The following is a 263009-nucleotide window of genomic DNA, read 5'->3' on the forward strand; positions in this document are numbered from 1 at the left end:
AGATTCCACAGTCTCTTCAGGCAACCTGTTCCAATATCTGACCCTGTCATGGTTGGGGAAAAAAAACCCAGAACTTTCCATGCATCTTTGGAAAATAGCTATCTTGCAAACTACATTGATCATCTCTTATCCTGTCAGTGAGCACTCCTCTCAGATGGACTGGTTTCCGTTTTCTGGATATCGTCTTACTAAGCAGCTGTAGAAAGCAGTAAATCTCCCCATAGGTTTTGTTTCTGGAAACTGAATGAAGCCATTTCTCTCAAATTTTTCCTTGTCTGTTACACTTTCCAGTCCCTTCATCATCTTGGTGACCCTGTACTGGACCTACTCAAGTATGTCAGTGACTTTCTTGTACTGGGAGCTGAGAACTCAATGTGGTGCTCCAGATACAACTGGGTCCAAATTCAGTGTAGTGGGGAAGGCCTCTCTCCTTCCAGGTCATGACTGTCTAGGTCTTTTATAAGGACATAGAATTATACAATCATAGAATGGCTTGGATTGGAAGGGACCTTAAAGATCATCTAGTTCCAACCCCCCTGCCATGGGCAGGGACACCTTCTACTAGATCAGGTTGCTCAAATGTTACGGCTCTCAGTATGATCCCCAAGGGATGCCACTAGTAATGGACTGCCAAGTGGACTTTATCCCAGTGAGGACAATCCTACAATCCTCTAGCTTCTTATCCATTTATGCACCAATTTATCTCACCAGTTTGGCTGTAAGGATATGATGGGAGACTGTGTCAGTGACCTGTTTATATCTGATTCTTTGCTGTGTTTGTGGAGCTTTATTTGCTTAAATGTTCTTCGTGTGAAAAAACATGTTTCTCTCAGTCTAAAGCAGGTACAGATTTCCTTGCACCAATCAGGAGCATCTGAGATCCACTAGAGCAGGCTATGGCTCAGTTTCTTGGAGAATTAGGGACCACAGTTGAACTGGCAAATCCAGTCAATTATTCAAAGTCTGATTAGCAATTGAAATTCACTAACCCCAACTCTCTCAGCCTTTCCTCACAAGAGAGGTGTTCCATGCCTCTGATCATTTTTGTAGTTCTCCTCTGGACCTCCTCCAACAGATCCATGTGTTTCCTGTGCTGATGACTCCAAAGCTGGATGCAGTACTCCAGTTGGAGTCTCACCAGAGCGGAGTAGAGGGGCAGAATCCCCTCCCTCGACCTGCTGGCCACGCTTCTTTGGATGCAGCCCAGGACATGGTTGGCTTTCTGGGCTGCCAGCACACATTGCCGACTCATGTTGAGCTTCTCATCCACCAGTACCCCCAAGTCCTCCTCAGGGCTGCTCTAAATCCCTTTGTCCCTCAGCCAGTACTGATACTGGAGTTGCCCTGACCCAAGTTCAGGACCTTGCACTTGGCCTTGTTGAACCTCATGAGGTTCAGATGGGGCCACATCTCAAGCTTGTCAAGGTCCCTCTGAATGGCATCCCATCCCAAAGGTGTGTCAACTGCACCACTCAACTTGATGTCATCTGCAAACTTGCTGAGGGTGCCATCAATCCTGCTGTTTATGTCACTGATGAAGATGCTAAAGAGTACTGGTCCCAGTATGGACCTCTGAGGGACACCACTTGTCGCCAGTCTCCATCTGGAGGTTGAGCTGTTGACTGCTACCTTCAGATGGTGTCTGCTGCCTAAAGCAGTGATACAAGAGGTGCTTATCACCACTTTGTGCTTCCACCCTTCCACTGCAGTTCCTTAGACTTTCATTGACTTCCCTCTTCCCCCCCTCCCCCCCTTTTCCCTTATCTTTTCATTTCTCTAATCTTTTCGTTTATCTGTCTCAGTCTCCTTAATACTACAGATGTATTGGAGTGATAACAGGTAACAAGTATGTCTTGGATATGCTAGGTGGGCTGGAGCAGTGGGTTTCTTGAGGGAGAAGCTGGTTGCGTGTTATGAGCAGGAACCCATTCAAGGATCAATCTGCACTTGTAATATTAGAGAAGTTCAGGAGGGGGCCCCAGAGGGATTGCTGGTGTTGTAAAGGATGTTTGTTACCTCCCTTCTGAGCCACAGGGCTGTCTCGTCACACTACGCTGCAAGAGACTGGAGTGGCATCCTGGGGTGTATTAGAAGGGGTGTGGTTAGTAGGTCGAGAGAGGTTCTCCTCCCCCTCTACTCTGCCCTGATGAGGCCGCATCTGGAATATTGTGTCCAGTTCCGGGCCCCTCAGTTCAAGAAGGACAAGGAACTGCTTGAGAGAGTCCAGTGCAGGGCCACAAAGATAATGAAGGGAGTGGAGCATCTCCCTTATGAGGAAAGGCTGAGGGAGCTGGGTCTCTTTAGCTTGGAGAAGAGGAGACTGAGGGAGGACAACATTAATGTTCATAAATTTGTGAAGGGTGACTGTCATGAGGATGGAGCCAGGCTCTTCTCAGTGACATCCAATGATAGGACAAGGGGAAATGGATATAAGCTGGAAGACAGGAGGTTCCGCTTAAGCATGAGGAAGAACTTCTTCCCAGTAAGGGTAACAGAACACTGGAACAGGCTGCCCAGAGAGGTTGTGGAGTTTCCTTCTCTGGAGATGTTCAAAACCTGCCTGGACACATTCTTGTATGATCTGATCTAGGTGGTCCTGCTCTGGCAGGGGGATTGGACTAGATGATCCTTTGAGGTCCCTTCCAATCCCTAACATTCTGTGATTCTGTGATTCTGTGAAATTGGAGCACCTCTGCTATGAAGACAGGCTGAGAGAGTTGGGGCTTTTCAGCCTGGAGAAGAGAAGGCTCCGGAGTGATCTTATAGCAGCTTTCCAGTACCTAAAGGGGGCCTACAGGAAAGCTGGAGAGGGACTTTTTGCAAGGGCGTGTAGTGATAGGACAAGGGGCAATGGATTTAAACTGAAAGAGGGCAGATTTAGGTTAGATATAAGAAAGAAATTCTTTCATTGAGGGTGGTGAGGTACTGGAACATGTTGCCCAGAGAAGTTGTGGATGCCCCATCCCTGGAAGTGTTCAAGGCCAGGTTGGATGAGGCTTTGAGCAGCCTGGTGTAGTGGAGGATTTCCCTGCCCATGGCAGGGGTGTTGGAACTAGATGATCTTTGAGGTCCCTTCCAACCCTAACCATTCTATGATTCTATGATTCTAAGTACTTCTGGCAGCTTCAAGGATGCTCATCTTGTTAGTTTCTTCTGGTATGTTTAAATCACCTACTGCCTACTAAACCCTTCATGAAACTCTTACACAAAAACTTTAACCCCTTTATTGTTGGGTAACAGTAGATGTAAGTAATGAGAAATGAGGGAAGGAGACATCGACGGACAGGCCTGGTAAGTGCTGGAGCTCTTGCAATGACTTTACAACATCAGATACTATCCTGAGATTTCTTATGTTTTTCCCCTAAAACAAAATTGCTTACTTGGTGTAGTCAAAAGTTTAGGGTTTAATTTAAATGGAGTTTCCTAGAAACTTAAGCTTAAGGAAACTTGAAAAAAACCCAGAGTTTTCATTGGCAGCTGTAGAATCAAGCAAATGAAACACCTTTCTGTGGGGTGCAGTAACAGGCACGTCTCTGCAAACGTAAGAAGCAAAACTGTACTGCAGTGTGTCTCAACAGCTTTGATGAAGTTTTGCGTTTACTGATGTTGCAGCATGTGCTTGGACCATATCAACTTTCAGACAAGGGGGAAGGAGAAACAGTGCTAGAAAGAAGCTTAAGCGTGCCTCGCAGTGGCTAGGGAATCACAGGTGGCCCTTCAAGAAGCTTTGCCTTGGTTTGTCTGCCCAGGTCACCTGCAGTGTCCCGTCTTCCTTCCTGTCTGTGGGCTTCTTGCTTATTGTTTCTTATCAGGCATAGTTGTTAAGATTCTCATTTTATGTGCAATTTCTGAGAGCCGAAGTGCAGCTGACCTGCTCCAGTGCAGGTCTTGGCTTATCTTTTCCTCTCCCCGTGTGAGCTTGCTGTGCAGGACTGTTGAATTTCTGTTGGAATTACAGCCCTGTAATGAAGCATGGGATGGCACAGTCATTTTACCGAGCAATGACTACTCACTTCCAATCTTTGACCTCCTTCCAGGGTTTGATAGCATTGCATAAAAAAATTAAGTTGCAGCTTTATTGTTTCATAATGCAGCGTCATGCTTGCTCAGATATTTGCAATGTAGTTCCTGCCAAAAGCAATGTGGGAGTGGCTTGCTTTTACCTTGTTTTACACCACAGGAAAAAAATAATTTCTCAGAAAGCTTTGTAATAGCTAAGCCAGAAGAAAGGAACAGGTCATTTTTGCTAAGTGCAGGCACTTCAGATTTGAGGCCATATTCATTCCCAGCTAATTGATAATAATCCTGTAATGTATGGGGAATCCCAAGGTAGCCTCCGGATTATGACTCCCTTGGTAGCCATACTCTACTGCCAAGAAGTCCTTTTAAGTTTGTTTATTTGTTTGTTTTTTAAAGTACTTAGAAAGTCCTTTATGCTGGTGCCTGGTAGATTGGTTTGAAATGCTGCAGGAAACTGCATAAATTGCATCTGCAGGAAGGGACTAGGTGAGATGATGGTTTCCTGAACAACTTTGTTGTTGTGGTGGTCTGTACTTTTTCTCTCAATACCCATCTACAAACTGAGAGATACACTTTACTCAGCTTTTAATCATAAGCTTTTCTCCCAGTGTACCTGGGAGCATAGCGGTTCCTGCTTAAGAATGGATATAAAAGGAAACAAGTCCCACAGCCAAATCTGCAAATTAATTGTGATTGGCAGCAAGATGAACTGTTAAGCTAACTCTGAATTTTAATTTGACTTATTTGTAACTGACAGGCTTCTACGATGATTTTGTCCTCAAGGTTACATTTGGGCAAGCCCAGGCTGGGAAACCATACCGCATGGCTGTTGGGGTTACTTAAGGAAACTAAACTTTGCTGATTTGACTTATGCTCCCTTGAGTGCTTTACTACTCTTCTGCTTTAATGTGAAGATTTGGGATTTCAGGTGTCACCACCAGCTCCTCAGCCTCCAGTCAAACGCTCTTGATTTTCTCAAACATGGCTATCCGGCCCAGAAGGCCAACCGCATCCTGGGATGTTATCAAGGGAAGTGTGGTCAGCAGGTCAAGAGAGGTGATTCTCCCCCTCTACTCTGCTCTTGTGAGACCCCACCTCGAATACTGCGTCCAGTTCTGGTGTCCCCACCATAAGAGAGACACAGATCTGTTGGAGCGTGTTCAGAGGAGGGCCACAAAGATGATCCAGGGGCTGGAGCACCTCTGCTACGAGGACAGGTTGCGGGAGCTGGGATTGTTCAGCCTTGAAAAGAGAAGACTTTGGGGGGACCTAATAGCTGCCTTCCAATACCCGAAGAGAACCTACAGGAAGGCTGGGGGGGAACTTTTTACAAGAGTGTCCACTGATAGGACAAGGGGAAATGGGTTTAAGTTGAAGGAGAACAGATTTAGATTAGATTTTAGGAAGAAATTCTTCAGTACGAGGGTGGTAAAACTTTGGAATAAATTGCCCAGAGAGGTTGTGGATGCCCCCTCTCTGGAGGTGTTTAAGGCCAGGTTGGACGGAGCCTTGAGTAGCCTGATCTAGTTGAGAGGCGTCTCTGCCCATGACAGGGAGGTTGGATTAGATGATCTCTGAGGTCCCTTCCAGCCTATGCCATTCTATGATTCTATGATTCCTGACCTTCTTTTCCAGTTGCTAGCATCTACCATGGGATCCCATGGTGGCTATCACGTGCTGAGTGCAGGAATGCTTTTACTGGACCCTGCAAATGTTGCATCACTGCTGTTTATATTTTAGAGTTCTTTAATATGCTTAAGCAATGTAGTCCTTATCAGTTTTTATGACTTTTTGTCTAAACACAAATAATCTTTGTTTGTTAGCTTGGAAGTTGGTTTGTGAATCCATTTGTTAAGCATATGTCTGTGTTTTGTTTTCTGTTTGTTTGGTTTGAGGCTTTTTGTTTCACAAGCTGCAGAAAACATCCCTAACCTTGGAAGTGACTATAATAATGCGATTTCAGTAGACGGTGAGAAGTAGTCACCAGAAAATTTGTCCTATTCCCAAAGTTAGGCCTAAGTGTCATAAAAATGGTTCAGTGAAATTGTTTCAGTATTGTTTATAGGAAGGATCATTGCTCTGCTGAAAAATCTGTGTATCCCAAAAAGTTAAAATTTGTGATGGGAATGTGCAGATGGGTGTGAATGGGAGGTTTGAGTGTGGAAGCACTGGAAGGAACAGCAGAAGAGAGATAGAAGTGGCCAATACTGATGGCACCTAGATTTGCACATCATCAAGATTACAGCTCGTCTTTGTGCAGCTTCTCAGAGGACCAGATAGTGAAATCAAAGGACATGTTCCTGTACTCAGACTAAAGTGAAGAATGAAGCTATTAAGAGCTGATGGTGAGAATTTAGAGAACAAGGCTGAAGCCTTGGGGCACACAGACCAAAGAGACAAAAAGCAGGAAAGGAGTTAGTATTGATCACTCACAGAGGTGGGACAGAATGGGAGAGAAAGCATTTCTGAGTCACTGTCCGCTCCCTGGGGGTACAAATGGTACATGGGCGCATGGCTGCAACCTAGCCAGCATCCCTTGTTCCTGGTCATTCCTGGCTGGAGCACTTGGGTGCCCGTGTCTGAATGCAGGACACACTGCTGGGACAAACACCTGTTAGTGCTTGTGGGTAAAAGCGAGTGAGTGGGATCAGTTTTGTGTTACTTTGAGTTCACTTTTTGCTCCTGTCAGCCCCTTCGCTGAGTTTGCTTTGTTGTTTCTGCAGTGTCAAAATATATTTTATTACTGAAAAGTGCATGTAAGCGCCATTGATACCAAAGCAAATGCAGCAGTGGATGGAAATGCCAGGGGAGTGTCACTTCCTTTTTTTTTTTCTTTTTTTATTTTTTAGAAAAATCACGTACAGGTCAGATGGCAATTGTTATTTTTTCTAGTGATTGTCTGTGGGATGTTGGGAATGCTGGTTTTGGCTGCTCACTTAAAGAATGGAGGATGCTTTGACAGTGAGCTTGATGATACTTCTTTCATTTTGTGAAAGACCTATGTGTCCTGATACAGGTGACTACACCAGCACACCCTCCTCATGAAGGAACCCTTACCTCTGCTGTGTTTATTTCTCATCGAGGAACTAGAAATATCCCTGGTTCATCACAGAAGGTTGCTGAGTGCTCATGAGTTTCTCAGTCTGGTAATTTTTGCTTTTATGTAAGTAATGGAGGGCTTGCCCTGCTCTCCCTGGTCCTCGTTTATGTGTCTTTAAAAAGTTTTTTTTATTTTCTCAGGTGTCTGTTCCTAATTAGTACTTTTGTCTTCAGGTATTTTGTAGTTAAACATGCTGCTACATATTAGCCTCTTTACACTTTCCACCCTTCATATGCTGCTTGAATATTTTCAAGAGAAAAATAAAAGCTGAAGACAAATGGTCCCTGGACAAAGTTTTCTCCTATGTCATGTGCCTCATTGCAACACAGTTGAGGCAAAATGCCAAAGGCTGTTACTGTTTCTTAAGGTGGCTCTGCAATTCACAGAGATCCCGGCATGCAGAGGCATGGCCACAGAGCTCTGATCCTGTGGTGCGTGATCTGGGAACAGTAAAGATGTGAGAGCACACATGTGGGTACAGATGGCCTTTGAGAACCTGCAGGCATCTCACTATGTAAATGTCATGATCGTGTTCCCTTGTGGTAATGGTGTATGTACAGATCGTTCGCTGTGTTAGATGATGGATTGAACAATGAATTTTATATTCATTTTTAATTAGATATTTTTTCCTCAGTGGCAGAACTCTTAAGAGGTTTATGACTGGGCTGGTAAAATGTGATTTGAAGCGACTCCTGCTTTGGGGGATAGTCTTGGTCTCCAGACTGCAGTATTTCGTGGTTTCTAGGTCCGTGCGTTTTGTGTATTTTGCTTGGCATATTGCAGAATATTCCTGTGCAACTGGCTGGGTGCTGAATTGGAGCAGACTGTAAGCGTGATCTCTTAACAGGACAAAGGTGAATCACCTTGGGTGTACCTTGTGCAGAGGCTCATTGAGTGTTTACATTTGCTCCTGGGGAGGTGGACTGAGGGTGGTACTTTTGTCTGTCGATAAAAGCAGATGTCTTCACCTTTTAGGAGGTGCATGTGACTGAAGGAGTCCAGCCGCTGACTGAGTCGGGCGCAGAAGGTTATTGACCAGCCTTGTCAGCAGAAGACACAGTTTTCCACCTGCCTGCTCTAAGTATAAACTTGTCTTTCTTTGCCCTTGTTGGTGCGCTTGCTTATAGGAAGGAAAAAGGGGTTGTGAGGGTAAAACGAATGCAAGTCATTTGTTTGTTTCCGTCCTGTACAGAAAACGCTGGCGACAATGTGCTCCCAGTTCCAAGCCCTAAGCCTGGCAACTGGCGAAGTGTTTTCTTTCAACATACAGGGTGTCACGGAAAGAGGTTTTTCTTACCTTCATATTTCTCACTTGCACTTTGGTTCAAGCTTGTAAAAGTTTAGATTCGGAACAAAAAAGTGACTTTCAGTGGGTTTTTTTTTTCCTTCCAGGATTTTTTTTCCCTCAAACTAATAGATTCTCCCTCTTTAGTTTCTTTAGAGTGGGAGCCATATATCTTGCTGAGGCTGACTTCCCACACCAGGGCTTGCTGCCAGCCGGCAGGGGGATCTGACAGGCCACAGGAAGCTCTGGGTTGCTTAGGCACTGAGAGGGCTTTTCAGATGTTTTCTCCATCTGGCGATATAGCCACAGGATGCAAGCAGAGGCTGTCATGTGACGGCATGTTTACAAGATTCTTTTCTGCTTCAGAAAGTCTAAACCAGCCCCTACGAGCAGACCAGCACCGTTGGGCATCTCTTTGACGGGCGCTCTTTGGCTATGTTGTTTGTTGTGCAGGATGGTGACTTCCAAGGTTTGGGTTCTGAAGAAGCATTTTGAGGGTTTCCCCAAAACCAGCGACTTTGAGTTGAAAAAGATAGAGCTGCCAAATCTAAAGGATGGAGGTGAGTGGAGTGTCACCTGTGGTTTGTTTTTTTTTTTTTTCTGGAGGTTGGCTGGTTGCTGACAAATGGCTCTGTGTGTCTGTAGAGCTCTTTGTATGTTTCTCTGGCTTGGGTTTTCGAAAATGGTTTGGCACTGCTTGTGGCAAGCCATGCACCTTAGCAGAGACAGGCAACTGCTGATGGGTTTGGTGGGTTTTAAGACATGCTGCCTTCTGATACTACCCTTGGAAACAATGGCTGAGCTCTTCTAACTCCAGCGTGCCCTGCTGCGTAGCATGCCTTCCATAGTCTCAGACTGCCTAATCACATGTGGTACCTGATGGCAAAGGCAGTTGAACATGTTTGCAAACAAAGCTCGCTGGAGGAGATTGCTGAAGTCCTATGCCCTCAAAACCAACAGCCAGAGTTAGTTTAATTTAGAGAGAGAGAACTGAAACATGGAACAGAGCAAATGAGATAACTGCAGTAAAACCCAAATATGCTTTACTGGTGAAATGTTTTAATCTGCTTTGTTTTGCAAAATCCTTTGGAGAAAACTGAAGATGGTAGCCTGTGGGAGCAGGTTTTCATTGGATTTTTTTGTGCTAATGAAAGGCATGATGAGGAAGGCATTGAGGATAGTGCAGAGGGAGAGTAGAGTGACTGGAGTGGGAGTGAGCCTGAAGCTGAGAGGCCCTGAGGCTAGAGTCAGTGCAGGCTGGTCTTTCATTTTAAGCAACTAGGCAGTACTTCTGTCTGCATTCAACATCTGTTGATTTTTTTTGCAAGTGCATATCTGTTGTATTTGACCTGTTGTGAGAGCAAGAGACAGTGAATAAGAGAAAAAAATACACAGGTTTTATTCCTGTGTTATTCTCTTTTGGAAAGGGTAGTGAATACGATAACTTATTTTATGCAAGAGCTGTTGATAATAGAATGAACCTTTATTTTTGGCTTCACATGCTGTCTTGAACCTCACCCCACCTCTTGTCCTTTACGAAATTTACTCCAGTTAGAAGGTGCACCAAAGAAATTGCATTACAGTCATAGATTCATAGATTTCATAGATTTCTAGGTTGGAAAAGACCTTAGAGATCATCGAGTCCAACCATCCCTAATCCCCATTAAACCATATCCTCAAGTAGCTCATCCACCCTATTCTTAAACACATCCAGGGATGGGGACTCAACCACTTCCCTGGGCAGCCTATTCCAGTGGCTGACAACCCTTTCAGAGAAGAAATACTTCCTAACATCCAACCTGAATCTCCCCTGACTAAGCTTATGCCCATTTCCTCTTGTTCTATCTCCCATCACTAATGTAAAGAGCCCTTCCCCTAACTCCCCACCATCTTTTCTCAAGTATTTATAGGCCGTAATCAGGTCTCCCCTCAGCCTCCTCTTCTCCAGGCTAAACAGCCCCAACTCCCTCAGCCGCTCCTCATAAGTTTTATTTTCCAGCCCCTTGACCAGTTTAGTTGCCCTTCTTTGGACTCGCTCCAGGAGCTCAATATCTCTCTTAAAGCGAGGGGCCCAAAACTGGACACAATATTCCAGGTGTGGCCTCACCAGTGCCGAGTACAGGGGCAGGATCACTTCCCTGCTCCTGCTGGTCACACTATTCTTGATACATGCCAGTATCCCATTGGCCTTTTTGGCCACCTGGGCACACTGCTGGCTCATATCAAGCCGGTAGTCAACCAACACCCCCAGGTCCTTTTCCGCCAGGCAGCTCTCCAGCCACTCCTCCCCGAGCCTATAGCGATGCTTGGGGTTTTTATACCCCAAGTGAAGGACTCTGCACTTGGCCTTATTAAAGCTCATGCCATTGGCCTCAGCCCAACGATCCAGTCTGTTCAAATCCCTCTGAAGGGCCTCCCTACCCTCGAGCAGATCGACACAGCCTCCCAGCTTGGTGTCGTCCGCAAATTTACTGAGGGTACATTCAATCCCCTCATCCAGGTCATTGATAAAGATGTTAAACAGAACTGGACCCAGCACTGAGCCCTGGGGAACCCCACTGGTGACCGGCCTCCAGCCAGATTTAGCCCCATTTACCACCACTCTTTGGGCCCGGCCATCCAGCCAGTTTTTAACCCAAAGGAGGGTGTGCCTATCCAGGCCAGCAGTTACCAGTTTCTCCACCAGAACACTATGAGAAACTGTATCAAAGGCTTTACTGAGGTCCAGGAAAACTACATCCACAGCCCTAGTTATGTTTACAACTTAGAGGTTTGAAAGGTGATTTCTTCTTAAATGTACTTTCAAGTGTTTTCATAATGTGTAGTAGCATTCAGATACGCCTAAAAATTTTGTGTCTGTGAGTATTTAAGATTATGGAATCATTTCTTCCTTCCCATGTTAATCCTTACAGCAAGAAGAGGCACAACTTCATACTAGAGTAACACTTTTAAAGAAAATGGCGTTTCTTGTTGGGTTACGTGACCTTGACCAGTCTTTCTGCTCACTCCAAGTGATGGGAAAATATTTATTTGTGAATATTTTTCTAGCTCATACTAGCTAGACCACTGCAGCACAGGCAATGTAAAGTATTATTAGGTGGAGATGAACAGCTAAAACTGCTGTGTGAACAAGAATTTAAATTAAAATTTGTTTAACAGCATATTTCACAAGAACTAGTGGCATTAGAAACAGTAAAGTGGATTAGGCTACCTAGAAAAGATAGCCTAATGCTTTCTAAGGCAGCTAAGTAGAGGTTGTATTTGAATTGTGCCAAGGTTTCTTACCATCCTCTGCTGGTTGAGTCATGGGAAGACATTTTAGATATGGGTCGAAAGTAAGTTAGTGTTTTGCTTAGGGGCTCTGGCCTCTTGAGCCTTTTATAAAGAAAGGAGGCAAATTGAGAAAAACAGGGTTGAAAAGAAGCTAGTTTGCTAAAGAGGTGCTACAGAAAGTGTCTTTTGTAACAGCATAGCAATAACCCAGACAAAGTTAATGAATGTGGTAGTAGTTTCTGGTAGTTTTTCCCTAAAGGATGATGGGATGTGGGGTTTTTGAGCTGTCAGGAATTCCTGTATCTTTTGTTGAAAGACTGACTTGTGGAAACTATGCTTTACTGCACTGCTAACGCCCAGGAATTTGCTTTGTCTTTTGTTGCAGAGTTGCTGCTTGAATCAGTGTTTCTCAGTGTTGATCCTTACATGAGGTATATCTTTTTCTTCTTTTTAAATAGCTGGCTAAGATACAATGTTTGATCTCCCACTTAAATCTCAAAAGAATGTGCACTGAGAGCATCTCCTGTTGCCAGAGTCCCAGATGCCTTTGTCTGCTTTTTATAAAATGTGTGTAAATTACAAGACTTCCAACACGGAGCTGTACTAGATTTAGCCAGACATTAGGGTAACGATGCAGCAGCCCTAGACTTTTCTTGGACTCTGTGGTTGTTCTTTGTCATGTCTCTTCCGCCAGAGTGCAATGGGCTCAAATGACACTGTAGCCCTGTTTCTTCACTTATCTTAGTGACTTTGTACCTAAGGATACATATTCTAAGTGGGAAGTTGGTGATATGCCCATGTTAATAGGTAGTAGTTCAAGCACAGTAAGACTGAGTAGTTTGAAGAAGTCTGGTGGACCCTAATGTAAGAGATAGTGCTTTGGAGTCTCAGCCTTTCATAGTGGTGGACCATGCTGAGGAAATTAATACTGTCATGTCCCCAGCACTCTAGCGCAGTATTTGGTCAAGATGGAACACTCAAGTAGCTGGCTATAGAGAAAATCCAGTTATGTCATTACGATGACAAGCTCTTTGCGGTGATCTCTTCAACATCTCTGCTTACGCTCTCTTTCTGGGTCAGACAGCAGCTACTACTTCGTAGTGTATCTGGAACATCATTAAAGTTGCTGACAGTAAGCCATCTCTTGCCTGTGTTACAGACCTTACAGTCGAAAGGACATGAAGGAAGGGGACATAATGATAGGCACACAGGTTGCCAGGTAAGATCTTCAGTTCTTGTTATCCGTACACGTGGCAGATCTCTGAGGAATGTACTGACATTCAAGACATCTGCAGCCTGCATTACCTACTCTTGACATGAGTCTACATACTTCTGCAACTGTATTCTTATCTGTAATTGGTTGGAACATGTTTTTACTCTAAGAATCCCTTCTGCCTTCTTGGAGAGCGTTTAGGCCTCTGATACAATCTATCTGTTATTTCTGGTGATAATGTTTTCAAAGCAAATTTTTACAAGCAGAGATACAAAGGACTGACCATTGTACTTGCCATAAGTGTCAACTTCACATTTTAAAATCTCATGTGCTAGTGATTGCATGCCTGAAACTCTGCATGCTATTTACTCCAGCTCAGAATACCTCAGCATCACCTAAGATGCAGCTCTAGTTGTAGCCAAAGGGTTATCTAACCTTAAATCCATCCTTTCCCAAGCTTGTGGTAATTTAGCTACACAGCTGTTTCTTTTTGTCAGCTTGCTGCTGCTGTGCTGCCTCCAAGTTGCTGCCCAGGAACATCTGTGGCCTTTGGCTCTTGTGTTTCTCTGCAGGAACACAGAGGGCTGGGGTAAATTAACAAGCAAATCGGCTGAACAGAAGGCCGACTGTTTCCAGTATTTCAAAGCTGCGTACCTACCCCTTCCCAACGTAGTTTTCCTGTTGGGATAAGACAGTTGGGTTTTCATTTGACATTGAGACACCTCAAGTATGAAGTTTTCCCTGTTGGTAGATACTTCTTTCTCTCTGGTTTTATTACCCCAAGAGGTTCCATCTTCTGGATCTTCAGCCTTTAAATGAGGTGCAGGTTGTCTGAGAAGGGAACTGTTTGTTAGAGCCAGTCTGTGACTTCCTGCTTTTCCAGCCTTTAAGCCTGGCATCTTCTTTCCTGCCTTCTAACTTATAGAAACCTAGTCTGAATTCATACCAGACTGGTGTTAGTCAAAAGAAAAGTCAGCATCCATGTGGGAACATGAGATTTGTTGTGGGCAGGGCTGAGTCTAGAATCATCTTGCCCAATATCCACCAGGTGATGAGAGATTGTAGACATTTCAGGAAAGACATCAGAAGGCTACAGCATCAGTAGGTGTGGACTGAATGTCCTGACATTACATATTTCTTCTCTCCTGCATCACAGGGCAACAGGAATAAAGGAGGGAAGAGCCAGTAATGATTTGTCTCTGACAGAGTATTCTTTTTTTTTTTTTTCTTTTAAACAGGATTGTAGAAAGCAAGAATCCTGCTTTCACGGTGGGGACGTTTGTCGTGGCTGGAAGTGGCTGGAGAACTCATTTCATCTCTGATGGGAAAGGCCTGCAACTCCTTCCTTCCAGTTGGCCAGAATCACTCCCAAAATCTCTGGCTCTTGGGACAGTTGGCATGCCAGGGTGAGTTTTGAGATCCAGAGGCAGCTATCCCCTGGATTTTTGTCTGCCTATCTCTGTGATCTTTTTCCCTTGTCTCGTTCTAGCAGTATGTTGTCTGCTCACTCTGGTAAAAGACGTGTGTGCCTCCGGATGCCCTTACCCTGTAGAGGGCTTGAAGTCTGGCCCATCCTTTAGATCAGAGGAGATTTACCTTGGAGATGATAGTGCCTCTCCTTGAGAAATTGTAATAAGGTAGGAAGAGGATCGAGGAGAGTCTGAAAAGAATCCAGTTCAATCTGAATTAACTTCAGTGGAAAGACTGGAACTTCACTGGCATCTGGACTAGTCTGCTTTTGCTGATCGGGCTCTTCTGCTATCACCATATTTCCAGAATTCCCCCCAAATGGCAAAAGACAGCTGTCATATCGAGGTCTTTTAAATTGCATTGCAGCAGACAGAGCTGCTGTGCTTCGGAATCCATATTCACTACTGCAGTATCTCAGGCATCTTCTCACATTTCTTCTCACTTTCTCTGTAGTTCATATGAGAGATCAGGACTTGGTCAGTCCTGTTGACACATAAGGCTTTCAAAATGATTGTAACATTGTGTGTGATGCAGAACAACTCAAATTTCATTTTGACATCAGGCAAGATGTATGTTTTTCGAGACAGCTGCTAGATTATTTCAGTTCACCCTTTCAGTTTGGACCCAGAGGGAAGCTCTAAGCTTGAATTTAAAAGTTAGAAGAAACGTTTGTAGGGACTCTGGGCTGGTTGATCACGTTGCTTCAGGAAGCTTGCAGACCCAGGTGTTATACAGTATTTATATTATCAGTGGAACATGCTTGAGCTAAACTTTAGTGGTTTCTACAGATTGCTATTCTCCCAGTAGCCATAGCTCTGCACAGTAGGACTCAGGAGCAATGTGACCATCAGTTCATCAAGGTTATGCTACCATTTTTTCTTTTTCTGCCAGCTTTGATTTGTGATGAGTATTGTTCAATCTTTGCCTCAACCTGGTAGATATCAGCTGGCTGTTGACCTCTGTTTGGCTTGGATTTACTCTGTCTTCCAGTGTGTAATTGATTTGTCACCTTACAGAGTTATCTTTGTGTTTCTTCTTTCAGCTAGTGAGCACAAGGAAAGCTGTTTTCACCCAAGGTAGACTTCTGCCACAGCATCCTATTTCCTAGTAGTGTATCTGTTTTTTTCTGGGATGGCTGTAGGAAAGCAAAATTAGGAAGTTTGGGTTAATTTTTGTGTTTCATAAAGAATGAGGAAAACTGAATCTTGTTCTGGTTGTAATGATATTTTCATTCAATGTGGTCAAGTCATATCTCTGTGTCTGGCATCTTTTATTCCTCACTGAGTATTTTTTATTTTTCTTTACAGCCTCACTGCGTATTTTGGTCTGCTGGAGGTCTGCAAGGTGAAGATAGGAGACACAGTGCTGGTTAATGCTGCAGCTGGTGCAGTGGGCTCTGTGGTGGGGCAATTGGCTAAAATTGGGGTGAGTGGCTTGAACTGCTCTTACTTGCTCCTCAGAAGGCTCACCTGGGAGACAGGGCAACAAGGCCGTGACTGATCAGGAGGGCAAGCATCCCTGAAGGCATGCCTACAGTAAGGTCTTGAGATGGTCTGAAGATGTAGCAAAGCTAGCTGAATGTTTCCTGGAGCTCAGGAACTCATATAGTGACAACAGCTTGACTTTAAGAGTGAGCGTCCCCCCAGCACTGTGAGCATCAGCCTGTGTTGTGAGAGGATGTTTAGAAATGTTTTTCTCCTTTCCTTGCAGGGTTGCAAAGTGGTTGGCTCTGCTGGCTCAGATGACAAGGTTGCCTATCTGAAAAAAATAGGCTTTGATGAAGCTTTTAATTACAAGACTGTTAAATCTTTGGATGAAGCACTGCGTAAAGCCTCTCCTGATGGCTACGACTGTTTCTTTGACAATGTGAGTTCAGAGAGAGGACCTTGCCCTGAGCAGACTGTCATTTTCCTTAAACTATAGCAAGAACTCCATATTGTATACATCTAATTGAAAACTACACCAGCAACTCGATATTGAGTTCCATCTAACTGAGAAATGGTCTCCGTAAGAGCTTACTGCTTTCTTGTTCTCTTCCCACACTTTTCTCTGTGGCTGGCTCGGGCAGTAGCAGAGAAAAAAACAGACAGAAAGGCAAAGCTGGGTTGTTGGCAGTGTTTGTGAATGGTGCTCTCTCTGAGCAGCTTTCACTCTCTAGAAAGTACGGCACATTTGGGGGCAGTGAAGGTCGCAGTGAACATTTAACTAATGCTGAACAGAGAGCACTCCGGCCCATTCCTGGCCCCACCTTGGACCACAGGCAGCTCTCTGCTGTTGCTGGAAGGGGAGTGAGTGTGGACGGCCCCAGATGACATGCTCCACGTGTCTACACCAGTACCTGTAAACAAAACAGTGGCAAGACCCACTTGTAAAGTGACTGGAATGGCCCATAGAGGGTTTTTGGCCTCTCCCAGGTACAACTGGGTTAACGGGGGCTGTGGACTGTAGTTAATAGGCTGTTTTAGTGTGACCTGTTTGGGAGGCTAAGAGAGTTTAACAGTATGGATGCAGTTAAACCATGTCAGTTTGTCTTCAAGCCAGAGAACAAGTCCTGGCTTTTTTCATTTCCTAGTATAGCTAACGTATGCAGCATATCTGATAATATGACACCTGGCACGAGGATATTAGCTGAGATACTGGCCTAAACCAGGCTATCTACCTGGTTTAAAGGCCAGCCGTCATCACTCCTTATCACATCTTTCTCTCAGCAGTATGTCCACCGATCCAGGGATGAGGTGCTGTCATTCTGTGTGGATAGCAGTGCACCCGCCTTGCCTTGGCAATCAGTGTGAATGCATGACACCAGGGCAAGCGCTTGCCCCTGTGGCAGGAGCTCCAGGTTGCTTTGCCTTACCCTTCCAAATTTCATGTCCTGTGCTGCTAGGGTCTTAAATAGGTTTTACGGTCATGTCCATTGCCTTTCCTTTCACTTCCAACTTCTGTGCAGAGCCCTCCCTAGCAGTAAGTTTTCTCTCAGCTTTTCTCCATTAAAAGCTTCTGAGCACATCCCTATCTGGGAGAAGAGAATCGTTAAGTAAAAACTTGACATCACTATGATGTGAAGAGGTAAAAGTGCAGACTGGTGTGGGGGAAAAGGAGAGGTGGTGCTTCTTAATGCCCCTAGACATGCCCCTTAGGAGAAGGGATCTAAGGGCAAGCCCTGCCCAATGCTTCCAAATCAAGCTTTGTGAGGCAGATTTGGAATTAAAACCAATTCCCTGTGTTCATAACTTAATTTTTAGAAGAGTGACATTGAGTCCTTATAGGTGTTGACTAAGCATAAGGGTTTCTGCAGTCACTGAGACTTTGGAGTAGTGGAACTCGCCTCTCCACCCCTTGATTGAACCTGTTGATGCGACAATGCAAGATTGGCAGGTTTTGGCAGTCGATGCCAAACACTGGATTGTCCCTAATACTGCACATGCTCTGGTTCTTGTAGGTGGGCGGAGAATTTACCAGTATTGCCATCAACCAAATGAAGAAGTACGGAAGGATTGCAATCTGTGGAGGCATCTCTCAGTACAATGACACTGTGCCTCAGAAAGGTGTGGTCCTGCTTTCTTGTGTCCTAATTTAATTTCCTGTTTGGTGATGGCAGAGACAAAGACGTAATAGGAGTCTCTTAAGATTTTATTGGTTGCTTCTGTATGCCATTTGAGCGTGTGTATGTATGAGTGTACATTTGGGTCACTAACTGCTGCTTTGGGACATGTGCATGCACTCCTCCCCCTTTGTGCACACTCATTTCGGATGGAGAACGTCAGCTGATTAGAAAAGGAAGGAGAGACTGAACTACTTAAAACAGGATTTCCTGGGGCTCTAAGCAGATACAAATCAGTAGAAGGCAGGTGTGGTGGCATGATGCCATTTACACAGTACGTACTTTTAGATGACAGAATGGATTTCCCTCAGGTTTTTTGATGAGGCATCTTAGAGTTTGTTGGTTTCCCCGCACCCCCCCTCCCCACCCCCCAAGATTTCAGCTACTGGTGAAACTGCTGGGAAATGTGGCTGATTGATATGAATATTCACTTTCATAGCATTAAGTTTTCCTATTTTGCCTTCAAGAAGAAATGGGAGGTCTGAATTCTCTTTGACAACTGAGTGGCTTTGGAATCCTAGATCACTTCAAAAATGGGGTAGGCTTTTGAGAGTGGGGAGATATCACACATTTTTGTGATTGAGCAAACTGTTTTTTAATGTCTGTAACTTTTTTGAGATTTAGGAAGAGCATGAGTGCTTGGCAGGCTATCAAATAAGCTGTCAAAACAGTGTTTCCAGGATCCAGCTGAAGCCCCTCAGCTGCAGCTGAGGCCACTTTACTTCTGAATGAAACTGTTTTCAGAAGCGTTAGGCATTAATCCCCACAGCTTTCTGCATCAGGCCTTTGTTTCCCTGGTTGGCTGTCCGTCCATGAATCCATGGTCTTTTTCCTGGAAATTGTTTGGAAAAAAACAGCAGTTGCTTCTGGCTGGAACGAAGGGGTTCGGTGGTCTTTACTGGCTAAGATCTCTCTTTATGCTTTGGATCTCATTTTAAATGAAACTGATAATACAAGTGGTTTGGTGGCTCCTTTCTCTTGCAGGGCCTTATGTTCAGATTCCGATGCTCTTCAAAGAGCTTCTAATGGAAGGGTTTATTGTGACCCGCTGGAATAACCGCTGGGAGGAAGGTCAGAAGGCACTGCTAAAATGGGTCGTGGAGGTAAGGAAGGAAGGAGTATTTTTCTTTAAGGTGTACTCACACCATAGCTTTTCTCTTTGCAAGAGGTCTCTTGTTATGGCTGTTGAGGTGAGGTCCCAGCACGATGCTTTTCTTTCATTTGACTTAGTCTTTGAGCCTTTTAGGGACATTGAAACCATAATGAACATGCCTGATCCCTTCTGCTTGGCTGGGACCTGCGATATTAGCTTGTGGACTTAGGTACATTCCAGAATACATGTAGGCTTTCAAATAGGATGCTTCCAGAGTAATTCAAAACACTTTTCTGGCAATGTAGAGTTTCAAATTTAGAGTAATTCCTCTAATTCTCTTTCAGAAGTCTCCTTTCATCTGTAGTACAAGCAAGGATTTCCATTGTAGTGTTGTACTGAAATTACTGGCAAGAATGGAAGTTTTTATGGAATTGAGAGCTGGGCTTTGAAGGGACTTAATAGAGCATTTCTTAGATTTTATTTTTCTAAATGGAGGCTCAGTTTCACACTTGATTCATGGCTGTGAAAAGCTTGTGATTGTGAACACTAAAGGCTAAGAGTTGCAGAGTTACACTAATACATGCCAGCTTGCACGTTTCAGATGAAACATACAAGCTGGAGAAAATTTGGTTGCAATTTAGTGTTCCAAAGATGGTAAAAACTAGGCAGCTGGTAAATGAAAACTCAGCAATTTCCTTTCTTCCTTTTGACAGGGAAAACTGAAATACCATGAGCATGTCACTGAAGGATTTGAGAACATGCCAATGGCTTTCATTGGAATGTTAAAGGGAGAAAATCTTGGAAAAGCCATTGTAAAAGTCTGAAGGTCACATATTCCTGGGAGGCTGGCACAGGAGAAGGTGATTCTGTTAAGTGCTTTTAACTCACTGATCAAAAACCACGTCAGTCTTTTTGCTGGATGCTTGGTGATGATAATTTTTGCTAATAATTGGGCTCATAAGTGTAAGTATATACCAGTGGCTTTGTTCTTGAAGAACTTGAGAATTGCTTCCCAAAGCTACATACGCAAAAAAAAAAAAAAAGCCTTAACACTGCTGAACATCATCTGAACTGGAGCTGTAACGGATTTGTAGCTTGAACCTTTCTACAAGTCGGCTTGTAGGAGGGAAAAGCAATTCCAAAAGCTTTGCCAGATGATGGCACATCTAATGACTAATGTTTACCTATTGATTTGGCCGAAATCTCAGTAAGAGGGATTTCTTTTTTAAGCAATATCAAAGAGCAAGGGACAGGCTAACAACAGCTGGGTGTTCCCAGCTTCCTTGCTGGCTGGCTCTTTTTTTTTTTTTTAACTTTCATCAGAAAATGTAGATTTATCCGAGTTATTCTGAGATAATGGAAAGAAAAAAATAAACCTGTTAATGGATACTTTGCTTGTGTTATAGTTCTGTTTGTGGAATGCCTTCTTCTTTGCTTCCTTGTGGTTAATACAGAGTGGCCGAAATACTACAAGGGCTTATTTATCCCAGCAGATCTCACAGTACAGGTGGCATGGATAGGTCACTTACTTCCCTGAGTAATTTGGCTATTAGTGTCCAAGCTTAGAGTTGACCTTGCCATGGTGTTCACCCTGACTCTCATGGAAGATCAGATCAATATGCTGGCTCTAGCTGTGTTAAATTGGTGTCCAGGACCTGCATGATGCTGAGCAAAGGAGAAACACTGATTAGCCATAATAAATACCTTAGATGTATTGAAAAAGCCAGAACGAGAACCTACTATGGGATACAGACAGGTACTGAAGGTGATGGTTATCCACCTTCAGCCGTCACTACATGCTCTTGTAAAAAGTGCCTCTCCAGCTTTCCTGTAGGCCCCCTTTAAGTACTGGAAGGCTGCAATAATATCACCCTGGAGCCTTCTCTTCTCCAGGCTGAACAGCCCCAACTCTCTCAGCCTGTCTTCATAGCAGAGGTGCTCCAGCCCCCGGATCATCTTTGTGGCCCTCCTCTGGACTCACTCCAGTAGCTCCATGTCCTTCCTCTGTTGGGGACTCCAGAGATGGACGCAGTATTCCAGGTGGGGTCTCACAACAGCAGAGTAGAGGGGCAGAATCACCTCCCTCAACCTGCTGGCCACGCTTCTTTGGATGCAGCCCAGGACATGGTTGGCTTTCTGGGCTGCCAGTGCACATTGCCAGCTCATGTTGAGCTTCTCATCCACCAGCACAGCCACGTCCTTTTCCTCAGGGCTGCTCTCAATCCATTCTCCACCCAGCCTGGACTTGTGCTTGAGATTGCCCTGACCCACGTGCAGGACCTTGCACTTGGCCTTGTTGAACTTCATGAGGTTCACATGGGCCCACCTCTCCAGCCTGTCAAGGTCCCTCTGGATGGCATCCCTTCCCTCCAGCGTGTCCACAACACCACACAACTTGGTGTCATCTGCAAACTTGCTGCTCAATCCCACTGTCCATGTCACCAACAAAGATGTTAAATAGCACTGGTCCCAGTACTGACCCCTGAGGAACACCACTCATCTCTGGCCTCCACATGGACATTGAACCGTTGACCACAACTCTTTGAGTGCAACCATCCAGCCAATTCCTTATCCACCGAGTGGTCCATCCATCAAAACCATGTCTTTCCAGTTTAGAGACAAGGATGTCGTGTGGGACAGTATCAAATGCTTTGGATAAGTCCAGGTAGACGATGTCAGTTGCTCTTCCCCTATCCATCAATGCTGTAACCTCATCATAGAAGGCCACCAGATTAGTCAGGCAGGATTTGCCCTTAGTGAAGCCATGTTGACTGTCACCAATCACCTCCTTGTTTTCTATGTGCCTTAGCATAGTCGCCAGGAGGATCTGCTCCATGATTTTGCCAGGCACTGAAGTGAGACTGACTGGCTTGTAGTTCCCTGGGTCTTCTTTTTTCACCTTTTTAAAGATGGGGGCCATGTTTCCCCTTTTCCACTCAGTGGGAACTTCACCAGACTGCCACGACTTCTCAAATACGATGGATAGTGGCTTAGCAACTTCATCTGCCAGTTCCCTCAGGACCCATGGATGCACCTCATCAGGTCCCATGGACTTGTCCACCCTCAGGTTCCTTAGATGGTCTCGAACCTGATCTTCTCCTACAGTGGGTGGTTCTTCATTCTCCCAGTCCCTGCCTTTGCCTTCTGTGACTTGGGCTGTGCAGCTGGAGCTCTTGCCAGTGAAGACTGAGGCAAAGAAGTCGTTGAGAACCTCAGCCTTTTCCATATCCCTGGCAGGCAGGTCCCGTTTCCTTCCGGAGAGGGCCTACATTTTCCCTAGATCCCTTTTTATCACTGATGTATCTACAGAAGTTTTTCGTGTTGCCCTGGCCAGATTTAACTCTATCAGGGCTTTAGCTTTCCTAACCTGATCCCTAGCTGCTCAAACAATTTCTCTGTATTCTTCCCAGGCTACCTGTCCTTGCTTCCACCCTCTATAGGCCTTCTTTTTGTGTCCAAGTTGGTTCAGGAGCTCCTTGTTCATGCATGCAGGCCTCCTGGTGTTCCTACCTGACTTTCTCTTTCTTGGGATGCACCGCTCCTGAGCTTGGAGGAGGTGATCCTTGAATATTAACCAGCTGTCTGGGGCCCCTCTTCTCTCCAGGGCTTCATCCCATTGTACTCTACCAAGGAGATCCCTGAAGAGGCCGAAGTCTGCTCTCCTGAAATGCAAGGTGGTGAGCTTGCTGTGCACCCTCTTTGCTTCTCTGAGAATCTCGAATTCCACCATTTCATGATTACTGCAGCCAAGGCTGTCCTTGAGTGTCACATTCCCCACCAGCCCTTCTTTGTTGGTGAGAACAAGGTCCAGCATAGCACCTCTCCTCATTGGTTCCTCTACCACTTGGAGAAGGAAGTTATCATCCATGCATTCCAGGAGCCTCCTGGATTGCCTATGCCCTGCTGTGATGTCCCTCCAACAGATATCAGGGTGGTTGACGTTCCCCATGAGGACTAGGGCTCATGAACGTGAGGCTGCTCCTATCTGTCTGTAGAGGGCCTCATCCACTCGGTCTTCCTGGTCAGGTGGTCTGTAGCAGACCCCCACTACTATGTCCCCTGTCCCTGCTCTCTCTTTAATCCTGACCCATAAGCTCTCAGTTGGGACCTCATCCATCCCCAGGTGCAGCTCCATGCACTCCAGCTGGTGCACAGAGGGCAACTCCTCCTCCTCTTCTCCCCTGCCTATCCTTCCTTAAGAGCCTGTACACTTCTATTCTGACACTCCAGTCGTAGGATTCATCCCACCATGTCTCCGTGATGCCAATAAGATCATATTCCAACAGGCGCGGGCACACTTCCAACTCCTCCTGCTTATTGCCCATGCTGCACACATTAGTGTAGAGGCAGACTTGCTGATACTTGCTGAGTGAACAAAACACATGTCCTGAAATGCAGGTTGACTGGCCACTGGGGAAACAATGCATCTTGGCGTAAGTAGAGAAGTGGTTCTGGTTGCTCTAGACAGCTTTCTGAGGAGAAAGAATTGCCAGGGTTGGTTAGCTCCAGTGCTTGGGTTTTCAACTGTCCTGTGAGAAAAATCTGTGGATTAATACTACTGCACAGCCTGGAAAATGGTAAATCAGAAACAGGAGTTTGTTGTCAGTAGGCTTCAGATCTACGGTGTAGAGGAGTGGGCTGTTGTTTGGCAGGTTTTTGACTGAGAAAGTTTCAAAGGGCTTGCAAGCCCTAAAATACTGAATTGTTGTTAAGACCAGTGAATTCATGATCTCGTTTCAAGTAAAGTTGTGATTTGGGAATGAACTGAAAATAGCCACATGGAATTCCTGTCCCTTGGTCAGCATTGCAGAAATATTTGTCAGTCTGAATAATTCTGGCTGAGCCTTGCTTTTTCATAAAACTCTGATCTGTACTGTCTCCTCAACATCTGTGTATAGATTTCATGCTTCATGAATTGCAGATGATTTTGCAAGGCTGTTTTACCCCCAAAATACCTTTTTTTTTTTTTTTTTTGAAACCAAACCCACCCCCAACCTATCCCACCTATTTTGTGTCCCATTCATCAGCAAATTCAAGCTGGTTCTGGTGGCAATAACCTGCCTGAGCTCAGGACACAGCAGGGACTGGTCTTCAAGAGTTCACAAAGGCCAGCCACACCCAGGGTGGCCTCAGGAAGCCGTGGGAGCGGCTGCAAAGAGCTATGGGTTGCTGAAACCAAGGAGCTGTTCCTGGAGTGCATTGCTGCTTGCTGAGCTTCTGTCGTGGTCCTGCAGGGTGGGTGCCCACAGGAGGACTCTGGACAACACAGGCCAGCCACAGTGTCCATTATCACACAAGCCCTGTTCCCCCGCTGAATCAAACAGATTTTTCTTAGATATCAGGAAAAATTTCTTTACAGAGAGGGTTGTGAAGCATTGGAACAGGCTGCCCAGGGAGGTGATGGAGTCCCCATCCCTGAAGGTGTTTAAAAACCATGTGGATTTGGTGTTGAGCGACATGGTTTAGGGACCCTGACAGTGAAGGGTGAATGGTTGGACTCGATGATCTTGAAGGTCTCTTCCAACCAGACGATTCTATGATTCTATGAAATCCAACCTTAAATCCCCCAGCATCTCTGATGCAGCCTGTGTTGAACAAGACATACCTCAGATCCTTTGCTCTTACCTTGCTCCCATGACCCCTGATGGTAGCTGTTGATCTCTCACACCCCTACCTAGCTAGACAGAATCAGCTCCAAACAGGTTCATCACAGCTTAGCTTGCGGCTGGCCATTACTTACAGTGTGGGGAGACACCTCCTGTCCCTGTCTTCAGCCTCTTATCACTACCTGAACTTGGGCTCTGCTTCCTAGTACACGGAAAGCCTTTGGGGCCATCCTGCCAAGTGGTGCTAATACTGACCACTGCATTTCCCTCATCAGAAGGCTTCACAGTTCAGAGGACTGTGCACGGTGCCAGCCCTTCCTCTTCCCCAAGGCTCCTCTCAGAGGAAGTAGAAACAGATGCAAAGAAAAGTGAAAAAACAAAACTTGATTGCTTCTCTGAGAAAACATCATGAACTGACTCAGGTGGAGGGGAGAAGACCTAAGCCTACTCAAAAACCCTTTCTCTGTGAATGCAGCTGGACCTGATGCCTGGCTTCTCCACCTCTCTAAGGTCTGTTCCTACATCTCCACATCCACTCCAGATGCTCTGGTTCCTGGGTGTCAGGCAGGTGGTGCCATCTGGCTAGGAGGAACCCACACCCCATGCATTCTCTTCTAGCCCATTACCTAGAGACACTACCATCACCCTTGCGCTGTCAGAGAGGGAAAAGCACAAGGCATTCTCAGAGCCAGTGTGTATATAAATATATGTATAGACAGTCACTGCCACCTGGTGGAGATCTGCCTCTGTCACAAATTTGTCTTAGCCAGCTGCAGGTAGAGAGAAGGCTACACACACCTCCTGTGTATACCTGACCTTCTCTGTCTACCAACATGGACCATCTCAGCTTTTACTCTCCAGAGGAGGAAAAACCGCATTTCATGTGGATGCGCTTTCCACAAGACTTTTTTGAGTTCTTCAAACTCATCTAGATGATCCTTACCAAATCTGGAGGCCTCTGGCTGGGTATGCGTCTCAGCTGTATGAAATCTCCACTGAAAATAAGGATGCTACAGTACAGTTCAACTTCTGCTCAACGAGACTGAATACAATGCCCATTCCCTCCCCAGAGCTCCTTACCAGACTCTTCCTGCTTCCTGCCATAGTTTTGCGCATGGTTTTCTGACTAAGACCTACAGATAAAACATTTCAGCAGCTGGGTTGGAGTTGGTATAGTTACTGCTTCAGATAACAAGCAGAGACTCCATGCCATGGACAGGCCCCCCTGCCTCCCCCCTCTCTCTCAGCAGCAGGTCCCACATGGCAAAGGTTTCTTTGTCCCTTCTTAAATTTTGTTCACTGTTTTGACTGGCTCGGCCAGAGGCAGGTCTGACTTGGAGCCCAGGAAGCTTCTTGCAGCTTCTTACAGGGGCTGTCCCTGTAGCCCCTCCTCCACTACCAAAACTAAAACTCCACCTCCTAAACCCAACACAAAGTTGCATGTCATGGTGAAAAAGGGAAGTATCCAGAACAATCAGATAAGAGAAACATCTGCAAAGTGTTTTGTGCATGTGTTAAAATGTGCATTGCAATTAAGACCATTGTGTAAAGTGAGAGCCTTGAAGATAGACAGTCAGGATGAAATCAGCCAACCTTGCAGAAAACAAAGAGATAAAGAAATTGGGAGAGGCATCAAAGAGAGCTGTAGTCTGACCTTTAAGCAACTACTACCTACCATGCAAAACAAACATTTACAGGTGATGATAGTAAGTCCCAGGAAATCTTATGTTTATGTAAATCAGTTCTCAGAAGCTGAGTTCAAGAAGTTGAATATGTATGATTTTACAACATATATACTCTGTGATTTTGCCTGTTCAGTGGAGCGATCCTCAGTGCTGCCTGGCACCACAGTAAAGAATACCTGCTTTCTAGAACTCCAGAACAAGTCTTGGAAAGTTCAATTGCACTGATTTTTTGGGTATCAATAGATCACAGTAGCCGCTATGCTGGTTTGTTGGTATTGGTAAAGCAGAAGTTGGTTTTTGTCCTTGCTACATCCAGCTAGTTTTGGTAAATGAAGAGTAAGAATTTAAACATCAGAATAATTACAAATACTCTTATTGGAACAAGTCAAGCAGGGAATCCAAGCCTAACTTCATTCAGGTCAAGGAAAGAATGAAAAGCAGATGGCTAAGTGGAGCTGAAGTGAGGCTGACTGCTGCAAGAGATGATGTGGAAGAGATGTGCAGATGGTTAAAAGAATCCTTCCTCAAGGGTGCATGATGGCAGTTTCAGAACACAGGGATGGAGTTAAGGTGTGTCACTATTTCACTTTGATCTAATCACACACAGTCCCTCATTCACTCGCTGTGACCCCATTGCCCTTCCTTTCATGAGAGTCCCTTCTCATTAAGCTTAGTCATTCCAGCCATATATTCCAATTGCTGTGTTTAAGGAAGTGCTTTTCTCCCTGTTGGCCAGCCGACTGTAAGAAAGCAAGCTATGTAACAGGCCTGCAGACAAAAACATCTTGCTCTACTGGTTTGACTGCAAGGCACAGATCCCAGCCATTTCACAGCCAAATTAAACAGACTGCAGTCACTACCTGCGGGGAGGAGAACTACTTCCTGAAGCCCTTACTCGCAGAAGGAACCTTTATACGTTGTTTCTTCTCTGCCGTGTACATCAAGTCTCTTCCAAACATTCAAGTCAGTTGGCCACCTCTCACTACCCTCTTAAAGAGGTCTTTTCAGATCACTGGATCAAAGCAGTCAGATCTGTTCATGCAAACAGCAGATCACAGAGTTCAATGAAAGAGACTCTTCTGCACTACTGTCTGGCATACAGTAATACTGGTCTCACTCCTTCACATGAAAAACAAGCAAGCAAAAAAATGCACCTACTGAGCTCTCCGGGGTATTATCTATTAACCATATGGCAGGCACAGTGTATGGCCCAAGTTTTTATCAAGGCTACTTGTACCCATTCCATTTAGGGCAAAACATTTATTTGCTATATCTAGGCTTTGTTAAAGGCTGAAACCCCATGTTCTTGCCTGTTGGAAGACTCGGTCCGATTCCCACCCTGAACCAATATTCTCTCCTCCCATTAGAGGCACTACTGCCGTAGGAACTGAGACTCCTTACACCTCAGCTAGGTATAAACATTAGGCTTTGCTTTTCACCTCCTATAATGACAAGGACCAGCTTAAAAAACTCAAATTCTGGCATAACTATGCATTTGAAGATAACATGCTTTCTAGTTCCTTTAAAAGGGAAATTTTACCTAACACACAGATCCTTACCGCATATTCCTCAAAGAGCCAAGCCCTGAAGAACACCTCCTTTCAAACAAGGCTATGCAAGTTGTTTTCATCACGCTATGCATATATGCCAGTCCTCAAAATGGGAAGATACTGCAACACAGGAAGCTAAAGACTCACTGGACTTCTTAGAAGTGATGTGCATCTCCAATTTTAGCACAAGAGTTATTCCAGCCTTTCTGATCTTTCTCAATCCCGTCTTGAATTTCCAGTCACTTCTTTGTCACTTGGACCTTTCAAGGCTATTGCAGAGTGGCATCTTATTGAGTAAACAAAGCATTAAGTCAAATTCAACACATTAGCAGCAGTTCCCATTAACTCCACCTTTCCCCTGCTGCAGTAGGTAACAACCTGGTCTGGACTCATCTCAGCAGAAATACTGTATGTTGCAGCACATCATAGGAGCTTCCTTAACTCTAAAGATAATCCAAATGTGAGGGGCACCTCCTGAACTTCTTATGGATTTTTCACCAGCGATTTAAGACCTCCCTTGCTCCCAGCTACTGAGTAGAGGGAATACGCAGGCCACTCAGGAACTGCTTTTAAAAGCAATGCTTGTTGGCAGATGGTGTGATGTTAATAGTGTGTTCTGGCTCCATCTTAATTTTATTCTCTCCCTACACTCCTGTCCATGGCACCACTCGGAGCAGTGGTTTCCCCACTTACCTGTGTGAAGTGTCTTTTAAACACAGATGCACTTCTCTTAGCCAGAGCTGCACAGAAAGCATTTTGCAAGTCCTGCTCATTGCATAATCACAACCCAGAGCTCACATCCAAGAAGCTCCTTGATGGCTCATCCTCAACTAAAGGGTGTGGTCACTTCTTGGACTAGAAAAAAAAAATCTTGTTTCGAACAGGGAACATAGACAGCAAGTTGTTGAAGGGCCCCAGTTGTCAAGAGCCAGGAAATTCATGCATGCTTGTGAAATTAGTGTAAGGCTGAGTCACACATGACATCCCTACCACAAAGACAAGAGGCTCACTTATTCCACATTGTCTGCATGTGTAGCAAGAAGTGGTGCTTTTTCATCAGTGATACTCCATGAGCAGCACAGCTCACCTAGCCCTCACCACTGCATTAGGCACGGCTGCCAGCTACAGCCCTGCATCCTTATTTACTGAGTCCTCATCCCAGACAACACCCGTGCCAGCAACAAAGACATTTTGATATGGTGGAAAAACTCAGCAGTTCTCTTTGGTAACTCTGGGAAGAGTAGTTGAATGGTATACAGAGGCTGGCAGGTCAGCATTAATCTAGACAACTCAATGCAGGTTTGGAAGACTGCTGATCTAGTTTACTGTCCAGTACAAAGTGTCCAGTATGTTCTAAGTATGCAGTGAAATGAAAATTACAATAAGACATAAGTTCAAATTATCTGAGGCTTAAGACACTACGGATTTTACCTCTTCAGTAATTTGTTCCAGGATACTGCCCAAGGACAAAGCAGCCCAACTCAGAGACTAAACATACTTTACTACTAACAGAACCAGAAGGTACATCAATGGCAAGGCAAAACTGAAAAGGCAAAAAGGCAGCAGCTCCAATTCTTACCTTACACTTCCATGGTAGGATTAGTATTGTATTTCAATGTTCAATACACTGCCAAGTCTTACCTTTGAAGTCTAAAATGTGACAAATTTTAAAATAATCTTTCACTGAAGAGAGGTAACAAAAGAACCTATCTCATCCTGTGACCATCCTCTTCTCTACAACTCCTAAACTCCCCTTTCCGTATCTGCAAGCCAGACTGACACTCTTCAGATTATAGCCTGGTGACTACCACCTAAGTAAGGTGGCAGTAGACTTTTCCTGAAGTAAGTGCCATTGCTATCCCATGCAACACAATCTTCCATCCTCAGCAATAACCCAGTAATAGGTCAGGTTGCATTTGACAAGAGCTCTTGTATCCAAACAGTACTCCTTTAACGCAGCAAAATCTGATACACCTTTATAACATTACAAACTTACTCACATTTTCAAACACAGGACAATATCCAAAAGTGAAGAATTCACACTTTATTGTACTCATTTACATAGGTTAAGTAATGGAAACTATCCCCTTTGTCTGCCTAGCTTGTTTAGATTATATTTTTTTAAGTAGAAAAGTTACAGGCTATAATTTAGCCGAAGCAGTCATGCTTCAATGTCTCCATGGCTGGAGATTAGACTAGACTTTTAATGGTCTCTTCCAGCTTCTCTTTATTGGCCCCAGAGAACTCCTGCACCTGTAAAGAGAGATCAATTTTTAGAACTGTTGCATTCAATGCTTCAAAGCATTAGTTGTGTAGCATCCGGACACATATACACCTTTCAACTCTGCTACAATTAAAGTTTTTTCGCCCCCAAAACAGGGAGCACTTTGCAGATGTTCATCTCCCATTCAACTTATACAAAAAACTGGTACAAGAGTCTGTCAAGAATCACTTTCAGACTACCACCGCTGGAGCCTTCTACACATAAAACAAGGGAAAAGTCAATTGATCCTGAAGCAAATACAGCCTCAAAGAGAGTCTGGAGGTCACCACAGAGCAGAGGTAGCTCAAAGTTACTTTGGGTTGCTCAGGACCCTTACCAATCAAATTCTGGAAGGATTGCTCCAAATTACCTGTCCCTGAGCCTGTAGGCTTCTCCTGTGAGAACTGTGCTTGTTGCAACTTACGCAGAAAGATAAAGGCAACATTCATGTCTCAAAAACAATGGCTCTGTCATCCAGTACCTAACAGAGGTGCAAGGTACAGAGTAGACTACACTACGGGCCATGAAATTGCTTGCTTGATACTCATGTGTCCAGAGAACTGGGGACGTCACCCAAAATAAAGAGCCACCCAATAGGGTTAAGCATATCACCTTCACACACTGTCACATCATAATCACAGTTCTTCCAATTGCATTAAGCTGTGGAAGTTTACCCTGAGAAAACTGTCAAGGGCCATTACTTGTCATGATTTAGACCCACATTGATTTGAACTGAAAGTTACCCAACATCTGACACTCGCTTTTCAGGGGCAATTCCATTGCTTTCAGCCATGAAACTTCCATCCAGGCGTTGTTTTACTTTACAAAAGCCTACCTGCAGCTTGCTTGGCAAACTAAAAGCCTGAGAACACGTTTGGCTCAGCAATTCTTTAGTTCAGGCAGGTAGTCATTCACAACTACCCTGCACAGGCAGCCCGCTAAGCTTTCAGAGCATAGTCTCATCCCATCTCATCCACTTTTTGGCAGAGCAGGCACAAGAAGTCTGCTCAGTCCTCTGACAGAGACAGGACCTCCACTTTGCAGGTTACACAGCCTCTATGTAAAAGCATTCAAGCAGTTGTTTCAGTTGTGTGTATCTTCAGCCACCTGCTAGAGACTTCTGCTTGGGTGGGATTCCACAGGCACATTTAGTCAAACCTCGGCTTGAACATGGCTGCGTGCAGAGAACGAATACTAACCCAGATCAGCAAAAAGTGGAGTGCTAGGCAGAGAGATGAGCAGTCTTAACCCTGACATCTAAACCCACTAGCCTCTGATGAAGCTCTGCCTGTAGGATTGACCTGTAACACTAGCACAGTTCACCACAATAGTGTTTGCTTCATCAGTTAACTGCTGGCCCACGTTACATTTGCTGTGACACTAAGATGAACCTGCTGGCTCCCAGGAGTGTCTTAATCCCAGTGGTGCCCCAGATACATTATCAAGAGAAAGCAGGCTACGTAGTCTAACATTCCCAGTCGTCTTTCAAGTGTTTAGCTTGCCCACTCCAGTTTCAAAAGAGCAGAGCCTACCTTCTTTCCATTCTTGTAGAACTGGAATGTAGGCATGCACTTCACATCGCAGTGCGTAGCAACATCCTGAAAGAGACAGAAAACAGTCTTCATCTGTGCATGTCTGAAGGATGCAAATTCAGAACTCACTAGCTGTCTTTTGTTTAGGTGACAGGGCAAAAGCCATTACTGCTCAAAATGAAGAAGTACTTCTGGTAGTCCATCACTAGCAAAAACAGTGCAGTGTTAACATCTCCCTGAAGAAAGTCTGAAAGATCCTCCCTTCAGCATTCAATTCACACAACAGCAAAAACACGTTCACTATATCTGTACTCTGCATTTGGGGGGGAAAAAAAAAAAAAAAAATCAGACCTCTGCATCAAAACAGAGATGACTATTCATAAGACTCAAGAGCCCTACAGCAACTCTTGTGTTTCAACCTGATATTGTTCAAGTACCCATTTGACATTGCTGGAGCTGCTATGCAGCAGAACAGCAGACATTTTATTGCACTTAAGACATGAAAGAAGAAACAGTGCCAAGAGCAGTGGGGAGACCCAACGGATCACCAGGCAGATGTGAGCCATTAGTTTTAGGGAAGATCACATCAAAGCAGCTTAAAGCCTTAGACTAACACTCTCCCCAAAGTAGATGGCCAGTGTTACCAAGCTATCTAACACATGCCATAGGGCTTCAAGTGTGCTGATAATCAAGGCAGTTTGTTCTGTTCGCATGTCCTCTGAAAAAAAACACCATATTCTTGCCAGTGTAAGTGCTAAACCCCTATCTCTGCTTCTCGAAGTTGAAGTAATCTCTCATTTAGTTTCAGTATCTGCAAGGACATTTTAAAAAGAGTTCTTCATTGTCACTTGTGTGGAACTCATTAGCTGCCCCCTCTCAGTGTTACTCCAGACCATACCTGGGCATCATCCACATCGACTTCGACGAACACCACATCACCATACTTCTCACACAAACTCTACAAGGAAACAAGAAACTACGCAGTTAGTGTTCCAGGAAAACTTTCTTTTGAAAGACACACTAATATAAGTTGTAAGGCTGGTGCTGCTTACCCCACCAGTGAAACTTGCCTTGTTACCTTAAAGCAGCTCTTTTAATGACCACAGCAAAAATTTTATTTTCTGCTCCAATAAGTGGAAGAGTCTGTTGGCACTTGTTCAAACACACTCCCCACAGCGAAGACGCAAATACCCCAAGACGTAAGTAAGAGGCCTTAATTTACAGCCTTCAGCTGAACACGAAAAGATGCTACAGCATATCTCATACTTCACCAGAAGATAACACTGCCATCTAAACACAGCTGGAATGATTACAAGAACTGTGTGCAATGGATACATTGTTTCCACTCTATATCCCACCTTGTGAAGCCACACAAGTGTAAGTCCCCAAAGACCTGAGATGCATGTAAGCACTAGGACAGCAGAAGTTAAACCACATTTGAGCTCCCAGCTGTATCAAAGGTCAGTATATTTAACTCTGTAGCCGCAAAGCAGATACTTCTGTGACTCTTCCCTTCTCCAGAAAATGCTGGCAATCACATGTGGCAAAAGGAAGTTTCCTCCACGTTACTGTCAAAGCAGCATGAAAACAATTGTATATACTTTGATACAGTTGCCAATAAAAACAGAAAGGCTACTTACATGGAAAAAAGGCTTGATCATTTTGCATGGTCCACACCATGTGGCAGAGAAATCAACTACTACAAGCTTCTCACCAGCAGAGTTCAGTTCCATCTCAAATTCAGACTATAAAGAAAAAAAAGAATTGAACACATTAATGATTTCCCTCCTCCTTTCTGAAATGATTTAGACTAATCCCAAAGCTAGCTTGCTTTCAGCCTTAACACACTAACCATTCCGGTAGCTCTTCAAACACTTCACTGAACAGTGGTATTTGAACGACCGTAAGTGCTTCAGTATGAATTGCTTTTGTCAGTCCTAGCACCAGCCAGTGTCTTACCACTCTTCAATCAGAAAAGACCATAGTGCTCAGTCACCCCAACTCACTGAATTGTGGAAACATCAGCTAGAAACTCATCTAGCCTATGATCCTCAACTGGCAGCTCTGTTTAGCGTTACCCTCCAAATGTGAATCTTATGGTTTTTAATAATCCCTTTTATCATTTCTGTCTTGGCAGGAAGACCAGGAGAGACTTTCCTCGGCAGAATTTGAGAAGGACACAAATGTCTGTACACTCCTGCAGTTTGATGCCTTTTCTAATCAATGGCTAACATCAAAATGATGTTGTGTGGTTTACTTTACAACATATTTTCTAAAGCAACCTCATAGGACAGCTGTTCCACTTATTTCGCCAAGTGAACCCACATGTAACATCACTAGCCAAAGCAATGCCACACATGCAGATTACACAAGTAGCATCCAATCTTGTTTAGAACTTCAGGTTTGTTTGTTGCATTTAGTCACCCCAATCATTTTTGGACAATGTTCTTCAGCATTTGGAGCTCCTTAAATGCTATTAACCATGTTTTCTAGTCAAAAAAAGTGAATGTTTTAGCAGAACTGAAAGACATTAAAAGCAATAAATATTTGCATGCAGAAAAAGGCAAACAAGTATCTCAGGCAGAAGCAGAAAATGCTAATCAGCTACTTCCTGACAGTTTCTTTTCCAAAGCATTCAACATTCCTCAACTTAAATCTAAATCTCATGGCAATGCAAGCTTCAGGAGAGCTATTAATGTAAACTTCATTTCAGATTATGCATATGAAAGATAGCTGCTCTACTCTCCCCAACTTAGCAGACCAGAGCATTAGAGTTCTGTCAGCAACAGCTGGCTGAAAGCAATATGGTCACTGCCATGGGTACGCAGGGGTTGGTTCTGCAGTGCCACAGTAAGTTGAGACTTGATTCTTGCCAGCTATTCCCCGCCATCAAAGAAAGCCAGGCAGATGAGGAGCCAAGAGCGCGCACAAACCAGTCACAAGTATATTTTGCAAGCAAGCAGAGGGTCCTGCACCAGCATTCTTATGTGCAAACCTATGTGAAAGTCTTCATAACTTCCTGCAACTTCAAATACAGCCAGGATTACATCTCCCTGTTGATGAGACATTTTCCCTTCCAGTGTAGCTGTCCTCAGAAGTACAGCCTCCGCATGTGGCGTTCTTCCATCCCTGCATCTCGGATGTTCTCAGTCTATCTACTCTGCCGTAAGATCAGTAGCTAGCACTCCATACTACCTACTCTCAGTCTGAAAAAGATGGGAACAGTAAGTTTTCCTGTCTCTCCACATTCCCCCACTCCTGTACTGACAATAGTATGCATTCCTGCACCCCAATCCCAAAAGTACCCCATTCCACTAGCAAAGTTCAATGCCCCTGTAGACAGCAATCCATGCTAGCTGCTCCCTGCAACTACTTATACCACAAGCTCCTCAGCTGAGCCTCACTCTTTCCCACCTTCAAAACTTACAGCTTGGGTTTTAGTATAGCTTCTCACACCTCTCCACTGTAACATCACCAGCTCTTTACTGATTCCACTTCCTGCACCATCCTCAGTTGGATCATCCTCTTCTTACCCTTAAGTCTTCTGCTCAGCTGCATAATTACTGTATTATGCAAAAGGAAGTCCAGCCCTGGGATGTGTTCGTCACATGGCTACACACCTCGAGCCTCCTAGTGCTTAGAACAAGGGGAAAGTGGGAGGCTATGACACCTACAGTGGGTCACACGCCATACACCACTGGAGACCTGGTCCTGACTACTACAATCCAGTGCTACCCTGAGAGTCATCTCTAGCATCAGCTAAAATTGCTGTGAGAGAATGAAAAGAAGTGGAGGGTCCAAAGGTTCTTACTCTTTCAAGTTAAAAATACTGAACAAGGGAGAAGTCCTGAAAGTTTTCCCAGAGAGCTTAATTTCCCTGGAGGAAGGAAGACAGTAGTGGGGGCAAAATAAGCTACCCGACCTGCCCGACTGACTTCCATAGCTATCTTTCATGTTAACTGTGAGGTGACAGGCTTCCATATAAAAACCAAATAATCTTTGTTAAGACAAGATGAACATCCCACCACAAAACTATTTGGCCACAGTATTACAAGATCTTACAGCTTTGTCAGCCAATATTTTCTTCAGGTAGCACTTTACCGGGGGAAACCTCTGACCAGCTGGTTGGGGTTTTATGTTTGTTTGTGATTTGGTTTTGGGTTTGTTTGTTTTTTAACATTTAACTACAGCCTTCCCAAGCACACACAAGACCTTGTTTTGCTTATATTGTCCTGCAGCAGAATAGCACATGCTGCATTCAACACATACATTGGTAGCAGGCCTCTGTTTCCAAGGGCCAAGTAATGCAAGGCTCTAGTGCAACAGGGATTCCCAGCACCAGGTAATGCCTCAAAATGGAGGCTACTGACCACAGAGAGTGCTGAAAGGAGTCTACTGCTGTGAGCAATAGATAAGACAGCTTTAATCAAATCTGCCAGACAGTGTAGACCTTAGACGTAAACATGATTTCCGACACATACCAAGTCATCCTTGAACTTGGATTAATCCAGTCATCAGCTGACTACCAATGGTTACCACATAATTTAGTGGTGGTTTGCCTTTTTTTTTTTAAATACAGAATCTAGCATAAACAGACTGAAGGTTCAACTGCCTGAACTCCCCAGCAGACACCACTTCCAAAACCATCATCTGCATCTGAAGCTGCAAGTTTTCAATATTTGCTTTGACTCAAATAATAGAGAGGCAGCTAGTGTGAAGAGGAAAGCTTTGGAAACACCAGCTTTTTAACCGTTTATAAACCCCATTAGCTTCTGCTATAACAGGCATATGTCCCACAGTCAAACCCTGTTTGTTACAAGCTACATGAGTCACCCATCTCAAGGCCACAGACTTAAATCAACTCTTCACTAGCGGAGACTTGAAATGGCCCAGTAGCTCACTCTGAAAGCAGCCATTCTTCAGAAGATATTTTCTGAAGGTGCATTAGGAAAGGGGCCACATCTAGCTAGCTGTCATGTTCACTTTGCTTTACAGATGTCACTCAGAGAAACTTTAGCAGGTAGTAGAAGAAGAGGTTTTCCTCTTTGTATCAGAGAGGAATACAAGTCTGCTTTGCTGAAAAACAGAACTAATCCAGAAATCCCAGTTGCACTGTACTTGAATACTCTGGGTGTTGCTGATGTTAAAATCTTATTGTCAGCATGACTGCTGAGTCCATGCTCTCCACAGATGAGCAACAAAACCATGTTTTAACTACAGCAGACTATTAATCAATGCTGGGAGGATAGTGGAAGCCTAATCCACTTTAAGTTAGAGCAGGCTCTTCCTCCAAAATCATGTTTATTGACTCTGCATTTTTTTAAGCTGTTCAATTCTATACGAAAAGCCTCAAACCTTACTGAAAAAGTTTGCCCCTTCTCTTCCTGCATAAACAGAGAAGAGGGAAGGGGAGAGACGCAAATCAGAATAAGAATTTCAGGTTTAACTCACACACCATTCCATCTTCAGGACCTCAATGATAAGGCATTTTGTTCATCTTAACCTCAAGGAGCTTTCTGCATTCATAGGTATTTAAACTGTGGTCACAAGAATTTGGATGCTCATGTGCCACATGTTAACACCTTAGAGGTCCAACGGGGGAAGTCTGCCACGTGTGCTTTTCATATATTCAGTGAACTGACTACAGAAGAACACAGCCTAGAACACAAAACCTGTATGCCATACAGCATCACTTACAGGCTCCTCAGATCAAAACGGTACCTCAAGCAAATTGAGTTCAAAATGCAAGACTGACCCAACAGGATTTTTCTTGAAATGAAGAGGTCGATAAGTTTGCATAGAGGATATTTTTGGAGACTTGGGCTCGTAAGCTACACTAATAAACACCCTACTGTTGTCTATCAGCCAGGTACAGAAGACCACATACTATTTCATCACCAGCAGAGAACTCTCCAAGCGTTGGTCAAGGCTTTAGTACTATTCTGTATCACAAAGCCACAGACATGCTGGTGTTCGGAGAACCATCCAAACAACGAGGTGCTGCATTCGTGTACCGAACAAGTCAGCACCATAACACACAATAAGGCTAACACTTCTCATGCCAGCAACTCCTGTTACTCAAGTACAGGGCTCCAGTAATTCTTTTCAAGTCAAGAAAACTGGATTCAAGTTTTCCATGAAATCCTATCCAGAAGCACACCAGCGTTTAGGCCAATCTCTCCAGAAACAGCCACCTGGCTCCCTACATAATGGCAGCACATAGGGCAGGCCAGAACTTCCACATTAGGGTACCGCAGTGCCCTCTTACCAGCTTGAGAAACGAAACACGGCATTTCCCTAAGATCTTAGGGGGAGATGAGCGACGATCTGTCACAATACGACAAGACATCACCTCCCTTCTCCTCCTGACTACCCGAAGCCTTCGCTGGCACAGTTATTTGTTCCCGCCCTCGGGACTGAGCGAGCCCCTCCGCTCAGCTCCCGCTTTTCGCGCCGCAGCGGCGAAGCGGGCTCCTCCTGCCCGGGCCGCCTCGGGACGCAGACTCTGCCCTCGGCGCACACGGGCTCCCGCTCGCCAGCTTCCGCGGGCCAGGGCCGCGCCGGCGGCCCGCGCAGGGGCACCTGCTCGCCGCAGCTTCCCGCGGCGACGGCGGCGGGGAGCGCCGCGGGCGGCCCAGCGGGCCCGCTCCTCCTGCCCCGCCGGCCAGGCGGCGCTCACCGAGCTGCCCTCCTCTCGCCTCTCCCGGCCAAGGGACGGGGCCGCGCCGCCCGGGGACGGCGGCCGCCACGCCCAAGGCGGGGACGGCGGAAAGACGCGGGAGCCCCCGCGGGTCCCGGCGCAGGAGGCGCGGGGGGGCCAGGACAGGACGGGTCGGGTGGGCGCGGCGCCAGCGGCCGCCAGGCGCCTAACGGACTCACCAGGCTGCCCACGCTCTTCACCATGGCGGCGGCTCGCGGTTGCGGAGGAGGGTGGGCTGGGCGGCGGCTCGGGGTCGGCGGCTGAGCGGCAAGAAGGCGGCCACGGACTCCGTCGCTGCGCTGCACTAGGCTCCGGCCCGCGCTGCCGCCGTCGCCCCTTATATGCCCGGCGCCGCGCCGCGCCGCACTACGCATGCGCGGCGGCCGCTCCCCCCCCGCTTCCCCCCCCCCCTTCCCGCTCCTTCCCCCCGCCCCGTGGCGCCGCGCTCGGGTTCCCGCGGGCCGGGGTGGCGCCACGCAGCGCGCGGGACGGGGGGGGGGGGGGAAATGGCGGGCGCGCGTGCCCGCGCCGCGCCCCGCACCGGGCCGCGGCGAGGGGGGGGCGCGGGGGGAGCCCGGGCGTCGTCGGCGGCCGCCGCAGCCGCAGCGGGCTGACCCCCCGCCCCGCTGCCTGCCCGGCGGGGCGCCCTAAGGAGGGCGGGCCTTGCCTCCCTGCGGGCTGCCGGGGCGAGGCAACGGGGACGGGAAAAAGCCCGTCGACTCTGCGAAAAATGCTGTGTAACGATGAGCAGGAAGTATTTCGGAGGCGCCGTCCCTCGCCGAGCTCGCACGATTTCCCTCCTCCTCCTTCCCTTCCGCAGAGCCGGGCTCTCTGACGCGGCGCCCTGTTCGCGTTGCGGGAAGGAGGCGGGCTGGTGCGAGCCATAATGCGGAGAGAGCGTGGCTGTGGCAAAGCTGAAAGGCAGGAAGGAGCCAGATGAGGGGAATAAATCACTGGAGTGCTTTTTTGTTTGATTGGGTTTCCCCGTTTTTTTTTTTCCCCCCCTCCTTCTTTTTCTCTCTCCGGCACCAGAAGCACAGGGTGGGGCAGCAGAGCAGCTCTGTTGCGCTGTGGGTCTCAGGCTTCCTGCAGCACGGAAGCACCCACTGATACGAGCTGTGCTTGCCCGCTGGTAAACGCTAAAATCAATATAGATGACGAGAGACACTGTGAGCATCTGTAGTAGTTCCCCTCTTGGAGGGAGTCAGCCAGCACCAGAAATAGTCCTCACAGAAACAATTCCTTTCAGCTTTCCCAGCCGAGGGCACTCTGCCATGGAAACTTAGTTTTCCATTCGTCTCATTTAATTCTGTTTCGGAGATGTCCTTCATCCTACTGCATGCTGCCGCACTACTGCCCGTGCCAGAGCACAAAAATGCAAAACGGGGCTGCCGCAGCCCTCCTTTCCTTCTGTTGGGCTGGTAGGATTTCATTTTGGAGTTTGGGGTTACTGGCTCCAGCTCCCACTACACGGGACACAGGAGTAAGTGATGTTACACCTGCGACTGGTGTGTTGGACTAGAGGGGTATAAACTGTTCAGGAAGGACAGGCAGGGGAGACGAGGAGGGGGTGTTCCCCTCTATGTCAACGAACAGCTAGAATGCATGGAGCTCCACCTGGCAAGTGGTGACGATAGAACCGAGTGCCTGTGGGCCAGGGTGAAAGGAAGGGTAGGAGACTTTACAGTGGGGGTGTGCTACAGACCACCCAATCAGGAGGACCAAGTGGATGAGGCCCTACATAGGCAGATAGGAGTTGTTGCTCATTCACAAGCCCTGGTCTTCGTGGGGGATTTTAACCACCCGGATATCAGTTGAAAAAACAACATGGCGGGGAACAAGCAATCCAGGGGATTCCTGGAATGCATTAACGATAACTTCCTTATCCAAGTGACAGAGGAACCAACAAGGAGAGGGGCCATGTTAGACCTCGTTCTCGTCAATAGGGAAGGGCTGGTAGGTAATGTTGAACTCGTGGGTAGCCTTGGCTGCAGTGACCATGAGATGGTGGAGTTTGAGATCCCAAGGGCAGCTAAGAGGGGGAAGCTCAGCAAGCTTGAAACCCTCGATTTCAGAAGAGCTGACTTTCGCCGCTTCAGGAACCTCCTTGGTAGTGTGCCATGGGATAAAGCCCTGGAAGGACTGGGAGCCCAAGATTGCTGGTTGACTTTCAAGGATCATCTCCTCCGTGTTCAAAGGCACTGCATCCCTAAAAGGAAGAAATCAGGCAAAAACACCAGGAGACCTGTATGGATAAACAAAGAACTCCTGGCTAAAATCAAATACAAAAGGGGATTACACAAAGCATGGAAGCAGGGACTGGTAACCTGGGATGAGTACAAGGAAGTTGCTCGTGTACTCAGAGACCAGGTTAGAAAAGCTAAGGCCCTGACAGAGTCAAACCTGGCCAGCGATATTAGAAATAACAGAAAAGGATTTTATAGGTATGTGAGAGAAAAAAGAAAAACAAGAGAGAATGTGGGGCCCCTCCGGAAAGATATAGGTGACCTGGTTGCTGAGGACATGGAGAAGGCTGAAATTTTCAACAACTTTTTTGCCTCAGTCTTCACTGGCAACCACTCGAACCACACCACCCAAATCACAGAGGATGTTGGCTGGGTCTGGGAGAGTGAAGAACCAGCCAGGGTAGGAGTAGATCAGGTCCGGGAACACCTAGAGAACCTGAAGGTGCACAAGTCCATGGGACCTGATGAGATACATCCACGGGTCCTGAAGGAACTGGTGGCTGAAGTTGCTAGGCCACTAGACATCATATTTGAGAGGTCCTGGCAGTCTGATGAGGCTCCTACAGATTGGAAAAGAGCAAACATAACCCCCATCTTTCAAAAAAGGGACCAAGGACAACCCGGGAAACTACAGACCAGTCAGCCTTACCTCTGTGCCAGGTAAAATCATGGAACAGATTCTCCTGGTAGCTGTACTAAGGCACATAAAAAATAACCAAGTGGCTGGTGACAGCCAACATGGCTTCACTAGGGGCAAGTCGTGCCTGACTAATTTAGTGGCCTTCTACGACAAAGCTACAGCGCTGGTTGACACCCACCGTTGCGTGGGTAAAGCAACGGATGTCGTTTTCCTGGAGTTGTGCAAGACGTTTGACACTGTCCCACATGACATCCTTGTCTCTAAAATGGTGAGACACAGATTTGACAGATGGACCACTCGGTGGATAAAGAACTGGCTGGATGGTCGCACTCAGAGTTGTGGTCAATGGTGCGATGTCTACATGGAGACCAGTGTCTGTCTGGGGTCTGTTCTGGGTCCAGTGCTGTTCAACATCTTTGTCAGCGACATGGATGACGGCATTGAGTGCACCCTCAGTAAGTTTGCCGATGACACCAAGTTGTGTGATGCCGTGGACTTACTTGAGGGAAAAGATGCCATCCAGAGGGACCTTGATAGGCTTGAGGATTGGGCCAGTGCAAACTGCATGAGCTTCAACAAGTCACAATGCAAGGTCCTTCACCTGGGTTGGGCCAATCCTAGGCACAAATACAAACTGGGCACAGAGTGGGTTGAGAGTAGCCCTGAAGAGAAGGATTTGGGGGTGTTTATAGATGAAAAGCTCAACATGAGCCGGCAGTGCGCTCATGCGGCCCGGAAGGCCAACCACATCCTGGGATGTATCAAGAGAAGCGTGGTCAGCAGGTCAAAAGAGGTGATTCTCCCCCTCTACTCTGCTCTTGTGAGACCCCACCTCGAATACTGTGTCCAGTTCTGGTGTCCCCACCATAAGAGAGACATAGATTTGTTGGGGTGTGTTCAGAGGAGGGCCACAAAGATGATCCAGGGGCTGGAGCACCTCTGCTACGAGGACAGGTTGCAGGAGCTGGGATTGTTCAGCCTTGAAAAGAGAAGACTTCAGGGGGATCTAATAGCTGCCTTCCAGTACCTGAAGAGAACCTACAGGAAGGCTGGGGAGGGACTTTTTACAAGAGTATCCACTGATAGGACAAGGGGAAATGCGTTTAAGTTGAAGGAGAACAGATTTAGATTAGATTTTAGGAAGAAATTCTTCAGTACAAGGGTGGTAAGACTTTGAAATAAGTTGCCCAGAGAAGTTGTGGATGCCCCCTCCCTGGAGGTGTTCAAGGCCAGGTTGGACGGAGCCTTGAGTAGCCTGATCTAGTTGGGAGGCGTCCCTGCCCATGACAGGGAGGTTGGATTAGATGATCTCTGACATCCCTTCCAGCCTATGCCATTCTATGATTCTATGATTCTATGTTAGATTTTAGGATAGTTGGTGTCATGAATGTGTTATTTCGGCAGGCTTTGGCAGCCAGGTTACCAGCCTGAGGAGGGTTTGCTCTGGGATACAACTGAGCAGAGGACAGGAAGACTTAGTGGGGATCCTGGATAAAAAGATGGCTTCTTCATTAAAAAAAAGAAGAAGAAAAAAAAGAAAACAAGAGATAGTTTGGCTTGGATACAGGTACCAACCCGTCCCAACAGGATGTGCCTTGATATGTTGCTTTGCTTTGTGGTGGATACTGAAAAGCTGGTAACACCCCTCACAGCCTCAAAGCTTGCCGCACGAGGTTTCTGGTGGAGATCTCTGAGGTTGGAAATTTGTTCTGAGGATAAGTCAGTTTTGATTTTGGAAGTTTATTAAGTGTGTGGCTTACTACAGCAGCAGAACCACAAGCACCACTACACTCTCTTCTGACCCTGCAGTGCCATCCCCTCTGCTCCGCTCCCTGCTTGTGGGTGCAAGTTTTGCATGCGCCACGGTGGGTCACCTCCTGCCTAACCCTTCCCAGATCTAGTTTTATCTACCCAAAGTACTTCAGGTGCTGCTCTCCATGCTCCTTCCCCTGCCTGCCCCATGCCACAAGCATCCCTTTTTCTTTGGTGGCAACAGCAGAGGAGCTAGGATGTCTGTGGGTAAGAAGCAGTGCCATGAGGGCTTGGTAGCTCCTGCTGGCTTTTGCTTTTTCTTCCAGCTTCCCCACTGCTCTTGTGTCCTTGTGCCCCTGTGGCAGCTGATGCCTGTGCCCTGTGCTGCTTTGGGGAGGTGCAGCTGCTGCGGCTGGCTCAGGAGAGGGAAAGCAGGAAAACCTTATCAGCCAAGGCACCTTGCTTTGAAACCTGCTGCCAGGCAGGATAAACTCAGACTACCTTCAAAACCCAGCTCCCAAATGCCTGAGCTCACTGTCACGTGTCTCTCGCAGAAGTTAGTGCAAGCAAAGGAAGGAAACGACCCACCCAGACAATAAATTCTTTAGTGCTGCTTTCTATAGGCAAGCATGGATGGATAAACCATCTCTGAACTGCTAGGAGAAGTGCCTACATGCCCTCTTGTCCTCAGATCTTGTCTGCGGCCATTCGCCTCCTGGTGTGCTTACAGTCAAGTACAAGCTTAGGCATACTACAGTTTGAAGTCCAAAATGTTGCTTTAGGATTGTTGGATGGATGCCTAAAGTAACTGGACAGTAATATAATTTATGTGACCTGTACTTGATTCTTGGAGTGTGCTAGATACTGTCATCACAGCACATAATGAAAGTCATAGAGAAGAATGTGGGTCCTCTGGTTGGGGAAAAAAAGCTAACACACCCCTAGAAGACACACCCTGTTTTCTTATTATTTTTGTCTTTTTGTTTTTTTAAACTATGGAGTGTCTCATTGTTTAGCTCAACAGTGCTGTAGCTGTCCCACGCACACAGTCACTCGACTGTGGGGGCCTTTGCTTCTCCTGTGCCCTCTCTCCCACCCACCTTCCTCACGGCCATGCAACATACTTCTCTCCGCCAAGCAGCCAGAGAGGGAACGTGGCTGTTACAAATAAGCAAGTTGACTGTGGGGAAGTTGGAAATGAAATGGATTTTCGGTTTCAGCGGGTCGCTCTATGCTGTGTCATATCCAGGAGTCACTTGATAGGATTGTGAGCCAAACAGATGGCTCTTGGCAAGTGCAGGGGGAAACCAGGAAGCACTTTGAAGACATGTCTTCACCCTTCAGGAACATGGTTTTCCTTGCTCCTTAGAGAATGTGGCTCAAGAAAGGACAGAGTAGAAATGCTGTGAAGGCTTCAAAAATCAGTCCTTAGACAGTTTCTCTTGCAAAAGCTCTGGAGACATTCATGAATGCTCGTGCCACCCATGCATGGTAAGAATAAATTGCTACACTTCTTTGATGTGTGGAAAGACTGTGGGAGAGAAGGTTGGCAGGTCTAAATTTAGGTGCCCTCACGTGAATTAATCAGCATCGCTTAGATGTAGGCTGGTAAAAAGGGCTGTGTTTTTGGAGAGCTTGCAAACCCAATGACCCTCCCAAACATCCAGGTGGGAATTCAGTGAAAATTTGATGTCTTAATCATCTTTAAAGCTTCTGTAACAGAAGGCATCTTTTTTTTTTTTTTTTTAAACTCTGCATGTGTTGATTTCTGTCACCTGTTAGGTGAGAGCAACATGCATGGAGCCAGCAGTGAACTTCAGTGTACCCTGGGTCAGGCCCGCAGGAGGTTTGGGAGGCTGAACAAATTACATTTTCAGGTCTTTCCGAGCTGACAGGAAAGGTGGGAACCAGTGATCCTTGGGAGGGCGTCCAGTTAGGTAGGGCTTAAATCATGGCATCCATCTGGATGAATGAGCTGGAAACTTGGACCATGGTCCCAGTGTGATGCTGCTGCAGCTTCGCGTGTGTTTCTGCCATGGGTGTTCCAGTTGCCTTTACCTGTTGGCATTTGAGTGCAAGCAAACCTGCTGGGCTCTGGAGACATGGATCTGTTTTCCGGGGCTCCCTTTTGTCTTTTCTGCTTCATGAGCCAGTCCATGTCGGTGGCGGGAGGAAATGCCATTGAGCCATGAGACCCAGGGTGGGCTGGGGGTCTGCAGCTGGACACCTTGAAGGTGGCCTTGCAAAGCATTTGCCAGTGGAAAGCCAGCTCTTGCAGACTTTGGGCCCTGGTGCACAGCAGGCACTCGTGTTCCATTTCGCCATAGGCATGTGATGGAGAGTGAGGAAGCCCGAAACTGAGGGGGGAAAATAGTGAAAGAACAAAGGAAAAGAGAGCCGAGACACAGATCCAGCAGCTTGTGCTAAGTTCTCACAAGTTAACTTTTCCAAACTCCCATGAGCTTATATAAGACAAACTTCCGTCTTCTGACAACACTGTTAAATCACCCAGCCACTCAAATGCGTGATGCGGTAAAATCGACCACTACAGGGAAAGTATTGCTACAGCCGTGGCACAGCTGGTCAGTCATGTCCAGCATTAAACAGTGGTGCAGGGAGTTGCAGAAACGAGGAGGATGCCGGAGGCGACAACTCCAGGCACAACTCTATCAGATTTTATCATAGGAAGGTCAGGTTATTTGCCACTGCCTCACAATTGAAATTAGGAGCATTGCACCTGGCCCTTGCACTGCAACAAAGCGTCAGCCTTTAATTGTACTTTCCCTTTCCTTCCAGCCTGCTCTTCTGGAAGATTTTGCTTTTGTAACTGACCTATTAAAGGTGCAATAAATATTTAATAATTAGATAGGTGTGCTTGGTGTTGTGCCAGCATAAGTCATGGAGCAAACACGCTTCTCTCTCCCAAGATGATGTACTAGCAGTGTAATTACTCAGAGTCTTTGTGACGCTGGACATCGCATGTCTGATTAAAAGATGAAAGCAGAAGCTGAGGAAAAAAGGGAGAATAAGGATCTTGGCCATGTTCGTCTCCCCTTACCAAGGGCGGATGTTGGTTAATCAAGCACTTCCTCCTGAGAGCCAAGAAAAAAAATGCGTGTTACCACCCTCCCACTCATTATCACTCCATTTTTAATAAGTTCTTTGGAGAAAGGAGTCTCAAAACACTCCAGAGCTGATGAAGCAGGTGCTTTTGGGCCTCGTATTAGAAGGAATCTGTTCATTATTTTTAAAGAAAAGTTCTGTGAACTCACCTGGGTTCATGGCATACTCTGGGTCTCCAGAAAGAAAGATGCTGCTGGTACGATGTTTGCAAACACAGGAACGCTCGTCGTGCTCTTCACTGTCAAGGCACTTCATGTCTCAAGCTGAGAGACTTACACTTGCTGTGTAATCGCCTTAAATATCCCAAAGTCAGTCTGAGATATTCAGTCACCTCCTCTGTGCTCACAGCCTCTGTCCTTCCTCAGGGAGCAGGGAGCAAGCAGACCTGTGTTTTTCCGTGGGAGAATCTGTTTAGATTTTTTTTTTGGGGGGGACCCTGTATTTTCCCTCGGGGACCCTGCATTTTCCCTAGGGGATGCTGCTGAATGTATCCGCACCCCACGTCCCCCATTGCGACACGGGAACAAGACCCTTAGCGGGGCAGGAGGGTAAACGCCCAACAGTCCTGCGAGGCGCCTGTGCCGGAGGGCAGGAGCGGCCAAAGAGGAGAAGAGAAGAGAGGTTCAAGGCTCAGCCAAAGCTTTTCACGAAGCTGAAATTTTGCACTTCTTGGTTGCTGTGCCTACGCTCGGTGTCTGCGGAGTGAGACGCCAGGGCTGCAGCAAGAGACTGCTAGAGAGGAGACATCATGAGATTTTTGCCTTCCTGGGGACATTTGCGTTGTCACAGCGTTTTGTCTGGGGCAGAGTATCTGCAGGTTTTGCCTGATCGTAGGCAAACACTGGCATGTCAGGACAAGCTGTCGGTGCACATGTGGAGAGGTCTTTGAGGAAGCAAGTTGTGAGGAATAAGCACGTGTGATGTTTGCGTGGAGGACGAAAGCGGGTTGGCATGCGTTTTGCTTCCAGGTATGGTGGCTTGACCTTGGCTGTCTGTCAGGTGCCCACCAAGCTGCACTATCATTCCCCTCCTCAACTGATTAGGAGAAAGAAAATATGATGAAAGGCTTGTGTGTTGAGATAAGGGCAGGGAGATCACTCACCAGGTACTATTATGGGCATAACAGACTTGACTTGGGTAAATAATTTAATTTATTGCCAATCAAATCAGAGTAGGATAATGAGAAATGGGAACGAACCTTAAAACACCTTCCCTCACCCCCTGCTTCTTCCTGGTCTCAACTTCACTCTTGATTTTCATAGACTCATAGAATCATACAATCATAGAATGGTTAGGGTTGGAAGGGACCTCAAAGATCATCTAGTTCCAACCCCCCTGCCGTGGGCAGGGACACCCTCTACTACACCAGGTTGCCCAAAGCCTCATCCAACCTGGCCTTGAACACTTACAGGGAAGGAGCATCCACAACTTCTCTGGGCAACCTCATCCAGTGCCTCACCACCCTCAGAGTGAAAAATTTCTTCCTTTTATCTAATCTGAATCTACCCTCTTTTTCTCTACTTCTTCCCCTCCAGTGGCACAGGGGGACAGGGAATGGGGGTTGTGGTCAGTTCATCACATATTATCTATGCTGTTCCTTCCTCCTCACACTGTTCCCCTGCTCCAGCGTGAGGTCCCTCCCATGGGAGACAGCCCTTCACGAACTGCTCCAGTGTGGGTACCCCATGGTATCACAAGTGCTGCCAGCAAAGGTGCTCCAGTGTGGGCACCTCTCTCCATGAGGCCACAGATCCTGCCAGGAGCCTGCTCCAGCATGGGCTTCCCACAGGGTCACAGCCTCCTTCGGGCACATCCACCTGCTCTAGTGTGGGGTCCGCCACGGGCCACAGGTGGATCTTTGCTCCACCATGGATCTCCATGGGCTGCAGAGCACAGCCTGTCTCACTATGGTCTTCACTATGGGCTGCAGGACAATCTCTGCTCCAGCAGCTGGCACACTTCCTCCCCCTTCCTCTTCACTGACCTTGGTGTCTGCAGGGCTATATCTCTCACATATCCCCACTCCTCTCTCCAGCAGCAGTTGCTGTTGTGCAGTAACATTTCCCCGTTCTTTAACATGTTATCACCGAGGCACTACCGCTGTTGCTGATGGACTTGGCTTTGGCCAGCGTTGGGTCTTTCTTGGAGCTGGCTGGCATTGACTCTATCATACATGGGGAAAACTTCTGACATCTTCTCACAGAAGCCACTCCTGCAGCCCCCCTCTACCAAAACCTTGCCACGCAAACCCAGTACACCAGGGAATCAGTCCAGTGCTTTTCATTCCGAGTTTGTCTGAAATGAGTACCTGGAAATGACTAATGTATGTATTTCCCCCGAGATGCAGCTGCTCTTTGACATGTGGATAGGGCCCTTCATCAAAGGGTTCCCAGGAAATCAACGGGGCCCACCCGAGGACTGGCGGTTCCTGCTAAGCATCTGCCAGCACAGTCTGCTACTACTCTTTTCTTTGTCTTAAATGCAACTTCTATGAACGAAATACACTGGGTTGGTGTGTTATCAATGAAGTAATGCTCACATCTGTGTTAAAAGCAGTGTGCAGGATCAATGTCACGCCCGTATGCTTTGTAAAGCAATGTAGAGAAGTTGTGAGCTGTATTTGTGCTTAACTGCCTTTTAAATCTCAGTAACAGACAGACAAAAAGCCATATGCACGTGATGCAGGCTCCTGCGGTTTCACTAAGTGTCTGCTCTGGTTGCAACCATTCAGATGTCCTCACATCAAGCCCGAGTCTGATCTCTTGGGTGAGCACTTACCGGTCCAGCTCCTTTTGGCAGTCGGCTGTGGCGGAGCACGCCATGCTGCCTGCGGGAAATAGGAGTTCAGGCCTTCCTTTCGCTTTGCATTCCACTCAAATTACAGACTGGTACCAGTGGAAAACTTTGCTTTTGAGCACCTGATACCTCTCTCTCCTCGAACAGCTGTTTTTACTTTTTTTCTCCTTCTCTCTCTTCAAGCTTCCCCCCGGCTCCTCACCTTGCTTTTTAATTCATTCCTGACCTCTCCTGTTTTTTTTTTTCTCCCCTCTCCTCACCATGCTCTGTTTCTCTTCCTCTGGAAGTAAAATACTGCATTTCTGTGTAGTTCTGAATCTGCTTCACACACCTCTGCCGACCTGCACAGCCTGCAGGCTGAGGGACCCAAATGTTGGGCCTCCAGGCGTTTCTTCTGCATAAGCCAGCAGAGATAACTGGAGACTTTGACCTTCAGCAGTGACGTATTTGCCAGGGCAGGTCCGAAAATACATGATGTGGTTTGTACACTGAGGGCGGAGAGTTGTCCAGAGCCTTATCGGGAGGACACGGGGCTCACGCACACCCTGTCCCTGCAGCGCTGCACATTCCCTGGGCCAGCACAGGCACATTTAGCCCCATGGTCTTTAAGCTCAGAGGACCGCCATGGTGCTCTCTGTGGGAAATGGCAGCCCCAAAAAGCCAAAATGGATGCTGGGCATTGGTTCATCTCTCCATACAGCTCTTACCTTTGTGCTCCAGTTAGGACCCTGTAATGGGCTGACCTGGCACCTGGGGTGATTTTAGCAGGTGCAGTGAGGAGCTGGCAGCAGCCTGGAGGAAAAATTATGGAAAGAGAGGGGCCTCCATCTTGGGATGTCTCAGGGCCTTCACATCACCTTATCCCAGGCGTGGCATCGTGTCACTGCTGCAAGGTGGACCTCAGAGCACTACAGCACTGCCTCAACACTGCTTTCTGCCCTTGCACCCACGGCTGTCCCTAGGCTGGGGGAGTTGATGAGAGTCTCAAAATGCGGGTATATGGTTGCCTCTGCAGTTCGTGAAACATCAGTGCCATGTTTCCTTACCGAAAAATGAGAGCGGTCCATCTCTTGATGCTAGCTCTGCTTGGGGGATGGTTGTGTGTGGTATGGAGCTAAGTTTAGAGAAACATATACGCTCATTAACAGAAATTTTAATCCTCACTGAAGGGAGAGGTGCACAATCTCCCATTTCCAAAAGGACACACGCCGTTGCATTTCTATGCCTGAACAGGTGATGCTGAAGAGACTGTGTTTACACTGCAGAAGTGCTCCAGCTGGCAATTTTCCAAAGCAGTTATATTTTTGGATGTGCAAATCATGCAGTGTCCAAGTGGGGCAAATTTTAGAGTGCAGGGATGGGTAAGAAGATGGTCACCACATCCCGGAAAAACTTAGGGTCCTTGAAGGTACCTGTAATAAAGCAGTTGAAAACCAGGGCAACCAAAATCGCTAGCCAGATCGAAACAAGTTGAGAACTTGTCTTGTGCTGAGATGCCCTAAAGCAGACAGGAAGAAACAACATGCCTCGTGAGACATGCATCTGCCCACTTGCCTCTTCCACATGCTTGGAGATGGCTGTGATTCATGCAATGACAGGAAGGCTGGAGGAACCACACAGCCAGAGCCCCGGGATGGAGCAGCCTGTCCTCTAGTTTGACTTATCCATTGACCATCTCAAGCCACTGTTAAATCTGGGCAGAAGAGATGCTGTAAATGGCGTCACATCCATGCTGGTGGTGGGTGTCATCTATTTCGTAAGGCTTTCGCAGTTGCTTCACCATTGCATATGTGTGGCTCGTGGGTACAGTCCATGTGGCCAGGGTGGCCACTGGCAGATGATACCCAAGTGTCCACCTGGCCACAGGTCACGCAAACGCCAGCGATGGGTTTCAGGCATCTGTCGGCACTGGGCGTCTTGTCTGTCGGTGAAGAGGAGGACATGGAGCCTCCTCCCGGGCAGCCTACAGGGCGTGAGAAGAAGGCAGAGCCTTGGCTTTCCTCACTGGTTGCTGGGACCCTCAATAGCTGTGACGGTGCCCAATGGAGAGAAGAGCACTGGGTCACTCTCCACCCTCTTTATAACCAGACTGTACCTCAGCCTCTGACTGGCAGAGGCTTTCAAGTCACTTGGCCATGGCACCTGCAGACCATGTGCCTCCCAGTCAAGCTGCGGTCATGTGTCTAGTGAAGGTGCAACAGAACATGTGGACCTTCCCTTTGTTTTCTGCTCTGTTGCAAAGGTGAATGCTGCTGCCGCCAGTGCTGTCACACCAAATCCTTGACCTGCTGGAGGGCAAAGGATGTGACAGTGGTCAATGGTCAGGGAGGTGTAGCTGCTGCTTTTCCTTCCCGTGCTGCATGTTTCACCCTGCCTAGACGAGAAATGCTTCTGGATGAGGACAGCGCTACTGCCACCAGAGACAAATGGGCTGGACAACCCTATCTGGGCTCCAGTGCCCTGCTGTGAGGATAGACATCAGCTTCTTCCGTGGACACCCCATGTTTCGTGTCGGTGGATGGTGTTGGTGCAGGGGGAGTTTCTGCAGGGTGGTGCCTGGGAAGTCCACGTAGGCTGGTGGGTTTCAGCAGGGTCATCTGCTTTCTGTTAAACCCTGCCTTTTCCCGCTAGTATTGCAGCACTGCACTTGGCAAACACTCTTCCACAGGGATAGATGAGGCATCCTCTGCCCCACAAAGAGCCTCCCTGACTGTGGCCTGGGGGAGATCTTGTCTCAGTCACAACTGCTTTAAGATTTTGAGATTTTCTTCAGATTTGACCCAAATTCAAGATGTAAACTTGAACCTTGCCATAGACCTCAGCAGGGGCCCTTCACCCACGCTCGTGTTTCACACCACCAGCGCGGCAGCCGCGCCGACCAAGCACCCTCTATCCTAGGCTTATCTGTTAGCATCATACTTATGTATTTTCCTTCTAATGCAATATCAGCCCTTTCTTCTTCCCCAGCAGCTACAAAGCATGGAAACTTTGCAATACAGAAACCAATAGAAATGCGAAAGGTTCTTTTTTGTTAAGAACTGAAAGGAAAAAAAAGCTGCAGGCAGGAAACAGGGTGATGCAATGTAAAGAAAGGAAATTCAAAGTCTCTTGTGTGGTCCCACGGTCTAATTTCAACATTTGCGAGAGAGGCTGCAATAGAAGCATCCAGCCAAGGAGCTGGTCTAGTCAGGACAATTAATGTTTCAGAGTTCTCTGAGCTCTTAACAAGATTAAGGGCTCTTTCGACTAATTTCTTCTTTCAATATTAGAATAAAGGCCCAGTTTTTGTTATCAGCCTCTTACAGAGAGCATGCTGTCATTGCAGCAAACTGTTTTATTTTGGGAGGAGGGTTGTGTGCAAAAAGAAGCTGGTCCAGCAGGGACTCTGTGCTCGTGTCAGTGGGAAGCCTGGCCTCATTCCCAAGAGCTGTTACTTGGTAGCTTTGGCCCCCATCTTCTGCAGAAAATCCAGGTCACCTGGAGGGAGGAACCTCTTTGGGTGCCAGGTTTGCACTGCGAGGTTTGGGATGCTGGGTTTAGGCTTTCGGCAAAGTGCCGAAACTGGTGGGTTTTTGTGAAGGCTCTTCGTTTGGCAACTGGAGGGGAGCAGGCAGAAAGCAAGGCTGTGGTTTGCTGTTGGGTTTTGGAATCTCTGGACCTGGGCTTCTCTTAAGAGCGACGCCGGCGGGTGGCTGGATGGCTGAGGGAGGTCAAAGACAGTTTGCTAGAGCTGCTGAAATGGAGAGAACAAGACTGTGAGGGCACCCGGCTCTGGGCTGTTACTTTTCCAGTGTAAAAACCAACTCCAAAGATTGCAAGACCTGGGAGTGTTTCTAGCCTTCAGCGATCTCCGGACCAGCCCTGCCCACTCAAGGGCAGTCAGTGCGAATCATCTGATATGTGTTGACTCAAAACAAAGCTGGTGTTTCCAAGAGGACCTCTGACCTTAATTTACATTGACTGGTCACTGGCCTTTGGGGGCTTTTTTGAACAGGGCAGGAGGCAAAGGCTCCTGAACTGCACACTGCTTTTTTGTGTGTGTGTGCGTACCTCTTCTTTTATCATGGCTGGCTCACGTTGCTTTTGGTTGCTGTATAGGTTGGAAACCAGCTGATGTACAGTACCTTGGGCTGAGAGGTGCTGGGCAGTCTCTAACACCTGCTCAGGGCTCTCATTTCTGCAGCCCTCACACAATATAAAGCCATTCAGGACCATGTAAAAAGCAACTCAGTCCTCATTGTTTGGTTTTTTTTTTTTGCACAGACTAAACCCAAAACACTAGTAACGCCTCAACACCATAGCTCAAGCCTTCACTAGTGAAATGGTATCTGTTGGGATGCGGTCTCATGGAAAAGTGGATAAGAAAATTCCTAATCTGATGCCTTTGTCTATTTGATCCTGGACTTAAACACACCAGTCTTGGAGCAGGACACCCCAAGGTTTTTCATAAATCTCAGTGTAAACTTTGAGTTTATGGCTCACATCCACCCAAAAAGTAGCTTCCCTTTTCCTCCATTGTCTGTCTTTCTTCACCTCTCAGGACTGAAATATTAGCAAAAGAGGTGTCTTTGAACTGCATGCAATTTTCTGTCAAGAGAGCCAAGGCCAGGCCTGGAGAAGTTGAGGCTCCAATACTCGTTGACATAGGTAGAAGTCAGTGCCCACTAAATACAGATACGATGAAAAGTTGTTGCAAAGCTTATTTTGGAGAAAACACATCAGCTTCCCCCAGTACAAAATGTGTCTGCATCCAGTCTTACAGAGTCTAATTCTCCACTCCCAGTGAGAGACTTGCTTTCTCCTGATTTCTTTCCTGTCTTACTTGTTTGGCACAATTAAGAAATTTGCCCATTATGAGAAGCAACCACCTCTCCCAGGTATATAGCAAGGTGGAAATTCAAACAGTGATAAAAGGTCATGGCTTGAAACAAGAAATGCCCCCCTAACCCTACATTAATTTCCTGGCAGCTGGCTAGGAATACATTAATTTCCTGGCAGCTAGACCACCAATAATGATGGTCTGTATTTGATTTGGGTTTGCTTGGTCCTCTTTATTAGCTGACGTGGATCTGGTGACTTAAGTAGAACAGGGTTATTTTCCAGAAACTAAGGATCCTTACCAGAAAACCAAAGGAAAATAGGTGTTTTATATTTGGTGTGTTAATATTACCTGTTTGTCAGACAGACAGTGACTTTAGAAGTAGCCCATGGAAATGCCTCTTTCTTCATGCCCTTACACCTCCTTTATGCCCAAGATGCTAAATCTGACATGCAAAAATTAGTTAGCACATTGGTCTAACCCTTGACAAGGCAACCTCTTGCAGTGAACCATACTGCTTTACTTGGATGAGCTGGTGATGCTTTTAATTCTTGCAGTCTGGGGAGGGGGGCTTAGTAGTTTGGGGTTTATGCTGAGATTTAATGTTATTGGGCTTCATAAATAAAGATGACTCAGTCTCTGTTTTCTGTCGCTTAACCACCATGAAATTGACTTCAAAATTACAGAACATCGTGTCGCTCACTCCTTTTGGAGAAAGTAGAGTAAATGTATTTGTCGCAATGCCGGGTAATAAGCCCAGCATATGTCAGCACTCTGTCTGCAGCATAGAAGCTGTGCTATTTTATCTGAGCACACTGTCTTCAGTCCATAGACTCATAGGCAGAGAAAAGCTGCAGGATCTCCTTGGCCGTGCTGCATTTGGACAGGCTGCTCTGCTGCAATTAAACCACGGCTCTTACAAACCAGCCACTCCTCTGAAGCAAATTTTTTTCATCTGCCCTGAGCTGAGAGCTGAACTTTATTTGCTCCCTGGGAGGGATATGATTGTGGCAGGTTATTGCTAAAGCTAGCTGGTGAGACGGAGTCGGGAAGCTTCTTTAGACATTGCGTGTGCTGTGCTTGCTAAAGGCAGAGGATCCTAGCAGGTCTGTGGAGCTGCCAGTAATGGTTTTCTCTGTGACCAATACACCCTAGTCCATACAGATGCTTGTCCTGCTTTTGGTCGATAGAGGGATTCCTGGTGAAGAAGAGAGGAAAGCCTGAGCCAAACTTCTTGAAGTAAATCCCCCTGAGCTTTGGGGAACGTCAGAGTTTGCTCCTGAATCCAGATGCTGCATTTCACCCTGTGTTTCCCTTTATCTGATCCCCTATCCCCAGAAATGGCCTTGCCTGGCCTGAGTGCTCAGGGTTTGGGGTTTGCTCCGGGATCAGAGAAGTTGCCTGCAAGCAAGACCCACGTGGTGCCAGGGGCTGACCCGGGCTGAGGTGGCTTGCACTGCTGGTGCGATGAGCAGTAACCCCGGCTGCCTCTGCCTGGATCAGGGCCACCACATCAGGGGCTTCCCGCTGCTGCTGGGCTGAGCACTGCAGCACAGAGCGCACCCCCTTCACCCCCCAGAGCATTGCGGGCAGCCGAGGTGGCTCTCTGGGACCAAAACCGATTACAAGGGCTGGACACCCATCTCCTGCCCGCCTTCTGGAGATGGGGGACCACTCATGGCTTTCCCAGCTCAATCGCAGGTTGACAGACTGCAAGGAAAAAAAGCCCTTGCCCCATCATCTTCCTCTTCGGCCGCTTTAAATACTGCGCAGCCCCCAGCTCTTGTCTGACCTGCCTGGCAGGAAAACGGAGCTGCAGGAGGAAAGTCCCCATAGCTCCCAAGAAACCAGAGACTTCCCCAGGAAATGACCTCCCATGACCTGATCCCGCCTTTTGTCTGTTGCTTACTTTGCTGTAGCAGATCTCTGCCTGATCCCGCAGCAGCAGATGAACGTGGTGCAACACGGCACCCTGGCACCCCAAGGAGCTGCCAGGGGTCCAGGTTGTCCACCCTGTGCCCTCCCCCTGCTGCGAGGTGAGCAGACCCCAAACCTCCAGCCCAGCCATGAGATGCTTGGAGGAGACCCTTCTTCACAGAGGTATAACACAGTGCAGCGACATCCAGGGACAGAGAAACGAGGATGACTCAGCTTTATCTGTTCCCTCTGGAGGACCAATTTTAGGTAACTTCACCTCTCCAGCATAACATAGCACCGTGTGCCCTGTTCCTCTTAAGAAGAGCCAGGAAGGGACCTTAAAGATCGTCTAGTTCCAACCGCGCTGCGACACCTTCCACTACACCAGGTTGCTCAAAGCCTCAGCCAATCTGGCCTTGAACACTTCCAGAGATGGGGCATCCACAACTTTTCTGGGCAACCTGTTCCAGTGCCTCACCACCTTCAATGTAAAAAATTTCTTCCTTAGATCTGATCTAAATCTCCCCTCATTCAGTTTAAAGCCATTGCCCCTTGTCCTATCGCTACACACCCTTGAAAAAGTCCCTCTCCAGCTTTCTTGTAGGCCCCCTGTGAGTACTGGAGGGCTGCTGCAAGGTATTCCTGGAGCCTCTTTTCTCCAGGCTGAACAAGCCCAACTCTCTCAGCCTCTTCATAGGACAGGTGATGATGTTCATGCCTTCCTCTCATCCCCTTTCCTTAAATTTTTAAACCCTTTTTACATCCTTTGAGCCTTAAGCATGAGCACAATTTGCAGCCAAACCACCCGGCATGCCTTGGTTCACGTGAGATATTTCCACTCTGGACATTGCTTTAATTGCTCTGCTGAAAGCCCATCATCGTGCTTTGAAGCAGGGCCGGAATAATACCCATTAGTGACATTCTTAGCCTAACTGATGGTTGTTTTAGTATTTTGTAGCATTAGCTGTCTTTATTACAGCTGGTTATTAACCCCACAGAGCTGGGACTCTGCTTGGCTTTCATCCTAAGCAGCAAGAGTGGTGTCTGGCTAATGCCCCGAGATGGATGGATTGGGGGTCTCTGCTCATGCCTGCTGAGGAGGTGCTCTGCTGGGTGCCTCCCACTGCAGTTCAGCTCTCTGCTCCCAGGCGCAAGCCAGCAGGTCATTCTGAGTCATTTTTGCTGAATTTGGAGTCAGCAACCTTCATGTTCGCAGGGAAATGAGCATCCCCCCCGAGGAAAAAGGATGCTAAAAGCTGCTGCTAAAGCTAAAGAGCTTGGCTGCTTGGTAGCTGCTTGGCTAAAGACGGCTGGTAAACGCACACTAGATAAAGAAAATACTGGTCTGGGAAGAGCTGAATAGTACCTAGTTAGGGACACAGACCTTCCCACATCCACCTCCTTTCCTACACTCCAGCACAAAAATCTGCAAGCCCAGAAAGTGCGGCAGTCCTGGCAGTCACCACGGCCGTCGCTTTACTTCCTACAAGCCTTGGTGAAACATTGTCACCTGTGATGCGATACCACCTCAAAACCCTCCCGTAGCCTGAATAAAAAGACTCCGCTGCCAGCAGCGATGTGCCCGCTGCTGCAGGGACGAGCGGATGGATTCCGCCCGTGCCTCGTTGCTGCGCGGAGGCAAACGGCAAAGCAGGGAAGAGGCAAATGAAATGCCTTGTGAGCAAAGATCGCATGACAGTGTATGATGGGGGAGGCAGCTCATAAAGCTTAGCTGGGGGAAATCCATGCTGCTCATCCCCAGGTGCTCAGACCATGCACGAGTGCCATCGATGCGACAGCGTTGCCTGCCTGCCCTCGAGGGGCGAAGGGGTGTCCTGGGCGCTGGGCGAGGGTGTGCAGGATGGGTCCTCAGCCTCTACCTGCTTTCCACATCGCTAACCCAAGAGTTTTGCTAGTCTGCACCAGCAGTTCTTTGGGAACTCGCTGTATTTGCAGACTTGATTTGCTTTTACCAAGCAGCAGGATAATCCTAGGGTAATGGTCCAGATCTAAAAATGATGCCCAGGTACACAATACTCTGTGCTAGCTGGGCTTTGTGAGATACCAGGCAACTGGCTCTGGTCTTACCCCACTTTCATACCAGCCCAGCGCGGTGGCACTCCTCCTTTGTCCCTGAGCGAGATCCGGGGAGGGCTTGTGCAAATCCACAGGAACAGCCTGCAGCACACACCCATCTACCAGGCCGTCAGTGTATTCCCAACTGCCTTCTCCAGCCTGGCAATCTACAAAACTACTGGGTATTTTCTGTTTCAGTCATTCAGTACAAGCAGAGTTAAGAGATAGTCAAGGTATGTGATTTTATCAGATGACTCAAAAGTGGGCGTGTTTATTCCTTTCAAGCACTTTTACCTGATCCTGACTCAGCAAAACAAGTCTAGTTCAACTTTTTTTTTTTTTTCTCATTTAGCAAGTTTCCTGGAGATGTTTGTTTTAACGAAGATTCCATGCTCCAAATCCTGACCCTTCTGCTCAGGAAAGATCCCGCTGCAGGAGAGGCACTTTGTCCAGGTATTGACACCAAAAAACAAGTCCCAGTTTGACAACGGGGCTTGGCACAGGGTTTTTGGGCACTGAGCCTCCTTGCACCGGCAGAGCATGCCCTGTGCCTAGGTGTGCCTCCGTGTGTGTCTGTCCATGCACGCACATTATCCCATGTGTGGTGGCATGTGCCACGAATACTGCTGTACCAATACCGCATGAAAACCCTGGAGCTGGGACATTGGACCAAAGAAGATTTTTTTCTGTGGTCACGGCCAGCCATCGCTTACCAGCAGGAAGAATTTCTCATCCACTGTGAGACATTTCTTCTTGCTTTACTTTAAAGGCTCCTCAATAACAATCTGTTCATTATTTGATTCTTCCCCTGCTGGGTCAATAATAAATTATCCAGAGCTTTTTTACATTATGCCCCGCCTGACATGTAGGTCAGGGTCAGTAAAATAAGACGAGGTAAGATACCATAAGAGCTTGCATCAACCACAGGAAAGTACAGACCTGCGGGAAAATAAGGCTGATCTTTCTTCCCCTCGTTCTGGTTTTGGTGGCTTTAACACCACTGAAATCTCTTGTGACTGATAACCCAGGAAGTCAGCTCAGGTACTACAGAAGCCGTATTCTGAGGGCTTTACAGTAAAACGTTTGCATTGCTGACACACGCATCCGAAGTTCATCCTGCAGCTGCTCTGATTTTGGAGACGAACACACTGCTCCAGGGCTCTCAGACTTGGGGGAGAGAGAAAACTTGCCCCATCTGCTGGGAGCTGGCTGCAGCTGGGATTTGGCAGGCAAAACTCCTGGCTTCTTGGATGGCCTTTTTTCCTATAGGTCCTACAACTGCAAGAGAGACGCCCCAAAGCCTCCGGAGTTTTGGCACCTTCCTTTCTGGGTCGCACACTTTTGTTGGCACCACAGCAAGATGCAGTCCTGATAACCGCCGTCAGGCCTGGGACACGGGGCTGAGAGGTCTCCTGGTCTGGGGTGTCACTTTCTGCCAAATTACAGGTGTGTAGGCAGATTAATAGCTCAGGAGGGCTGGGCCCCTTCAGCTGGGAATCTTTCTACATCCTCATTTGACCTTGCATATGCATGTGCATTCACATAGGTATGTATGGGTGCGTATATGTAATCATGAGACAAATTTACATGAGAGAAAATGTAAAACTAAGCACGATGCTGCCTGGAGAGAGGTTAGGAAGGGCTTTTCAGACTCCAGCATCTCCTCCAGTGCTCCATCGGTGTAAGGGGGCTTCCTCACTTGGAAATCCAATTTGATTGCGAAGGGAAAGAAAATGGCATTTAAGAACTGCATCCAGTGCAAGTCGGATGAAAAGCTGAGATCATTAGCAACAACGAGCGCAGTGCTGGAGTTAGGAAAGCCTGCTCTTGATTAAGGCTGCTGAACGCATGAACAAAATCTCTGGTGAGCAGGATATGAACTTTTAAGGAGAAAAACTCCTGAAATGCAGTGACCTGGTGAGGAGGAAGCTGTGAGTGGGAAAGAGGTGAAGGATGGAAAATTGCTAACTTTGACTCAGAAGGCAGAGGTGCTCAGTCAATATTTTTGTTTATATATGGCTCTTTGATGTGTTCTTCAGCAAGAAACAGGTATTTCCCATGCTGTTGCGCACTAAGAGTATTAAATAGGGGAATGCTAAAGGTGAGCAGGGAATGGGCACGAGATCATCTTTGCTAGAAAACTGTTTCTGGCTCCGCCATCTCCAGGAGTTCCTAGAAAGATGCTGAAAAACAGGGAGATTTCAAAGGGAGCCACAAGAGTGACGTGGCATCTGCAGCAAATCTGAGATAGGAGCATGGAAATGGCCGTGCTGATCCGGATCAGAGGTCCAGGTACCTCGAGGTCTTAGGCCCAGCAGTGGCCAGAGCTGGTTGCAGACAGGGACGTGCAATGGTGCCTCGGAAGGTCAGGATGGGACCGTGCTGGTGCTGGGAACAGGGGGCAGGACCAGCCTTTCAGTTACGGGTGTTTCTGTGGGTTTTCGTGGATCCGTGGCGCTGCTGTTGCAATGGACTGGCAGCTGTGGAAATAATCCTTTCATTACTCAGTTAGATTAGCCATCGCTGCTTCAGCTGTCATCCAGGAAAAGGCTGGATTCCTGGTACAGCCCAAACAGCTGCGGGGTGGATGATGCACAGGAGCCTCTCCTTGTCACTGAAGTGCAGCAGCAGATGAAGAATCAGCCAAAGTAAACTCCTCCAAGCGCAGCATGAGAAGAGTTTATCCACAGCAGCCATGTCAGCCCGGCCAGCTCTGCCCTCACTGCAAGGCTGCAGCACCAAAGGTTTTAGGAGAAAGCTAATGTATAACCCCAAGCCTTCAAGATCCAGCAGACATGGGATCTGATAAAGGACGGTAGGCCTGGGTCTGCAGGCAGCAAACCCTCTGGTGACCACCTGGTTGAAATTCACTTCACAGTGGAGACTTGAAAGCCCTGTAGCAGAGAGATTAAAAAAACAGGAAAAAAGAACAAAAAACCCGAAGAGCATAAGATAAATTAGCAAATGCTAAGAAGGAGTCCCTCTGACTGGCAGAGAAGCTGAGACCCTCTGACTTTGGCTGCAAAAGCCTTGTGCTGCCAGGGTGGCTGCACGTCACTCTCCTCCCGTCGGTTCTCCCACTGCCCACGATGGGGCATGTTAAATCAGCTGAAAGGCGCAGCTAAAGCCATGGCTTCATGTTAGGAAAAAAATAGCTGCCCTGCCCCGTGGAGAGGAACCCTCTCTTCTGCAGGAGCTTTTCTGCACAGGGTTTTGGTGGATGAGTACCCCTTTGCTCAAGAGCAGCATCTCAGCAGCTGATGACACCCGAGGTTCTGCTGCTTTCTTCTTTTTGAACTCCACTTGCCATTTTTGCATCTGCCAAAGGCAGGTGACCCAGCAAAGGGCAGCGCTTTTCCTTGCCTTCAGGCCAGCTGCTGGGTCCCGGTGGCCATATGCATCAGGGGAGTCTTCAGGAAGGTGGTGCCAAGATCCTCCCTTGCCAATGATCCTGTCCACTTTTGGCAGGAGAGCAGAGGTCCAGCAAGGATGGGTGGCGATGCCAGAGTTCCTCGTACCACTAGGTCTCTTGGTGGTGTCTGAGCAGAGGTGCCCAGCACCTTTACTTTTGGTAAAAATCAAATACACTTCTTGGCATTTTATATTTAAGGTGTCTTTGTTGAGGTGCCTGGGGGGACACAGGGCCAGCCCACCTGTACGAGATGGAGGGAAAGTGCCGCGCATTATGAAAATTGGCAAGCAAACCAATCTCTGTTCATGATATAGCCACAAAACCAGAGGATTGTACAGGTGACCAAACTGGGCATTGGGGAAACAGGGCATGCGACTGAAAGAAAAGGGGAAACTCAACATTTGCGATGCTTTTCAACATCCTCCCCTTTTTCTGAGTAGAAACTCCCTGAGTTAAAGTCAAGATAGTGAACATTTCTTACATCCCTCCTGTCATTCATATTAATCTACAGTTCTTGCTATTTTGCTACTAAAAAGATTAAAAAAGGCAAGCCCCTTCCGCTTCTCGTGTACAAACCTCACTTTGTGCTAACTTTAAAGATACTTGATGGTGCAAGAAAGGGTGACCATCATCCATGGTTACTCCATCACTATGTTTTCATGTAGTTATCTGAATATGTCTGCCCAGTGTAGCAACGCGTCTTTATCCTTCAATGACAAATTCCTTGTAAACCTGGGTCACCTTGCCCTACTTGTACAGACACGAGATAACAAGGCAGTGCCTTTGTATGAGTAAAACCAAGTTCTGCGAATCTCTTGTTATTTTACAGCTGAACGGGTTTTGGATGTGTGCTTCTGCTGTGCACACTCCTGAGCAAACCCTTTTTCTGGCAGAGTATTTCAAAAATTGGAAGTCCCAGGGAGGAGTTTTCAGGAAAGCTGCCAGCTGAGAGCACATCCCACCCTTGCCGTGCAGCTGCTTGGATTAAATCCTTGTCCCTGGATTTAAACAAGACTGTGCAGTTGATCTGGCTGGTAGGGAACGATTGCTGGCCTGCATCTCAGAAAACACTGTCCGGCTTGTGCCCATCGCTGGTTTTGAATGTGTCTCTTAAATATTTGGAGTCCTCTGCTGAGGTGTGTTGGACACTGAGGGGGTTAAAACTTATGGCTTTCCATTAAATTTGTCTGCTCTGTGTATGCTGCGTGGCCTGAGCTGGTTTTGGGACCAAAAAAGCAAAACCCTCTGGGAGCCTGCTGGCTCCCACCTCTCCTGCGGTGGGGGCTGCCTTTCAGGGCACGGAGCTGTTCCTGGCACTCGGCTGGTCCTGCTGGGGATCTTTGCAGCAGAAAAGTGGTGAAGGCAGGAGGTGGAAACTCCCCGCACGGGAGGTGTGCCGAGGGGAAGAAAAACATGGGATGCACCCCACGGGGCTTTGGGGTCCAGTGCTGCCTTCCCAGGAGCCGCTCACTGCTCCGACGGGACATGAGTGGCCAGGCAGGCCGGGGACCATGCTCTGCATGTTTTAAAAGAAGCAAAACTGCTGCTTCCCAGGAGCATGGCCTTGGTTGCACAGCATCTCTCCAAAGCAGGAGGTGTTTTAGGTAGACTCCGGGGGTCATGGGTGTCACGGTCAGCCCAAACAGCTGGCTTAGACCAGAGCCCCAGGCAGCACAGGAAGAGAATTTGCCTTGCATTTTAAAACCATCTCCTTTGAAGGACGAGAGGCTCAAAAAATGCAGCTTGATGGGGACAAAGACTTTTTAAATGAGGCACCGAGTTGTGTTTTTAAATGCATCACGTCCACTGTTTTGTTACTAACAACAGGTCCAGAAGCTCCATTAACAGCTTCAGCAAGAGCTTCATCAGGAAAAACACAGAGCTGTTTTACAGCCTGCAGCTTTTCTGTTGCTTTGACTTGTCACTCCTGTTTGTGAGAAGCACTGACAAACTTTTCACTTGCGGCAGGAATTGCCCCAAAGCCCCTCGAATGGGCAGGTGCTGGGTTTGTCAAGATGCATCCCAGCCCTCCCTTGCAGACTGAGCTTTGAGGATGGACCTCCCTGCCTGCAGTGGTGGGGAGTCCAGGGGAAAAAGCATCCTGTGAAAGTCTTGGTGGATGACGAGTGTTTAGGGTCCCACAACTTTTCCATGCCAGCTCTGCCCTTTGTCAGGAAAAGAAAGAAACAGGATCTGATGTTTCTGCTACCACTATCAGTTTTTACTCGGTAATTGATCCTTCAGGGTGAGAGGCCTTAAAAATGTGGGTATACTAGGTTTAGCCTGATGCTTCGCCAGTCCCATCTCATGGAGACGGCACTGGATGGAAGATGATCCCATCTCACTTGGGGGCGGGGCTTAAACCACATCCTGGTCTGGCATGCTCATGGCCAGGGTGCTGATGATAGCCAGGGCAAGAGGGGGTGAGGACACAGTGCTTTGGGTGAAAAGCAGGTTCACCGAAGGAGGTTCAAGGTGGGAAGTGAAAATCACCATCATCTGGGGACAGCACACTTGGCTGAGGCCAGTGTTTGTTCTTCAATGAATTGGAGTATGTTAAGGGAAAAATGGGAAAGCAGGGGAATGAAGTGTAGTCAGTTCATCACATGTTGTCTCTGCTGCTCCCTCCTCCTCACACTGTTCCCCTGCTCCAGCGCAAGTCCCTCCCATGAGAGACAGTTCTCCACTAACTTCTTCAACTGAGTCCTTCCCATGGTCTGCAGCTCTTCACGAACTGCTCCAGCATGGCTGCCTTCCACAGGATACAGTCCTTCAGGAACAGGCTGCTCCAGTGTGGGTCCCCCACAGGGTCACAAGTGATGCCAGCAAAGCTGCTCCAGTGTGGGTTTCTCTCTCCATGGGGCCACAGGTCCTGCCAGGAACCTGCTCCAGCATTTCCCACAGGGTCACAGCCTCCTTCGGGTACATCCACCTGCTTTGCTGTGGGGTCCTTCACAGGCTTCAGATGGATCTCCGCTCCACTGTGGACCTCCGTGGAGTCTCACAGGGACAGCCTGCCTCATCATGTTCTTTGCCAGGGGCTGCAGGGGAATCTCTGCTCTGGTGCCTGGAGCACTTCCTGCCTCTCTTTCTTTACTGACCTTGGTGTTTGAAGGGCTGTTTCTCTCACATATTCCCTCTGCTCTCTTCAACTGCAGTTGCCCAGGCGTTTTTTCCCCTTCTTACGTGAGTTATCGCAGAGATGCTACCACCATTGCTGATGGGCTTGGCCTTGGCTGGTGACAAGTCCGTCCTGGAGCCGGCTGGCATTGGCTCTGTCGGACATGAAGGAAGCTTCTGGTGTCTTCTCACAGAAGCCACCTCTGCAACCCTCTCACTACTAAAACCTTGCCACACAAACCCAATACAACTAGCCAAAAGAGCAAAGGGTATACGAACTTTTCCTTCCACTCTGGCTAACGAGGAATTTGCTGAGCATGGCAGTGGTGTAGACCTGCCAAAAAGGCTGTTCTGCAAACATCTTACCCATCCCATTTGAGTACTTTGGTTGTACCACATGTTTGAAAGTGCTTTCGTGTGTCTAACAAATCCCAGAGCTGTACCCTGAGTGTGGCATTCACATCTCCTGCTTCATTAAGAGCATGTTGCGGGCTGTTTCTGGAGTGTGCAATGACAGTGCCTTCTCTGCCAGAAACGCAGCAGAATGATGGTTTTTCTCCTGCCCTGCTTGCATTGGCGAGTTTGTGAGCGCCAGTGCAGGAAGGCTCATGAAGCTCATGCTTGCAAGTTGTCAGGGGGAAAAAATACCATCGGGAAAGTCATGCATCAGGGGATTGTTGGTAAATTAGTGGCTCTTCCCAAACATACCTTTTTGGTAAAGACTCCGGTGTGCGTTCTGCAGCACCCTGTCCTTGCAGCGTTGCTGGTGTCAGGCATCAGGTCAGGTGGTCTCATTCTCCTAAGCAAAGCAGAGCAGCTGAAGTTCCAGCTAGATTAACTCATTTGCAGTGGGCTGTTTTAACCAAGCAGGGGGCAAATTGAACAGAAATGGTGGGGAAGAAGCAGCTGAAACATGTCTGGAGTTTACAACCTGTGCCTTCACGCAAGCAGAGTTTGCAAGCCTTCGATAGTAAAACGTTTGCTCAAAGGGTATGAACAGGCAGGTGGCAGTCCTCTTTTGAGGCTGTTCCATTGTGGAATACCTCGGGCAGACCCAAAACTTAAATTTGTGCTTTCTGTGCTATTTAGGGGTTCGTGTTCGTGCTAAGACAAGACCAGTTTGTTGCTACTCATTAAAATTGTATCATCCATAGAGAAAAGCAGTTTCTAAGAAAAGAGTGAAAGCTCTTTCTGTCTCCTTTCTGTCTTTTTTTCATCTTTAATACATGGATGGTTTCAATACCACAGCCCACGCAGATCCGCTGCTGGTCCTGGTCAATGTAGTGGTAGGCTCCTGTGAAACTCAAAGTGAAAAAAAAGGCAGCAACTGTCGGCCCTGGAAGTGCCAAACTGGTTAATGCTGTCTTTGCATCATTCTTCATTCTGAGGTGCAGGCTGCGTTTTTGAGCTGGATGTTAAGCAGCAATAGCAAGCAATGAGACCTCAGCCAAGAGGAGGAGAGGAAGAACCCACAGCTGTTACAGGTTGTCGTGGCCTGACAATTCATCTTCAAACAGTGCAAGAGTTGGCTCAGTCAATCCCAGAACCGTTTGTCAATACCACTGAAAGTTTGCAGAGGGCAGGTAACACGGCAGAAGACTCAAAAATTACATCATGGCACCTGCACGGCAGCCGTGACAGATTGCACTACACCAGCCTGACTTTCTCCTGTGTTGAGGTAAGAGGTGATGCAGGAGCAGGACACTTGGTAGACTGCTTGGCAGTGCCAAGGCTTTTTACACCATCTCCTACGTGGTTCTCTGCAGCGTGGTTTAGATGAGATGTCTAGAAGGTGGGTGCAGACTTTGTTGGGTGGTTGCATCTGGTGCCAGTGGTTTGTGACCACATTGCAGACATACTTCAAGCGAAGTTTAGGATTGTTTGGGTTTCATTTTTGTCAGTCTAGTCCCACTTGGTATTTTTATTATTAACCTGGGTGCTGGAGTGTGGCATGTGCTTCTGACCTCTGCAGATGACATTAAACTGAGAGGCACTGCCCTGGAGCACCGGAATAAGACTGAAAATGATCTCGGCAAACTGGAAAAGTGGTTTGGAAAATGAAAGGGCTTACTCTGAAAAAGGACAGGTTCAAACACTGGTTCGTACAGGCGATTCCTTGCATCCCTGTAGCGTGTCTAGGAAACTCCTTTCCCTTCTGACGGTCGACAAGCTGCTTCTGGGCAAATGGAGTAGAAAAGGAAAAAGATAAAAAACACCCTTACCAGCACAGGATATGAAAAAGCGGTATCTCGTACTGCTCATACGTGCTGGCTGCAGATGGCCTGGAGATGGCCCAGAGGTGTTCTGGGCAGGGGAGCCAGGAGGATGAGAGTGCCCTTTGGCGGTGCTCAGCCGTGGAAAGGGAAAACAAAAGAACGCCTTTGGATGTCCAGAGGAGGGCCACGAAGATGATCCGAGGGCTGGAGCACCTCTGCTATGAAGACAGGCTGAGAGAGTTGGGGCTGTTCAGCCTGGAGAAGAGAAGGCTCCGGGGTGATCTTATTGCAGCTTTCCAGTACTTAAAGGGGGCCTACAGGAAAGCTGGAGAGAGGGACTTTTTACAAGGGCATGTAGTGACAGGACAAGGGGCAATGGATTTAAACTGAAAGAGGGCAGATTTAGGTTAGATATAAGAAAGAAATTCTTTACATTGAGGGTGGTGAGGCACTGGAACAGGTTGCCCAGAGAAGTTGTGGATGCCCCATCCCTGGAAGTGTTCAAGGCCAGGTTGAATGAGGCTTTGGGCAACCTGGTGTAGTGGAGGATTTCCCTGCCCATGGCAGGGGGGTTGGAACTAGATGATCTTCAAGGTCCCTTCCAACCCTAACCATTCTATGATTCTATGATTCTATGTCCAGTCCTTCGGTGCTGGGTGGCCCTGAGACCATCCGACGCTGGAGAGGTGGCCTTGGAGACTCTTGGCCTTGGAGGTAAACAATGGGGAGGAGAAGAGCAGAGATGTTTCCCTTCTCCCTGCCTTCTTATGTCTTCGCCTTCCTTTCCCCTCCCCTTGTTTCTGTGCAATTAAGACAAACAGGAACAAAACCATCCTGGGGGATCATGAGAAGATGTGATAAAGAGGAGGAATTTAACAAGCAGATTATTTTGGAAGGCCTGGGACCTCTGCCATCCTCCTTACCAGAGACCGGTGCACTGGAGGGGAATGTGGGATCAGGGCGCTCTTCCCACTTTGCCCTCAGTGCAGGGGCGCTGAGGCTTTTAAGTATGAAAGGCACCTGGGTTCTTTTTCCAGTAGAAAGTGGAAAAGTGTGTTTGTCTACAGCTGCTTTTAAGCACCGGATGGCCAGTCCAAACCAGGACTTGTGTGCTCTGGGCATGGCAGCCATGGAGGGATGCCAGCACTACAGGCACTGCCAGGGGCGTAGGGAGGGATGGAGCTGCAGATCGGGAGCGTGACTTTAGCCTTCAGCTGGGGCCCTGCTGGCAGCAGAGAAAAGGCTTTTTCACCCGTGCAAGCCCTCATGCAACCCACGCTTTGGTGTGGATCTGTCCATGCCCGCTCAGCAAAGGTGGCTTGTGTCCAAGGTCTGCATGGAAGCTGATGGGGGATGAAGGGTTTGCCCAGGTGCATGCTGTGAGCCCATGGTGGAGCTGGCAGGAGCCTCATGAGCTGTGGTCCAGCTCACCGGGCTGCATTACTGCTCTGAACAGCAGCTGCTGAAGCATTTAGTGGGGACACAGAGCTGCTGACATCACATATGAAAAAGCTCCGTCTGAACATGGTTGCTGGGTCTCAGGGGGAAAGAAAAGCAGAAGGAGGATGAACATAAGGGAAAAAAGCCCCCCCAAAAATGTATGAGATGTTACAGAGACAAGGAGAAATGTACAGCTGCAGCTACACACAGCACAGAGAAAGCCACACCATGTCTTGGACATCTCCTCAGCTGCAAGGGCAGCTCAGCTTTGGCATGGACAGACTGAGGCAGAGGGCAGCAGGGAACGGGCAGCAGTTTTGGGCTTCCAGGAGAGTTGCTGCCCTACTGTGAGATTGAAGGCAGAGTCCAGGAATGTGACCGGCTCACAGGAGTGTTTTATTTGGACATATCAGTCAGACAGCACCAAATCCTGGCTGAAACATCACAGGGTTGGCAGGGAAATGGAGTCATCTTCATCTGACTGTTTTGGCCAAGCTGGAGCAATGTGCACTCGCTTTGCTCATATGGCAAAAGGGCTCCTTCCTCCCAGAGGATGCTTTAAAGGGAGAGCATTGACAATAGCCTGTTCCAGGCAAAAGCCATCAGCTGAATGTCAGACTGTTTTCGCCAAGGCCAGAGCAAAAATGCCTCAGAAAAGGACCCTCAAAGGACTGTTTTACCCAAGGTAGCAAAGCTCCTCAGGGTCCCTTTTTAGCCCAGGAGGACCCATCCCAGCCCCTGTGTCCCTCTTTTGGCCTCTCCGGGATCAGCCGCTGGAGCTGCAGGCAGAGGGTGTTTTGGCGTCTGCCCTTGGGATGCTGCTTTGCTGGTACCCACCCCAAAACTGCAAGCAACGGGTTTACACCTGGGGGATGATGCAATCCACTGTCACTGCAGCCTGGCAGCTCCCTGGGGAGCCCGTTTGCAAACACTGCCAATGTGCAAGCACCCTGTTTAGAGGGGAGGTGCCTTCCCTTGGATGCCTCTCTTCTATGCACTGGTGTGGGAGCTGTGCAGTCCAGCTCAGCAGGGATGCAGGGTCTAATCCCCTACCAAAAATCTCCATGAGCAGGATGGGGAGTCCTCTGTCGTGGGGCTGCCAGGCTGGTCTGAGTCAGGAGCTGTGCCAGTAGGCAAAACATAGGCTGCTGGGATGCCCAGTAGATGGATATAGGGTTGTGTGGCTATGGGAAATGACAGCAGAGCTAAAAGCCTTTTCTCACGCTTGCCACTGTTCCTGTCCTGGGACGGGCAGGTGGAGGCAAGGGTGGATACTGCCCGCGTGCCTCCTCCCAGCAAGCGGGAATACACCGGGTCTGACCTGGATCTTTCCAGACAAGCCTGAACATCGCAAAACAAACTTCTGACGCAGCTGCCTTCCTTTGAGGGTGTGGGTTTTTTTTGTTGTTCCTCTGTTCTAATAGGTGTCTTCTCCAGCAGCGGATATGTGGTTGCAGTACTTCCCATCTGGTTGCATCAGTCTCGCAAACCGATCTGGTAGGCAGCGCTGCTGATGCAGTGACTAATGAGCAGGAGGGAACCTGAAATCCTGCCTCTTTCTAGAAACTTCGGGAAGATCAAGCAGCCGAGAGCCCACCCTGGCTGTCAATCTGCTGAGCTGCGCCGGGGAGGCTCTGACGCTCTTACAAAAAGGGAACGGTAAGCCTCAAAGCGTAGAGCCACTGCCTCCCAAGATTCATTTTTTTTACCCATTGTAGGTATTTTTTATTTCCCCCTGCAGTTATTTGCTGCTTTTATGGTCTTGGTCATTCCCTATATGATTGGACATGTGGCTCTCCCAGGGTTTCTTGCATACTTCTCTGTCTGCCTTTGAGGCAGGGAGTGCCCTGGTAGTGGTGGCAAGTGGGGCTTTTCTCCGGCATCCTCAGACACCCACCACACCCCTGAGAGCCCCAGCAGTCCTTGAGCGCAAGCTCTGCTTGGCGGTCATGGGCTGGCAGTGGTGCAGCCTGGGAGAGGAGATGGAAAGTCCCAGTTCCAGCACAGACTGTATCTCTCCATCTCCAGTGCATGGCTGGGCAGATTACTCAGTGCCTGTGCTTTAGTTTCTCCGTCTTTGTAGATGACATCAGTACCTGCAAGCCTTGCTATGGAAGTTAATTACATGTGGCCATGGTCTGCAAACAGGCCAAGCTCAAGCCCATCTACAGAGGATCTGACCTGTAACGCTTAGGGCAGCAGCCTGGCATCGCTGCGCGCGACATCCACATGCACTCTTGGCAGCAGAAGAGTGTCAAACCAACCTAGCTGCAGCAATGCGTTGGGATGGGCAGTAGCAGAGAGTGGCAACAGTATCCATCTCATCTACCCACCACATCCAGGCAGAGATGACAGAGGAGCCGGAGCTCCTGGCACCCCAAAGTAAAAGCCTGTGCTGCTGCCTCAGCAGCCAGCTCTGCCTTTGAGTGCAGGGGGAACGAGCAGCTCTCCAGTCCCAGCATGGGACAACAGGATGCCCCTGTGGCATTGCTCTTCAAGGCCAACTCTGGATTTTGACATGACAGGCAGCCGAGACAATGTGCTGGGCATTGCTCCTCTGCTTGGCTGCCGTGCAGAGCAGCACTGCTCCTGGAAGGGGTCTTCCCCTGGGGCAGAGCGGGCAAGGCTGCAGGGCACCGGCTGCCATGGCTTTGGCTTGGTGCTTTGCAGCCCTGAGGATGCCCACCTGCCTCACTGTGCCTGCATGGGCAGGGCATGACTAAACCTCCCACCAACAGGCTTCCCTTGTTTTTGAATTAGGAGAAGTCACTTTAACCACGGGCAGCCGCTCTGGGTCGTCCCCTGCAGCCCAGGCTCCATCCATGCCTTGGTACAGAGCGGGGAGATGTGGAGCTGGCACAAGCACAGGTGCTGCTTCCCCACACACCGCAGACACCGTGCCTCTGTAGATGTGCATGTGCACCAAGGAGGTATAGAAATAGCTTATGTGATGGGGAATATCAGCCATGAAGGTTTTCTTATAGCAGAGATTTTCTGGATTAAGCGACGCCCAAATCCAATGGAAATTTTTGGGGTGTTGGACAATGTGGAAAATCCAGTTGTGCTCTTTGTTGTCCTTCGACAGGTATTCATCCCGGCTGTTGTTTCCTGCTCTAGCCCACTGATGCCTCAGACAGATCCTGATCCTCGGTTTGATTTGAATTTCATTAAAGTCCACAGAAGGGCCTTTGCCCAGCTCTGAACACCAATCGCTGGAGATATCTGCAGCTGCTTTTGGGTGCAAAGACACCCACTGGTGATGAGAACAGGGCTGAGGGCGATAGTCCACCTGACCATGTCTCAAACATGACACGGTCCTGAGCGTTTTCAGATTGGATTGGGAGCCTGAGTCTGGCATTGGCAAAGGAGAGCTCTTGTGCAAGCCTGTACCTTCACTTTTGCCGCTCATCTTTTGTCTCTATTGCCCTAAGGCCCAATTATGGATTTTCTTGGAAATGTAGGTTGAGGGATATGGCTGCTTCTTCTAATCCTTGGTGCTCAAGTATTTGATGGTTTCCGAAGTGCCAGTGTCGGTGTAGCCTGGGTCACGCATCCCCAGGCAGATTGTCTGCATTCTTCACTACTTTTGCGTCTTTCCATGAATATCCTGAAAGACTCAAAAAACCCCAGTAGCTTCTTGAAGGCAGAAATACCAGAAACCTGTCGGGAGTGAGCTCTCTGGACTGTACAGTGTGTTTATCATACTGTATCACATCTAGTTTTACACTAACTGAACTGATGAAGTCCAGGATTTTCTCAGAGGGATCCCAGCCCACAGGCATCCCAAAAGCGATATGCTTTTTGGTGCGATGGGATATCTGCTCTATTTATCTTCAGCCATGTTTTTTTATGTATCTCCAGAGCCACACTCAGCGACTCCTCTCTGAAGTGTCCTCAGACATGGTATTTGGACACAGCAGCCACTGATGTCTGGCTCACATAGTCCTGCCAGAGATGAAATCAGGAGCACCCCACACTTTCAGAACATTTAGGATGCAAAATCACACTCTGAGCAGGAGGGAAATACTAGAGCCAAGGCTCCTGGCAGGAGCTGGCTTTCCCAGTCGTGCTGTGCAGTGCGATCCGTGGTGGCATGACCAGAGCCTGCTCCCCCTGCCTGGCTGAATTTATCTTCCCTTATTTACCTGCTGTTTCAGAGCCCCGCGCCTCCAGCCCTTGTGACATTCCTCCTCCTCCTCCAGTGTAGACACCAGCTGCCAGCAGCCACTTGCTTCCTACGCCAGCACATGCAGGAATGGCAGCAACGTTATCTCGCTGGTGCCAGACAGGGAGAAATTGTAACCTTGCTGGCACCGAAACAGAGATGAACCAAAAATCACACAGGCTCTGTTGCTGCATCACCACTGTGCTGTATTTTGCTCTCCTCTCTCATGCCTACGATGCTGCCAGTGCTGCTTCTTCCCGAGCAGGAAACCCACACCTGGTGTGGGCAGGAATAGCCAGGGCACCCACATGCCTTCACACCTCCCTCCCTTCCCAGGAGCACATTCGTTTTGGGTTTTTTACTCAGGAAGCACTGACTTGTCGTTTCTAACTTTAATTTCACATCATTTCCCTGTAATATGATTATCATTCCTTTATGTAATTTATTCCCACAAGTGCTTACAGCACCTCCCTGCTTATTAGCAGCAGGATTAATTAATGAGCTGTTTATCCCTCACTCTAGATCGTTAACCAGGCTATTTAATAAAATCAAACCAGACGTATGGCCTAGCAATACCTGACTGGGCAGCCACCTCTTTTATCAACGTTCTGCATTCAGCTGACGGCAAATATCCAGCACCAGGCACTCAGCAGCCATCTCACTGGTGTCTGCAGGGCAGGCACAGTTTTTCATATTTATTCTAATCCCATAATGACTAAGGCTGCAGTCCAGAAAAACGCTTGAGCTTGTTTTTAACTGCATAGGTGCAGCTAAGTACCCTTAATGGTTGTATGACATGACCATATACTTTAGCGCTTTCTGAACGGCAGCTTTATTGAGGTTTCTGTTCTTGTCATACCACGCAGCCTCCCATTTTGCCTTCCCTTTCTTCCAGCATGGAAAAAGGGCTTTGCAGGGTGTTCACCTTACTGGAATTTACCAGATGCCCCGTGCTGGGTGAGATGGGTCTAAAGACATGCCCAGGCTCTCCCCGGGCAGAGCTGCAAGGCTGCCCCTGTTCAACACCATCAGTAACGACTGCAGGCATTTTTGCCCCTACCCCACTTCCAGGGTTGGGAGATGCCTCTTCCTGGGCTTCCATGCCTGGTGCCTTGCATTAGTGCTGGCTGTGCCCCTCTTCTCTTGGGGCAGACAGGCAGCAGCAGAGCCAGGACAAGGTCCTGCTGCAAGGTTTTGTTTTTTGCAGAGGGTGCTGTGAACCTGCCCTTTGCTTGCAGAATCTGCTGCCTCCCTGGTGCAGCTGAGGATAGCCATGCAGCCTGGCTTTGATGCTCTGTGTGGCTTGGAGGGTCCCAGTTGACATTACAGCTCTGCAGAAACAGAAAGCCAATTCCCTTTATAATTCCCTTGGCACTGAGCAATATTTGGAACCTGCTTACTGTGCAGGCACAAGGCAGACTGGGTCTCTGCACCTCACTGGAGTCCTGTGCCCCCTTGCAGCAGCCCAGGACCATGGTCATGGCCCCATCTATCAAGTGGTGGCCCTGCTGTGCTCAGAGCTGCACAAGCACATACACACAAATCCGTTGCGAGCCACACCAGTGGAGTGGGTGTCAGGGAAAAGGCTGCTGTGGAGCAGAGGGAGAAGGAAGCAGCATGGATACACCTCTGCTCCATGCTTTAGGTGTCTGCCTGTCAAATGCAAGGGCCGGTCTCCACCCAAAGCAGCTGCAGGCATAGCCTGCATCTGTAAGATGGCCAGGGAGGGCAAGAGGAAGCGATGGCAAGGCAAGGCAAGGTAGCAGCTGCCCGAGGAGTGCTCAGTTCTGCAGGGCCGCTGCTGCATGTTGCAGGGGCTGCAAGCCCTGCCGGCACCAGCTCAACCACCCTCCACACTGTGCCTCCCCCTAGCCTGTCAGGCTGCGGTTTCACGTCCAGTGAATCCCCGTGACTTCTGAGGTAGATGTAAAAAATCATGATGCCCCTCTTCCAACAGCAATGGAAGAACTACAGCCAGGAATTGAAAACAAAACAGAATAAAACGACTGTCCATGCTGAGAAAGCAGCAAGGAGGTGAAGACGGGAAGGCACGACTAAGGCATCATTCTCTACAACTATCAGAAAGGAGGTTGTAGCGAGGTGGCTGTTGGTCTCTTCTCCCAAGTAACAAGTGATACGACGAGAAGAAATGGCCTCAGGTTGTGCCAGAGAAGGTTTAGATTGGATATCAGGAAAAACTTCTTCACTGAAAGGGTTGTCAAGCATTGGAACAGGCTGCCCAGGGAAGTGGTGGAGACACCAATCCCTGGAGGTATTTAAAAGACGTGTAGATGTGGTGCTTAGGGACATGGTTTAGTGGTGGACTTGGCAGTGCCAGGTTGACAGTTGGACTTGATGATCTTAAAGCTCTTTTCTAACCTGAACTATTCTGTGATGTTTCTATGGTCCTAAGAGCTGACAGGGAAAGCCCTGGCTTTATTTGCAGGGCATAGACGAGCAGAGTGGCAACTGCAGTGACTGTACTTGGCCACCTGGTTGCATAAGCAACAGACTGATTTCCTGAGGCTGCTGGGATAAAGCACAGCAAAATCCTCATTGAGGCGAGAAGAGTGCTGGACTGAAGTGCAGGATCAGTCCTCACCATGCTCCTGGCCTGCTAGATGGTGCAGGCCAGGAGCATCATAGCACCAACTTGCCCCTCTCCAGCAGCCTCCTTTTCTGGCCTTTCCCATACATGTAGGCTCTGGGTGCAATCAGAACTGTTGCTGATCTGGGCTGGCTGACACGGTCACAGCCTCAAAGTTTCTGGAGATAGAGAGGATACTGGAGTTTCCAGGATGATCTGCTCAGCAGCTGTTGCTTGCAAACAACAATCTGAAGGAGGAAGATTTACATTCAGCAAAGAGATCAGACTGAGAAGATTAAGGTTAGTACTGGTCTAATTGCAATGAGGTGTGTGGATGACATCTGCAGGAGGGCTACCATTAACAATGATGATAATCATGCTTACATCCCATCTGTCTGCTTTCATCTGCAGCAGCTCGGTGGAGAAGGAGGGGCTGGCTCATCTGGCCTTCAAAATGGGAAGACTTGAAGTGACTTTCCTGTGGTGACACAGCCTGCCACTGGCTGGGAGAAACTCAGTGTCCTACCCGCTAGGCCATGCGTGGTGCTTCTTGTCGCACAAGGTGGTCACGCTGGTCCGTCCACACGAGTGATATCCGGCGGGATGGATCAGGCTGCACCAAAGAACCATGACAATCAGCTCATGAAGTGCATCAGCTTTTGTAGTTCTCTGAGCTCAGCTGAGAGAGATGGCAAGCATGCAGATCTTGATATTGGCAGGCACTAGCAATGCGTCAGCCTAGAAAGCAAGGGTAATGGAAATGCCTGGTCCTGGGAGAGGAGCTCACCGCAAATGGGACAGATACGTGAAGAAGTGCTCTGCTTCATGTGCATGAGTGGAAATAACCTTAGAGAAAGAGATCAATAATGGTGCTGCATATTTCACCTGGCCCGCCTCTGGGTACTGCAACGCCTGTCTCTCACTGCTGGAAATGCGTGGTCAGGGTATGTTCTCCCAGAAAAGCATCTGCAGTGCAGTAAACCAGCAAGAATGCTTTCCACAGTGAGGATCCAAACTGCTCTAAGTCTGAGATGCACAAACTGTTCCTGTGCTGAGATACAAAAGAGATCACTGCTCAAACTGTCCTCAAGGTAAGAAGGTAACTCCTCATGGTTAACAACCGCTGGCACACACTAACCCCTGTCCAGTGCCCCTTGAGATCTGTGCTGACACTTGCACCTTTCTCACTGTACTTCCAAGAGTGGAGAGACTTAGACTACCTTCAGCATTTTAGCTTGTTCACTTTTTGTGGCAAAGAGGACAGGGCCAGGGAAAGAGCCCCCTTCTTACCACACTTCCTTTTAAATTAGGCACTACTCTGTACTTCTACAGCATGTGCAAGATCTGAGTCCATGCGCAAAGGCAGCACAGCTGTTCTCGCTCAGGATTATTACCAGCATTTGGAGGATTGTAAATCTGAGATGTAAATTTGCATCTTTTCTATCAGATGCACATCAAATTTCAGGGCTTCATTAACAGCACCATCTGTAACCTCACACCACCTTTTGGCCTGGTGGCTTAGGTGGGGGCTTTGACACACCGACCACCTTTTGCACTTCAGAGTCTCTACTTAGGCCCATGTATCAAAACATTGAAAGGTTTACTAACATCACCTTCAGAAACCTCACACTCTAAATCTTTTGACTGCTGTGTCATGTATGCTCCTTGTTGGGAGGAGTGGTGTTTGAGTTACAAAGTTTTCCTTCTGCTTGTCCTGGTTTTAGCTGGACAGAGTTAGCTCTTCTTTTTAGCAGCTAGAAGAGCTCCGTGTTTTGGTTTTACTCAGGCTTCGCTCTGAGATGAATGCTGACAGCGAACTGATGTTTGTAGTTGGCACTGAGGTCTCAGGGACTTTTCAGCTGCCGTGTTCTTGCCAGTGTGCAGGAGCACAACGGGATAAGGGTGGAGCATGGCCGGGACAAGGGGGCCACGACTCTCCTTACGATTTGTACTTGGACTAAGGATTGAGGCCGAACTGGCCAATTAGTATTCCATATCATGCAGCGTCATGCCCAGTATAAAAGTGAGGGTCAGCTGGAAAGAAGGGCTTTTGTCCTTCCGGGACTCTCACATTTGGGCTCTCAGAGTGTTTTTTTCCCCTCTCTCTCTCGCTCTCTGTCTTGGGGCCTCCCGTTCATCCGGGATTGTGGTATCGGGTTTTATCTGTTTCGGGATTGCAGCTTCAGGACGAGATGGGCCTCGGTCAAGGGTTGGTGAGCAATTACACCGTACATTACTCGTGTATATGTTTATCCTTGTACATATCTGTACATATATATATATATTGGTAGCGGTAGTAGTAAATTGTTCTTATCTCAACTCACGGGTCTCTTTTCTTTTTTTTTCTGCTTTGATTCACTCCCTCATCCCTGGGGGTGGGGGAGTGAGTGACTGTGTAGGGTTTGGTTGCCGGAGCAGCCTAACCCACGACACTGCTATAGTACATTTTTCACCTCAACTGTCTTTGAATATGGATGCCTCCATAACTTTAAAAATTCCAGTACTGGTCCAGAGTAAAACAAGCCGCATCTCCATCTGGTGTAAGTAGTGAGTGAAGCAAGTTCTAATGCATCAGTTTGTGCTGGTGATAAATTGGCCCTTACGGTTTTTAAAATATGCTCTAGCAGCAGAAAGGATTTGAAAAATTAGGTACTAACTGCATTTTTATCCAAAGATCAAACCTGGAATAATCCGGCACATCCTTTTAAGATTACTGGCAGCTATTTTGTCTTTTCCCTTGAGTGGATCTCCACTTCCCTAGTAGTCAGGCTTTGCCAGCAGGTCCTAAAGGGTAGGTCAATATTTTTGTTGTGAGGCATTAACAAAAAAGTGCAATGTTGCCTCTATATGGGTACTAAACAGGGTGCAACTTTATTTACAGTGTAAAGTGCATCACACAGAAGTTGTTTAGAACACACAACAAGCAGTGACATAAATGACAATACAGTACTGGGTAGGGAGGGAAAAGCATTCCAGCAAGTATCAAAACATCATCAACAGCACTAATGTAACAGCCTCTAGTTTCAGCTACTCTGTCCTACCACCACATCTCTTTACGAAATATGTTGACTGGGTCGATCCCGGGGCTCCGTGTACTAGTCACTAGTGTGAAGCTGGAGTGCTAAAAGCCATCCCACAGCCCTCAAGTCTCCAACAATGTCCTGCCAGCTCTAAGCACTGTCCTCATCGCTGTTGTTCTGCTCTGGAGATCACCAGGGCAGAGTCAGGGCACACACCAGAGAAGCACACTGGAAAAGGGACCAAAACATGAGAGTTACATATAAATGATGATCTGCTTTTCTCACCCATGCACTCTTCCCCTTGAGAAGTCCTGCGTTGCTCACGGCAGCTTCCATTCATATGCTGTTAAGGCAGCAAGGAGGTCAAGGAACAAAGTGCCTACAAATGGTGGTGACTATGGGTTGAAATGCAGATGCTATTTACCGAACACTAACTGCAGCCAAAGCTGTTAACATTGACGGCTGTGGAGCTGGGAGACAAGATTGTTGCTACGTGCTAGCAGAGTCCATTAGAAAAAGAAGGTCGTGGGAGCTGAAACCACAACTCTTCAGCTGGTTGCAGCTCCCACTGGGAAGGAATCTACATTCACATTAATCTGATCCCCTAATGACTCCTATTCTTTACCTATCTGTTTTTCTTTTAGTTGGCTGAAAGCTCTTACTGGCTCACCACTTTGCTTGTTCCTTTCTTCCCCATTTCTGGGCTAACAGCCATTAGTTATGTGTCAGTATTTACTAGTGCCCTATTACTGTAACTGTGGGCTCATTTTGGTGTCGTATGACTTTCCTGTGTCCAAGTTCATGCATTCATAAAGGGAAGGTAAATCTATAAAGGGGGGAGGGGTGGGGCAGATTGTGCACACTCTTAATCCAGAGGGTAACTAAGCAGGAATGCTACAGAAGGTAAAATTCTATTTATCCTTCTTCTTTCCCAGTGCTGACTGCAAGTTACACTTTTCTATTCTTACTAGGAAAAACTGAGTTTCTGATCAATGACTCTCAGGTTCTCACCCTAACATCTTCTTTCATAGATCAGACTTTTTGCTAACTGATGATAATTACCAAATATTTGACCTCTAAAAATGCATGTGATTTCCACCTTGTAATTCCAATCCTGCTTAACCGTAGGTAAACCTTAGCATCTCAATTCATTAGAGCATGACTTAATGATGGCAATCAGGTGTGTGTTATCCTCTGATGCAATGAGACCAAGAATGAGAGAAAGAGAAATCTGACAGCATGTGTGCTCTCAGTATTTCTCACTCAGCCAAGCACTTCTGCCTTTGTGTGTTCTCAGGAGAGGCCTTTTCCAGTTCTCTGAAGGTTCCGCATAATATAAATACAATCTTTTTGTAAGTGAATAGCAAAGTTTCACCTGTAAACGTAACCAGTGCCTTCTCTCTCTGTCTTAGGGGCAGTCAAACTTTGGGACCCAAACCCCATGTATCGGAAGCATTCTCCTGGCAGACAGCTGCTAGACATGTATTTCATGATTTACACAGGAAAGGGATGGTGGTTACAGGCAGGCGGTGAGTCCCATGGCAAGTGGGAAGCACAAGTTTCAGTGGTCCACCTGCTTCCCACTGCTGCATTCTGGATTATCCAGCTTTAGAGCTACACCTGAACTGCATGTAAGCCAAAAAGCCTCAAAGGCTCTTGTTGGCTAGACTTGGTCCATCTTTCTCTGAACTACATGATGTTCTCTCATCTCTTTCACATTTTTGACTATTTTACCAATACATTTTTTGTAAAATTCATGCTGATGCTTCCCATTAAGTCACTCTCCAATGATGTTAATGTCACATAATATACATTACAGAATCCTTTTCTTATGCCCACCAGAAGCTGTGGTTACAACATGGACTTTATCACATGTACTTCTAATTTACATTAACACGGGTTCAGAAACAGGCCCAATGCAAAGTTTAGTGGCTCAGTTAGCCTTTTGTAACTATTATTTACTGTTGAGCTGCTGGACAGCAGTATGCTTTGGCAGATGATAAGCAGAACTGCCACATTCTGTTTAATCATGGTTGGCAGTATAGTATGGTTTAATTAGCTTACTGTATGTAAGAAATGGGAGGGACTTCGCCGTACACAACCACTTCCTCAGTGGACAGTAGGAATCTTTGCATTTGTTTGTGTGTATGGTGTGTGTGTAGCAGCATATATTTGATAATACTTTTGTAAATGAAAAAATGGAAAAATATAGTAAAAATGTATCACAAAACAAAATATAAAACAAGGGAGCTAGAGGGGGAAGGGAAGCAATGGATTTGATTTACAACGCATTAGATTCGAAGCCCTGGTCCCTAGGCCGAAGAAAGATATCTGAATGTGGAACTGCTGCTCTGATGTTAAATGGGATAGAATCCAGCCTTCCGTTTCCTGCGTAAAAAAAACCCAAACAAAATAAAATCAGTGCTGTACTGAACATACCAAACAAGATGAACAGTGAGGTGCAAGAGGATGGTGTCTGAAAGTATACCAGGGATTACAGTGCCACAGCTCAAGACAGCATATTGAGAATGGAAGAATAGAGATATCTGGCATTTAAGGTAAGTCATGACTCATCACAGAGTGGTTTGGAGCTAATCTTGTCCTGTGTGCTGATAAAAGCTTTTGGCCCTTTCAGATTCCCCTTATAAATCATACCTAGTTAGCCTGCAACAGTGAACATTTGCTATCATAGTGTTTACTTCTGTTCTGCCTGTACACAGCATCGTACCCTGTAAAGAGCCACTGGTGCCTGAGGCCAAAACTGAATGAAATACAAAACAGATCTCAGTGCTTGTTTCTGTCCCTTCCCCTCCACAGCCCCCATCCCTCCAGTTCAGTGTGGGAAACTTCCTCTCAAACAGCTCTTGAAGGGACGAGCTGCTAGACTGCAAGCCCCTAGGGGTAATAATCCACCTTCTCTCAGACTTCACAATGCTGCGGATGGAGCTGTGGACTTGGACAAAAAATAAAACAACAAGACAAGTCCAGTTTGGCAATAGCCTGAAACATTGCTTTGCCTCAGAGATAAACTCTGTAATTTTTGGCTGCTAAATCCACTGGATTTGGGCTTCTCTCCTTCATGTCCGAAATGGAAATACTATCAGACTTCAGATGTGTAGCTTTCAGTCTAAAGCTGGATACTGTTTGTTGGCAGTACATTTAAGTTGCTTCACTTAGGCATATATAATAACAGTTGACAAATGAAAACTGACCATTTTGGACAATGTAATTTCTCAAGCAAGCATCTTTTCTGTAGCTTGAAGATAAACAGTATATCGGAGAGACAGGGAGTCTCTGACAGACAGGTAGTCTGCTATTACATCTGATGCCCAACCATAGCAACATCATTACCTTCCACCTGCCCTCCCTCTTCAGGGTTGTAAATGGCTCTTAATGGCAGCATGAAACATAACAGCTTTCCAAAGAAAAACTGAGTCCTGTTCAGACTGCCCTCAAAGCCAAACACCCAAACTTCACAAGTTAACTTTAAAAAACAAAGCTACAGTTACGACTTGTAAATGCTGCCTCGGTGATGAGACTCACTGATTAGAAAACCTAGTCCACTATTGGGCCCATTAGACATGAATGGGCAAACCAAAAACACAAGCACTGGGAAAACTCTCTGAAAGAGAGCATCTGTGAACCAAATCTAAGCCCAGTCCTTGGGGGCCTTGATACAGGGACTGCACTGCCAGGTGATTTGAACTGGGATCTTATTCAGTGACACTGTGTTGTACTCTTTACACCACTCAACACTAGGTGTAGGAAGAGCTATTATTGATAACATCTGTTGCAGGACCCTAGTCCTGAACCAGGATCCAGCCGAGGTATATACAGTTCAAAATGAACATTTGTACACAGTAGACCACCCAAATTTCCTGAAGAACATTCTGCATTACATCACAACAAACATTTCCATTTACACCATGAAAAATAGGACTAAACCTTGTAGGTTTGCCTATCTGCTTACATGTAAATGTACTATTTCCTGAATTTTCTAGAAGTTTGGCAATCATTTTGCAGAGTATTCTTTAAAAAGTCTTTACAGATTGCCTGTAAATCATAAGCCATCCAAAGACCACTGATTCACGGGATCTAGAGACACTTAAAATTAATTGCACGTTCTTCAGATTTAGGGTTCAGTGGGGTGTGATTCAGCCTAGGTATGGGACAGTGCTCAGCAACACTTACCTAGAGCAGTCATGTCCAGTCCAAGATGAGGGACAATAGCACCGATTTGGTCGTATGCACTTCCCACCATTTAAGCACGGCAACTGGCAAACAGCTGCATACAAACACACACACACACACAGAGTTGCATTAATGAGCACACCCGCAGCACGCTGATTAAGGAACAGGGCACTGGAAATCCATCCTGCATTATTCTGTTAAGAATGGACTACTCTCAAAACTACAACATTAAACATCAGCTGTGAGTCTGTTGTAAAAGATGGTTTGCTCAAGAAAGGGCAGCCTCAGAAGCACATCTCTGCTGAATGGGATTTGACCCTCTCTACTATTTTTGGTATCTGCTGCAGTGTATAAGATGCATGAAACAGCCAGTGTATTATTTTACATTGCCTTAAAAATTCTGTTCTTTTTTGCCTCAAGTTGAGGCACAAAAAAACGAATGCAAGTGGAAGTAGGAGAAAGAATTAGAAGATAAGAATCAGAAGATCAACAGGAGAATAGGCCTTACTTCTCTAGGAAGAAAACATGGGTGTTTATTTGAAAGGAATGTGACTGGCTAAACAGTAGCCAGGACAAGCAGTCAACAGACATGGTAAAAAAGTATAGAAAGAGGTAGCATAAACAGAGAAAGTTAAAGGTCAGAAAGCCATTTAAAGATCAACTGCAGGCAAGGAGAAAGACTTCACACAACAGCATCTGGCATTCATGGAGGCAAGGAAAGGAAACAGAGAATGACAGTAAGTTCCTGAAAGACACTGGCTAGCTGTAAGAGGTGTGACTAGGTGGTACAGGGCAGGTGAATTAGAGAACAAACACTAGCCTGCCTGATAGGTTGTGCTGGGCCAGCTGTGAAATGGCTGCACCTGCTTTTGTGTGACAGCCTAACCCAAGGATATCAAGTAACCAAACAAAAGTCAAACGCTTCAAGTCTTCCTAGCAATTTTGAGACTGGAAGATAAAGCACCATACAATTTACAGAACAGATTCAGAGACTCACTTAATGAGAGTCCTTCAAATGCAGAGATTTGTATCACAGGAAAGCTGAAAGACAAAGTCTTTCAAGCAGATAATACCATATCTAGATGACAGACCTGAAGACAACAGTGAGGACAAATGCTAGGCAGTATTTTTGCAAGCAATATGCCTCAGAAAACACTGATTAAAATGGAATTAAAGGAAATGAAAATGAGGAATCACAGGAATGTGACAGGAGATGGAAATACACTACTCTGATTCCTCTGGGCCAAACATGAACAAACAATGGCAGGAGGTTATAGGGATGGACCATCCCTGCGCAATTAAGTGCACCGAGTTTGTCATGTTGAAAATGACTTCTGATTCTGGAATGAAGCATAAAAATGAGACATCTTTAGCTCTCACTTTATGCACATAATTATTCCTGTGAGACCAGCAGTTAATCCAAATATTTCTCATTTCACTTTGCTCTGTCATGGCAAAAGGTCAAAGACCAGAAAGTAAAATGAGAAGTGGTTTAGTAACTTCATAAGCAGTGGTTATGAACTTTTATGAATGGGCTTTGGCACAGACGCAGTTGCTCACTAGAATTTTTTAACTACCAAAAAGCAAGTCAGCCTGAACAGATTTGAATTGCTGGCCTGAAAGTCAAAGAGTTGTCTGTCCTTCTCAACTACCTGTGCTGTTATAGCTGCAAAGTTTGTGAAATACGAGAGGAAATGATGCATTATATGCTAGCCAAGTGTCCCTTCAAAAGACAGTAGTTCCAAGTTAAGATGTTTACTCTGGAATTTCAATTTGCTGAATGATGGTTGGGTTTGCAGTGTATCACACAGCTTATCTCTCAGGCTCAGTACTCTTTATCAGCTGAACAAATACTATGAACATTCATTAACAAAAGCACAAATTCCTCTTCCAATTCACCCAATCAGCCACTCCAAAGTCTTGCAGGAAGACAAAACCATGCTTTCATGTTAAGGCCCTGTTAACAATCAGTTAAGGTGCACCTGGACAGTAAAAGTACAGTGGAAAAACTGTAAAATAATTTCTGAAAATAGTTAACATTTATAAGTGCTTGAGATTTAATAATGATTGAAAGACATTACAATGATCACTAAATTGCTATGAGTTTTACTGGCTATTTCAACAGGAACAAGCTTCTAAAAACCTGACACTTGTTTAGTCGTGATGTGGAACCATATATCCCAAACTTGGGTTAAAATATTATCCCGAATTGCAAATCAGTCTCACCTGACCCAAGCTGACTTGCCAGGACACAGGTCTGGAGCCTAGAACCCCTCCCCTCACTACCCCTCGCTATTCTGGTGTGCTGCATGCCCTTCAGCCTTGGCTAGGTGCAAGAGATCTAGTAAAACGCAGCACACATTAACTTTGTTCAGAGAAATGAGATGATACCTAATGTAAAGTATCCATGTACCAGGTACATAGTACCTTGCATGGGTACCATGTACCCATTAAACTCAGCCATCTTTAAACAAATCCTTGCTTTGCTCTGCCCTCTTCTCTAGCTCAGAACTCAGGCAGTAAGTGGGAATCCCCCAAACCAGACAGGTATGTGGTGAAAAACATCTGTAGTACCTGCAGCTTGTTTGCGAGTTTAATGGTGACCTGCATGTGCTGAAGATGAAAATGAAAGTCTAACTCTTCTTGGAATGCATATCTAGTTTTATTCTTCTCTTTGGAAATCCTCTCTCCTCTGCCCTGCTTTTTGCAGAGAGCACTCTTGTGAATGCCGTCTGTCCTTTCCGGGAGCAAACTTTTCTGCAGATTTTAAAGACTCATCAGAGACTACTCTGAAAATAGTTTGCAGCTGGGGACAACAAATCCTCCAGGAATATTATTGCAGGCCTGGGTTTTCCTGTGAGAAGCTTGGTAGTTCTAAAGAGTCCTTAGTGAACTGAGCTACGTACTGATAGTAGAATCACAAAAAGTGAGGAAAAAATGCAGGTGAAAGGAGTTTTACCCATATGGCAGCGTGATCCAGTCCATCCAGGGGGGCAGTCACACTGGTAAGGGGCCACACAGCGACCTCCATTGAGACATGGCAGAATGCATATTGCTAAGGAGAGGAGAAGAGAAGCAGTGAAAACAATTATCTCCCATGAAAGCAAAGAATAAAGTGTACAAGAAAAGAATTTATGTTTAATAAGAAACTCTACTGCCTCCCGAAGTGTTTGCATGCAGTATCAGCAGAGTTGAGGAGGATGTACCCACAAGGCAAGAGCAGCAAATATGACTGGCATGGTGGCCAGAAATGAGAAGGAATGATGACAAACAAACGGACAGGCTGGAGGGACTGCTAGAGTCCTTCAGGTGCCTGTAGGCTCTGTGATCACTGGAAATAAGCAGTGCTGTTTGCTTGTTTCTCATGTGTAATATCCACAGATATCTCCAACTTCTGTGATGGTGGCTAACAAAATTGGTTCATGCTTTAGTTAAAAACAACTGGATTGTTTGTGGATTCCCTGGGGTCCCGCAATGTAACATCCAAAACAAGTTAATCTATGCACTGCCCGTAGAAAAGCGCTTGGTTTGGGCCAGTGAAAACATGCTGAGACAGATGACACCACAGGGCCCCCATGGAAAGACAGCTTTGATACAAGGCATTCTGGGTGCAACAGGTTGACTGTGGCTGGAGGCTTTGGAGAAGAAACAAAGCAGATACCAAGCAGCTGATGGCCTCTGGACTGAGCACCAATCAAGCTATACTGCTCCTGTGAGCAGATCTGTAGAACTGTCCAATGTGCACATCGTTCATGACTTAAGTACCTTCACAAAACTACCATCTCCACTACTCTAAATGAATGAAGTACTTGTGTGAACATGCTCTACTGAGTGCAAGAGTTCAGCTGAGTCTCAAAGTTGGACCCTTGAGTGGCACTTCCAATGGAGTTTTATGTTGGGATGGTGGATGGGGGCTGCAGAGGACTGACACAAAGCTTCTTCCTCTTCTGCTGCACAGCAGAGGTCAAGCTAAGCAGGTGCAGTCAGTCTGGATAAGAAAAGAATAGTGAACTTCCACGGAGCTCACAGGACTAGCCTGTATCACCAAGAATTACTGGTCTATATCATAGAATCATAGAATCATAGAATAGTTAGGGTTGGAAAGGACCTTAAAGATCATCTAGTTCCAATCCCCCTGCCATGGGCAGGGAAACCCTCCACTACACCAGGTTGCCCAAAGCCTCATCAAACCTGGCCTTGAACATCTCCAGGGATGGGGCATCCACAACTTCTCTGGGCAACCTGTTCCACTGCCTCACTACCCTCAATGTAAAAAATTTCTTCCTTATATCTAATCTAAATCTCCCCTCCTTCAGTTTAAATCCATTGCCCCTTGTCCTATCACTACACGCCCTTGTAAAAAGTCCCTCTCCAGTTTTCCTGTAGGCCCCCTTTAGGTGCTGGAAAGCTGCTATAAGATCACCCCAGAGCTTTCTCTTCTCCAGGCTGAACAGCCCCAACTCTCTCAGCCTGTCTTCATAGCAGAGGTGCTCCAGCCCTCGGATCATCTTTGTGGCCCTCCTCTGGACCCACTCCAGCAGCTCCATGTCCTTCTTGTTTTGGGGACTCCAGAGCTGAACACAGTGTTCCAGGTGAGGTCTCACGAGAGCAGAGCAGAGGGGCAGAATCACTTCCCTCGACCTGCTGGCCACACTTCTTTTGATACAGCCCAGCATACGATTTGCTTTCTGGGCTGCCAGTGCACATTGCCAGCTCATGTTGAGCTGCTCATCCACCAGCACTCCCAAGTCCTTTTCCTCAGGGCTGCTCTCAATCCATTCTCCGCCCAGCCTGTATTTGTGCTTGGGATTGCCCCGACCCATGTGCAGGACCTTGCACTTGGCCTTGTTGAACTTCATGAGGTTCTCACAGGCCCACCTCTCCAGCCTGTCAAGGTCCCTCTGGATGGCATCCCTTCCCTCCAGCATGTCCACAACACCACACAACTTGGTGTCATCTGCAAACTTGCTGAAGGTGCACTCGAACCCATTGTCCATGTCTCCAGCAAAGATGTTAAATAGCACTGGTCCCAGTACTGACCCCTGAGGAACACCACTCGTCACAGGCCTCCACATGGACATTGAACCGTTGACCACAACTCTTTGAGTGCAACCATCCAGCCAATTCCTTATCCACAGAGTGGTCCATCCATCAAAACCATGTCTTTCCAGTTTAGAGACAAGGATGTCGTGTGGGACAGTATCAACTGCTTTGGATAAGTCCAGGTAGACGATGTCAGTTGCTCTTCCCCTATCCATCAATGCTGTAACCTCATCATAGAAGGCCACCAGATTAGTCAGGCAGGATTTGCCCTTAGTGAAGCCATGTTGACTGTCACCAATCACCTCCTTGTTTTCTATGTGCCTTAGCATAGTCGCCAGGAGGATCTGCTCCATGATTTTGCCAGGCACTGAAGTGAGACTGACTGGCTTGTAGTTCCCTGGGTCTTCTTTTTTCACCTTTTTAAAGATGGGGGCTATGTTTCCCCTTCTCCAGTCATTGGGAACTTCACCAGATTGCCACGACCTCTGAAATATGATGGATAGTGGCTTAGCAACTTCATCTGCCAGTTCCCTCAGGAATCGCAGATGCCCCTCGTCTGGTCCCATGGACTTGTCTACCTTCAGGTTCTTAAGATGGTCTCAGATCTGATCTCCTACAGTGGGCGGTTCTTCATTCTCCCAGTCCCTGCCTTTGCCTTCTGTGACTTGGGCTGTGCCGCTAGAGCTCTTGCCACAGCAAGAGCTAGTTTATATCATCTAGTTTATATCTACTAGTTTATATCACTAAACTAGTAGAGCTCTGCATGTTTCTGAGAGCAGTCAGGCCTATCTCAGGAAGATGAATCTATCTCATTATCTGTGAAATGTACTGTGAACTACTAGGTGACTGAATTCTGTCAAGAGCTCTGTGGCCTCACTTGTGGTCTGATCCTGACAGATCAGAGCTCAATGCTACCACTCAAAAATCCCTTAAACTTCCAGAAAAAGGCCCTCAACTTCTGAAGACTAAACCTATCTTTTCTGTTCACCAGTGCACCTTGTTTGACAAGCAACACTGCAAAACTGAGGTGGCACTAACCAATTGTGGGAATCCTTTTCTCATCTCCTCTCTACCTATGTCAAAGTAAAGATAAAAAAAAAAAAAAAAAAAGAGAGCTAGTGCCTGCATCTGCATGAAGTGTGATCTGGCTAGTCAGCTGCCTGTTCGTTTTCCTCATACAGGAAAACAGGGTCTGAATTAGGATGACAGATCAAAATGACTGGGGGCATAAAATTTGTCCTCTAGTCCTGAAGAATGCATTAAATATTATTACTAATGGTAAGGTAAGGAAATCAGTTGTGGCATACCAAAACACAATTCTGCCAGACACAGGACTCAGGCCTCCTGTGCTGAAACTGAAACATACAGGGTGGAGTTTGTATGCCTGTCTATGATGGTACCGACAGACACAGGGACAGCAAAAGAGGGGCTGTGTGAATGCGCCACGTATCTGGAGCTTCTGTAAATGCAGAAGGACAAAACTTGCTGAACCTCTTCTCCTTATTCTGAATCTACAGCTAATTTGTGCCACGTGGAACTGACACTGCCACAGAGAAGACCTGAAAGCTGCAGAGGTAGATTCAGAAGACCATTTTAGGTCCTCTGATGTAGGTGATACATCTACTTAACAAAATGCTCAAACCTCATTCCTCTCCATGAACTACAGGAGGAGGTGCCATAACTTTTTGTAGGTCTGTGTGTATACACAGAGCCAGCGACAGTGACACCACCTCAGCTGCAAGTGTTCTTGGACATGCTAAAGCTTTACATCAGGGCCACACTGAGTAATGGTACTTTCCTCTTCTGTCCACATAGATCCATGCCTAAGTATGTGTATAATAATAAGGCTTCTCATGCAGCAGCTAGACCAGCATGAAAGAGTTAGCCCTCCCAAATTCCTTGTGCTAAGATCATCACAAAGAAAATGAGAAACATGGCACAAACTGGCATCCCCAATGTCACCCAGGGAATCTCTGACAGACCTAAGAGTCAGATTTGGCTTTTTTCAACAAGAACAGATCCAGTTCTGTAACTATTCAGAGATACAGGCCAGGAAAAGCCAGCCCAGAACTTGGGGGGTGCAGGTACATAGGTCAGGAAGGACAGCACAGAAAAAGTGACACAGTTGTATTATTTGAACATGAATTGATCAAGTTCATAATCACAGACTGATAAAAAAGGAAGCTAAGAAACAAATGCAGCCACCAACAGAACACTCACATCTCTTCTGTTCTGACCCGTTCCCCAAAACTATCATGTATTGATATTAGAAACAGACTTTGGAAAACTGAAGCAGGCTGTTCTTCAACCGTAGCGAAAGAGCACCCACAAACAAAATCACATCAATTAAAAAAGTGCTTGCTTTGGTTTAGGAGATGTCAGAGGATGGTCAGATGTCTAGAAACAAGCAATCAGTTGGTTCTTTCTGTTCTAGTTCACCAAGCAGAATGTAGTAATGACTTCTATGGTTTTGGCTCTTGTGCTTTTAATTTTCCCAGCCAGTTCACTGCAGTAAGTTCACTTGTCTTACCTACCACATCCTTAAAATCACACTTAGGGATGATATACATACGCTCTTCACAGAGACGACCCATCCAGCCATCCGGACATGAGCAGGCATTTGGTCGCTCACAGACACCCCCATTCTGACATGGGAACCGACAGACAGCTGAAAACAATAGAATTTCATGACAAACTCAAGATCGTTAATTAGAAGCTTAGTAATTCAGCATCTTGCACCAATCTTTGCAGTTGTAAAGTTTAGAGTAGAAAAAACAAATGTAGTGAAGTTCAGAAACACAACTTGACTTTGATTTCAAGGGCTACATCGTTTTCTGGCTCTGTGTGTCTGACTAGGTATTGCAAGCGAGAGTGTGGGAATCATTAAGACAATAAAAAATTGTCCATGGCAAGAATGAAAACTTAAAAGTTTTTAGCATAGTTTAGGCTAAATTATTTGGACAATGTTTCAAGGCTGACACTATGTTTTATCAGCTTTTTCCCGCTCATTTTTGTAAAACAAAACAAAAACCCCACCCCCCAAAAAAACCCTATTACCTTTATTTTTTTTTTCCTCTTCTAAATTAGCTCTAAAATAAAATCAAGCTTTCTTCTAACGTTGGAATGAAACACCAAGGTAATGCCATCTGGCATAATATAGGGTTTATTGAAAGTAAGATTAAACACTGTGGTAGAACAAGCAATTTTTATTGCACTATCATCCAGCATAATGAGAAATGACCAACAAGGGTGCAGCAACAATGACCAAAGTGTGACTATAAACCTCACTTAGCATTCATGTTGACTGCTGCACCTTGGTTCGCATACCTGTTAATAAGCACCTGATCATAAAAGTGAGGAATTTGAAGTGGACTGTATCATGCTAGCCCAATATGTGGACTGGACAGGCTTTGGACTTCATCATTATTTCTATGACATTGCACTGTATCTTGGCCAATACGTCCAGGAAACCAAGACTACTTTACAAAATCGAGTGGCAAGCTAAGTACAAACATGTTAGACTCAAAGATCATTGGAGGAACTACAATCCTTGTCATGTTGATGTACATACCATATACAGAAGATAAAAAATTGTGGCTTCCAGATGATACTACAGAACAAATAAGTGATCAGACTAACTTCTAATTAGAGGTAGTTACGAACACAGAGTAACCTCAGGAAACTCAGTCTGAACTGTTAATTGCATCCTATCTTTAATTAGTTACTAGGTGAGCAAAATACAAGTTTAGGCTTTAAGTGTTTCAGACCTCATTCACTGTTAGTATTACATACAAACACTGGTTTAGTGCACTGAAACACTGTTAAGACCTGAGCTTTGCATTGGAAAGAATGCTAATCTTCCCCTGATAGAGTCAAACTTGAGTCACTCTTGCAGCAAAGCCATGCCAAGCTGCAAGCTACAGCTTGAAGTCTGTTGAAATGAGGCCATAGCTTTTGCCATGTTATTTTTCAGCCTCAAGAGCCTTCCCATCAAATGCCAGCTGATAATGAGAATGGGAAGAGAATTTAGCCCCTGGCAGTTCACAGAAGTTGCAGTATTTTAACAGGTATTTTGAACAATTTTTGTTGTAAAGATATCTATGACTATGCAGACAGCTTGTCTCTGGGTGTTGACTAAAGCAGAACAGTGTGCCAACCAGATTTCTTTTGTGCAATGAAAAATTATGAAAGTTGAATCAAAAAACATTTAAAGCTTTCTGTGACCCACACCACTTAAACGATATCCCATGAATGTATAATGGAATGGGAGGTAAAAGGCTTGTGTGTAAATAATATCCCAAGTTAAATTCAAAGCCTATGAAAACTGGTCTCTGAAATGTATTGTCCCTTCCTCTGTCAATGGAGAAGACATGGATATTTCATGAATTACAGAAATCGCTCTGGATTGCAATTCCATCCTGCTCAGCGATCCAGGATCTCAGGTAGAGTTAGGCTTTTTCCTGGATTTCTGCCCAGGCCCTGGTTGTGAAACTGAATGAGTAAGACAGTATCATCCCTAGGTGTGCACTTGTTATACATCAATTCGGGCAGGCAGAGACTCTGTGTCTATAGCTGTGGGGATTATTCTTCACTCGACAGACAAGACTAGAGAAAGGCTTGGGGCGGGAAGTTAAGCTGGGATCTCACTCTCTTTTTTTGCTATCGTAAAAGCAGGCAGGGCAAATGCAGTCCTGATGTGCTAGGGAGAGGATGAGAACCATTAACTGTGACTTCAGTTAGTTGCAGCAGATCTCACATCCATGGTATCAATCTTAATCTTTGAGATCCCCTTGCAAATAGATGCCTGAGAGTTAGCTCCACAGGACACAAAAGCACTACAATGCTGCAGGACAAACATGGGTAAGAAGGATAAAAAATAATTTCTGATACCTGTTTTCGGCTTTGGCAAAAAGCTTTCCTGTGGTTGCAAGCGAACAAATTCCTGCATGTTTCAGCTGCCCTCTCATAATGCTCGTTTGCTGATGGGGTACAAACTTTTTGGTCGGCAGCTCCACACTGACCACTCCCAGTCAGCAAAAGGTGGGCAGAGGGACAAGAGACAACATAGATTTTAGAGCATTTCAGAGAGAAAAAACTGGGAGTCAGACAAGCTGTGTGCATGTGTGCAGCCTGCCGAGTCCTGCAGGTGTTTACAATCGGCAGATCCAGGCTAATACTTCTCACCCCAGAAACTCAGATCAGAATCTGGCCTGCAACCTCTAACCAGCAGTGATTCAGGCAAGTGCAGCTATGGTGAGAGCTCTCCCAAAGAAGCTAACGAAGTCTGCTTTTTAATTATAATATTTACGTTAACTAACCTGTTCAACCGGGCCAGAACATTTCAAGCAGGCTTAGGACACATTAATAATCAACTCACAGAGCCAAAAACAAGAAATGCAGCATGAGTCATTATAAAGAGTGCTTTCATGTCGCTTCTGATGTAGACCACAAAGGCTTGGGTCCTGTAGGCCTTTTGTTAGGCAAATCCCTCAAATGAATTATAAAGCAGTTTTGAAAGATTATTTTGACATGTGTCATGAAAACACAGGTCAGTTCTCTCAGAAACATCTTTGGTCCTTTTTAGTTCCCCTTTTAGGTGAAAAGAGGTGAGGAAATTGTTATTCACCTCCCTTATTACACCAACAGGCAGGTTATCCTGCTTTCTTTTTCTACGCTACACCCTGATCATCTGTGCACCTCACCACTTTGATTTTTGAGATAATTTTCCGTGACACTTACTCCTTTGAACAGTCTCAGTAGAATCCATGGTGTTGCAAACAGGACACATGTTCAACAGTGCTTTGCAGATCAGCCTTCCCAGGTTGCTAGTAACCAGTGGCAAGAGCTTCCCTTAGCAGAAAACTACAGCCCTTGGCATAAAGTAGGGTTCTGTGTAACTAATAAATATTAAATAATAAAAAGTAAAGCCAGTGATATTAAAGGGGCAGCTGAAGACTTTGAAGTGTTACAATCTGAAAAGATAATAGCCAAATAATTTTCCTAATGAATTCTAGCTTAGGTAGAGTAGCTATTATGAAGAGATCCCTTGAATTCTGTAGCCACCATAGTTTAGGAAGAAATGACAAAATACTTGGCAAACTTTTCAGAAAGGGCTCGGTGCTTTGGGACTGTAAATTTCTAACACAACTTTTGGATATCTCTTGAGATCTGAAGTAACTCAGGTGCTTTTACCAGAAATCTTCTCTACTTGGCTACTTGACAGGTGTTCTTCATGGCAATGGCAAGCCATGGTCACATAACCAGGAGAAACTTGTTTTTCAGGAGCAGCTTCTCTATTCCTGAAATGTTCAGGAGCTGTAAGCCCACTTCTTTGGCTCTGGATCTCCTCAAAATGATCTACTGGTCTGTGATTTTTAGGCAAGGCAATTACAATGATCAGATACAGAATTTTAACATAGTGCCTGCTTTCAAAGAGTAGGGCAACTCAGCTTGTCTAGGTCTTAGCATTCATAACATTTTGCTGTCCGAATTCATATTAAAAAAACTGTCGAGGGGACCCTGATTAGTCAGCCTTAGCACAGTACAGGATCCTCCATCTCTGAAGGGCTTCTGACTTAAACAGAAAATGGCCAAGGAAGGAGGAAGCATTGTTGCTTCTGTTTTCAACACAGGGAGGTGAGACTTGCAGGGGCAGAGGCAGACTTCACAACTTTTGATGATGGCTCTAATGTCCCCAGATGAGCGTTCTGTCACCTCTCCTCTTCTGTGGGAGTTCTGAAGCTTAGGGAATGGGGCTGCTTGTGACTGGCCACTGATGTGTTCTAAGGTTTTTTACTTTTTAATATATTTCTAAACAAAAAACCTAAGGCTCAGTTTGTAGTATGGTTATAGCATCTGAGATAAGACTTCAGGCTGCAGCTAACTCACTGCTCTACAGCTGCACATCAGCAGAAGGCTGGTCAAGCTTCTGATACGGAAATGGCAGACGGCAAGGTCTCTTCCATCAAAGCCCTGTGATCCTAGAACCCTTTTGCTATGCCTCATGCTTAGTTTTAAGTTGGTCTTTGAAGACGCTTGTATCTGTTTTTAACTGTTTTGTTTATAATCTCTTCTATGTTTTGTGCTGGTTTCCCCCATCTTCTATTCACAACTTTTTATTTATTTGAATCTTCTGTGTGGAAGAGTTAATTCCACAATTTAAACAAGTAAATGTTTTAGCTTAACAAACCATGAAGTGACATTTTCCTGATGGTATGCCAAGGATGGAAAGGTCTTTGGCACTTTGCAAAAACCATAAATTTTCTGTAGCACTTAGTGCGTATTATTTAGTGAGCTGTATGAACCTATCCTTAAGTATTTTATTGCAAAACAATTTTCAGGAGCTGCCAAGCTCTAAACATTGAGACAATAAGCACCCATTGGATCCCTTACTTTTGTTTTCTGCAGTGCTTGATCTTTGACTGTGAAAAACTGACTGGCAGAGCTCATCTCAAACAGCTCAGCATGTCAGAAAGATGACTGGTTCTGTCACTTTCTCACAAAAGATGTGAGGAGACAGGATCTTAGGTGTGGGATACAACACTGTAGCAAAAGAAACTGTAACATTAACAAGGACTAAAGAGAAAAATTGTAGCAACACCATGCACTTTAAATACTCTGGGTGAAACAATGACTGCACCAAAACTAGCAAAAATTTCAATTTCATTTTATCGCAGCTAGGATGACACGTCCGTGCTTATGGCAAGTTAAGATATGCTTCTGTTCTTAAAAAAGACTTACCTTTGCAGGTAGGTGGTGTTGTCCATGTTCCATTTTCTAAGCAAATGCTCCGCAGGGGCCCCTCCAGCATGTACCCACTGTAGCATGAATAGGTGATCATGTCTCCATACTGGTAGAAGCTACCACGAATTAGAGCATTCTCCGTGTGAGCTGGGGGTCCGCAAGAGATCTCTAAACAAAAGAAATCACCCAGAGGTTGGTGAGCTGCAATGCTAACCACCGACACAGTGCCTTGCACGAAGGACCTGGGAGATGCCAGAGAGACACCTCTGACGGGAAATCAGTAATGAGGACTTCTTCATGGTGCAGGCACTCACAGGGAGAACCTGTACGCACACCCAGTGAGCAGGGAGATGGCAGGAACCACAGTTTTAGGTAAAGCAACAATGGCTATATCCACCATATAGACCAGAAACTTTTAGATGGTCCCAGGATATACATGAGTCTGGGTTTGCAGAGTGAGGTCATGTCATTATCTGAACTAAACAATATCACTTGCAAGAAGCCAAAAAACTTTCAGACATGCCTTCTGTCAGTGTCAATAAACACAACAAGAGGCAGTGCCTCTCTCTACAATCCTTGTCTCATCACCCATCATCTCATAGGAATCATTCTTAGGACATTTAGAGTATTCAACGACCAATCCCAGCTCCAGTGCTTGCAAAAGGTCAATTGAGAAGAAAATTACAGTAGGGCCTAGTAGATAGCAGGACAAATGCTCTTGGGTCAACAACCCACATAGACATGATCATTTTAAAGAAACAACTCTATTAGAAAGAAAGAAGAAACAGCTCTTCTCTAAAGCTTCTTAGGTTGCCTGGATCTCTCAGAGTGACCCACCTCTCCAAATGGCAATAGCAGACAAAAGCTCTCTTCCAGAATAACTGCATCTAGGTGGAGAGCTCTGCTGCCATGTCTGTGCTGTCATGCTCCTATGTGATACAGCTGTGGTCACCAACCCTCTGGAAAGTACCAAGTCCCTGAGGAACTGTACCTCATGTACTTACTTTCACACTTAGCTGTTGCAGGAGTCCAGGTCTCATCAGCATTGCAAGTGATCACGGACTCCCCTTTCAGCTGGTAGCCTTCCCTGCACCTGATGGATACGTTCTGGCCAACATAAAAATCCACCTCGGACAGAAGGGCATTCTCTGGGATTATGAAAGGCACAGGACAAGGGTTTGCTGTTCAAAGAAAGGGTATGAGGGAAAAGGAGAGGGGAAGAAAAAGGCATGGAAGGAAGGAAGAGAATACTTTAGAATAGTTTCTGCAAATTTCAAAATCAAGTAATATGAAAAAGCAATAGAAATGGATCCTGCATGCAAGTCCAATTTGTAATTTGATGTGAAGTTGAGATTTGAGTTACAAAATAAAAACAAAAGGTTTGATTCTCTGCTGTCACATGGCTTGCTACCATGCTCTACTGATGCCAGTAGAAGACATACTAAGGATTTAAGTGGGTAATATCGTACTTGTTACTATCAAACCATTCTTTCTTGTCCTTCCCGTTTACCATAACATTACCATAAAAAAAGACAGACCTACGGCTAGACCAATAAAGAGCAGCAAAAATCCAGGTCTTTTGAGCAGAGACTTACAATAACATTCATTAGAGTTTAGAATTTCTCTGATAATCATACTTATTGCTGGCTGTAAGCTTGCTGAGCTATTTTTGCATGGTCTATTGATCTCATCATGAATGTGGAAAAGGTTGGACTCTATATACAGCAGGGATTGATGCCAGTTTCCTGAAACTAAAATCCAATGAGTCCTTTGTAATACAAAAATCAAATGTCTCAGCAAACCACCCTAAGACTACAGTAGACTTTAAAATTAGTTACAGACACATATAACAACAAGGAAAGCTAATGGGGGTGTGTGTGCTCAACGCACATGTGTGTAAGGTGCTATTTCACAGAATCACAGAATAATTTATACAGCCATTAAGTCCAACCTCTTTCTCAAAGCAGGGCCAACTAGGTCAGAGATTGCTCTGTGACTTGGCCAGCTGAAATTTAAGTCTCTCCAAGGATGGAGATTTCATGTCCTTTCTGGGTCCCTGTTCCTGTGTTTGACTGATAAGACAGTGAAAAGTTTCTTCAAATACTGAATTGGAATTTCCTTTATTGCAACTTATGTCCATCACCTCTCATTCTGCCACTGTGCACCTCTGAGAAGAGTCCAGCTCTTTTTTTTTTACACGCTCCCAATTGTCAATTGTAGACAACAATAAGGTCTCTCTCTTGCCTTCTCCTCCAAACTTTTCTCTCACCTGCTCCTCATATATCAAGTGGCTGACTACATTTGACTCCCATTTTATGTCAGCTTTCCAACTAAAAGGAGTTAATGCAGAACACAGCTTGTTCTTCCACTGTCACAAAAATACACTCAGACAAGTTAATGCTTTAACGTGTTTCAGTAATGGCTCCCTTTGTTCCTCTGTAAAAATGGAATGCACACGCAAATCTCCCAACGTAGGGCAAACTAATTTTTTAAACTACAAGTGACAAATTCTACTCACGGCAATACCAGAAAAAAACTACAGTACATTTCCACAAAGATCTGCAGAAGCTGCTCTCATTTAGGGTCAGTATAAACGAAGAGCAGCCTAGCCTTTAGTGCTTACAAACTGAGACCACTTTTTCATTATGAAGCAAACACACACGTTTACAGAGAGGCAAGGGATTACTCCATCTTCCATCACTTGTGCACTCTGCTGCAGGTTTCCCTTCCAAGCTGTATCCTCTCTCGCAGAAATATGCTATTGTACTGCCAACTGTATTGTTTTCATAAATCACCTTCCCATTCAGCAAGGAAACTGGAACTTTGCATCTGGTCTCTGCAAAAGACGAGCTCTCATTAATCCAGCCTGATATTAGGCCTGGACTTCCAACAATTCCTGAATTACTCAAACAATATGTTTAAAGTAGCAGCCACAGACTAATAAATCATGAAAAGCATTGAGAGAGATTTAAGTAGCCCTGGGAAGGAAATGTTGCCAAGCCAGGGAAGGAGCTCCTCCCAGTGATGGAGAAAAGTCACAGCCACATGTTTTTCAGGTCAGCAAAATGTGACAGTGCTGGGGAAGAGAGGACACATTTATGACTTCATACTGGCATGAGTGGGGCAGAACATGGAAATGGTTCTTTCTTGCCACTGAGAGACTCCAGAAACTTGCAGCCTTTTATGCCTTCCTTTTCACCTGACAAGAAATACTAGATGAGACACAGGATGGGTTTGGTGCAACATGCTGAGACTTAACATTACTAATTGCTCCCCTCAGGATTCTCAGCTGTGTTTCTGAGGCCAGCATGTAGACAGTCCAAGTCAGGCTACCACTCCTACACAAGAGACTCTGTTCTGTGTCTTTTTCCATTTGATTTTCCTAGGTGGTCTGTGTAATGGGATGACTGAAGATTAAACTATCAGACAGACACAAGGCCATCAGGCAGGAGGAAGAGAAGAGCTGGTGAAGTGGCTGTGTTCAAGTGGCTTGTTCAAGATGGTCTTCTTGACATCCGTTCAGCACTGCTAGTGTGTGACTTTTCTTAGGTGCCTGGCTAGGTACTAGAGACCTCTTCTCTGATGTCAATGTCCCCTATCAACTTTCCAGGTTGCTATATAAGGCCTGCAAAGCATTAAGGTATTGTAGTTCACAGCGATCTGTGCATTGTGTGGTTGCCCAACACTGCATCTGATGGTCTCTAGCCCTCATGCAGTTTTCCATGGCTCTGGTGCAGGAAGCTAACACCTGCCTTGAGTGGAAGATCATTATGTGTCTTACTTTGGTGAAGCTGTCACAGCACGCTGGTCCCCTCTGAATCTGTGTGTGCGGCTGGGTGAGGAGACATCAACATATCAGCTCCATGTAAGAATGCTAGGAGGAACTATGAAAAGCAAGCAGGACGCTGGGTCTAGAGTCTAGCTTGGGAGACCTAAGGTATATGGAGCAGGGACACGAACAGCCTGAAAGGAAGTGCGATGGGCAAGAAATGAACTAGTGTGCTTCTGAGAGGAAAGGGAAAGTGTGAAGCCCAGATTTTCATGGCAGAGGCCAGAAATGGAGAACACTCATACTCAAAAATTAATGATACTGCAATTTACTGCATTACATTTTGAACAGAGTCATCCAGCAGTCCAAGTTATCTGTTCAAACTTAAGATGTTTTTGTTATCTTTTCGTGTTGGCAGCAGCCTTGTTTTTACCCACTAGTGCTCACTCTGTAAGAGACAGTTCTTGCTTGGCACTCATTCTGCTTTGTGGCATGAGCAATAAGACCTACTGATGGAGCACGTGAAAGCAGTGATTTTCAAAACAGTACATATCATGCATTCATGATGTTCATTCATGTGAGGAGTGTTCAGGTTAAAGGCTGAGCTGTTGAGACTGTCCTTGGGGCCCAAAGTTCAGAAAAAGAATATCAACTTAATAATTGACTACAGAAGGCCGCTGCGAGAAAAGTCACTTGTCCTCACAGACCATCACCTTTTGTTAGGAGTTTGATTTTCTGAGATGGCAAGTAACCTCATGTCTCATTAAGCCTGTTAAACTGCAGATTAAAACCTTAGGACAAATGATGCCTAAGCTCTTTCTGGCTTGGTAACAGGCAGTGCTCCTTGTGACACATTTCATTTCTCAAGCACCATTTTTAATGCATTTTACAGACTTGTTTCCTGAAAGCAGCTCAATCCCTGGATCATATGATATGCATGCATAAGGGAGGAGCTATTGCTCATCCCAGATTGGAATGTGCCAGGCCATGAAACCGAACAGTTACCTTCACACAACGGCAAGGGTTTACTCCAGCTCCCATTGGCAAGACATGTGATATTGTGGGGCCCAACAAGATGGTATCCAGAGTTGCACACAAAGGTTACATTACTTCTGTATGTGCTTCCTGTAGAAATGGCCTCCGCTTTTTCTATTGAAGGATGAAGCCCACAAGTAATTCCTAGGAGAGAAAAAATTTTTTTGGTTTTATATAGACAACGAAGGCCATTCTATCTGTTACACACTGTCTGACAGCTCTGTCCACACACTGAATTAATGGAAAGATGGGAAGAAAGAAGTTGTGAAGTGTTATACGGAGAAGGGTTATACAATGACTTTTCTGCTCTCTCCTGGAGTTCAGGCTGCAGACACCTGAGAGAAAATGTGCTCAAATGTATTTGATGGTGTTGTAAGATGTGTTCAATCAAACAGAATGATCCGGAATATTTCTTCTGAGCAGGCCAGAGGCTGCATTTGCAGTCTCCTTTGCTCCCTGTACAGTGGAAGGTGATGTCAAGATGTTCCCAAGAAAAATGACAGTAGTTAAGAAGGATCTTGTCCCCTGTCCCACACATACAGTGGAGACCAGGCAAATCGGTCAAAGGTGAGAGAGAAGAATGCGAGGTGTAGGACTATGACATCACCATGAGGTGATGGGAAATGATTTATTGGTAAAGACTATAAAGTCTTGGCATTTTATTTAAAAAGCTGTATGAAATAAATTGTAAATCCTTCTTTCTGTGGTCCCACAACTAATCACCTTCTGCCACACAGAGAGCCAAGATTTGATCCTAGGGAGCAGAGTCTCAATCTCCAGCCATACAAAGTGGTCAGGATATATTAGTCCTGGCACGGCAGAGACGAACCATCCCAGCACATGATGTCCAAGGCCCTGCACACCACAATGCACGGCAAATCAAATACATCAGGCCACACTCCTCCCCTACTGACCGGAGCACGACTCTATGCTTGTGCTATTTTAATGTGCCAAAAGAAGCTCCATTCAGATCAGAGAGGAACTGCCAGTAAGGACTCCTCTGCTGGCTTTTCCTCTGACTCTTCCTGTTACAACCCTCCAGCTGGAGGGGGACACTGGGAAGAAGCCAGCAAAAGCACTCTCTCAGTTTGTTCCCTGGCTCTCCTGGAAAACTGCCACCACATTGCTCTGCTTGCTGCTTACGTGTGCATGAAGGGGCAGAGGGGCTCCACTTTTTGTCAACGTGGCAAATCCTTCTGCTTGGTCCCTGTAGCTCAAAGCCAGGCTCACAGCTGTAAAAAACCTCACTGCCAAACAGGAACTCCTCTCCCTGGATAGATCCATTTTCTATCATGTCCGGGGGTCCACAAGATACTCCTATAATATAAGAAATGTGTTCCAATCAGATATCATGCATATGGTCTGTCCTGTTCACATCTCCTTCACTGGTTTTACTCTGACGAACAGGGAAAGAACACAGTGTTTATCTGGGCATTCGGAGATATTTGTCCCTAAGTAACAGAATACTATCATGCTTGGTACTTCCAGTTCCTCCTGAAAGACAAAATCTATTGTGGCTATGCTTGCAGGAAGACTTGGGAAATTCCACTGTTGCCACTACAGCCACAGCTGAAGTCCACATAAGTATTTATGTAGACAGCTCCTATTTTGGCACTGCAGTCAGTGGGCATCAGATGTCTCACGGAAGTGAAGTACCTTTGAGAATGAGTTACATTTGAGGATGCTAAGTACCTGTGACTCCTGGCAACTAATGTGTTCAGAGGTCCTCAGTAACTCCAGAAATCATGACCTCAAGTGTGAGAACTATATAAACTTGGAAGCTGTCTGCACAGCCTTCTTATGGATACAGGAGCAAGGCAGAAAGGTGTAGTGATTTTCTTCACACTATTACCTTCACAAACCAGCAGTTCTGCAACTCTTCCAAGCTGTTATCAGTGGTACTTACAAAAAATCTTTAGGCAAAGGCAGACAATATGAGTTATGAAGCAAAACAAACATTAGTGTTTTCTGTTGTGCAAAATTACCCTTGGCCAACATTAAGTGATAAACCCAGGCAGAACATACTTCTGCACACCGGCACTGTGCTGCTCCAAAGCTTGTCTTCTTGGCAAGTCCTCTCTGCATCACCCTGTGAAGCAAAAGAAAATGCTCAAAGAACAACTTTACTTAGTCAATTCTTTTCTCCCATCAACTCTAGCACCTATAAAATCCAAGACGTTTTCTCTCCATGTGCAACCGGAGAGAGATAGTTAAATGCTACAGTCCAAGTCTACTAGCAGAGTTTAGGGTAGAACTCTTTCCTGCTAAGTATTGAGTATTGTTTATAAACCAAAAGTTTGTGGGGCTAGTTAGTCAGTTCTCTTGTCTTTCTCTATGGAGTATCGTCTTTGTTGTCAGTTCTACCATTCCCAGGAATGTGTTATGACAACAAATTTTCTCCTTCCTAGACTGACTTACAGAAAGTCTAGCTAGCGTTTTTTTCAACAGCAGTACAAGCATCTGTTTTATAAAAGTAATGTACTGATTTTGACCACATCCCAATCACTCATTCTTTAAATCTGCTTATAAATAATGTTATTTCTTTCTTACGTATAGGCTTTATAGCCAGTCTAATAGCCCAGGATTTATTTCTTATTTTATTCCAAGACACAGAGAACAATATGTAAATTTGTCCCTTCAGGTAACGTACTTTCATTACAAAGCAAACCCATTGACAACGGCAGTTGTTTGACATAAGCGTTGTATGACATCACACCCAACGGACTTTGCTTCCCAAAGGAAAAAAAAGCAGGATTTCTCTTCAACAGCAGGGAGACAGATTGACACTAGATGGCGAAGCTGCAATACAAAGCTTGGAAGGATTGTTTACTGTATGAAAGCACTGGCTTACTACCTCCAAAAATTACTTGAAACAGCAATTCTACCTATCTGTCTAAATACCAACCCACCCCTCCATCCCCAGTGATATTACATATGTAGCAACATGATGCAAATAAAATTTGTTGTTACTTAAGCATTTCCTAAACTCTCCCTATTTTTATATTCAGTAACTGACTGAATGCACTTCTGACTGGGTGAATTCACATGCATGAAGTTCTTCATTTATTATTGGTGTTACAACAGTACAAAGGAAGCACAATCCTGCATTCTGCTTGATGCTCACAGAACAGTGTTAAAAGCTAGCCTCTGTCCTGGAGACACCTCACCACCTCCTGCCTCTGGATGTAACTATGCCCTTCTCCACCATCACCCGGGGATGGTGGAGGCCACGCCGTACCTCAGCAACATTCATTTCTGAATTCACAGCAGCTTTTGAAAACACACCTGAGGCAGCTCTGAATTTGCTAGCCTGAGTCCTGACAACAAGACAGCAGTGCTGCTCCAGAGCTCAGGTGGGGATAAGATGCTTAATGCTCATAGTAAAAACAATGGACAGGAAAGAACTTTGTTCCCTTCTCCATCAGGGAATACAGCTGCCATTGAGCAAACTGGAACCTCTTTGCCTTACTAAAACAAGAGATATTGCTTTCATACCATCCAGCAATGTCACAGAACTGAGGGCAGTCGAGTTCACCAGGAGTTTTTAATCTGAAAGGCGCAATGCAGCAGGCAAAATGCCTGGGACATTATGAAATCGAGGGAAGAATGTGATCGAACTCTGGCCAAAGAACCAGTTCAAGAGAGCAATACATGAGTAATTAACTCTTGCATGATTTATGGTCACAAGCGTATATAATGCTACATTTGCAGAGGGCTGAAACAACCTTCAGTTAAGAAAAAAACAGCACTGAGAGGTATCTGCTGAACATCTGTCTTTGACAGGATGCTTATATTTGCTTCAATTATATCCCCAAGTGACTCAAGGACTACCCCACACATACCAGGAGCATTCTACAGACAATAACAACAACAGCAGCAGATATCCAATTTCTGTGGCAGTTAAGGGAACATATCAATATGGACCAGACATAATACTTTCTTTACAGTCATCACATAAGAACTGAAAATAACAACTCAAGGTTTAGAGCGCTGGAGATTTGAGTTTGCTTACTTGTAATTCATAGCCAGAATCACATTTATAAAGAACCACATCTTTGTAACTGTATTTAGTGCCAACCACAAATCCATGCTCTGGAGACTCTGGGATCCCACAGGAGACAGGAACGCAGATGTCATCAGAAAACGCTGGCACCCAAATGCCACTCTCCTGAAAAATAAATGTAATTAGAAATGTGAAGGCATCACTTTATATGCTTAATTCATATCTAAACAAAAAAGTTAGGAAAATCATAGTAGAAGCATACAACAGCTGTGGGTGTACAGATGTGGTTAATGTAATATTATCTGTGCAATTCTTAATAAACCTCAGTAACACAAGCAACACTTTTAAGATGTCAACATAGACTGGAACTCAGCTTTGGCAGGAATGTTCAGGTTAGACTTACAATACAGAAGAAACAAAAAGTAAATGGGGAAATAGAAGCTTGGAAAAGCAAGTTCACTTATGCTGGATCACCTAATATCTCAGGGAACATATCAGGAGAAGAATGAAAACTACAGCTGCCTGATTCCACGCTCTGTACTTCTCTCCTGGCTGAATGTCTAACACCATGACCAAGTGCTTCAGCTGCCTTCCCAGACTCTCTAAGGGAAGCCTGGTACCTAAAGAGACATTCTTCAGTGTGTCAAACAAACCTACTCCTACTTCCACAGATCTTTGAAACAGCAAAACAAGGGGAAAACTTTTCCTTATGAAGCGCTGATTCTGCAAAAACACACACGCTCAGTTTTTCCCATATAAGCAGACTTACTGACTTTAAAGAGTCTATTTGCAAGCTCAAGTCAAGGTTATCCACAGGTAATGTGATCAAAGGTTACTAGCAGAACTGAGGATGTTGGCTTCTCAACATACAGAGGATTCAAGTTTCTACAGCTGCACAGTGGATTAAAATGTATGCTGCCTGTCATTGTGGAGAAAAAGAGCTCTGCATACAATCCTCAGACTACATTAGAAATCTCAGACATGATTTTTTAAAACCTCAGACATGATTTATTCCCTGAAATGTGATAAAAGGAATGCTTTTCTAAAGGACAGTGTTAGTTTTTGATGGAAGATGAAATCAGTAATTTCTAGTTCTGAAAGTCTATACATGGAAAACTAATAATTGCTCTTACTGGGTAACAAGGAAGCATATCATATTTTGCAGGACATGCTTTATTTTTTTTTGTTTGTGCAATTATGGGCCAAAAGCTAACAAGGGCATGAGGAGGACTCTTGAATCCAACAAAGCCAGCAAATAGAACAGTGCAAATAACACTCTACCTTGCACGTAGATGTGCTTGCTCCCACCAGAGTATAGCCTTCTACACATGACAAAGTGATGTTTGTGTTCACAGTGAAGTTGTCCCCAAGTATGATTACATGGGTGATCTTTCCTGGGAGGGCACACTTTCTGGGGCAACAGGAAATACTTTGAGGAGACCACTGTCCATCTTCCTGGCAAGTGCATGTTACATCCACCTCTGTCACCATTGTGTAGCCTTCCAGGCATCTGCAACACAGCATGAAGACCTGACCACAGAGACACAGCTAGGGATGAGCCAACGCATAGATTACAAAGTCAGACAGTCATTTTTCAGCATTAGCTGCTCCTAAGCACACCTTGGGATTTTGCTATTATTTCACAGTAACCCTTTAAGAAGCGTGCCTGGACAGAGCTTATTCTGTTGCAAGAGCTGGAAGCTTCAGACTTCACCTCCAGCTGCTTCATGCTGCTGCATCACCACAAAGGAAAGTGAGTTGGTGGCTTTAGTGCTTGGAGTTCCTGCACTGCCCTTCCCTTTGCAAGGAGGGCTTCTGGCTAGGTAAACAGTGTGTGAGCGCCAAGCAATTCTAAAGATGACCTCACTTTCTTCCAAGAACAAACCAAGCCTTAAGCTGACCACAGGCCATTTGCTTAGACATTCAAGACTGATTTGTTCTGTTCCACAAAGTGCTTCACCAAGAGCAACTCAACTGGCTTGTTGAACCCAACAAGTGGGTTTGCTTGCAGGAAGGCAGACACAAGCAGCCTGTTCACCTTGTTAAAGATGCATGGAAATGACTGATTAACTTTATCCACATGCCATCTCCCAGTTCTGTCCCATACTATTATTTGCTTTTACTGACAAAAAACCATCTCCCTTTCTGCCAAGGAATTCCCCACCTTGGAGAAAGATATCTGCAATGTGCAAAATTCAGGAAATTAATAAAACCCCTTTCTCTCGTATCTGAGAAAGAATTAACTTCACATCAGCAACACCTGCTGACAGTGTAGAGTTGCAGTACAGAAAATGGGACAAGAGGAAGATCAGCCTTTCTGTATTACTACAGGCACCTGAAGCAGGAGGAAGATGTAAACCAGGTGTGAAAAGGGGAGAAAATGCACATCTTGCTGATTGTTGCTGCCACCTGCTGAGAAAACATGAATGTCTGGACCAGTGTTTCAGAGGAGGATAAGAGGAACGCAAAATGGAATGTGAAGCCAAAGGAGGTGGAGAACTGCAGCTCAATAGGCTGAAATACCTTGCTGGAGTTTTGACAATGGTCCAAGCAATATTTTAAATGTGCATGGGAATGTGGGCTTTGTCAATCTAAGCATGTGACAGGGCATAACTCTTCTTCCAGGTCTTTTAAAAACTTGCACTAACTGAGGGTGTATAAACCTTCCATCTTAATTCCTTCAGAGATTTTATGGAAACAGAAGGGCAGTAGCATTTTTACCTGTACTGGACCTTGCTCCCATAGGTGTAAGTGTTCCCAAGAACCTCTGCATTTGGGACAGAGGGTGGTGGGCCACAGCTTAGCAGCTCACAGCTTGGGTATGGCTTCTTCCAGACACCAGACTCCACACAAGTCAGTTCTGGACTCCCTTGCATGACAAAACCTGTCAAGCAGGTATAGATGATGGTGTTCTCATCTGCAGAGCTGCTCCCATTGATAAATGTGTTGGGGATGACAGGTGGAGAGCCACAGGAAATCTGTCCGCAGCGAGGAAACCCAGAACTCCACTTGCCAGCTGCCTCACAGGTGACTTCAGAAGGCCCTAGCAGTTTGAAGCCCTCCAGGCATTGAAACTGTGCGCTTTTCCCACAGCTGAAATCTGCACCAAGAACTACTCCATTCTGAACATGTGGTGTAGGACACAGACAGGGTAGGCAAGATGGAGGGCTTCCACTCCAGGAGCCATTGGACAAACATTGCCGTAAGTGATTGCCATGCAGTTCATAACCAGGGAAGCACACATACTGGGCAAATTCTCCATAAGTAAAGTCTGAGCCATTCAGAAAGCCATGGGAGATGTCTTCAGGAGGTCCACAAATGACTGGCTCACAGTGTGGAGCTTCTGAATCCCAGGTACCATCACTCTGACAGGTAAGCATAGACACTCCTTGCAGGCTATATCCTTCGTTGCAGTGATAGTGTACTTCTTTCTTAAAGCCAAAATCTGAGCCACTAACCCTCCCATTGGGAAGAGGCAGTGGCACAGGGCAGGTCACAGCTTTGCAAACTGGAGCGATTCCACTCCAGCTTCCGTTTGCAAGGCAAATTCTACTCCTGTCCCCATCTAACAGGAAACCTTCATTGCAGCTGTACTCTGTACGTCTCTGGAACATGTACTCCTCTCCAGTCACCTGACCATTCTCCAAAACTGGTGGTGGGCTGCAGGAAACAGGAATGCAAATCGGTTCACTGCCATCCCATTTCTGGTTCTCTTGGCATCTCCTCTCTGTGGGGCCATTTAACTGGTATCCAGGATCACACTCATAGTAGACAACACTCCCATACGTGTAGTTTTCCCCTCTTACGTTCCCATTCATAAGCTTGGTAGGTGAGTTGCATGTTACTGCTTCGCAGTATGGAGCAGTGTTACTCCACTGCCGACTTGGCAAACACAGTCGCGTGTCGGAGCCAACAAGCATGAACCCTGGCTTGCAGGTGTACTGCACCACGCTACCGAGCGTGTTCTCGGTGAAATGTAAAAAACCGTTCTCTGGCGGTGACAGCAAAGTGCACTCTATTGAAACGCAGGCAGGTGCAGTGCCGTTCCAAGCTCCATCTTCTTGGCACGCTAGGACAGGGTTTCCCAGCAGCTCATAGCCAGAATAACATGTGTACAAAATGATAGTTCCAAATAAGAAAGTGGTGAGCTGCATTGCACTGTCCTCCTTCAAGGGACCTTTGAAATCTTTCAGACTGTCGGCCAGTAGCATATGCGAAAGGGAAGGACTCTCTGTAACACTCTCCTGGTCAGAACGTCTTTCCCCATGTCTCACCTGCATGTACTCCCCAAAGTCAATGTGAGGAGGCAGGCCACAGTCTGTTGGGAGGCAGGCTGGTGTGGAGCTAGACCAGCCCGATTCTTCACAGGTCTGCATGGCAAGGCCAAACAGCTGGAAGCCTGGCACACAGCTGTAAATGACCATGGCCCCATAGCTATAATCCGCACCTTCCACAAAGCCATTCTCGATGGGCTGAGGGGGCTGGCAATTTATGGCTTTGCAGGAGGGAACCTCTGTACTCCACTCTCCTGTCTCGAGGCATCTCAGCGTTTCCTCCCCTTGGAGCTGGAAACCTCTGTCACAGGAATATCTAACAGTCTGCCCATAATGGAAGTTTGTGAATGAGTATTTGCCATTGAGGATCTTCTTAGGCCTCGGACATTGAATAGGTTTGCAAGCAGGCTTTCCTCCAAGCCACTGGCCATCTTCTCCACAGAGGATAGTTGTGTTCCCCACCAGTTCGAAGCCCGGTTTACATGTGTAGAGGGCTGTGCTAAGGAAGGTGAGGCCCTGCACATCAACAATGCCATTCTGAATTTCTTCTGGTTGGGGGCACTCCACAGGAATACATTCTGGCAAAGGCAAGCTCCATGAGCCATCAGCCTGGCATCTGATGGTAGACTCACCCTTCAGTAAAAACCCATCCACACAGATGTATTTCACAGTGCTACCAAAATGAAGGGACGAAGTCAAGGGGTCACCAAAGGGGATGTAGGGAGGTGCAGGACACTGTACAACCTTGCAGAAGGGAAAGGAATCATTCCACTGTTGGGAGGGCAAGCATTTAAGCACAGAGGAGCCATGCAAAACATAACCCTCCTTGCAGGAGAACTGTACAACACCGACTTGGTAAGTCACTTCCCTCAAGACCAGATGGTTTTCTGCCAAGGGTGGTTCTGGACATTTTGTTGGCACACACTTTGGGCTTTGCTTTTTGCTCCATTTCCCAGACTTCTGACATGTCCAAGAAACATCTCCAATCAGCTCATAGCCTTCATCACAGAAGAACTCAACTTTGGAGCCCATATCAAAAGTTTCTCCCTTGGAATAGCCATTCTGGATAGGTGGTGGTTTTCCACAGCTGAGGGGAACACAGTAAGGAGGTGATTCACTGTACCATTGCCGATTGGCTTGGCAGATAAACACTGAGCTCCCAACCAACTGGTAGCCAGATTCACACTGATAATTTGCCTGATTCTCAAAGAAGCGTCCAGTTATTTCCTGCAAAACAGATAAGATGGGGACATGTTTGAAATAAAGATGCATGACTGGGCAATAGGAGGCTGATTTCATTTCTTGTGTTCTCTTGGTCTAGCTCCTAGCTGAATCCCAGACCGCAGTAAAGGCTGTTTGCAAAAGAATGAATGTAAATAACTGACACAGAACATCTTGCCTCAAATGATGCACTCTACTGTCAGGAAATCTGAAAGCACTATCAAAAGAAAACAGAAAATTCAAGGCTTAAAAGGTAAAAGCTACAAAATATTTCCTCTGCTTTCTCTCTTCCTGACCCATGACGCTGAAAGATGTGTAGACAGGAAGACAGAAAAGAAATGAGTCAGAAGAAGGTGGCATGAAATGGCCTATTGTTGTTATAATTCTTTAGCTTACTAGTATTCAAGGTTTCTAGTATTCAAGGTTAGAGCCTTCAGTTGTACTACTACTAGGAGATGTTTGTAAGTGCCACATATGTAGCTGCAGGGTCTTGAGCAGGCAGCTGAGGAGCCCCTCAGAGTTGCAGGCTGAGCTCCGACTGAGGTATCAAAAAATGTTTCTAACTGAAAGGAATATCTGAAGGAGTGAACCCACCTAAGGAAGACGACACAGAGTAATATGCACTAACTACAGGATGTATCTGCGTGAGAGTCTGAACAGAAATTGTTGCTATTACTGATGGAGGGCCATGCAGGAACTGTGATGCAACTCCCTGCCCCCCTCAAATTTTAGTAAATGCAAATTTCCTGGTGGCTAGATTTAAGGAAGGAGGGGGGGATGTTCAGAAGAATAATGCTTTAAAAATTCAAAGTCACATCTTTACGATAGTGGTTTTGGTCTTTCTTACCACAGTATTATCCCTGTGCCTCAAAGCACAACACAGGTTAAGTAGCTGTTACAGGTTTGGGCTGCCACAAGAAGATTTTTAACTTCAGGCATTGTTGCAATGTAATTTGATAAGGAAAGGGAAGTTCTGACTTCAGTAAAGAAGTGTGCTTGCATTGAAAGGTGGGAAATTATCCCAAGGTGACTTTTCTATTGCAAATCAGCTTGGTTTTTTTTCACAGCAGTGAAAAGAGTAAGGCTTGCAAACTTGCAACAGTACTTCAAATGTCTCCAGATGGCACTGGAAAGCCACCCATGGACCAAACAAATGAAGAGTAAGACATTAAGGAAATCAATTGATTGTCACATGGCATCTTGAGACTCCTAACTGAAAACCCACTTTAAGACAGGAAATCCCATGGAAGTGTCGGTGGCTTTTTTAGACACTATTCTGCTGCAAATCCACCCATTTTTACCTCTGCTTAGTCCATCCAATCATGCGATTTCTCAATTTTAACAGGGGAGCAAAACAGAACAAAGAAAACCCCAACAGCGGCAACTGTGAAGACATACTCAGTTTGCTATGGTACCAGGCAGATGAGAAAACTCATTCTGTACCTTAATAAAGCCATTCTCAAGCTGTGGTGGTTCTCCACAGGACACTGGGTGGCATGTGGGCAAACTGCCACTCCAGTTGCCTGTGGCCTCACACGTCCGCTTCTTCTCTCCCTTGATGTAGAACCCCTTGTTGCAGCTGTAAGCCACCACTGCTCCGAAGCTGTAGTTGGCCCCACTGGCGTAGCCATTGCTAATGTGGGGAGGCTCTCCGCAGCGAACGGGGATGCACTGGATGCTCAAAGGAGAAGGATTCCACTGGCCCCCTCGAAGGCACTCGATCTTGGCTGAAGTGTTCAGAACAAAGCCTTCCATGCACTTGAAGCTCACGATGGAGCCAGCTGCAAACCTTGCTTTACTAATGGACTCCAGGATGCTGTACGAGACGGTGGATGGCTTTTCACAGAAATCAGCTATGCAGTGGGGCATCTCCCTGCCCTCTGGAGGCACCCACTTCCCTTCTGCATTGCAAAGCAGCTGAGAGTTATCAGCCAGGCTGTAGCCATCTGAGCAGAAGTAGTAAGCTATATCGCCAAAGAGGCGGTGGCCACTCTCTGGTGATGCATTTTCCACATGGGGTGGTTCATCACAGGATACTGCCAGGCACTGCTGGTGGCTTACACTCCACTTGCCGCTGGCTAAGCACTCTATGGTTGCAGGGCCAACTAACGTGTAGCTGTAGATAAGGAAACCACACAGAAGTCAAAAAGACAAGCACTGTTAAATGCTACCTACAGTTTCCTGAAGCCCCTGCAGTACAAGCTTGCTTGCTAGCTCCCCAAAGCATAGGATCCTTTACAAAAGCTATGATTAACTTCAAAACGAAAAACTTAAACCCTACATGTCCATGGTTGAGGAATTATAATGAGGCATATCCTAGCACACCTTGTATATATTACTTCTCTCTCACTTGTCTACCTGATTACGATTCCTGAACTTCAATTTTGGTTGAAACTACTACAACAAACCTAGTATTGTGCTGTGGCAGTCCATGCAATCCTGAAAGAAGCAGTCCCACTGAGAAATTCTCCCCCTTTAGCAGAACTGAATGGAGAAGAAAGAGATGACAAGCCCAAAAAGGCCTTTTCAGTGCCTGTATCAGCCCTACCAATTTATTTTCACACTTGCAAACAATGAGAAACTCCTTAGTGAGTTATGCAGAGATGCTCTAGCTAATAATGCACATGGCAATTTTTTAACAACTTCTTCTAAAAAATCACTGTAAAAATTGTTATAAAAGCCAATTAATTGGCTTAATTAATGCTGAGTAGAAAAAAAATATCAGCTTTCACAATGAAATTCTACTGCATGATTACTGTTAGTGTAGTTGTATTTCTCTAATCTGTCTCTGGGATGCAGTGACAGGCATTATTTCTGTCATCACCCCACTTAAAACCCTGCTGCTTAAACACACAACAGAATAGTCACGTACCTGTGACTATCTTCTTCCTCAGTTTTGAAATCTCTGCGGTGTGCTCTTACAGAAGGCAAAGAAAAATAACTACTACAAAGCTCCCAGTGACTCTTTCCAGCTGCAGGCTGGAAACTGGTTGTTCAGATTTTGATGGCAAGATCTGTAAAAGTGTTTTGTCTTGTTTGCAGAATTTGTTTTCAAAGCTTTATGACTATTATTTCAAAGCTTTAGAACCTATTATGTGCCAATGTTTGATATGATCCACTTTATTAATTGTCACAGATAGCTATGAGCCTCTTTAAATGCTGCTATTCTGTCCCATTTAAAATGCTTGCACAGGAAAGAGAAGCAGCTTTAAAAATAGTAATACAGTCAAGAAAACAGTATAAGGAAGCTTTGCTTCAATTATATTTCAAATAATATTGCAAAGCCAGTTTACAAGAAAAACGTTGGCTTATCAATCTGCCTTTTTACATCAAGAAAGAGCAGAAAATCCTCCAGTTGCTTAGGGCCTGACCTGGCAAAAACTCAGAATACCTGCTCTGCCTTTTGGACAGTCTCTGCCTGGGACTAGTCACAGACTAAGCCTGTGCAAATGTTCTTGCAGGACCAGAGTCCAGCATTACGTTCATGCTTGACATCATCAAAATGGAGCCTTATCTTTGATGAAATACACTCTGAAAAGATCACTACACTGAGTAGATGGAAATCAAAGAAAAATAATGCACCTCAATAAATGAGAAATCAGAGTTTTAAGGAAGCACAATTGAGAACACTAAAACAGTTCTCAAAACACACCAAAAAGCTTTCTTATAGCCTGAAGAGACATATGGAATTATGATCAGGGCCCACAGAGGTAGTAGTTCTGCAGTAACTCCAAGGGAGAGGGCTTCCTATTGAATAGGTCTATCATTCCCCATGACTTCTCTCCTTTCTCCTCTTGCAGTGTGCATTCAGCTGCCATGAAACTACTTCAAGAAATGCTTATGTGTCCTGTACTAACTTCACAGCCCACAAAAAATTCTCCATCACATTTAATTTCCAGAGAGTTAAGACAGAAGCAGTAAGAATGATTTAGTGTGCAGTCATAACGGACTTGTGAAGCAGTGCACATTTTGCTTGTCCTGACTATTAGTCCAGTGGTGCTAATCTACATACCCTTCCTTACACGTGTAAGAGATCGTGTTTCCAAAAGTAAAGTTATTTCCATTGATGACTGCATCTTTGATGGCAGGAGGAGATCCACAAGAGACAATGTCGCAAGCTGGAGGTGTGCTGTTCCAGTTCCCTGAAGATGCACAGACAAGTACAGAAGGTCCCTGAAGGCTGAGACACAAAGACCATTATTAAGGCTGTAATTTCAGTCTGGGTGAGGAACACAGAGGGAAAGAGGTGTTTTGCTTCAAACTGACTTCCTGGCCCCAGTGAAACCAAGGGTAGTCCTACGCTGATTTCAGTAGAGGCCAGTATCTCACCCTCTGTTCCTGAGAAAGCACTGCTGGTGCTGTCAAAACAGGTCTGGTCTTCAGATTATTTTGTCGAGAGGGATGGTGGAATTCATGTGGGGCCTCAATGCTTTGTGCAGGCACACATATAACTTCTGCTGTAGTTTTGCCCATCTTAGAGCCACCAAAGAAAGCCACAGGGTGCTTAAATATTTATTTAAGCTTAAAGATTTACTTGTATGCCATCAACACCATGCCAATCTTGAGATTTGCCACTGAGACCTTAAAATGCTACCTTCACTCAGAAAACTGAAGGAAATGCTCCAGTTCTGGTTTGTTTACGAAAGACATTCAGTTCCTTCAGGAGGCAAAGGATTATGCTTGAGTGAATGGCCACATACTTTTGAAGTTGGTGGTATTTTTTTGTTTCCATAGCTGAGCAAACAGCAATGCCCTAGTACAAATGGAGTGACTCAGTTGTCTAAACAGAGGTATTCAACACTACCCTGAGATGCCCTGGGTGAAGTCTCTGACCTTCAGCTGCTATGTCAGCTGGCTATGAATTCCCAGTAGGTCCCATATAATATCTGAGAGCCTTACACAGGTGTGTCTGATTCCCTACAATTTAGTCTCAAATAGTAGTAGATGCTCATGTTTGTTCAGTTGACTAAAATAAGCTCAGGAGTTGACAGAAGACAAAACCACTGACCTGTAAAGCTTCTACAGATATGACAGGTCCTTGTGTGGGTTCTGCCTATCTGTGACAATATGTTTAAGACAAAAAGCATGTCAGAGGTGCTCGAAGGAAGAGGCTGGGTCCACACTTAGGTCCAGAAATAAAGCATACGAGAGACACTGTTTGGGAGGGCCTCCCCTGCAGTGGTGACTACAGGAGAGAGAACTTCTCTCACCAAGCTATGCTAGACAGGTAAAGGGAAAGAGTCACAACTGATGTGGTATTTGCTGCCTATATGTCCTAAGTCCATGGGCGAAAAACTTGCTGATGTTGGTAAAAAAACTGCTTGGTTTAGTGGGGTACAGATAAGCCCTCACTGTGGATCTACAACTTAACACTACACTGGGCTGCAGCTGAGGTATCCATTTGTATTAATACACTTAAAACATTCACCAAATGAGCACACCTCATCTACCTTCCTGCATCTGGACAAGGGTATGCTTGCAGCAGGAAAATACAGAAAAAACTCAGACCTGAACAGGTCCATGTGAGACTGCTTATGTCAGAGTAAATCTGCTAGAGGTACAAGCAGATATCAGGAGAGGCAGAAACTTGCAGTTAAAGCCACATCCTTAGATACAGCATTACTGTATTAATTTTTAATCACAGCATATTATAAATGTGTTTCCAAGATAACTGCTTACGAACGTAAAACAGAATAAAAGCCTAGAAAAAATAACTACTACAAAGAGTTCAAGGAGTAAATTAGTAACTTCCAGAAGGTTCTTTCACCAAAAGCATTGTAAAAACAATAGCAAAAATAATATTGCGTATGCGCTAAAGCTGTAGGAGTATGATAATCTTTAAAGACAAATGAGAACTTTCAAAAATAATGACAATTATTTTTCTGAATATTCAAAACATGTCTTTGAGCTTGGTGGTAAAACAAAAGCATCACATATATATATATATACATATATATATATATATGTATAAAAAACAAATCATGAATGACCTTCTTGAACTGCTCCAATTTTGGATGAAATACAGAAAGTACCTTAAAGATATAAAGAAGTCTTTCCAAATTCTGTCTCAGTATTTTATCTTTCTGAGCAATAATATCAGCTTTGTCTCTTTCAGACATAAGTTAGCCCTTCTAGCAAGCATGCTGCCTGCATCTGGCTCAGGAACGTTCCTGCATTTACCTGTATCCATTGTCACAGGTGTATGATACAGAGGAAAGGTAGGTTGTGCCAGTGAGTGTGTATTTTCCATTGCTGATATCCTGTGGGCTAGGACAAGTCACCATCTCACAGGAGGGGGGAGGATGATTCCAAACGCCACTAGCAAGGCACAGAATTTCCTTTTCACCCACTAACTTGTATCCATCATTGCATCTGAGTTTGAAGAAAAGAAGTGCCATCAAACACAGAACCTTTTACGTACAACTTAATCAGCCAACTTTTTTCTCTCTTCATCCACACCTGCATACAGCATCCTTCTATGCAGGGCATAGAGACATAGTATTGGAGTACACGTTCAGCTCTGCCAGAGTAGCCACAGCTACAACCAAACATCTTTCCCTTACTTTAATCCCATTTTGCTCTTCTCCTTCATTTCAACCACTCTCTCAATTCAGCCATACTCTGATTTGTTGACAGATTCTCAATCACTTATTAATATGGCACTTCAAACATACTGAATTCCTACCTGTACACCACCTTATTGTGGTATGTAAAATTTGAGCCCAAAATGGCACTGTTCTCTGGAATAACTGGACCACCACAGGATACAGCTTTAAAAAGACAGAATCACAAGAAAGATGGGTACAACACAAATGAAAAAGAACAGAAATTCAAGATTTGCTTTATTTTCTCTAAATAGATTTGAAGAGGTGTAAAGCCCTAGGTAACACTGGGTTCTTGACTAAGCTGTGACTGACATTTAGGGCTATTTATCTGACTTCGCCTTACTGAGAAATTGGACTAACTGGAAATAGGTAGTTGGAACTGTTCTAACAACAACACACTTGACTGTCAAGAGGATTCCATACCCTTCCTTCCCTATGGACAAAGTAACCGGTTTTTTTGACATTGTTTTTGTCACCCCTTCATTTTACCCTGTTGCTTCACCGCATTAGTTCTTGTTTTCTACAGAAACAATTTCTGCAATTACACCACATATATGTACATGCACCAGCCTGTCCTCTCTGGTCGCTTTTTATCCTCTGAAACACAGTTAATGATCTTTAAGACACTAAGTTCCCACGAGTTCCTCGAAAACAGGAGGCTGGGTGGAGAAAAGAGACACTTCTAATGCTTTCATTAAAATGGATGAGTCTAAGCCTTTGACACTTTGGAGAATCTGCATACGAAAGTACCACTATGAATAAGACAACTGTTGGAAAAGCTTGAACTGGTGCTTACATCTCTTAAGACAACAGACTTCAACACTGAGACCCAGGTCTGCTAGGACAGGATTTCATCAGCTGCTGTGGTTTCTAAAGGCTCTACACTACTACTTTCCCCGTTCCATCTCTCTAATAACACACATTACAGAAGGCATTCTCCCCAGAAACCATACCTTCACAATATGGTATTGAGTGGCTCCACTCTCCAGACTCCATGCATGTAAGTTTAGTCACTCCTGTCAGCTGAAACCCTTCTTCACAGGAAAACGTTACCTCACTGCCAACACTGTAAGTGTCCCCGTATAAATGGCCATGATCTGGATTTCCTGGATTATGGCACTTCACTGGTTCTGAGGAGGAAGAGCGAAACTATCAGCAACAGAATTAAATACTAGGTTTTATAAAGTTGCAGGAGATATCTATCCTTGGGAATTTTCTGAAAGTAGGAAGGCAGAGTATATGGAAAACACTAATAAGTAGTTTACAGCCTTACCAGCTTTTCTCTGTTCTGTATGTAAGTGAGAGGCACTGAAGAATTGTACAAGTAAACTAATCTGGATATGGAAGAGCCCTCTGTAACTGAGTTTGCATTCATTGTCAGAAGCAAACACATCTTGCAGTCATTTTTCCTTCTGTGAGGGAAAGCCCATTGCAGCACGTCCAGCCCTAAACATGAAACCAGCTCAGCTACCTTTTATCCCAACCTATGCCACTATCTTGACATCTTCATGCAAAGTTACCTTGCTTAATGTTTCCACAGACAGCTCAAGCCCTACTCAGATGCCTGTATTCAAATACTTCTTCACTGCCCAGCTCTGCTCTGAGAAGTGACACATTGTGGCATGTGACCATCCCAGGCCTTCAGCACATGTGCTCCATGTGCAAGCGGATTTTGCATGTCTGTATGTCTTGGAGCAGAATCCTAATGACAGCTGTCTTTATAGGGAGAGGCGAGTTCTCAAGAAACATAAAGAGACACTTCATCACAGCCTCATTCAGCTCAAAGGGACCTGGAGATGAGAGCATGCCTGCCCTGTCCCTCCCTAGATATCGATTACTGGCAACTGTCTTCCACAGTGGGAGGCAGGATACTGGCTTATACAGAACTTTGGAAAGGCTAGCCTGATGTTTTTCCTTCCCATACCTGCACATTTTTTACCATCTCCTGTGTAAGGAGAGATGCAAGTGCAAACATACGATCCATTTGTGTTGAGACAAGATGCATGCTCATCGCAGTCTGATCCAACAGCACATTCATCGACATCTACAAAAAAGAAACACAGAAAGATATCTCTAGGATGGCATTTGTAATAAGCATCTGCTTTAAATTTGTTTCACTAACTGTCAAGAAGAATCAACCATATCTTTGATGCACAGGTAAAAATATTTAATATTTAAATTAACATTTATGCTTTCTCTATAATTTAGTGTACAATATTGTGAAACATCAGAAAGTCAGAGACAAATCTTATCAACCGTCAGTCAATACTTCCACAAAAACTATCTAGTTTACAAGTAGTAAAAGAACAGACATCATAACTCATGTGCTGTTACTACTGGATAGACACTATGAGGGAAGACTTCTGCATTAAATACTTGCTTGGAAAATCCTCTATATGCCAAACTTCCCACCTGTAAGACAGGAAAACTGTCCAGAGGGGAAACACTCTGAACATAAAATATGATTAGAGCCTCATCTTTGATGAAGAGAATTACATTAGACTAGGAATAAGAAGTGCCTGCAGTAGTCAGAAAAGTTAAAATGAGTTCAAATTACATTTGTTACTGTAATTAACTATTTATATGATATAGTGACTAGAAATGTCAGTTGATTTATGCTCCATGTGGCTTGGTACTGTACAGCAAAAACAAATCCCTTATTCCAGAATACTTCATATCAGCTTTTCAAATCCTGACTGTATAGAATTGTTCTTGGTATGTAAACAATGAGTCACAAATTGCCAGGGGTCAATTTCAAAGTATCTAACTGAAAAATGCTGGCATCAGGGATTATTCCTCATATAAACCAGACTGTTGGAGATAGACAGAACAATTCTTCATTTAAAAGTCCTGCTACAGGACAGTTGTTGAACTAGGTATACCATGCAGACATATGGCTGGAGCTTTTTGCCTGTTTCCAGGCAAAAAAGCAACTTGTTTAAAAAACCAACAAAATTTACTGAATTGGTGTGTTTATTCTTCACAGCTGAATGAGTCTGCCTGACATGAAAAGAACTCAACAATGTTCTGAAAAGAAAAGTATTTTCTTTCTGACACGAAGGATGAAAACTGCACAGTAAAATCAAAACAGTTGCCAATTACACAAGCATTGAGAGAATGCAAAGTGCTACCACAGCAGAACTGGAATGACTGCTTCTCCTGTAATGTCTTGTAAGGCAAGGAAGAGTGGGACACAATGAATCGGATACATAACAGAGACAAAGGAATGCCTCAGGTCATAGGTGTACCCAGCTTTGTTAGCATCTGCCTGAAGCGTGAATCACAAAGGTAAACGTGGGTCAGGGTGCCAAATCCACTCCTGTGTTCGTTTTCCCCTTAGTCTATTCTGCTTTATGAGAGACAAGGCAAGCTGGAAGGTGGGGCACAGGGCTTTTCCTTCTCAACATCATGCTTCCTACTGCACAGACATCAAACTATCTGCTCTGAGCCTGCTCATCTTTAAGCACTGGTATAAAGTGCGAACGAGAAAAGCAAAGAGAGGAACAACAGACAGGATGGTCTGTTTGGAGGTTCTGAAAGAATCCTGGTAGACAGGATGCTACGAAACCAGTTGTATCCTACTCCAAAGTGAATTTTGGCAGAACTAAAAGATTGTTGGCTTTTCGTTCGCTTGTCTTGACTGAAAAAATTATGTGTATACCTACATAGATTTCATAGATTTCATAGATTTCTAGGTTGGAAAAGACCTTAGAGATCATCCAGTCCAACTGTCCCTAATCCCCCATTAAACCATATCCTTAAGTAGTACATCCATCCTTTTCTTAAACACATCCAGGGATGGGGACTCAACCACCTCCCTGGGCAGCCTATTCCAGTGGCTGACAACCCTTTCAGAGAAGAAATACTTTCTAACACCCAACCTGAATCTCCCCTGACTAAGCTTATACCTATTTCCTCTTGTCCTATCACCCATCACTAATGTAAAGAGCCCTTCCCTCACCTCCCCACCATCCCTTCTCAAGTATTTGTAGGCCGTAACCAGGTCTCCCCTCAGCCTCCTCTTCTCCAGGCTAAACAGCCCCAATTCCCTCAGCGGCTCCCCATAAGTTTTATTTTCCAGCCCCTTGACCAGTTTAGTCGCCCTTCTCTGGACCCGCTCCAGGAGCTCAACATCTCTCTTAAATCGAGGGGCCCAAAACTGGACACAACATTCCAGGTGCGGCCTCACCAGTGCCGAGTACAAGGGCCGGATCGCTTCCCTGTTCCTGCTGGTCACACTATTCTTGATACACGCCAGTATCCCATTGGCCTTTTTGGCCACCTGGGCACACTGTTGTGTCATATCAAGCCGGTAGTCAACCAACACCCCCAGGTCCTTCTCCACCAGGCAACTCTCCAGCCACTCTTCCCCAAGCCTATAGTGATGCTTGGGGTTTTTATACCCCAAGTGAAGGACTCTGCACTTGGCCTTATTAAAGCTCATAACATTGGCCTTAGCCCAACGATCCAGTCTGTTCAAATCCCTCTGAAGGGCCTCCCTACCTTCGAGCAGATCGACACAGCCTCCCAGCTTGGTGTCGTCTGCAAACTTACTGAGGGTACATTCAATCCCCTCATCCAGGTCATTGATAAAGATGTTAAACAGAACCGGACCCAGCACTGAGCCCTGGGGAACCCCACTGGTGACTGGCCTCCAGCCGGAAGTCATAAATACATAAAACTAAAGAGTCATACATAAAACTAAGAGTCAAATCAAACATAAATCTTGCCAGGCTGTTGCCCCACAACCCCCATGTTAGGCATGATTAAGATAGCAACAATCCAAGTAAAACTAGCTAGTGGATTCTAGCAGGGATCTGCTGGAGACACGACCCTACACGAACAGTCATACCCAGTCCTCTGTACCCAGTCCAGTGCTGGTCTGTCTCACCTTTCAGCTCCTGCAGCTGCATCTGGTTCATCAGACCCAGCTGACCAGGAAGCGAGTTATGGTGTGGCAACCATGAGAACTTCATTCTTAAGTGCACTCCCAGCCCTCTCAGTGCTGCAGCTGCTTGCTGACAGGGGTCTGTGACTGACCAATAAACCCCCACAATGGAAGAAGGCTCAGAGGAGACAGGCAAAGGTGACTTGCCCAAGAAGCTCAGGGAGTAATGTGGGATGTGACTGACCTTGCTGTTACAAAGAAGCTGACAGCACAAAGGAACAGGAAGGTGGCCTTTGTTTTAAATAAACAGCTATCAACAGCTGAGTGGATCAACTGGTGGTATAAATGCTTCTCCCTGAGTTCATTAAGAGAGTGCAAATGTCTCCCTGAATTAGCCAGACCAGCACACTGGGCAACTGAATACGTGGCTCAGGCCAACATGCAGTATAAAAACCAGACAACTAGCAATGGGCTTGAGCTGGCTTCAACTCACGCGTTCATTCCCGGCAACTGGTGAAGCCCAGTGTCATGACTGGTAATGGGAAACATATTGGTATTGTGACTGAACTGTGCATTGCAATTGTTCTATTTTGCTAAGCGTTAACTTGTGTTTATCCCTATTGTGTTATGCAGTATATTTTGTATCACTCTGCTAGATCAGAAATCCTGTGCAGCATCAACTGTCTTCAGATAAGTAAATCTGATATTAAACATTACAGTCTCCATGCCTGGAACATCTAAAAGAACTTGATCAGAGAGCATGGGACACTGACGTCGTGCTGAAGCACAGGGAAATGCACAGATTAGAAGCAGAGAATGCAAGGACTCTAGGGCTAAATGAACCTGTAGGAGACAGGCTGGGAGTGCAATGCAGGCTTATTAAGTATAGGGTGTGGGGCATACAAGAGGACTGACAGAGAAAGGTGCCAGAATGTAGTTTTGGTTTCACATAATGCTGAGCATGATATTTCAGAAATGTGAATATTTTGGAGCGTGACTTCTGAACCTTTGGTCAGCCTTCACAATTTCAGAACAAAATCCCACCCAAACCCAAAAGCACAGGAGAAGTGCAAGATTGCCAGTCAATGCAGGCACACATATGGCACATCTCACCAAGGCAAGATGGTGATATGCTGTTCCAGCTCCCATTGTCCAGACACAACATCCTGGAGTCGCCCAACAAATAGTAGCCATTGTTGCAGTGATAGGTGATGGTACTGCCAGCAAAAAAGTCCTCAGCTGAATAAAATCCATTTTCTAAAGGTGGAGGCACTCCACAGCTGATTCCTGCAACATGAGTGAAAAGAGGGCACAGATATTAGCAGAGCAGACACAGATCAACTTCAGAATAATTCAACATGAGAGCCATCACTGCAGATTTTTTCACTGCAGCTGTGGAATCCCATCCGCAAGACAGCCCAGACCTTTTCTGAGGTAGCTACTTGATTCCAAGTCTGGTGGAGGGTCTTGTTTTGTGGGCACTTGTCAATCAGAGACTAAGCAGGACTCTTCAGATCCTGCTATTCTGCTAGCTCTGGAGGAGACATCTGCGACTAAGATCTGAACAGATACCCTTCAGTCGCAGGACACTTCCCTTGATAATCAATGATCTTTGGTGAATTTTAAGGAGAAAGGAAAAGTAAGTTTGCCTCCATGGAGGTTCCTGTTATTTCCCCTCCCTGAAAAACAAGCTTAACGTTGCTGTGTTTGAACATTGCAAAACTAGCCAACAGACTACCGCTAAGAGGCTACAACACTGGTCTGAGACCAGGGAGTGCACACATGATGGAGAGATTGGAACTGACCTCACATACAACCTTGGGCATCACTTTCACTTTGACTACAGTAAATAAGCCCTTCTGATCCCAGCTGTGCCAGCAGAAGGCATCATTCTACCTGCCTGCCGGAGGCAGCTATTTATTCTAGCAGAGCTGCTTCTGTGCATCTTCATTTCAATCAAGATGTCATGAGCCTGTTCCAATGGCTACACAGCTCATCTTTGTAACTACATGGATTGTAGCAACTCCTTGCTCCGCAGCCGAGTGCAAGGATCATGCAGTAATACACTGTGAAGTGTTTAGATACCATGGCCATGGAAGCCAAGTACTTGCTGTAGAGGGATAGAACTAAAGAGCCTGTAACAAAGACAGGCTGTCGGGGGATGGGGACCTATGGTTTTGGGGGTCTTTGGTAGCAGGAAAGAGGAAAAGGATCCTGGTGGGTGGAGGCAGCGATTACAATGAGCCTGATTCAGCCAGTAGAAGAACCTTTTCTGTACCACGCTTTCCACTATAAACCCTGTAGTTCTTTATGCAGGAAATAGCTATCCTCAACCCACTTTCATTCGTCACGTACTTGTTGAATGGGCTGAGAAAGGCCAGTGGGTGAGTCTGGCTCTCATTCACTCAGCGTGTTTGTGGCAGGTCAACCCTGTTCTGTCTGAGCTCTGTGCTCAACAGGTGAAACTGCCTGGCCCAATACAGAGAAATCAGAGGACAACTCTAACAGGATCCTGGTGGTTTGTCACTGACAACACACCAAGAAAGGGCAAAGCTGTCTCTGCCAGTGAGCTTAGGCTCTGCCTGGCAGGACTTGCTTTTGGGTAAATCCTCACATGCATGCTATTCTTTAGGCAGAAGAGAAGACAGATCCTGGATTTGCACTATGAACAACTGAACAAAGAGGAAGACAAGAAAATCACATCAAATCTAGATCAAACTATTTTTAACGTATTTTTTAAAAATTCGATTATTTTCCCCAAACTACTGATCGATTTTGTAATCACGTGATACCTACTTCTGGAGCTAATGTACTATTCTGCTGAAATGAAAAATACAGTGAGCTCCAACACACGCAACTGCAGTCACATGTGCAGTCACAGCAGAGAAGAACCAAAGGAAAGGAGAAAGCAGGAGCAGGAAAGTAGGAATCAAAGAACCTTGGCAACCTGCACGTATACAGCTCAGTTTCTCAGAAGAAATCTCGTAAATCTTGGAGCACTTCTCAGTCCTGACAGAAGAATCTGCTGCCTTTAAAGAAATTATTCTGTAACATACTAATGCCAAGGCTTTTACTTCATACCAGACATTCCCAGTGACACTTAAAAATCACAGAGATATTCTAGCATTTCCTGTGTATCTTCCACACTCCTGGTGCCACTGGGTAGCAAAGTTCAGAGTATCAGACTGCTGATCCAAATAGACTAATTTCTGCCATGGGCATTAGAAACTGACTGAAAAAGGTGACACAATCCAATCATGGTGTAGTGTCTGCTTAGTAAAACATTAGTTTAGTTTTAAGCATGTATGTATATGCTGTAGCATAAATGGATTCAAGAGCATCATAGCTGCAGTGATAAACAGGCTATGAATAGTGAAAGTCCAAATAAAAGCTAGGGTTTCCTAATCCTGCCAGCCCACTGAGACAACTCACTTTCACAGCGGGGAAAAGGCCGTGTCCACTGTCCCAGGTTAAGGCAGTGTTGAACAGAGTTTCCCACTATCTGGAAGCCTGGGTCACAGGAAAGGCTGACTTTTGACCCTGGCTTTAAATCAGCAGAAGAGGCCCGCAGATGTGGTATGGATCCTTGCAAAGACGGACAGTCTGTAGACAAAATATATGCACACGTTATGAGATACAGCTATGTGCTGAAACGAATAAATTTGCTATCTGATTGTTAGATCCTCTGTAACTTTATTCAGCAGAAAGCTTTGGGAAGTGTTATGTATGCTACATCCTGCTCGGGTTCAAAGGGTTTTGAGAATCATCAACATATAACATCAAAAAAGGGATCTGTAGAAAAAGAGGTGAGGAGGCAGGAGGTATTTTAATGCTGTCCAATTAGTTTTAGAATAAAAGACAAGAAGAACTTCTCTCTGACCCAACACCATCTTCACTCCTTCCCCATGTCAATTCAGGAAGCAATAAATCTCTGTCAGAGATTCCAATGAACTTTTGTTACAAAACCCTGGAATTTGAGGAATGAAGAACTGAATGTTCTAACTGTCAAATTATCAAAATAATTTATTCAAGGTTAGTAGGGCAAAGGCTGCAAGCTAGCCTATTTGACCTCATAATTTTATGAGTCTTATAATATTGTTCAGAAAAAGAAAGGGTTCTAGGAAATAAAGTTCTAACCAGCACAAAATATACTCTTGTAATCTATCTTCACTCTTCCAACAACTCCTAGTAGGAAATCTGGCCAGGCTAGGACATTTCCTTTTTGCAGTTCTTCTGGACAGGATGTAGCCAGAGATTTTACCTATGGATTTAAAACAGTTGATTAGGTGCTGCTTAAGGATCATGTAGGAAAAGAATGTAAAAAATATTCCTTCCATGTCTGCATACAACACTAGAACAAATCACTGAGTAAGCAATGTTCATCCTTTCTAGCACAAGAAGCTTCTGGTTGAACTACTTGTTATTCTGTACTTACAAGCCAGCTAGCTGTGGACAGCCAGGTACTGAGGCAAAACCTGAAGGAACACTTGTCATACAAGCAAAGTATAAAACAGTCTTGAAATACTGGTTAGCATGAAGGAAGAATGCATTTATGTCACAGAAAAAGGCAGATATAAGAATGCAACCTGAAGAGAAAACTTGATGTATTTGCAGAAAAATGTCAAATAGGAGCCAAAAGGAACTTAATGTTGACGAGCTGCATTCCGCAAATTCTGCTAGCACTGCACCACGTTTAAATAACAGAAACACAAAAAGGAGCAGTTTAATTAAGTAATTTGTTTTTTCTAGGACAAGAGTTTTGTAAATTCAATGCACTAGGGTCTTCAAAACACTGCAGGCAAGGCCTACCTACACCAATACTAACAGCAGTACTGGCTTTGACTTTAACCAAAGCAAGACAGGGCCATAGCTAACCATGTACAGAAAAAGGAATTATATAGGCAAACTAAGGATAGGAGAAAGAAAGCAACATGCTGTTAGATCAATAGCAGATTAATATCTTGAGAGCAGAGCTCGTTGAATACCTTTGATGGAAAAGTCTTCCCTTTAAAACATAAGTCCTTTAATGGCACCTCTAGAGGTTTCTTTGGCATTCTTACTACAAGAAACTGAAATGCCAATGGGAATCCCTAAGCTGTTTCAGTTTTGTATTTTAATGTAAAAAAAGTATTATTTCAATACAATAAAAATATTTCTACTTCTTGACTGTGACTGAGAATTTACTCACTATCTGGTGACCAACAGAAGGAGCTTGAGGACTACAACCTTAGATGGCACAGTACTTTTAAGCTATTCAAACACCAGTATTAATTATATGCAGTAGTAAGAATATGAAGACAGACTCTTTATGATGGGATGTCACGTAAATATTCCATAGCAGACCCTTGAAAGGAGTTCAGATGTCCTGATCCCAACATTTGTAAAAAAGAAGGCTGTCTAGTTCCATTGGACGCTCAGGGAGATTTCTGCTACAAGAAAGTGCTTTAAAACTGCAAATGAAGGACCAGGGCTTTGGACTCACTCTGCACTGCCTTTGTTCACTATAAGGGACAGAAAAGAAACATAATCCCAGAAAGTGCCTGGGAGTAAGGTGTATTATTGGCACAGTGCTCCCCATTATGCTTCTCCCTATCAGGGCAGACACAATCATATCTCAGCCATGAAACTGGTGAAAAAACCATACGTGCCCGGAGGAGGATAAATATCCAATAAAGGGATAATTAAGGATTTCCTTTTCTGTTAAGATATCACAGAGGGAAGTGTTCTATGGAGAAAAGATGGTTATTCAATTAAGAACATGTTAGTAATTAGGCTACTGAGACTACTTCCTACTCTTTGGCTCTTCTATGCTGGAGGGTCATTCCAGTAATTCCCTGGCATGGAGAAAGGAATGTTTCCTTCAGCAGCATGAAAAAAATGAATGAAGAAGAGCACAGGTGAGCAGCCCAGTGGGCTGTACACATCTCAGCATAGCCAGCCTACCCATACAATAAACACAGCACAGCTTCAGGGCACAGCCAGCTGGTTAGAAAGCGTAGGTGTGCCCAGTTCACACTGAACAGTTGGAAAACTGCCTTTCTCAGAAGAGTGACTGGCTTCTGTCAGGTCTCCAGTGGATGAAATCAACTACCAAGAATAATGTGCTATACAGCCTGTCTTTGTGAGAAAGGAAGGTACGCCATGAACCTCAGACTGAATTATTATCACATTCCCCCTACCCTGAATGCCAGTGTGAGGCAGACCAGACTCTTCTAGAGTTAGTTTAGCTGGAGAAGAGAGCAACCTGTTCTGTTTACTCTGAGGCCATTTCAAAGATTTCATGTCAACAATATGTGCTGATGGAAACTGCTTAGGCCAAGGGCTGCAAACAAACTGCAAGGGATCTGCAGCAAAAAATTTCCAGTGGGGAAGGCAGGTTTGGGAATCAGCCCTTCTAAGCCATATGATGGAGAATGAAGGGCTGGAAAGGACCTCACATTACCATACATACAATTCATATTTCTACTGCTGTGTACTCAGCAACAAAACAACCAAACTGTTAGTTACCTATACAAAATTAATGTGCGAGTGGATGAGCAACTGAAGTACACAAAGAAAAATCTTAAAGAGTGGACTTTGCCTTTATGTTATTCACTGGGCAACATATTCTGTCCCTCTTCTTTCCTTTATGGCTCAGAATAGGAAAGTAAGACTTACTGAACAGTTCCAGCTGGCTGCAACAAAACTGATAATAACAGGTAACGATAGTGATTTACTATCCCATAAATGAAGGGTAGGAGCAAATGGGAATTTAATAAAGACAGGTGAGTACTGAGAAAGACTCACAAAATAGCACTTAACTTCTTCACCAGTGTGTCCTGTAAAATCATATTTGTACTTATCAGCTTCAAAACTGCTAGTGAACAAAAAAGATTTGACTTGGCAATGCAACAATTGGTGACCTCAAAAGCCAAGAACAGCAGCAGAGTGCTGGGCAGTTCTGAACCTAGCAGAAAGCCAAAGCAGCAAAGAAAAGGAGAAAGCAGCAGAGGAGACATTTGGATGCTGGTAGCAAAGATTCTGCTTCTATTTTCTGTTGATTTTATTATTTCTTATTTGGATCACGGATAATAAACAGTGATAAACCACCAAATAGTGGTAAAACCTTAAAAAAGCACCAGGAAAAGAGTAAAACCTTTTAATCTAAAGACCCTTCCCTCAAGAAATGCCTCCAAGTTTGAACATCAGTCCTTGCTGTTCAAGTGTTACCAACAGTTCCATCATTTCTGACCTTCAGGAAGTGATGATGGAGCACACTGTGATCAGGTTTGCAGGTAACATCAAACTGGGAGGCCCAGTCAGTATGCTGAAAGACAGAGCTGCATCCATAGGGACCTCGACAGGCTGGAGGAAGGGTCAACACAGACCTCATGAAATTCAACAAGAAGAAATTGGAAGGAAAAAACTCTGAACGATGCAGGCTGGGGAAAGCCTGGAGAGGGAGCAGTTCTGTGGAAAAGAATCTAGGGGCTCTGGCAGACAGTGAACTAAGTATCAGCCAGCTGTGTGCCCTGGCAATAATAAGGACCAATAGCATCCTGGGCTATGTGAATAAGGTCACCACCAGAAAACCAAGGAAGAGATTATTCCCTCTTTTTAGTGCTTATTAGACCACATTTGGAGTATTGCATTCCATTTGGGGCTACTCAGTACAAGTCAGACATTGACAAGTTGGGGCAAGTTCAGGGAAAAGCATCAAAAAAGTGATGGGCTGGAGCATTTGCCCTGTGAGAAGAGGCTGTGGGACCAAGGCTGGTTCAGCCTGCAGCAGAGACAGCTTTGGGGACACCTAACAGCAGCCCCTGGTACCTCTGGGGAGATAATCAAGCACATAGAGTCAGGCTCTTCACAGCAGTGTATGGTGTCCGGGAGACAGAAACAGTGGTCATAAATGGAAATGGGAGGTCCCAACTACATATAAAGAAAAGAAAAATTCACCCTGAGGATAAATAAGCGCTGAAGCTTGTCTCCCAGAGAAGCTGAGGGATCACTGTCCTTGGAGATATCTTTTGATCTACACTAAGGGACCTTGACAGGCTGGAGAGGTGGGCCCGTACCAACCTCATGAAGTTTAACCAGGCCAAATGCAAGGTCCTACATCTGGGTCGTGGCAATCCCAGGCATAAATACAGACTGGGTGGTGATTGGATCGAGAGCAGCCCTGAGGAGAAGGACTTGGGAGTACTGGCGGACGAGAAGCTCAATATGAGCCGGCAATGTGCTCTTGCAGCCCAGAAGGCCAACCGCGTCCTGGGCTGCATCAAGAGGAGCGTGGCCAGCAGGTCAAGGGAGGTGATTCTCCCCCTCTACTCTGCCCTCGTGAGACCTCACATGGAGTACTGCGTCCAGTTCTGGAGTCCCCAACATAAGAAGGACATGGACCAGTTGGAGAGGGTCCAGAGGAGGGCCACGAAGATGATAAGAGGGCTGGAGCACCTTTCCTATGAGGACAGGCTGAAAGAGTTGGGGCTGTTCAGCCTGGAGAAGAGGAGGCTCCGGGGTGACCTTATAGCGGTCTTCCAGTACCTCAAGGGGGCCTACAGGAAAGATGGGGAGAGGCTGTTCAGGAGGGCCAGTTGTGATAGGACAAGGGGTAATGGTTTTAAAATAGAGGGAGGTAGGTTCAGGTTGGATATTAGGAAAAAATTTTTTACTATGAGAGTGGTAGAACACTGGAACAGGTTGCCCAGAGAGGTGGTGGATGCTCCATCCCTGGAGACGTTCAAGGCCAGGTTGGACAAGGCCCTGAGCAACCTGATCTAGTTGGAGATATCCCTGTTCCTTGCAGGGGGGTTGGACTAGATGACCTTTGAAGGTCCCTTCCAGCCCTAACCATTCTATGATTCTATGATTCTAACATTTAACTCCGTTTAAGTTTATTGCCAAACCTTTATTTCTGGTACTTGAATAAGAATAGCCCAATATTTGGTTATGCTGCCCACTCAGACTTTTCCTGGGACTGTATAGGTCAGATTTTTCATAGTGTCTAATGCATGGACAGAAATTCTGACACCTTCCCACTGAAGTTTCACACAGTAGGATGAGGGAACAGTAACCTGTAAAACAAGCCCTGAGCTTGTTTCATTGGGTTTTCTATCTCTTGTAACAGGACTGCTTGCTTTTGTGTATGCCTTCATTCCTCTTTCGAAGCTACGTAATACCGAAAGGCTCAGTCAGAATAGAAGGTAACTCAGTGTTGATTTTACCACACCTAGTTTTGCTTAAAGCTACTCCATTTACTACAATGAGCTTATTACCCTAAGCCAGAACTTCACCTGGTCCTCACTGACTTCTGTGGGAACAGAGGTCTATCCAATATGTTAACTTTGAATGCCTTTTCAAACGTTCATCTTACAAGCAGAGCCCTGTGCTCAAACACTGCCATAAGGACGTACCTGCTGTGGAGACAGGACGTGGTCCCAAATGTTGAGCTGGCTGATGGAGCCCACGAAAGACTCAGCTGGGTTGAATCCCTCTCCTTTCTGATCTTGCTCTTGACCCAGTACAAGTGCACCACCACCTAAACTCATAGAGAATTAGAACAGGGACAGGAAACAAAACCTTACAGCAGGGATCCCCGTAGGAAGATTAAAAACCAAGCAAAACAAAACTTTTGTTACCCTATTTTACTAAGATTTTGTAGTGCAGGAGTCCAGCAACCTTCAACAAATTCTTTCAGTAAACCTCTGGGAAGCCTTATGCGAGACTGAGGTAAGTGAGGGTAATAATTTGGAAGAGACTATAGGCATTAATGCTAAACTCACACTGACCAGACTACAAGCTTTATATGGCTGCTTCAGGAACAGTATTGGCTCTAGGAGATTACTTTAACTCAGTATTTGAAACATATTACAGAGCAATGCAAAATGCAGTTTTGAGCAGGTGAGACATATTCTACAGTGCTAGCTTGCACTTCCTGCTTTAAACAAAAGCTTAGAAAGTCAGATAGAACAAATTTGATTCCAAACTCTCAGAAGCACACTAGTGATTAGACAGTCAACACTGTGACATGCCATACACGTTAAATTTTCACCCCTGACCAGCAGCACAGATGATGTGGACATGCATTTTGTATGTCACAGGGTGTGTGGAGCAGGGCAAAAAGTAATGGAGACTGTATGCTTCCTTAGGTCTTGTCTCTGGAGATAACTCCAATGTAATTGGGAAAGACAGGGGGAAGCATAAGGTACACAGACTAAAATGTTTCACTTTTTTTTTTTTAATATGGATAGTTTTTTGAAACTCTGTGTAAATTCAGATGATGGTATGAAAACATTATTGAAACCAAATCTCTTTGCAAGAACCTAACATCAGCCCTTTCATGGCTCTTCAATGATGAAAGTACTCCTTTTCATGTCTTCTGATATTACTGGAAAACCCGCAGATCACAGGAAACAATGAAATAGCAAAACCCACCTTGTTAGGAAAAAATGCAAACATAACTTTAAAAAAATGTCTGAAAGTTAACAGAAGAAGGCAATTCAATCAATTCTGAGCACACATTTGTAAGGGAAGTGCCAGTTAAACTTCAATTTGTTGTGTGAGAAATATATTCTCACAATGCCATTCCAATATCAGCTCAGAAGAGGTTCCTTGTGGACTAACCTCTGTCACCCCCAAAACAAGTTACCTACTAGTTTATCCTAGAAATGTGTGCTTTGACTTGAGCGAGGCCGAGTGATGGAACTGTCCTCAGGAACAAGAATAGCAAACATGAGCCCTGCATAAATGTTGAAAATGTGAAAACATACTGAAAGTACCAAAACAAACATTTCCTTGCAGGCATAACAAATTCTGCAATAAAAACAGAATGAAGGCAACAGATCTGGTGTAATATAAATAAAGCATACCAGGGATTTTTGAGCCAACAGAGAGCCCGCTGCCTCCATCAGACAGTTTTCCATCAATGTACACTTTCCATGCCCCATCTGTGCATGTCCACGTGACCGCAATGTGATGCCAGTTACCATCGTTCACTGAAGGACAGTCTGTGATCTTCTCTTTCCCATTCACATAAAGAACCCAGCTGCATGGAAGATGAAGGAATACTCAGTTGCATGCAGCAACTTTAAAAGCATGGCCTGTCCCACATGACTCAAAGAAATGTTACTTGTCAAATGAGGTAACCATCTCTACATCATAGAAGAAATCTCTCTTGAAAGATCATCATACAAGATAGCTCTCTCTCAGAGAACTCAGAAATTATGTTTCTCATATGCAAAGCATGGTGAAATAAGTAATGTGCTTTTGTACCAAAACATGAGGACTCAATCATGGCGGCATAGCGGATTCCTAAACTTGCCCCTTTGGTTCATCCCTGCCTTTGGAATTACACTACAAGCACTCTGAGTGCTGAGCTCCGTTTCATCCAACCATTGTTTTGATGTGTCATTTACATACCATACTAAAACAAACACAGTCCAGACAAAAATATCCTACTTTCTGAACTTCACTGCTTTCTTGCCATTACTATTCTATTTGGCAAAAAGTAAGCAAAACAAATCACAGAACCACACAGAATCACAGAATATTAGGGATTGGAAGGGACCTCAAAGGATCATCCAGTCCAATCCCCCTGCCGGAGCAGGACCACCTAGATTAGATCACACAAGAACACGTCCAGGCAGGTTTTGAACATCTCCAGAGAAGGAGACTTCACAACTTCTCTGGGCAGCCTGCTCCAGTGTTCTGTTACCCTTACTGGGAAGAAGTTCTTCCTCATGTTTAAGCAGAATCTCCTATGTTCCAGCTTATGTCCATTTCCCCTTGTCCTATCATTGGATGCCACTGAGAAGAGCCTGGCTCCATCCTCATGACAGTCAACCTTTACATATTTATAAACATGAATGAGGTCCTCCCTCAGTCTCCTCTTCTCCAAGCTAAAGAGACCCAGCTCCCTCAGCCTTTCCTCAAAAGGGAGATGCTCCACTCCCTTCATCATCTTTGTGGCCCTGCGCTGGACTCTCTCAAGCAGTTCCTTGTCCTTCTTGAACTGAGGGGCCCAGAACTGGACACAATATTCCAGATACGGCCTCATCAGGGCAGAGTAGATGGGAGAAAAACACAGAGAAAGCAGAGAAAACTCAGTGCTTTTTCACAGAGAAAACAAAATGGGGAGGCAACTCCAGCTGTGCAGTTTGGATGCAGATTTTTCTACCCCAAAGTAGGCAAAGCTGATATTCGGACTTCTGGTCTATGCTTTCTTTATCAATTCAAGACATCTGGAAGCTACAGAAAAGTAGAAATGTGATTTACCCATTGTAATCAGTCAGAAGAAATGCATTATCACTTCCATTCTCCACCGCATAAGAAATGGGAGTCCCATAGTTTGTGGTGTCAGTGGATTTCATCCAGAACGCACAGGTGATGTCACCAAGAGATGGGAAAACACCATCAAGCATGACGTACCCATAGATACCAGAGACTTCAAAATCAAGATTGAAGCCAGAAGACTGTTCTGCAACAAAGACAAGAGTTTTCAGAGCGATGTTCCTGAAAACCCAGAAAGACAATCAAATGGAATCTAAGCAAATGCAATAAAATGGGATGCAATCATCTACAAAAAATATTCCCTTCAAATTGATCAGAGGTAGAAAGATTGTATAGCAGTCTAACATCAGCCAGCATGCAGAGCTTTCCAAGGCTAGAAAACACACAGAGTTTGAAGAAAAATGACTGGAAAAGAAGCCGATTATTTAACAAACAATGAACATGAACTCTGCATTTCAGTCTTCTATCAATGAAATGACATAATCCATTTGCCATCTACCAACCCAAAGAGGTGTGATTTTATTCACAAAAGTCAAGATTAAAAAAAAAAATTTTTTCTGCTCTGGACTTACTGAAATATACTACACTGGTATGGAACAGCACTTCTGTGCCACTCTTCAATGCAGTGACATGCTTTACAAGGATAATACATATAAATGTACCAAGTGGAGCTCTCCTGAAAGCTGGGTGCTATTAAACTCAGACATAGGATGGTAGGTCTAGGCCAGGTTGGGTGAGGCTTTGGGCAACCTGGTGTAGTGGAGGGTTTCCCTGCCCATGGCAGGGGGGTTGGAACTAGATGATCTTTGAGGTCCCTTCCAACCCTAACCATTCTATGGTTCTATGATTCTATGATGACCTGTAAGTCCTCTACCGTCTCTGTAAAATCAACATGGGTTCTTCAGCTTCTGTTTAAAGATTCACCAGCTACTAGTGTAACACTTTACAATTTTCATGGAGTGGCTAAAAGACAAATGGATTTGAGCCTCATGGTTGTGTTGCCTAACTCCAGCCTCATCCAGGAAGTTGCACTACATATGACCCATTTTGCCCAACCATAGGGAACTTGATGCCCTTTTGCTCATAGGGAACTTAATGCCTTTAGGACTTCTAAAGCTGAGACTATCACGTACTAATCTCTAACCGTGTGATGCAAAACCCTCCATGAAATACAAGAAACAGAAAGAGCTAAGTAACTCAGATACACAGAGCAAATAAAAATTAAACTCGATAGACCTACTAGGTATCAAAAAGATAGAACTGTGCCTTTGGAAAGAGAAATGAATATAAACATGATATAGCACATATGCTGTTACTTATCTGCAATTACAGTTATTAACACTCCAGTCACACAGGCTCCACTCAGCCTCTCAGAGTCCCACCACCCTAGTCGCTTTCTGGGGAAGCTGTAGGAAATCAGCCCAGCAAATCTTGCCCAGAGACTTAGTCAAGCCACCTTTTTCTGACACTTGGTCCTGTGTACCTGTTTCACACCTGCTGCCTGTAAAGCCAGGAGGACATTTACAAACGTACGAGTTCAAGGCATCCACACAGGTGGCTTGGTTTAAGCAGGGACTGGAGTCACAGTCATTGATGTTCACTTGACAGTTTAGTCCTGTGTACCCTGTCACACACAGACACCTATGGAGGAAAAGAGAACCATACTTCAAAGGTCACAACAAAGAATCCTGGCCATAAGACCAGGTTCACCAATGGAAATGGCATACATTGAGGGAAAAAAAATCAACAGAAGAGATACTGCAGAATTAATGGAGTTTATTTTGGTTGTTCCTTTAAGTATGCTCGTATTCTATTAGCTGCACAATATTTCTTTTTCATAGGAACAATACAATATTGAAACACAGTGTCTGCTTTTCTTTATATAAAATTGAGAGAGGCAATCATTGCATTCCTGTGAGGGAAGCATGTCTTCTAGAGTCCACAGAATTACAGACAAGAGGCGCTTCCCTTTTCAGGCTGCTTACACTGAGGGAAAACCAAGGTAGCAGAAAGGCACTGAAACTTCTGGTACTTGGAAAACCAAAGTGTTTGAAAGGTATCAAAACTTCTGGCGCTTTGGGGAGGAAAAGAGTTATTAAACCCAACCAGTAACAGCTGGGCATCTATCTCTACAGTGATCTAGGATAGATAGATCTAGCACATAACTGGTCATCAGCTATTCTAGTGGAAAGCATGACAAATCCTTGAAGCTTGGGAAAGATTTCTTCTGGAAGATCAATATTAAAACCATACGGTCCTACCATGCTTACACTTCAAACTTTGCATATTTTCTTTGCTGTCTACCTTGGAGTTTTTTAAGAGTCAGGACATTAGGATTTATTTTCTTGCCTTTTAAAATCTCCTTTAGTATGCATAAGGGGACCATTCATATTGGATCAGGTTGCCAAATGCCTTGCTGAAAGGTAAGAAGGCTGAAGCAACAAAACATATCTGACTTTCCACATTGTATTACATCAATCAATTGTTTTTCACCTGAAGCCGTTGATACCATCTCTGCACGTAGCTCCATTCCTACACGGTCTGCTGAGACATTCATCGATGTTTTTTTCACACAAGACACCAGTGAAACCTGGGAGGCACTTGCAGGAGAAACCACCAACTCGATCTTCACAAATAGCCCTATTAAGACACGGGTTTGAAAGGCATTCATTGACCTCCGATTCACAGTGAGCACCTGAGAAGAAAAGAACAAAGTCACAGCTCTGCTTTGAATTAACCTAATAAAGAAGATTACTAACCCATCTCTGTTTTTTTAAGGACCTTTGCAGATGTTCTGGGAAACAGCAAACACCAGAGCACATATGAAGGTTTGGGATTTAGCTGAGGTTAAATGGTCATAGAAGAATTACAGGGACCATCTTTTCAGCTGTAGAAATTGACACTCACCAAACTCTGGGGAATTTAAATGGATATTGCCCATTATGTCAGTTATTTGGGCTGAATTAGGAAACTACCTGAGAAACTGTTCTGAGCAACTAAAGAAAAGCTGATATAAAAGACATCTAGCTGGAACTTTAAGTCTAAGGAGAAACATGAAAGCCAGAAACACATGATTCTGGGATTTCTGCTGTGAAAGAGGCTCTACCTTACAAGCACCGAAGAATGAAGAATGTGATTTTATAGTCGAGCTTTTTGGCAACAAGATAATCAACAGATATGCCTAGTTGTTACAGGAATCTATGAAAGCAGTAGAAAGCTGAGTATGCGAATGGGGAGTAGTTTTAATAGAGACCATCTTGTCTACTGCTACAATATTTTTCTTTTTCTTTTTAAAATAAAATTAAAAATAGTAATTTGCACCCATGCAAATGTCTTTTAATTTTCCTCGACATCACACGATAAATTCATGGCAAAACTAGGACTAGAAGATAGATCATTTAGTAAATTGTTCTAAAGACACACTTACACCACAGCGACTCAGATTACGTGGACCTAGGGAATCTACTATGTCTATATCAAACATAACATATGTAATATATAGCAATGAGACTGAAATACTTTCGTCAGGGTAGGAAGACTTCTTTTTTGGTCAGAAAGAGTGAAAGCTGACTTAAACAGAAAAAGGTGTACCTGTGAACCCTTTTGCACAAGTGCAGCGGTAACTGTTCTTGTCATCAACACAGTGGGCTCCATTCAAACAGGGACTGGAGCTACATTCATTTATGTCTTCCTCACACAAGAGACCTTCAAACAGCAAGGGTTACAAGGCATGATCAAAACATACTCAAGGTCTGCATGCTGCAGTGACTGAAAGTAGAAGATAGAACAGCACCATAGTGCTTGTATAACAAAAGGTTACTGAGATCAGGTGATAAAATTCCATGTTTGACTGCACTACTGCGACTATCTACAGAGATCATCTGCATTATTTAGATGTTGGAATGTGAAAGATGCAAAGTCCATGGTTTGTCTTTACAAAAAAATACCCAGCAAGCATTGCTGTCAATAAATGTATAGCCATAAACATGAAAAATGAGAGTGGTGTTCTGGTGGAAAACACCAGGCCTTTTTTTTAATCATACAAAATTATCTCCTCAAAAGTTTATTTCAATATTTAGAAATTAGGTGCTGTTTTGGCAAAGTACTCAACCATGTCAGTTTCCCCACAGATTTCAATACCTTCAACATGCATAATTCTCACAACATGTGAGAACTAAAAAGACTGAGAAAAAAGGTAAGAAAAAGCCCACCCACTTACTCATAGGGCTGCAGCAAAACTACTGCATAAACGCTTTGTCTAGTCAGGCCACGTTCAGTTTCACAAGCATGTTTATGAGTATTCACTAATGACTACCCTATGAATATTTACTAATTCCCTACATTTCATTCCCTTTTTTTTTCACACTAGAAATTTCACAAAACACAAGCATACATGCACAAACATGCACATAGACTGTCCTTGAATGTTCATCTTTTTATTTCAAAACCTATTCACATTTAGTAGAACCTTACTCTAACCTGTAGATCAGATTGCTTTCCTGTGTTAATTCCACATTTGTGGAATTATACAATCCTTGTGTTTTGTGTCATCTGCCTGGCATGGAAACAACGCCTGTCTGAAGAAGAGCTATGAAGTGAAAGAAATTACCTGAATAGCCTGGTTGACAATGACAAACAAAGGTCCCAATGCCATCTTTACACATTCCATTGTTTTGACAAGGAGATGATTTACACTCATCAACTTCTGCTTCACATTTCAATCCTAGAATACCAAATAAAGGACTGAGAACAGGGAGACAAAACTTGAGATTTTTCAGAAACACAGAAGTCATGACTACTTAATGTAGGAAAATATGATTGACTAATTGCGTACATTACCAGACATTCAGGTTTGTTATTTCCTCTTTAGATTGTCTTTTAACACAGACCTGAGACAAAATGCTAACAGAAAAGTATGATGCACATTAGACAACAGACCAATCAGTTCCAGACAGTGGCACCTAATACCTATCAATCACAAGTAACAGATATCACTTCTTGATCTGTTTGCTTTGAAGCAAGTGGGAAGCTAACAGTGAAGAGGAGTACAGGCAGATTTGGTGGAATTAGCTGTTTAGAGTGCAAATTTCCAGACTTGCTAATTACAAATATCGATAAGTGATAGGATTTTCAAATCCACTAACTCCACTAAAAGAATCCCCATCCAAAACCCTTACCTGCCAAACATGATATAATTCAGCGAGAACATGAGGAGCTATTTCTTTTCATATCACACATGTATGGTAAATCTGTGATGGACATTCCAATTAGCTAGGCTATACTCTTGCACTGAAATGTTTTGCCCCTCTATGCTTGCTCATGTTAAGAACATAGAGACATGTTAGCTTCTCCACCTGCCTCTCAATTTTTTACCTGTGTATCCAAGTGGGCATATGCAAATATATCCACTTCCCAACTGTTTGCACGTCCCATTGTTGTGGCATGGTTCCAGGAAACACTCATGAAAGACCTGCCAGGGGCAAGAATGATACAATTAGAGTAAAGGTGGAAATACAGGTGAACAAAATATTCTAATTTTAAACTGCATACCCTATAGTCACTCTGGAAAGCTGGGAAAAAGAAGTCACTGGTATTAACTACTAGTTCTTCCTCTTTCGTCACCTCAGCACACCAACCATTTTTTTTTCTATAGAAAAATACCAGGAATCTGAATTATTATTTTAATGTGACCTTTTACTTAGCAAAACTTGATCATAGCAGTAGTTCCCTTAGAACTTTCTTAGCTATGATTCACAGATGACATTTTATATAATGCTATCTTTTATATGAGAGTTCTCCACTTTACATCCTTTTACACTGGCTAATCACTTCCTGCTACTGGTCACTAGGTGAACTGGTAGGGAACTTCACTCTGTGGCATTATTTTTCCCAACGTAGCAAATCTGAATTCAGCAAAGCCCTTGAGTAAATGGTCAACTAAAACCATAGGAGAACAGTTTGTCACATGTCCGTCCATATGTTACATAATGGTTCAGGTCAAATTTATCATCAGTCAACTTTGCTCCTGTTTACGCAATATCCTAATTTTAGATTCGAACAAAGCAGTCTTGTCAGAGCTACAGTCTGGGTGGAGATGGTGGGGGTAAGGAGGCATCTCTGGCAAATGTCACTGGAGTAGTTTCTATCATCTGAAGGCTTGCCTGTTATTTCAAAGGGGGTACTCACAGCAGAAGTGAGCTCTGCTTGCCTTCTCTCAAGTGTATCTATGTTGCAATAAGTAAAATAAAGATTTTACAACTGGGATTTAGATGCCTGGTAGCATTTTTTCTGGAATTCAGCACATAGAAGAGTGGTCAATCTACTTTTTATAGATTGGCTGAACCTCCTTCATGGAGTTTATATTTATTTTATAAGTATGACAAGTATTTCATATATCAGGTGAAGTCTTCAGGTCCAGAATTTAAGATTGCCAATAGCTGATGCGCTCGCCTTTGTTCAGGAGAAGTGCTTCTATGATTACAAAGAGAGCTTGAGTGTTCCCCTCATGACCATCACTCTCATCTCTTCAGAAAATACAGTTAGCATAACAATTACATTTAAAAGGGCCTTAGTCATTTACTGCTGAAAAAGGCACTCTTTCTTTCATTTGAGATAACACTGGAAAATATATCTTGTCCTTGCCTGACTGCTGACTTTGTACTGTTTGCTGATATTTTCTGGAGAGGCTGGTACCATCATTACACTTTCCTCAGCTGCTGAAAAAGTAGAGCCAAAACCTGAAGAGGAAAGACACAAAAGTGCTGTTAATAATATTGTACAGCAAGGTCCTTGTTTCATAAGGGAATAATAACTGCATGTTAGTAATACATCTAAAGATATGCTGAAAAAAGTGAATTTGTGGAAATAAAAAGGAAACTTTACAGTAATCACATAGTATTTTATATATATTTTACATAAATATGTGTTTGAAAGCACATACATATCTAAAACATATATGTGTACACATCAAATATATTTTAGGTGTGTTTACACATAAACACACAGATGCATATAAATATTTGTGTATATATAAATCTCTCTCTGTAGCGTGTACATACAGTACACATATACAGTGTGTGAGTGTGCGTGTGTACATACACACATTCTGCATACTTTGTTATTGAGCCTTGGTACACATCACACAGTCACTCCTTCTACATAACAAAGAGGTAACACCAGCAGGCAAAAGCCAGCTGTGAACTTCACTGGTTGAAAGGGTAGGTCTACACTTGTTAGGAAAGTAAGTGGGATGTTTTCTGTTAAGACTACTGCTGGCCATCCTTCAGATGTTCCCTTTACTCGCTTTCTCCAGCAGAGATAATTTGGCTTACTTGAACAATCTGTGATGGATCTGGCACCAATGACAGTTGTTGTTCCATAAAAGGGACAAGACAAGCAGTAGGACCTTCCTGGGTCTGGCTGATAGTAGTCTCTGGGACAAGGGTAGCAAGGTGTCAAACCTGTACGAGAAAACTCGCCTGCAAGACATGGTACTGCAAGAACAAAAGGACATTTTTTTTGAGTGATTACTTGCACTCCCACACTAGCTCCCCCCACCTCTTTCTGGTCATTTTCTCTCCTCCATTCATAGTTCCTCCTCAGACTTAACAGAATAAGGTGAAACCTGACAGAAATCCACAACTTCGGAGATGCTTATTTAAATTGTGACATGCGGTTGTCAGGTGACATGTGGTTCTCAAAGGACTATGGAAGTATCTGGGAAGTATTTCTATCTATTCCTTTTGCTGCTCCAGGGACAGCTTTTGAAGGCAACTTCCTTTCCATTTTCTCTCTCAAACCTGGGACTTTTTTTTGATTGTTTGTTTGTTTGTTTGTTTTTCTCCTTCCAGAAGGAGTAAGGACAAAAGACATGTCTTTTCTACCATTAATGCCTGCAAAACTTCCCAAAGACAGTTGAGGACAATTTTTCAAAAAACGTTACAGAACAAACCGTGTTAAAATTCAGCATTTTTGTACAGAAGATGTGGAAGCTCTTCTGGACATAACAGTGACCAACATCCTGTCATTCCCTTTCTCTTCTCTAAGGAAAAAGGTTTTATTTTCATGTAGGTACCCATCACCTATCTCATTTTATTTATCTTTAGATAAGAATCCATCTTGGAAATCAGAAGGAGTCCATTTGAAATAATCAGAGTATCAGGAAATGACCTATCATTTTGCTGGGAAATGGTGCTTGGTCCATACTTAAGCAGAAGCAGAATTCAATCTCAGGCAGATGAATTGGATTACATTAGCTAATGTTTAAATAGCATTTAGAAATTTTTAGAGCTAAATTAAAAAAATTTCATAGCCTCTTTGGTTACAAACCTCCACAAGCTGAGACATCCACTGCGCCTGTTTTTACTGTTGATGTATTTTTTGGGCAAGAAATGCAATTCCTGGATCCAAATGCTGGCTGATATGTGCCAAGTGGACATGTTTCACAGGTCTCAAGACCATTAGATGAATACGTTCCCTGTTTGCACTGAGCTAAAAGGCAGAAGAATTCATAACAATTAAGCATTGTCCAACAGGAAACATGGCTCCTAACCTATGAAAATAATTCTGAAATCACAATGCATGTCACAGGGACTTTTATTTCTAGGGTTTACTGTGAAGGACTTCATGGGTACAAAGAGAAAAAAAAAAAAAAGGAATTGTGGTAAGTTACTGATAGTGCATTTGTGAATTATTAACCAGTTAATTCTCTTCCAATCAGCTTCACAGATTATTTATTGCAGCTGAGTTACTAATTTTTAACCAACAAAATTAAAGATAAGATAATAAAAGGAAATAAACCTAGCAATGTCTTTTTGAGAGCAAGTCACAAAGATATAGAGGTGCTGAGGTGCTCAATGCCACAGCACTGTAGTGTAGGATGCAGACATTTCATCTTTGATGACCGTAGGATGAAGAGGGGCTGGCAAGGACAAGAATGATATTATTTTAAGCATGCTAGTGCCTGCAAAATGGGCTCACAATCTCACAGCATGAAGACAGAAATGAAATGAAGCTTCAAAGGCCAGGTCTTCTTAAAATATCTGCCCAGCCATACTGCATGACACAGCAGAGATGAAAATCTGGGTTTTTCTCTTTACATATGCATCGAGAGAGTTAGGACTGCTTCTCATTTCACAGGCTAACCTCATTCCAATACTCCCACAATGGGGACTAAAAGGATGTCACTCGGCATTCAGAAGAGACTGCCTGAAGAAAACAAAGTCCTCACCTTTACATTCAGAGATGCTCCTAGAGTGTAGATATTCAGTATAGCTACCAGATGGACAACTTTTGCATTCCAGCTGCCCTTCCTCATCTTGGTAGGATCCAGTCCAGCAGCTTTCACAGGTACGATGCTCCAGGGAATAATAGGTACCCAAAGGGCAGTTGACTGTAACGTTGGAAACATAAAGTTCCCCTCAGAATGCACAACCATACATACTTATTTTGCCTCTGGAGTTCCCATTTCGTCAAACCCTGTTTATGTGAAATGTGGCTCTGTTTCTCAGCAAATGGGGCCTCTCTCTGGAACACTGCAAAGATCTCACAATGCACAGAAAAGGGAACCCTATGCCCTCTCTTAGCTATGCATCACCAACAAGACTAACAGGGTTAAAAGACTGCATACCAAGCACTGTTTTCCTGTGTATCACCAAGTGTGGATATGCCTGATTTCCCCATGGGAGTGGAATCCTGGGTACCAGAGTGTCCTTTTTCCGCAGGCCTTGGTTAGGAACATAAACATCCTTTGGAAGTCAAACTGCGCACAGTATTTTTGCAGTTTATTGTTCTGGGAGACCACAAGCACTGGACTGTGTCAAACTGTAACCCTCTGCAAACATCCTCTGAAACCTTGTGTTTCAAAAGGATTCTAAATACATGCAAGGAGCAAGTCATCTGGCTTACCACACATTCTGCCCCTCAGCACAGAACCTGGTCTGCAGAAAAGAAAGGCCTTCTCAGTCTCCAGTGAGTTGCTGTCAGCTACAATGAGTTCAGATGCAAACTGAAAAGAATACATGGGTTCCTTATTGAGAGTCCTATTCAGCCTGTTTGTGATTGTTTCCAGAGTTCTGAGGAGCCGTCGCTGGTTTTCCAGTTCCAGTGTATCATTCCTTTCATCAGGCAGTGGCACGCTAGCTGGGATATAAACAGAAATCACAAAAAGGACACAGATTGTAAAGTCAGCACTTCCAGCATACTCTGGAGTATATCAAGAATGCAACACTCAAGCTTGCCAGTGGAAAGTGGAAAGTAGGCCATGTGCACAATGATCTCCATGAACATGAGGCTGTGATCTTTCCCCCATGCAGAATATGTGTGATGAAATGGGGCTATGAACGTCTCCAGAAAACCATCATCTGCATCTCCAGACAGCTTTGTGAACTGAAGGCTAAGTTTTAGTGAATGAACTAGAAACATGTTTTTTAAAAAGATGGAATAGGAAAGGGATGATATTTTGAATTCTCTCACCTGTGATGTTAAATATTAACTTGATTTTGTGGTCGGTCATTGGAACATTCAGCTTATGCCTTTTGACTCGAGCAGGGCCTGCCTTTACAGAGGCAGAGAAATGCTTGGATAAGTCGACTTCTTGTGCTGCATCAACAAAATCATCATAGGAATACTCCAGCTGGTTTGCTGCCCCCCAGCCAGCAGGTCCTGTGAGGCATTAAGAAAGAATCAAAAGAGAAGCAGCATCATGTGGAAAACAAGTGCCTGTACTTATTACACATCCCCAAGAGAATGCGGTCTGTTTGAAGCTCCAGACAATGCATGCTGGCTTTGCCTCTGCACAAGTGCCTGTTGTACCAGCATTTTGACTTAACAAAAAGGAAAAACCAGCCTCACTCCCAACTGCTATCCTAGGATTCTGAACCTTGTGCAGTTAGACAAAACTTTAAAGAAATACTGCTATAAAAGTTACAGGTTGCAATTTTTTCCCTTCCTCTGACTTGCACAGACTCTCACCTGCCAGCACCATCTTCTTAAACAATTCCATATTGCTCTCTCTTACAGTTTCTGCTCAATTACAGACAGCCGATGCCACATATCTCCATTGCATCTACTTCTCACATCTCCTTAAGAGTTCTACCATCATCTGTCCTCTCAGAAAAAGCTGGTAGCATCACCTTATGTGTCCCTCCAGGCAGACATTTCCTGTTACACATAGCAAGTCAAATTCACCCCCTGGGTAATATCCTTAACCTACAACACTCTTTCTACCAGAAACAATTAAACAATTGTTTTAGTACATAATCTACCTTTTCATGATGACTAAATCTAGAGGTGCATGGCCTATTTCATTGATCTACCTCTTTAAAAACAGGAAGATGTTTTTAAAAAAACATTTTTAAAAAAATTCTGACAATTATTTGTTAACAGCCACCTAGATTATGCTTAATCTACAGTGGAAGCAAGGACAAGTTAACACCACAGCTTTGCGGTTAATAACATGTGAGTTTTCCACAACTAACATTCTAAACTGCTGTCTCTTATGACCTGAGGAGAGCTCTCCTCTCTTGCTTCCCCAGTGTAAAATCATGAGAAACTCCAGAAAAACAGCAACGTTATTCTGATAAGAGGTTGACATGAATCAGAATAGGACCCTACATCCCAAGTCCTCAACACTTTCCTCCAAGTGCCTTCATGCATTAGCTCCAGCTGTCATCAATATTCATTCTTACCCTGATGACCACTGCAAACTGAACACTCCTTCCTCACCACATCTAATTACAAACAAATGTGCTCACAAACTCAGCAAATCATGTCTAAAACCTGAGAATAAGCAGGAAGCTCTACCAAGTAGCTCCACTATAAACGTGTAAAAGAGTCATAGTCCTATGGCGGAATGTGTATTCTGATGCTGATCTGCCCAAATGCCTCCTGCTAAGAGAGGTAATTTATCTGTTTCTGGCCTTTTAGCTCTGAGCACCCCCATGGGACTCATGCCAAGGACATCAGCAGTACAACACAGACACTAACCTGATCAAAAATGTAGTGAAAATAACTTACTTGGCATTAAGCAAAGTGGGAACAATCACTAGGACTGTCACAGCTTTCACTCTGATACGGCTATGGTCATCCTGCAAGATCTGCCCTTGCATACAGGAAATCATTTCACAGCTAATGTGAAAAGTTAAGCTTGTACAGCTTTACACTGTAAGCTTTCTGTGCTGATCTGAACCAGCATCAAGGATGCTCCTAGTTTTCTTAACAATCTCCAGAACCATCTACTGTGCTTTTTCAGTATTCTGGTTTGAAAATGTATGTTTTTAAAAAGTTGCTTTCTTCCAAGTAGATGTCTAGGACTCTGTGTGTCTGTGCTTTTCCCCTCCCCCCACCATCATAAGGCACCTCAGCAAACTTTTCTTCTACACTACCTAGGAAGCAGTATCACAACCAGACAGCAAACAGTTCCATAATATTGTTATAAAACCTATTGCATAATTGCTTACTATCTTAAAAGCTCTATAGTTATTTTTAAAAAATATCTCACACAACACATTGTGTACTTCAGAACAAAGGCAATTATGCTGCATTAAACCTGGAAGGCTAAGAATCTATGGAATCAATAATTACCAATGGCAAATCCATTTTCATAATCGTAATTATATTCCAAGCAATGTTTCTGTGTCTGATCTTCCAATCTGCAGTCAATATCATCAACATCATTACAGAATGATGGGACCTTCCAACATAAAGAAGAATAACATTAAAAAATAAAACCACATAGCCCCCCTCCCTTGAATGATAAAAACTTCTAGTTACAATGTAAAGCACTGCCAGTGACACTAGATTTCCCCTTTGATGTCTCTTATAACCCTGGCAAGGTCTGCTGAAAGAGCTATGTTATTGATTAAGCTGGGAAACAAGAGGGCAACTTCTAGGGATACAAGCTCTTTGTTATAGATGATCTTTTTTCATTCAGTTACCAACTCTTGCATGCGAAATCCCAAAATATAGAAATAAGTTCAGGCTTGTTTCTCCTCCCTGTCAAAGATGACAGGAGAGCTCACACAGTTCAAAACATCTGTGCTGTTTTCAGCTATGTAACTTGTAATTCTGTTAGGTTTAAAACAATGCTGTCACTTTATTTCTAGCTTTTAAACCTTATTTCTTCATATCCATCTCTCCCTACCCATGGAAAAGGCCTCATGCATTCCACCGAGAGACCTCAGAGGACAGGGAAAATCATCTGAGAACGACTGAAACCTTTCTGGTATTGATTTCTTCTCTCTGCAAAAGCAGTAGAGATTAGATAAGAGTAGATGAATGGATGATTTTTTATAAAATCAGTATTTCTTGCTTTTTCTAGAAAGGTTTCAACCAAGCTGGACTCTAGGTCATGTGTTTTGGAATTGCTTCGCTTTTTCTGAATCAATTTTCATTGGAAAGATCGTTATTGCTGATTCCTCTTCCTTTTTCAGATCTCTGCTAGAATTTCAAATTCTTGGGAATAGGAATAGGCATATTCAAAACAGCCTTTTTGTCTTTTTTTCCCAAATTTTTGCATTTTGATGTAACTGTTTGGGCAGATCACTAAGCATTTTTTCCTTATTATGTTTTGCTTGCTGATAGTAATGGTCTAAGCACTGGAACTTGGTGGTAACTGGCTCTTAGGGGAAAGGAACAGAAACAAAACAAGCCAGGATTTCTCTACTGGAAGAGAACAAACTTGAAGCAAGGCAAGAGAGTAATGGAAATTTAGTTCCAAGTATCAGAGGTTGCCTGAAGTGTTACACAAACATTCAGCCATTTGACAAGGGCTACTGACGTATATTCCAAAGTTGCATGAGCTGGTTCATTAGCTGTGTATGCTAATAATGCTTTCTAGTTAGTAGAGAAGCTTGTAGCATATGGGTCTTGTCATGTAAAAAAATCTGTAAATGCCCAGTGTTCTCCTCTGGTGCAATGCTATCACTCTAGGCCTGGACATTCACTCCTGAGACCACAACTCAAAGTCCTGCTGCTTCTGCTTTGCAGCTGAGGACAGACTTGTGGATTACGAGGGGAGACTGTGATACTGAAGTGGAAAGCAAGAGAGAAGGAACAGAGAAGGAGAAGGAACATGCTACCCCTTCAAATTCAGTGCATGCCATTCTCAATGATAAGTGTGAGAACTCAGAAACTCAAGAAACCTAAGCAAATTATTTAAATCACTACTACCGGATTTAAGTGCCTGGACTTAAGCACCAAATGTGGAATTTATCTATTTGTACACACGTATACTAATTTATATTACACGGATATATGTTATACATATTCTATATAAAATAAACATATTTTATAATCACATCCAACTTTCAAAAACAACATTGAGGTTAGCAAACAATTGACAGGTTTTCAAAACTGCACACGTTCTCATGGGAAGCCTACTGAAAATCCATGAGTCCCAGGTCCCTAAATTACTTTGGCACTTCTATAAATTCTGTCCTATATAACTCCACATTGAAGACCGAATTGAATTACACTAAAATGTCAGTCAATCATCTTTATTTTTGAAGGAGACTTGTCATCTTCTGAAAAAGCACAGATTTCATTTATGGATTTCTGTTGTATTTTACTTATATGAAATTACTTAGCTGGGAAAAGTAACAATGATGTCGTATGTTTTTTATAAAGTATGTAAAAGGAAGGAGTATTTACTAACCTACCATTTTACCAAGCGCGCTCTGGAATGCATCAGTAAAACTATTTAGAAGATTGTTGTCATCACATCGTGTTGCTTTGTAGAGCATCTCAAAGGATTTGAACCCATGGTTTGCGAAACGATTTACTGAAAAATGTTGGAGAAATAAATTTTCACTGGTCAGTGCATGGCTTTCAGAGCTAAAAGCAAGATTATTCAGGCTAAAACTGGAATACACTAAGCTAAGAAGCACTGTCTTTAAATCAGCAACCTAAATTCCCAGTGTTGTATCCACAAAAAAGGATCACTCATACCTCAGCCAATGCAGTTGAATGTCACCCTCTGGCAGGCATAAAATTTATTAGGAAAGTTAACAATCAAAAATAAGGTTTGCCATTTGTCTATTTCAGCATTTTCTTAATGGAAGAAGCCTGTGAGCTGTCAACTAAACGCCATACTTACTTTTTACTGAGAGAGAAGCAATAAGTATCAGAAGTCTTATTACTAATACTGCTAGGCTAAATATGAAAAAAATCTCATCCAGAATTTAAGCAAATAAAATTTCCTAAGTGTCCAAGTGACGGATTTTGAATTGATAGATAGCTCTGAAACATAATTCTCATTTGCTCATAGCTGAAACGCTGCTCTTGTCTCTTGTTTGCCGAAAACAAGAAACCCACTCTGATGGAAGTGGATGCAACATGGTGACAAGACTAGCTTCATATGTAGCTCTAATACATTTATTATTACAATGTCCCAAAGCTGGGAAATTCCACAGATGAAGTTTTGCATGTATCTATCTCAAAGAAAAAAAATAAACACTTCTGATTTGGAGATAATTAGATATGTAAGTACAGCATGCACTGTGCATTTGGATCAGTAAGTTGAAAATACTGTTGAAATTCCTATCGAAAATACACTGTTAGTGTTGGTAAATAACCTGTTTCAAATACCAATCCAAAATAATGACAGATCTTGACTACTTTGCCATTTTTGCTATTTTGCGATTCCCAGGATTCATATTCACTGCTATTTTTGTTTTAGACAAAAATTTTAGCTGTTTTAGACAGCTTATGAAAGAACACATTCAGAGATTTCCAGGCATCCTTTTACAATATTTGTAACAATTTGGAGACGGGACAGAGAAGATTCGTCATCATTAAACAGAAGTCATAATTTCTGAAATATTTTCGTTTACCTCCCCATTAAACACAGTATTTGACGAGTTGCACGTTCATGTTAGCAATGGTAAGACTTACAAGAGCAGCCAGGCCACTCTGGAGAATAAGGTGGCTTCCAGACACCATCCTCATATGCACAATAGTAGTTTTCACTTGATCCTTCTGAAAAGCTATAACCCTCTGCACAGTGCAATGTGCAATTAACTCCTGCTTCATCTGATGTGCATGTAAAATCACCATTTACAGGCTCAAAGGAGATTTCACAGGGAGAACCTATGAAGAATACAAAGATTTATGTCGTGATGAATGCAGTGAAGTAAGTAAGCACACCAGAAAACAGCACTGATAGGATTTCCTCAAGTACTTAGTATCAACCTGACCTTGCCTCTCCTCAAGTCTGTGGAAGTATTACTTGTTACTTTCGTAAAGGCAGGATCAGGCTACTGCTAAATTATTCTCAAACTCTGCCCCTGGAATTTGAAATCCAGAAAGGTGAAGACTTAAAAAAATTTGTGATAAATAAGAGAAATTTAAAAAAAACAGAAATGCAAGACTCAAACCCTTTTGTACTTCTTCTTCAAAGGTGCATGCTCAAGCATGTACTTACTAAAATAATACAAAACATTAATCTAAATTTTTACATGAACTTTCATACAACGAATTCTAGCAAACTATATTACATCTTGAATTCTAAAACTAAACATTATCCTTTCTGCATTATGGCAACAACACACAGACTTGTCAGAACCATCTCAGGAGGGACTAACTGTAGGACCTCAGTTATGATTTATTTTACAGGTCATTTGTGAAGGAGACTGTGAATGTCTGAAAACATTATGTCACAAACACTGAAACACAAAAAGTCTGAGGTGGTGTAGAACTTGAGATAATGACAATCCTAAGCACTGGCTTGCTCTTCCTAAGATTTACAGCAAATCAGAAACGAGCATATCCATTCGTAACTGACCTTTTCTAAAATCTATAACCAAAATTCCAGCCTGCCTGATTTTAAATTCTCTCTTCACTAACAGATTTTTTTATACAGATGTCCAATTGAGACACAAGCATTAGAGAGCAGAGATGAAGCAGAATTTTCATCCTTAATACTTTATCTGCCAAATTACTGTTTGGCCTTTAAAGAAGAAAGAGAACTGTGGGGGAAAGGTGCTTACACAATAAACACAAACGCACCAGTATATCTATAGGTACAGACAACTTCTAAAATCTCAAGAGTGTTCTAGTATCTGCGACAATATTTGTAGCTGATTACAGAAATATTTCCGTAATTTTTTCCTTTGTAACTACAGACTTGAAGTAAGACTTCAGTAATTCAATTTGCACAGTATCTGTCACTGAGAAAAAAAACAGGTGCATTATCATAAGTTTTACTGCTTAATGAATCACAATTTCAGTGCTTTTACATCTCATTTGAATTTACAGGACCAAATTCACTGCTGTGCTGCTTCAGTCTTAGAAAATTCATTCATTGGTATTAACGAATATCCTGACTGCCCTCAAGTTACTCCAATATAAAATGATAATAACTAAAAGAAAAGTGGAGGCTAAATGAAAAAGTGGAGTAGCATTGGATCCTTTATGATATTCACTTAAAATAATACCATACACTCTTGACCAGAAGATTAAGACAACAAACCTTTGATGACAATGTGGATCTCACATGTCCTGTTATTGCCAGAGGGATCCACAGCTGTGTATTGAACTGTTGTCTCTCCTTTGGGAAAGAGATCTCCAGGTGCATGACTCCTCATGACAGTCAGTGGAGCACCTAGAAGAATTAAAAGACAACCTAAAACATCAATTAAGTAAAAAGAGGGTTGCTCACACCCAACCTTGACAAATGGAGAAGGAAATGGCAGCATGTCTTCCTCATATGTTCTTAAAAATATAAATAAGTAAAAAACCCTCAAAAATCCTAAACTCTTAAGGCATTAAGAGTGAATAGGGTGGAGTTCCCTAGCTTTCCACAGTTATGCGTATGTTTTGGGGTGCACTATCTCACCTGAATTGTCTGAAAATTGTGGTTCTTCCCATGTTGCGGGGTACTCATTCTCTACTGCTTGCATGGGTGGTGGAGATCTGCATCTGTCAATTACAGGAGGTTCTGCATCTGCAGAATTTGAAGGGATGGCATGACATTAGCTTACTGAACTGCTGCCACACTCAAATGAAATCTATACTCAGAAGAAGTCAGGTAAACAGCAATTTTAAGTTCACATAGGAAGATACAACAAAGTTAGGTGCACACTTGTAAGCTGCTGTAACTAGTAGATGCTGAAGGAATGGATGAGACTAATTCTGCTGAATTCACGGTTTCTGCACTCTGCTTTCTACAGAGCAAACCTTGTTTAACAGGACTGCTGAATAGTATAACTGTCTGACAGAATTACTTGAACAATGATTTGCATCAGCAACATGCAAGAACCTTGGAAATTTTGTTGGAGTCTTTCAAGAAGGAAAAAAAGATATATATGGTGAAGGCACTAAGTGACAACACAATAAAGCATTTAATCTACCGGTGTGAGGATAAATCTTAACATTCACAATAAACAACAGGACAACAAAAACAACCAAAACTGAACATCTAGAAGCAATGACTGCACCCTATGCAAACTGTGACCCAAGATCAGCAAAGCATTTATGGAGACGATATTACTCCTGGGCCTACACCTGCACACATAAATGCCATAGTGACTCACAGTCTCTTTCTGCACATTAGAAGGTTTAAACCATGACAGACTCTTCCCCAGTGATTTTTACCAGCACTTACCAATAACCTTGACACTGAATGTACAGCTTGCTTCATTTCCCGACTTATCAGCTGCTGTGTAAGTAATGGCAACTTCGCCAATTGGGAGAAGAAACGGTGGTATGAAAGCTGGGGTAACGTGAACTGAGACCTTTTATAGGAAAACACTTGTTATTTAAAAAACAAAGATGGTCAGTAATCATGACATTCATGTTTCAAGAAACGGCCATAAAATAGCATCCTTCAACGTTGAGCTCGCTCATTCTTCATGCAAACTTGGCAACAGAGTGCTCCGCTCCCCTTCTCTGCTCCCTTTATAGCAACAGGGATTTACTCAGTTGGGATTTGGACCCCAACCTGCTCTAGTTTACAGCACTGTGCATTAAGAAAACTCAAGACCGACTCTTGCTTGCCTCATTGCACTGAATGCACACTACGCTGCTTTGTCTGCAGTTCAGCTCTCCAACTGCAAGGGCAGCAGAGCTGGGAGAAGAATGGAGCAGACAGCTGTGAGCTCTAAGTACTTACATATCCAGTCTTAATCCGCACATGCTTATGAGTCAATAGCCCACAGATCTTTCAAAACATTCTGCCATGGCAAACAAACCTTACATTCAGAGTAAATTACATTTATGTGCTCTTTCTTATGGTTAAAACTGTCTTAAGGAACTTCTCTTTAAAAGAACTGATTTTACGTGAATAAAGCAGTTTATCTGACAACCGTGGCTGACAAACCAGCTACAACTAAGTGCTAAGGCATCTGCTTTCTACAGTTCAATGAATGACCCTGTGTCAATACAGCTACAGTACCTGACCATAGCTATGCTACAGAAAAACATGTGTGAACTTAAATCTCTTTTACTGGGATAGCTCACAGCTTCCAAGTGCAAAAAACTCCTGTGACTACAGCAAATTAAAAGCACACAGAGAGTCACTGTTCCTCTGCTGACTCATGACAAAGCATTCGGTTGCTGTAACTTGATCGTGTCTGAGCCTGTAGGGAATGTTACTCTTTATGAAATAGCTCTGGAGCAAATTTTCCTTGTAACTCCATTTCAAGACCTCTGATACCCATAGTAGCCAAAGGCTCACATCTGAACCTTGCATTGCATAGGAAAATGAGATTTTTCTTTCTCACTTGGGAGGCTGAAATGAGGTTTTACTTATCACAGTGTGCTCTTATTAGCCTTTTAGATTAATGAACTGGTTTACTTCCTTCTGAGAAGAGTTTATTAAACTTCTTCACATTCTAAGGGCTCATTTTTAAAGCAGCTGTCTCCATCTTATAAACAAGGGCACATTCTTTCTTTTGACCACATAAATTAACCATATGAGACTTTATGCACTTAAACACCATGCAGAGTGTCCTGTGAGAGCATAACCCGAACCAAGACAGAAAACGCTGAATTCTCAAGATACAAACTTTCAGCAGATTCTTCTTCTACTCCCTTTTTTTATCAGAAGAAAGAAATTCTAGTGGATCATAAATTAATTAGAAGTAGCTAGCTATAGAAAGACTGCCTCCAGTCAGATGTATAGATTTTAACTTGCCTCATCTCCAGAGTTATCTTCAGCTGTTGGTACCTGCCAGCTGATGTTAGCAGAGTTATGATGTTCCAGAGTCTCAGTCTCAATATTTTCCGGACAGTGGATCCGAGGAGCTTCAATATCTGATCCAGAAAAACTAGTTTTATATGTGGGATCATAGATATAAAAATGCTATAATGGTTAGTGCGCAACTTGTTATAACCACTGTTTTTTGTGCTGCCTGGAATATAAATGCGTGTATTTTTGCAAGCTTCCTGTCTCTGCCCCTTTTTAATTCTTGCCTACAGGCTCATACGTAAACAGTAAATTCTCCTGAGGAAGAGACTATTTTTTGCTATATTTTTGTACATCACCGAGCACAATGAGACTCTAGTTTCTACATGCGACCATAAAATAAGGAGTAAATAAGACAGAATGAATTTGTTTCTCTTACTCATCCATTCATTAAACACATATACTCATTAAGAAGAAATGTCTTCTCTATCCTTGCACTGCCCACACACAACAAATACAGATACAAACACTTTTTTTCTGATAATCTGTGACTTAAAAAAAACTATTTGTGACATGATATACTACTATGAATAAGGCAGTAGTGACTCTCCAATTCCCTGGAGCATGGTGTGGGACAAGGGCAAGATTTCTGGCACCGGCTGCCAGAACCAACTCCTGCTACAAGGTACTATGTAGGACAAATGGAGTCTTCTTGTGACACACGTGACAATGCTGGGTGGTTTTAAAGGACTGTTGGTACAACATGGGCAACATCACCACCAACATTTAAGTGTCAAGTTTCTCTGACAAACTTCGAGTACATCTTCATGTCCTGGCACTGGGCCTCCCAAAACATTTGTGGTCAGGTTATTTTATTGCTGTAGTGTTGTTTGATAAATGGTCTCTAGACTCATGAGACAAGGACGCATTCAGCTCTGAATTCATCTATACCCAAGAGGCTTTAAAACAACTCAGAACTGATATCACTTATATTTTTATTACTAAATAGTTCCAGTAAAGACATAACTCAGGCAATTAAACCTCTGTAATTAAGAGTGCAAAGCAATAAATACAAATGATTTTGCCTTCCTCTGAACTCATTCTGACGAAAATCCTATTAGAAAGGCACTCTTTTACATAACTACCAGTTATGATTCACACTCCCCTGACCACAGCCTTCAGGCTGGGGCAAATTCCATTTAAAAGTGAAATTCTGTAAAAAGACTAATAAATAAGTCAGAAAGAAAATGGCTATTTTGAACTGGCCAAATATGTTGGCGGCAAAACAGAGAGACAATAACCAGAATGAAAACAATTGAAATGCAACTGTTCATTTTTACTAGAGAAGAATAACCTTCAGAATTTCTTGGTGCCTCTTATTTTAGGGGTATATGCACTGGTAATATCTAGAAGCTTGAACTCAAGCCATGCCGCTTTATCTTGATCCAAACACTTCGGCTTGTAGCCTTGTGCTGGGATTCCATCAAATATTAAAAACTGTGGTTTGGCACAGGTTTACACAAAAGATTCAGAAAAACAATGTGGTACATCACAGAGTGGGAAACAATATGTTTAAAGAGAGGAATAAAATCTTCCTGGCCATTACAGAGAAAAAAGTTCCCACCTCAGTTTCTTTAGTGACCTGGCCTGATGACTGCCATAGCTGTGTTCTGTACTGTTCTTTCACCCAGTGGCTGGTGAGGGCCCCAGTTTTGGGGGAGAGGCATTAGTTTTGGGATCACAATAGTTCATGGAGAGGTGAACAGCATATTCCCAGACAAACTGCACTTTTGTTTGCATTCTCCTATAATCCAAAGCCAAACTCCTTCCAACCCAGTGTGCTTGTGTCTAAGGGAATAAATAACCGAATATTTCCAGAACAGGTGGGTAAACATGGCAGAACCATGTTCAAATGCACATAACTATCTTCTGCCCATCTTTATATTCCGTGCACTTGTGTCAGTCAATTCTGGCCTTACCTCTTGTGCACTGTTGCGTGGGGCAGGTCAACAGCCATAGACAGTTCAAAGACAACTGAAACGAACCATCCCTCTACAGTCTGTCTACCAGCCAAGGTTTACACAACATTTACAGATTTGCTTTGACTATAGAGCTTACATAAACCTGTGCTAAACCAGTAATCATATTATTATCACTGTTGTTTTACTAGGAGTGTGGGTCCCACTTTGACTATCTTTAAACTAAGAGCTTTCACTTCTACTTTGAAATTTCAAATTTACCTGCATATCAGGCCTTTTAGCAGGCAGCTTCCCAGCAACAGACTTACGAGACGGATCCGACGAGAGACAACTGATGATGAGCACTATAAAATTGCACTCAAGCAACCTCTAAATGTCACATTTTTATTACAAACTACAAGCAAATATGACAGCCAAGCTATAATGGTACAGGCAACACTTCTTACAGACTGTTTAAATCATGTTTTCTGCAGTTCAAATCTGTCCTCACTCAGTTAATTGCTGTACGCTTCCTTTCAATCCTGCCCACATATGTACACAGAAATGATTTTGTGCTGGTCTCTACCTTTACACAGAGCCTCCTGGATGTTTGCACTCCATCTCCCAAATGGAATACACCTTAGCTCTTCTCTAGCTCCAGACAAGATGAATCCTTGGGGACAGCTCAGCTGGCACACAGTCCCAGAAACAGCAGGCTCCAGACCACATCTGGGAGGAAGAATTGTTACACCTGCTGGTTTATGGAGGATGGGGCAACGCATTTCTACAAGAGACCAGTAAGACATGTCTTTTAACTGACATACACAAAATATACATTCAAACAACTTTGCAAATAAAGTCATATGGCAATGAGGGTGAACACAAAATACATAGACTTTTTAAGAATCTGCATGCGTTATGATGTATCAAAACAGTAAGACCTGCTGAAGCTTTGTATTCCAGTGCTAACTGAAGTAAACAGCACCCAGGATGTCAGGTCTTCTATTTTCTTGCTCATGCTTTTAACTGTGTCAGAAACATGGTATTTTTCATACAGCTCAACTGTATCTTCTGCTCTCTCTGTTTTTTGGGGTTTTTTTTGTGGGTTTTTTTTTTTTTTTCCTTTACAACTTCCTCTTTCAGGGTTGCTTTGTAGCTGCATTCCCTTGCCTTCTATAGAAACAAGACCTTTATAGCAGACAAGAGGTAACAGTCTTGTACCTGTTGCCTTCTACAGCTTTTACATCATCCCTTGAAATAATGACAGAAGAAAAAGGACACCCTAGCATGAGCTCACTGTAGGTTAGGGACATGGCACGTGATTTTACCTTCTGTATTCCAAACTGAATGAAATTGAGCTTGATCTTGACTGTGTTCAAACCCAGATGCAAAGACTCAGGGTGATCATAAATGGCAGCTGACCTTCTCTGTAAAGTCAGGAAGGGCTGACGGTGGCTTAAAGGCTTGAAGTTGGTTGAAGTTTTGAACTATTGCATTACTAGAATTCACTACACTTTCTGAAGATCATTTGCACCAAAGTGTAAACTTCCCAAAACTACAATGTGTGTAAACAGGTTCAATTGTCACAAAAGCTTTGTTTTGTTTTTGAGCTGCTGTTATTACCATGTGAGGCAAGAAATGTTATTTTTACTTCAAACACAGAGGCATCAACAAACAGGGCAAAAAGGGGGTATCCTATGAATGCAGTTCATATGCTTTTAGTAGTGTTTCTCACAACAGAAAACAGATAAACACACAAGAAAAATATTTCATTATTTATAGCAAATGAGAAGACTTGTAACTCTTTAGCTAGTCATGAGGAAAGCAGACATGTCTTTATGCAAAGGGCACACAAAGAACAACCCAACCCAGCTGCAGAAGGGAAAGTTTTGTTCATGTCTTAGTAATGGCTTAATGACACAGAAGTGATTCACTTTCAGAACGCTTCATATCCCTTTCCTCTCCTCTCCCAAAACATGTAGCCATTAACTGAAAACTGGCTCTTCAGCTTGAAACAAAATTTGAAGGGTCTAAGCATTCTAAGTATTTCCTGCCCTTTAAACTCTCAAAACTGAAATAATGTTTAAAGTGCAAGCAATTAAAACTGCACTGCATTTCAACAGGATGCAAACATCACAAATGTTAACATGTTTTTTCACTTTGGGCAGATGCTGTCAACTCTGCAATGCAAAACAACTCCATCAGAAAAAAACCTTAAACCCTAACTTTTGGTTGCTCACCACAGGAAGGTAACTGATAAATAGCAGAAAGATCAGAAACTGGAAAAAACAATGTTTGAAAAGACAAGATAAAAGCATTAAAATGTATGCTACTCAGAGAACAAGGAGAAGAAAGGCTGTGAAAGGTGTAAGCATGAAAACCAGAGAAAACTGCAGCTTTTGGAGAAGCAGTAACAGCCCTTCTGGTTGAGATGCTTCTAACTATACTAGCAAAATCCTAGTTGTGCACAATTCTGAAATATCTGGCAAATATTCAGGATAACCTCTGGTATATCTAGCCTGAGGGAATCTCTTCTAAGTGGGACAGGTTTTTACCAGAAAACAACCTGTAATAGTGTAGTTTGACTTTTTGATCTGTGCTCAATTCCAGAATTTGATCAAGCTGAGCCACGAAGTCTGGATTTCATGAGGAGCAGAGTGATGTCCATGATATTAATCTTACGGATAGGGAACTAATAGAGGGAGAAGAAAAAAGTACTTCTGAGGAGAGACAAGAATCTGCTTTCATCTGCAACTGCCTGTGATGAACGATGACATTGTATTATGATTCTTAACATCAACAGGAACTTCAGTATTGTAACAACAGGAAAGATTCATAGATTCATAGATTCATAGATTTCTATGTTGGAAAGGACCTTAGAGATCATCCAGTCCAACCGTCCCTAATCCCCATTAAACCATATCCTTAAGTAGTTCATCCACCCTATTCTTAAACACATCCAGGGATGGGGACTCAACCACCTCCCTGGGCAGCCTATTCCAGTGGCTGACAACCCTTTCAGAGCCGAAATTCTTTCTAACATCCAACCTGAATCTCCCCTGACTAAGCTTATATCCATTTCCTCTTGTCCTATCACCCATCACTAATGTAAAGAGCCCTTCCCTCACTTCCCCACCATCCCTTCTCAAGTATTTGTAGGCCGTAATCAGGTCTCCCCTCAGCCTCCTCTTCTCCAGGCTAAACAGCCCTAACTCCCTTAGCCGCTCCCCATAAGTTTTATTTTCCAGCCCCTTGACCAGTTTAGTCGCCCCTGTTTGGACTCACTCCAGGAGCTCAATATCTCTCTTAAAGCGAAGAGCCCAAAACTGGACACAATATTGCAGGTGCAGCCTCACCAGTGCCGAGTACAGGGGCAAGATCACTTCCCTATTCCTGCTGGTCAACACTATTCTTGATACATGCCAGTATCCCATTGGCCTTTTTGGCCACCTGGGCACACTGCTGGCTCATATCAAGCCGGTAGTCAACCAACACTCCCAGGTCCTTCTCCGCCAGGCAGCTCTCCAGCCACTCTTCCCTAAGCCTATAGTGATGCTTGGGGTTTTTATACCCCAAGTGAAGGACTCTGCACTTGGCCTTATTACAGCTCATGCCATTGGCCTCAGCCCAACGATCCAGTCTGTTCAAATCCCTCTGAAGTGCCTCCCTACCCTCGAGCAGATCGACAAGATTACCAAGCAAATCATGCCTCTTTCCTTCAACCTCAGTGTTTCAGGGAAAGAACTGGCCAACTGCTATAGAAGTGCGGTGTACTAATTCTTTCAACACTAGGTGGCATCAACCGCCTGGATGCCGTGTGTATTTTCCCTTTTCTTCACTAAACCTTGAACAAAGCAAGGGGAACAGTGTTTTGCAAAATTCATTAATTTTAACATGCTGGCTATTAACCCTTTGCCAACGGGGAAGGAAACACATGAACAAGACTGTGGATTTTTCTTTTTTTAAATTGGACAAATGAGAAGGCTTCCCTTTTCAGTAGATACTTTGTTATTAAGCCATCTATAATATATGTAACCAACTCTTAAGTACTCATTGATAACAGCATCTTTCGTGAAAAATTTGGAAACTTAAAACATACCTAATAGCCAAACTTGCACTAAATTCCAGTCTCTTGGAAAAAGACATATAAGACAACTGACCTCACAGAAGTGACAGTCAAAAATGCAGGCTATGTGATGGAACTCTGTCAGTTATGGTTACAGATGGTTGTAGTACAGTCTCAGTGAGCTAACTTTTAAATATGGTAAACTTTGCGCTGATGCACAGTCAAACTGAAAAGCATTCAGAAAAAGAGCTAGGACAGTACCTTGAGGTCCAAGAAATCTGTTTCAAGGTAAGAGAATGAACCCAATCCCACTTCATTTTTCTAACAGAAAAAAAATTTAATAAAACATCAATTACGCATGCCTAAATATGGCTGGGTTTCTGGTATCTTTTATGTAGCAGATGATAAATAACCGTTAGGAGCTGTTCAGATTGAAAATAAATGGGGAATACCTCCAGGATAAAGACGAACTTTCGGAAAACAAGCACGAAAAGTAGTTTTGGAGGAGGACACGATATTAGAGTCGTCTAATTTGCATCCTTCTCTGAATAAAATTCCGCACATCTATATTGACCAGGAATCTCGGCAAGCTTAATCTAGGCACTAGCCACAACAAGAAGCAGCAGAGGCATTTTCCAGCTAACACTCTTCCCTCTGTGACAATCAAAGGTAACTTTTACACTAGGTTTTCAGACTCAGCAAAAGTAAGCCATTTCCATGGGTAATCCAGGAATGGAGGTAATACTGCATGGTGTGAAGAAATCTTCTGATACAGAGCAGAGCTGGATTTTAATAATCAAAATGCTAAGCTAGGAGGGATGAATTTGACTGATGAATACAGTTAATCTTCCAATTATAATCTTCCAACAGGATTTCAGGGTCCCTTCCTTTTGAAGTTAATTGAAGTTTTTCCACTGACTTCAACAGAAGAAAGATTACAATCTCTTCACGAACTCTCTTGATAAATTAATACTTGCGGATTATTTTCATCATTTTAGGGAACATATCTACAGTTAGAAATTTATTCTTGTCTCACGCTAAATCCACAATTTTAAGCCTGAAATAAAATAGTAAAAAATAGTCACAGGTTCAAATCAAGTCAACTTATTGGCATCACATTTGCTGGACCCAGGTGACATATACTTCATCCTGATTGGATTAGCTTCTAAATTGCTTGCCTTTACGCTTGTGCTTTTTTTTTTTTTTTTGCAGTCTACCCTTGGAAGTGTTTCAACTGTGTTACAGAATCATAGAATGGTTAGGGTTAGAAAGGACCTTAAAGATCACCTAGGTTCCAATCCCCCTGCCATGGGCAGGGACATCTTCCACTAGACCAGGCTGCTCAAAGCCTCATCCAACCTGGCCGTGAACACATCCACAGACAGGACATCCATAGCTTCACTGGGCAATCTGTTCCAGTGTTTCACCACCCTCAGAGTGAAAAATTTCTTCCTTATATCTAATCTACATCTCCCCTCTTTCAGTTTAAAGCCATTTCCCCTTGTCCTATCACTACACACCCTTGCAAACAATCCCTCTTCAGCTTTCTTGTAGGCCCCCTTTAGGTACTGGAAGTCTGCTAGAAGGTGTCCCTGGAGCCTTCTCTTCTTTAGGCTGAACAACCCCCAACTCTACATAGGAGAGGTGCTCCAGCCTCATCATGATCATCTTCGTGGCCCTCCTCTGGACTTGCTCCAACAGGCAGAGGTATTTCTTCCTCTTATCTTTCATAGAATCATAGAATTTCTAGGTTGTAAAAGACCTTAGAGATCATCCAGTCCAACTGTCCCTAATCCCCCATTAAACCATGTCCCTAAGCAGTTCATCCACCCTATTCTTAAACACATCCAGGGATGGGGACCCAACCACCTCCCTGGGCAGCCTATTCCAGTGGCTGACAACCCTTTCAGAGAAGAAATACTTTCTAACATCCAACCTGAATCTCCCCTGACTAAGCTTATACCCATTTCCTCTTGTTCTATCACCCATCACTAATGTAAAGAGCCCTTCCCTCACTTCCCACCATCCCTTCTCAAGTATTTGTAGGCTGTAATCAGGTCTCCCCTCAGCCTCCTCTTCTTTAGACTAAACAGCCCCAATTCCCTCAGCTGCTCCTCATAAGTTTTATTTTCCAGCCCCTTGACCAGTTTAGTCGTCAAGTTAATTAACTTAGTCTCTAAGTTAATTTAATACCTGCCACTAGTCCTAAATGGGTACTTCTGAAATCTACAGTCCTTTATTTCTGGAACAGCAATAAATGGTTATCTATCCCTGTGCAGCTGGTGTGACCTCTGAATCCTGCCTGAGAGTCTCTTGGTCCCTAACTTGCCTAAATTCTTACTTCCTGCTGAGAGTTCAGCAAGTGACAACTGCCACATCTCTACTCGGCACTCATGGTGCCTGGCTAAGTGCTTAGCTCTTGTCTGGAGGTCATCTTTAGCTTTAAGACGAACAACCCCTGATTGTTCACATTTCATCTGTAGTATAGACCTATAAGTTGCGTGTTTCCTACAACACATTGTGTGACAGCATCTTGAGACTCACCAAATGCAATAATCCTTCAGTCATCAGTTGTCCGTGCTGGATTTCAATGATAATCTGTTCACTATCTCCATTTACAAATTCCTTTGCCCCTCCCCAACTTCGAAGACTTGTACAAAATATCCATAGACAAATCCTCGTTCCTATCTTAGCCTCACCAGATACTAAAATAGGGAGTTTCTCACTTGTGACAGCATGTCAGAAAAGGCTGCACTCTTATGTGAACAGAGTGTGATCAGATACCTACCCACACACTTTGGCTCCTTTGAATCCCACTGTGAGGTTCCCTGGCAGGTGAGTTTGGTGTTTCCTTCTATTTCATAGCCCTCATTGCAGGTCACAAAACATACTGTCTTATAGGAGATATCAGTCGTTGAACAATTAATGTGTCCGTTTTCAGGAGCCCGAAGCTTGGGACATGTTCGAACTGCAAAGGGAAAAAAACACCAGTTCACTTCTGCAACACTGAGAATTAGCGGAGTTACACTTGTTTGCCCAGGTTTTCAGGGGTGGCACAGGTACTGGCCTATACACTAGTCACAGTAGTTTGTACAAATTTAAGGAATAGGGCTGGAACAGGGCTATTTTTTTCCCAAAAGTTTGATGTCTTTGTCTTCCTGAAAGTCTTACACAGCATGTATGAAGTTGGGCACACACTTCCAAGCTCATCTAAGTTCCGATATAAGTTCAAGCTAGAAAACTAACTGTGCTCAGAAATGCTCCTAGCCATGGAACACATCTGGCACACAGTGCGTGGCCTATACTAGTAATGTCTATCAGCCTTCAAAACGAGAGAGCTGCTGGCAAATGGAATCCTTTTTCCACAGGTGGAAAAGTGTATGTCTTTGGAAGTTTCTAATCTTCCAGCCATGACTGAGAGTTTTCTGCGGGATTTCCAACTGGCAGTCTGGTATGGGCCAAGGCCACACCAGGGAAGAGGCTAACAGGGTATTAACAGGGCAAAGGACAGTGTTCCAGTGTTCAGGAACATTCTTGGGCACTCTGGAGTGTATTGACGTAGACATGTGTGAGCACCCCCAAATCAGAACAGCAGATGTTCATCACGGTGGCGGGGAGAGAGAGAGGAAGAAGGAAAACAAGGCATTCATAGACAACAGGACCACAAGAGATGAAAAGGAGTGAATTAGGCTGTTGCTGAGACAAAAGAGAACCTTTCAGGTGTAGGGCTTCCACAGAGGCAGTCCTGACTGCTGCTCAGCACAGAGGTCTTTCTCCTGGCATGTCTTACAGACACTGCAAGCAGCATGATGCCAAGGAGAATACAGTCCTTGGATGCAGCGAGCAGGCTGCGTGTGCAGAAAGGGGAGTGGGGCATGGAAGGTGATCCTCAAACTGTCTTATGGTTTTGTTACTGAATCCCGATGCTGCAATTTAACACGAAGCTACACTGTAATCAAGAATGATCCCAAACCAGCTGAATGATAGTACGAAGAAACAAGTAGTAGCACTGGTATGGCCTGGATTTATGTTCTTTGTTTCCATGTCATAACCTCAAGATCTTTTACTGGAACCTCTGTCCTTTGCACTGCCTTTAGCTCTCCTCCTCTTCAGTCAGTATCTCACACTTCTGTATTTGTCCCCTTGCTCCCCTCTGGACAAGACTCTGAGCTGCATACACACTGCCTGGCCTTTGGGTCCCTTGAACAGCTAAGCTGTACACATCTACTGTCTGGCCATGACTATGTGATGATGATATATGTACGACAACTTGGTGACAGCAAGCTCAAACGTGTAGATGTCTGCTGGAGTTGTAGTGCACATTTTCCTTCAATGCATCTCTTCAATAACCAGCTACCAATTTTCCAAAGTCAGTGGAAAACTTGCATGGTTGAAAACCCTGCTCTCAGCTGAAGCTGGCAGACTTCTCAGTATGTTCAATAGTTACTAGGGGGAGAAAAACATACGAGGGCAAACAGCGTGACTGCTCAAAAATATAATCAAGATGACTGCAGTTCCCTAAACTCTGTTATCTCCTGGATTGTTTTCCATAGCTTCCGTTGACCTTGGTGGCAGGGGGGCAAGCTCTGGTGACGGGTGACTTCAGAGATCTGGATGACTTCGCTGCTGTGGTTTGGGATGCCAGTTTTGCCAACTAACCCATCCTTGCCGCCACCAGGTAGGAGTCAAACCACAGGCTCCTCTCCAAATTCACTCGAAACTAAGCCAACTTGGCAACTGTCTCTCCTTTTCCCAGTAGTTGTTTACTCTGCATACTGATGAGACAAGACATGCCTGGAAGTGGACACACAGAGTGAACAGATCACTATACACCCTCAAACTAATAAATGGGCAGACACCCTAAGCACTCCTTCAGATGAAAGGCTGTATAAATGCCTATAACTATAAGCCTCTCAAAGCCACAAAAAAAACCATGTTAAATAAGTTTTTTTTTGAAAACAGTTATAGTGGCACCTGAGTGGAAAAAAAAGGCTACAGCAAAACCTATGTATGTTGGATAGGAAAGAAAGAAAAGAAAGCCACTCAGATGCACTCAACTGTATCTTTATATTACCACTGTTTTGTGTGCTCTCTGAAAGTACATTCCTCTTGAGCATGCTTATACACAGGAATCCTCTAGAAAGTGCACTTAAGAATATAAAAAAGATCTTGAAACTTCCGTTTTGTGAGAGGCACTCTGAGCTTCAAAGCGGCTTCCTATTGTGCTGTATCTTAAATGTAGTAGAGTGAATAAGAAAGACATTCAACACCTGAATCACACATGCTTTATGCAGAAGAGAATAGGCTTTCTCTTTATGGTTTCTATGGAAGCGTTTAATACCCAATTGTGGTAAAAGGAAGCAGCTGCTATCAAACTTTATGGCATTATTGAGGAAGCCTGAATCGATTAAGAGGATTGAGGACGCTCCTGGCAATGTTAGTGTGCCAACAGAGAAGGCACTCCCTTCCACTACCTGGTAAGGCTAGCCTCCTCTTCTGGAAGGACTGCACAGCTGTAGTACTCCTGCTTCCTCAATGCTTCCAAGTTCATGCTTACCCAGAGTCTCAGTATTGCAGAAATTTGCAACTGAGCCCGTGTCATCTTGGTTATGGTTTCATGCTTTAAACACAAAACCATCCTCTTGTCAAAAAGGTATTTTCCATGACAAGAAGTATTTCAACAAAGCCAGTGAAAACAACAACAACAATAAGGGTACATTCTGCTTGCTCTGGGTTTTCTCCTAATACATTTTTCTGGATTTAATACACGCTTTGTAGTTGTTTTTTTCATGGGTCACTGTTAATTGCATGACATGACTGCATTAATCACTTTCCAATAGCACAGCAGATTTTAGCTAGCAGAACAACTGAGGAGTGTTTAATGTCAAAATCCAAAGCAGTGTAAAAGGATTTTCCTTCCCTCTCCCTTCCTAATTTATGTGATAAAATACTCCTGGGATTAACAAGACAGCTATAAACGGTGCCTTTGATCTTGCTCCCTTTCATAGACTGAGTGAATTCAGACTAGCAGATCCAGCACACGTAAAGGTAGGATTTTTTTTTTTTTTCAATTGGAAATCTCCTGTATTATGGAGAATGGCACAAGAGAAGCAAAAATATATTCTTTCGATGCTTTAAAGGATATTAACTCAACACCAAGACAATATCTCAAGGCAGACTTTTCTCTTCCTCTACCTTCCAGACAAATTCCCTGTTAAACGAAGATCATGCACCAACACCCAACAGGTGAGTATTTTTAACTGCTTCAAAAAGTTTCCCAAGCACTAGAATTTTCCACTTCTCCATAGACAGTGAAGATGAAGGATCCTTTCTTTGCGGCTGACTTCAGCTTTCCCCAGATTTATTGCACTGTGTGACAGAAGTTTTGACAGGCAGGTGCTCTTTCCCAGTATCTCAGTCTACCTGAAGTAGCACACATCTTCAGTCTATGTTTTGACAGCTAGAAAGCCAACACTCTTAAATCTAGCTTCTCAAGATACTGTCATGGTAGCGGCTAGCAACTTATTTTCTATTAAATGCTTTTCCTTCCTGCCTTCTGTCATTGAAATTTATAATGGAAGACTAAATTTTCCAGGATTACCTGAAGAAGAGTCCTGCAATGTAAGCAGAACTGAACTGCTATATAAGAACGTCCTAAGGAACTGATCTCTAGCTCAGATGCCTCCTTTCAGAACCATACTTGCTTTTTCTTTAAGGATTGCAGTGTTTGCTGTAGTAGCATAAAGTGCTAATGCCTCCAAGGATCTATCCTGCCTCTTTCCCTGAACTAAGGCCAGGGTAAGAGTTACAGAAGGAGTTGAGGACTTCTTACTTACTATCTTTCAGTGCAGCATACTAATGTCAAGTGTATCCAACTCAAGTTAAACACATTGAACTACAGCCTGTGGCTGTCAAGGAGAAAAAAGGCTGCTACCTGTTTTTTCAGGCCCTCCTTGGAAGACATATTAGATAGGACTACGTGAGGAAGTAGTTCCCCTTCTAAATCATTCAGAGCTCAATCTCAGGCAGAGGGAAGTGATAAAAAAGCAAAACTGTGTTCCCATGTACTTGTAAAAGATCCAGAAATTATTTTTTCCAGGATGCTCTTTCTCATGTCTCCTCCCTTTCACACCTTCTGTTTATTTCTTTCCCAGCTGACGTTCCTCTTACTGTGAAATTCTAGGATACTGCCAGTTGTTCCCTGGTGAAACTCCACTCAAAATTCTTCTGAAGACTATGCTCAAGGCCCAAGCTTTCCTGTTTTTCATAAGAAGGAAAGGTAAGAAAGCACAATGGAATTCTTCCATGGTTAACATCTCCCAATGCCAATGCTCAACTACACCAGGTGTCTGGCAGATATTCTAAAACAGACATGTGGCAAGGTCTTGTACTTTATTTAACTACTTTGTAGGTTCACTGGATTCACATAATGTAGATACAAAATTCATGGAAATTAGGTGGAGAGAGGTTTAAGGAAGGAGAGTGTAGATTCACTTGCAAAGACTGTCTGCCTAGTAAATATTGCTCTGCACTTTCTATTGTAGATGTCCTCCTTCCTAAAATGGAATTGGAAATTCCTCCTCCATTTTAGGAAGGAGGGAAATGGAGTGATTGGAGTGGGAGTTTACCTTTGGAATATTCTTTCACCCAAGAGCTAACAGGATCAGATCTGCATGTCCAACTGTGTAGTGAGCAGAGAAAACCACTGTTAAGAACAAACTAATCTAATGGAAAAAGACTCTTCAAACACATGACAACCATACCTCTGCAAGTAGCTTCTGATCCAGACCATTGGCCATTTGGCTGACAAAGCCGGATGCTGCTTCCCACAAGATCAAATCCTGCTGTGCATCGGATCCCACAGGCAGCATTAAAGTAATTGTTGCAGACATTCTGGACAAAGTAACCATTTTCAGGGGGCTTCAGTTCAGGGCAGTGAACAACTATATAATTAAACAACCACAACAAAGTTATGATGCTAGCTGGAGTGCAATAGGCTATTGAAGTAAAACAATTTTTTTCATTTCCAACTCGACTTGCATCTCGGTACTTTTGTTGTTCTGGAATGACACAGAAAATCTTGTATGCAATTTGACACACCCTTCTCAGTGCAAACACAAATAACAAAATTGCCCCAGCACTGCATTGTGCATTCCAGGATGAAAACACTTACCTTCACAGGTTTGTCCTACAGCACGATATCCCTCCCGGCATGTACAGTCCTCAATGGAGGTACTTCCTGGTGGAGAAGTATGATTCTCATCGGGACATGATGTGCAAGTGCTGATTCCACCTGGAGAACCTTCAGGCTTGTACGTTCCTGGTGGACAAGCTGTTGAGCAAAAGAAAACATGACAGAAAAAGAGTTCAGGATACCCCCCTTTCATAGCTAGTAAAATTTTTCAAGTGTGTTGCTTTACTTTTTTACATTATTTTTTCTACCTCATACATCCAAGCATCACTTAGAGCAGGAACATTCTTCACTTGAAGTGCTGTAGAGTTCTTACAGAGGTGAACTAAAACCCACTAAACTCAGTGGAAGTCTTTCCAGTGACTGCCTGGGGACTGATGTTAAGTCCATGATTAAGCTGCTTGAAAAGAAGCCTAGTTCCAGAAGACATACCAGATTTTCACTGATAAAACCTGTGCTGACCTTATGAAGACATTCTTGATTTAAAAGTGCAAAAAACTAGTTCAGACAAAATCCTTGTCATTCAAAACTACACTGAAATTTAATGCATACAAATTCTTAGTAACAAGCTAGCAAAAACCGCTGCCCTTGATTTAAACTTTATGATTATATATGATCTATGCACTATACTTGCTAAAATGTATGAATCACAATGAAGCAATTAATCAAAACAACTGCTCTCTGAACCTTGTGCCCTCACTTATATCCTATTTAATATTTTTAACTCTGTGTATCTACATGCACAAACCTTAGAGAGATTTAGGAGATGTCTTCAGAGGCAGGGAAAATGCATAGGGAAAAGGCACCTCTCACCTGAGAACTTCAGATTGGTTGGATAAATCTGAGTCCTATCTCTCTCTGCCTTGAATTCTATTCTTCAGGAAACCACCATAATTATCTTCATTTATTTCACAAGGATGATGTGAGAAACAGAAGAGTGACTAATCAACAGGTGCTGATAAAGTGAAGTATTGATCAATCAGATCAGCAGTTGAAACAGAACTCAAAGACACTTGTGCTGAAAAACATACCTCCTGATATAAAGTTCAGGAAGTATTTTCAGAAAGTTACGTAATATTAACAATGAAACAGTCAAAAAAGCTCTCATTTAATTAATTTAACTGTTTATTAATTTTTCTAACGTGCACACTTTCTCTTGCAGACTGCAAGCCAGCCTCTCATTTCCTCCCTAAGTACAGTCACTTTGTACCATCTGATGTAGCTCTGGATGCTATAAAGAACTGTACAACCATAAACACCCTTAAGTGTCTTCCTCCTTAATCAGGTGTGCTCTGCTTCTAGTGCAGATCTCTCCTGCTGAGGTATATTTCCGGGATTTCAGAAATTCCAGCAATATCATTCCTTTCTTCACTAGATATTGGACCAGTCCTGTTTGTTCTGTGAGTTAGGTGCTAAGATGCTCTGACTCTTGTCTTATTGAAGGAAACAACTTCCTGCTTTCTAGGTAACTGGGGAAAAAAAAAACAACAACAAAACCAAAAACCAAACCGCAAAAACACAATCAAAAGAAACTCCAGCCTTCTTTTTCCTCATGTCCCATGGGAAAATTGACTTTCATAAGCCAAATTTTATGAATTATACATTAAAAAATCAACCTGTATAAATGGTTAGCACTTCTATTCAGAAGGAGCACAATCTTTTGAATAGCTTCCAGAGACAATATTTTTGTTTCCTTTTCAAAAAAACTCGTAGTTTTATTTTGAAGACAGCAATCAAGTGTCTGGAAGTTAAGAGGTGATTTTAGGTGCTACAAATTGGCTTCACAAGTCTGTATTTTAAATACACTTTTAAAAAGGCAATGAAAGTGTCTAAGCAGTAAAGGTTATAAGTACAAATCAAAGCATTTCAGGAGGGAAAAAGGGCAGAAAAATCCAATCAGAATTACAGCTAGGAATTCTCCATTTTTCTTTTGGGATTTATGAAAAAGCATTTGCAAACAAATCCCTTTCCTATAGTTCACCTGCTCTTCCCATTCAAGACACTCCTCTTGGACTGCTACTGCTTCTCTCTTCTGTGCAGAAATCCCCTTCTTGGCTATTAGGTCTTTCCGAAATACTCTCTCATGCTTCAGATGAGAGAACTGGCTAAGCATCAGACGTATTACTCTGGAATCTCTGAAATACTTTCCTTTGGCACTTCGTGGAAGTCTCTGTGCATCCTTGTTAAAACTAATTGGTATCCAGCACAAAGTGATGGAAGTGAATCCGAAAGGATACAGGAATGAGCGCAAGTTAAGTATCACAGGGGATCTGCTGTAGGACAAAGCTGCCCTCTGTGTGCCAACGAAAGTAAATTAGTTTCTTCTGTTCTATGTGTGGCATATAAAATGACACCTAAAAGAAGTGTTTCATTTTAAAAATAGCCAGTACAACAAAACTTCTCTCTTTCTTGCAACCTAACCTTAGATGAAGAAGTAGCAGTTCTTTTCTGTTTCTGTTTTGAGAACTATGGGATAAAAATAATCACCCATTCTATGGCATGGGTATTTTTAACAACAAACCCAGTAATTTGCTCCGGGCTTTGAATCAGTCTCGCTTTGCCAAAAACGGTTAATTCTGAAATTATACTTACAATTTGCTCTTTCCAGTGAAGCAGCAGGAGGTAAACAATACTGTTAAAATGTTTATTAGTGTCTCTACTGGGAAAGACAAGTTTCCCCAAACATCCTGATTCTTTTTGTATGCTTCAAATGCTTCCACCACCTTTCTAAAACGTTGAACTACATCCTATTTTGGCTTTTTATGTCGAATTTTCTCAAAGCTGGAATCCTCTGAACTGCTCATTGACTTCACATCTCTCCTGGATGTATTCAGCTATGAAACTCCACACAAGCTACATTGAAAATTTCCACAAGATAACACTTGATTATAGAGCTATTTCCAAAAGTGTGAGATCACACAGCTTATGTTGTGATGCCAAGAGATGGTTTAAGAATGGAGCATAAGCATGCTGACCTCTGTGCGTCTCCATCACGACCACAGTGGTTAGCCTAGTCACAGCTAGGTTAAAACCATCCAAAATTAGCTGCGGAATAGCAGAGCTTTGGACATCTGCTGTAGATTGGACTTGTCCATACCTGGCCCTGCTAGACTGCAGACCCGTCCCCGCTGGCTCCAGACAGCACTACAGTACGTCCCAGTCTACACACAATGATGCTTTCAGAGGCCAAAGAGAACTTGAGGAGCAAGCACAACTGAAGAGCACACGTGACTCCATCCATGACTAATCATATAGGTGTCTCTCTGGGGTCTCTTCTGATAATCAAGCAGCACCAAATTTTCATTGCAATACAGTCACCAGTCTGCAGTCATCAAAATGTCCTCTATACCTGTAAAAACTGACTGTAGGGAGAGATCATCTTCTCCAGTGCTAATCTGTAAAAAACATTTAAATTTTTTTTCAAGGCTTCCTTCCTCTTGACAACATGATGATATAAAAAGGCTCAAAACAGTGTGTGAATGAACCTCAGTGTAAATAAGCATCAATCCGGCACCATGAACCATGTTGTTCTTTGCCCAGAAGCAAGGAGAAGAGAACGGAAATTCTTTTTCTTTAATGTAATTCTCCTCTTGAGACCAGAATAGCAAATACTGAATTACACCAGAGGATTACCTCTTTGTTATAGGAATGAAAGGATATCTGGAAGCAGGGATTAGTGTGCTAACTCAAGCCAGCACAGGCCCCAAACTCCCCAAGCCCACAAAGATGGCTCACATTGAAGTTGTCATCAACAACAACCTGCTTTCATAAAATGATGGATATTCACCAACGATTCACGTTCAGATTCTATTGTCCGTGACAATGACAGTGCAATAAACTTCTGATCAGAAATGGGAATGAAATAATATATGTTTACTTCACCATGTCTCCTGCATTTTCCTCCTCAGTTATGCTCTCCTAGGGTACACAATTAACTGAAAAAAAAGTAAAAAATTACAGCATGTCTCTTCTGTTTTTGAATGCTATAAGGCTTCATAATTTCTTAGGCCATAAAACGAACACTCTTTCTTATTCCTTTATCTATGAAAAAAAAATTAAGTTGTGCATAGAAAGGAAATCATAAGAAAGAAAATACGACACAGGTTTGCTAGAAACAAAGACCCACAGGGTAGGCATAAAAACATTTCTGTCAATGCATATGTATGGAAAGCAGAACTAAATGTCAAGACATTGCCTGAAGCTGAACAATGGACATAAAAAGTTAGGAAAGTACACCACTTTCGAACTCTGTAGGAATTCTTCTGCTCTGCCCACCTACAATAATGACAAATTTGATATTTTAATTCTCAAGCAGAGAATTTAACATTGCAAAAGTGACAGCATAAAACAAGGTATATTTCAGAGAGTCATCAAACAACACATATTATCTAGTTTGTTTTTTTTTCAAATTGCAAATACTAAAGCCAGTGCCAAAGTTAAGCCAACCAGTACAGAACCCATATGATGGTGCAAAGACTCCAGTCTGGATTTAAACAGGTAGAGATCATGTGTCAAAGGGTTCTACTCTGTGACACCAGGTCATGATTATTCCTATGAATGTACAAGTTCAGATTTTAAGGATAAACAATTCTGCCTTAAAAATGTAAATCTTTTAAAATCCTGAGAGAGCAGGCAAGCTGCATTTCCTCTCCAACTACACTACAGTATCTAACTCACTGAAATGGAATTATTCATCATTTATCCCAGTGTAAGAGAGAGGAAAGTCAAACTCCATGTATTTCAAAGATTAATTTGAGTGATTTTGCATTTTCTTCAATGAATAATTTCTCCCACTAACTACATTTGCTAAGTAATCCCTGGCATAAGCTGTTTTTTCCATGCTTGATGCTAATGAAGGATACGATTAGGGGTTTATCTTTTTCAGGATATGGCAGGAATCAGCTAGGCGATATCCTGCTTTCTTCCACATCAACCTGAGCTCCATTTGTACACTGCTACTGTGATGATTGTAGTCTCTAATTCTATTTTTTCCCAACATGTGTAAAACCTAAATGAAATGACACCTTGAAGCAAATCACAAATACATAAATAGTCTTTATAATTCAATCCCCAAAATTCTCAAATGAGGAAAGAAAGCCTAGTTTTCCATTTAATCAAACTGGGTTTATGTTACTGTACTTACTTTTATGACACTGATTATATGGATATGCATTCAACATAATGAAGTGGTGAATCTGTCCCAGAATCAGAATATACCATGAGTATCCATTCTTATTTCAGTTTGCTGATGTCTACTAAAAATCATGCAATTCACAGAATCTCTGAAAAAATGATCGCTGGATGTTTGTATTCAACTCTTTCCCTGTTTCCTCAGTTTTTGTTACTGAACATACATTGGCACGGTTATGTGGATCTTTGACCTGGCATATGCGGTCTTATAATCACTCGTTGGAAGTTATGTGGAAGATCTAGTGTGTGCCTAGAACTACTTTGAATTATAGTCCACAACATCAGGACAATCAAAACCTCACATTAACTCACGTTTATGCCCTTGGGGAAGAACTACGGCCTGACGGTGTGGGCTCTCTCTCCCACTTCTCCATTTCGTCTAAGACTCTTGTGCCTTACCAACAGCAAAAAAAATAGGAAAATTGAAAATATGTCACCCTGACCTTCATGTCTGCAAAACAAGTGCTGTGATAGCTGTATTTGGTATCAGTCACATTTTAAATTGGTCACCGTGAATGGGCCTGACCATATAATATAGTTTAGATATTTTACTATATAAAAGCGAGGAAGGAAATACAAAGAAGTTACAGTACATTATCGCGTGGTACATCTTGCTACCCTGATATCTTCATCTCTCATCGTGACAAAGTACTACATCATCAGATTTGCCTAAGGGCCAGGCACACCCTCTATTACAAGAAGCAACAGGAACAGGAGACTGTTATGTACTCCCTGTGACAATAGCCTGTCATATAGAATATGCTTTACAAGGATACTACATGGTGTCACGGAGGAAATGGAGATCCCCGTTCCACACCATGCAGCCAGAGACTTCCTGATGCTTTCCCACTTACTGCTGCAGCAGAGTTTGGGATGTCTTGCAGTACTAGCACGCAATGCTGCCCAACTGACCCTCCTGCCTTCAAAAACCACTCTGTTGCTGCACAGTTCATTTCTGAGTGGCCTCTGCAAGAGAAGAACCTGAATAACACGGGACGCATAACGATTGAAGCCACAACTGCATGAAGTTCCCAGTCCCCAGCCCTCTCCACATATTTCCCAGTTGTATCTCTTGGTTGTTGCTGTAACTACTGTATTCTGCAAATGTGGGGCACCAGTGTGTCCCAGGATTCTGTAATTTTCAAGTCTATCCCACTAAATCAAACAATGAACCACGTTTGTGGATTTCTGTCCTGGTGTTTACAAGGCAAAAAATGCTCAGCTTGGGCCAGCAGAAGAACAGATTATCCCAGCCTCTGAAATGTACCTCACTGGACCTGCACATCAAGGTCTTTAAGCCTGCTTCTCAAAGACTTTCCACACTCTGGATCTCTACTGTAGAGACTGCCTCCAGAAGTTACAGCTTTTGCTGGCATATTTAAGTTATCTGGGAAGGTGTTTTTTTTTTAAATCTCCTATATGGTAGGTTTGTCAGAACAGGCACTTTGTGTCCATTAAATGCCTTTGGAAAGCTATAGAGAAAAAAATCTAAACCTTTGACAGATACTGTAATCCACATTTCTGCAGTTTGAAACATGTATGGTGCCATAAAAAAACCCATGAGCCAGGAGCACGCTAGAATTACAAGACATACACAAGGAAGTGGCTTTAGTTAAACACTTGATATGTATGACTTGTACAAAGACTACATAAGAAACCCTTGAGCTTGGCTTTAAGTGTAGAGATCAGGGAAGGATTTCTGCTAAGTCTCAGCATGTTCTCCAACTCTTTAATATCTCCTGTTATCCCCGGCGTGTGCTCTGCATTAATTTCAGACAGCACTGAACCTGCTCATCAATCTGCTCTTTGTCAGTACTCCTTAAGCACCCTTCTCACAGCAACATCATTAGCAATTTAACGATTTAACAAGCTGGATGTCATCTCTGTTCCTATTTCATGTATTTTGCTCCATCTTTTTATTAGATTTACAAATTTTCTCTCACTGGGGAGAACGGGCTGAAATAAGTCAGAAGTTTAGCGACTTCTGTGTATGATACATAGGGAGGGGTTCACTCAAACCTTTTTACTGAGTTTACAGACATCAAAACGACAATATTCCACTGCTAGGAATAAAAAAAAGAAAATCCTGATTCCATGTATCGTACTGTAACTTAAAAAGAAGCATACTCATGCTTCATTCAAGCCATAAGTTCAAAAGATACATCTTGACAACTTGTGCAACTTGTATACACAGAAATAGCATTCATTTATTGAAATGAAGCTCTTCTGGTTTAAATCCCAGTGGAATTTTAAACAGCGTTTACAGATTTGCTATTTGCATAGACATCAAATCTAGCTTTGGTGATACATTTGGAGGGCATACCTAAAGCAAACATAAACATGACTTTTAGCTACGGATATCAGCTCATGTCAACAATTTTGATTTTTAGAGCTTAGGTACTGATTTGTGTCATCATGCCTCTTCTTATTTGTAAAACGTATTGTGTTAAAAGTATACAACAAATTCCGAAGCTACAAAAAGGTCTATCTGGGAAATTAACTTAGTTGATTGTGTAAACTTTGCCATGCAAATAGAGGTTATTTACAAATTTATTTATGTGCAAGTGAAGGTTTTGTGTCCAAAACTTCACACACAAACGGACCCCTACTTAAAAGGGGAAATAAAAGCAACTCTGAAAATGCTTTCCTCAGAGCAGAACTACATATTATATAGTAGGCTTCTTTGGATGTGGTCTTCACCATAATCAGAGACACACGTTCCTCAGTAAACCTTGATTATTGCTGATGTGACAGCACATGCTACCCTAAACAGTACTGTCCTAAGTGCCCTGGATCTCTGGATAGCTTCCTGCTATTTAAATACATAAATACTGAAACGGAACATCACCATCCTCTCCTAGGTGCACTCATTTGCCATTTTAATATACCTGCTGTGAAGTTATATTTTTGTTTCTACAAAACTGTAGAAAAATACAGAAGGCTGAAGTAAAGCAAATTTCATTGAAAAGAACCCCAACATTTTGTTTAGTTTGTGCTACACACAGATAAGCAAATACCCGTTTCAGAGATCTAGTATCTGTCTTGTCTGAAGGCACTGGAAGCCCAGTTTTCCCTAGATCTGTTCAAACCATCATACCATGTATTAAATATCTTCCTTTCAGCTGACAGAAGGGATTCTGACTCAAGAAGGAAAAGCTAGGGCCAAGAAAGGGACACATTTGCAGATGGGGATTCAAATTAGATGCAGGGAGCAAAGTCACTCCATACTTTTACTTACTTTCTCATTACTCCTCATTGTCCCAACAAATGCGTCAATCCATCCCTGCCCTAACAGGATGGACTAATAAGCAGCTACTAGATAACCAAAGGGCCAAAATTATCGCTAGACCCAATCCCAAGTGACAGCAGTTAGCTACATCCGAAGAGTTAAAAAGCTTCATCTGGGCTGCACTATCTGTTGCTCAGTTAAGTTCTGTGTGAGCTAGAGGCACACCCTGGAAAGCAGGAGCAGTCTTCTTTTATCCACAACTGGAAAGAGAGGTTACTTGGAAAGAAAGAAGTTTAAGCTGGACCTGGGGGAAAAAAATTGGTTCCTTAACGCCTGATGTGCTACATCCAGAGGAAGCTGGGCAGAAGGGAGAATCTGCTCCACTGCCTGTGTCTCTTGGGACGCACTGAAATCACCACAACTCAGCCAGCACTTGCTCAACGCAGCCTCCACTTTATTCCAGAAGCAGTAAGCAAGAGTCTCATGTTACACAGCTAACTCAACAGACCACCTTCTCCTGGGATTCCTCAACAGTAATTTTAACCAAAACAAGGGACTGGGGTTTAGAAGTTGACAAAGCATGCACCCCAAGCTTCACCACATTGATAGGTTTCTGCAGTGAACAACATGCCTGGTGGTTCAAGATTCATCTCCATTGTGTTTACCTACTCAGCAATCTGAATACAGTTTTGTGTTCAGTGATTCTCAGGACTTAAAGAGTGCAACTAAAAATGACTCTCTGGTCAAACTGAATGAGCAAACTGGCTTTCCTGAGAGCAGCAAGTTGCATGAGGAATCCAGGAAGAGTCAGAGATTCCACATCCTTAGATTTTCTCCTTTTAATTCAGGCAAAAATTGTGAATTTGCTCTCTGGCAAAATATTAACGAAACCCTGTATGGTCCTGAATTATTTTACTAGCCTAATGTAAAAAGCTCTCCTCCTGCTGTCATTGAATCACAGAACCATAGAATGGTTTGGGTTGGAAGGGACCTCAAAGATCATCTAGTTCCAACCCTCCTGCCATGGGCAGGGAAACCCTCTACTACACCAGGTTGCCCAAAGCCTCACCCAATCTGGCCTTGAACACATCCAGGGATGGGGCATCTACAACTTCTCTGGGCAACCTGTTCCAGTGCCTCACCACCCTCTGAGTGAAAAATTTCTCCCTTATATCCAATCTAAATCGGCCCTCTTTCAATTTAAAGCCATTGCCCCTTGTCCTATCACTACATGCCCTTGTAAAAAGTCCCTCTCCAGCTTTCCTGTAGGCTCCCTTTAAGTACTGGAAGGCTGCAATAAGATCACCCCGGAGCCTTGCCTTCTTCTCTTCTCTTCTCTTCTCTTCTCTTCTCTTCTCTTCTCTTCTCTTCTCTTCTCTTCTCTTCTCTTCTCTTCTCTTCTCTTCTCTTCTCTTCTCTTCTCTTCTCTTCTCTTCTCTTCTCTTCTTCTCTTCTCTTCTCTTCTCTTCTCTTCTCTCTCTTCTCTTTCTCTTCTCTTCTCTTCTCTTCTCTTCTCTTCTCTTCTCTTCTCTTCTCTTCTCTTCTCTTCTCTTCTCTTCTCTTCTCTTCTCTTCTCTTCTCTTCTCTTCTCTTCTCTTCTCTTCTCTTCTCTTCTCTTCTCTTCTCTTCTCTTCTCTTCTTCTCTTCTCTTCTCGTTTCTCTTCCTCTCCTCTCCTCTCCTCTCCTCTTCTCTGTCACTTCCAACACCCTCTTCCAGCAGCTGTTGGTGTACATGATCACGAAGAAAAAAAAATAAAAATATACCTGCTTCTGCCTTCTTTCTCTGCAGACCAGAGTAGTTCCAGTTGCTGAATCACAGATGGGGAATGCAGCAAGTAAAAGCTATTATAAACAGGAAAGTGAAGCCATTTCTGCCAGACTCTCAATAAACTGTCACTACTGCATTAGGTGCCAAACTTGGCCTCTTTTCCATATCCTTTATTTTTATCATTAAATACAGTTTTCAACAACAGTGATTATACTCCTATTAAGTAACATTTCTGAGCACTGAAGATATAGCACATGACTGTGCAGATGGAGAACATATGTCACTATTTCCATGTTTATTTACTTAGCAGCCCAGGGTGAGAGTCAGACAGTTTTTGGTTAACTTAAGAGAGCTGAAGCACATGCAATGGCTCAGGCCAGTATTCAGGCAACAAAAAGTGGTGGTTTTGCCAATTATTTTTTTACATATTGTGAAACCAGCCCATTTATCCCTGTGTAGAGTTCAGTAAACTGTTGTAATCTCGATATTAATAGTTTCTACTTAATTCCTGAAATCACTACTGATACCCATGATTTACTGTGAAAAATGCCAGAAATCCCATTCTCCATTCCTCATACAAAACTCTTACAGAAACTGACAGGATCTCCTAAATTCTTTTAAAATGATCTAAATATGTAGGTCAATACAGAGTCTCATTTATGGAAAGCAAGAGCACTGAGAGAATGACTAGATCGCTATGTTCACTGTTAACTGTTGCTTGCTAAAGAAACACTTGGAGAAGTGACTGCTTCTCACTTCATTTCTCCCATTTTCCCTTGTCCTTCTGCCCTCTCATTTCTTTGCAAGACATAAGGGAAGTCCTTAAGGATGAATCTGAGTCTTGCTAAAGCAATGTCAGCAGCAAGCAAAAGAGTCACCTCAGATTTGAATCGAAGGAATGCCTTTTAAGTACTAAGTCCTATGTCTGACAACAAAGTGAACTTTACTACTGCAAAAGCTATGGTAAAAAAGATTAAAGATAAAAATTATTATGTTGCAGTACCACAAACAATTACCCAACCTTAGTCCTCAGTCCACCCAAGCCTCCTTCTGTGAAGACCCTCCGTTAAAACATTTGTGAACACCACCTTTGCATCCCTGGCTAGATATCATTAACCTGGTCTCCATCTCTTAGCCACTCTGCAAAGACCTAACCTTTTGTAATGCAGGAGTTCTCCCATTAAGCAGGAATCCCTGGCTAGTGAGCCATGTGTTCGCTTCTCATTGTCAGTATTGACCAAACACGTGCTAAAGCAGCAACCTGTAACATCCAAATGCTTTACTAGAGTGCAGTTGTTTAAACTAGAATGAAATAGCCTGCTGCTGCTGCCAGAAAGGGAGCAGGGAAACAGCAGAGTGAGATTCTTTCAAGAACTGTCAGGCGCTCGGCCTCTCTGTACATCACAGCGAAACTGTCCTCTGTGTCCCACTTCTCAATCCCCTTCTCAGCTTCGAGGGTATTTTTTCCACCTTGAAGAAGCAGAATCACTTTTTCTAACGGGCAGTGAGATCCTTTGTATTTTTTGGGAGGAAAAAGGCCTGTCACACTTCTGGTCCTGCCACCTTCTCTAAATGTATGCCCTTTTTCGAGCTCTTTTGCCATGAACAAGACCACCCACATCCACACCTGCAGACACAGAGAATAAGAAGGACGGAACACTGTTAACTGCAATCTGAAGCAAAAAAGCCCCAAAACCCAACAAATGTAAGCAGCAATAATGATTAAATCACTGCTTCATGGACCTAAGACTTAACACTGATTTTTAGCTAGAAAATCTATTCCTAAACAGCACTTGATTCCAATTAGGTTCACAAGATAATTAATGCTGCTTAAAAATATCCCAGGTTTTCCTGAGTTGGAGCCAAGCTCTTGCTTAATTTCTTGCACTTTTGCAGACTGTGAACCAGTGAGAGATGCAAGCGACAGATGATAAACTACCTCTCTGATGTAGGAATGTATGAGGCACTGCACTTTCTATTTCAGCATAAGAGGCCTCCCAAAAATGACCTTGAAAGTAGTGAGAATAAATCAATCTCTAACATCACTGGGAGCGAAATTTAAGACATTACAGACAACTTTGTGAAGCTTCACATACACAGACCTTGAACTTGTTACCTTTAATACTTGTCTGTGCTTCATCCTTGAAGCAAAACCCAGACAAGTAACAGCTGTAATCCATCACTTGCATCTTGAGGGATAGGTAGTTAAAAAGAAGTGAGGGAACAAGAAGACTGCAAGGGGCTTCCCACATGTTCTCAGGGTGCAAGTTGCATTCTTGCTTGTGACATTGTGGAAAGGGCCCAGGCAGCTGCTGAAGAACTGCTGGTGATGGTGAATATCTATCAGAAGAGTGAAGACAGCAGAATGCTGGAGGCTGGCAGAGCATGAGACCTCATTTGTCAGCTGGAACTCAGGGCCATGCAAACCGTGGTCTTGGGGCCACAGTGTTGCTTAGTACTGCTCCTAGGCCAAACTCCTCTGGCATCTAGGCTAGGAGAGACATTATTGTGGATGAGTACCAAAAAGGAGCATCACTGCTAAGTAGTGGAAAAAGCAGGAATGAAGGTAACCCTTAGCTACTGTAACATTAAAGAGATAGTGGCAGAGGGAGCCTCAGTGTCTGAGTTGAGTATGCTCCCCTTCTCAGTTCAATTTTTTGTGATCAAAAAATTACTGTTTACTTCTGTTCTCATGGGTTTGGACTGTGGACACAGGGTGGGCCAGTGGTTGGCCTAAAAAAGCCATACATGAATGCAGCTTGGCTACTCCCATTGCTGAAATCAAGTCACTAATGAAGATTAAGTGTCCTAGCCTTTGTGTATTCCTGTGCCATGACCTAACCACCACCCCTGCACTGTCATTGAGATAGTTTTGTGAAGGGTTTTTGGCCAGCCAGGAAGAATATCGGTGCTCACAGAAGTGTCATGTTTTAAAGATAGTGGTGTGTTTTGTAAAGCATTGTATTTTGAAGTTCCATTCAGAAATAAAAGACAGCGAAATTTATATACATGTTTTACTCCTCTACAGTTCACAACGATGTAAAAATTGAAGTGAAGGGATTTGAAAGTGACTGCATATTGTGATCCTCCCTATGTTGTGGAAAAGGCTTAGACTCTGAAAAGAGAGAAATTGAATATTTGCATTTCAGGCGATATTCTTTGCCAAACTGACAGAAGAAATAGGTCTAGAGGACCAGAGTATATTTAAGTATACAAACTAAGGCCTCTGTGAGATACATAATAATGGAAGTCCGAAAGAAACACTTGCCAAACTGCACATAGCTCTTCTGGCGTATAACCATGAGGTTTGGCAAGCATTCTTTATGTTCCATGTTGACATCAAGACTTCTCAGAATATGGCTACTCAGCCTCCCACTCCCCTTCTTGTACTTGGAAAAACCTAGTCCCGTGAACTCAGTTACTTGAAAGAGTAACTTTTGCAGCACTTCATATTCCTGCAGGCAAACCTCTCTTCCATGTACTCTGTCTTGAGACCCACAACACCTCTATGCCACAAAGCTAAAAGAGATGCAGAAGATTTACTCTAGTTAGCTGTTGCATTTAAAGGTCCTAGAGCACCTCTGTACTGACCTGGACTCCCCAGACTGAGCACGCACACTGTCACTGATGTAAGACACGTAAGTGATGTAAGCCTTACACCGACGTAAGGCTTATCTCCTATGATGCTAAAGTTACCGCGGCAGGCTTTAACAGACTGCTGTTCCCAGGCCTATGTGGGCTTCACAGGATGCTCCAAGGGCAGCAGATGGGCAAAGTGTGAAGTGACGGACGGGAAGAGAAAACACAGTCACAGGCCAACACTTTCCTCCAAAGCTCCAGGCATTTTTACACAGACAGTAAACTCAGAATATAAATACACGCCTTTAAATTAATGTGACTTAAGAGTATTCTCAGCCCGTGTAGGTGTAGGTGTTTCTTTGTTCCATCAGAACACTGATGTTTCCGGTCTCTATCTCTATACAGTTTTTAATACCACCTATGTGTATTTCTAAATAAGAGTTTTTCTAGAGGAACACAGTCAGAACATAGCAAACACTGTTCTGTCATAAAACCACAAAAACTGGAGCTGAAGGGAAGCCTGACAATAGTACTAAGAATGCTATACTCCGGAGTATTCTGCAAAGCCCTAACCAACAAACAGGCTGGAATTAACAGCAATAATCTGTGAAAAAAATCATGCAGCATTAGCAGCCACAATGTAGGAAACCTCTTGTACTGTATCTTCTGACATTCTTGTTTGAGAAACAAAGCACATGCTACAAGGAGCTGGAAACTTTGCATGGGTATTTACTATGGCATTTGCAAGGGAACATCCTTTGTTTGAATTTTTTGGGCCAAAAATCCACTCATTTTTTTCAGCTGTCCTCAGAATGTTTATTTTGCCTGATGGAAGAACACCCAGCAGATTTGCCTCATGGCCAGGAGAAGGAGGATAGACCTTAGGTTGTTACAACAGGATGCAGCTCTTTGTAAAATCAGTACAGCTGCACACACCTACACAGATGGAGATTTTGCCATTCTTCCATGCTTTACACTAACGAAAAACTGCAACTTAGTGCTCAATTGTATTGGATTTTATTTCAAATCTGTCAGGTCCAAACCGTAACTAAACAACATGACCATAATTAGACTATATGATAAACTACATTGTACACACTTCTGTAAAATTTATCTTTCTCAACTTCCTTCCACCCCACCCTGCAAAGATTCATTAATTTCTCCCATTCTTGTGGAGGAAAACACTTAATAAATTTCAAACTAGGGAGAAAAAAATCCAACTTCTTAAACTACCTTCAGATGTCAGCCCTACTAAAACATCTGCACTGGACGTGTGAGTTGCTGGTCTGGCTTTGTTTTTGCATGGTAACAAATTAACTCTAGGGTTTTGGCCTGAAGAGGTTCCCATTTCTGTCCAGACTCTTGATTTCTATTTCCATCAAAACACCAACAACCCAGGAGAAATCCATTTCCTGTTTGATGAAACTGATCTGTGTTGCTTCTTTCTTATTCTCAAGGGACCTGGTCAAACTCCATCACGCAGTCAGCACAGTTTCAAGGCTGGACAATCTGCTGTAGATTTTAGAGCGAAAGAAGAAAACAAGGCTGCTTACAAGACAGCAGACCAAACTGCTTCCATCCATTCTGGCTTTTGAGTACCTGCAGATAGATTACACTTATCATAAAATATCTGCAACCTATTTGCCCTAATTCTGCTCCATGTTGAGTGGGCTTCTGTCCCCTTTTCATCATGGTATTTTTTCCAGCATACTCTTCTTGCTGCCCGCTGCCTTTTGCTGGAGTGGTACCAGAGTCTGAAGTACTTCTGGACCCCTGTGACTGAAGAAACAGAAAATGTGCACAGCAGGAGGAAGAGAGGAGCATAGCTGCAGAGGACAGAGAGAAAGGGCTTCTTCCCTGGAATTGATTGTGAAATGATCTGAGGAACCTGCCAGATAATTTTCCACAGAGAGCACAGAGAAGTCAGCTGGACAGGACGGAACAGAAGAGGCAACAGAAAAGCCATCTCATCTCTTCTTGCTACTATCTTTCCTCTCTGATGATGGTGGTAGCCAAATGGACAGAAGGTAGTGGAAGGAACATCTATATTGCCTTTTGGGTAAATATCCCTTGAAAGATTTTGTTTAGCTCAAAATTTGCAACAAATGACTTATTTAGCTGTGGGTTATGACCTGATACGCTTTGTGCACCTTTGCCTCTACATTTTCTTCTCCCCCTCAGCAAACCCAGGGCAATTAATAGATGACCATCTCTGAACACTTGCAAAATTATGTGAACTGCATTATACACAAATACTTGCTTCATGTTGGAAGAGAAGTAGACAATTCATTTAAAATGTTGAAAAGAATAGTTCTCATTCTTACAGAGAACACACTTTGCAATATTCTCTGGCCTAGGTAGAGTGACTATCACAGAATAAGTCAAGACAAGGATTTAAAAATAAAATTAAAATATTCCTACATTCCGTGTTCAATTGATTCTGAGAGCCAAGAGTCAAATTTGTTTGACCAAGTGACAAACACACCATGTACCATCCATCAGAATCCAAACACAGAGACACAGTGACTGCCTGATTTTGTCACATGAAGAGCGCTACGCTCCAGTCTGGTTAAATGAATCAGCTTTGGCAAGACTTTAGGAGCAACTTAATGATGCTAGAAATCCCAATACCTATTCACAATCTCACAGGCACAGGCACTGAGACTAAACCTTATGAGTTAATTGTAGCACAAATTACAACCCGAGAATGACTTAAGTAGTTAAAAGTGATGCTTTGGAGCCTTAGAGAGTCACTAGGGACAAAACGGTTAATTAAAACAAGCTCAAAGTCTCTTAACCTCACTCATTTCAATAATTAACACTATTTGTTGTATAGTGTCATCTTATTTTAGTCCTGATGCACTCTTTCCAGAATTTTAATTTTTTATTCTCTAAGATAAAAGCCACTTAAAGGCTCACAGAATGCTAAGATGTCTGCTTTTAATTTGTGAGACTGGCACAAGTTCAGGAATAATATGTGTGCGTTGCATGTCTAAAAAAACATCCTGGCTATGTGTTTCTGAAAAGGTAGTGAAGGCAAGATGACACTATATAATCCATAGGGGTAACCAAAGAATGTTGCAGTAAAAACCCTTTTTATGGGATTCAGTGGACAATTATTCCAGTAAGTGCCTAGTATGATGCAAGTCCCAATCCTGAAAATGATTCTCAAATCTGCAAGATCAGTCAAAGGCCTATGCTAAACACAGTATGAGCCTCAATTGTTCAAAAATCTGTGGCAACTGCCTGATGAATGTTTCTGGCAGTTAAAGAAGACATGTTCAGCACAAAGTTTGTAAACTACCACTTCGCCCAGGATTGCACAGCTGGAAAAGGGCGTTTTCAAACCATGTAAAAACTTGATGAAGGTAAGACAGCCTGCTTTTTATCCTGTCTAGAGATTCAAGGTAAAGCCCTGGCTCAACAGCAAAGGTTTCACGATCATTTAACTACAGGCTAAACCCATCTGGTGCTGTATTTACACTTGGAGCCTTCTCCATTGTGACGGCTGCCTGCGATGGTTATACTGTGGCCAAAGGACAGCTTGGGCACTCCAGGGAGAGATAAGTCTGATCAGCACAGAAAGCTGGAGACTATTTCTATGTCATGTCTATTATTATTCAGAGCACGGTTTCTGCTCCTCTCAAGCCCTCCAGATGGTTGATTTTTCTTCTCTAATTGCACACATGAACTTTGGCCAGAGGCTTTATTTTCATGACATTCTGAGGTGACCAGGACAAGTCACTTCCGCGATAAAGAAAAAAGGATAATTTGTGCATCACTTTCCAACTTTCCATCAAATTTATCTCAGAAATAGCTCTGCACTTAATACAAAAGAAAGAGTCTGTTTTGGCATTGAAACTTATTTTCTAAAGCCTCAGATGACACCTAGTTGGAAAGGATGAGATATTTTTCAATACTGCATGAAGACGTAAAATTACACCTCTGCTTTTCTGGTTTGCATATGTAAAAATTGAATCTGGGTTTTCACTTTCACCTTATGACTTCATTTTTAAAGAATTTCCTCTGAAATGGTGCAGATATACAAAGAAACTTTTTCTGTTGGTGATTTTTTAGCTAGTTTTAGGGATTTCTTTCCCTGCCACAGATCAGTTTTAAATGCAAAAGATACAAGCTACAGGTGTACAGTTAGAAAAAATTGATAACAATGAAACATCATTATCCATATTAGCTATAATGTTACTTAAAATTTTGCTTTTGCAGCAGAAGATGTATATAAGTTGATACATAAGGCCCAGAGAAGAGAGAAAAATTAGTCACTCAGTTCCAAGGACTTGATCCAAAACTCATTAACACTACTGGAAATACTCCTATTCACTTCAACAGGCTTATCAAAACTATGGATATGGTTAAATAACACCAGTAGCTGCACACGTCATTTGTTTATGTGAAAAAACTTGTACCAAATCGACCAAGAAAAGCTCCTTTTTTACAATTTTGCAAGCAAAGCCATTGGTTAGATGTTAAACTTTCATATTTCTATGATGGTTTGGAAAGCTCACTGTCTGACTCTAGAGTTTGTTAAAGAGTTTTCTGATGGACTGAATCTGGATTAAAATTTTGCTTTGGAAACTATGAATTTCACATAATCTTAAAGAAAATAACAATCCTCCACCAAAACAATCAAAAAAAAACCCCTAGGCCAGTCTGCATGATCTGCCCCACCTGAGTTGTGAATACTTATATCCCAAAAGAAAGAAATAAAATCCCAACCTCAACAGGGTTTTTTTTCCTACTTACATTTATAAAATGTTCTCCTACTGTTTCTCTTCAAAGGCTTCACATGGGGAAAGCAGACCATAGAGGTTTTGCAGTACCATAAGAAACACTTCAGTAATTGACAAAACCTGTTATCACTTCATACACACTGCACCTTAGGAACTTTTTCAGATCCATTCTGTGGGTACAAGGTCATAAGGCTTCAAGCAGTAAACTCTGCAAAAGAAGCTTCCGCTGCCGGAAATGCCCCATCTTCATGAAGCCGGCTGTACAGGTGGGAAACAAGCTACTTTGGTGCCAGAAGCCACCAAAAATGCAAGCAGGAGAATCCATACCTGAATTTCCAAAAGCCAATCAGGAAATACTGGGCTTCAGGGGACACATTTTTAAGAAAGCAGATTTCAGTGTAAAAAGTCTGGAACAGCATGTCTGCATGCTTCCAGATGTATTTATTTTCCACACAAAATATCTGTAAAAGGTATTTTCTTCAGTCTTTATGCAAACAACAATTATGAATGTTTTTACACTATTTTTTGAAGTCTTAAAAAGATTTTTTAAAGATAACTAACTTCCTAAACTTCCATACCCTTGTCTATAGCACTTGCATCCTATATCCACCTTCCTCATTCACTTGTGTTCTAGTACCCTCAGTGGAAAACCAGATGGATTTACATTTCTCCTGTACTCACCCATCATGATGTTATGATACTCTCTCTAGAAAAACACAATCATTTACATTTCTTCTGTATTTAACTATCACGATGTTATGTTCAAATTGTTACCCATAAGGAGTCAAACAAGATTTATAAGAAAAACAAAAAAACACACAGAATGACAGAGAGGAATGTTTTTGCCAGTACTAATTAAGCATCAGTTCACCGTTGCTTAGTCATGGGTATTTTGCATCCTTCCTTTTGATTTGGATTCCTGCTTTCTTATTTTCTCGTCTCCTTACATGACAGCCAGTCATTTTAACACAGTGTATTCACAATAGAACCTCTGCATATTATCACAGACAAAAACCCACTGAAGAGAGGCTGTGACAAAAGGTGGTTCCACTTGGGAGAAGCATTTTTTTTAAATGAATAAATTAGAAATATAAGAGTAAACAAAGTATACGAAGGTATCTCATCCCCTAGAAGGGTTACAGAAAGACATTCATGATTAGAGAGCTGTTATGCCTGACAGGTGTTGTACATAGAGCAAGGACTCTCCAGTGAAGTTTTTCTGTCTGTACAGTAGATGAGTCCAACTCCAAGCCTCTCCAAACTGCTCAGGTTTTGTAAGCATTAATTAATGCTTCATTAAGCATGTACATCCCAACTTCCCTGCCCAGCTGTAATCCAAGTTTTTCCAACTTAAGTTTAAAATTTTTACTTGCTTTCTTCTTTTTGCCTGTCAAGACCTGCAGGTTTATGTGGCAAAAGATAACATATCAGACATTTGACATCTTCCTCATGGAGATGCTCCTTTTTCAATTTGTGTTTTCAATGGCTACAGGTCTCAGGAGAACCCTTCTTTTAGTGAGAGCTAAGCTAGAACTGAAGAGTAGTTTTCTGATTTAGAAATTGAAAAAAAAAGAAGAGGAACCAAAACAAACTCCTGTCAAAGCATGAAATGACACTGCCTTGTGAGACAGCAAGAAAATAAGTTCTAAGAGCTTGAAAATCTGCAGTTCTCTGAACTAATTCAAACCTTCAGATTCAACAGGCAAATTTAGCCTGAGATTTTACTGTGGCTGGAGACATTTTGCACACTTTTTCACACTCCATTTCTTGCTCTCTTTTCCCTCCCTCTCTGTCAATTACTAGTGGAATCTCAGAGTGCTGCTGGCGGTTCTCCCCACTCCAGATCCATGACAAGCATCTGCTGAAGAGTACAGCGTATGTTATGCTATGTGCTGTTAATTCTGGATGCCTTAGGGCTTGGAAGGATCTTGTAAACTTAGAGAAATTTCCACGCACAGTATGACAAGTTCAAAACGGTCGGCAAAACTTCATTAAACCAGAAACTCCTAAGGGTAGCTAATGAAACACCTCTGTAAAAGCAATATTGAGAAAGGATGGCCCAGCTTCCAGGGGTTTGAAGCTCCCATCAAAAGGAAGGAGGAAGGACACAGCATGGCAGAAGAGATGCTTAGCTTTCTTTCACTAGGCCATTGGAATCAGCACTGGAATGAAAATTCTTCCTGTCTGACCAAGAAAAGAATTGCTAGTAATATATTAAACACAAAATTTTTTTTTTCCTAACTAGAAGGCTATCCAACTCATGAACATCAGGTTTTGTTCTGCATTCTCAACAGGAACAATCATGAAAATCTCATGGGAAAAATGCTCAGCTGAAAGTTGGGTCCAAAATCCAAGAAACCACAAAATGCAAATCTCCCCTGCCTTGCTGTACCTATATTTCCTCAAAGTTTAAAGCGGTTTCAGTGAACGTATTCTGAATTAAAATTTGTAAAAAAAGTCACAGTTTTCACATGATTTCAAGTTTCCCTGGAAAAGCTCTTCACAGATCTAATCCATGTGCTGTTTTGGAGGCAAAACTGTTGCTCTAGTGGCTGTGCAGATGATAACTGATATGCTACATACTCCTAAATCAAAGCTTAGGCAACCTATTGAATACTCGTACATATGGTGAAATTCTACACTTCAATGATTATATCTCAGTAGGGGACCAAAAATAACAAAGAAGGAATAACTAGCATAGACTAGAAGTATTTCTTTTACTAGTTCTGCCCTTTCAACCACACATCATCTTCATGCATACATTGTGCTGCAAAAAATGGAGTGATGTCCCCAATAACTGTGGTTCTGCTTAGGAGGTAACTGATGAGATGAACATGATGGGTATTATCCTTTAGTTGCATCATCATGGATCTAAAAGGTCACCCAACCCAAGAGCCCACTCGAAAAATAACTTTATCTGGAAAGTCTTGCCTTATTAAAGACATATTCCCTAACTTCCTAACACAGAGAAGAAGATATAAATGGAGATCTGGACATTTGTTTCAGTTTGCATGGAACAAGCAGTTGACTTGAACAGCCCACCTTTTTTTGGTGGAATGGAAGACGCAGTCTTAGATAGTGGAAATCATAGGTTTATTTCTGCTGACCTCTGCATTTCTGTTTGGTTGTCTCTAGTTTGAAACTCAACAATTGTAGTCAAGGAAAGGAAAGGGAGGAAAAAGTGAAGCGTTATTGAAGAAGAGGTGTTTACTCTAGAATGCTTGGGACTGGTTAAGATACTGTCTCTGTTCTTCCTCTTTTTCCCTTCCTTGTCACAATTGTCACAGATGTCTCTGGCTGCATGAGGCTCCTAGTGTGGGCCAAGAAGCTTTTGTTTGGTTTGCTTTTTAAAATAGAGAACAGTCAGTCTGTTCTTCTTTCCGTGGCACATCATCAACAATATTACAAAGAACAGGAGGGGGACACTGAAGCCAATTTCTGCTTTTCCGAACAAAGCATGTGGCTGCTATTTTACTTTAAGGAAGCGTTCTAGAGAGTGTTTTCAGGTACTTCAGAAAAGTAAAGAACTGTTAATGATTTTTCCATAGTTATTCTAATGCCTCACACTTAAAACCATAAAAACCAGTAGGTAATATAATGCATAAGCACAAAAGCATCTAGAAAATAACCACAGAAAATAACTAAAATAGCAAAAAGAACAGATACATCATAGAAGAACAATCTCCCATCTTAAAGAAAACTCTTTAAAAAAAGCCTTACAGTATTAAGTAAACATAGGCTTGTAGAATATGTGCAAGTTTAACCAATCAAAAGCTAAAAGTAGTTCAATTAAAATGTAAGTCCTGTCACTATACACTTGCCAAAAGTCCTCCTGCACATTACACAGTGAAGAAAAGTTAAGATGCATTCTTAAGATTCCTCATGCTTTACAAATCAACAGCTATGCTCAGCTGGGAAACATTAAAAAAAAAAAGGTTTGAATCCTTTTCAGAATAAAGATTTCAAAATATGCTGTTTTTTCTCTAAAGAAACACATGTCTTAAAGAAGAATACAATAGTTGAACACAGCAGATATATTTTAAAGAACAGGCTTAAGTTACTCAGGTCAATTCTCCCTAAGATACATGTATGCATCTTCAATTATCTTCATATATACAGCAGACAGCTGCAATCATCAGCTTATTTGCAGTGTATCTAATACCAACCCCTTTTAAAAACTTGTTTTACAAGTACCTGCCGATGATGTCAAATGAAACTTTCCTCTGCAGCTGTGAAGTACCCATTGAAAGAAACTGGACTTTTATCATACTTGGTGGCATTCAAAAGATATGCTTACCCCAACAAATATCCTTTCATGTAGAAAAGATAATTCTAAAATCATAGGCCTGCTATCTTTAGGAGTAGCTCAAAACAATATTTAATGATAAAAGCTATTGACACAGGCAGAAATGCTGCATTTATTTTGTTCAATAGGTTACTAAAGCACTCGAGGAGGAGGAAATTGACTTGAACTACAAAAGAAAAAAGAAAAAAAAAGAAAAAGATGAAAATTTGACTTTGTCTGAAACAAATCAGAATTACAACTGAAAATATGAAAAATGGAGTAGTGTATATTCGTTCAGAGTTAATTAAGCACACAAGGACGCTGCACCCACTTACTTAAAAGAGGATTCTGATCCAAGGTGCCAGTGCTGACTTTGACTCTAACTACATTCTTCTACTCACATTGCACTCAAAACCCAATGAATTCCTGCTTACCTACTTCTCTTAATAACAGACAAAGGAAATATGCTCTAGAGGCACAAGGTGACTTACAAGCTGATAACTGGGAAGGAGTGTAACACAACTGATCAACTTTCCAACACAAAAACTGGGGTATCACAGTCCTTTCTTGCACTCATGACAGACAACACCTTTCCTCCATCATATGCTTACACAGAATCTGGATCCCTCAGCACATCTTCATAATCCTCCTTGTGCAGGCATACACTCATCGCAGTCTCCATTAAACCTTCCCCTGAAGGAATTCTTTAGCTTCTAGCCACAAACCTGCCTGTGCCTATTCTCTGAAGACAACTACTAACTCTCACAAGTTACATCAAGAGACTCTCCACATGTAATGAAAATCACATTTAAAAAAGCAACATGACCTTCATAAACAGCTCTATAACCATGATCCATATATCCACTGCACTCAGTTCACATCTCTTAAGGAACCATCTAATGAGAACTGTGATTATATATGCAGAATATAAGTGAGAATATGAAAATATAAACAAGATCAATATAAATACTCTATTTTGTTTCTAGTTGAGAAATATTTGATTATAAGTACTCCTTTCGTCCAGCTCACAAAACATACATAAGAGAGTTCAGACATGCTCTGACAATTTTGAAACTTTTGTCCTAGAAAAATCAATGGAGTTGGATAAAACCTGCAGATCTTCTCTGACAATAAAGAACTGTAAATTGTTGCTATTTCAACTGTGGGCTTTGAATGTATACTAGTAAAAGGACTTGTCCAAAATGCAGTAACGACAACCTTAGCAAAATGTGATGACAAGTTTCTATTTAGTGACCTAAATGCCTTCTTCCTCTTTAGTAACTGAAAGTCAACGTGAGAGAATTAAAGAACATTTAATTATTTGTAACTTTCACCAACGATTTATCCTGCAAAGATCCACTTATACCACCCCTCTCCAAACAGGAAAGTTTATGGAAGTTCAAAAGGGATCAGCAAAATTATGAAAGAAAAACTTACTAAGAGCACTTAAGTGCAAAAGACATTACCTCAGACTAGGTAAGCTCTAGTCACAAACCGTGGGTGAGCTGCATTGTAGGGAAGTTTTACTGTCCGAATATTTGCCCTATTCTTACTGCTTTCCAGTGCATCTCTTTTGGCTGTTGCTAGAGACAAGGTATGAGGCGAGTCTGACTGCTAGAGTCAATCCATGCCTTCAGCCACAGAGAATTTTCCAACAGCCTCAAATGCATTCTGATCCAGGCCCATAGCCAAAATCCCAAATACAGATTTTGCCCTCAAATAGACTGTATTCAGGACACACAGAGAAACCCAAGCACTGAGACATGAGACCCACCTGTGCATTCATGTTGCAGTCCTTTCCCATAGTATCCTTTCTCACAGATGCACTCAAACTGGCCGGTGTGAGTGCCACATTTACAGCTTGCCATGATGTCGCAGCAGTTTTCACTTGCCTCACAGAGATATGAACAATGCGATATATCTTCTTGGATGTAGCTGCCAGAGGGTAGGTCTGAAACAGTATCAATTTATTAACAAAAAAAAACTCCACAAAGCTCCCTCCACAGTCTCGAATTATGTCATTAGTGAAACATTTCTTAAAAACCCTAAGTTCCAGTCCTAAGCAGTAGTGATGGCAGCACAAAGCTGAGCCTTGCTACATTTAAAATGTAAAAAAACCTAGCGTTCTTATTCTGGAAAAAGGCTCACTGAAATCCATGGTGCAAAGATTCTTCAATTTTCTCACTCAGCTTCATTTGAGTCTAACACTACCAGAACGTGGTCTCACTCCCAAGAGAGGCTGCTGAGACAACTTCTCCCAGCTTTGGCAGATGCCATCTTTGGCAGCAGGAGAGCATTTGGCCTTGAATGTACAACCAGTTGGTCATATTAAAAAAAAATCTTTCCTTTGGCATATTCACACAGACCAATTAAACCTACCTGGAACAAACAGGATGGCAGTAAAGCACACTACTTATGTAAAAGTAGCAGGCTTTTAAAAACTAAGTGTAGCAAATAAATGCTAATGGCTAGTCTGATGCATGTTCTAAGCCTCAATCAAGCAGCACTGGTTTACAAAGAAGGTCTAGTCACATGTTCTCACTTGCTAGTCTAATTTATTCTATTTCTCAGGAATAACTGTTTTTTTTAGAATATGTCAGAATAACAAAAGATAAAACCACAGTCCAAACTCTCCACCCCTTGGTCTTTCCAGTTTTACTGAACGTATAAGGTCATAAACACAAATAGTATTTACTCTTACACGCAGGGATCTAAATCAGTTCTGACCAGGCTAGCTTTTGTTGCTGTGTAAATACCAACAGGTATTAAGGCTAGTCTTAAGGTGTGTACTAGGTGCCTCTTTTGAACAACCATGTATCTGACCACAAGGTTCACATATTCAAGCAAAAGTTACACCTAGCCAAGACCACAGATGAGTTGAATGGAGGTAAGTATGTATAAACCAAGGAGGAGAATTTGGCTCACATTTTGATGCCGATGAGTTAGTTAAACAAACAGTTTATCCTTTTCCCTGAGGAATGAACAAGTCTGCTAGAAAGTAAGAGGAAAAAAAAAAAAAAAGAGAGAATCAACCCTACATGAAATGCAATTACAAGATAGTACTGGAGATCTTTCCATTCAGACCTCTCTGCTCCCTGTAGACTTCTGAGGTTGGTACGTTAATACCTTCATGAAGAGCCCTGCGTGCCAGGGCTTCAACTCAGTAAAACTGTGAAGAAGGTAACAGTGATCTTCTTTTGGATGAGACGCCATGTCATTCAGTTCTCGGATATTTCCCTGCCATATCCCGAAGGTGAAGATCTCCACTCCAAATTCACGCAGGGATGCTGCAATGGGCCTTGGGTCTCCTCCATTGGAATATCCATCAGTTATGAGAAATATCACCTTTGTGGCATTTCCACGGGCATGCCGTAATATTTGCTGGAAAAGAAAATGAAATTGCACACCTCAGCAAAAGGTTAGTAGTGGTTGATCTGTACATTACTTCTTCCATGATGTAGCGTCTTTTATTCGAATTACACAGCTAGATTAAGTCCCTGCAAGACCACTCACTATAATGAAGATGAAACAATCTGCAAGTAAAGCCTGTGGTTAGACAAGGGCAAACATTGAGTCACACTTCAGATGGTTAGAGTCTGCATAATCGCAGAAATCATGACACGCTCTGAAATGAGACACTTTTCATGCTGACTGACAAAGTCATCTGTGTATCAGACAGCAATGATCCTGACCAGTGCTTTAGCAACTTCAGGTTGCAGTCTGAACAGGTAATATAAAGGTTGAAAATCCAGTGAGAGACCCATGGGACCAAAGTTCAGACGATACCAACTGTCTCAGTGCCATGGGAGTGATGTGGATGGGTATCAGCTGCCAGTTTGGTTCATATTGTTTTTCTGTTCAGCACATAAAAGCCATTCAGTTCCAAACTTGCTTGACCATTCAGGTTGGTGAAAACTCACCAAACTCCACCATGAAAATGTGCTGCAAATGTACCACAAATTGTGGCACGTCGACTCTCATTATCGTGGCTTTCAGTATGTAATTTATGGACAAATCCTCTACAGTTTGTAAGGAGTAACTAAGAACAGTAAGTATTTTATTAGAGATTATTTTGCTCAAAAAAATCCACAGATCTATTAGAAGAATTGTAGGCACTGATAGATCAACAAAAGGTGAGGAATCACTCAAAACCACAGGTGCGAATGTTGGAAACAGCTCTCACACAATCAGCTTTTTATATGAGGAATCTATGAGTGGTTTCCACCGTGATTATCTGGCCACAGGCCCAGGAATTTTCTATTTCCATGTGTTCCTTCCCATTTTCCCTCTACCATTTCCTTGTCTAAAAGATGAAATCTACTGAATTTCTGGAAAAACAAAACAGTGGCTGTGTCTTTCTCTTTCCATATAAGATAGAATGGAAAAGACCTATTTTCCCAGTAAATCCACAAGAAATTTAACAGTGTATGTATAGACAGAAAACATGCCACAGGGCATGTACATACATGCACATGGATATGAAGAAAAAGGTAGTCAGATGGAAGACATTTCGTCAGGAACAGTAGTATTGTAACAAAAGCATCTCAGATACCTGATGTAAAATGCAAAAACAAAGCTGTGCCTCTCTCTACCACTGGAAGTTGAACAGGTTTTAGAAACAGATGAGAACACGGGATTAGTTAGAAAAAGGTTCCTACTCATTGCCAGGCTAGTAAATCATAAATAAAAGCAAAGAATTTGGGTACATCTCCTATTAAACAAGCTTCAAAAGAGTGATGATGCACAGTGTGAGTAGCTTCCCTAAATGCACCCTCAGCATGCCTCCTACCGTTAGCTACTGAATCTTCACCACCAGCACAATTGCACTAGAAAGCTGGAACCTGGAAAAATCAGCACTTCTCAGAATTGTCTATGCACGGAAAAACAAAACCTAAAGCATGACAACAACCACTAGAGTTTCCTATGGCATCATGCATTCAAGGACTGAATGTCAAGTCAGAGACAATAGTTACAAGTTTAACCATGTAACCAGTTGAAGAAGTTGAAGAAAGAGAAATAAGTAACTAAAAAAACGCCCTTCCAGTTGTATCCTCCATGGACTACAAACCACTCTATGGAGTTCCCATTCTTGTAATCAGCCACAGTCTGCCAGAGCGTGAGTAAATATGAGACCACCACCAATTTCCTCTTGCTGGCAACGTGCTGTCTGCTGCCCTAAAGCAGGGGATTGTGAAGGTGTATTTTCTCCTTCCTCTGTGAACTTACGTAGAAAGAATCAGGTGCAGACTTTCAACTTGGTGGCATGCAAATTACCACCATGTTTACTTCAATAATAGATTGTATCATGCTACAATCAATACAACAGACCACATTTGACAGACCTTCAGGTGATACTCCAAAAACCACACCATTGTATGATGTGTAGTAAATGCATTTAAGCCATCCTTAACAAACACAAATTCCAAAACCAAAGATGAACTGAGTTGAGTAGTTTTATTACAAAATCTTAAAGTAACACTTAGAAAGTAAAATTATCTGCCTTTCAGCTCAATCAAAAGCTCACAAATTAGGCCAGTCCAAAGAACCCGCAGAAATTTATAATCTTTCTCAGTTGGCTAGACCACGTTTCAGGACAATTTGATTTTTATTTGACAAGTCACTGATTTCAGGTAGATACTAAACAAAAACACGCACACACACCATAAATCAAAGCAGAAACTATTGGCACCATGGTCAGAAAGACTGCCAAGCAATGTGTTGCTGTTGGGCTTGATTTTATTACTACTTGTATGCAAAACCCAAAGGGAGTGAAATCAAATTCTCTTGAAGACACAAATGCCCTTCACAAACCAAACCTATTGTTCCTCGTGTTGCTTAAGTCATAAGTGGAAAACCAGAATGAAGTGGAAAACCAGAATGAAGTGGAAAACTAGAATGAAAAGAATCAGGAAGATAAAGACAAGGCAAAATACAATATGAAGACAAATAATAGGAAAAAAATAAAAATGCCTCATTTCAAATGCATTGTGAAACAGATGCTCTGAGACAAGTGGCATTGAAGGCAGAAGGGGTAGTGTTATTTATGATTAACACATATAATTAACATATTTAGTATTAACTGTGCTATTTTAAAATAGAATGTAAGCGACTTAAACTTCAATCCAACTTCTGAAGTATTCAGGCTGAAATTTTCCACTCAGGATGTTTGTCTCAAGCTGTTTCAGTGAAAATAGCTTTTATTTCGAAAAACAAGATGAGGAAAAACATATGTTCCATCCATACTTATTTGGTTTTTGCAACTGTTGCATCTCTGAGCTTTGCAGAGGAACTTTGAATCTGCAAATCACATTTATAATAAAGGTGGAAAAATAGGTCCCGAAAATATGCAAGTTGTGGAACTTATGTTACTGAGGAAGAAACCACAAGTTGCACAGGGTTAAGAGACATAACAGAGATTGCCAGCACAGTTCTCTCAAGATCCCACCTGCCTGCAGCTTGCTGTAGCAGAGCATGATGTCAACTCGCAATTATGTCATAATATGTACAGAAGGGAGAAAAAACCTTAATTTTGGCAGGATGTGGCTTTGCAATTTCAGTAATATCCTTTCAGCGCTGTTTCCCTCTGTGTGTAGAACAAAACTGTACAAACTTTGTAGATGAAGGTTGTGGATGGCATTACACACTGCCCTACCTTGTCAGCAAGTGATATTCATAACAGGAAGCAATCAAACTTCTGTATTTTCCCCAAATACAGGGATATGTCTGCACAGCCAATGAATGAACTAGTTTAAGCCATAGTAGTCTAGCCAGGACAACGTGGATCTCAGAACGGATTATTTAATTCTGATTAGTAGGGATGTCTGCTCTACAAAACTAGACTGTCACGGATGCATTCTGAAACTGCTGCGCAGGGTACCCAAACCCTCCATATCTTTCTGTGCAATCAAGAAAGGTTGCCTGGCTATAGGTTCTATGAACAATAGCCTACCAAACTCTTAAAAAATGCACGTCATCGGTTAGAGTAAGTGAGAAGCATCAGGACTTAAAGACCACTTTTGAGGGGCAAATATCGCTTAGCTACATGACTGAGGTAAAGCAAGTAGCCATCATCTTTTCTGTCCTCTGCACCTGAAAGCACAACCCTCCTCTTTGGGGCAGGACTTCTGTCACACGCAGACACCAACTGAGCTAACAGGTAAGAGAGCATGAAGCTGTCTTCCTGCTACCTGGCAGACTCGAATATCCAGGCATCAGTGGATCTGAGCAGAGAAAGAGACAGAGGACCAGACAGGATTGCTACATATTGCCCCTAGAAATCAAAACAAAACAAAGCCACTGAACAGCTTGGCCCTCATGTCTTGCAGCTGTAACTCGACACAGAATCCCTGCTGTATAACAACAGAGGAAAAGAACAAGGGAAAGAAGAAACATTCAGCATTTGAGGGGAAAAAAAACAAAGGGACATAAGTCTATTTTAAATAATCTGTATATGTCTGGTGGTCCAGTTAGTGTTTTGTTTCTTTCGGTGAAAGCACAGTGACATAAGGGACAGGCCACCATCCAGAGCTGCTGACAATCCAAGTAACAGTCTGCATTGCTCTGCCTCTTCTCTTCAATATTTATGTGGCATTTCACATCATTTTTGTTTCCTTTAACCCTGACTCACATTCCTCTATTCTGAGATACCTCACTCCTTCTCTCTTCACAGAGACATTTTGAAAGCTGTTTTTTTCCCCAACAGAAATTCCATATATTTTAAAATGTATGTTCACTTAACCCCTCAACTTGTAAGCAAAAAGAGAGGTGATTCTACGTATTTAACCAGACCCCGTCAACTTCATGGACTGTATCTACATAAAGATTTTTTTCGTGACAAAGCTCTGCAGTCCTATCATACATTGTCAGGGTCCTCAATAAATAAAGCTTAAAAGCCCACTAAACAGTACTCGGAAGTAAAAAGGATCCTGAGAAGTTGTTTGTTTGGTACGAATATCCACATCTGCTTCTGATTTTACCATCAAATGAAACTGAGCAACAGCCATAACTCAAAATAAGGTGCTGAATGACCTGTCTAATTGAGAACACAGACCATTTGGTCACTATATAAATTAATAAGAAGGGATAAGTACAAACAAAACAAAACAATTAATGATTTTGATGATTGCAAAGAAATGCATAGGGCCATGAGAAACACCTCATCTTTGACTGTTTTAGTACCTATTTTCTTGTCTACACTTCTTTCACAGGAGTGATAGATCAGCCAGCTTCAGTAACCCTTCCAGATCTTAAATAAAACATTCTTTTCGCATTAGCAAAAAGTTATTACCATCTGTATTGTATTCAGTCTCTGTTTAGTGTGTACAAATATCTGGCAGACTCACCATCTTCTTTGTGCCAATAACAGTCCTTAGAATTAAAAAATGAAGTCTTGTGCAACAAAAAAGTTGTTGTACAAAATCCTTCTCTAGAAATACACTACTGTAAGGCAACACAAAATCCTATCAGAACAGTTACAAAAACAGCTAAACCTCTAACTTCTGTGTTTTTAATATAGAGTTTGTAATACAAAACCAGGGGATGAGTAGCATCCAAGACCAAAGGGTTCTTCAGCCATTTGACAGTCACTAAAACGATGCTGTCAAAGGTTCTTTGTTACTGCCTCAATTACACGTTCTGCATCCGACCTGCAAACATTTGATCTTGGGCCTGATCTCTGTCCTTACTCGGTGTTTTGCGTTTAAAGAAGATTTTGACCATACAGACATAGATATTAACATACCTGTCCAAAGGGAAGCAAACTGAAATGGGTTAGTCTGTCTCATTTGACAAACTAAGCCGCCTTAGATAACATCAGACAGCCCCAGGATTCTTGCCAGGAGAAGCTTGCCTTAATAGGTTTAAGTTGGAACCTAGCTTTCAAAATAACATTATCCAAGCATTCATCACAAAAATTACATTGCTCCTTGTATACCTTGTAGGGAACACACTACCTAAGGGCTACAAAGGGAATGTTACTCGTTGCAGGCTGGGAAGAACCATCACTGCATCTCAGAAGAGAAACAGAAAGCTCTCCATTAAAGAGCCATTCAGCTCTGCTAAACCAGTAGACCACTTACATTGAATTTGTTTTTGCCCTAGGAATTACATAAAACCTACACACCATGGGATGAGCTCTGAATAGAACAAGATGATTCTTTTTCCCAGAGGATCACTTATTCACTGTAAAAGAAGTAATTCCCATTTTATAATATTACATAATTAATGTAAATATATATAATACAACATAATCACTATTAAACTCATATTAAGTTATACTGTGTTACCAAAACCACTGCTTATATATTCAGCAGAATATTAAAACAGTATGTCTTAATTTCTCATGATGACTTCAGAAGCAAAACTGCATTTCATTCACAAAGGAAAATGGCAATGCTAAACCCTTTTGAGAAGCTCACTTTTTGTTCCAAGGTTCCTTTGCTTTCATCCTTCCTGTAGATAAAAAAATCCAAATCTGGCAGGAAATTTTATGTAAATAAATATTCCAGAAAGAAAAAAAAATCAGTACTGGGATCAACCATAGTTTTTGATGGAGTTGAGGCATCTGATCACTGAATCCTGAGCAATCCTAAGGCAGGTGGGCATCTCACAGCAGTAACACAAAGCTAGGGGGTGATGAATATTGTTCCCCTTAATCATGATACGAATGTTGTTATTTCTCTACATAAAAGAGCTGGCTATATCTCCTCTGCCCCCTCTGTAAAACAGCAAAGGTCTGATTTCACCACCTTTTCTTTCGGTAACTGAAGAATGCTACTTTCACAGCTCCACTCAAATAATTCTTATCCCCTTTTCAGACTTTGTTGCCCCTTTCAGGAGAGGAACTAAAAGATATTCTACAGTTTTGGTTTCCAATTGTTACCTTTTGCCACTTTGTTCTGCACTGCTACACAAGCTTTAAAGAATGAGCTGTTACCTATATACAAGAAATTAACTAATATAAAAACTTTCCTTGAATATTGCCCTAGCAGGAACTGCACTTACAATTCAGGGAAAAGATACTTATTATTTAAAATACGGTGATTTTATGCTGGTCTAGTCTTGTATTACAATGATTTTCACTTCAGTTAAATAATGTACTAGCTCTATCAATTACTTTCTCATGATTAATTTATGCAACGAGTGGGTCATCAAAACCATGTCCTTAATCTATGCAAGTATTTTTTCATCTTTCCTATCCTTCTCATCCCCTCTATCTTCAACCTTCATCTCTTCTTTCCACAGTGTCACTCTCTCTGCATGTAGTCATCTTCCACTTGTCTTTTATCCTTTTCCAACTTATATGCGTTTTTTGCATAATTGAGAATCAACTTTCCAATCTCTTGTCAATAACAAAGTGCAAGAATCCTTTTTTTTTTTTTTTTTTTTGCTTAGCCACAACATCTACCTTCCAAGCATTTCTAAGAAACTGGCAGGTATGACGTGAGTAAGTCTCACAACTGAATCAGACATCCTCACCCTGTGGATCAAAGCACACATGTAAAAAGCCAGGCATGCTCACGGCCACAAACTGTAGGGATATTTCATCTGAGGAAAAACTGACAGATCTAATATTGTTCAGCCTAAAGAAAAGGAAGCTTGAGGTCCTGTTATCCATGTATATTAATACTTAATGAGTGGGGGGCTAAAGAAGATGGATCCAGATTCTTCTAATTGGTTGCATGAGGCAAGAAGCACAAAATGAAATATAGGAAATTCCACTTAAACAGAAGAGACTACATTTTTACTAAAAGGGTGATCGACCACTGAAACAGGTTTCCCAGAGAGGTTGTGGGATCTCCATCCTTGGAGATATTAAAAACCCGATCAGACACAGTCCTGAACAATGTGATCTTGCAGACTCCACTTTGAGTAGGGCGATTGGACCAGATAGGCTCCAGAGGTCCCTTCCAACCACAGCAATTCAGTGATTCTGTGGTTTTGTGATATGGGAGAAACATATTTGACATCCGGTTCTTTGCATTTATTATTAATTTACCCTTTTCCCCTCTTTCTACAGCATGGATTCTGTCTGTAATGCCTGTGTTACATTTTAAATTCTTTAAGTACTGTTGCACAATTAAAAAGTGCCATTTCCTGCATTTTGTAAAGTTTGAAAAATGAGTAAACCATTCTCACATCACAGAGCAAAGCTACACAAGCCAAGCCTAAGACAATCATCTTCGCATTGCATAAAGACTGTTTCTTACCCCCACCAGCCAAAAAAAAAAACAAAAAACAAACCACCACTGCCTTTGCAATAACAGGAGCTACTGCACAGAATTTTGACCTACACACTTATTTCACACAAGCGCTAGGACTGTTGGGGCCGCTAACTTGAAATTGAGTGGCTTGCAGTTTTGAGCTCTGAAATAGAACGAACAGAATGCACTAGTTTCCAGGAAACAACCAACATACACATCCTTCATCTTCTATGATTCTGAGGTCTTCAAATGGGACATTAAAAGACAAGGCATGTTATAAACGTAGCCATTTCCTCAGGTCTTGGCACTGTACAACCTTTTAACAAGTTTATCAAGACTTTGAGAAGTTGCTGGAGGCCATATATGCTGCTATGCTGTCTGCTCTATTCAAAATATCATCTTTCTAAGAGGTGTCAGTTTGACCTGAAAAATGAAAAATACTAGTTTTCTTTGTGTGTGAGCAATTTCCATCATTAATATAACCAAGATGTTACTTGATCTCTCTAGTACTTGTCTGGCCTTGTGCTAGTAACAAAAAAAAGGGACTCCAAAATATTTTACTGAATACGTAATTAATCTTCGTGTATTTTCAGACCAAGCATTCGCATCACTATTGACTAGTGCATCTGCCAAATATTTGTTTCTTTTGTGTTTGTTTTAAACATTCATTACTTCAAAAAAGCAGGAAAAAAAGTTGCACAGAATAATTAATTCCAAAGGGACAAACACTATTCATGACCTGGCCCACCTACTGCCAGCTGTCACTGCTCAATTATCTTCTGAATATCTTCTTTTTCTCCAGGACTGCTAGAACTGAGCAACATGAACACACAGTTATCACTGATAAGAGCTCTCCCAGCCCAACTGGGTGTGGGAAAGTGTTTGGGAGAGAAATAGGACAGACAACTGGACTCCCTGATTCTCTGTTTATACTGCACACATGCAGCAGAGCATCACGCTTTGAATGCTAAAGCTTTTTACAGGCTGCCTGTCAGATTCAAGGAGGTTCTTCATCTTCATGGTTGAGGTTACCAGAGAGACCCTGAACCAGAGGGAACTTCATAATTTTAACCAGAGCTTTTGTTTTGAATTGTGTTAACGTCATAGAGAAGTAAGTAGCTCAAAGATTTGAACAGGGTCCTGGTCACCCAAAGACCCCACCTGTTGCTAACAGCAATACTGCTTTTAATTTCTGCACCTAGGACAGCCAGAAAATTCTGAACACCACAAACATTTTGTCTCACCTGCAAAATCTGACTTTCAAATTATAGTAACAAGTGGAACTGGAGGACAAAGGCTAAAAATGTGTCACAGAACATGTAAAATACACTACATACAGAATATTAATGCTGAGGTTTGTGTCAGGAAATACTGCTAAATATGATGTATTTTGCTGGAAAGGTCTCTCGTAAGTCTAGGAAATGAGTTAAAAATAAAACAACTTCTTTTGTCCTGACTTCTTTAAAATTTTAATGCCTGGAATTTTTTTCCTACTCTCAGAACAAATCACTCAGTAGTTTTTCTGGTTTGTCTTTGTATCTCTGGAGCAAAGCACATGGTAAGACCGGTTTCTCTGTGAAGGTGCTAACTCTGAAGGACCGAGGATCAGAGGATACTTACTGTTAGATCCCTCCAGCAAAGGCTCTGACACAAGAGGACAAAAAATGTTGGTTTTTTTTCAGGAAAAGGAATCTCTATTCCTGAAATATTTATGAAAACTTCACCCAGATACCATAGTGATGAAAAGTTTCATTCATTGTGCTATTAGTTCTGCTATTGTATCAGCAAGATTTGTGTTAATTCCTGCAGCAATGCCTCATGTTTCTCATCTTTCCTCTGCCTCTGTATGTTCCACTGGGAAACAGCTAAAGGCTTTGTGGTATTATGCTGTAAGTAAAGAGTGTGTCTTCTACTGGGAGCCTGTCCTGGCAGATATGCAATATAGTGGATGCTGGCACAGCTCTCTCTCTTTGCATCCCCAAATCTCCTCCCCTCCTTACTTCACACATGGCTGGTTGACAGAATACAGGCTGGAAGGTCACTGTACACTGTGCAGTGTAGATCCTTCTAGGCAGCAGCATCCATTTCGGCTCTCAGAACTACATGTTACGAAAAATATCAGATGTGCTCTGATCATATGACCTTGTGAGGCTTAGGATTAGACCAGCTTCCTGTAGCCCAGGGAAACGGTCTGAGACAGGTACACAATGGCAAGACAAGGAACAACTACCCAGTAACATGGGTTTTATTGCTGGTAGTTCCCAATTCAGCAATCAGAGACACCCTTCTTTATGTCAAAGGAGTATATTCTCCTATGACTGCCCTCTTTTTTCCAGAAAGTTATAGTTCTTTGTCTTTTTATGCTTAGCACATAAAAACAACTCAAGAACATCAGCAAGGGTAGAACACATTAACATTGGTGGAATGGATCAAAATGAAAGGGACTTTCATATAAATGAAAAGCAGACTTCTGATGACTAACTTCCAAAACCTCAGTAAAATCCATGCCATTACTGAAACATAATGGCCATTTGCACAGTTCCTTGGGATCTCTCTTAAACACTGCTACAGTTTATGTGCTTCTGAAAGGCCCTCAATCCACATGTGGCATCTCCTGTTCAAAGCAGATGGGAAAGTCAGAAAATGTCAGCTCATCACTGTATCATTCAACTATATCCCACACAGCATCACCAACAGGTACTCTTTACAGGTGGAAGTCATAAAGCAGTTATGCAAGGCATCAAACGGTATACTCATGATGGCCATTTCAGCCTTAAAACTTCACGAATGACATTCAGAGAACAGAGACAGTCAACCAGAAGCTAATAAAACCCGATGCACTTTCCACAGAACATCAAGATTTTCACGGGGACCACGATTTAGCCTAAATCTAGCATGCCATCAAAGTTCTTCCTTCTACTGCCTGGAATCACAACTTTGAATACCGCTGATCAAACTGACAGTAGTGCAACAAGCAATAAACAATATGCCATAATGAGCATCTCAAAAATTTAAGAACAAAAAGAGAACTGTAACTTCAAGTTCTTTTAAGAGCTGTTCTCAGAGCCACCAAGCTGCATGAGCAAACTACCTAGCCAGGAGTTGTGCAAAAGTGTAAGCACAGATGGTGACTTGAATGCCTTCATGCCAGGTTTTGGGAAGCCATAAACTTTGCATCCATTCCATCTGATAACAATTCTTTTTATACAACACTTTACATTGCTGCAACTTATCCCTAGTGCTAGTATGAACATATTGTTGGAGTATATTCAAAGGTATAAAAACTGTGGATTAGGAGGGCAGGCAGTTCAAAGTGTTACAGAGAATTGACAAGAGACTTTTTTAAGCCATGAAAAATGATTCTTTAAAAAGCAATAAAGAACATAATACTCACTAGTAATTTTTGCCTTTTTTTGATCAGAACTACCAAGTGTACTGCTTAGATACTGGAGGACGAACACGGAGAATAAGGGAGAGGACGTAGGTGTTTAATTCAGGGTCTAGAGTCAGGCGGTGTATCTGTGCATCTGCAGCTTCCTACATACTCAATGTATAGGGAGACACTGGAATAAAGGGCTTCAGCACACCTAATGCCGAACCGCCATATGGAGGCACTGCACACAGAGATGGCCCTACCAGTGGCCTCTGCTGGGATACGGGCTCCCAGGATGAGGCACTTCAGCCTGTGCCTGAAGCCAGGCTGTCTCTCTTCTGAACCTCACACTGATGAATGCAGTTTGCCTTGTTGAACAGATGAGGCAAACGGCTACATAGCAGTATCCTTCAGTGCTTCTTGTAAAACACGTTTTAAAAGCATTTTAAATACAAATTACACTTAAGTTAAAGGGAAGGTAATAGATGGCTAATCTGCTAAATACCAGACTTCCAAATCACACACTTCTGCTTAGACCAAAATGCAGGATGCAATTTGGAAGCATAAACAGACCAATTTCTAAAGCATACGTTTTTAACCAAAGAAAATCTTAACCCCGCTTAGCCTATATATGATGCTAAACAGAGCACTTTTTGCCTGTCTTGGTCAAAAAGCCAAAGAAAAAATTAACTACTTAATAACTTCTTAAGGTAGCCCCATTTCAGGCTAGGTCTTAAGACAATGAACAATGTGCAGATGTGTAGCTCTCCTCTGACCCTGCTGTATTAATCTTGTGAGCAAATTCTACGCAAGACTGCAGTATGCAGGACAAGTACTTTTCACAAACACTGCTTTGATTAAAAGTGGTGATCTAGAGCTGACACTAATGATGGCTGACAGGAACTCCACTCTCAATTTGCTCAGTAATCGTTAACTATCAGCTTTGCAATTTCAAAGGTGATCACAGAGGTAAGCCAGGTTGACTTCATTTTTTTTTCCCCACTGTAATCTTTAGTACAGATTCCAAGGCCATATCAGAACTTAGAGAGGCCCACCGCTGTCAACTAGTCAGTCAGCTCTAGCTGACCTAAGCCATCATCAGATATTTAAAGCACAATGCCAGATAGGCTAGATCTCTCATTGCTGCTCTGTCATTATTAGCTGCTTATTTTGCAGAGATCATAGGAATAAAAATCCATAAACACATTCCTGATAAACAGACAACATACACGACTCTAAATGCTCGTCTTCTCAGTGAGAGAGTATTACTTTTTTCAAATAATAAATTTAAACCACTTACATAGTAAGAAAAGATTCCAATTACCTTCGCTTCAACTACTTTTTGTTTTAATTCAAAATGAGATTCTGAACCTCAAAATGCATTGAAATTAAAAGCCCATTATCCTAGTGGGTAACAATGCTGAATCTTCTAGTTTTGTGCTTTTGACACAGAGAAGAAACAAAGTCACCATTACTTATTTAAACAAGCATTAAATAAGCATTAGAACTGTTTATCCTAAATTGATATGTGCTTACATTCTTTTGAGGGCCATTTTTTTTTCATGTTTGTTAATCGGATGACAACAGAACACTGAATTTGACATGCTGGTTGGCCATTCGTCATACTCCCTCAAGATCAGGTTAGATACAAAAGCCGGATTTTAAAGACCAGAAAGAAAATGTGTCACCTGATTCTGTAGGTGCTGTGACAGACCTTTCACTTACATACATCACATATGACTACTATGGAGTGCAAATGAACTACAAAAGCAAAAAGCCCAGCTTTTCAGTGCAGCAATTATTACAACAGCACAGAGCAACTCTCAAAGCCTCTCTCAGCTACTGCTTTGCCAAGTCGTTTAGAACAATTGACTTGTCTGTTTAAGGCTGCCTTTGATTTCAGCTCAAGAGCAGTGCACACCTACAATTTCCAAGTCCAGTTTCCCATTTTACTTCCACTGGAAGACAGAAACAAGCCCGCCTTCTTAGAAGCTGCTATTACTATTTTGTCAAGAGGCTACCACATGGAGTAGTTTAAATAATTTGTATTTTCATCTTTCTTAGCCCATGACAATCAGTGCAGCTTCAGAATGCCTAAACTGTCCATCAATAAAGATGGCAAACACATAACTGACTCGAGTGCTAAGACAAAAACACACCATCAAATTTGCACTGCTGTACAATGATCCCTCATTTCTATTTCACAACTGATCTGGCAACAAATGCACATCCATGCCATGAGGTGCAATAGGTGCTGTTAGCAGTGGTTACCTCTCAGGATCAGAAGCTCCAATCCAAGTGCCGACAGCTGGGAAATTCGGCACTTCATACTACTGAGCTCTTTGGGCTTTAGATGCAGTCCTCAATCAGCAGCAGTAACGCTGTTTGTACTTTCTTCAGTTCTTCATCAATTCTTCCTTGCTGCCACAACAGCTCTGCAGCTTTCCATAATGCAGTAAGCAATTTGCGTAACATAAACTGCATGAAGTTTGTGCTGTCCCGCCAACTCACTACGCGAAAAACTGAAGCCAATGAGTTTTGAATGAGTGAAAACTTAAGTTTCTTTGCCTTTCTTAGACTGTTCACACGTGCCTTAAAAGAAAGACTGCTTAACATGAGCAGAAGTTAATACCTCTAAATAACTGCTACTATAGATATTTTGTTATGCTAAGTATGTTTTGTACAACTCAACATCTGTTCTTCCTAAGATGCGCAATCTAAACACAGAGCAAGACTTGCAAGCCAGAGAGATGTTTTGTGGATCTTAAACTGAATTCTGAACACCTTCATGCCTTAACTCTTTCCCCATTTTAAAATTAACTACTCTATATACCACAAAAGACATGTTTATACTGTAAGCCATACACGATTTCATTGCATGGAAGATACCGTTGAATAAGGTTTCATCCTTACCCATGCCACAGCTTTCAGCCATAAGGTGAGAACTGTAGCATCTTACATTTCACTTTCAGAGAACAGTGCCAACATCTTGGGAAACCAAGACATAGGAAAAAGTATCTGAAATAAAGCTGCTACTTTTTCTGACCTCATGAAGTAGACCTTGATATATCTTGTGTTACGGTCAAAGGGGCCTACAGCTGTCATTTAGTTTCAGAAGCAGAATACAGGGGGTTTGAGTGGTACTCTCTGGTCCAGATTCAGCACTCATTTTCCTACTGTTCTCCCTACTCCTGCCTCATATGCTAACAAGTGAAGTGAAAACCACAGACTTCTTAAGACCTGTAAATAAGAACAGCAGTAACCAAATAACAAGAATAAAAAGTTACAGCAGCTGGAAGGTTAGCCTGGGGGCTATCAAACTTTACTAGTGAGCAAGAAGGTGTAAGTAGTTATTTCTTACAGATGTTAAAAACTACATTTTGGTGAAAGTAAACTTACATTTGAAAACATTTTAGTATGTGTGTAGATGAGCTCAACAGTGATAATGTCTAAATAAAAATGAACCTAAAATGTTATTAAACCTGACTGTCAGAATCCAAGATTGAAAAAATTCCCATCACTGGGAATTAACTAGCAAGCACCACAAACTCACCATCAAATTTCTGCAATTTGAAGCCAGCCAAATAAGTTTCTGGTACATGTAGTTGCAATAGATTTCCCTTCTGGAACATAAGGCAAAATGTTTTGCTGTTCTTTTTTCTTCCCAAACCTACAATTAAGTCCTGACTCTACAGCTCTAGAAAAAATACTTTGGCAGCAGAAATTCCCTCTGCGACACCTTGATGACTAAGAAAAGCAACAAAAACACTAAGCTTTTTTACATCAGCAAATGTATCTAATACTCGCTAGCTCAAGTGTTGCACGGAATCCCACACGGGGCCACAAAACTGAACATCGACAGCAGTTCAGCCTTCCTCATCAGGGTGCTGCCTCTTGCCACTGTCTTTTGTGGCATATCCTTCGCATTTCTGTGCACCTCATAGAATTTATCTTTGATCTGCTGGGTAGGAATGTCAAAGTGTAGTCCATGTGGCAAAGGTAAGCACGGACAGCTTTGACAACACACAGAAACTCTGCAATAAACCTCTCTGAGAAGCACCTTTGGAGAAGACGCAAAACTGCAGTGCCAGGGACGACTCCCTTAATTTTTGAAAGAAGATGGACATTACATAGATGTGCAACAGCTTGTCAAACTGAGTAGCTCTGCTTTCAGGATGATGTTAAATGAACGGTTTTGCTCCCATAGGTTCTGAGACACCAACTGCTAAGTAAATCTTGCTCCTGTTCACTGACGTTCCCAGGTCAGCCACTGACTGGCCTGATGACCTAGCAGAACTCGCTTATCTCTCTGCTTCTGTAGTTTCCATAGAACTGTCACAGACTTGAATTAATCACTTTGAGACCTACCAATGAAGAGTGCTGCACGACAACTTAAGTGCTGGGATTATTCTAACAATGCACTTTCCTTCATTTTCTGTTACTACAACATATAACTGATACTATTTTGTGGAGTTTGTCATGCTTTGCAGGCACTTTTGGTTTTGGAAAAGAAGCAGACAATTCTGGTTAAAAGCAGAAGAAACCTCACATTAAAGGGTAAGAAGAAAAAAAGAGAAAAAAAAAAAGAAAAGTTTTTTCTTAAAAAACTTTTTAAGAAAGTGAAAGAATAAATAATTACAGTTGTACCAAAGGACAGTTAAAAACAAAGGACATCAGTATAAGAGTCCAGAGGGAACAGCAGGTTTGTCGTAATACTTCTCTAGATTTATTCTAACAGTAGTATTTTAAACTTAGAACAGTAATTTTCTCAAGAGTCCCTAGAAAGGAGAGTATTCCCTGAAGCTGTAATTTGTCTCACATGAAGAAGAAGTACTGGATAAAACCACAGCACAGTATCTTTAACCAAGAGCCAGCAAATTTAACTTTGTTGTTCCATCGCAATTCTCCCTACCACCATGCGAATATTTTTCTTCCCACATTCTTATGAGACCACAGTGTAAAATGACAATGATGCTGTTGTAGCCACAAGGTTTAGCTGGGCTCATAAAACTAAATTGTAGGTTTCTGAAGGGAATTTTTGTTTATTCCATTTCAAAGGTATCATTAGTCAAGACCCCATATCGAGAAAACAGATGGTATTTCTTAAGCTTATGTTTTGTTTCTAAGGTTATTTTTAACTTGTATCATTAACTTTTTCACACAGAACCCCTGAGATACATCTATATTGAAATCCGACTTCACAGTGGAAGATCTAGCATAGAGATGTGTTTTCCTAAAGCAGGTTTTCCAAGTGCAACTCCGGGCACATTAGAAAATGGTCTTCCTTTCTCCTGCCCAATGTGAAGAAGAGAATAATCTTTGCCAATTCCATATGCCCAACACTGATGCACCTCTTGCAGTCTCACTCATCAACTCCAAACAAGAGCACATAAGATGTTTCAACAGAAGTACACTTGATGCTCAGCTACAGGACACTACCAGTAATTAGACATAAAAATAACAGAAAACTAGACTTGCTTGGGAATGTTCCTGCACACAGCGGCCAAACGGCAAGGAGCAGCCGAGCAGCCTGGTCTGGCCTCGAAAAGAGCTTCCAGAGTAGATGAGCTGTCCACGAGCCATCTACTGGGAAACCTCCCCAGCACACTCAAATGCCAACACATGCCCAGGAGCTGCCTAGACCAAATTTGTGCCATGGGACTGTATAACAACACCACAGATGATCGTGTTCCAGTGTCTGGAAACGTTCCTGGACAGGCTACTATTTAACGGTATACTACACACAGCTTAAGGGCACCTTTGTCAGTCATTGGCAATTAAAATAGTCACCTGGCGACAGTATGTAGATATCTCTGACTGCTGACAGCTATTGGGCACCCAAGTCCCGCTGCCAAGAAACAAGGCAGACGTTTCAGATGCCAGACTTGACTCATATATATCACTTCTGAAATCGGGACATTGGCTCCATGCTGCTTCAAAGAGTGAATTTCACACATTTGTTTGCAAGGGCAGTAGAAAACATGGGAGCCGCAGGCACAGACAGCACGGGAAGATGGCGACTTGTCGCCCTGACCAGGCTATTCCGCATCCCACACCACACCGTTCTGCATCCCACCATACAGCCCTACACCCCTTGACGCCGAACACCGCCGCACGGCTCGCAGAACCACTCTCCCACACCACACACTGCACAGCACACCAAGCCATCGCGCCTTACCACCCCACGCGCCACTGTGCCACATGCCTCGCCGTGCCGCCCCTCGCTGCCGAGAGCTTGATGCGGGGCACCCCGCGCCTCTCCACACTGCACCTCACCACCACACGCACCTCACGGCGCCACCACACACCTCACCACACCCCTCACGGAACCAACCAGACTCCTCACCACGCATCTCACGGCGCCACCACGCCACTCACCACCACACGCACCTCACGGCGCCACCACATCCCTCGCCACGCAGCTCATGGAACCACTACATCCCTCGCCACGCACCTCATGGAACCACTACATCCCTCACCACACACCTCACGGCGCCACCACACCCCCTGCCGCACACCTTGCTGCGCCCTTCACCTCACCGCACCGCACCTCACCTCACCTCACGGCCACGCACCCCAACCCGCCCCACGGCACGGCACGGCACGGCACGGCACGTTGCCGCCCCCGCCCTCCCGCCCGCGGCGCCGGGCTCACCGCCGCCTGCTGGAAGGCGCCCTTGGTGTAGGTGCCGCCGCCGCGGTAGGCGATGGCGGGGATCTCGCGCCCCAGCAGGGCGCACTTGTGCTGCTGCGGCCGCCGCCGCGAGATGTAGTCCACGCGCGGCACCACGTTGCTGCGCGAGGAGAAGGTGACGATGGCGACGCGCGTGGCCGCGGGCACCACGGGGAAGTCGGAGAGCAGCTTCTTGACGAAGCGCAGCTCGCTGACGAAGTTGGCCGGCCCCACGCTCGACGACTCGTCCACCAAGAAGACCAGCTCCAGCCGCCCGCTGCGCGCCCGCAGCCGCCGCACCTGGCGCTTGAAGGCGCGACCCAGCTTCTCCACTTTGCTCTCCGTCGTGTCGGGCAGCGGCGGCGCCGCCAGGGCGGGCGAGGCGAAGGTGGGGGCGCGGGAGAGCGCGCCCGGCGGGACGCCCGCCCGGCCCTGCGGCGCCGACGGCGACAGCGACGACGATAGCGACAGCGACAGCGACAGCACCCCCCAGCAGCACAGAGCCACCAGCGGCCACATCGCGGGGCGGCGGGCGCGGGGAGAAGCCGGCAGCCGCGGGAGGAGAGCGGCCGGTCGCCCCGTCACGCCCCACCTCCTCTCTCCTCGGAGGGGCGGCCGGTCTGCCTCCCTGCCTGCCCGTCTCCCCGCCGGCCCCCGCAGGTATCCGCGCCCTTTAATCCCCCCGCGGGCCTCCCCCGCGGCTCAGGCGCTGCCCCTCGCACGCCCCCCTCTTGGCTGTGCTTCCCCCCCCCCCCCCCCCGCCCCTCGCCGTTCGGTAACGAGCACCCCCGCCCCGCTCCCTCCCCGCCGCCCCCCGCCGCCCCGTCCCGCCCCGATGGGTCCCACACGGCTGGCGGGGACCAGCCCGGCAGCGAGGGGGCGGCGGTCGCTGGAATCGCGCCGAGCCGAAGCGGCGCGGTGCCGGGCTCCGGAGAGGGGAGGAAAGGCGGAAAATGCCCCCGGAGCGAGAAGCGCCTTTTCCGCTCCCCGCCGCGGGAGCTGGCGCGGCTGCTCGCGGGGACGGAGCGAGGGCTTGCGCTGACACGTGCTGAATTAATCGTGGTTAATTTAGCCCTTTGTTTTGCGGGGAGGATGCGCTTGCGGCTGGGAAGTTTGACGGGGGTAAGGTCTGGTCCCGCTCCCGGCTCTGTCACAGGCTCTCTCTCTTGTTCAAGGGGACGCTTCACCCGCCTGTCGACCCCGTTTTCCGACCTTTTGAAGATGTAGCAATACCTCACCGGTGTGTGTCTCACCAGAGTGACGGCGAGGTGTCCAGATATGTGGGGTGAGTGTGCACAAGGGCATGTGCGTGGAAGACAGGGACAGCACCTGCATACGTGCAATCTAGATGTGTATGTAAACGTATGTACTGACAGTCTGGATGTACTGACAGTGACAATAATCTTCCGTGCTTGTTATGAAAAATTCCTGGTAGCCAAGCATGAGATTACAAGCCATTGCTTGGAAAGGTTCCCGTGCTGTCTTGCAGTCTGTGACAATCACTTGGGGAGAGAGAAACACTCCCAAGAGACCTCCTACCCAAATTTAGAACCCATTCCCCCTTCAACCAACCTCTGTACAGATTTAATTCTCTAGACTGTTATGAGACAATAACTTGGGTTCATTTTATCTACTAGTTTAGCATTAAACAGTTCTGTAGCTGATCAACTCAATTTCCGGGAGTAACTCGGTCTCAGAAAAATTCCCTTGGGATACATTAGCCATGGAGACCTGTTGATTGCAAGTCTTTGCCTTTCATTGGTATTTTTCCTTCCTTTATTCATTTTGTAGTCCTCCTCTCTGCTTTAATTTGCTTTTGTTGACATGTCACAGTGCCCTGGAATACACAGGTACATGGGTGCATTTGCAAGTCAAAGCCCACATTTACATTTAACTGAATTATTTACTCTTTCTTCACTGAGGTGTCATCTGATGGAAAACTGATACAATACTGCCCCTTTGACTTCCCAACAATACTGAAATTCCACGGCAGGTGACAAGACACTAAGTGACAGAAGATATTATTTAATTAAGGAAATAATGTGTTTGATATATGGATCCAACATACTTTTACCTTTATGTAGGAGTCTACTTCAGAAAAATCTGTTTCTTAGGTATACTTTTGCCACTTAGTGCTTGAAGAGAAGATAGCAATTAGCTACTCTTACAGAGGTGTATGTGAAGAGTAGTTTCGGTACTGAAGAACGTGCAGCTGTTGGGCTGCATCAGTTAAACTTTCTGCTCATGTGATAGTGAAATAAAGGCTGCAACATCACATTTGGGCTACTCTGCAACCTTTTTGTCTTGAAAGGGGTAGCTGAAAGTTGCTGCAACCACCGAAATCCTCAGCAAGTTGATTTGCGCCATTGGTCTTTGGAGGATTGAAGAAATGATGCTGCAGTTGCATTCAGTGTGTTCTGAGTCACACCACTAGTGTGTACCTTACAGTGCTCTTCATCTGCGTTGTACTGGGCTATAGATCATGTTGGTCTTTGCACAGACCAGAATGAAAGTAATGGGAAAGCATAGCCAAGAAGAGGAGGTGGAAATGGGGAAGTGCCTGGTTTCTGCAAGGTGCTCCTAACTGAAGTGGATCATTGCAGTTATGATATGCTGCTGTCACTCCTGAGTGTTCAGGTCATAACAAGTAATTTTCTCTAGACTGGTTTAATTTGCTGGAAAGCTAACTGTCAGTTCCCTTGTTTTCCCCATGTTTTCATAACACAAAATTTAGATTTATAAATGCCACACATTTGAGGACTCAGAAGCAAAGGAAAGGAGGGTGAATCTGAAACATTTTTAGCAAAGGAAGAACAATTCGTGTCAATGGCCAGTTTTCATGTGCACCTCGTGTACTGCCAGTGTGGGAGACCACAATCAGGTATGACTAGCTGTGAGAACATAGCAGTTAATTTCAGTCATGGTGATCTCATCACAATCACGAATGCAAAAAATAACGGCAATTGTAAATTAGTCCTCAACACATGCACAATTTGTGAAAATGCAAACTCTCCTAGATCACAGAGGCCCTGCAGTCATGCTGCACAGAAAGCTGTATTTTTATGTGTAAGGGCAGCAGAGTGAAGTCATCAATTCAAGATGCAAATATATTTGTCACACAGGGAGTTGTTCACAGTAGAAAAGGAGTAAATAGGTGTACAGCTAAGCTCTGACTGTGCATGCACGTCTCAGACCCTAGCATGGTACTGATGTGAAGCAAAATCCAGGAAAATTGCAGTGGTGAGGGGAAATATCCTTTCAATCCATGGATAATTAGTGGGCAAAAGGCTTCAAAAAGAATCAGTGACCTGTAAGTAGTGAATAACTCCCTTCATATGTTCCCCCTTGTGTATAACACAGGTAACCCTCTTCAAAATCATTGGTATTCAACCTAGTTGTGCAGAGAGGAGACACTAGATAAAGCATTACAAGGTACTATAAGAAGTTAGCATCAGCATCTGTAATAAACACGATCTAGTGGTATGAGGGAAAGAGTGAGGGCATCCAAAGTATTGCAGTGGATTCCTGACATGATTTGAAAAAACTACAGAATAATTTCTGGAATAAACTGAAACTTAAAAAGCTTGGATTCAGCCTGCAAAATCCTCAGGAAGGTATTTTATCCATGGGGTTGTGCTTGCAAGAGAAAGTCGTCTTGCAGATGGTGGAGGTCGCGCGTGCGCGTGTGTATGTGTGTCTGTGTGTGTGTGTGTGTGTGTGTGTGTGTGTGTGTGTGTGTGAGCAGCAAGCATTCTGTTCACTATATGTTCCCTAAGCTTTTCTGAAAGCACCATTTCCAGGGGAAATCTCTGTTGTAATGAAATTGCCTTCTCCAAGCCTGCCTGCCAGCTCTTTACAAATCCTTTCCATGTTGATGCGCTTAAGCCTTCTGCGTTTGATGGTCTTTTCCTTGTTGTTTTCATGCATATTATTTGTGCTTTGGTTCATACTGATCTGTAGCAGATGGAGAAGTGGAGAGCAGAAGGAGTTTTTCCCACTTTAAGTGTCCCTGAAGGTCAAAATATCTGCCCTGGGCTTCACTACTTGAACAGAAAATGCAGGTTTCATGTGGCTTCTGATGACAATGTGCACAAGAAGATGGTGCTGGACTGTGACTCTATTCCGTTAAAAAACAGCAGGTAACAAAAAACACTAGATCTTGTGAATAAACTACCGTTGTCATGTGATGGAAGAGGGTTGACTGGACCTGAAAAGGAAAGCTTAAGCGCAGCACTTGAACTGCTTTTACAAACACATTCCTTTATCTCTTTAATTGTCTCATTAAAATCTAGAGACTTCATGAATTCCAGTAATTTTTTACTGTCTCCCCACAAGATCATATGGTCATTTAACACCACCCTGCTTACTAAACAAAAGGCAAATCTTTACCCCCAGTTAAAAACCCTTCTGCAAACAAACAGTCTGAGGATTGCTGTCCTTTAGCCAAATAGCTTCTTTGGTTGAATTACTCAATGAAACATCGCCAAGCATCTTTCCAAATATGGAGACGAAAAGCATTATATTCCTTCCCCTTCGTGTTCCCCCAAATACAGCTGGACAGAATACATCCTTGTACTCAACCCACACAGTATTTGTGCCTGCAGAGACAACGCTGCGGTGTCACATACCCTACAATTTTTGGAGGAATGCAGGTCATTTTTGTTTTTAGAGTAAAGATGTTCTGCTGGCGACTTCGTGCCACAGTGGAAACACAGCCACAACTGGAACGTTAAGTTTTCTGCAGGAATCTTGCAGCATTCTAAGTTGTATCTAAACTGGAGATAAAATGACAGCTTAAGCAGAGAAATCAGAACCTGATGTTACTTAAGCTTGTTCTAACCCTCTCTTTGTGCTCAAGCACACAGTGTCCATCTGGGGAAATCTCACACAATACGGAGCTAGCAAAGCCAGACTTCTTTCTTCCATTTCAGCCGTTGGCAGGGTACAGGACTGCTCTGTGCTGTCCGGTTCCCTTTGCAGATGTCAGGCAGTATTTCAACCGGGGGTGTTTAAGACTCCGTATGAGCAAAGCTTGCAGGGATAATATTTCTGGAGCGAAAGGAGGAATACTTGCATTCTTAAAAAATGACCTCTGAAATCTGCCACCAGGGAGCCATTAATACTATGCCAGTTCTTGTTAGGTGACATCCAAAGTCTTCATGGTTTAAATGAAAGCAGCGGAGCTCTTCTAGGAGAGGGGGAAGAAGAGGAAAAAGGACCTTTGGGAAGTTGCCTCTTCCTCTTTCCTTCTGTACCTTTTGGGAGGAAGGGCACAGAGAACAGGTCCAGCTCCTGAGTCCTGGAACATGAGTTCCCTCCTCACCTGAGAACCTTCACCTCCCAGCACTGGCAATGCCTTACCTGCCTACAACCCTAGCTTTGTTTTTCATTCACTGTCCCCAAACCATGACAAAGACGAGGCAGGACTGCAATCTTGCTGCAGAGAAGGGTCTGTCCTTGAGTGCTCCCTATGGTAGGATGTGTTGCTGGAATACGCTGCCTCAGCAGTTTCTGACTATTGAATATATTTTTGGTGGCAGTCATGAAAGGGGCATGGAGGAGAGATCAGGAGGTATTTTACATTCAGTACTGAGGTACCAAAGCCAGGCAATCAAGATCTTAGTCATAAAAACTGAGTGGGTTTTTTTGGCCATTTTAGGCCTCAGCCTTTGGCTTAAACAGAACATGAAGCAACATGCGTGGAGGAAATGAATAATTTTCCGTAAAAATAAGAGTACTCTCAAAAAGGAAAAAAAAGAGATTCATTTCTCAAATTATCATTCGTTTTGTCATTGTAAAGCTCAGATACTTTGCAATCCTTTGGAATAGCAATAAGTCACTGGCTTTAACTATTCTAAGATAATTGTTCAGGGCTAGAAACTTGAAGTTCAGACTTCCCACATAAATCGTTTAAATGCACACAAATTGAGGGCAGTCAGTTTTGATTTATATGTGCAAATCCCGTTGACACCTCTGGGAGTTCTGATGCAGACTGAAGAGAGTACATGGCCCTTAAATGAGGGCAAAATGTCTGTCCGCATGACTTTGGAAAAAGATTATTACGTAGGAGGAGAAGAGTCAGTCTGCCAAAAGTTTCTCCTTTCAGGCAGAGGTCTGGGTGTTTTAGTCTTCAGCAGAGCAAACAAGCATTTGAATGATCCAAGCTATGGGTTATTAGTTCAAGCTATAAAAAAGAAAAACAAGATTCATATTGCTCCACAGTATTCAGAGAATGACAAAGTTTAGTCATAGGAATTTCATCTTCACTTGTGGACAAGACCAGTGCACACTAAGAATATCATATGGCTGGCTTTCAAGATGAAAAAAAAAGGTAGGCAAAATCAAAACATCTGCTGGTCTCCGTCTGCACAGCAGATGTTGAATATACTTTTAAGTTAAGCTCATGAGAGTTCAAGAAACATACTTTGTCCAGAAGCACAAAGTCAGTCTGTTGTTGGCCAAGTACATTCATGCTAAAGTGAGTATATTTTGCCATATTCTACACCCCAAAGTATGTGCTGCATGATTTTTGTAAAGGTCTAGACAGACACTGACTGTGAGAAAACCGTGGAAGACTTCTTTGATCATAAAAGGCAGGTTCAAATACAGGGAAACTGTAGACTCTGAAAGCTCTAGTGTGGCTGTACAGGTAAAGCCTGTAAGGGTAAAGTCTGTTTAGGGCATTTTTTGCTCCCGAATAGGCTGACACAATTGAAAAACGGGTTTGTTAGGCTATTCCAGGTTGCTTGTTCAAAACTTGCTGTATATTGTAACCTTGAAACACAAAAGCACTGACAGTCTTTGACTCTGCTTGCTTACAGTGCACAGGTACTGCTTGTTGGGAATATCTGCTTGACAGACTGTTCTGCACTGACCCAGCAAAGTAGGATGGTGCTCTGGAATAATGAGAGTGGATTTCTAAACTCTCTTCCTAACATCAAAAAGCTCCCAGAGAACTTAAGAAATGGTCTTGAAATGCATGTTTGTAAAGTGCTTTTCTGAAGGAGGACTTTAGTTCTGCCATTTCCAGAGGTACCAAAGTTTAAGAAGTCAAGGAGAGAAGGTTTGGGGCACATGGAGCAGTTCTTCCATGTTGCAACTGAAACTCACAAGCAGAAGTGTGACTTTCCTCTGTGGATAAGAAAGGACTCCAGTCTCCAGTGATACAGCTTCCTCACAAAAATTCACACAACTTTTAGTATCGCCCATGAATATAAAATATTTTAGATATTCATTTAGGATACTACGATGAAAATACTGCTCTCAAACAAGAAATTATCTTCAGCCTGGAAAAGAGATAACTGAAAAGAGATAAGCAAAAGAATACAATAGATAGTGAGTCATGAGGAAAAACAGAGGCGATGAATAGGGAGTGACTTCACTGCTGTTTCCAATGTAAAGATTACATGGCATTAAGTGAAAAAGGCAGAGACCTCTTTCAGAAGGAGATGCTTCACAAAACAGTGTGTACCTAACCAATTGAACTCCAAGCTGTATACTAATGCAGTGGATACTAAAAGTTTGTGTGCAGAAAAAGTGTGGAATAAAAATCTGTCCAATGCTTCAACACAGGAGAAAGGTTTCCATCTCTGAAAACTTGGAGTTATGCATTCCAGATTTTAAGAGAGTATTAACTACACTTGCCTAGCTTTAAACTGTTACCTAAAATGTGGGAGTTAAAAAGAAAATTCAAACATAGACAGATCCTTAGTCTAGTCTGGTATGGCTCATATGATATTCATATAACCTCACCCTCCCTCTGTATGGGAGTTCATATGCACGTTATTCAAAATATTGTTTTGAAATTAAGCCAGCCCAAGACTGAAGACATGAGAAACAGAAATGCATTCAGAATTACTGTGATACACATCTAGGACAAAGAGCTCTTAAAAACACAGAGTCAAGAGAAGGAAAATATGCAAGGCTGGAGAAAGAACGTGCTTTCTTTTACAGAAAAAAAAGTCTGAGTTCCGTCCATAACTTCAGAGACAGCAGGAATAATTAACTCTGGGCTCAATATGTTAAAATGTGAGCAAGAAAAAACTGAAATGAGAGCTAGAGTGGTAGGAAGCTCCAGTTACCTCTTCTTTTACACGTTAATGAGGACAGTATTGGGACACAGCAGGCAAACAATCATGTCACAATACTGGGACAGCTAGAAGAGTGTCAGCCTCCATCTTCTCCTTTTCCAGACATTTGCTGCATCTTTTCTGTCCTAACAGCAGGTACACTCAGCACCTCAAGAACTTAAAAACCCTTGTTTGAAGTCACACACACAAGCCTGCCACTTTGGCTGACTATCAGAAATTAAGGCAAACAGAAAGGAGGACGTGCTGTGTTTTGGATTTGGCTCCCTCGCCCACTTGAAATCGCACTAAAGGCATATGTGTTTGCAGCAGTTAAACTAAAAAAGTGTTTGGAGTAAACTTATTGCTTCTTTTAGCAGTCTGACCCATTTGGTTCTTGTGACTGTTTCTGGTTGAAGTGACATTCAGGTTATATCCTCTTATTGTTAACAGTCCAAAGTGACTCCTTTCCTGTCTGGTTAACAAAAGCTAGATAATACTAAAATTTCACCAAACCAGAAATAAACATCGGGGAACTCAAACTGAGACTGAATGTTCTGGGCCTAATCCTTTCATGCATATTCAAGCATAATTCCTATTTATTACTGATGGAAATTTTGTCAGAGCAAGGGCTAAGAAAGACTCCAAAATTTGGACTAACTCTGGAAATCAGTGAAACCAATGAAGCCATGGCAGGTGACACAATTTCCTAATCCCGGATTTGAATCTGAAGCAAATAGTTTAAGTATTATACCTATATTCTGTTGTATAGAGGAAAGAATTGTCTTTCTATCTTCACATACACGTGTCCATGTAAGAGGTGGCCCTAAGGCTACCCACCTTGCATGAAGACACATCAGCACCATGATGAACTGTGTGCTTTGTCTACTCCCCTCTCTTGTTGTGTGGACTCTGTACAGTAATCATGTCTGGCCCAGTATCTTGCTATTTACCTTTTCTGTGGTCTTGTATTTTGTCTACTTGTCACAAAGATTTGCTTGCGCATGTGTCAGCAGATCAGTATTGCATGACCATAAAGGAAGAGGGACAGTTGTCATACGCTGTCCTTTCTATTGCTTTTGATGTTTGCCATTAGATTAGCTTTCTCAAAAAGTCAAGTATGATCCTCAACTAAAATAAAAGAAGAAACTGACAATTTTAAAATTTGTTTTCCATGTTTTTCCGTTCTATTACAAATACCCTTTTTTTACATTTCATTACCAATTCCTTTTTCATGAACACTTGTATAACTTGGAAATTAATTTGTAAGATTTGATTACTTTTACAGTTCAATAAAAACATAAGGGGAAAATGTCTGCTAAAAGATTGCACAGTGAGTTTCTCACAAATTATAGAATCATAGAATCATAGAATGGTTAGGGCTGGAAGGGACCTTCAAAGGTCATCTAGTCCAACCCCCCTGCAAGGAACAGGGATATCTCCAACTAGATCAGGTTGCTCAGGGCCTTGTCCAACCTGGCCTTGAACGTCTCCAGGGATGGAGCATCCACCACCTCTCTGGGCAACCTGTTCCAGTGTTCTACCACTCTCATAGTAAAAAATTTTTTCCTAATATCCAACCTGAACCTACCTCCCTCTATTTTAAAACCATTACCCCTTGTCCTATCATAACTGGCCCTCCTGAACAGCCTCTCCCCATCTTTCCTGTAGGCCCCCTTGAGGTACTGGAAGACCGCTATAAGGTCACCCCGGAGCCTCCTCTTCTCCAGGCTGAACAGCCCCAACTCTTTCAGCCTGTCCTCATAGGAAAGGTGCTCCAGCCCTCTTATCATCTTCGTGGCCCTCCTCTGGACCCTCTCCAACTGGTCCATGTCCTTCTTATGTTGGGGACTCCAGAACTGGACGCAGTACTCCAAGTGAGGTCTCACGAGGGCAGAGTAGAGGGGGAGAATCACCTCCCTCGACCTGCTGGCCACGCTCCTCTTGATGCAGCCCAGGACGCGGTTGGCCTTCTGGGCCGCAAGAGCACATATTGCCGGCTCATATTGAGCTTCTCGTCCACCAGTACTCCCAAGTCCTTCTCCTCAGGGCTGCTCTCGATCCAATCACCACCCAGTCTGTATTTATGCCTGGGATTGCCACGACCCAGATGTAGGACCTTGCATTTGGCCTGGTTAAACTTCATGAGGTTGGTACGGGCCCACCTCTCCAGCCTGTCAAGGTCCCTCTGGATGGCATCCCTCCCTTCCAGCGTGTCGACGGCACCACACAGCTTGGTGTCATCGGCGAACTTGCTGAGGGTGCACTCCATGCCACTGTCCACGTCACCAACAAAGATGTTGAAGAGGGCCGGGCCCAACACGGACCCCTGAGGGACGCCACTTGTGACCGGTCTCCACTTGGACATTGAGCCGTTGACCACTACTCTCTGAGTGCGGCCATTGAGCCAATTCCTTATCCACCGAGTGGTCCATCCATCAAACCCATGACTCTCTAATTTAGAGAGAAGAATGTCGTGCGGGACAGTGTCAAAAGCTTTGCACAAGTCCAGGTAGATGACATCCATTGGTCGACCCTTGTCCACCGATGCTGTCACCCCATCGTAAAAGGCCACCAAGTTGGTCAGGCACGATCTGCCTTTGGTGAAGCCATGTTGGCTGTCACCCACCACCTCCTTGCTCTCCATGTGCCTTAGCATGGTTCCCAGGAGAATCTGCTCCATGACCTTGCCAGGCACAGAGGTGAGGCTGACCGGTCTGTAGTTGCCCGGGTCCTCCTTGTTCCCCTTTTTAAAAATGGGGGTTATGTTCCCTCTCTTCCAGTCATCGGGGACCTCGCCAGACCGCCACGACTTCTCGAATACAATAGCCAGTGGCTTGGCAACTTCATCCGCCAGTTCCTTCAGGACCCGCGGATGGATCTCATCAGGTCCCATGGACTTGTGCACCTTCAAGTTCCTCAGATGTTCTCGAACCTGGTCTTCAAGTACAGTGGGCGGTGGTTCATCCTCACAGTCCCTGCTAGTTCTTTCCACAGCTTGGGTGGTAAGACAAGAGGCTTTACCATTGAAGACTGAGGCAAAAAATTCATTGAGTACCTCAGCCTTCTCTATGTCCCGGGTAACCAGAGCACCAGTATCCTTCCGGAGGGGGCCTACATTCTCTTTGGACTTCCTTTTGTCCCCTACATACCTATAGAAGCATTTCTTGTTGCTTTTTATATCCCTTGCCAAATTCAATTCCTTCAGGGCTTTAGCCTTCCTCACTTGATCCCTGGTCACTCTAAATTACCTGAATTCCCAACCTCCAGAGAAGTATGTTAATGAATATTGTGATTGGTAAACCTGCCTACCTTTGCTTCTCATAATTTCCATTAAAGGACATTCAGTACAGGCTGGGCGGAGAATGGATTGAGAACAGCATGGAGGAGAAGGACTTGGAGGAGTTGGTTCAGGAGAAGCTCAACATGAGCCGGCAATGTGCATTCATGTTGAAAAAAACCAACTGTATCCTGGGTTGCATCCAAATAAGCATGGCGTGCAGGTCAAGGGAGGTGATTCTGCCCCTCCACACCGCTGTTGTAAGACCCCACCTGGAATACTGCATTCATCTCTGGAGTCCCCAACACAAGAAGGACGTGGAGCTGCTGGAGTGAGTGCAGAGGAGGGCCATGAAGATGTTTCGAGGGCTGGAGCACCTCTGCTATGAAGACAGGCTGAGACAGTTGGGGCTGTTCAGCCTGGAGAAGAGAAGGCTCTGGGGTGATCTTATTGCAGCCTTCCAGAACTTAAAATGGGCCTACAGGAAAGCTGGAGAGGGACTTTTTCCAAGGGCATGTAGTGATAGGACAAGGTGCAATGGCTTTAAACTGAAAGAGTGGAGATTTAAATTAGATATAAGGAAGAAATTCTTCACTCAGAGGGTGGTGAGGCACAGGAACAGGTTGCCCAGAGAAGTTGTAGATGCCCCATCGGTGGAAGTGTTCAAAGCCAGGTTGGATGAGGCTTAGGGCAACCTGGTGTAGTGGAAGGTGTCCCTGCCCATGGCAGGGGGATTGGAACTAGATGATCTTTGAGGTCCCTTCCAACCCTAACCATTCTATAATTCTATGATTCAGATCCTTCTTTTTCTCCATGACTCCAACTTTTCCTAATCCAAGAACTAGACTTCATCCTTTCTCATTATAGGGAATGAAGCAAGGATAATTACAACCAGAAAAGTAAACAATGAAATTAATTACTACCACTTGAGAGAGTTTATGAGAATATGAGTTTTGAAGCTTTGTCAATGGACAACTAGTACTAAGAGCTCACATACTATTTTGAAAAAAATTGCTATATATTTCAGTGCAGTCACTACTCATAGACAAGTCTTGGGAAAAAGACCTAGAGTAAATTTGGTGAGTATATTTAATGTGTCTTGTACAAAGCCTATTTTTACTATAAAGAGGAGTAAATGAATTTTTTTTTTCCTACTGAAATTACTAGATGTATGCAAGAAATGATGTTGGAGAGTCATGTCTAGTCAGCTTGGTACTAGTACTCTTCCATTTTATAAAGCTGGTCTACTTATGTGTACCTTGGTGCTCTGTTCTTGTTTTAGGCACAGTTAACAAACTATGATTTAAAGAAATTCCAATTTCATTTCTGTCCTGTGTTCACTGAAGTTTGTTGACTTCAAGTGCTGATTTACTTTGCATTAGACATCAGATTTTTGGATAGAGTTGATCTATCTCTTGCCATGATGTAGTCTTTGTCATTGGTGAAGACAAAGGCCTTCTCTGTACCAAGTGCTGTAGGGGAGGAAAGAGATGCTTAGGGAGGGAAGAGCTTTGGCTGAGGGTAGCCAGCAGAGTGAACCTTCATTCACAGTGTCTTATTCTCAGATGTTCCGGGTTACACAGCTTTTATCAGGGCCCTGTGCTAAATGCCACTGCACGACCAAGCTTGGCCTGAACTAGAGTCTACTGCTCTTTGCAGCTTTGCCATCTTCGTCATCAGGGATGTTACAACCCCGTTTTCTAGAAGAGTTGTAATAGCCTGGTGATTCCTGATAGAAGTCTCCTGGCTCATGGACTTCTAAGAGAATCAATCAACTTCAAGTTGGCTAAGATCAATCCTTTTAAAATCGTAGGAATGAAGCTTTAAGCACATGTTTTTACCAGAAATGTGAGTTGGAATCAGCTAGGGCAATGAGGAGAAATTGTTTATATCCAACAGGATAAACCCAACTTTTATAAATACCTGCTCACATGTTGGGAGGGAAATGCCAGGGCTTGTTGGTAGCCATTAGATAGGAACCGAAGGTCCTGGCTCATGCACTGTGTGTAAGAGGGTACTTTGGCTCTCTTTTGTTATTTTCTTTCCTGCCCGTTGCTGGTTTCAGTTCTCCTTCCAAACTTAATGTTTGCATTCTCCCTCCTTGTCATTTGCATGCATGCAGAAAACATATGCTCTTGATTTTGCTTCTTCTTTTAAACGTATCAGTGCAATACCCTGGTATCAATATTCAATACCAAGATTGTATTCTGATCTTTTAAAGAGCTCCTTCAGGTCTCCAAAGACTAGATGGCACCTGTACAGGCTTCTACTCAGTGTAGGCCCAGACTATTCTCATATATATACCAAGCAAATGGGGACAGTTTCTGTTTATATCCTTAAGACACTATTGTTCACAGAAGTAGCCAACAAAATGACAGAATTCTTTGTTAGGTTAGATACAGTCTATCTTGTTAAATACAATCCCTGAAATGTATTCTGTGACATCAGCAGAAGTGTCGTAAGAGAACATAATTGTGAAACCTCTCTTTGTGAATAAAAGTGATGGCTTATTTCTCTCCAACTTAAACTATCTTTTACACTCAAAGCTTCTTGTTTATAAACACTAAATTTGCCTCTTTGTTTACAATTAACTGCACATACTTGCAATTTATTCCACAAGAAACACATTTTTTTTCTCCAGAAGTACAAATATTGCTTCCCTTTTTGTTGCTAAGTTGTTTTATTTGTTCGTGTGCAAGTGCCAGCCCACGGGTTAGTTTTGTTTGATACAGCTCGTTAAGATGTTTACAAGTTGTATCACATCACAACATTTCAACAGGAAAAAGTGAGATTTTTAGAAACAATGATTATATTACTTAATAGAAGAAATGGAGGCACACACAGTCTTCAATGTCATTATCTCCAAAAATGGACAGGCTACCCATAGCAACTAGCCATTTATATAAACTAATCACTTTAAAAGATTCCAGCTTCTCTAGAACCCAACCGTAAAATCATGGGGTTTTGCTGAGGATAACATTGCTTTTTTCCTGAACTTCTATGTTCTAGAGCCATGCTAGCAGAAGTTTACTTTCTTTCTCTTTCCTTCTCTCATCATTGTTGATGAGAATTTTAATTTCTGAGGAGACATAGTGATTTGGATAAATAAATTCAGAACAAATCCTACTTGAAATCAGAGAAACAAAGAAATGGCAGCTGAGTGCCAAACGTATTTCCAGACCTCTTACTACAATCACTAAAAAAAAATTTTTCTCTCCCTGGAGATTTCTTCTCATTAAGTGACAAGCCCTTCAAGAGCTATAAAAAGTCAAAGTATTTTGTTCCCTCTAAGAATTTTCCAGTTTCCATGACCAGGAACTTTTGCAGATTTTCTTGTTCCATTTGCAGAAAAAAAAAATGATTACCAGTGTACCATTATTGTATTTAAATATAAATAAGAAAAGAAATACAGTATACAAAAAATCAACATTGTTTATTACAGCTTGAGAAAGTTTTAATGTTAAAAAATGAAGCATAAAGTACATTCACATGCTTCTTTTTAAACTTCCCTGAATTTGTCACACACTGAAAAAAAAAAGCTATATAGGAAACCTAATGCTTCATGAAGTCTAAAAGTGAGTTTTACTACTGTGATGTCCTTAAAAAAATAATTAGTTATGGTACTGCACATGCTTCTTTAACTCCTATAGATTTATGTCCACCAAAATTATCAATTTCTCTTCTTTCCTCTGTTCTGTCCTGTGCAATGTGGAGTTTGCAGCTGCAGGAGTTGCCAGTATGCCTTCAGAAAGTCATGAAGGAATTGATATGCATACATGCATTTAATGCTCCAGTTCATGTATGTAACTCTGGTCAGGAAAGACATGCATGATAAAAAGCACAAAATCAAAGCCGAGTTCAGTGACAGCTCAAAGTCACACTGAAGTCATTAAATAGTTGAATTTAGAAAAAGAGTGGAAAGTTTCAGTTCCCAAAGTAAAGTCTGCAGAACTGAAAGGGAGGTAATAATCGAAATTACTTTTTGTCTGTAATGAAGGGGTAAAGGAATACAAAAATATTCCTTTCCACAAAATAGTAGCACAAAGTTTAAAACTTTATAATTTCATGTGCTAAATTTTATTAATTTATTGTCAGCTGCATACGTTACAGACTGGTAAGCAAGAACTATTTAAAATAACAAATGTAGCTGGGACCTAGTTGAGCATTAGCTTTTTTTTTCTCTTCCATTAAATAGAAAGAAGAATGTATTTACTTCTTTGTTTCATCCCTTCCTCTTCATTATTTACTTGTGCTTCTTTCTTCTGCAAGCATGTTTTAAAGTTTACAGTACGGGAACATCTTTCTGGAATGATAAAACTTTTTGGGGAAAAAAGTCCCATAGAGAACAGCTCAGAAATATCCAAAGTAGAAGAAGGATGATGAACTCTGGGAAAGCTGTGAGGGGTGAGTGGAACAGTTGACCTTAGGTGTGGAGGCTAGTTTCCTTACTCCAGATGATAGGGAAGAAGAGAGGGTGCTTTTCTAGTTTTGAAGGCTAGGGCCAGCCATCCTTCTTGGTTTTGAATATACCATTTTGTGTGGATGTGATTACTACTCATGAACTGTCCCATAGAAAGCAGTGAGACGGGAGGTACTTTCTAATGTAAATACTGGAAAGGAAGGACATGAACTGAAGTATCTATTACAAAAATAAATACTGGCGCATTTCATCCTCTTCCTGTGTCTTTGGCACGCTGCCTGCCTCAAGCCATCTCCCAGTGCACAGCTGGAGTGGACTGTTCACTGCTATACCTATGAGAAAAGCGTGGTGTTTCCCTGCCATTTAACCATTGCCTCATCTTATAACCTCAGGGTGAAGAAGGACCTGTTGATGGCTCTTTTTGATTGTTGGTTCTTAAGGATGGCCAATAAGGTCACTAACAAAGCTTAAGATAAAGATCATGAGACCAGCTGGAAAACAGAAGGGTCTAAGGATTCCTTTTCTCAATGATGTAAACCTAATCATGGAGACTACAGAGGCAAAAGCCCCAACTCACTACACTAAGCTTAAGCAAAGCCAGATCAATTGCAAATAAAGACAGATGAGCTTTATCTGAACAAAACAAGGAGGGATTTGAAGCTTATCTAGATAAATGGGATTTTGATGGTAGAGCATGGCTTTTCTCATGGGCATCATTTATTTTAATTATCCTACACATGGAAAAAGAGGGTGCTTTGGACAGAAGGAATCTTGCTCAGACATCTTGACCTAATTAAGAGTGCATTGACACTTTATACTTAAATTCTGTCACTAACATGCACATGACCTTGGAAAGTCACATTGGTTATTGTTTCATAAAACAATCTTAAACAAAAATGGGAAAGCTCATTTATTTTTCTGGACTTTGAATATAGAAGGATTTGACCACTTACACATTAAAGTGCCAAGATCCCTGCACAAGTATGCCTAGCAACTTTAACTTCCTGGGCCTGGATTGTTAAATAGTCTGCATAGTTGTGGCAAAAGGCTAAATGGCAAGATGCTTAATTCACCAGTAAAGGTTCTGGCATAGCATGGATGAACATACACGACATACAAAATGCATGTGTTTTTTTTGCTGCGCTTCTACACTTCAAGAACAAATAAAAGCAGCATGTAGAGTGTGTGTCTTTGTGAAAAGCTTACAGCTCTTCTCTGCTGACATGATTTTTCTACATGTTCTCACTACAGGATTTAGTTGTTTGGGGTTTTTTTGGCAAGAGAAACAGGAAGAATTGTATTCGGGCAATAAAGGTAGGAGTAGGAAAGTAATATACCTAAAAAAAATAAATTCATAGCCTAGAAGTTATTAAGACTGTGTCTACTATCACCTGGGCCATTGAGTTGGGGCTTGTGCAGCAGAGCATTCAGCTTCTGTCAAATCTGCAAGGTGATTCTTGGTTTAGAGCTGATAGACTCACTAGGTTTACCTAAAGGCTTTCAGAATTAGAAAAATACTGTCCTCATTTAAGAAAACATAATTTTTTATAAAATCTTACATACAATCCAAGAGGATTTTTGAACTGAAGATGACAGTTGCTGCTGAGAGGTGGAAAGTGTGTACCCTGGACTTCTGTGTCTGAGGAGAGCCGTTTTGTCATGATTCCACTTCCTGAAAGCATTGGAAGAGCTTTGTTTTTCCTCTAGCACACATTGAAAACAAGTTTTGAAACCTTGAGAGCTGTTGTGAAACAGTCATCCACTGGCAAGCTCTTCTACTTTTGCCTTCCAAATATTTTAAAATTTATATTGTGTCTAGCACACCGTTTTTCCAGAGAGCCATGGGGAACATGCAATTGAAAAGTTTGACAGATACATTCAGGTTGCAAAAGTAGTTACGCTGGGGCTGGGAAATAACACAGCTAGATTGTTTTTTTGACCCTTTGGACACAACTCTTTGCACTGAGCAAGGCAGTGGTATCATGAATAAGGAGTGCTGGCATAATTAGTCTTGCTCCATACATGCACATACCCGGATAAGTCTGAATGAAGGCTGTGCCTCTCACATGGCCAGCTACTCCATACAAATATTACTGGGTTCTTTAAATGGACCAACAACTATTCTTAGCAAATAACCAGACACTTGACAAGCATGTCTGTTGATAGAAACAGGATCAAGGGGCTTGCAGGTCTATTGGCTTCATGCTGTTCTTCTGATTTTGTTTATAAATACAAACTTCTTTTTAGTGAAGATTCAGCATTCTGTGGATGTCCAGAGTCCTTCAAAGTCAGCTTAAGCTGAACATCAGTTTTACTGTCTTATACCCAAATGCCAAACACCCTGTAGTAAGTGAGCATTTGGTACTAATTTTGAAGTGTCAAGCTTCAGCTCCAAATTGGAAAAAGGATCAGCTTTTTTTGTCATGTAATTGTTTTGAAAAGAAAATCCAACAGGAATCAAAAAGACATAGGGGGGGAACATCTCATTACCACTCCACAAATCCATGAATTTTGCAATAATTAGTGCAAACAGATGCATATATAATGCTACATGCGACTCAGATAAGCTCCAGAGGTTACCTACATCTCACAAAATAACTTGAGAACATGGCCCCACTTCCATATGTTTATGCCAAATGAAACTCAGGTGTGAACCTGAAAAGTAGGTTTTCATAGTGTATTGTCCACAATTTATTTACAGAAGAAATGCTAATGCCGAGGCCAAAGTAGAACTGCGACTTCTGAGCATGATCTGGCATCTGCATCCATGAAACTTCCTGGACTGCTGCTTATTCCTGGTAATCTCAATTTTGATCACAGGTTGAAAAGTGAAATAACACCCATTGCAGAGCCCACAGCTCTTGCAGACTGCTTGTTTTATGGCAATACCTCTTGTTTCGCCTGAGCTAGTTGTCTTTTTCCTGCTCACTCAGGAGCCTCGTGAGTCCACTGACTCCAAAGAAACAATGCAGGATATTGCGTGGATCAGTTTATTATTCTGAGCTGTTTGTTTAGTTATGTGGGGCTTTCACTATCTCTGGCATTCCAGAGCAGCCTTACTTTGAGGACTGTGCTGACTCTAGTTAGCAAATAGGTGAATTAAGCTGTCTGTTCTGCTTGTTCTCTTTTGCCTGAAATACATGTGAAAGAATCAAGACAAGGTGAAGCAGTTGCACTCTAGGTTAGAAGTCCAACAGTTATTCATTAAAGCTGAGTTTCCAAAGTTAACAAACCAGCAAATTTATTACATTCTTTGTTAACAGAGTGCAGTCAGTTTAGTAGGATGGAGGTAGAATTGGACTGACTGCAACATACATTACAAACAGCATTCCTGAATGGGTGAGTGAAGAAATGAGTCTAAGCTGCAAAAGAAATGAAAATCCAGATGACTACCAGATTCGTATTTTTATATCAAGTGTAATTTCCACCTGCCTTCTGCTGTTCTGGTCCAGATGGAAGTCCAATCTAAGTGAAGGAAAAACAGAGCCCACTATGCATTATATTGTGACAGTGTTCTTGCACTTCATGAATTTCAAGTACCTGTACATGTTGCAAAAAAAGAGAAGGAATCCTTTCAGCTTCCTCTTATGGATACAAAGAGAGAACAGAATAAAAAGCATTACATCCCTATATAAACCTGTCCTGTAGCCACATCAATATTATTATATGCCTGTTCTCTTGCCTCATCTCAAAGTCAAACTAAACAAAGAACAGAAAAATAATCAAATGCGTGGAATAACTGTTGCTCCTGGAAACACGATGATTGAGAGTGCAACTATACAAAGCATAAGCGCAGAGGATTGAGAGTTGCTGCTGTTAATAATCCAAGGGCTAAAGGCAACAGACTTGAAATAGGAGGCAGCCAATTTGAACCAACAAAAATAAGTTCTTTCCCCTTTTTTTTAACCTCTTCTCCTCTATACACACTGCACAAGTTAGACTCTGAGACTCGTCTAGAATGGTGTATTGTAGAGTCAGTGGTATGAACAGGTTATAATAGGTTCAATAGATTCAAGGAAGACAACTATTTATAGCCATTAAATCTATTGAATTCAGTACTTCAAGTCTGCCATGCTGCAAAGTTCTTCCACTGTTGACACTGGAAGCTGAGACTTTTTACAAGAAGAAGAAGAAGAAGAAGAAAAAGAAGAAGAAGAAAAAGAAGAAGAAGAAGTAGAAGAAGAAGAAGAAGAAGAAGAAGAAGAAGAAGAAGAAGAAGAAGAAGAAGAAGAAGAAGAAGAAGAAGAAGAAGAAGAAGAAGAGGTTTTAACTTGTCCTGTTGTACAATTTTCTTAAGCAGTCATTAGTGGACACTGTTGGAAATGAGTGCTGCTCAAAGCAGCATTTGGCTTCACCCAGCATGGCAGTTTTTACAACTTCTGGAAATGCATTTTAGAGCCAGTCCCTTGACGTCTTTTCAAAATCTTTTGCTGGCTTTTACAAGAACGCATTGAAACCCCTTGTTTTGGTGGCCAACAGCCTGTGGTTCCAAAGAAATCAATTTTTGTGTGTGAAGGCAGCAAAGAGAACAGCACACACGGAAGTTAAGTTATGGACTAAGCTAAAGCCAGCTTACTCTAGGAATGCAGAGAAAAAAAATATTTCTCTGCTGTTTACATAACTGGAATGTTTCCCCACTTGTAAGCAGGTCAATACTTTTATCGTGGCTGTTCAACAGTGCCAAGATGGAAAATCTTGTTTCCTTCAGGTACCTCAAAGTACAACAAACATGTGATAGAGCAGCTTTACAGTTTATCAGACAATAAGCCACCTACTAATGCAGCAGAACATGTTCTGTTTTAAGCCCTATCTAGCTTGTCACCACAGGAGTTGTGTTCTTGAGTGTGTTTGTGCATCCTGCTAACCTGGACAGGGTCAGCAAGAACAGAGCACAGTGCATATCTGAGAGCTGAAAGTCTGTTTCCCACCCATCTTAAAGACAGACAGAGAGGGAAAGATCACTCCCAGAGGCGTTGTTTAAACATAACAATTGTTAGGTCAGAGCCTTGGAACAGCAGACTGACCTAGAGATACCACCCAAGAGATGGGATAGCCTGAGAGCCCTGTACAGAGAGCAGAAGAGATTTGGAAATGTCTGACAGAGGAGGAACCCCACCCAGCTTCCAAAAATAATGCAGAACAAGCCTTACTATGCAAACTTATGAAAAGTTTGTACAGACTGTATACAAGTTCACGGTAACTTGAAACTTGTCATTGTTCACGTTTGCAGAGGCATTTCTTAATCTGTTTCCCTTTGCTCCCTTGATTGCAAAATATTTCTGAAAGAAGCTTTCTGTTCAAGATGAGGAACAGCGAGAAGTACATGCAAAAAGAATATTCAGCATCCATTTTAAGGAGATGAATTCTTATATATGCAATCCAGAGAACATATCTGTCATGATGGCTCTTAGTTATGCTAGTGCTTGCATCTGATAAGACAACGCACGTACTTAGAGTGCACATTCAGACTAAAGGCTTGGCTGGATCACAGCCATGATACTTGGCTTAGAGATTTTGAGGTGCCAGAGAACAAACAGATTTTTACCATACTAGTGTCAGTTAAATCATAAAGTATCTTTGCATAGAATTAGCTCTTTCTGTCAAACTGACAAGGATTTTTTAGACAAAACATTAGCAGCACTAAGGCAGATGATGGCTGTGCAAAATCCTCTAGATTTCTAAGACGGTGATATAGTTAATCCCCATGATGAGATTTAAGGGCTGCCATATTGCAATCTATTCCCCCCCTCTTCATTTGCAACCCAAGCAAGGAAGCCGATGGGCCAGTTGCTTTCTTTGGCTGTGAAACCGATCCAGCATCTATCACAAACCTCTCCTTGAATCACGCCCATTTTTATTAACTTAACACAGTGAAACTTCAGATGTAGTGCGGTTGCAAACCTAAAATCAGGGCCTTATGTTAAAAGAACTCACTAGTAGTCAGTTCATTTGCCTTCCTCGCAGGCATATGTGTAGATTGCATGTTCCACCCTGTGCCACAACAGCAATAACCAGCTCTTCTGACTAACATCTTATATCATAAGCAGCTTTGAAGATTAGGTTTTTATTTTCATGTACGTACATCTTACAGCTTTGGAAACTGAACTGCAAGTACTCTGGTTATAAACAAGTCAACAATTCATTCTAATATATTGTTTCTTGCCTTTTCAGCATAAGGAAACCAAGTGTAAGTGAATACGTAGCGTGTCCATCCCACATAGTCCTTGAACCTGAGGACAACCGTTCATGACAGAGTACCTTCTCCTTTTATGCTTACAGTTTTAAAGTACTGTTTCTCCTTCCCATTTGTCCACAGTTTATCCAGGAACAGGTGGCTCAAGGAAGGTCGTTCACATTCACTTGGGTTCTTCGCTATTTGCAGCTGCATGAATTGGAGCACCAAGAAGTCATGTATTTTGGTCAAGATAGGAAAGACTTTGTACATCATCAAGGATTGTCAGCCAAGATCTTCAAAGCTGTAGCCAGACCCTGAAAGTTACAGTGCTGACTGGCCAAATATTACTCCCTTTGAAGTACCTGGAAGGCCAAGGACACATCAGACATCTTAACTGTGGTGCAAATACATTTGTCTTAGTTGCAGATGTCTTGAGAAAAGAAGCGGAAACAAAAGCCACAGCCTGTATTTCAGAGGGCAATTATATTTTGTGAGGTAAGGGTAAGTAAGTGTGGTATGAAGAATTGCTTAATTAATCTGTAAAGGTGGAATAAATACTAGCAATATAGACTGAAGAGGTCACTATAGAAAAAGGAGGTGATCACAGGGTGAGAGACTGAGGACTGCTTCTTCAAGAGACCAGCTACTCCATGAATTCACTGCATTACAATCTGTAACAGTTTTCATGATTCTGGAAAAGGGCGCAATTAATTTAATCTGGCATACCACTCTCTTGTGTTTTTCTCGCACATCAGTCTGGCTTCCTGTGCTCTCCCAGCTTCATATTTATTTCCATCCAGGCTTGATTTCTCTCAGTCCTAAGCTGTGTGTGGCTCATCTGGGCTGAAGTAAGATTCTTGCCTTATTTCTCTTTCAAACCTGCCGGCAGTGCAAGAGACTATCTCCACAGATGAGAATTCTGTAGAGCAAAGCCTTCTCCATGCCATAGCCATGTAACTGCATCCATGGGAGGGCAGTAAGAGAGACCATGGGCTAAGATGGAGACTTGGCAAGATGTCTTTTGTTTTTCAGATGTACTGAAGCAGGCTGCCTGATGGAGCCATTGGCAAGCTGTTTCTCGCACTTGGTCTGTGTGTCACTCAGCAAGCAGAGAAGAACAAGTCTCACTTTTAAGTTGAGTTGCTTGTGATTAATTCAGACAGATCTGACAGTGAAAAGTAAACAGCATTTGGCAGAAGTCACTCTTAATGAGAGTCATTAAGAAAGTCACTCCACAGAGCACGGGCACACAACTTCCCTCCCTCTCGTTTTTCTCCCAACCACTACAACATAAAAGATGACAATTTGGGTTTGTTTTCCTAAAATTATGATCCTCATTGCTACCACATCACAGATTTACCAGAAGAGTCGTTTCAGCTTCCAGCTAAATGAGGCAGGATTTTTGGACATCTGTCCTGCTTGGCAGCTGTGGACGTATGCTGGAAACAGACCACCAAACTCTGCTGTTAGGATACACTAGATGATGTCCCATGCAGAAGAAGAGAGAAGAGAGATAGAAGAGAGTTGGAACTTCAGGCTAGCACTGAAAGTCTACTGCCACCCAGACTTGCTTATCCTCAGTGTTAAGAAGCTGGATGGTTATCTGGGATGAAACCTCTGTTATCATACATGCAAAATACCTTGCTTAGAGTACCCTGAGGATAAGACCGAAGAGTAGTGTTTGGGTGTGAACTGATGAGCAGAAGCAGTGCTTTAGCTAAATTTGTAGTTAAAATTAAGGACGTATTTTTTTTTCCCTTCTAACAGAAACAGCCTTTGTTCTCTGAAGTGGCTACAGCATCATCTAGTGGAAACTGACCAAAACTGTTCAGATCATGGTTGTATGATCCAGCTGTCAAACATTGATTCATGACCATACCACTTTTTACATGAGGCAGAAAATATTATCCCCTTTCCTCCAGGGAGAAAAGGTTATCTAGGAAGAACAGCAGCACAATGAACTTGGTCCAGCCAAGCCAGACACAGCCTGGTGCTGTAGCTGCTAGATCAGCTATGTACCTCCACCAAGGCTAGTCGTCTCCATCTGCAGAGCTATTCCTAGACACTCCCAAATTAAGCCTGCAAAGGCAGCAGTGAAGAAAAGCATGCCAGTGCACCTATGAATGCTGTGGTTCTCTATCTCTGTGCCAATGTGTGGAAAGTGTTTCATGTACATTGAAGTTCTTGAGGGACGTGTATGAGTTTCTCTTTTGCTCACTTTCTCACTTTCTTGAAAAGAACCACTTTGGTCCTAGCTGGGAAGGCCTAAAGACCATCAATGCCAAGAAAAAGTCTGCACTCTTGTGCAGAAGCATGCACCTAGGGTCCTGCAAGAATTCACAATGAAGCAGCAACTGCGCAAAGCTCTGTCAAACTGCAACCCAGAAACTAGAGTTTTAGCAACTGCTTTCCGTAGAGGCAACACTGACATGTGTTGAAGACAGGGTCGTATTTCAGAGATTTTGCTCTGAAAGGTCAGAGAACAGTAACTGCTGTTGCTAGCGCGTGAGAGGAGTGAGTCTAGACTTCCCACTAAATCTGAGCAGCGTTGCACAACTGCCACGTGAGAGTGAGGACTAAGGCTCTTCTGGTAGGGATTTCAGTACTAATTTTCCGTGCTGTTTTTCAAAAGAATAAAGACAGTAAATAATGTGTACTATTTCAGGGAATTAACATCTCTGTGGATCAAGAGAACAAATGCAGGGCAAGGCGGGGTCTGTACTAGCTCAGCAACTGCAAGAGCTGCATCAAACCCCAGGAACACCGGCTGCAACGAAGAATCGTGCTACCCTCTGGTGATGCTCTGGTGAAACTGCAGGCAGCTCACAAGCAACAGCCGTTTCTTGGACGGTCGCAAATACAATTGCTCTCTTAAAAGGTGATTCAAACCCGAAAAAGATCAATTTCTGTGATTGCCCAGCATACATCTGGTTCTGTTAAACAGAGCGTGCTTAAGTCTACTGGTGAAGATTGATTAAAACTAAAGAGTAAGTCAGAGCTGTAGTTTATAATTTAGTATATAAATTTATATATATATAATTATATATATAACTATATATAATTATATATATATAATTTAGTATATAAATTTTGTAATTTAGTATATTGCTGCATGCTGTATGATATTTTTGCATATCCAGGACTGAAGATGCGGAACTGGATACAAGAAAGGCTTAAAAGTATGCAGGCTAGAAATATTTACATACTACATCCATAATGACAATTGAAACTGCTGGAGTGCCTAAGGTCTCTGAGCAGAAGCTGAGCACCGACCAGTTACTGCAATTTTCAAGCATTTTTGTTCCATCCACAAGTGATTTGAAATAAGTAGCACTAATGAGGAAAAGAAAGTCAATAAACCAAGCAGCCAGTCACTTCTGCTTGCAGGCATAGTCTCCTGTCTCTTCATCGTTTGAGAGGCAGGGAAAAGCCCTATACTGCAGAGTAGACAACAATAAGTGCCAGTTTCCCAATGAAGTCTTTTCCAGAAAGTTTGGTCTGTTTTGAGAATGCAAGAAAATAGATGGTTTAAAGCAAATTTCTCAGAAATGCCTGTTATTTGAAATGTCAAACTGTGCCATTTCAACACTTTAAAAATTATGTTTATCCAAAGGGAATCTGACTTCATAAATACTCAGTTTCATTTAAAGGTCAGTAAGATTTTGTTTCTGTTTCAGCCCAATATTGCTGCTTTTCAGAAGTTTGAGATCTTTTCCTCTACATTCCAGGATGGTAGAAGAATAAACAGTCTTGTCAGCTGAAGAGGCAAGAAGGTAATATTTTGGCCCTACCTTTTCTCATCCCCTCTTCTGTCTGTCCAGTTGCAGCATCCATGATTGCTGCATCACACTGAGCCACAGGAGGTGGCCCTGCAGTTGAGGGCAGGTAGATGCATGGGCAGAGATGTCCATCGGAAATGCTGGTGTCACAATGTTTTAGGTGGAAGGACAGAGAACGATGTTGGAAGAGATGAGGACGAAATCTAGTTATGAAGGACTTCGCAGGGCTCATCCAAAACCTCTTGAAGCAGTTAAGACCTTTTCCCAGTCCCTGTTTTGTGGGACTTCTATTCGCTGCTCTTATTTTCTCCTTATCAAGTGACCTTACCAGTTGAAACAATGTTTTACAGTAATTTTAGTTTGATCCCTTCCCCCTCCAGATCACCTATGGAAGGATAAGAACCTACATTACAGAGCTGTGAAGAGCACCTTAGAGATCTGAGGGAGGCCAGACCTGCAGGGTAGCCTCTCCACCCGGCTGTGTGCTCTGCTCCCCACAAAGCTTCTTTCTGGCCGGAGCTGATGGCTTGACATTTGCGCGTTAGTCTGTCATGAAGTCTGCCCGGCATCCAGATCAAAGGACCCCACACATGGCAACCTTTGCTGTGGGTGGCCATGCGTCCTGCCAGAGACACTCCTGTGTGGGCATCAGGAAGGTTCAGCCAAACTGAGAAGGAAAGCCAAGAGGAGGGGCTGGCATGGATTTTACGACACGTAATAAACGCAGATTGTAAACAGTGAAGTCTCACATGTTTTTAAAGGGAACCTCCCTGTCCTCTAAAGGCTGCTTGCATCTCTCTGAGCCTCCAACTTCTTGTGCCCTTAGGAAAACCCATCACAAAATAACTAAAATGCAGCAGATCCAGTGGGAGCTGAGGCACTGTGCAGATCTTGCTGATGACTGCAGCATGGGTCTTCCTTGGAGTAAAACACTCTTCACAACTTCTGAAAGGCTGGAGTTGAGAACACTACACCCTAAGCATTAATAGGAATGACCAGAGGTACAATCTCCAGCCTTTTCCTCTGGGCTTTCCAGCCATGAATAGTTAATTTTAACTCTGCCCATCTGGAATCCACTTTGCTGGGGAGGCAAGCAATATCCTCTGGCTAATAAAAGATGTAACTAACCATTCAATGCCATTTCATCTGTGACCTCATGTGAAAACTGGAATAGTCTCCCTCACAAAATCTCTGCTTTTTTTTTTTTTTTTCCATTTTCAGAAGGCACTGAAGTGAGCAAACAACAGTCCTTCCCCTGTTGTACCACGCTGTACAACCACTCTGGCTCATGCAGTTTGCTTCCTGCTCCATGTCCCCAGCATTAACAAGATCCTCTCTGAAGGAGTTCAAGTTGCAGGGTAACAGGCATCACTCCGGGGACCTGGATGGTGAGTACAGTCTGAGCCCCAGACTTATCCTTACCCCTAGCTATCCAAAAAGGCTAGCTTCGCTTTCGACAAGACATTCCTGCATGTTTTGGTGAACAGGGATGAATATTGGGCCTGTTTCTAGCACACTGACTGGTCCCACTGCCTCCAGGTTACCTTCCTCCTCTCTCAACTGGAGAGAGGTTTTGAAAATATCAGCCCATCCCTAGATCAGCACTTTTTGGCCTTACGTGTTTTGGATGCAACTTCCCTGGGGCCGGTGATGGCGGCCGGCCAGGGAACTGCCTGTGCAGCGGTCTGCCGGTGTGCGCAGGGCACCCTGACTCGCGACGGGAGCACTGTGCCCCACGACGAGTGGCCGTAGGCTCCCTGGGCTTGGCCTTTGCCAAGTGCTGCTGTTCAGCCATAAACTCCGCGCGTGAACATGGCAGCTGTTGTTACATGATGTTTGCGTACATAACATACGACTGTTTTGCGAACACCTGATCCACCTTTCTCTGCTTGACAGAGCCAGACATTGGCCGCAGAATCTTTGCTTGTGTTAAGAGCATCTTTGTTTCTTGTTTCCTCCACTCCCTGTGAGTACCACTCTCATAGGGAAAAAGGTCTTTTCCATGAAGGCTGCAAAAGAGAACTTTGATGGCTGATGTAGAGCAGCTCCGTGACAAATCAATAGCATGTGACCTATCTCCACAGTCAAACGTATCTGCTGAGTTTACTCTTCACATCCCTGTCTACTTCATTTCAGGACATCTTCCACTGATGCTGGTGCTGTGTTGGCTCTTCTGATCAGTGTGGAAGTCCATCTCCTGACAAGGAGTGAGGAAAGAGAAGCCTGATGGTCCCCATGGGACTCCCCATGGGTCACTGCTTGGTGGGATTTCCCCTCTCAGTGCTACGTCTAGAGGACCGTCAGCAATAACAGAGTGTCTGTTGGCTCCCAGGCTTGCTTCTTGCAGAGCCTTTTAGACAGGCATTCCCTTTCAGGTCTTTGGTGAAAAAAATCCCCCACTGAGCTGCCTGCGGTACAGCCTCAAAATTGCTTCCACCACCCTCCTCAGCCCTCCACACCATCCCAGCTCTGCTTATTTCTGGCTTCATGGAGGGAGCAGATACGGCCACTTCTGTCTTCCCCCATTCTCCACAAGCCTCTGGCACCACTGGGACCCTAAGAGGGACAACACTCCACGCTCAGACATACAGGAGATGACCAGGGTCCAGCTCCCAGGGTTAAATTTGCTTGAATCAGATTAATTAACTGAAGTTAGACGCAAGAAGATTTTCCACAGTGTCCCTCACCAGGCAGGCAGTGAATATGCCTTGGTGAGCTCATACTCAGCCCCTGCTCTAGGCTTTTTATATCTTATGTAGATTGGGTGGGAGCTAGCTATATGACTGCGACTTACCCCTCTACGCAGAGTTGTGTTTTGTTTTTTTTTTAAGACATTTCTCATTTTCTTCTCACTTCCAGTAGAATTGTTGCATAACAGAATTTCATTGACTAGAATTGCAGAAAATTCAACCAAGTCAGGTATAGTTAGAAGGTTTAGCCCTAAGCTACTATTACTAAGTATATTTGCTGATCAAATACATCAATAAAACAAAGCAGCTGAAAAGTCTGGACATTTTTCTTACCAGAAAAACAGTTCAAGATCAGTAAGAGCTCTGCTGTGAGGAATGCAGAAAGAAAAGGAAGGACAAAAAATCAGACCATCTTCTTTAAGTATTTTTGAATAAAGTATTTCAGGTGTTCATACTCAGGAGTTTCGTTTTTGCTAGGAACCTCTTGAAACAAAACCACAATAAAAATTGCACCTACATACCTACGATAGACTTTGTTCAAGCTCCTTTTCTGGAGAAGTTGAGATTTTTAGTGACAAATTTGTGGCCTGAATTTTGCATGTCATTTAGCTGTCCTTTGACTTGTTTTAGCCAAGCAAATGCTCTCTGGTGTGAGCAGAACTGGTCTTCCAGGTGTGCATGATCACACACCAGTGGACTGGGCTACTGCATGGGTAAGTGCACTTGCAGGGGCCTGGGGGGAACGGCAAGGCTGGGTCACACTGAGGCCCCCCTGCAGTCACTTCACCTATCTCTGTTTGAAGACAATGCAGTGAATGGTGGAAACAGATTTGAGTCTTGCCATTGGTGGCTCTGTCAGAGACTGTCAGTCCTTGAGCTGCAGCGCTCCAGGCTTCAGGGTCTGTTTCGGCATTTCGGAAACAGCTGGCTTAAAAAAAACCAAAACACCCTCTGCTTTTCAAGTTTCACATCTAGTTTTTCTCCTTCTCAGTGGTCTACCTTCCTGGAATCAATGCAATTTAGGTAAAAAAGAGTATCCCTTGCAGAAACTAGTCTTTCATACAGTTTCAGATGCGACCAGGAGATGTCAGTGTGCTCACAACAAACAAACTGTTGAAGGCGGTTTTAAGCAGTGCAGAAGACACTCTAAGGAACAGATGCTTAGTTTCCCTAAGAAGTTAATATTTGGATGATATCTTTTATATATGACATGGCTTAGGAGACGGATTCTTCCTGGAGAATTAAAATTGTTCAATATTCGCATGGGAAAACTACTAGCACGCCTGCATCTGTGTTTTACTCACAGACAAGGTCAGGCAGCGGCCATCCTATTTCTAAAATATAACAGTTTGCGCTCTTTCCATACCTTACTCTCCATGAAAGGGCTGCAAGTAAAGGGAAACCAGAAGAAGAGCTGAAAATCTGAGCTGATCTTTACTGAAAATGCTCATGACCTTTATGTTGCTGACTCACACCTGTCTCAGATTTTATTGGTTGGATATTGTTAACATTTGAAAAGTGCTTTGTGCCTTTGATTTAATGATCTCCGTGAAATTGCTCTTAAACAGGCATCCTCCATCTCATAAATCAGTGCTGCTAACGATATTCAAGGCAAGTGCTTTGAAGCAACCAAGAAGTGATGGTCACAAAGTACAAGCTGCTCACTTACAGGCAGCTTGAGGAAGCAATAGGGACAATGGCAGACCTTATTCATGTCTTAGGCAGTCTTCCCATTCTCGTTCACCCAAGAGAACGTTTTATAAGTTGATAAGATTGAAGCTAACAAGTAGGACTTTGTTATCAGGTTAAAAAGAAAGACCCAGGGAACTCCAGGCCAGTCAGTCTCTCCTCTGTGCCTGGTAAGATCAAACAGCAGATCCTCCTGGCGACTATGCTAAGGCATATGGAAAAAGGAGGCGATTGGTAACAGCCAACATGGCTTCACTGAGGGCAAATGCTGCCTGACTAATTTAGTGGCCTTCTATGATGAGGTTACAGCATTGATGGATAGGGGAAGAACAATTGCCATCATCGACCTGGACCTGTGCAAAACATTTGACGCTGTCCCACACGACATCCTTGTCTTTAAATTAGAGAGATAGATTTGATGGATGGACCACTCTGTGGACAAGGAATAGGCTGGATGGTTGCACTCAGAGACCTGTGGTCAATGGCTCAATGTTCAAGTGGAGACCAGTGATGAGTGGTGTTCCTCAGGGGTCGGTACTCCTGAGGTTCCTCAGGGGACCAGTGCTATTTAACATCTTTGCTGGAGACATGGACAGTGGGATCAAATGCACCCTCCGCAAGTTTGCTGATGACACCAAGCTGTGTGGTGTGGTCAACACGCTGGAGGGAAGGGATGCCATCCAGAGGGACCTTGACAGGCTGGAGAGGTGGGCCTGTGAGAACCTCATGAAGTTCAACAAGGCCAAGTGCAAGGTCCTGCACGTGAGTCAGGGCAATCCCAAGCACAAGTACAGGCTGAGCAGAGAATGGATTGAGAGCAGCCCTGAGGACAAGGCCTTGGGAGTGCTGGTGGATGAGAAGCTCAACATGAGCCAGCTAGGTGCACTTCCAGCCCAGAAAGCCAACTGTATCCTGGGCTGCATCCAAAGAAGTGTGGCCAGCAGGTTGAGAGAGGTGATTCTTCCCCTCTGCTCTGCTCTCATGAGATCCCACCTGGAGTACTGCATTCAGCTCTGCGGCCCCCCAATATAAGAAGGACATGAAGCTATCTGAGCAGGTCTGGAGGAGCGCTAGGAAGGTGATCCAAGGGCTGGAGCACATCTCCTGTGAAGGCAAGCTGAGAGAATTGGGATTGTTCAGCCTGGAGAAGAGAAGGCTCCGGGGTGACCTTCTAGCAGCCTTCCAGTGCTTAAGGGCGCCTACAAGAAAGCTGGAGAGGGGCTTTTTACAAGTTCATGTAGTGATAGGACAAGGGGTAATGGCTTTAAACTGAAAGAGGGTAGATATTCGTTAGATATAGGGAAGAAATTTTTTACAATGAACGTGGTGAGGTGCTGGAACAGGTTGCCCAGAGAAGTTGTGGCTGCCCCATCCCTGGAGGTGTTGAAGGCCAGATTGGATGAGTTTTTGAGCAACCCAATCTAGGTGAAGATGACTCTGCCTATGACAGGAGGGTTGGAACTAGATGATCTTTAAGGTCCCTTCCAACCCGAACCATTCTATGATTGTATGACTGTATCATGATTGTATGATTCTATGGTTATATGATTCTGTTTGCCTAGCTAAACTTGCAAGAGAGCTCTCCTTGACTTGAATCATACACTGGACAGCTTTCCATAAGTCATTCAGTGATAGCATCTATAGACCCGTAAAAAAGTAAAGCACCTCTGAAAAAAAGTTATCTCAAAAGCTTTAGGAATTATTTCAGGTTCAATATGCTCAGTTCTACTCTTAGGTCTGTAAGAGTGGCTAAACCTCTCAGTATTTAAGAAAGCCAGATGATGTGTTCCTGAATAATTTACTAGGAGCCAAATCCTGTTTGTTTTAAAGCTCTTTGTTGCAATCCATGCCAAGTCAACAGAAATAATCTGTGATCTACAAGGATCCCAGTTTTCTCATTTTACTTAGTTAGGCAAGTATTCATGTATTCATGGAGGCATTCTGTTGGCTTCTACTGGCACTGCAGCATAGCATTAGACCTGTGATGCATCCAAATACTAAAATGCAACATCTACTGAAACAAATTTATGGGTTTCCTCCACTTCTGCTGTTTGTTGTTTAGCCAAATGTTGAGATCCATTCATTTAGAAAAAGATATATGGGTGTATGCTGTGAAAGTCATGGGTCAAGAGATTGAAGGTCTGAGAGATGGAGGAAGAGACAAGAAACAGATAAGATATGATGCCTTTTCAAGCTTGCTACCAACTGTTTGGCATCTTGTTCAATGAATCTGAGAAAAAGCCCTTCAGGTCTTAATTTGTGGGCACTGTGAAAGTTTTGGATAACACTGACGTTGTGGTCACGCTTTTCTCAGGCAGTGTTTAGAGAAACTTTGTGCAGTTTTAGAAACAAATTCCCAGGTCCAAACATCTTCTAGTAGAACTAAATCAAATAAAATGACTGCTAGGATAGAAAGAAGTCACACCAACCTCTACTAACCCCTAAGGTGAACAGCTGTGTTTGGCATGTTCTAGTCTGTGTTCTTCTCTTCAGATCTTTCTCTGATAAGACCGCTCTGACTGATGCAAGAGAAAGCATTGTTGTTGACCAATATACCATGCTGAATATCAATTCTGTTTTTTCTCAAGTCTTAAATAATCATCCGTATTGCTGCAGTGCTAAAATCCAGACACCCATGGTGAAATGTGGAAAGTGGTGTAGCTTACCTGTGTCATGAGGGGAGTATTGTATTGTTTCAGAACTTATGGAATATACATCAGGCCCACAGAAAGCCCTTTGGAAGAAGTTTCACAATAGGATCTGGTTTCAAGAGCTGAAATTTCACCTGAAAAATGGAGTTTGCAGACGGAAAGGCTGCTATTTCCTTTCTGTATTGTCAAAACACATCCTGGGATAATGAAGCCTTTAAGTGTTCAACTACATGTTTGAAGCAATGAAAAGAAGTCTAGCGTTTCTAATATCCACAGGTCCTTTCATGGGTGGATGCATATGCGCTTTGTGCATGCTGCTGGGAGAGTATAGCACGGTGCTGAAAGTGAACTGTCTTCTGATAGATGCTTGGGCCATGGAGCAGTTCACCTGCCTAGGTGAAGGGAGCAGATCGAGGTGTGCTGTGGACTCAGGTCTTGCTCTTGAAGTACAAGGCAGGAAAGCTGTTGGCTGATTCATCATCAGTCACAGAAAGTAGATATACTTTCCCAAGGACAAAGCTGGATTCCTGCACATGTGGACGAGAGCCTCAGGCTTCCTCTGACTTCACTGCTGGAGTCTGTTTTCAGAAAAGTTTTTTTTGATCATAAGCCTAATTTCTTCCAGCTTTTCTGACTGTGTCACTTTCAGACATTAAAACATCACAACCTCCCCCAGAGTATACTCCTCCAACTCACAATAAATTCAAGTTTCAGTAAAGACTGAATTTAATATATAAAGTAAAATCACTTAAAAACAGAGAAAGGTTCTTTGAGCTCTTAAAATGAGAAAAAGCTTCTCAGTAGAAACAGTTTAGCATCAGTGCTTCTACTTATTCACTCTTCAGAAAGAGAGTTTGGAAGCAAATCTGGAGAGTGCCAGATGAAGTCAGCTAAATTTGCAGCTGGCTCAGCCATAATCCACACTGGGAAATGCAGATTATGCCACTGGCTAAAGATTGAACGGGCTGCTGAAATCTGGATGTATTGCAGAAAGGACAGATAACAGCACAATGGATGCACACATAGAACAAATTTCTGTTTCAGCAGGCAAAGAGGAATTTCCTCTTTACATATTTTTGTCTAGGAATATACCTGTTTTTAGATACTTTGGATTTTTTAGATTATAATATTGGATTTTTTTAGAATAAGAAACCCTTATATGGAAAGCCAGTCAAAGACTGACTTTGAAACATTGTGAGTTTGCTAAATCCAAGGCAGAGAAACTAAACAGCGATTAGAAGCCTGTTCTTCAAATAAAGAAACAAACCAACAACCCTTCCAAAGACTTCATTAAGTCATGGAGTAACTGAGGTGGGAAGGGACCTCTGGCTGTTCAACCTCCTGCATGAAGCAGGCCCTGTTAGATCAGGTTACCGTGTGCTTTATGCAGTCGAAATTTGAGTATTTGCAAGGCTGGAGATCCCACAACATCTCTTCAGTGACTGACCATTCTCATGGTGAAAAACTCTCCTTAACACGTAAACCAGAATGACCCTCTTGGCAAATCATGCCCTCTTGCCTCTCGTGCACCACAGAATGGCTGGACTCAAGGTCTGCCCTTCATCTCCTCTTCTCCAGGCTGAACCAGCCCAGCACCCTCTCCTTTCCCTCATATCGCCCTGTGCTCCAGCCCCAACCATTGCAAGGACATCTTGTGGTCACCAGACAGAATACGCATCTTCTTGCTTCTTGCTTCTTCTTTATATAGTCTCAGTGTATTTTAGTTTATTGTCAAGAAGCCTTTGAATCACGAGAAGGTGGCATCCTGAAAAGGATGAGGAGGAATGAAGAACCTCTGCTGGCTGCCAAGGAGACCACACGGGCTCCATGCACCGCCATGCTGGCAGCTGAGTTTTTAATAGCTGCTATCTATTAAAACAGAGGACAGCTGGCTTTGCTGTGAACTGATAGAAAACCAGTTCCACTTTTGTGGAGGCACAACTTTTATACCACAAAGTCATCGGAAGCAAATTTCTTCGCAAAGTCTCTAAAAATACATCTTTTCAAAGGCTGAAGAAGTCCAGAGCCTTTCTGTGATTTTCAGAGGTGCTTTCTCCTGAGCTTCGGTTTTCACACGGCTGTTCCATTATCTAAGCAAAATGACATTTAAAATGTCTTGGCCAGGGAGAAGGCATCACGTACAAGCATGTTCAAGCGTGGTTTTGGTTTATTAGTTCTATTACGGACACTCAAGCAGACGAGTGTAAGAGGAGAAACTGGCTTTATAGTAAAGAAAGAGACCTACAGCAGTGACAAATTAATTTTCATCCTGTCATGACTCATGAGACAGTGCTACAGTAACATTAACAACACGTCAGTTGAAGTGGTAGTAATTATTTCCATTGCTAATACTGACTCTGGCTTAACAACGTTTACAGGGTTTGTTACACTGTCATAAAATAAACAGTAATATAGAAACAAACCAGATTCTCAGCTTTTGAAAGAATGGACTTTTTCCCCATCTGTGCCATGACAGTATCATGCCTTGTGAAGGAAATCAGAGATGGAGGCATGAAAGCAGCTCATGAAAAATCCCCTTGAGGACATGCACAAGGTTTTCAGCAGCATTATATCCAGTGTCAGAAAGACCATGGTCTTGCTTTGCCAGGCACACTGCAGATGGATGCTGCAGGAGTAGAACACGAAAAAAGTCCCATTCAGTCCAAGTCAACTCTGCGTTTTTTCCTGTGTGTTGTTATAATGGCAGACTGGGAGGAATTGGTGCCCCATCAGTCAATATTTTCTTCTCCTCCTGTTAGAGGTGTTGAATTGTGTTAATTCTTCCCAGTTTTGTGTGCTGTTGATGCCCTGGCTCAGCATTATCTGCCACAGCCCATGGATGGATTTCCTTGTGGGTTCATACTGGAGTATTCTGGATCATCCAGCAAGAAATTAAATAGAACATGCCTTGACAAGGAAATTGGCATAGGAAAACAGACTTTCTTCATGAAATTTCGTAATAGTCACCAACTCTGAGACAAAAGGGCCCCAGACCAATTATCTTAATAGATTCGATTTAATCCTTGTATCGTGGATGCCCAATATTACTCAGTTGCCAGATGCTGGTGTCTAGGACTACTGGACGGTTTTAAGACTGCATGTTCAAAACAGAGATTTTTAACACTCACCAGACTGTATGTAATTTCACATCACAGAACATATTTCTTAAGGGCTGTGATCCTCAACAAAGGGCAAAAACACGACCAAGTCTGAGTGTCTTCACCACTGAAATGAAATGTAACAGCTGAAATGTCTTCAACCAGCTGAAGTTTGACTCTTTTTGGAAATGAATGTCTTGCCGTCTTGGAGTTTAATGAGTATTACATCACATGCAAGGCCTATTCCTGTCCTTTGAGTGGAGGGTGTGTTCAAAGGAAGCAGTTTGGTCTGTGTCTGTGTCTTTAGTCAACACAGGGACACAGGAGGGAACTCACACAGCAATGACTCTTTTTGGATACAGAATTTTCTTTCCAAAACAGTCTTGTTGTACAATTGAACTTCTCACCTGATTTTGACTTGGTGGTAACCTCCTGAGCTCATCCTCAATGTTTCTTAAAATGGTCTTCAGTTCAGTAACTTGAACCTCCCCAATATAGTGCTATTTTATGTGCCCCTGTCCCTGGAAATTCAGATTCTGTGAACCACAGAAGTTTCTTGCTGAAAGAGCAAGCTCAATGGAGGTAAATAAGGTGCACAATTTCAGATATGTGCCTGAAGTGTTCCCTCATTGTGGGACACAGAGTGAGTCACTTCAGTCTTTGCACTTGCCATTGCCTGGGACTATGTTTTAAAACCAAACCACAAGGGATGTTGCGTTTTGTACCAAATGAGAGTATTATTCATATCAAAACATGGACACTGAATCACAGAATGCCATTCATGTTGCCTCCCCTCAAACCTGAAAGCCTCTGCAGATGTTTCAGTAGTCCAAACTCAGATTTGAACTACTATGAATCAGATCATATTTAAGTCAAAGGAAGATTATCCATGGCCTATTCTTATGAATTGTCTGTATGTTAAATCTAATAGAAGCTTTGTATGCCAAAATCTCCAGGGAATTGGTCCCAGACAGCATTTTTCTTTTTAAGGCCTCACTTATTTTTTCTAGTGTTTAGGAGAGTTTAACTTGGCAATGTTCAATGATCTTTATTCTCAGACTTCAAAAAAGTAATAACTTTTAGATAAGATCGGACACTTCACATAGTATTAAAGAACAATTATCTGAAGATTGGATGAGAATACAACTAAAAATCAAGAGACTTTCCTTACATTTTTATTCATTGAAAAGTCTTTATATGACGATCTATAGGACCAATATTCAATGCATAGAAAAAATTCTGTAGAAAAAACTTCTCTAGATGACTCAGTTGCACTTCAAAGCCTTTTGAAATTAATGCATATCTCTGCAAAAAAGTGAAACAAATCTTTGTAATCCACTTCTAAATGACAACTTATTTTTTTTTTTAAATTTTATTACTGTTGTTACTTAATTTTTAATATGCTCGTAATGAATAATGACATCAAAATTAAGGTGCATCACTAGAACAAGATTTGTGGCACTTCAGCAGCCATTTTAGGTCTATACCTTTGCCCAGGTGTCAGGGTTTGCTCACTATGAGTGCCATGTATGTAATATAGCTCCTGTGATGCTGGGTAGAACTGCAAGGCTTCATACCCTTATGACCATGCCGCTGGGGGGAAGGGTGTCCCCTGGAAAATCCTGCAAGAGGCACAAGCCACTCACGCTGACTCCCAGGTCAACAGTTAGCTCCAAGAGGGTTAAAATCCACTGGACCTGTTCACAGCTGCTCTATCCTCTCAACTAGCGTTGCTTGAGCCTTGTGTGATGGGTGCTCTTCAAGCCCTCTGGGTCTCACGGTGCTGGGTACCACTAGGGAAACACTCTCACACCTTTGGCCTCAGCAGTCAGGCGTTTTCTGGCTCGATTTCTTGTTTCACATTCTCTGTCTAGTAATAAACTGGCTGCTCACAAGGTAACTTAGAGGACAGCAGCTATTAAATGGAGAAGCTATTATTCTGGCAAGGTGTAATCACCACCTCTTGGACCGGTTACACAGTCAGTTGGCTGCTGCTGGTGCCCAGTGGTTGGTGTGGATACTTACAGACTCATGCCTTCATTCTGGAGCAAGGGTTTAAAGTGGATTGCTAAGCAGCAGGCTGGCAGCAGGCTCAGGCTGCTAGCGCAAAGATGGTGAGAACGGCACAAAGTGTATCGTAGTTTGTGCTGTAACAGACTTTCTACTGACTGCAAGTGCCCTTGATTGGCCCTCTCCATCTTCCTCTGAACTTTTACTAAGAAGAAATTACGCTGCTCTTTTTGTGGTGGTGTTTAGAGTGGGTTTCTGACCTCTCCTAGTGCAGGCAGCGTTGGAAATGTATGATGTGCAGCCACTCGGTGGGAAAGGCTAAGTGAACCTGCTTGCATTGCAGGGATGCCATTTCCGAACAGAGCAGGCAGGTTGCACTTGCTGGTGGGGTCGGGGTAACCACACCAAGTCTCATTCAGCCAGGCATCACTAGGCACTAATCCTCTCCAGTAGCACAATCCTCCTTGGTCTGTGAGAACCACTTCCAGCTCACAAAGTGCCTTCATGTCTCAAAGGCCAACCTCTGCTTCTGCCCACACCCCTGGCTAACTCCACATCTTTTAGGATCCATCATTTTCCCTCCTCTGTCTTCTGTGGCTGGGCTTGTTTCTCACTTGCTTTCTTTACTACTGCCTGTGATAACTCCTTCCTTGCCACGTATAACTTGTGCTATGCCACTGGCAGTAGCAGTAGCTACTATCATACCCAACTTTATCTCTCGTTACATGTTCCTGTTCCTTTCCCCCAACACTGATATTGGCTTCAAGTAGTTGCAGGCTGGAGACAAAGAACTGTTTCCTCTCCCACCTCCTCTCCATAAGTGAAGACTGTGCCTTGTCACAGACAGGTACTACAGCCTCAGAGAGCACAGCAGAGTGACTGCCACAACGCAGCAGGTCTTCATTAGCCCTCAAACCAACTTCTCTTACCTAACTGAACGTGAAGTACTGTGTGTGACACCCTAAATCTCGCTATGCTAGAGGACAGGACTAATGGATGGAGGTTCTTGGCTGGCACAAAATAAGGGCTACAGATCTTTTATCAAGCCTTGTAGAAGCTTGGACTAGGGCAAAGCCTGTGTCCGTGATGCCTCTGAGATCATCATGCAAGAGAGACAAGAGTCTAAACATTACCACAGTTGCTCAATTACCAGCTGCACAGAAAAGATTGTGTAATTTTGTGCTTCTGACAGGCAGGGAGCAGCAAATGGGGACAGCTTCAGCACAGAGTGCTACACTGGCAGCACCTTTGCTTTTTAAAGGCAAAGTCTGATGAAGAAAAGCTGCATCCCTTTTCTTAGCAAAAAAATATGATATTCTGTCTTTTGTAACAGAGTCATGCCCAGATGCAGCATCACTTGACAAAGAAATTGTAATGAAGTGCACTTGCTCAAAGCGTTGATACACACTTTCTGAAAAACATGCTGTACATTTGGTCACTGTGTGACGTATGCTAACAAACCGAGGGTGGGTGGATCCAAGGGGGTGAATGAAAGTTCTGGCAAAGGATTAGAGTCATCTATGTTCCAGAAAAAAAGAACATGTGGAGGATGTGGCATTCAGGGTAAGTTCATGCTTCTGGAATTGCTTCTAAATATGGAATTGTTCCCAGTCAAATATGGGAAATGTTTCTTCTCATGCAAAGTTCATGGTGACATCCTTAAAGACTGGGAACTCAACCCAGGTCCATCCTCAGTATGATGGTGGAAATCCATGCCTCCCTGGTCATCTCCTGGCATGAGGGGCTGGTTGATGGGAAGAGCTCTGATCTGTGCTACGAGAGGCTGGGTATCTGCAAGGGCTTGTGGAAGTGTCAGAAGCCAAGACATTTTCTTGCTTTTGAACCAAACTTTAGGTCCCCTTTAAAGCCAAGTCGTTAGCAAATAAATAAATGTATTTTTAGCCAAATGTCATGCTACACATGAATGTCACTACAATGTGATGCACAGAGGACAAGTTTTAGAGGAGCTCAGTGTATTTATCGAAACACAGTGGGACCCACTCTCCTCAAGGAAAGGCTCTAAGACCTCAGAAGGTCCTGTGAATCTCTACACTCTGTTGTGCTAGTTAATTTGTCACTGCAGAAGTTTGTTGCTCAGGGGCTTTTCTTTTCTCCTATTCAGAAACACTGTTTCCATTGACTGGGACAGGGCTATCCTGTAATTTCTAACAGCCATAATCTGAAAAATGCAGCCTGGAAAAATTATGGCTGTGAATCACTCCACCAGAACACGTTACTCCTGTGAATGTGGGTTCTTGAACCGGATCCCAAACCTATTGCCAGGGCTACACAAATTAGTTTTGCTCCAGAGTTTCCAGCCATTGGGATTTTATCACATTATCTGATGTTTTGCTTAATGCCTCAGCCCCTAGGGCTGTGAGATTATGTAAGAATCTCTGCTTTTATTACAAAATAAAGTTCATTTTCTATTTTTTCCAGAAGAATTTAGAGATGTGACCCTTAATAATGTAGACAGTGCAATGTTACTAACCCCCTCCCCTACTTTTATGTTTAAGTCAATTATGATTTTTTTAAGACCTCACTCATGATTTTTGAATGCCTGAGGGTCACTGGTGTATTTTTGAAAATACAACTATTGTTCAGCTTTTCAGCTTGATTTCTTATTTCCTCAACCTGACAGCATTGCCTAATTCAGAGATTTTTGTCTCTCTGAATGTTTTGAACGCTGTAGCTCTGTCGTGCATTTCTGGCATTCCAGAAGCAAGCCCCCAGGAGCCTCTGTCATGCATCTGTCATTGTAGGTGCCTCAACAAATGTCCTACAGCATGTTTACTGTTTCAAAATCTTTTGTCTGCAAAAAACCGAGTGGTTGCTAGATATATCGCTTTTGGCACTATTTTCATGATGAAACTTTCTTCAGGATGCAAATTCCATGAAGGATAGCAGGGATCTTTCTTTTTCAAATGCCTGAAAGCACAGACACAACTGCTGTGAAGTACCCACGTGTGCACCTCAGCTCTATGCGCAGCTATCCCACGTGATTTTGTGACTTTACAGCCCCAATTGGTTCCTCCTTTTGCTGGCTCAGTATCTGGGAAGGTGAAGTTGTCTATTGCCTCAGGAGCACGTCCTCCTCTCCCTGAAGTGGCTCCTGGAAGAAAAAGCATCTCCTGTTGTCTGACCCCTGACAATGCTAGTGGGTGCTGCTGGCACTTGCAGTCACCAGTGGACTGTGCAATGCTTTTCCCTGCTTGTAGGAGGCAAAGGAGAGAACTGGGCAGGAAGAAGACAATGCCTCCATTGAAGTGTGACAATGTGAATTATTGTGCTACAGCTCTGGGCTAAAGGGGATAGGTGGTAGTATTTCGGAGGGGTTTACCTGGATGAGCACATGACATGGGAGAAGCATTGCCCATTGGCACCAGTGACAACAGCCTCCCCAGCCACGGCTGGGCTCTCGTGCAGAGAGCTGTAGACAATTGGCTAACAACCGCCCAGCTCAACTGGGTGTAGAAAGAAAAGTGACTGTTGTTTGTGAAAGGCTGTCTGGATTGCTCTGATGATGTAAAGAGCACACTGGCATGATGCTATTTAACATCTTTGTCCATGACATGGACAGTGGGATCGAGTGCACCCTCAGCAAGTTTGCAGATGACACCAAGTTGTGTGGTGTTGTGGACACACTGGAGGGAAGGGATGCCATCCAGAGGGACCTTGACAGACTGAAGAGGTGGGCCTGTGCAAACCTCATGATGTTCAACAAGGCCAAGTGCAAGGTCCTGCCCATGGGTCAGGGCAATCCCAAGCACAAGCACAGGCTGGACGGAGAATGGATTGAGAGCAGCCCTGAGGGAAAGGCCTTGGGAGTGCTGGTGGACGAGAAGCTCAACATGAGCCAGCAATGTGTGCTTGCAGCCCAGAAAGGCAAACATGTCCTGGGCTGCATCCAAAGAAACGTGGCCAGCAGGTCGAGGGAGGTGATTCTGCCCCTCTACTCTGCTCTTGGGAGATCCCACCTGGAATGCTGTGTTCAGCTCTGGGGGCCCCAACAGAAGAAGCACTTAGAGTTGTTGGAGTAGGTCTGGAGGAGGGCCATGGAGCATCTCTCCTCTGAAGACAGACTGAGAGAGTTGGAGTTATTCAGCCTGGAGAAGAGAAAACTCGGGGGAGACCTTCCAGCAGCCTTCCAATGCTTAAGGGGGCCAACAAGAAAGATGGAGAGGGACTTCTTACAAGTTCATGTAGAGATAGGACAAGGAGCAATGGCTTTAAACTGAAAGAGGATGGGTTTAGATTAGATATAAGGAAGAAATTTTTTACAATGAAGGTAGTGAGGCACTGGAACACGTTGTCCAGAGAAGTTGTGGATGCCCCATCACTGGAGGTGTTGAAGGTCAGGTTGGATGGCGCTTTGAGCAACCTGATCTAGGGGAAGGTGTCCCTGCCCATGGCAGGGGGGTTGGAAATAGATGAGCTTTAAAGTCCCTTCCAATCCAAATCATTCTATAATTCTATGAGTGGGAAGTGCACCTCTGGGGTCCACATACACCAGGGAAGAGTCAAACATCCAGAAACCCCAAAGACTTTTTGTTTTTTTTCCTGGACTAAAATGCTAGGCTCTCCTTGTTGCACTAGAAGAGGCTCCCTGACTTCAGCTGGGCGTTGTAGCCCTATGTATACCTGTAGACTGCACAGCAGTGTGAAAGGGTCCCAGCACTGGAAACTCAAGGTTCATACTATTTGGAGGTTTATGAGCTCTTTGGCACAGTTTTGGGCCATGTTACAGCAATTCTCAGGGATGGCTGGGGTTTTAGGATATGGCCTTGGCAGCAGGCAGTTGGGAAGCTGTCCACCTCATGTGGTTCAACAGCATGGATGTAGGTTGTCAGGAGGTGGTTGCTGTTACAGACAGAGCCTTCTCACTTCTATACACGGTGAAGAGAAACTGCATTTTGCCTCACACATGGAATTATTACCTTTTAAAAGATTCAGACTTTAACAGAAAGCTCATATTCAAAATGCAGAATTTGTCTTCTGGTATGTTTTGGTTAAAGGAGGAAGACACATCCTATGTGTTGTAATTTAGATGACACAAGTCTTCACAGAGGCTTAGTTTAAAATGTCTCTATGGGCTAAAAGCTGCCTTTTCATCTGGAGGTAAGACATGGGAGAGCAGAGCTGTTTACAGAGCATGGCAGCTGCACAGGGAACCTCTGATGTTCAGATAAGACAAACAGCTGAAGTCTCAGAGATGCTAATTGAATATGAATTACAGATCCAGTTCTCCAGCAAGGGCAAACTGGCATAGCTCCACTGTTGTCAAGAGAGCGATAACAATTTACACCAGCTGAAAGTCTGCAGATGTTTTGTGGAAATGCAAGTCCATCCTAATTTTCCTTTCTCGCATCTTCAGTTGTCTTATTGACACCAATAGGAATTTGGTCCCTGGTGTCAGTGAAAGTGGGATTTCTAGCCCCTGCTGCAAGAGGAGTGGGTCTTTGTGTATCTGTCATGGACCACCTCCTGCCTCTCCAAACGGCTGGGGAAGAGTCATGGATTTGGGATGTGATGATCTATCCCTTGGTGTAGGGCAGGGAGGGCCCCGGGGTGCAGCCAATGGCACCCCGTGGAGCTGTGTGGCCTGTTTGAGTGCACGTGGATGGGATTGTAGTTCAGTGGATCTGGTCTGCACCAAGACGAGGATCATGCTGTGGGAAAGCCCCTGCCTGCTCCAGACGTGCTGGCAGGCACCGCTCAGCAGCTGCGGCGCATTAAGCGCGGTGTTGAAGAAGGGGAAATCCATCCCTGCTGCAGGCCTGCTGCGGTCAGAGGAGACACCTCGGAGATTAATTTGGCCCAGTGCGTTTTTTATTCATCCAGACGCTCCAGAGCTGCCATGGATACTTAAGGAAAAAAGGCAAATACTGTGAAAATGCCCCAGACGAAAGCTCTCCATGGAAGCACTGACATTTTCAACCGGCTGATTGCAAGCTGTTTTGGGGACCGCAGCCTGGTACTGCTTGCCAGGTGTAATGTCTGGGACAGAGTGAAGCCTTGGCCACCGCTGTAAAGATGCTCAGGTGTCCTACCACTCCCAGGGAACATCTGCGTCGCTAAACCCATGTGGGTTTCCCAAATGTGATCTCCTCTCCCAGAGACCACCCACCTGCAGCACACCTGCAGCTGGTGGGGGAAGATCCAAGGTGGAAACGTGTTGAAGCAGGGACCAGAAACCCGCTCTCCATCTGGGGTGAGATGGAGGAGGTGGAGAGGAGAAAGGACGCTCACTTGGGCAAACGTCCCCCTCTAGCTGCCCTTTGGGGACAGCACATCAGGGCAGGTATGTATAGGAGACATCACTCGCCCCTCGACAGCAGCAGCCAAGGCTCTTGGGAAGAGGTGTAAGCCCATCTTCTGAGTCAGCCTCTCACAGAGTTACCCAGGGTGGCTTCTGCTCTATGTAGTTTTTGAGTCAAAGTGTTTTGCTTTATGACCGTCTTTTCAGGGCACAAGGTGAATGCTGACCTTTGCCACTGACTCCCCAACAGATGGATGCTGAATGACAAAGCGATTAGACCCAAGGCAATTTCAGTTTAGGTTTTGGTGCAACCGCTTGACCGCATATGTATTAACTGCCAACCAGCCGTACTGCTGATCCACCATTCATTAATTATTCTCAATATCTTAAGTGACAGAAGCACACTGCTGGCCAAACGCTTGGGCTGTAGGGTCAGGCCCACAGACTGTGGACATTGCCCTTGCTTCAGACAGGTTTAATGAAGCTACATGGACAACAGGGACAGGATCCTCAGGCCAAGTCCACTGAAGATAAAAGGACTAATCCTGTGGATGTGCTGGTGTTTTGCATCAGGTCTTCTATGCTGTAGCTCTTTTTCTGGACTAAACCAACTCCTAAGGAAAAATACTGGACAATGTTTATAAATATGGCGCAGGAGAACATAACATCTATGAATCATCCTAAATACCATCTGCAATGCAGAGCCTGCAGAACTTTCTTCTCACTGTCTAGTCTTCTTCCCTAGACTCGACAGGCATATGCAAAATCCCATATCTATCACTCTTTTGTAGCTCCCTAGGGTCTCCTGCACTCCATCCTCTCTGAACATCCTGTGTGCCCCACAGGCTTTTTGGCAGGGCTGCAAAAGCTGCAGAGGGGTGTGCTGCCAGGGCACAGAACCCCGCTGCGGTTCCTGCAGAAAGCAGTGCCATAGCTGCAGTCCCCCAGCAGCCGGTGCAGCAGCCCCTTGTTCCTGGGGAGCTGTGCATTGCTAAGGATGTTTTCCTGAGGCTTGGGTCTTTGGCTGTGCTCTCGTTTCTTGCCTCACGTCAGTCATCTCGGTCCATATCATTGTCGCAGTGTTAGCTGTTAAATGTGCTGAATGCGTTGGATGCGTGTTTTAGTTAAAGACTTGTTGTTTGACTAAGGAGACATATCCACACATATTGCCATGCTAATTGGGTGCTTCCAAATAATAGGCAACAGTTTTAAATAGCAGCCAGTGAGACTGCTGCAGCAGGTAGATATTGGAACGATCCAAAACGCTACAGCCAAGAACGCCGCATTGAATTAAGTTCACACTGGGACCTGATCTCTGCAGTGCAAACCTCTCTCTCCATAGAGATGACTGGGATGTCACCAAGGATTATGGCTTCAAATGAGCAGCAGGTGAGCTCTTAAGAAACGAAGATCACAGGCAACCTTCTGCTCTCAGTTACACTCCATTGACGTCAGTGGGGTTGCCTGGGGTTAACTCAGAGCAGAATTTAGTTCCTTGTTTTTAATGCATATAGCTAAAGCCCCCCAAAATGTTATTCAGCATGTGGTACAGTGTCTGAAAATGTCACTGGTTACTCCTGGGCTACACATGCTGCAAAGTTCTTCTTCCTATCGCAGCAACAGAAAAAAAGCTGTCTCATCCAGAAAAAGCTCGTGGAGCTGTTTTGCCTGTTGCAGCGTGCTGCACCCGGTTCAGTGAAATGAAAGGAGATAGGATGCCCCTGGGACTTGGGTGCTGCACACCTCCTGCAACCGGTCATGGCAACCTGCCATGGGCTGGCAGGACGTGGCAGCTCCATTTCAGGTGTCCTGTTCCACTGGCAGACAACACTCTTGCATGGGTGCAGGTACTTTTGAAACTTGAGCGTTTCCTCATATCACGCCCGTATGTTGTAACACCTCCCAGATCCTGTTTGGCTCCAGAGAAGTGCTGCGGCGTTTCAGAGATGCCATAGTGATGGGTGGGAAACGTATTTACAGGCCTATGAATACAAATCACTTAGGAAGGCTAATTTCTACACTGTGTACAGAGCCACAATCTTCCACTCGAAGCCAGTTGTGCTAGAGGCTGTATGTTTGAAACAAAACTGGTTGTGTGCTTGTAACACGCCTAACCAAACTCCTGCTCCTTGGCTTTTGCTCCTCCTCCCTTTAAAAGAGCAGTCAAGAACAACAAATAATCACAGCCAAAAATTGAAAATCGAACGTTTTTCAATCTGACATGTAAGGCACCACAGCACATAGATTTATTTTATTGTGTTTTTCCTTCGTTTTTGTTTTGATTGTTTTAAAGAGGTACTAACAATAATTAATGTATTACTCACAGGAGTTCTGGTACAAGACAGCCATATTCTATCTCGTAGTGCCTGCATTTGTGCAATAACTGCTAATATTACCATCGGATCAAGCAGAGATTTAATTTACTTCTCAGTAAGAATGAGATTTTACAAGGTGCAGCATTCTGGGATCGAAGTCGACATGATATGTTCTATCCTTAACGCATTCCTGTCATGAAGCACCGCCTCATTTCTGCAAAGAAGGGGTTCTATAGGGAAACGTTCTCCTTCGTGCAGTCCTGTGGCCTGGGAATCCCCAGCGTGTCCCTCCTTCCCCCACTTCCCTGGGGATTTCACTTGGGGCTCTGCTATGACTGTTTCTAAATGCTGGTCCTGTTTCTTCCTTGCCGGGTTGTGGTACCATGCGATGGTGAGCAGGTTTCGTGTGTCACCAGCCACGCTGGCCTTGCAGACTGCACTCTTCTGATGGCAGCCGGATGATGAAGGGCTGAAATCAGAGGTTAGTGAAGAAGGGGTGTGCTTGCCTGTGGTATCCCCGTTTGGGGAAACATGGGCATCTTGGACTCCTCCCAGCTCAGCACAGTGACAACATTATCCTTGCAGAGAGGAGAGGGATACAGCAGATGGGATCTTTCCCCGTGTTATGGTGTGGGACTGGCTGCTCTGGGCAGCAAGGTGAAACAGGGCAGGTCTCCCATCAGAGAAATTAATTTTGTGTTCTATGAAAAAAACAGCATTCAGCTCACCCTCTGTGCTATATACACTGGTGCACATTTAGCTAGCTACATGGAAAGGGATCTTCCTCTTTCATTACATTATTTACACTATTTCACTAGAGTAACTACGCCTTATAACACTACATAATTTTGCCCCACCACAAAACATAGGACAGCAGATTAGATTGGCCTCAGATCCTCTGAGCTGAAAAATTACAAGGAAGGTTATAGCAAGATGATAGCAAGATACTCATAGAAATCTTAGGTTTCCCAGTACCCACAAAATCTCAAGAGAAGAAAAGGGGACCATTTTAGATTCAGGCATTAGATCTCAGTTAGTGCTGAAATGTTAGTTGGAGATCAGAGATCAGTCCAGATGGCTGAGGGCAGAGGCCAAGCCAAGTGCGCCTGAAACCCTGCAACTTAAACACAGTAAGTGGAGCTTTGAAATGGGTCTGTGTTTCTTAAAGGACTTTAGAGAAAAGTCTTTCCTTCGTTTTGACAATTAAACAGAACCAAAACACAAACAAAAAACCCACAAGTACAAGGTAAAAACCAGCAGCATCTTATTCCCTCACATGTTACACCAAATACAGCCTTTGCTATTACTGACACAAGCAACGATACCTTGCTGGCCATATGTGTGTTGCAGGTTGGGTTAAACCCCTTGGAGCGGTTGGCTGTAACAGCTGCTTCCACTCAGGATCACTGTAAAGAAGTGAGTTGCAATGTGTAATAAAAGAGCTAAAATGATGTTTGCCTCCTGCCCAAATGCTGACGTGCATTGCTGCAGGCGCCCTTTCTGTGCCATACACCCAGGAGCGTGTGATGCATTTAGGTACTGCTGGCAATGTGGGCAGGGTGGACTGGGAGGACTGGTGTGCCTGTAACCCTATGGCAATGCGACCTTGGCTCATTCCTGTGTAGGAAGGCCCATGTGCAGGCCTACGTGGTCAGATGGGTTTTACTGTCAAATGTTTTGTGAGGATGCCCATATCTGAGAGGTCAGCAGCTTCGAGGAGAGAAGCAGCAAGGGCACACCAGGCACAGGGTTAGTGCATGCAGGGACTCGCGCATGCATGGATCTCAGGGAAAGACCACACAGTATATGTCCTTCTGGGTTCTGTGTTGACTGGGAGAGGCTTGGAGCCATGACATGGGAGCTTGGGGTTTGAAAACCCCTTGTCTTTTGTGTCTGTACTCTTCTGTTATCTTGACAGGTTTAGGGCATGCTCTTTTTCTGGCTTCGTCCTTACATGTATGAATTGAACTGAATACTGAGTTGATAACTCACCTCAGGACAGGCTGAAAGAGTTGGGGCTGTTCAGCCTGGAGAAGAGGAGGCTCCGGGGTGACCTTATAGCGGTCTTCCAGTACCTCAAGGGGGCCTACAGGAAAGATGGGGAGAGGCTGTTCAGGAGGGCCAGTTATGATAGGACAAGGGGTAATGGTTTTAAAATAGAGGGAGGTAGGTTCAGGTTGGATATTAGGAAAAAATTTTTTACTATGAGAGTGGTAGAACACTGGAACAGGTTGCCCAGAGAGGTGGTGGATGCTCCATCCCTGGAGACGTTCAAGGCCAGGTTGGACAAGGCCCTGAGCAACCTGATCTAGTTGGAGATATCCCTGTTCCTTGCAGGGGGGTTGGACTAGATGACCTTTGAAGGTCCCTTCCAGCCCTAACCATTCTATGATTCTATGATTCTCATCATTTTTAGGGATCTGGCTGCCACTGAAAAACAAGTAAAAATAGCATGGCTTGTTGAGTAAGGCCTCAGATCTGGTCTAATGCTTCAGAGACTACGTCTGTATTGCATTCAAAAGGGTGACTGCAGGACTGGCAGCACCAAAGCTGAAGACCAGCGGACCCTGTATTTATTCAGGTTGTTTGCCAGCACAGGCATTCACGACACTGTATTAAAATGGACAATGGTCAGGCTGGGTTAGTGCTGACTTGATATTTCTCTGTGAATCATCAGATGCTGGGTAACTGGGGCCATTGCCAAAGTAACTTCATTGGGTCCCTCTGCAGAAGGAGTTTGTTTCTGCTGGAAATACCTGCTCTCTACTTGGATGAACATCTGGGACTACCTAGGGAGAAGACAACTCAGATGATGATGTGCGGCAAAAGGCAGTTTTCAATGTATCCAGTGACCAAATCTTGTTTTGTTAGTGTGTAAAACTGTCAGCCTCCAGCAGAGCACTTGGAGGAAGGAGGGAGAGGTGTACGGTGAGAAGGTCCAGCATGGTCCTATCCTGCAAATAGTGAAAAGCAAATGTGCCCTTGTCATAGTACGGAGATGCCAAACAATTAATTAACTGGAAGACAGTTATCCGAACTATTCAGCAAACTCTCAAGAATTATATCTTTCTTTGTATTTATGCATTTATTAAAGATATTGTGTTTATTAAAACTCACTCTTCAAACAATTGCAAAGGGGAAAAAATGGGAGCTAGATGAATGAATGCTCCAGCACACTTTGTCTCTGTGCACTGAACTTCATGAACTGACCTCTGTGGAGGTGTTTGCAGGGCAGAGAGCTAAGCTGGTGCACAAATCTTTGTGGGAACAAAGATTTGCCTGCAATGCCTGAAAGGCAGGGACTGCTTCTCATTATTAGTTGTGTAGGCTGCTGGGACCTCACCTCCGCAGAGGCCTTGGGCCATGACTACAAATAACAACAGCAGTAAATAACAACTAGCTGTAAACTGAAGGCATGTTAGCTTTGTTAGAAAAAAACTCCCAACAACCATCAAACAGCAAACTCATAACTACTGGGAGTAAAAACTGAAGGAGTATTTTACTTTTGTAGGGTAAGCCTGGAAAATACCTGGAATCAAAGAAAAAATTGGTGTCACCAGTATTTCATTACCACTGATTTCACTATATATAGAAACCCCCTCAGGGGTCAGTACTGGGACCAGTGCTATTTAACATCTTTGTTGGAGACATGGACAGTGGGATCGAGTGCACCCTCAGCAAGTTTGCAGATGGCACCAAGTTGTGTGGTGTTGTGGACACACTGGAGGGAAGGGATGCCATCCAGAGGGACCTTGACAGGCTGGAGAGGTGGGCCTGTGAGAATCTCATGAAGTTCAACAAAGCCAAATGCAAGGTTCTGCACGTGGGTCGGGGCAATCCTAAGCACGAGTACAGGCTGGGTGGAGAATGGATTGAGAGCAGCCCTGAGGAAAAGGACTTGGGAGTGCTGGTGGATGAGAAGCTCAACATGAGCTGGCAATGTGCACTGGCAGCCCAGAAAGCCAACCGTGTCCTGGGCTGTATCAAAAGAAGTGTGGCCAGCAGGTCGAGGGAGGGGATTCTGCCCCTCTACTCAGCTCTCGTGAGACCCCACCTGGAATACTGTGTTCAGCTCTGGAGTCCCCAACATAAGAAGGACACGGAGCTACTGGAACGAGTCCAGAGGAGGGCCACGAAGATGATCCGAGGGCTGGAGCACCTCTGCTATGAAGACAGGCTGAGAGAGTTGGGGCTGTTCAGCCTGGAGAAGAGAAGGCTCCGGGGTGATCTTATAGCAGCTTTCTAGTACCTAAAGGGGGCCTACAGGAAAGCTGGAGAGGGACTTTTTACAAGGGTGTGTAGTGATAGGACACGGGGCAATGGATTTAAACTGAAGGAGGGGAGATTTAGATTAGATATAAGGAAGAAATTTTTTTCATTGAGGGTGGTGAGGCAGTGGAACAGGTTGCCCAGAGAAGTTGTGGCTGCCCCATCCCTGGAAGTGTTCAAGGCCAGGTTGGATGAGGCTTTGGGCAACCTGGTGTAGTGGAGGGTTTCCCTGCCCATGGCAGGGGGGTTGGAACTAAATGAACTTTGAGGTCCCTTCCAATCCAAACCATTCTATGATTCTATGATTCTATGATTTTTCCGTGATGGACACAGATGATCAACAGCTTACCATATATATTGTTTGTTAGCTGTATGGCATGTGTAGCTGGAGAACAAAATAACCCCACCTTGTTCACCTTGTCTCCTCTCTACTCCTGTTTATAATATAAATTTAAATCCTTTCAGTTTAGAGCAGCATAGCTGACTGTGATCCTTAATAAAAATGTATAAAGCAGAGGAAATGAGAGGTTAGGAGTAGTTTGGTAATCCTAAAAATGCAAAGGCATTATTAAAATTTAACAGCCATAACTGACAGTGTCATTTCTAAATGCTGTTATTGGCAAGTAGAAGGGAAAGATTAATTTTTGAACTTGTATGGGATGGTGCAGTTTTAAAGTCCTTGTAACACAGCCCAGATAGGAATCCAGTGACATAGAGGCATTTGGTCAAGTCCCTCCCGGAGACAATTTTACCCTAGAAGACCAAGTTGCATTTCTATGGAGTAGATTAATTGGATATGATTGGACTTCAACAAAACAAAATATTTGTAAGTTCAGCCATAAGTCAGGATTTCTCTGTTCCCTGGTAGGATTATTGTTGTTTCATTGTTGTTTTGTTGTTTGGCTTTGTTGTTGTTGCTAGCTCTGGAATTCCTGGAAGATCTTTAACACATGTTCAAGGAGGTCTTCTGCCTTTATTCATCTTAGGAAGAGCACTTGTGCAGGGATCTTTGCTCCTAATCAGCCATGATGTGTCCCTGAAGTAACATTGCCATTATCAGACCATGCCAAACCATTGGCATTCATATGCACATAGCTCTGGCCAGCTTGACTCCGTTTGCTCCTCAGAGGAAGCACTGCTGAACTATGTGTGTTCATTGCAAA

At 43.6% G+C, this 263009-nt stretch overlaps 3 protein-coding genes across 3 annotated transcripts; 1 reads left to right on the plus strand and 2 right to left on the minus strand.

The window, feature by feature from the left end:
* The first annotated feature begins 8174 nt into the window (after positions 1-8174).
* Positions 8175-20436, plus strand: PTGR1 (prostaglandin reductase 1). The gene is made up of 10 exons (XM_086629499.1): positions 8175-8201; positions 8859-8965; positions 12064-12109; positions 12838-12897; positions 14130-14297; positions 15669-15786; positions 16072-16227; positions 17801-17906; positions 18947-19065; positions 19769-20436. Exons 2-10 carry the CDS (start codon positions 8860-8862, stop codon positions 19877-19879), a joined length of 990 nt encoding a protein of 329 aa, XP_086485625.1. The 5' UTR covers positions 8175-8201; position 8859; the 3' UTR covers positions 19880-20436.
* Positions 20437-29925: 9489 nt separating this feature from the next.
* Positions 29926-38685, minus strand: LOC104376658 (thioredoxin). Its single transcript, XM_086629327.1, has 5 exons — positions 38571-38685; positions 33332-33436; positions 32590-32649; positions 31692-31757; positions 29926-30149 (listed from the first exon to the last, which is right to left on the minus strand). Exons 1-5 carry the CDS (start codon positions 38592-38594, stop codon positions 30087-30089), a joined length of 318 nt encoding a protein of 105 aa, XP_086485453.1. The 5' UTR covers positions 38595-38685; the 3' UTR covers positions 29926-30086.
* Positions 38686-80077: 41392 nt separating this feature from the next.
* On the minus strand, positions 80078-211664 carry SVEP1 (sushi, von Willebrand factor type A, EGF and pentraxin domain containing 1). Its single transcript, XM_086629854.1, is given in 51 exon segments — positions 80078-80108; positions 81912-82005; positions 84871-84966; positions 89527-89622; positions 94695-94865; positions 95702-95878; positions 97360-97533; positions 99472-99645; positions 100645-100818; positions 101527-101590; positions 103514-103669; positions 104786-105014; positions 106226-109005; positions 110443-111115; positions 113012-113179; positions 115180-115371; positions 115685-115769; positions 116558-116734; positions 117529-117648; positions 121606-121779; positions 123925-124095; positions 124630-124753; positions 129888-130012; positions 131343-131518; positions 132748-132949; positions 134246-134403; positions 135256-135457; positions 136354-136467; positions 137372-137485; positions 138136-138232; positions 139405-139499; positions 140094-140255; positions 141091-141252; positions 141992-142153; positions 142669-142902; positions 143236-143424; positions 145345-145453; positions 147420-147541; positions 148654-148848; positions 150230-150361; positions 150596-150703; positions 151364-151493; positions 152894-153012; positions 155429-155626; positions 161697-161876; positions 166672-166851; positions 167082-167240; positions 191673-191849; positions 193025-193057; positions 193060-193279; positions 211128-211664. Coding segments are annotated over 51 exon segments (11091 nt in total).
* Between the last annotated feature and the right edge of the window lie 51345 nt (positions 211665-263009).

Source organism: Tauraco erythrolophus, chromosome Z (assembly GCF_009769465.1).
Source record: "Tauraco erythrolophus isolate bTauEry1 chromosome Z, bTauEry1.pri, whole genome shotgun sequence".
Classification (NCBI taxonomy): Eukaryota; Metazoa; Chordata; class Aves; order Musophagiformes; family Musophagidae; genus Tauraco; species Tauraco erythrolophus.

Coding starts and splice junctions, on each gene's coding strand:
- PTGR1 (XM_086629499.1), top strand. CDS start 8,860: ATGGTGACTTCCAAGGTTTGGGTTCTGAAGAAGCATTTTGAGGGTTTC. Junction 14,298..15,668: donor GGGACAGTTGGCATGCCAGG/GTGAGTTTTGAG, acceptor TTTTCTTTACAG/CCTCACTGCGTATTTTGGTC. Junction 15,787..16,071: donor GGCAATTGGCTAAAATTGGG/GTGAGTGGCTTG, acceptor CTTTCCTTGCAG/GGTTGCAAAGTGGTTGGCTC.
- LOC104376658 (XM_086629327.1), bottom strand. CDS start 38,594: ATGGTGAAGAGCGTGGGCAGCCTG. Junction 32,650..33,331: donor TGATCAAGCCTTTTTTCCAT/GTAAGTAGCCTT, acceptor GTTTCCTTGTAG/AGTTTGTGTGAGAAGTATGG. Junction 31,758..32,589: donor TCGATGTGGATGATGCCCAG/GTATGGTCTGGA, acceptor TGTCTCTTTCAG/GATGTTGCTACGCACTGCGA.